General features: G+C 41.3%; 3 protein-coding genes across 6 annotated transcripts; 1 reads left to right on the top strand and 2 right to left on the bottom strand.

The window, feature by feature from the left end:
- The first annotated feature begins 21162 nt into the window (after positions 1–21162).
- CUNH11orf91 (chromosome unknown C11orf91 homolog) lies at positions 21163–22517 on the top strand. The gene is given in 3 exon segments (XM_041423218.1): positions 21163–21257; positions 21259–21395; positions 22450–22517. Coding segments are annotated over 3 exon segments (300 nt in total).
- A 10462-nt stretch (positions 22518–32979) lies between these two features.
- On the bottom strand, positions 32980–139023 carry KIAA1549L (KIAA1549 like). The gene is made up of 22 exons (XM_041423250.1): positions 138981–139023; positions 101276–101623; positions 97484–98098; positions 96034–96146; positions 93158–93377; positions 91881–92014; positions 89484–89646; positions 86497–86556; positions 84836–84987; positions 83259–83430; positions 79958–80121; positions 74204–74394; positions 70377–70504; positions 69466–69489; positions 61550–61728; positions 59779–59996; positions 55084–55213; positions 48602–48949; positions 41590–41687; positions 40705–40850; positions 36761–36909; positions 32980–33261 (listed from the first exon to the last, which is right to left on the bottom strand). The coding sequence occupies exons 1-22, from the start codon at positions 139021–139023 to the stop codon at positions 32980–32982; spliced, it is 4077 nt and encodes a 1358-aa protein (XP_041279184.1).
- A 23763-nt stretch (positions 139024–162786) lies between these two features.
- Positions 162787–231388, bottom strand: HIPK3 (homeodomain interacting protein kinase 3). 4 transcript variants are annotated; one of them, XM_041423321.1, is made up of 16 exons: positions 231122–231388; positions 215031–216126; positions 184092–184215; positions 180917–181036; positions 179169–179255; positions 178088–178272; positions 177157–177316; positions 176632–176755; positions 174233–174354; positions 173946–174070; positions 173626–173787; positions 172354–172650; positions 170531–170671; positions 168842–169077; positions 168433–168560; positions 162787–166795 (listed from the first exon to the last, which is right to left on the bottom strand). In XM_041423321.1, the coding sequence occupies exons 2-16, from the start codon at positions 216122–216124 to the stop codon at positions 166340–166342; spliced, it is 3561 nt and encodes a 1186-aa protein (XP_041279255.1). In that variant the 5' UTR covers positions 216125–216126; positions 231122–231388; the 3' UTR covers positions 162787–166339. The 4 variants fall into 4 exon arrangements, with proteins under 4 accessions (XP_041279255.1, XP_041279256.1, XP_041279254.1 ...); XM_041423322.1 differs by lacking the exon at positions 231122–231388 and adding an exon at positions 230484–230688; XM_041423320.1 differs by lacking the exon at positions 231122–231388 and adding an exon at positions 230353–230687.
- Positions 231389–263966: the final 32578 nt, after the last annotated feature.

Here is a 263966-nt window from a genome sequence, read left to right on the forward strand (position 1 = left end):
GTAAAGCACATCACCCACCCGTTTTCTGGAGGTCTTAACGGGGCTCACCAGTGGGTAGGTGGTTCAAAAATGAAGTGGGAGGTGAGGGAAAAAACTGACGTGTAAACAATTAATGCATCTGTGGCAAAGTCTCGAGTAACTGGGCTGATTTGCCTTCTGCTACTTAACTAGAACGCTCTGTTCAGCACAGAGTGTGTCCCCAGAAAGAAAAGCCTCCCGAGCAAACTGAGAGGAGAGCAATAAATCTTTGGGTTTTTTTCCTTCAGTCATACAGATCTCTCTCTACACCCAATAGATACATGTGTAGGGAGAGAGAGAAGACAAGAAAATAAAGTTGCAGGAGCCATCATGTTTGTTTTTTATCTCTTTGAGAAATTAGCTTTGCAGGGCTATAGGGCTGATGACAGCCTGCACAGAGTTGGGAGAGCAATCCAGACACAGTAATTTTTAATATATCTCACAATTTTGGCATTGTGCAGATCAGTTAACTGTACTTCTATGTCTGAGAAAAAAGCAGCAAAATGCAAACCAGTTCGTGTAAAACTTTGAATGGACATCCTTGAAAAAACATGTGTGGTGATATATATATATTTTCTCATGTCAGTAATTGTATAACAATTATAATGCATTTCAACACTAAAGATAAATCTTTTACCTACCATGTCTTGCCTTTTTTTTCTGCATTTAACTCAAGTGGGAGCCAGCTGTAACAACTGAGTGTTTTTTTCTTACAAGTCATAAATGCAATAACAAGAGGTTTGGGTTTCTCAGCATTAGTATCCTTGTGCTTTTCAAAATGGCCACACTGTAAAAGATGGTGCTCATCCAGCAAGGGAGAAAAAAATATTGCGGTATTAAGGCAGAATAGTTTACAAAAGCAGTGAGACCTGAAGTGATACACAGCTTGTGTTTATAAAAATTCATAAGCATTTCAAGTGCACTCCTAAAGGAATCGTGTAGATGCTGCAACAAATTATTATATAATATAATTAAACACAAAAACCTGGACTAGCAAAATAGCATTAAGGGACAAATTTTCATTGCTGTAGCAGTGGCAGACTGCAAGCAAAGATCCCATTAGAGGTAATGGGAGCTGAAGTTATAATCCACTGCGCAGTGTCAAAAATAATATCCCTGTGGCTTTGGCTTAAACCGGCAGAGTTAAGGCAGCAACCTGATTTCTAAATCTCCCCATTGTGTGCAGACAGGAGCCTTCACAATGTCCCTCTTTCCCTTTTCCCCTCAAACACTTTTTTTTTTTTTTTTTTTAAATCACATTTGAGCACAAAGGAGGGAGGGAGAGTCAGACTTTATATATGATTGTGCATTTCCTTTGCTTTTGTTGGTATAATCAAGTTTTACTTCATTTTAGTATGGCTAACACTTACAGCAAAGTGCTGCCTGAGAGTTCTGATGCTTCTCACTCTGCAGCCCTGGATAAATCACCTTTGGACTGGTGTAGACTGGCTGTTAGCAAGGTGAAGGAACTGCCCCCCTCTCTAAAATCACCCCTTCCCCTCTTGCAGACACAAATTGCACCAGCCTGTGGCCATGCACAATATGGGCATCCCCCAGGGCTCTGGCTCGTAGTTGCATTTCTCACATTAAATTTGTCCTGTGGGGCCACTTTGTACCCCTCATGATCCTGTTACCTGCTGTCACAGGTTCTGCTGTCACAGGTTGTCACCTACGCTGTCTCAGAGCCCTGTCAGCTTTAAACAAACAAACACAAATGCTGCAGCCCAGCTTCAATCCAAACCTGTGGGCTTGGCTGTCTCCCATCCTTCAATTAGACCTGCCAGCCCCGAAATGCTGGAATAAAACCAATGCCCATGTGGAATCTGGAGAAATGTGCAGAGGGTTTTTTATCAGTTTTCCTGATTTCTGAGGGTTTGGAGAAGAGTGTTTGTGTAGCTGCTGGGAAGGAGCTTTACCCACGCTGGAGAGGAGCCGGGCTTGCACACCCACAGGTCACCAGCAGGATGGACAAACCTGCAGGTGACACCAAGGAGGGGGGAGCTGGAAGGCAAGGCAAACATTCAGGGGGAATTCCACAAGCTGGTGGTAAAACCACCAAAAACATCATGAAGTCAAAAAAGGATGCAAAGCCCAGGACGTGGGCTGGAGAAGTCCTGGGAATCCCTGCAGGGAGGGGACTGAGTGGCAGCTCTGCAGAAAATAACCCCAGGGTCCTGATGGATGAGTATTGACCCCTCACTTGAACGCCCAGCCTGAATTTCTGTCTCCTTCTCCCTTCCCACAAGCTCACAGCAAAGCTCTTACACACAGAATGCATTATTATTGTATTTGCAGGGTCCCCCATGGCTGGGAGGAAAGATGAATCTGACTCCATGTTCTCTGAAGTCTAATTTGTTACTTTATGATACTATATTACATTAAAGAATACTATACTAAACTAAAGAATGCAGAAAGGATACTTACAGAATGCTGAAAAGATAATAATTTAATTCGTGACTCTCTCCAGAGTCCCGACACAGCTCGGCCCCAATTGGCCAAAGAGTGAAAACAGCTCACAGCAGAATCCAATGGAACAATCACCTGTGGGTAAACAATCTCCAAACACATTCCAAAGGAGCAAAACACAGGAGAAGTACACGAGACAAAATTGTTTTCCTTTTCTCTGAGGCTTCTCAGCTTCCCAGGAGAAAAATCCCGGGTGAAGGGATTTTTCCAGAGAATGTGAATGCTACAGATTATATATGCATATATATTATAGATGCATTATATATTTTATATATATAATGCTCTTCTCCTCCACCCAAACGTGGCAGGGAATTATTCCCATTTTATTTCAAGGAAAACACACACACACAGAGACATCTGCAGCAGCTCTGATGGCACCAACCCCCCAGTGAATCAGTGGCAGAAGCAGAACTAGAAAACAAGAATTACTGGCTTCCAATCCTACCTATTATCCATTCAGCCATGAAGATTTCCCATGAAAACCTGGTCCTGCCTGGGACTGCTGTCGTGGTGTGTTTTAACAGCACTGAGCACAAGAGCTTTCTGGCCTACAACTGATAATTCTTGGCATTACTGTGATGCAGATTATGCTAATTATTAATAATGCGCTGGGGTAGGAATAAATTATGTGTAATGCACAAAATTATTCTGGTGCAGAGCAGTGAGCTCTAACACAACAGATCAAATAACTTCTGGCAGAGTACATCTAGTAAAGTAATAATTGTCACACAAGTGATAATCACTAGGACAAAGGGGTTTTTGGGGAAAGAACTGGATTTTCGTGAATGTTTCTACAGGATTTAGCACTATCCATAACCCAGCCTGCTACATATGATTATGGTCCAAATAAATTTTAGAAAAAAAGAAAATAAAGAGGACATAAACACAAAATCTGGGATGTAGAAATATCTTTTCTCCAATACAGAGAGACAAAAAGGTGAGCAGTATTCATACAGTAGGGGAAAAGATTGCTACACCTACACCTCTTCTTCCTCTTTTCTGACCATCTTGACTGAAAAAATTAATAACTGAGTAATCAGAAGAAAATATTTCTGAGTCAATATTCAATAAAAATTAGTTAACTCTGTTTTCCATGCAATGCATTTTTGGATTTGGCATTCTGTTCCAGGCACTTTTATGCTCCCCTATAAAATCTAATTGCAAGCATCAATGTGAATGTGACTAGGACAATAAAAAAGGGTTTTGAAGGTTTTGTCCTGGCCTCAGCCATTCTGTCATTTCTAAAATTTCATGGACCTTCTTGTCCAGCAGATTCAAAAGCTCACTCAAAATAAAAAAAAAATCTCAATGACCCAGGCTTATCTCCCAGGGAGAATACCAGGAATCCACCAAGCCTGGTACAATTCTCTGTAGTGAAAAGGCCAAGTGAAAAGTCATGTTTTACTTGAACTTTATTCTTTGCTGGGAAAAAAAAAAAAAAGGTTTCAGATGAACTAAAAAAAGGAAGAAAAACCCCAGAGTAACCTATGTCCTAAGTCAAGAGGCAAAGTCTATAAATATCAGCCTGAAAGGATGAGAGGATTCTCTGATCTTTTTAAAGATTCCTGGGGTGACTATTCCACTTTCTGCATTGCTCCTGCCACCAACTGTCTGTTAATTGTTTGATTGTCCTTTGCTTTGGAAATATCTCAATATCTCTTAATACTTTCTATGCTTAATGTTATCAGTATGAATTGCAAATGAAGGAGTACAAAGAGTTGATGGCAGAAGCTGAACCAAAGCAGTGCTACATAAATAATAGTCTATTATATAATAATTATAATTTTAATATAATTATAATCATAATAATAATATTTATTATTATAATTATAGATAACATATATAAAATATATTTATAATTTCTGTACAATAGAATAATAATATATTGTATTTTATATAATTTATATAGTTTAAATTATATATAATATATAAACATATATTATATATTATTATAATATATTTATTATTATAATGGTAAAAATAATTAAATAATTATAGTGTAATATTATAATATTTTATATAATAATATAATACACTTAAAAGGTTCAAATCCTGCCTCCAGTAAAGCAAATGGCAGAACAAGGCATTTCATCCCACTTTTTGGTACAGCTCCATCAGTGTGCTTGAGAAATAAGCAAGAAAATCGAGGTAATAAAAGGCTATAAACCCCATTACCCTTGGGTTTTCTGGGTGGCACCTGCTAGAACAGGAGCAGTAATTACTGATGACTGGGGCCTCAGTGTCTGTGATCTCATGGCAGCAAGGGCGACCCACATTTCACAGAGACAACTGGAAAGAAAATAATTTTTAGCTCTCAACTCTATTTTTAAGCATTTCTACAGCATCATCCACCGTAGTAACAGTAAAGAGGCTGGATTCAAAATGGGAAGTCTTCACAGACAGCCCTTATTCCCCTGGGTTATTTATACACAGGGCAACATTTGTCACACATCCTTTAGAGTATGCAAAAATATTCAAATGTAGCTCTTAATATGCATGAGCACAGCACCCACCCAGGAAAACCATTACTCTCTTGGGACTTTAACATGAAGAGCACTTTTCTAGCAATGGCCTGGAGCTGCTAAAGTCATGGAAACCTGCTCAGGACTGGTTTAAGTAACTAATTTTGTCATCAAACAAAATTGTTGTTTCATGTTTTAATTCAGCAGAGACGCGCTGAAAAATTATTCATTTATTATCGCCATTGAACAGAAATGATCCACATAAATAGTACCTTTTGATAAAGTCCTAACAATTGTACATCTAGTGCTACATTGCAAAGGTTCTTTCTTCACTCAATTTATGATTCAACAAATATCCTTTTGTTTTTTTTTTTTTCCAGAATTCTCTTATTTTTAGATAAATCTAGAGTGGATGATGGTAACTCTGTTCCCTGGAAGTTTTAATAACACATACCATGAAGTGCCTTGAAATGTTTGCAGATCAGAGAGGAAACAAAACAGGATCTTTAAAGAGGAGTTAAAAATTGATCTGTTTCTTACACATGCTACATTCTTGAACATGGTATTGTAGTTATCAATAATAAATACTGAGATGTCAAAGCCAAGGTGTGCCAGACACTGCACAAACACAGAGACTACATGAACTGCCAATGTGAACAGGCAAAGCAGCACATGGAGAAGGAAATGTGTAGGGTGATTTCTCCCCTATATCATTATCACTATTATTATTATTATTATTATTATTATTATTATTATTATTACTATTATTATTATTGTTGTTGTTGTTGTTGTTATTGTTATCGTTATCATTATTATCATTATCAATATTATCATTATCATCATTATTATCATCATTATTATTATTGTTATTATTATCAAAAGCTGTACCTTCCTTGATCTGGTGGAATACAATGCCATTTGTGTTTAGGCTACTGAACACAAATTACTGAAAATAAACCTGTCAGTAACAAGCAACACAGCCCAGTGCCCAACCTTCCATATTTAGTTGATTATTTAGTTGTTTTTAAAGCACCAGGAAGCAAAGACACAAATATCAGTAAACCCCACTGCTTTTGGCACCACTAAAGCAAAGGCAGACAGGCAGCCAGACAATAAATATTAAATTAAACAGCAGAGATTCATTCTCTACACACAAAGAGTTCCTTCTAAAAATGAAACTGTCAGGTTTGACTATAAATGTTTGTTTATTATTGATCTTCTGGGACCTGCAGTTGTTATGGAGTGCTAGAGATTGCAAACTCCCTGTGTTTTGGAAATCAGGCATTGAGCATTCTGATAGCAGAGGAGAGGGGAAATAATTCTTCTCTCTAAAAATTATACTTATTTTATAGCTCTCCTTTTATCAAAGCTTCATTTAAAGTTTTCAGTCTCTCTTGTATTAAAAAAAAGAGTTCTGACTGTGCAGGAAACACTCTCAGTGGGAGGTAGCTCATAAATTAATACACAAACTTGGGGAAACCTCTCATAGCACAGGAGTGTAATCTAGAAATAATTCAAGGAAACACAGATTTTTAAAAAGACCATAACCAGAGAAAATTAAACATTAGAACAAGCAATTCCACCACTTGGGGTGCATCTACACAGAAAACTGGGCCATGATTGGGATGTAAAGCCCAGTTCCCAGGTGGGAACCAGTTTGTGTGCTGGGCTGCCTATTCCCAAAGACACAGGACACTGCTGGGGGATATCATGCATGGAAAATTGGAACAGAAACTCAGGAAGGTGCATAACTCCACGTGTTCCAGCACTGCCCAGAAAGCTCACTGCCCCGAGCCCCAGTCAGCTGCAGAGCAGGCTGGAAATGCAAAAGTGGCTTCCCATCACAGCAGCTCTCCAGCAGCCCCCTCCTGAAAATGTAATGGGAAATAAAGGCATGCATCCTCCTTTAATCCAAGGTGATCCTCACACAGAGTGGCCTCAGGTCCCAGGGAGTCTCCAAACCCTGCTTGGGAAGGGAAGGCTGTGGTTGATCCCCAGCACTTCAGCCCCCAGCGCTGCAGGCAGAGCCAGCACCGGGCACGCAGGGACCCTGTGGCCCCTGGGGGTCACAGCCCAGGAGCTCTCACAAAAGGCATCTGTGGCCCACAAGGCATAAAGGCTAAAATGCTGCTCAGGATGTCAATCAGATCTCAGTTCTCCTCGGGAAGAAGGGAGCAGTGCAGGCAGGGAAGGAGGATGACAAAGGCTGTATTCTGTATTTTCACGTGCGTTATTCCCATTCAGCTGGAACTACAGCAAAGGCTGTGTGTGCAAAGGCTGCAGCAGAGTGAAATATGAAGCTCAGGGCAGGAATTTTGTCTCTTTCCTATTTCTCATCTTTTTCTGCAGTTTTACAGGTCATGTCTTTCAGATGGGAACTGGTAGCTGATGCCATCCCACCCTTTGCTTTTGATTCTTGTAAATTCCTTCTGGGTTCAATTCTGATTTAGTAACTTGGTGTGCTGTGAAATGACTAGAGATTCCAGCTCTAGCCAGGCAAGGAGCCAAGGTAGCTGCATTGTGAGAGGGATGGGCCCTGGCTCTGCTCTTGAGAAATTTAACACATTTTAACAATTGATTTTCAAATGAAACATGCCTATGTCACATCAAAACAGAGCTGTATTAGGTTCTTGGTGCTCCTGAATTCAGTTGCCTCATTTGATCCTAACTGCAGTTAAAAAAAAAAAAAAAAAAAAAAAAAAAAAAAAAAAAAAAAAGACAATTCTCACTTTAAAAATACTCAGAAAAAATAAAGGGTAACTGGTTAAAATGCACCTAGCAACAACCTGGGAATCAGCACAGGCACTACAAAGTAGCTGCAGTGTGTATGAAGCAATAAAAACCCCAGAAACTCGTACTGATCACACCTGCAGGTTCAAAGCCATCCCTCAGTGTCGTATTCCCAAACACAACAGAAGTGAAAGTTTGCCAGGACGAAGGGGAACTGCACCAGAACTACACCAAGAAGCCTCAAACAGCCCAAAAATGGCACAGGAGAAAGCAGAGCCTTGCACATCTCTGGATGTTCAGGAGCATCTTAGAATAAAGCTCAGCCACATGCCCCAGATCTGAATCAAAATTCCCGTATTCCAAGGCTATTCCTGATGCCTTAAGGTTTTGGAACTGAGGCCAGAAGGAGTTAAGAGGAATAAAGTGGATATTTATTGAAAAGCCTTCAAAGGGCACATCCTGGCAGTGCCCAGATGTCTCCAAGATGGAAGGAAAAGAGGGCTGGTCTTGAGGTCTCACATTTTTATAAGTTTTAGTCCATTTGCACACAGGAGCCAACTGCCCAATTAATAGCTCCAAATGATGAAGTTTCATCCTTCTTGCTTGCTTGCCTGCCCTCCTCTTTTCACATTGTTCAAGCTTTGGGCCCGAAGTTTGAAGAGATTGTCCTTGAGTCTCCAGCTGGAAGGGGATTGTTTTGTCTTCACCACCTTGTGAAAAGATCCTAGGAACACTTAATATAACACTTAAACTAACTTAATATAAAGCTAAAAGCTGCACACCAAACCAGAAAAGAAAAACTTAACCCCCAAGGTATCATTATGATAATAAAAAATGGGGGTTTGTTGTTGTTTTTTGCTATTTTAAAAAGCAACATGACTTCTTTCTTATCCTGCTCAGGTCTTTCTCATCCAGCCACTGCCTGAAGGAGCAGACAGAGCCCTCTGCATCCTCACACCATCAAACCCCACAGCTCCCACTGCCTCCTCAGCTTTCCCTGGATGTCCTGAAACACATCCATTACTTGCTGTGGACTGGGTGATGCCTTGAGGCTGCCCCAGAGTAGAGGCTGGACAGAGCTACAGAATAAAGCAGGGATTCATTCCAAGGATCTCCTCCATGGATCCACCTTGGGCAGCACAAGAGCCCAGCCAGGGCTGCACCCAAGATGAACCCAAATGGTCCCAAAATGCACGAGTGCTCACGGGGTCTCTCCCTGGGATCAGCTCTGCTCCGTGCGCTCATTGCAGTTCATTGTGCAATTCAAGCTCAGCCCCTGCACTCCCATCCTGCTTGTTTTTCTCTCTGCAGCCCACGGGGTTTGTGCTCTTGGGCTGAGATTGGGATCATTTGTCCTTGGTGCCCAGCTGGAGCAGGAATTGTTTTGTCTCCCTGCTCTGTGCACAGAGCTCACCATGCCCTCCTGTGAAGCCCAGACCCACACACTAAAGCAGCACAGAATGTGAAAAATAGAAAAGCTGAAACCTGAGGCATCAGGGTATTCCCCAAAAGGAAAATACCACATTAACTATGCAGATTTATTTTTTTTTTTTCCTGGAAAGACTTCATTACAAGTGCTGTGTTCTTTCCTATGAGAAGCAGCAACCTTAAAATACATTTCCCTGCAGTGTATCTCATTTCAACCACAGAAATAACCGGTGTGTTTGCTTTGATCTTTGTAACAGCTGTAAATTCTAAATACTGCATTAATTGTACAGGCAGGCACCCTCTGCAATTTTGTGTATTTCAATCTTTTTGAAATTACCCAACCAATTTCATAGTCACTAAAAAAAAAAAAAAAAAAAAAAAAAAAAAAAAAAAAAAAAAAAAAAAAAAAGCAGCTTTATAACAAAGAGCCTTGGGTGTTTTAACCTAAAATGACAAAGTTCAGATGAATTATAACAAATCAGGATAAATTGTGACTGCGACATATATTTATTAAATTTTGCAGAACTATTCAGGCAAAAGTTACTGGAATATAGTATCACATGGTTCATATACGCTGATAAACATCAAAAATAATATGTGAGCATAGAACACACTTATGAAGGTCAAAGAAATAATATTTACTTAGATGCATCTTAATGTGAATGAAACCTTGAATAATGGCATCCTTAATTTAGCATTTCTTGTGTCTTGCTTTGCATCACTCTTCTGGTACCATTTAGGAATCATATCATCAAATAATTCAAAAGTAAATTTTAGATACTACATAAAAGACTTGACAAATTGTTACAGAAATTATCTTTCTAAGGACTCAGTATAAGTAATACTACAAGACCTTCTAAATCAGGCTTATTTTAACTTGATACTTTTGTGCAGCACTGAAATAAAAAAATAGATTGGGGTCTTAAAATAACGTAAATGAAAGTGTCTATATCCAGATGTTTATCTACTTTAACTTCATAAATTAAATATAAAACATAAACAAAATCTCAGATGGTGAAAAACATATGGATTTCTAATATCAATCAGCATAAATGACTTAAGCCATCTAAGTAGCTGTTTAAGCTGATTTTATTAGACATTTCACATGAGATGTGGGGTTTATACTATTTTCCAGCAGGGTTTCTCCCCCCTTGAAAGAGGTAATTTTAGTAAAGGACATCTTTTTAAGTGCAATTACATAAAAATTGAGATTTTTACTATGTTTACAATAAGTTTAGAAAGTCTGACCTAAACCTTTTTGCTCTCAATAAAAATATTCCCCTTCACTTCAAATGCCATATACTATTTACACTAAATTGGTTTCAAAGTCCAATTTACTAACAAACAAAGCAGCAGAGGACCACCAATGTTGCACAACTTGTTTGCATCATTGTCATCGCCAGAAATGGGGCAGAAAGTTGTTTCTCATCACAGAAAAAGCTCACAGTATTTTATTTAGTGGGATTATTTAGGTGGGACGAGGCCACCAGAGGCCACCTCATCCTCCTGCCTGCTCAGAGCAGGGTGCATGCAGGGAGCAGTGCAGATCAGACCTTTCAGCACTGAGGGCATCACAAGATGAAACAGAAGATTTGTGTGTGGTACCTGCTGTGCAGCACTAGAGAAAAGCAGAAATAATTCTAATTTTGCCAATTAGATGCAACCAGCAGAGAATCTGAGCTTTATTTGAGCAACATTTTCCCCCTCTTTGCAAACTGCAGTGCTGTTACCAGCCATAAGTTAATTTGCCATCCATTTTTTAAAGCCCAGACACCACTCCCCGTGTCACAAAATCCACAGCAGCAATGAACATGGGCTGATCCACACTCCTGCTGTTCAGAGAGGGTAAAACAATATGATACACAGGCCAAGCTGACAAAACAGGAATGTTATGACTGCAGTGTCCTTATTCTCTTGTCCTAACTCCAGAGGCAGATTGCTGCTTAAAGCCAAATGACCTGGACCCCCACAGAAAGCAAGAAGTGAAAGGAAGATGGTGAAAGCAAGAATTAATCCCTCCCCAGCAAAGCATGGCCATTCAGCAAACCAATGCTAATGCAAGGATAAGCAATTTAACCCAATTATTCCTCAGCAATATACTTTTCCTATCACCAAAACCCACAGCTGTCACTTCATGCAGAATTCACTCCACACAGCCATGCACACAAGTGGAATAAGGTCTGAGCAGCTGTGCAGAAACACAGCTTCCAAAAAAACAATTTGTGTTTGGAGAGAGATGTCCCACTGTTTCCTGGGGTATGCAGAGCAACAGGATGCAGCAGCTTCGAGGTTAGATTTGCAAGGAAAACCCCACAGCTGACATTTTCAAAGCCAGCTGGGAAAATGGACACCCATCTTGCTTTCATTTTAAAGGTAATCTGCCTAAAAATCCAGGATTTTTCTTTCATTTGCATGTCTGGAATTCTACACTCAAAAAAATCTCTGCTTACAGGCTTGGAAATAAGACTCTCTCCTTCTTTGTTGCAAAGTTATCAAGGGCCTCTTTGTTCTTTTGCTGTGTGGTTCTTTAAAAAAGGAGAACCTTCATTTTCCCTATAATGGAAATTGTGCCTTCAGAAACTACAAATATCCTGAAACAACCCTATGTGGAATCTGTTGATATCAGATACTTATTTCCCTCAGAAACACTCTCACAATGAAAGAAAAATAGCTTTTCATAAAGGAAACCAAAAGAACTTGAAAAGTAATACAAAACACAATAAAATAATTTATTTCTAGCAGAGCTTTTCTGAAGTATCTATCCTTTTGGAGATGTGTCACAGCTTCCTAAAGGGTTTGTATATTAAAAAAAAAAAAAAAAAAAAAATAAACACAAACACTTTAAAAACACACAGCAGGTTTCTTTAGGGATTCTTTCAGGCTTCATTTCTAACTGATTCTCCAGAAGTGCATATCTGAAAAGAGAAGCTCCTGTTACACTAAACACCGATGTCAGGGGGCAGATGAGATCCTCCACTCCAGCAATGTGCTCATCTTGCTCCTGAAGAGGAATCACTGGGGAGAATTCCTTGGTTCCACCTCTAGAGAAATAAATCTCTACCCTCACCACACCCCACCTCCACCATCACGGAGGGAGCTGGTGTAAAGTGCATTTGCATTTCAGTAAGATGTATTTTTAAGAGCCTGCTAATGCTGCACTTGCTTGCTTGGACACACCACCCCTGTTTTCAGCTGGCATTGTAAAACTGGACCCTTTCCATTGCCCTGTTTTCCCACCTCAATAATCCCTCCTATTTCCAAAGCTCCTTATCCTTCCTGTGAACATTTATCTCAGCAGCAGGCTGAAGCACCAGGCTCTGCTAACAAGGAGACAGTCCCTAGTGAATCCTTGTCTGGTTTAATCTTTATTTTCAGACCACTTCTTCTGCAACATACTCTAATTAATTACTTTCCACATTTACTTGCCAAACCCTATTCCGTAACGAGTGAACCTCCACTGTGACTTCTCTCCCTTTCTCTCTGACATCCTTTCCAGCATGTCAGAATTTCTGCCACCCATCAGGGCAGCTGGAATTTCAAACACATTACATCTTTGACGCGCCCCTCTACTGATAAAACACAACTTTGGCCTCTCCTTCATCTTCTCAGCACTTCAGCAGCCACCCCTGAAAGGCTTTCCCCACTGCACACCAGCCTCAGAAGATTTCCACTTTGCTCAAACTCCTCCTCAAATTCCACTTTCTCCTTCAAGAACTTATTTCAATATTAGCAAAGGTCAGAATATAAAAGGTTATAATCCCCATTTGACACCCCTACTTAGATTACTTTATTATTTCAGCTCAGAATATGAATTGGGAAAAATGATCTAAAATAGCACTTGAGTAATTTCATTATTACACCAGAGATGTTTTCTCTCAGCTTTAGGCAAGAGATTTTTCCTTCAGCTAGATTATCCAAGCTTTGTCTGAGCCCTCACTTCTTTCTGTAACAATCTTCAGCAGGCAAAACAAACGAGATATTTCTCAAATTCTCTTTCCTGGAGTGCATCACTGCATTACAATTTTTCGTGGCACTGGCACGGGTGTGGGTGACACTTGTGCGTGTTCACCCCTGGGTGCCTTTCCTCGATGCATTCCTGCACAGGGCAGGATTACAGCTCTCTGGGAGGGCTGGGATGAGGCACTTCCCCGCTGCCCACCAGCATAAATCAGATTTCAGTTCAGCGCTGTGCAATGATCAAGAGAGACATCTGCTGGCACTAACAACAAAGAACCACCGCCACCAAAGCGCCACGCATTTACCTGTGTGGACACACACCTAGCCGTGAAAATTAACCATTCAGGGCTCATTAGAAACACCCAATCTGCCGAACCCAACACCTTTGCTTTGATGACACCCTCTCCCGGGTGCATCCTGTTTCATTTGTGATGTATTTCCCCTGGTTTTGCTGGATGTGGTTTGCTGCTTTACTCCACAAATGTGGTCAGTGGCATGGATGCAGTTTGATACAAGAGGTGGTTTTGTTAGTAACAGAATTACACATCTAGTTTAAAGCTGGAATATGTGCTCTGAGTGCAAGGAATTTGATAAATACCGGTCCTGTAATTTCAGCAAATGAATGAGAGGATGCCCCCCATTAACCAATTAGTGCACAGTAATTAATTGTAAACGACTCAGCTTTGATGATCCCTTAACTAACGTCACCCACAGCACTGGCACTAAAGGAGGGGTGTGATCCCTGGCACAGTTCCAGGGGGATGACAATCCAGCCAGCCTCCAGGGCTGGAGCTACTCCCCTAAAATTGGGACAGAGATTATTTTTAGCCAACTCTCATGTGAGCTATAAAGGAAAAAGCCTTCTTAGCCAGTGCCTTAAAGTGACACTTAGCCACAGCCTTGTTAGCTTGGTTTGGGTTGGCTTGTGGTTAAATATTCATATTTTGAACTTTACCAAGAGCCAGGGAAGAAAATGTGCCTCAGGTGTCCAGCAGGATGTTTCAAACCAACAGCAAGGCACAAAATAACTCACTGCCAGGCCAAGGCTGCTGCTGAAGCTGCCTCACATTTGGTTCCACCCACTTTTTAAATTGTGCAGCCTTCTTTTCCCCGTTATCAAGCAATGCCTTTCAGCCCTGCCCAGGGAGGAGTTCAGGCAGTTCCACCATGCCCTGCAAGGTGGGACAATGGCATCCACAGGCCACAGCTGCTGTGTCCTCTCCAGGACTCAGCCTTTGGGTCTTAGAAAAACTCTTGTGACCAGATTTTTCCATTTTATTTTGGAATACACCAGGTTGCCCATAATCCCTGGGTTTTAGAAAGCAGCACTCTGGAGGGGTACCTTATGCTCCTCCTTGTGTCCTCCCTGCTCTTATTTCTCCCTCTAGGTCATTTTCACAGACAATTGCCTCCTTTAATATTTTTTGTGAGTGTGTGGCAATATTCACTGTATTTCCCCTCCCTCCACCCCCAAATGTGCATAAATGAGATGACCTGTTCACATTTTTGCTTTAATTTAGTACTGAAAGTAAGAAAATAGCAGAGGTGGCTCAGGATTAATTGAAATTTGGATCAGGCCATTGAATTGTTGTCCAAATGAATCAATTGCAGGGACAGGAAAACAATTTTACAAGAGGCAGCAGAAAATTTACAGTAACACACCTGCCTAAACAGTAAAAAACCCTAGAAATACCTAATGCTCCAGGGAAAATAAATTTTAAGCAAAGTTAAACTAATAACTGAGGAAAGTTAAACAATCAGTCAACAGAGACCAGTTGCTGTTTATGAACCACACATCTTGTTTGGACACTTTAATGAAGCAGCCTTAATATGCTCCAAAGAAAATGCTACTTTTCTCATAATTTCTCATCATCAGTGCATGGCACTAGTAAGAGTGAGCCAAGGCATATTGCTCTGAAATACTGGATTTCTCCATTCTACTCTGAATCAGCTACGCTGTGTGATGAAAATGACTCTTAATGAAACCCCTTGTACCTTCATAATACAGTTTCAGCTGCAATCACTCTGCTTTTATGTTTGGCACGAGGCAGTTTCCACTATTCCTAGTTAATGTAAGTAGCAAAGATTGCACTTGCTGGTAGGATTTCACATTCCTTGATAGGACAGGCTGCAGCTCTGAAGGGTGAATCAGAGAGCACTCACATTCCTCTGATCCTATAATTAGAAACCATCTGCATCTCCAAACTGCAGCACTTCCAATCCTGAGATAACCAGGATAAACCATCTTTCACAGAAACTACTGCAAAGTGTGGGAAAAACCTCTCCTTACGTGCCAATGATACTCACACAGTTCTGAAAAAACATTACTGACCCTTAAAGATGAGGCAAGCTTTTAGCACAATTCTTAGTCTTTAATTAGAGTGTAAACTATTAAAAAACAAATATTACAGACCACAAAAAGGCTCTTTTGTTAATGCCTATTTGAATTAAGTTATGAGCATATGTATATTTACAGATATGTATCCACATATATATAAAATCCATATGGATTTTAGATGCCTAAAGCCTCCCAAATAAATGTTGAGACCTGAAGATCACACCACCATCTAAAAATGCACAAATCTGTGACAGGATCAATTCCCAACACACAAAGAAAAATATTTGTCTGACATGTAGATTGTCTCCCAACACCTCTCAACTGAAAACAGGAAAAAGCAAAATCTGCAACCCATCTGAATACTGCTAAGTAAACTTCATTATTGCCAAGGCTAGCAGTGCTTCTTGAGCCAAGATTAAATCATTCTACAACAGGAATTTCAGAAGGTGTTGGGAGTGTAGCACAATAGCAGCCAGGGGCAAGGTGTGAGTCTGCCTTCAGGACTATTCATGACTTCTATTATTTCAAAGCTGGCATGGATTGGGATCTCTTTAATTTTTTACGTGGTGAACTGTGGCTTTTTTGAGCAACCTCACCTACTGTGATGACTCATTTCAGTAGCACTGAACCCAGATCTCTTGTCTAAAGCTCAGTGGAACTCAGCTTTCTCATTTCATAGGAGATCTCATTATTTCCTTTAAATTGCCAAGCACACAGCTAAAACAATGCAGTCTCCCGAAAAGAGACAGACTATGAAAAATTACATTTCAGAAATGAGGTCATTCTAGAGATAAATTTGGAGATATCCATCAGGGTTTGACAAAGATTCATGTTTCAAGAAAAAGCACCCATCATTAACTCAGATGCAAACACAGCTAATCAAAATATTTACCTGCTCAATTAATATGCAGACATTGCTCTATCAAAATAATCTCATTTCTTCTCCATCACCCTACACATATTCATGCAGAAGATACAATGCATAAACCCAAGGAATTTCAGGAGAAATTTTCAGGGAGCCTTCAGGTAGATCAGTTTTTAATGCTGCTTTTATTCTGTTCATGCACCCTGCTCCACTTTGGTAAAAATGTAACATCTGTCCCACTCCTGAAGCCACCAGATTCCCATTCCCAGAACAGGACAGAATGGCAAAGAGGAGAAAAACCCCAGAACATAAAAAGGTTCCCCAGTTACCAGACTTGGATGCTTTTAAGCAGCTCCTGTCTTCCAGAAAACTTCTTGTTTCTTACCTCCTGTTGTGTTCTTCAAATAAGGCAGGCATTTTGAACTCAGTGGCACAGAAATGATCAGAGAGAGGCAGAGTCTTGGCTCCTCTGCCAAAATCTCCAATTTTTGTGATTGAACACGACCATAAACACTGTAAGACTAAAACAACACTACTGAAAAACAGTTTGATTTATACCTTCTGGCCAAAACAGCACATCTTCTTCAGATCCTAAACATGGCACTGAAGAAAAAATTAAAAATTCATTTCTTACACAGCCAGCACTTTTTTTTGCATTTCTGTTAATCAATTCAAATTTCTATTTCAGGCGCTAAGTCTCTAGTTAATTCTGGATTTCAATTGAAAATTCACCTCTTAAAAAACTTTTTTAATTAGCACTTCTTTCAAATTGTATAATTGTTAATTAGTTGCTCTCTGTTAATTTGAAGTTTGCTGGCAAAGTGCTCTGAGGCTTTATAAATAGCCCACTTCAGATTTGGTTTGCATCACTGTGATGTGACACACGTGGCAGGCCAGACACACAGCAGGGAAGGGAGTGACATAAACTGAAACCAGGAGGAGCTCAGGAAAAACAATTACATGTTGTTAACAGCAAATGAAATCTGTGTTTGTGGTGAATAATTAATAATTAATAAAGTTATTATGTTTTCTGTTATACAGAGGTGGAGGTCACACGTCCGAATCAGTGTTGGGCGGAACAGCACCAACACCTCTTCGAACAGAAACAAGGGACAAATCAGAGGCAGGACAATTGCTCCCACACACAGTGGGGCTCTGCTGCTTCTCAGCAAGAAACAGCACCAAAAAATGTCACAAATGGGAGAGACAAGAAGCAGCAGGAGCAGAAAGGAACGAGGGGAGCAGGAGGGTCTCAGCTCAGCGCCTGCAGACACAGGCTTTGGGAGCACAGCACAGCAGCTCCTGGAGAGTTTTTTAGAAGCTTTTCCTCTGGCAAGGACAAAATACAGTAATTTTTGCTGGAGAACCTGAGTGACAGCAAAAAAGGCTGGGAATTTGGGAGCTGAAAGTCAGAAGTTGGTATAAAATATGCAAATTGGAACGACCAGGAATTCCAATACAATGAAATAGACCATAAAAGGCAGGAAAAATCCACCTCAGCTAAAAAAGAAACCTAAACTAAAAAGAAGAGATGGCAGAATATTCATGCTTGAACACCAACACAATTCTCAACCGTGTGCAACAATGTGATTTATTAGTATACATTTTAAACAACACATTAGATGTTAAATCCAGCTTTTTTTGCTATAACCCTTCATGATACATCAGCAATAAAAATCTGGGGGTTTTTAACTGACATGAAAATTTATTGTAAAAGGGGAAGAGTTGTAGCTTTAGTGGCTTTAGAGATACTTGGAGCAACCTGTGTGAAAACATGAATTCACACACAGTATTTCTGAGTATCAGTTATTGTCATTAACACTGCAGTCTAACCACTACTGCCAATAATATGAGAATATTTTAGCTGCTCTCAGACTTCATAATTTCAATTCACTATCCTTAAAAAAACCTCTCAAAGAGCTGTGATGTTTGTGTTTAGAGAAGTAGTGGAGGGAATGCTGTCACTACAGACTCTGCTGGCTAGATAAGCAAAAGATTTGCTTCTCCAAAGCAAACACTCTCATAAGCACTTCAAATATCAGCACCTAAACACACAGAGACGAAGGTGCTAGATGTGACAAAGCGTGACACACCAACACGTGTGTGTCTGCCTCCCTCTGCCGGATCACAACTGTGCAGCTGGTGGCCCCAGCGCTGGCAACTGCTGGCCAAAAAAACACACACAGACAGCTTTTGTCTCTAGACTCTGCTCTTTGTGTCATTTATGCCTGCCTGCATGCAGAACCCAGGGTTAAATGTTCCCGGTTTTGGTACCAAATGTTCAATGCCAAAGGTGAAGGCAGGTGTGTGAGCTGTGTGTAACACGATAAAAAAGGCACATGGATCTCTGCTAAAAGCAGAGTTCTTCTCACCTCTCACAGCACGGCAGTCTTGATGGGCAGAAAAGAACTGTTTGAAATTCATCACAGGCCAAAAGGTCCTGCACCTGGGGAGGAATAACCCCGTGCACCAGCCCAGGCTGGGGGCCAACCTGCTGGAAAGCAGCTCTGTGGAGAAGGACCTGGGGGTCTTGGTGGACAAAAAATTCTCTCCATGAGCCAGCTGTGTGTTCTGGAAGCCAAAAAGGCCAATGGCATCCTGCAGTGCATTTCCCCTCCCTAATATTGCCACCAGATCAGGAAGGAGATCCTGCCCTGAACATGAGGGAAAACTTCTTTACTGTGCAGGTGACTGAGCATTGGAACAGGATGTCCAGAGAGAATCTTGTTATCAGACTTCTCCTCTGATCAGTGTTTATTTAAAATACGTGTGTTTCCATCTACAAAATATGCAACCTGTACTGGGATTTCACTGGTACTGGAATTTTAATTATTTAGGCACGCTGCATGTAACACAACATGCATAAACTCTAACTCAGAACTCTAACCCTGAACACTGTGCTTTAAAATAAAATACTGAGTGACTCCTGCCACTATTTTGCTGTCCCCACCACTTTTCAGGGCACTGACTGCCACTCTGGTGACAGCCAGCATCTGTAGATCTGACAAGTTCCAAAATATTCACATCAGCATTTCCTCACAGCTCAGAGGAAAGCACTTAAAACTGCACAGAAGTTCTGCTTCTAGAAAATCTTCTTGTTTTATTGAAGGGAAGGCTTGGAAAATGGAATTTACTCCAGAGTACACAGCAATCCCTTAGAGGCTGTGTACTGTTGAAGTCTGCTCAAGGCTGCATTAGTAGTGCAGTGGGACTTTCACCTTGTTTTAAGGGAATTTATTGATCCTGACTAACCTGCACAGCCCCTGCAGTCACCAATACTTTATCAACAGTACTGGTACAGCACCTCTATTACTAGGGTTGTCCAGAATACCTCAAATCAGCTTAAATCCATCCCAAAAGTCCTCCTGCTGGAGATATGAGGTCCACAGAAGCAGTCAGCAATGCCCTCACTTGCTGCCTAGGGCTGGAGGAGGTGTGTCATATTTAATGGAGAGAAGTCAGGCTAAAGAAATAATCACCAACCAGTATTAATGACAGGTGTCATCCTCAAATAAAAACAAGCAAAATGGAAAATTCTGGGGAGTAGGCCAGCACCTATCCCCACCCACCAAAACTCCACAATCCTGAACAGCAGACATGCAGAGCATCAGCCATTCATGCACAACCACCTGAAAACGAATTTTTCCTCATTTCATCACCAACACCCTTCTATCATCAGTAGCTGGCTTATTTCACACACAGCCTTGAAGAAAAACCTCAAAAAGTTCAAGTCTTTTAGGACAGTGCCTTCCTCATTTCTTTTAACCAATGCTACTTCCAGAGTTTACTGCACGCTCTCAAACACTGTGTTCCCAGCCCAGAAATAAAACTGCTGGGTTGAGTTTTTTGGGTTTTTTTTGTTTTGTTTGTTTGTTTGTTTTGGTTTTGGTTTGGGGTTTTTTTGGGGGTTTTTTTTTTTTTTGGTTTTTTTGGTTTTTTTTGTTTTTTTAGGTTTTTTTTGGGGAGGGGGTGGGGGCAGGTGTGCTCTGGTTTGGTGATTTTTTGATGCCTCCAACTATCCATGGCCTTTATTTTACATCAAAGCTGATGCACAACCGCAGGGGCTCATTGCTGCTCAACACATTTTGCATGTACCAACTCCCTCTCACTTCGCCGATGCCTGTGTTGCTGCTCAACAGTTTTTTTTTTGTTGTCACTTAATGACTTTTGGAGGTTTCCTCCTTTGTGCAGCAGTGACTACACCCGTAGTTCGTGTGACTCCACAACCCACGCCCTCAGCCAGCTCCATTCCTGCCGTTCCACAGGAAAACTGGGAAGACGCTGGAGACAGAAGTAACAAGGAGGGAAAGAACGGGGCAGCCTCCGGCCGGAGGGGAGCGTGTGGAGCCCAGCTCCTGTGGCCGGGGCACCGCGGGGACAACCGCGGGGACTGTCCCGGGGTGCGGGATTCACATTCTCTGAACCTGAGAGCAGCAAAGAATGATCAAAGCAATTCTTATCTCATCCGCGGCTCCTGTGTTGTGCCAAAGCGGAATGCAATGTGGAGGCTGTTTCCCAAAGTGATGGGGTTTTGTTTCCTTGGCCTGTCGGGGCCAAGCGCGTGTGCAGGCTGTCGGTCAGCGGACAGGAGATTTGGTTCGCTTGAGTGCTTGCGCAGTTTCAGTTTAGATGTAGCGTAATATACTATAAAATAATACAACAAAGTGATTAACTAGCCTTTCTGATATCATGGAGTCAGATACCTCATTCTTCCCCTCGACGGGGGTCGCCTGCTTTTACAATACCGCGGGGGGACACCCGCGGGCACTGTCCCGGGGAGCCTCGGGGACACCCGCAGGGACTGTCCCGGGGAGCCTCGGGGACAACCGCCGGTCTCACCGGGCGCTCCCGGCCGCCTCGGGGACAACGGCCGGCAGCGGCGGCGCCGAGGCTGCGCCATGACCGTGCAGCGCCCGTCGTGGCCGCCGCTGTACTTCCCGCACTTCCACGGCACCGAGCCGGTGCCGCGGGCGGCGGGCGGCGCCTGGGCCCCGGCGGGCCGGGGACGCGGCGCGGCGGCCCCCGGAGCTGGCGCAGCTGCAGCTGCAGGAGGAGATGTGCGAGCTGGGCATCCGCCTCAAGGAGCTGGAGCTGGCGGCGCTCATCGGCGACGGCTTCGACGGCAGGCAGTGTGCGTGCGCGGCGCGGGGCGGGGCGGGCGGAGCGGCGGGCGGAGCTGCGTGCTCACGGCACCGCCAGCGTCCCGCAGCGCAGCCCGGCCGCGGGACCCGGCAGGGACCCCAAAGCGGGATGCGCCCGGGGCGGGTTTGGGGTATCCCGCAGCGCCGTAGAGCCAGCCCGGGCAGACCGCGGGCAGCGCAGGTGCGTGCGGGAGCACGGCGGCACTGCGGGGACAAACGGCGCTGCCCCGGGTCACCGCCCACGGGGCTGAGAGCAGTGACAAGAACTGCGGGTGTAGTCACTGCTGCACAAAGGAGCAAAACCCCGAAGTCGTTAAGTGACAACAAAAAAACCAACGCAGGCGTCAGTCGAGCGAGAGGGAGTTTGTAGATGCGAAATGTATCGAGTAGCAATGAGCCCCTGCAGTTGTGCATCAGCTTTGATGTAAAATAAAGGCCACGGATAGTTGGAGGCATTAAAAAATCCCCAAACCAAAACACACCCGCCCCCCCGCCCCAAAAAAAAAAAATCAAAACAACCCACACCAAAAGAAACCACCAACCGAACAAGAACCATCCAGTTAAATTATAAGTGAGCTTGGCATTTGAATTTTGCAACCTGCTGGCCATGAAGAATGTGCAGGGAATAAAATAGCTCAGCAGATGATGATGGCACTGAGAGTTCAGGTGGTGAGGTCAACAGCTGTAAGGATTTCATGCTCATCTTTTCCTCCTGGGTCACAGGCTGCCTGTCAGGAAACTTTCAGGAGCACAAAGGTTACAAGAAAATAGGAAAAATGTCTATCAGATATATGCAGTCAAAGGAAGATTTCAAAAGAAATTCAGATTGGTAGTTTGGGTATTTTTTCCCCCTTCATTATAGCAATACACATCACTTTCTATTTTTAATACTTACTATTTTGAGAAGCTCTAGTTTTCAGATATTTGCTAGCCAAGGCATTGCAAGGAATATTAGTTTGCTTAACACATTATTGGATTTACTTAAAAGTACTGTAAATTATTAACTACATCATTAATGACAAATTATATTGAATTCCTGTTTAGATAAGATCCTGAAGGCACTGGAAGAAAAGAAGATACAAAGCATGAAAGCAATGCAGAACCTGAAGTGATGTCCACCAACACACTGAGAATTATTTCTGCTGGATATTTTGCCACTATCACTGTGGACTGTTTTAATGGGTCTTCAATATTGGGTTTCTATTCACTATATGCTGTTCTACTGCCAAATTAAAAATATAGCATATTGTTGACTTCTTTGTGTATTATTTGTCTGGTACTAGTTACTGGTAACACTGCTGTGTATTTGAACCTTTTTCTTTTTATCCAATTACTTTGTGCAGGAAGCATGTAATATTTTCTTCAAAAACATGGAAAAATTAACACTGTTTTTATCAGGATTCCCAGCAGTTCATATCTGCAGCTGGGAAACACAGAAATGGCAATATAAAATATGGCTGGGTTTTGTTTTGTTTTAGTTCTAAGTACATGAAGTGCAATTTTGAGTAAATAGGTATGGCCAAAAGTCCTAAGCCTCTATACCAGCTTAAAGAACTACTTTCATGTTAGCATAAAAAACTTCTTTACAGTCACAGTGTATTCCTTTATTACCATAAAATTACAGAAGCTGTGGCTTGAGTTGTGTTTTAACAGAGCAGTCACATGACATTGGCTGTTAACTAACATTTTAGGAATAACAGTGCTTAGGCTAAGGCCCGTGGCAGTTTTTGAAGTGAAAACATGCTTATGTTTGGAAGGCATGTCCTTTCACAAATGAAAATGGACAGAGGCAGGGTTGGGAAGATCTGAATAGCATTCAGCATTCAAAAATAATGCCACGCGTTAAGAACACCACAAAGTAGCAAATAGGCTCATCAGACTGATAAAAAATACCGATTATTTTTCCTATTCCATTTCCAAAGCAGTAGGTGGCAGCATGAAATAATAAAGTTACCGACCCTGAAGCTGCAATATTTTGGCAAAAAGCTTTATTTTTAAGAGGAATATTTTTAACCTCTGTTTTTTTTAAACTGTGTTCAAATTACTCAGCTGTGAAATGTTTTAACAAAATGCAATATCAAAATTTTATTTCCCCTTACTGTTTATTGCAGCATTCATCCTTATACTGCCTCAATTTTTCCAGCCAGATTTTGATCTACTGTACACAGAGTTTATATTTTTTTTAAAAATCTAGTTTATAACTCCCATTTTTCAATCATCAAACTACAGTAATCACATTTTAATGTGATTACAAATGAACACCAGAACACTTTGGAAATCTGGGCTGCAGTGTTTCCCTCTGCAGAAAGAGGATGAAAAGTCTCTCAAAGGGTTTTGAGGCTTAAGCAGAAATAGTTAATTGCTGTGAAAATGTGAACAGTTAAGCTGAAATAATTGGTTACTATGAAAATGAGAACTTTGTTAATACCCAAACTAAATACCAGAAAATAATTTTGGATTGGATAAAAAGGGCCAATACACAGAGGCCTTCAGAGGCTTTGTGGAGAAGTGAGAGCTTTAAAATCAAGTTAGATAATAGAGGAACTATCTTCATTTTCCCAATCTCCAGATCAGTTTCATTCCTAAACCACCCTAAATTTTCCAAGGTTATTGCAAGGGCCTACAGAGGGTTTCGTTACATCAAATTGCTGCTTCCTAACTATTACTTCTCAGCTTTTACCAAACCTTTCACTCTACATCCAGCTCTCAACAGCCATTATTCACTTTTTTCCTTATTCCTTTGTTTTCTTGGCTTTGAGCTGCTTTTCGTGGCACACAGTTGAAATATTTTCCATCTGTTCTGTTTTTCATGTGGCCTTTATGTTTAAACAACACTTGGAGTTTAATTATTGGGTGATAACACAAGGAATAACATCAGTTAATGTGTAATCTCAGTTAGAGCTGCCTGGGATCACACATCTCCTGAAAAAACCATCTGGATCCTGGCACTTGGCAGAATGGTCACCCTTGGCCAGTGTCACCCACAGCACTCCTCCTTTGGTCAAAACCTGTCCTCTGGAAAAAAAAAAAGGCTGTTGGTACATAATGGCACATAGGCTGATTTTCATTTGCCCCTAAACATTTTACTTACCTTTACTTCTCTGCTCTGTTTCCACCTGATCTTCTTAAATCCAGTAATTTGCTCTCATCTGAGGGCTTATGATTTCATCTCAAAGCTGGTCTGTTTATCATTTCTTTTGTAAAAATTAAGCCATGTATTAGAGAGAAGAGAATAGCATTCTTACTGCATTTTCTTTCATTCATGAAGAATGTGTCATTCTTTTTTTAATTGTTTCTGCTCTCTTAGATTGCTCAGGGGAGGCTAAACCTGACATTCAGATGCAGGCACAATTCAGATCTCTTTCATGTCGCTGTCTTGTGACTCAACAAATCTATCCCTATGGCATTCAAGACAGAAATTTTAGGCTGCAGATTCGATTCATAGGCAAAGATCTCGAAATATTAGTAGGTTGCTCCTACTTGCATTTCCAATCCTAAATGAGGCAAGCCTCTCAAAAAGCAGAGTGCCACCCCTTCCCAGCCAGCCTGAGCCTGCACCTGCAGGGACACCCAGGGACAGCCTCAGGTCTCATTTCTCAGCCTTGGCTGCTTTATGGTGGGAAAAATGAGATAAAAAGCTATTCAAAAACCAGAATGCATTTCAGCTTGAAATTATTTTATGCCGAGCAGTTGGGCACATTAAATTTCACACTGCTGTGTTTGAGTTTGCCACATTAAAATTCTCCAAATAGATATTCAGCCTTATTACAATAGATAATTAGAATTTAAATTAATCTTCAAGTCAAGCTGCCTTAATTAGTTCAGGGACAGATTAGAAAGGAAATCCAAAAGCAGTAAGCCATCATGAAATGGTTTTTCTGTTTTCAGCAGTGTCTGCTGCATTTTAGAGTCACCTGCCCTGAAAATTCAGAGTTAATATCTCAACAGGAAGTAGGGAAATTGAGCAGCACCTAACTCTGGGAAACTTGTCCTCGTTTGTGAAGACTTGCCAACATTTGTGAAATAGGATTTTGGTGTATCTTGAGGAAAACCGGAACAACCCCTTGAGGCAGTTTAAGTACTCACAGTCACAGCATGTATATAAAATATGTAAATACACATATAAATTTAAAAAATTATATCTTAACTAGGCCATCTCTCTAGAACCTTAGTAGTGATACTTACATGAGGGAGTTCATTTGTCCTCTATTTTTGGAAGATCCTTTTCTGCCTCTTTTTCCCTCTGAAACTACAAAGTAGTAGTAAAGGAACTTTTTATTCCAAATTTCTTTCATCACAAATTATACAAAAGCAGCCCTGTCAAAAGCTGCATTTTCCTCTTCCTTTTACTTCAGACTGACAGCACGAAACTCAGGCCTGAGTAAATGATATGTAAAACCACAAAAACTGGATCTAAAGAGGAGGACACGGCAGGAACAACCAATAAGGAGCAACACAGATTTTAAGACATATTTTATTTCATGTGCAAAGTTGCCAAGGAAAACACGTGTACAACTTCAGCTAAGCTATAGCCACTAATATGAAAGGAACTATTCTATGTACTCGTAAGCTTTATTCTAGAATCACCCTATGGCTCAGAGTAAAAACATAGGAATTTGGTAATGACCCAGAACATTTTAAATCCCCCCTTTTCAGTCATATGTAAAATTCTACCATCAGCACGTAGTTTTAAGTAGCAAGTCTTGGAGATTTTCCTTCTGATTGCATAGTATAAAATTTTAATTATTTATTTTCTTATTCTCTCAATTTAATCCCTAGACTCAGCTTTAGATTTGCTCTCAGTTTTGCACCTTCAGAAAATTAATTTTCCCACTTACACTCATAAATTTTGAGGAAGTTTCACAGACACAGCCATTACAATTCAGGTGAATCAAGCTGTGAACACCAAAGATAACATGGATATTTGTAATCATGCAGAGCTAGTCCTTTCCATAATCCAAACACGTAAGAAGAGTTCATTTCCTTGGAGAGTGAGATCTGTTGCCTGGGAAGTGAGACAGTTTATTGATGTAAATTCTGTAAATCTCTGTAAAAAAGTGTAGAGGTTGTTATTGGAAAGGCTTCCTAGAACATACTGAAACATTTTCAAGAGGTGTTTTTTTCCCTTGTAAATTCACATTTATTGAAATGCTACCATAGGAATAGGTACTTTATAGTCCTGAACAATTCCCAAAGCTCCATGAAGTAATAAATGGTGCTTCTTACTAAAGTATCCACTGCAGTCCAGGGTTTGAGTTTCAGCAAAGCAGTGAGGAGAGGCAGCCCCTTCACCCTGCCCTAAAGACGGGACACTGAGGCACAGTCACATTTTGGACCAATCCAAAACCTTGAAGAAAAGCAAACCAACCTTCCATCTCCCAATTCCCAGCCACCCATGACCAGACAGCAGCCTTCCTCTCCTGGCACAGTTTTAAGACACTTGTGATGGCAAATTTTTTGGGGGGTTACTGCCTCAGCCCTGTTCTCCTTGAAGGGAGCAGGTGTTGTGCCAGTAATTGCAGCAGAAAATGTTACCTACAGCTGTGGTTTGCCTCAGCACTAACAGGAGAACACTCAAAGCACAAGCACACAAATATTCTGTCCTGTGTTGGTTGCTGCTGCTGCCACACCAGGTATCAGCGAGGTAAAGAGCACACTTCTGTGTGCACGACGTAGAACTCAAATTCAGAATGCACAGCGATGGCAGAGAAGACATTAAATTAAAATAAAAAGTCAAAAAGCATAGGAATATCTGTGCTGGATAAAGATGTTTCCTGATGAGACCCAAAGAAGCGCCCAGAACTGATCCTCTTGTTAAGCCTGAGCTGTTTCTGTTGGTTTGCTAAATCCTGCATCAAAATTTAAGCGTCAGCAAGATGGGTTCTATCATATTTTCCAAAATTCTTGGCTTCATTCTCATTTTTTTTTCTATCAGGTATGATGCTGAATACATCTTGCAGAAGCCAACAGCAAGATGAAATGGAAAAGCCTTCCCAGTCTCTTTGTCATAGAAGGAAATACTAAAATTTGTTCGGTGTAAAATAAAGTATCCAGGTTTTTTCCTCATTGCAGCATGGACAGTATGAGATAAAGACAGGGATAAAGAATAAACTTCAATTTTACTTACATCCAGATCTCCTTGCCAATCTTAAGTGATGCCACAGTTTGTTATGTTGTTTGGAGTGGTTTACACAGCACAGAAATGCTCTGGGCTCCAGTGAAGAGGGAATACTCTGGAAGAGAAATTCACCTGCTGTCTAAATATTGTACTCAGTGGAATGGCCTTTCTTTGTGATTTACAGTCCTTTGCACCTATTACTGCCCCGTGGGTAAATGTGTGTTTCTAAAGTTACAAAATTATTTACAGGATGCAATATAGTAACAACTTACTCCTTGGGTATGAATTGAGTGTGGGAAATTCATGAAGTCAGACTTCTTAAAACAATCATTGTTTTTAACAAATTTAAAAAAAAAAAAATCAAATTCCTGAAACACCTCTTCATGATACTTGTAATTATCTTCAAGACATCTACTGTACATTTGACCACCTAACTATTTAAGGCTCATTTCTCATCTTTCATGAGCTTCATAACAGAACAACTGTGAGATTTATCTCTTCATTACTGCCTCTGTACCGCTTCAGGAACCTGAAATGGACGGGGACAAATTGATGGACAAATAGAACCAGTTCTGAAAAAAATTTTTTTGACACACACAAATATAAATACATATGAATATGATACAATATTCATAAGAATATTGCCTTAAGGTGATTTTAAAAGCATGAAATATTATATGAATTGGGGGCATTTAAACTATTTTGAGGACCTACCTAAACCACATTGTGTAATGCAGGAGGGATTCTGCAGTATTGACCAGCTTTGCCTTCATGACTTGGCCATCCTGGAAGATTTTTAAAGAGCAAGTCTGTATGCAATTTCTTTACTGACCTATATATAAATCTCACTTCCACAAGTTGAGTTTTGCATTATTTATTTCTAAGAGAAAGGCAAAAGTTCAAAAAAAGCATTCTCAAAGAGTATTCTTCTCCTTTAAAAATGAGAAAAGAAAAAAAAAAACCAACTTTGAATTATTTTGGTAAACAAAAATGAAATCTGTTGCTCATTCCTGGAGCTAAAAATTAACCCATGAAGGGAAAGCTGCATTTTCTAGTAGGTATGAGTGACATGCAAGGTCCCTCTCCCTCTGCCATTTCATGTCAGTGAGGGCTGGGAAGCCCCTGGGATTTGTTAATGTATAAGAAATGCAAGAGCAGGACAATAATCAGTTGGACACAGAGTTTGGAGCTGATGGGATGTGCACAGGATGAACAGGGGCAGAAAAATGCAGTGAGCTCAGAAAACTTGCTGCTTCCAAGCTCCCTCAGACTTCTAGAAGCTGGCAGTCAGCTCTTATACTGGCAATGCAGAGCTAACAAACCCATACATTAAAATGTGATTAATTCTTTAACAGTCAGACATCTTGAAATGTAATGGAAACTGTGGTCAGCTTGGTACATATCAGCCCTTAAACACAGTAATTCTGCCACTCAACCCAATGTTGCATTTTCTAGCTGCCTCTCATTTTTGTCTTACACTTCTTACGTGCCTCATCTTTCAAAGAGAGTCTGAAAAAGAAATGATCACTGTTGAAGATAATATCCTCATTTCTATATATAGGGTTTGCATGCAGTTCTATCAAGTTCTACTCATAGTATTATGACATACAAATATTACTCATATTTCCAGACTGAGTGCTAGAGCTTCTCTCCAACACAGATAATGTGTCAAGAAATGACTGCCAACAAGTCAAGAAATGACTGCCAACAAGTTCCCTTTTATCCTTTTAAAGTTACTGTTCTACTGATGCTAATAAATGTCACAAGTGTTTTTCCAAGTGAAAGTGGTCAGGACACACATACCAAGAAGGACTTTTTGTTGTTTCATTTGCAACTGTTCCTACTGATGATCTACAAATCTGAAGACAGACAGTGGTCAGAACATCAACATTTCATGTACACAGTAAACAGTACTTTCACCTAAACATTTCACATATCTTTAAAGAAAACTGGGGCATTGAGTAGAAAAAGCTAAATTACTACTTTTTTCTTGGTAAAAATGGTATGGATATATCTGGACAAGGTTATAACTTTAAACACAAATACTTTCTTCTTTGAAATCAGTATTGAAAAACTATATTGTACTTGTAGCCATACAAAATGTTTATTATATTACAAATTATTTGTACACTATATTTTCACTTTATCATTGCTTTGTGCTCAGACAGTATAAATATTACAGCATGATTTTCCTTTCCCAGCAATGTCCTAACTGTCTTGATATAATCTTACTTGATACTTTAAAAAAAATTACAGAAACATATTACAAACAGGATAAAAAGGCATCATGAATGAAGAATGTAAGATGGTTTTCTGAATAAAGTGCACCACAATGGTTTCAGAGTGATGGTTCAGGAAATATTCAGTAGACTGCACATCATCCATAATAATACCAAACAAAATTAATTTTGAATCTCTAACTGGTCTTCATCAGAAGTATGAAGAGTACTTTGTTTAACTATACTGAACTGTTTTTTCTTTCTAGAAGGCTATTTAAATGCTTTTGTTAGGGGTTTTTCCATTTTCTACAGACATCCAAACCCTGGACATCTCTGTATTTTTCCAAAATTTTTAGTTTCCAGTATGGCAAAACACAAGATTCATTGTGTAAGACATGTGAGACTTTACCCTCAGACATTTTCACTAGAGCTATTAAATTACCACAATTTAAGAGTGGGAACAGACTTAAAAACGGAGTTAAGTGTCCAAAAGATGCTGTTTAAAACTGGAATGCCCTGCTTCCTGTGACTTTTTTGGGAATACATTGGTACATTACCCTTCCCACCTCTATGGCTTCAGCATGCCCATCCATGGGATCATGGCTGCTTGCATAATTTCAACCTCAGGAGAACTCTGCAAAACTGGACTCTAAGCTAGAGAAATTTATTACACAGCACATTTCACCCCCATTGCTCAGAAGGGACCATTTACTTACAAAATTTCACTGGGCTACATAGAATAATCATTCAAAAACTGAGATAATAAAGCTGATGCAGAATGTGGCTGGCACGACCTGGTGGAAGTTTCACTTCCCAGGTTAGCTCAAGCCAGCTGTGAACCAGCTTAGGCTAAATAAAATCAGCTGCTCTTCCATTATGTCTTCACCTACCTTACAGTGATCCAAATGACTGAAAAATAAACAGAATTCTGTTTGAGGGGTCTAGTGAAATTTGCTTTTATAGACAAAGCCCAATAGAGAAACTCGGCCCTGCTCTCAGTGAGTGAAACTCCCACTGAAGCCAACCAGAACCTGTCTTTCTGTGGCACACTGAGTTTGGCCCAGTATTTTTTAGTTGTTATTCTAAAGTGTGGTGCTCTTAGCCAGCTATTAATTTAACCCAATTAGTCTGTGTTGTATTACCCTGATAATATCAATATTACCTGGCTGACAGGTAACTGAGACAGCAGTCAGCCTTTACTAGACTTGTACTTACATGAAAAATTGAGTTTCTTTGGTTGTTTAGTATCCAAGTCACCCAATTGTATATTTGTGAACTCCAGACATAGCACATTTATATTGATCAGTAAAATTATCAGGGGTTTATTCTTTCTTTCTTTTTTTGTCTTTTTCCACTTAGTTTATGGAAATTTTATGACTATAGCAGACTAATCACTTATATAAATATACAGCACATATATACATAGAAATTACAAAAATACATTTTATTTATATCTGATTTTAAATAATAAAAATGAAATGTCACATTTATTGAAAGATTAGCTAGCATTCCAAATGCTTCTGCAATATTCAAGGTATTGGAGCAGAGGGTGTCTGTATATTCTAGGATAATTATGCATCACAGTCTCAGGGTTTATAATATAATTATTAGGGGGGAAAATAGCTCTGCTTTAAAAGTTTGTGCTTCATCAATTTCTTCTTCTATCCCCTCTTCTAGTCTTCTCTCTCCTTCTCACAATTTACTGATGGCCAAAAAGCTAAACCAAGTTCCCTTCCTCACATCAGTTAAGACCAAAGAAACTCAGGGAAATGAAATGATCAGACATAATAGCAACTGAGGATAACTAAATAACCCACTGAAATGAAGGACATTACCTTTAACTCCAGTTGACATCAAACACGCCCAACACAACAAATTTTGCAACAACTTCAGTTCCTGAAGCTAATTGCTGAAGGAACTGAAAACAACTGTTCATGATCTCCAACTAGTTTGCACAACTGCAAAATATTAACTACTGTCCCATCCCAAGTGGTTTGATTTTCTTTTGGGATTGGATTCCTACCACAACGCAGTGTAACAATCAGTGACCTTTCTCTTGCACAATATAAAGTCAACATCATTTCTGGCAATGCTCTCTTTTTCACAGAACATTCATATTTTTGTTAATCCATGTAGCTGTTAACTTATTTACATGTTAATATAGTAATTAGGTCCTCTACATTCAGCACTTCACAGTGCCAGCGCAATCAAAATCAACTGCAGCTTCAGGGAGCACTTTCTGGCATCACTTTAGTAGATAGCATTGTTAAAGAAAGAGGAAAAAAAGCACTGTGTTGAACAGAGGTTTCCTTGTCCAAGCAGGTGTATTCATTTTTCCAGGTTGGAAGGATTTAAAGGTCTCAGGTTTACCAGCTTCACATGCATTCAGAGTGAAAAGCCCGATTATGGAGCAAACAGGAATAACCTTTTTTCATTTCTCTGGGAAGCTTTTAGCACCAATATCCTTTGCTGGCTCTTCATGCATTGTATTCTCTCACGCTGAAAAAAAAAAATCTCCTCCATAACTCATCAGTGGCACTGAGGGACAAGGTAGCCACCAATGATGGAAATGTCATTCACCTTCTTCACAGTCCTCTCTTCTTTCACTTCTTTGCACTGTTAATAGGATGAAGAGACTCGGAGCTATTTACAGGACTTTTATTTGTATTACTTAATCATGTTGCATTCTTTTGCTTTGAATACAGTCTCTGGGATGAAAAGGCTGAAATGACTCTGCATTGCTGAAATCAGCACCCCTCATACAATGTCCCACAGCAAACAATTGACATGGCCACTGCCACACCAGCTGTGGCCTTCAGCAAACCCTGTTCTGCAGTTTTCTTCTCGAATCAAAGTTTTGGCATGCAGAAGTTATTTTCAGCAGCTCTGCCTCTGGGCCTGTAAATGAAACTTCTTGTGGCACAGACATGTTCAGCAGCATCTTTAGTGATGATGGGTCATAATACAAGAGCAAAGTGACAAACAATTGCATATGGTTGATCTCATCAGTGTGAAACAGTTTCCTGGCAGCTTTTCCTTAGCTGGAAAGCGGAATTTCCTATCTTCAGAGCTCTGTTGCTCTGCTTTCAGTCATTCCATAGTGCTGACTTTTCAGACAGATTAAAATGCCATCGCTTTGGCACAAATCACAGAAAGTTTGCAGCCAAAAACTAAAGGACTTGCTTTCCTGGCTACCCCGGGTCGCAAGACACAAACACCGTGCACAGAAGATATATATTAGACCTGGAACTCAAACATGTCTGTTTGCTTCTTGGCCAGCTTGGCCACTTCTTCTCTTATTGCCTTGACGAGGGCAGCGGTGGAGATGTTGGTGAGTGGCGCGTCGGAGGGGTCGTTGTCGGCCAGGCTCTGCTGGGAGGCGGCGGCGGAGGCCAGCGGAGCCTGCTCCAGGCTGGGGTGCAGGCTGCCCTGCTGGCTGTACTGCCGGGGCAGCCGGGAGGGCGAGTTGTGCTGGTAGCGGGGCCGCGGGTAAGCCTCGATGTAGCCAGGAAGGGGCACCTGCGGGGAATTGGAAATGCACAGGATTACGAGGAACGATCGATCGGCGGCGCCGCCCACCAGGGACCGCAAACCTCCCCGGGGCATGGCCAGATGTGACAGAGAGCACCAAATGGAGAGGATGCAAACCTCAGAATTCCCGGCTTCTATCAAACGCAGGGCGACCCCAGCATCTGGGAATGATTGGCATCTGACTCCACGATTCAGAAGGCTGAACAATTACTTCATTAAAACTATATTATATTACATTATACTATATTAAAGAGATACTGTACTAAAGAGATGCTAAAGAAAAACCCGTGACTGTCTCCAGACAGTCAGGACACAGCTTGGGCCTAACAGGCCAATTAATATAAACAACCACCACCAGAATCCAATTGAGAACTCACACTCAGTAAACAATCTCCGTAACACATTCCACATGTGCAAAAACAACAGGAGCAGTGACTAGAGATAAGAATTGTTTTCTCTTCTTCTCCTCTCTGTGCTTCTCCAGGAAAAATCCTGGGAGAGAGAATTATGTCTCTCTCTGTTCAGAGAATGTGAATGCCACAAGTTTCTGCCTACAAATGCCTGTCCTGGCATGTGCCATCTATGCACGTCCCAGCTGTGGCAGCACAAAGCACATCTGCTTGTCCTCATTTATCATCACTTCCAAAAGTCCAAGGGAAAAGATGTTTGTGGAAGTGTGCTTGCTGCTTAGCAAACACTTTGGTTTTAAACAAACAGCATGATTTTAGTACACCAAAAGCCTGTACCAGAAAAGCAGTTTTCTGATTTCTGTCTAATCCAAGCCAGCCAAGTGTCTGGCCTCACTGCTGCTGACAGAAACTCACTAGATCCAGACACCAGGGATAAGCTCAGGTGCACCAACTTGGAAACTGAAGACTCAAAGGGATGTTTGACTGCTCAGAAGTGTCAGAATTTCTGGCCATGTCTAACAGAATTACATAATTTTTGTAACACCCCATGTTAGCTAAAACTAAAACAATAATGTAGGCCCTTTAGTCATGGTGAGAGATTAAATTTCTTTCACAAGTCCATGAACCACGATACCAGTCTTTTTGGCAGTCAGAAGATTTTAATGCATCAAATAAAAAACAGTATTTATGATTTCCAAAAGTCTATAAAATGGGAATCTACGGGCCTTAATTTTGAAGAAGGCTTTATGTCTGAAACTTGACCGCTAGGATTTACACATCCTCTACACAGCCTTGGGCATCCATCAAATGCTGAAGAGAATGTCAAACATGTTCACTACAGTGTGATGAGAAAAATGTAGGATGCAGGTCTGATATGAAAGTGATCTTTAGGTGCAGGCACCTCTGTTCAGTTTACAACAGGGTCTTCAAAAGGTGATTTTACTAGAACAACATGTGATCACGCCACTAGAGGCCACCAATTTACTGTTTTCACTAACCAGCATCCAGCAGTTCAGAAAATAAGTGCTTTGTGGATACAGTTGCCTTAGCCCACAAAACTTAGTGTTTCAATACTTACCATTTGTCTCAAAGAATAATACACTACAGTAATTGTGCTTATAAAATAGTTCCTTGTTGTCAAATCTCTTGTTTCCTCTACTCCCTTGTTTACAGTCTAGGCTAGCAGAAATGTGTGAAAAATGAAGAATCTTATAGATATTAAGCCTCTGTTCTCAATAATTTTAAGAAAATCTTGGAAGTGTGATCAAGCTAGAGTCTAGAGGCTCAAAAACCAGGACATGTCCAGAAATTCAAGCCTTGAGTATTACTTCAGATCTTTATGCTATTCACTTTTATTCAGGCTTTCTGACTGTGCTATATTGTAATGCTATTACTAGCTCCTCTAGTAATGATTTTCAAATAAAGACAATTTCTTGACAGATTTGCAAATTCATTGTAGAAACTGCAGTACCTTCTACATTTTAACCTCTTCTGCATAGCCACTGGAGGGTTGAAAATCTGAGTAGCAAGGAGTTGTTAAAGCTCTGCCATGGGTAAGTGAAAAGGAACATTTTTTTCCTTTGTATTCTATATTGCCATGGTTATTTTTCAGACATTTTTTTACATCCCTCTCCATTCCTCTTTCCCTGAAGACAAGGAAACCCACAACAGGGTTATACTCTTCACTTTCCAGAGGAAGGAGCTGGGGACTGGAGACTTGGTTTGCAGTTTTGACCCGTTTGTTTCAGTCTCCACATTTGACAAGTGATACCTAACTCTTTTTCCACAGGACTGCAATCAAGAGTAGGGATACAAAAGGGAGAATGCATGGGAGACAAGTAAAACCTCCTTATTTTGTTTCATGGCTTTTTTCCTTCTTAGAGAAAAAGTTTAAAATCATTGCTAAGATACAAGGGTCAAAAACACACATAAAACAAATAAATAAACAAAAAACAAACACTAAAATAACAAATGAAAATAAATCTTTTTCATGCTTTAAAAGGCAGCTCTGAGAAGGAAATTGATACCAGAGCATCACAAGCCTCCAGGTGTCAGGGGCACATCAGCAGGTGTGCTCAGCTTACAAATGAACAGCTTCTTTTTTTTTTTTCCTGACAGTTCAGTCTTCAAATTCAGACTTGCATCTCAAAGTCATACTGAATTGTCTTCCTAACAGGCATCGGGAGCAGTAATAAAGAGTGAACAACAAAAAAGCTGCCCCCAGGAACATTTATGTGACTGTGTTGTATCCTGCTTAGCTGCTCAAAGCCAACTTAGATTTCAACTGCAATTCATTAAAATGTTCTGTTGATGATTTGCACAAGGAAATGGAATCTGTCTACCAGGTTTTTTAGACAGAGTGGTTCTGCATAGATACCAGATGTGAGCTCAAGCAGAAGAATTCATCTTTTTTTCCTTGTGTAAAAAAAAAAAGCCCTACATTTGAGAAATTGTTTCAAACATGATAAACTACTGCAATTCATTTTAGGATGTTTCAACTTCAATTTTTGAAATGTAGGTTTACTTTGGGCTAAAAAATACATCTGTTCCAGTATGGGATTGTGCAATTAATTATTTAATTTATGATCTGTCCCTGCAGCCTTCGGGAGGATTTGAAACACTGCACAGCAGGGCTGCAGCACTGCTGGGAGGTAAGACTTGGGAGCCAGGCTGTCTTGAGAGAAGCCTCCAGGAGGGTAAGATGCTTCCCCAACTTACAAACAGCTCAGGACTGCCTTGAGAGGCAGCATCGCCTTCTCCTGACATGTGTCTATCTAAAAATTTAACCTTTCTCAAGAAAGAAAAATGACATCTAACCCACCAACTTTAAACAGGTGCCAGGGCCTAACCTAGTGAATGATTCCACCCTCTAAAGATCTTGCTCACAGTTCATGCTAGGAACAGCTGAAGTATCTGTGTCTAAGCCATCTCTTATGGCTTTTCACTGCTAGAGATTATTCCCATTCAAGGAAAAATTATCCTTTTCTGCTTCTTTGTTGATCAGTGAAGAATTGCTGAAAATCCCTCCTGTGCAAAACACAGAAAACATGTGTGGTTAGAAAAGCAGGAATGCTTACAGAGTCTGCCCACTGCCCTGGCAACTCATTCTCCCCAGCATAGGGCATCCAGGCTTGGTTCCTGTAGGCAGTGGGAGGAGTTGGGATAAAGTAGCCTGTGAAGCCAGGTCGGTTTGCTGGAATGGCAAACACTGCTGGTACCGTATTTCCTGTCAAAGGAGAAAAGAGTAGGCATCATTAATAGCTGAGATTTCAGTTGAAAATCACAAGATAGTGCTTATGACATAGGGAATTCATGTTTGTTTGTTGAGGTTTTTTGTTTGGGGTTTTGGGTGAGTTTTGTTGTCCCACCATCTGACTAGAGCAGCTTCATCATGCTGGGAAATACTGGAGAAGGCAAGATTTGCTGTTGTCCTCATAACCATGTACGGCCTTCATATAAAGAGTCCCTAGGACTTGATCCTTGCAACAAATGATCTTCGTCAAACCTTTGACTCATTAGAGAAAAGGAATTTTTCCCCTTAAATTTGCCTCCTTGTATTCAATTTTCAGCTGTTGTTATCATGGATTTCAGGGTAATGCACCTCTCTTTTTGCTGTTTACCCAGTGTTTCTTAATAGCTATAGTATTAATATTATTACTAATATCTATATTACTATATTATATCAATATTATTTGTAGGTTAAAAACCTACAAAAATGAGTGACTGATATGTTTAACAGGCTGTACTCTCAGCAATTCCATCATAAAACTTCAATGCTTCTGTAAAAAATACCAAGGTTCTACCTGCTCAGTTCCTTTCCCAGAAAAAGTCCATGACTGCCATAAATTACACAGTTAAAACTCAAATAAATATTGGTTGACTCCAAATCTGGCTTATCACCTCTTGATTAAGATGCATGCATAGGAATATCCAGGAAGCCTCCTGGATTAAAATCCCACTATCACATTCCAATTTGTGTGGAAGGAGCCAGAGTTTCAGCCAGATCTCTGGGTAGGGTCACATCTGCTTTCAGGGAAGGTTGATTCCTGTGGCCCACAGAGATGCAAAGAACAATTTGGTACAGAGATTATCCACTGGGCTGTCTGGAAGACCAGCATCCTAATGTGCATATTTCCCTTAAGATATCCTTGATATATTCCCTTTGCTATCATAACTCCATGTATTTGCTTAGTTAAAAATAGACTACAAACAACTTTCTTGCCCAGTTAAATCTTCCTTCCTCTAGTGTCTATTTACATGCAAAGACAGACTCCAGCAGTGAATCACCAACATCACACTGAGGGCATGAAATCCTCATCCCTTAATCCTGGATGGGACAGCTGCATCTCATCTTCATCAGTTATCAGGTTTTCAGTTTATTTCCTTATACTATATGGACATGTATTTTACTTTTCAGATTCACAGAATATAGCAAAAATAACATCAATTACATGAAAGCAGAAGGGCAGTAAACCCTTTAAAAACACAACAAAGTACAACTCCAACATTTTCACTGAGGAATGGAAGCACAGTAACATCACACAGCTGGGCAGATTCTCTGTACTAGAATTAATGCAGAGAAAATAAAATTTCTCCCCCTTCCAACAGCATATCATTTGAATATTGCTACTAATTGCTCTCAGTAGCTATGACACCACTATGCTGACAAAATCACAAATACATGGGAAGGCCCATGAAATTCATATGGAGTATAATTGAATTAGCATCAATTACTGGCTGCTTCAAATATCCATCCCCCAGAATCTCATTTACAGCCCTGGCACATTTTTGCTCCTGAACAATCTACAAGAGGGTTATGCTGCCTACTCTGACAGATGCTGGGGCGTTGCATGGGCACATACACAGAGATAGAAAGACTCCACCAGTGACATCCACCCCCAAAGCAGTCTCCATAAACCCAGATATTTACACTTTCTCAATGACCTCCCACAGAGTCTCAGGCCAGAATTGCTGTGGATGCAATCAGGGGTAAAAAAGAGGAGTCAAATATGGTTTGTGGCGCATTTTTCTCCAGAGCAGAAACATACCACCTCTATCCCAATTCCTCCAGCCCCATGGTTTGGAAGAGGGTGGGCTAAGAGAAGAGGTGTGGTCAATCATTTGTCCTTCCAGGTCATAAACAGGACAAGGGTTCCTATTTTAAATGAGTTAGCAAGGCTGAAAATGAGCATTCTTCATACATGTACAGAGAAGAAAGTGCTGCTCCTGTACATGGCACATGGCTTCCACACCAAAACACTCTTTTAATTTAACCACAACAAAAGGAGCTACTACTCAAAATGAATATTCAAATGGCTAATGCTGTACCTTATCCTAAATTATTATTGCAATGTCCTTATCTCAGAGCTGATACTGGGCTGCATGAGAGTGAGATTAGGCATTAACATTGCAAATCAGCACCTGCAGCAATGTTTCTTCATGTATTGAGGCTATAAAAACTTATTTTCATATCAGAGCATTAGAAACCTTGCATTACAACTGCACATTTCTCACAATGATCCTTGTCTTTACTTGCCTGTATTACACCCTTTTGTAGCACCTGTCATATATGAAAGTTTCCTTCAACTACTCCCAGAATTATTCTGGCAAACTCCACAATGTAAAGGAAGGTCATTTTGTCTCTTCTGAACTGCAGCCACCCTTCAGCAACACACAGTAATAAAATCTCCCCATCACTGGATCCAATCAAAAAGTGTATCCCACAGACCCCATTACTGCACACATAAAGAAGAGGTCTAGGTAGTGTGGCACATTTCATAGCTTGAAATGTTTTGAAATGAGAGTGTGAGCATCTGCTCCTTTCAGGTACTGCACCGTTTGCAGAAGGCATGACAATAAGTGAGAGTAGAATGGATCCTTCAAACCTACTGCATTTAATTAATTGACAACTCATTTGCTTAGCCACATTATGATTCTAAGTCAGTGATGTCAAAGACAATGCAGATAACTCTCTGTTACTTCTGAGGAAGCTAAGAAAGAATTTCTTTCTGGCAGATTAACAGAGCAATGTCTAACAAACCTACTAATTTCAAAGCTTGGAACTAATGGAAAATTCTTTTGAATATTGTAAGCTCTTTTCCATAATGCTTCAAGAAAACACATTTTGCCAATAAAAACCCATTTGAAAATTTTTTTTCCAGCTAAATATTATCCAGACACCATAAAAAAATCTCATGATTAAATCAATTAATTTATAAATACAACTCGTATCAAAAGGACCAGGAACTGACTAGACCTTTTAAAATGGGACTTTTAGACCAAAGACAAGTTCTGGGCAGAAACTATGTTCTCCAGAACAGGAGAGGTGAAGAGCTAACAGATTACCTTTGACCTTGAATAGCACTACTGCCTTGTGTTTTGAAGGGAAAGGGCCATGTACCTTCAACCTGCCTTCCTCAGTAGCCCCCTGTTGTGACAAGGGTAGGGGTAAAGTTTCTCAAGGGGAAAGGGAGCCTTTAAAAAGTTTTCAAGAACTTGGATCAGTATTCTTGACTGACAAAATATTGGAAGGATCTAACTCATTTCTCCCCTCATTTCTCCCCTATTGCCTGTCTCTCCCACTTTGCTTGGTTGGTACAAAACGCAACACAAACAAGTCACGCAGCTGTCCCAATACCGCAACTTATTTTGCTACCAACACCCTCTATATCCTCCCTAAAAATTCTACAGTTTTGCTGGGTTTTATCAATTCATAGTCCTGATTATTGTGCCAGCAGAATGGCATACTTAAACAGAGAACATCTGGGACATTACTGCTGGATCCTACCTTCAGAAAAGGCCATTTCCTGGTGCTGCTGCAGGATGAGTATTTTAGGTGCAGCTGGGGCACTTACAAAGGGACAGGCCATCCTCTGCAGGGCTCCTTCAGCTGCACCAGGAAAAACCCCACCTAATACAGTCTTTCCTCAAATAATCATCCTTATTTCTATATCCCATACTTTCATTTCTATCTAAAATAACTTATAAGGCTCCCAAAGTTGAACCCGCACTATTTTGTCACCTGATTGAAAAGCTGATTGTTCGAGTGGACCAACAGACATGGGAGCTCTGGAGCCCGGTGCAAAAGGCGTCTGATCATGATGCTGGGCCTGATCTGCTCCACTGGACTCAGGTATTCTCACTTTGCTGCCAATATCTGATGTAGACCTGTGCGTTAAGAAAGAAAACAAATACAACTTTTTGTCATTCTGACCTACAGATGTGATTTGTAGCCACATACACGCCTATCAGCTAGAGCAGGACAAGCCAGTGAGGAGCAGTGTGTCCAACTTTGCCCTGGCATGACAGAAATCTGGAGAACAACTGCACAACACAAGTCTGGAGAAGTCTGGAGAAGTTTGTAAACAGCCCTTTTAGCCTGGTTGCTCTTTTTACCAAAGCATTGTATAAGTTTGAAGCTTGCTGCTTCAAACAAATGCCTGTGTTTGTAAAACCAGAGCTTTACCATAATTAATTCACCAGAGCTTTACCATAATTCACCACCCAGTCTACAGTGTAGGTGGCATGGTATCATACAGCAGGAGAGCACTGTGGTAAATAACATTACTACACTTAGGAAGTGCCAAGGTCTTTGGAAATGTTGCAAGTCCAGGAAAGCAGGAGAATGATGGTGTGAATCATCTGCCTCAATCCAGCACGCCATTATGACAGCTGAGGCAAAGAATGCTCTAAAACAAACAAGAGCCTGCAGTTCCTAATTTTATTGACACAGACAGGCTAATAGAAAATTCATTGTTATTTCATTTTGTGTTAAAGTGAAATAAAAACAACATGTTTCTAATTTCATGAATGTATCTTTTTAAGTACCTCTTCAGGGTTTGCACCAGTTCTTATTATGACAGTGGGTTTTAGAGACCATGCCTAAAATAAAATAACAGATAAATACCTCCTGAGAGAGGCAACAGCCACAGGACCCGTTCTGGGAGGGACAGGTGGGGGAGGAGAACCCATTACCATCTCAGGAAGCTGAGAAAATCTATAAGCCTGTAAAAGAGAAAAATAAATATTTTCTGAAACACCAGTAGATCTCAGTCAAATTGAAAAACAAACCAAAATCAGAAATTAAATAGTTGCTCTCTGTGCCAGTCAACTGGAAGGTAACTTTTTGGGCCATCAATAATAATTCCATTTATTTGGGAATTTACAGTGCTTTGGTGATTTTTGAATGTGGAAGAAAACCTGAAAATTAGCTCAGAGACAAGATGAAGTCTAATTAAAATAAAATATATTAAACACTGTCTCTGTGACAGTGTTACACGTCTGCAACCTGCTGGCAAAGCAGATCTGTTGTGATTATGTGAGACTCAACAACTGCTTTGGATCATGGGAAAAAGACCTGAGTATTTTCACTTTCTCCAGGAAAAAAAGCATTTCAAAGATTCAGAAAGAACCCTCAGAGCAGTGTGTACTGCAGTGAAGCTGCCTGTGAGCAAGACATGTTTCAACCTCTTCCTTTCAGCCTTCAAGAGATGCAAAGAAAATTTTCCACAAAACCCCCAATAACTGTAACTTTCCAACACAGCAACAAGGGCCCCAAACAGTTCTGAAAAGGCAGACTGATCCTGAGGAACACCAGGCCCACCCACAAAGTCACAAAATTAAGCAATTTGCCTGCAGTAATTGTGAATTCCATCACCAATACATGTGAAGGAGGAGTAATTATGTGCATGAAACCCAGGGCACCCAAGAAATGACATGAAGGACAACATTTTCCTCCTAAATCCTTTGCACTGCTATAGATTAGAGGCCATAATTTTTTCCAAATACACTTAGAGGAATCTCTAATGATATCTCACTAGGTGCTTCACTACTTCATGGGTGAGGGTTCTGTTTTCCTATTGTTTTTTGTTTTATTATTTAGTTGTGATTTTTTTTTCAGTTGTGGATGAGACAAAGCCTCCTTTTGCATGACGAATCTTCAGAGCAATGCATGAGGATAAAGATAAAATCAGAGGAATAACAAATAAAAAATTTGGGTGAGGCTGACCACTATCAAGACACTGGCATTTTGAAAAAAAAAATGGGGTCCAGTGGTGGGACTTTGGTCCTCTAAATAAGAGGTATCTGGTTTACCCAGAGAAGCTCCTCCACAAACAGCAGTGAAAGTTAAAAGCACATTAAAACACATGGGATGAGTCACACTCTGTCTCCTGCCCAGAGAAAGAGCCTACAGGATTTACATGATTATTTCAGACTTACCACCTACATTTAGATTGGAATTTGGCAATATAAATCCCACACTATGTATCAGAAAACACTGTCTTTCTGTAATCATCTTGTAAAATTACATATTTAGACCATATTCCAAATGCCTTCATTCTCAAATACCTGCAAAACTAGGTCAACAAAAAGGAAAGGTAACTTATCAAACTGATTTTTGATGTGTCTCCAAGGGAAAAGCACTACAGCATCTTTCTCTGTCCTCTCACTGCTATCCCTTTTAAAGCAGGTTAGAAACTCTCAAAGGCATGTCTCTGAAAAGAATATTTTCTTGCATTCCACCTACAAAGTCTCCTAATATTTACTTTCACCATGCTACCATGATATTTAAAGCATTTCTACACTTAAGTGGGGGGAAAAAAAGTCTAAAAAGACACTGCTACATTTCTTAGCCAGGGGTTTGAAATACTGATTTTTAATGAAAGAACTGTAAGGAAAAAAAACAAATGTTATTTGCATCAAAGAAAACCTCAGCTATATTTCTCCTGATAGTGCTGGATGTGGAATGGTCTGCAGTGCCTCTCCTGCATCTCAAAGGCTGGCAGTGCCCTCACAGGCTGCCTGAACTCTCCCTTCTGGCTCCACAAGCCTTTTATCCCACATCTTGCTCTCAGCATGCATTTGTGCCAAGCATGAAATCCTTTTTATTCCCCTTTTTTATTTTAAAGGAACAGCACATGAGATAATGTTTGGGAGTGGAAAGCAACTCCAGACACTGTTTAGCCGTGTAGGGCAGAGACCCAGAGGTAGATTTGGGTTTGGAATATGGGCATCAAAGGAGGTATTAGGTATTTTAAGGAATCACAGTTCACAAATATGCTGCAACTTGCCCTGGAAATACCAGGGGGAAAAGTAAAATAGAAAACCTAAGCCTTTATTTTGCTGCTTACACGGGAGATGAACAATTTTGTGTGAGTGGCAATATTTTGCTAATGGCTGGGCAGAGAGAATCCTGTTAAAGTGAAAAATACTGTAAAAAGATCTGCTCCACCACGCTGAGGAGCTGTCTGTCCAGAGGGGACAGGAGTCAGCCCTCTTTGCCCTGAGCTGCCACACACCAAAGTGGTTGTGGGAGGGAACTCCAGTGAAATTCCTAGAGTTTCTCTAATGGGTTGGGGCATTGGTGTTTTCTTGCAGGCAACATATAAATGGGAAAGAAGTGTTCAGAAGTGAAATGAAATCAAAGTTTTACCACAGATGCCTGTTAAAGATTTTTATGAGCCCTTAGGCTCTTGGCCAACCAGCCTGATTGTAGAATTAAAGTCACTTCACCACTGTGAAACGAGTCAGAGAGGAAAACAACAAACCAAAAACACAACCCAGCTGATTTCACAGATTTGCCTAATTTTACTCTTCAAGTATTTATCTTTTTAAAATGATCTCTTGCTTTTTAGCAAAAGAAAAATCCAACCAGACAAAAACAAACTAAGAAACCAAAACCCCAAAAAGAACAAAAGACAAAAATATTAAGAAGGAAAACATTCTGCATGGGTTCCAAACTCTATTTTGTGAAAAATTATAAAGTCTGTAACGTATATAACAATCAGGCAGCAGTAATCCCACCTGAGACCCAGGACAGACTGCACAGGTAGCAGAGTGCAGACCCCACGCCACCCTCTCAGCAAGAAATGCCAGTGAAGGAGTCTGTTGTGGCTACAACACTGACAATCGAAAAAGCAAGCCAATAAATAATTTTTAAAAGTAGGAAGTGCAGTTTAGCTGCCATTGGGCCAAGGACAATAAATCCTCTGGAGGATAAAGTCCAGGCACCAGCAGACACCTGCACCATTGTCTCCTACAACCCTCGAGAGCCCAAGGTATCACCTGTGAGGATGTAGAAAAGAAAAATCACAGAATGGTTTGGAAGGGACCTTAAAGATCATCCAGGCCCAAGCCCCTTGCAACAGGCAGGGAGTCCTTCCACCAGACCAGGTTGTTCAAAGCCCCATCCAGCCTGGCCTTGAACACTTCCATGGATGGGCCATACACAACTTTTTGGGCAGCCTACTCCAGTGCCTCACCACCCTCACAGTACAGAATTTCTTGCCCATATCTAATCCAACCCTGCCCTCTGTCAGTTCACTTGTGCTATCACTCCATACCCCTGTAAAAAATCCCTCTCCAGCTCTCTTGTAGCTCCTTTAGGTACTGGAAGGTGCTCTAAGGTCTGTCTGGAGCTGTCTCTTCTCCAGGCTGAACAATCCCAAGTCTCTCAACCTGTGTTCTTAGGCCAGCACAAAATAACTATAGGCCAAAGCAGAAACTTTGCAGTTGGTTTTAAAGGCTACATTTTCCTAGTTGCAATATTTAAATATTTTACCTAACCTTCCACTTACAGATTGGTCCTGGGTGAAAGTATTCTATGTTGCCTTCTAATTACAGAAATATCCATAGGAATTAAAAGACCAGTGTCCTTGCTAACTCATTGAATGATTTTACTTAATTGATTACTAAATTGCAATCCAGGAATAATTTAATTTTTTTATTTGGCTTTGCCTTTATAGCTGTCCTGTTTCATACTAAGCAGCTGTAATTGAAAGTGGCTGAATTTTGGTAAAATACTCCCAGTTTACCCCTGTTAAATGCAGGGGAGCTCTGAGGACAGGGATGCTTTACCAGCCTCTCAGGCTGTATGTGCTGGTCATCAGTGCCTGTTTGGTGCTGGGTCTCACCTTGGGACCCAGAGCTCTGTTACTCCCACTCCTCTTTCCAGAGCACTGCTAAAGAGGAGAGATGGAAACTGGCCCAGCCTTGTGATGGAGAGGGTTTTCTTCTCTGGTCTCAGCTCTCACTTGACTCAGCGGGGCAAATTTCCAAAGCTGCAACATGATCAACCAAGGCATGGAGCTGGCTGTTGGGCTGGTGTCACACGTTCAACCCTTTAACTCCATCCTCCAGTCTTAGCACACCAGCTGGGTGCCAAGCATTCAGCCAAGTGTTACTCATCATGTTTTGGAAGCTCCAGGACCACAGGGAGAGTTTGCATTTCACTGGCTTTCCTCTGCCAGGAGAAGGCATGAGCCCCGTGTGGAGGAATGCTCTTTTCACAGGTCACCCAACGGGCAGGTCGGTAAACAGGCATTCCCTCACAAGAGCTACAGATAATTTTGCTATTACATGTACAGAAAAGCCCAACCAAACAAATGAAAAACACACAGAAAGCCTCAAAAGGGAGAAGAAAATTGAAAATAATAATTTAAAAAAAAGATGTGCACATACTCTGGAGAGATACACAAATGTTTGATAGTGGGACTAGCCAAGAAGTTGACTACAAAAAATTAAAGATCCACAATTTGGAGGACACCTGAAGCAACACAGAACTAGAGTGGCTCTGGACCCCTCTGAACTTGTTCCATCTAAGAAGAAAAAATGCCCTTGAATTTTCAAAGATAAAATTTTCATTTTCAAAATGCTCAGTGTTTTGAATTGTAACATTGTTGATGTTGACTTCTAATTGCCACTAAGAACTGAATTTTAAGAAAGGGAAAAAATGACTAATTCTTGGTTTACAGAGGTAACACACATCCCGGTGCACAGGTACCTCTAATCCCCAAAACTGGGGATATTTTCAATTTCAACCCTCCATCCCCATGAGAACAAACCTGGAAATGGGGTAGTTGAAGCACAGTGCATATTCATGAAACTGATAAGCAGAAAACTATGCATTACCAGCCCTTATCCAAAGCCTAGCAGTCTGTGCTATCCTCATCTGTGGCAATCAACCATCTTCAAGGAATTTAACTATTTAACTCTGTCTTAGAGTTAAAGGAAAATAAGCAAAAAGTCCCAAACACGCAGATGATTTAGGACAGTAATAAGTCTTAGAAAGACAACAGTGAATCATTCACCATAAGAGGAATGGCTACTATATTTTTTAAAAACCTCTCACCATATAATATTTTCAATTTCATTTTAGCAGGATTCTTTGAAGTGTTGAGGTAATTTGACTCCCCATTAGCTGTCTCTTAAGCTTTTAATCGAATTCTAACCATAAAATATAATTATATGCTGTATGAATTCCATCGGACCAATTTCAAAGTGTCAGAAATAACCTTAGCATGACTTAAATAGCACCAACCTGAACCTTTGCAGGCAGTGCCACTGGCTTTCAGCTGTGTTCAGAATAGTTCAGAAGCAGCATCCCTTAATGTATTTTTTATTGCCATGGAAGGAAGTCATGGTAATGGTGATTTTGAACTGAGGACATTTTTCTGCATTACCTTCTTATTCTAGCCAGAGTTAGGGACTCAATTTGAAATATATTCTTTAAAAAAAAAAAGTTCTGACTAAAAAAAAGCCTTAAAAAGAACAATTTATCACACTGGTATTGTTAGATGGGCTATTTCTTATCAGAAAGCAATCACCTCTAGTTTAGATTTATCTCTGACACAAAAGAAAATATATTGTTGAGTTTCACATTACCATATGTGGGAATTCAGGGGCAGTTTCCCACATGAGGGCATGTACAGTGCTAGTGTCACTGCTGTCCAGACCCCGACAAAATTCCATTAACAATTTCCACCCTTGGGTTTAAGTTCCTAATTCATTTATTATTGCTGTGTGGTGAGGACGTGTTAGCTGCTGCTTGAGGCTAGAAAATGAAGGATAAAGTCAGTTATAAGGTCATCTAAGAGACCTCTGGAATTAAATCTTCTCTAGATTTCTTCTCTAGAGACCCAAGCCAACAGCTGTAAGTGCAAGACTGCCAATAACAGCCCACATTTCAAGCTGCTATTCAGTGGTGAACCTCTCCAGTGGGGCAGAAGAGCTACCCAGATGTCACCACAGTTAAACCATAAAACCACGTTGCTTCCTATTATGCATTCACTGACTAGAAGGGGATGTGCAAACAAGTTTGGTGTGAGTTCTACAGCACTTCATTCTAACAAACTGAAAATGGAGTTGTATTTCTGTCTCTACAAGGCTTTTTAAGGATAAAGTGTTTAATTAAGAAATGATACCTAAAATATTTTTACTTTTAACTTAATAACTAAGTACCTCTGGCTTGTAATGTGGACTTTTTAACCTGATTATATAATGCTACTTAAACCCATGAAGAAGAAGGCAAAGAAGAAGGGTTATCTTCTGCCTTAAAACATCTATCTTGTTTTATATGTATTAATATATCCTAAAACTTTAAACTCTTAAGTTTTCTACTATGTGATATTATACACTTCTATTCAAACTACACACTTATAATCTTAGTTCTACCATTTAATTTTGGAAGCTTTCCTATGGTTTTAGGTCAAGTGCAGCATTCTCTTGGGGGTCAGAGCCTGTCAGCACAGAAAGTCTAAAGTTCTCATCAGCCAGGGTTCCAATAGTTTGGGATCTGTTGAACAGCCTATTTTAAAGCTTCGGTGTATTCTGCAGCCTGTTCTTTTAAACTTAGTACAACTTAGACAAGACAACCTTGCTGCTAAAATAGATACTGAATCTTTCCTTGTGTATGTGTGTAGCTCACTCATCTCCCAACTGCAAAGTCAAGGTTGGTGTCTAGGCAAGCACATATGCACATATATGTATACACATCACCCTACACATACTTATTTTCTGTAAGCATCTGGTTTTTAAGCACCTAAATGTGACTACTTTAAAAAAAAACAAAAAAACAAACGTGGCTCAGAACAGAAGCACCTTTGTGACATTACAACGTGGTGAAGAGAAGCTCCACTTACGGGCCTTGGCAAGCTGTACTGGTACATTTCTGGCCTGTAGGTGGGCACCCACTGCACGCCCACCCGCGGCCGGGTCATGGTGCCGGGGGCGCTGGTCACCACCTCGGAGTAGGGCAGGTGTGGGGCCGAGCCGTAGGCGTCGTGCCGGGGCTGGCCCCCGTGGCCAGCAGAGGCCAGGCTGAAGGCCTCCTCCAGCAGCATGTGCATCTGCTGCCGCACCTCGTCGATGGACGGCTGCGAGCTCAGCGTCGATGTCTCCGAGTGGCCCTTGGCCTGCCGGGCCCTGCTGTAATTGCGCGGCTCGTTGACGCGGTCAACGTTGGTTTCTTCTATGATTTCAGGCTCGGTCTGGTGGGGGGAATGAAAGTGCATGTCAAAGGCTTTACAAGATAGCGTTTGATGGCATTTACAAGGTAGCATTTTGTGGGAATCCATAAAATCAGAGGGTTTTGGGAAAGCTGCAAAAGGCAGCCCTAGGAGACAGCAGAACTGTGATTAGAGCTAAGCAGTGGCCATAAGATTGGTCAACAGAAAAATTATGTAAGGAGTAGAAAAGTAAGGACAAATGGAACAATGGTCTGTGCATTAATTAATGCTTGGCTAGAATAACTCCCTAAGCTGCAGAAAAGCATATCTAGCGAGATATTAGGAAGTTCTAAGCTTAATAATGGAGCTGTGTGCATTGTGTTTTAAGGCTTACAAGCAGGTATTTTATTTGAAACAAGCAAGCATTGTTTTAACCAAAGGTATGTGTGCTTACAGAGGTTGGATAGAACTACCGTCAAAATGCTTTTGCTTTGTGTGATTAGTCAAAAAACTTCTAAAGTTGTAGCATTAAGTTCTTTGTCTTCTGCCTGGGATGTGAGCTGCTGGCATCTTCCCATTGTCATAAGCATGTAATGAGGCTGATGCTGAAAATAAAACAGCTCAAGACACGTTCCTAGCAGTCCCGTCCCATTCCTGATTTGTACACAGACCTGGCCGGCGATGGCGTTTGTGCCACTTCAACATTCTCAAACACAGTTCTAACACACACAAATTGGGAATTGTAACAATGCAGATGTGTGGGAAAAGGAAAAATAGAAACTTCCACAGACACAGGAGGGTTTAGGAGAGTTTGATGTGCAGCCTTGGGAGAATCTTGGATTGATGTAAAAATGAAATACACAGACAGTAAGCAGAAAATCATAAACTTTTGTTTCTATAGTTATAAATAAGAATATTCCTTAAGTAAGTAAAAAACTTTATCAATAAGATGGTGAAGGGTTTATAATGCAGGGTGTAATTGTATAGAGTAAGCTAAGAGTTTAGATGTTATAATAGAAGGGTATGTGTGTGCATGTAACAGTAGCCCATTGGACAAAAGTATCTGCATTGCAGTAGAAGTATGTAAAGGTGATAGGTTAGAAAAGCAAAACAAACTTTGTGGCAACTGTCCGTTGGAATAAAAAGTTATATATTGTCTTGTAACAAAAAACTTGCAACTACTTTGTGCTATGGCCAACTGCTCGCTCTCATAAATCTCATGGCCTCTGAGACTGATGTTTATCTGAGCAAGAAATCATTTTTGGCCTTACAGTGGTCCCATCCCTTTAATTAAAGTGGTGATAATAATATAGACACACAACAAATATTGGAAAGAAATCATATGATGCAGGGGAGTATAATAGCCCTTTATATTCTACATTGTTCGCTGGGAAAAGCAGCAGGGACACTCAGCAGCAGATTAAACTGTCAATGGCTCACTTAAAAACAATTAGAATTAATGTTCGAATTCTTGTCTTAGTTGGGGCATCAATGGCAGTGAAACTGTGCCAGGAAGAGTACGGTTCTCTAAATAGTGTCATCACTGTGAAGAACCCCTTACAAGGGACAGATTATTACAGCTAGAGAAACTGAAATTCCTTTGTTCTGGCTCTCACTTTAAGACTTCTGAAGAACTAAAGTTTAGGAGCTTTTCTGAACTTCCACAATGACACCACAAATTCAGCTCTGCCCCTTGCAGAGAACACCATGGCCCAGCTCAGGGGTCTTACCCAGCCCCCAAACAGGAGTTACAGGCATTTACGCAAAGCTAACCTGGGAACAGGGAGGGAATGGAGCACATCCTCCAACGAGCAGACCATGCTTGGGCAGCTTAGCTTGAAGGGTTACTCCTAGGGTGATTCCTTCTGTACAGATAAGTACAAACAGAAGTCATCTCCCTGATTTTGGTTTTTTTTTTGGCTGTAACTCCGTGACAGAAAACAATCATCACATTGCAAGAAGTTGAAAGTGGAATACCACACTTCATCTGTATTTTGTAAGATCAGTTTTACAGCCCAAAGTTTTAAAAACATATGTTTTAAACCAGCAACTGATTCCTTACAATTCTTTAAATACTTGTAAAATGCATTGCCGGTGAAGGATAACTGGGATGAGCAATAGGATATGTGCCTCCTTCTATATATAGCATGTGCTTAGAAACTCTGCTGATGTTTAAAATAGCCATAAATAAAAGAATACAACAGGATGTTCTTGTTAAAAATTCCAGCACTATCCTGATCATTTCAGTGCTCTGTAGCTCCTAGTGCTACTCTATATTTTTTCCCCAATAATAGCGTTTTTCTACACCTGAATAGATAAGTGACTGTGCCCCCAAGGTTTTGTAAGCTGTAGGACAATCATAAAATAGATTTATTCCTTTTCAGAGGGAAATACCAAACTGCTGTTCTTTTTCTGTTAGCAGCCACTCATAAAAGAGTTACACTGGTAGTGAAAACTGATAATAAATCTAAGTAAAATACTAATTTGCTTTCTCTGTTTTAAGCATAGCTATACTTTGTATTGAATGAAAGCATGGCAGTGAAAAAGAAAGAAAAATTAAGATAAAAATTAAACATTTTCCAATTACAATTTAACCATAATTTACATAGTCATGGTTACAAGGTATATTATCTAAATTCAAAACCACAGACTCAAATTCAGGCTTCCCAAGTGGTACACACATCAGACTGGGGGAAGGGGAATGCAACTGCACCAAATGATCATAAATGGAAAAACTTTGTGGGAAATCTTCAACTCAAAACTATTCCTTAAGTTCATTCCTTCATTTTGATTCCATTGGTGTTTGTGTTGCTCCAATAAATACAGATCAGACACGTTTTAGAAAGCTGACTATAAAATGTAATGGTAGTTTGTGTAAGTGCAGCCAAAGAGCCTCTGAAATCATAATGTCCTGACTGGATGATTAATAACCATGGTTCTTCTATTTGCTCGTGCCTGCAAAAATGTGAGTGGAATCCCACACAGACCTATTAGTACCCAATGCTGAAATAAATCAGGTTTTCTACTACAACTCACTAGCCATTAGACCCCCACAGAATGTTTAAAATGTATCACGTGTATACAAGATTCTCATTAGCAGCCAACCTTAAAGCAGCTTTGATTTATCAATATAAAAGCTGACATGAAGATTTTGGAGAAAAATAATAATAATAATTTTTTTCCTTATATTTTAAAATCTATTTCAATTAATCCTATCACTTTCTGAGTGTTGTTTGTTATTTTGTTATTTGTTATCCTATCAATTGAAACATGTAGTTATCAAAAGTAGAGGCCACAATTACATAAAATCATGCACAGTTATTGTATAATCGAAGGAACTAGAGGTACATGAAGAAAGCAAACAAAACCCTGCAGTGAGAGACAGACTTTCTATACCTCTTGAATAATTCTGCTGCTTCAACTTTATCAGTAAAATTCTTTATGTGAACATTAATCTATAAACTTTGGGATGCATTGCATTAATTTAGCTATATCAATGAAATTATGTCCGTGAATTCTTTTGCATACTGATCTCTCAGACATGTATAATAAGGTAATTTTCTTCCTTGTATAGCAAAAACAGCCTAAATATTTTCTGCTCTGGTATAAATCTCTTCAGAGCAGCCTAGAGGTTCTAGAATCTTTCATTACAGGATTTACTCTACACAGTTGTTCATGAACTTGTTGAAAATAATAAACATGCTAATAAAGTCTCCTGAATATAATACCTAGTTGAAGGTGATGATAGTAAAACCTGCTGGGGTTCTTTAAAACGGAAAGCTAGCTACTGTTCAATAATAATTCATTTATAAAAGACACTATAAAGGCAAATAATATACTGAGAACATCAAACAGTAAAATGTACACTCCAAAGTAATATTAAAAGCTACATATTCCATATGGACAAATGTAAAATATTGTATCTTTATCCTCATATCTTTACCAGTAGCTCTGAGAAACAGAACCACGATTCAGAGAAATATCACAGAAATTAATTATAGAGAATGAAGTAATTTTAGAAAATGATGAATGAAAGTATTTTAGAAAATCATTTAGAAATTTGTTATTGAAAGGAAACCTTGTGGTTTCATGACTGCACATGAGTGAGGAATTCTTAAGGAGTTTTCTTAAAGAATCTGGGAGATCTCAATCTCTTTTCTTTAAAAATAAAATCATTATTGTTGTTGTGCAGAAAAACCTCAACACACAACCTGGGTGTACTGGCAACAGCTCAAATTCCCCCCACAGTTTTTTATGCTGTAAAAAAAGTCCCCCAATGTGAAGGCAATATAAACTATTTCATTCATAAATTGAATTATTTGGCACTGCTTAAAAAATGCAGATTTCACTATTCTTTGGCAGGACTTGCTGCTAAATAACATGCTGTGAGGAAGAGTTTAGCAGCAGCCTGAGAAGGCTGGAACATTTAATATGACAAATCGGATGTCAAAAATGGGTACCAGGTGTTGCTGTATGAAAGAGAAAGGGCACAAGAGTCAGCACTCAAAGCAGCCCTTTCCCACCCATTTTCAGAGGTCAGATTTCCAGAGGTGTTTAGCTGGTGAGATCCATGAATTCCATGGATGCAGCCACCAGTGGGTATCCTGGGAGACAGAGCCTGTCAGACACAGCTCCGAGGAGCCTCAAACAGGAGTGGGGGACCAGCCCACGCTGCAGGCTCAGGCTTGGTAGCTGAATTTCAATATCCTGTCCCATTTCCCAGCAGCATTTCTGTGCTTTCAGATGGGAAATGCATTCAGAGCTGGGAGAGGTGCACTGCAGTGAATCTGCAGTGCATCGGGCAGAGGGATTTTATGTAACTTATCAGTGAAGCATTGTGCCAGGGACAGGTCGCCCAACTGCAGTGCCAAAGGCAAGGCAAAAGCAATTTTTTCTATGATGTGCACACATCTCAGAGCTTATAATTACTCTGAGGACACTTCAGAATCTGCATAAACTCATTAATCTACTTCCAAGGTTTTAAACAAATTTTCTTTAAAATATGGTTTATATATAGCATACACAATATATTGAAATATTTTTAAAAGCTGCTGCGGTGCCTGCTCCCAGAATGTTTTCAACACTGATTTCCAGGGAAATATCCCCTGTGAAAAACTAGCTTTTATTAGCATAGTTTTGGCATCCTAATTCCTCAGAAAGCAGTGTACCAGTCAGCCCACTCACACAGCCCCACGGCTCCTGCAGTCTGATGGGAAGTGTCCAAATGCAGGGAATCATTTCAGAAATCTGACAACTACAACCTGCCCTGAAGAATTTTGTAAAAGGTTTAAACTTTCCTGAACACATCCCCCCAACTTTGGTGCTTTCTTTCTCCTTGCTAAAATCACATTTGTGGCAGAGAGAGGGTTGATAATGAAATCCCACACCCCACAAAAAATGTTTTTCACCTACAATATTTAGAGGATGCGCAACCACAGGTGAACTTCCTTGTTTTCCAGAATGGTTTAGACCCTTGCTAGGGACTGATCTTCAGGGCTGGCTGAGCTACAGTAGTTTGTACACATGACAAAGGACTGAAAAACCCAACATTTCCCCAGCTATTTTTAATCCTCCTTCTGGGTTCACACAGCATCAATTTGCACCCAGCGTTTGTTCAGACTGCACAAGACAACTCCTCTGCCTTGTGCTGGCTTGGACCACAAAGCAGCATCACCTCTGGCTGGGTTTGACATTTACCTACCCAAAACTCTCCCAGCTCTGATGGGAGCAAGAGGACAATACCTGTCCCTAGTGCATTTCCATAAAACACTGACATTGGGACTTAGGGGAAAATCCCAGAAGTTGGCTGTTCATTCTTTTGAATCAAGAGAGCAGCTCCAGGCTGTTCTTCAGAACAAAAAGAGGATTTTAATTGCAATGAAGAAAGCTCACTGTCAAGTAGCCACAACTTAGAAGAATGACCTAAATTCAAGATTTAATACTTTGGCAAATAATGGGGTTAGGGCAAACGTTTTGTTTGCATTTCAGTCTGTAAGATGATGTAGAGTGATAAAGTACATGAAAGACTCAGTGCTTTTCTCAGGATGCTGAGTGCACATAAACTCCTGCAACACTAAATATCTCACGGCAATCTGTCTTGTGGCTTATCAAGTGTTCCCTGAAGCAAGTCAAGGCTTTGCTGAGCAGATTTCCCTGCCTATACCAAATAAACTTACATCATATCCACTGTTCCGGATGCCACGCCTCGGCCTTTCTCGAGTCACCAGCAGATCCATCTCAGTTTCCCCTGGGCTGGGACTGTTCAGGGACTGCCTGCTTCTGTACACTGAGTTCTTCAGTGGCTGCCTAGAAAACACAAAATGGGGAAAAAAAAAAAAAAAAAAAAAAGAAAAAGAAAAATATGTAAATTAAATGGTAATGGTAAAATGAAAAAAAAATAATGACAGGCAGTAGTTGTCAATACTCACCTTTTATTTAAAATTATGATTTCATAAAAATGCCACTTTGTTACAGGACATTCTTTCTACATACATGAACTACTAGAAATCAGTGACCTTATTAAGAGATGATTAATTGTTTTTTACAGTTTAAGGAAAATAAAAGTTACGTAAAAGACATGGACATTGTATGTGGGAACTTGTCAGATGAAATATGTCCCAAGAAGGTATCAGCACCCTTTTAACTTCAGCTGATATAATTCAAACTCATTTAAAAAAACATATTAAAAAATACCAGGCTCTCCCACACACACAGATGGGGAGCAGAGATTTTGGTTGCTGATCCTGAGCGCTGAGAGAGAAGCAGGAAAACGCTCCAGTGAAACAAATCCCTAGCACAGGGAACGGGAAGAGACACAGCAGTGGGAGGAAAGTGCTTGCAAGATGCTGGTTTTAAATAGCCAGTTTGGTGACTGGCCACAGCTTTCTCAGAGAGCTGTGCTTCCTGGGATTCAGCTGCTTCACTGGGACAAAGTGCTGCTCATCCCTGGGACTGAGCTTCCTCTGCTGGGTGCTCCAAACCAAGGGGAAGCAAATACAATAGAAAGGCAGAATAAAACTGAATATCCAAAACACCCACTAACCTCTTCAGCAAAATCATTTCTGCCCTTGTTGCTGGTTATACAAAAACAAATGCAGCATCCCTCTGTGAAATACAGAGCGTATCTGTACATATCTGCAGGAGGGTTTGCCAAATGATAGCAGAGGAACTTTATGCTTCATCTGTTAAGAAGGCTACTTCTACACCAGCAGAGTTTATGAGTTGTTCTCATACTGTATCAAGCCATTACTCATTTGTTGCACACTCCAGAGGAGTCCTGAAGTAGATCAGCAACACATGAAAAAATGGCATGCCAGCTTCATTTATTAACACAGTAATTACACTGCTAGAGCCTGATACAAAGTTATCTTTGCCTAGCCCTGCTATTTTTCTGCCTCATGCAATTACTCCCTTCAGAATATTAAAATTAGATCAGGCCATTTAAGGTGTCTCTGTGCTGCTTATTTCACACAGAGGACCTGCCAATGCTCATAGTGAAGTAAGACAAGTTGCACTATTATGTCTGAAATCACACTTTCAAGTCACTCCATGGTTTAACATCTCAAGAACCATCAATGAAATGAACAGACAAGACAGGCCAAATTAATTCACTGATAAATAATTCTTCAGTTATTCCAGATCTTGTTAACAGCACTTTTTGCCTTGACAGATTAGAGCAGCAGAAACTGGTTTGCAGAAATCCAGAAAGTAGGACATTTACATGATCAGACAGGATAAAAGGTAGGACAAAAAAAACCAATTTCACGCTTCTGATTAAATAAATTACTCAGGCATGTACTCAGTTTTAAGGCAACGTTCCAAAACTCCTGTGTGACCTTTGATCACAGATCACCATGCTCTGTTTGAAAGTCCCAAATGCACTGCCAAAGCAGAAGGCAAGCAGAGCTTTTGGAATAAGTTTCCCCTACAAAAGAATATTGAGTAAATTCTTTCTTCCTATATAGCCTTTCTCTGACTGTACCATTGATATTAACAGAAAACAGGGTTATGCACAGGGTAATTAGATCTGACAATCTCCATCTTCTTACATCAAAGGTCTCCAAAAGTTCATATGTTTTTACAATAGGTCCGTAAATACTTAGTTGAGGCAATTGTGATATATTTTCTAAGGGATTCAAACATACAGCTCTGTACAACATGCAGATTCTTGACCTGATTACAAACTATTAAAGAAAATCCAAGAATAGTGCATATCATCAGTAGGCTCTTAAAATTACCTTGAGTTTGCCAATTACCTCATTTAAGAGAGTTTTACTAATGAGAAAGGAGGTATGAACAGGAACAACTGGCATTCAAATGGGTTAGGAAGTGCCTCCTGGGAACACAGCTGGAATGTTTTAAAACATGAGGATTATGGTACTGATGACTGAAAGGTACCAAGAGCACAAAGCTCTTTGTTCTGGAAAAAAATCAAATCATTTACAAGCAGTGCTTTGTAAATCACTTTTAAATACAATTTAAAACTAATTCAAAATGTAAAGGTAACCTTAAGTAATCAACTGCATCCCTATTTTCTGATATGTTTTGGAAGTGTTGTATCAATGTGACTTAAGTCAGAGGAATATATATAAAACAGAAAAGAATAGAATAGACCTCTTCCCTAGAAACTTTGAAATCTTTGACTTAGTTTTTTAGTGATAGTTATTAAAACTGCAATTTTTTCAGGGTTTAATTGCTGGAACAATGATTCAAAACAGAAAAATATATAAATCTTTTTTTTTAATTATATGCTTATCCATATTGCTTTTAAAGCAATTTTATTTCATTACAGAAATGCAATTGCATTGATTCATTTATCCTTAACCAAACCCCACATTACCTTGTAGGATTTTTTAAGGTTTTCCTCCAGCAGTGTAACATTTTAGCCATCTTATTTTTGTTAGAAAAATAAGGACAATAATTGCCATGTGTGTTGCAGCATATCAAATTCAGTTCCAGGTCTTAGTGTGGAAATCTTAGCACAGAATTCAAAATTGGTTTGTTTGTAAACATCTGCAGCACCTGTAAAGTTCATTAAGTGTTCTGTGTCTTCACAGAAAGTGCATCAGAAGCGATTCTCTCTCCTCATGTGGGGATACAGATAATATATTTAACAAGTCCAGCAGCCAGCCTTTCATGGTGCAGCTGGAATCACTGGAATCATTCCTCTACAGGAGTTCACCTGCCTCCCAGCAGTTTCTGTCATGCCAGGGCTCACTGGCTCAAATAGACTGTGACAAATTCACACAACACACAGCAAAAAATGGCACATGAACAAACATCGGTGTATCTAACAAAAAGCACGTGGCTGTGTTAAAGCTTCAGTTTCATGTTTTCAACACTTCCTGTGAGCCATGTGACACATAATGAGCATCCAAATTAATGCCTCAACCAGTCACAGCCACACCAATGTGCTGAGGGAACTTTCCAGCTGCCTGGACTAAATGCATTCCTCAGCATGGGTTACCAGTGCTCTGTCTGTACCTCCTGGACAGAGTGTGCAGAGCAGGGCTCCCATGCAAGGACAGGCTCCGTTTCTTACCTTCTCAGTGCACAATAAATTGGAAAACTGCACAAGGCAATGGTGCCCCAGGACATCCAGTAAGAACATAACATACAGCTGAGTCAGTCTCTTCTCCTCACTCACCTCTGCTGCCCTGGCAAACAGCTCTTCCAGGGCAGTATCCCTTGGCCACTGAACTCTATACCTACAGAAACACATATGATCTCAGCTTTTGCCCATATTCCGAGCCAACAGTGCTTTTGTTATTCCCATTACAGGCTTTTCCATGCCTGTGCCCCGAGGGTAATTGCTGCAGTCGCACTGTGTGCAATGCCTGTGTCACCAGCAACGCTTTGATTGCAGTCCATTCACACTCACAGGAAAATTCTGGTCTGAGCTTTCCAGGAGATGGGATGCAAGATTGTACCTCCAGGTGTGAGAGCCATTTCCAGGAGAAAGATGCTTCAGTATCCCTTTTTCTCTCATGGATCAACTGATGTTAGTCCCTGATTACAGTAAGAACCAGAGCCCTCCTGTGCAAGATGTAGTGGCAAACACACTCTTTTATCATCCCTCACACCTTCAGAACTTCCAAGGAAGAGGAATCTGCACACTGTGCCGCTCCTGGGGTAGGACTGGTGTGATCTCCTCTTTCCAATGTGCCAGTTTGTGTTCCAGAGAGCACCAGCAACAGAGCACCCACCCACGGCAGCGGCTCAGGCACAGTCAGCACCTGCACTCCCCCCTTATTTCTAAAATGGGGTTTTGAATGCTACTGCTGTGCCATCCTCAAGAGACAGTGAAGTGTTAATCAAACATTGGTAATGTTATACAACATGCCAGCTTCACGTGACAGATGAGCAAATTATGAGTTTCTCTGTTAAAGGCAAAGGGAGATCACCAAAAACAGGCATGCACAACATCTTACAGATACTATCTCTGCAGGACCTACAGGGACAATGCACTCATTCTGCTATCTCATGCCCTCTGCAATAGTTACATTCAGATTAAAATAATAACAAAACAGTAATACCACTATATTTTGAAAAAGAGCCAATTCAGATGCTAACTTCCTGCCTAAAGTCTGCTCTGAGTATCACCAATAACATTACTACCGCTTTTTCTGTTTACCTTTGAGAATTACTCACAAGAACTTGCAACAGTCCCTTCCCTTATTGTTTTTCTTTCATTTGTTTATCACACTGCAGTTTTACCAGAGAACATGTTTTCCACGGGCTGTATGAATTTTCTTCATAAAGCAGAGGGACCAGTGACCATACAACAAACACCTGGCTCATTAAAATGGCCCCTCTGATCCCAGGACATCAACTCTCCTGCCAGTTGAAGAACTGCAAATAAAATGTCTCACCTGTTCTTCGGCTCAGCAAATGGAGACGAGACATCTGCATCTGGATCCAAAATGTGGTCAAGTTCTTTCTGGTTTTTCTCATACATCCTTTTCCTGTCTGTCAGCGCCTTGCTATTATCAACCTGTGGGAAATCATAGTACCCTTTCCTCTTGGCTTTCAGGCGCAGCTTGTTGCGGTAGTGCTCTATATCAGACTTCTGCTTCAAAGCCTTGTTCACCTAAAAGGCAAGAAGATGTTTCAGGGCTGCTGGTGGGCTGGCTGCCTCCAAAGGATCTCGTCAGCGCGTGTTTGATGCGCCGCGTGTGTCATCCCTCTGTAGCACACCGTGCCATCTGCAAGCAGCGAGGAACTGCAAGTGAACAGAGTCACTGCATTTTTATGGCTTGGCAGATGGTTAAATAATTTTAGCCTAAAAAACTGTGTACCATTACAACAGTGACTCAGAGACACCCACTGAGGAAAAACAAGAGTAGTGTCAGCCAACTGCCGTGACCCAGCGCTGCGCGTGCTTCGGGGCACAGCTTGCCCATGAAAACTCTGCTGGGGTACAGAGACATCCCCCCTGACTACACAAAACCTGAAACAAGTCACCACTGATGGCTGGGGAAGAACTCCAGTGAAGTGTCATCAAATGTTTATTTTGTTTATACACTTTCTAACAGGCTCCTGTCAGAGAGGAACCTTAAAAAAAGGAGTGCTTGGTCCATCCTGGTAGAGCTTAGTCCCGTGGTTTCTCCTAAGTACAGAAAAAAACTTCCCTCCTGCTTCAAACTGCAAGTTACTCAGAAACCAGGGATTTACCTGAGCTTTGAGCTTTCAGAGTCAAATTCTACAGTCTCCTCAAACTACAGGGAGTGTGTGTGTACAGGTGCACACAGCACCAGCAGTGTCATCCTGCTGCCTTACAGAAAAGAGATGCTGACAGCTAAATAAGTCTTTCTCTGAGTTAGAAGCTACGTGGCACATCAGAACTTAAAATGCAAGTATGAAATGGAGCACAACAGGCTGCAATAATCTGGGCCCACATGGGACCTCTGTCTTTTACAGTGTCTCTGGCAGCAGCCCTCCCTGCTGCTTTTAAACTGTTTTTAGCTGTTTAAATGACTGTTGCAATGTGAGTTTGTAAACAAGGCACCTCTGTGGCTTGCTCCCATCATGTTCAACAACTTCTTAAAAGCTTCAGTCCTTTGTAAATTGACTGGTCTTGATTAAATCTACATCAAAACATGAGTATAAGTATTGCAGTCAAACCATGCTTTTTGGCCAGCATCTGGAGCAGACATTTGTGCCATCCCACTTTTTTCCTTCAAAACAATTGCGCACTCTGTGCACAGGCTGGAGTGCAGAGCCAGGCCATGGTGCCACTGCCCCCCTTCTCACTCTGACTGAGATACAGTGCTCAGTACAGAAAGATCAGCAGGGCACCCAGGTGATCTATGCATATTTTCATACCCAGCCACAGAATTCACACAGGAAAAGATCTTATTCTGATTTCTGCCTTCATAACTCACTTTTTTAAAGAGGAGAGAGGGACCCTGGAAGGGTAGGAATATAGAAAATCACCTCCTCCAAGGTCGCAGGCATTCACAGGTGCATTGTGAAAGAGCAGATCTTAAATTCTCAGGTGTCCGAGCCCACAGTGCTAATGGAACTTCATGTAGCGTAAAGGTTAGAAGCTCCTAGCAGCCCTCAACTCCAACAGCCTAAGATCCTTCCAGTTGTGGCTGTAGCCAAGGAAACACCTGGAGACACTTCTCAGGCAGTCCTTACCTCCCCATTGATGATGGCAGACTCCTGGCTCCTCTCTGAAGCAGCATGGACAGCAGGGAGGGCCACAGGTTTGATGGCGATGAGCTGCACCGAGCCCGAGGACGTGTCAAAGGGGTCCACGGCAGACTTGGCGACGTTATCAAAGAGAATCCCTCCTTCCTCTTCATCACTCACGGCCACTAGAGCACATCAAACTCGCTCAGCACAAAGACACAGACATTTCTGCTGCCTGCTCAAGGGGAAATTCGGCAAGCGCACACTTTGGATTAATGATGTGCTCAGTGCACTCGAGGTGCAGGCCTGGGAGACCTTTACACCAGGGAAAGACATCCCATTAGAGCACAGGAAACACTGTGCATTCAAAGGATTGTCTGTCCCTTCCCCAAAGAAAGTTCCAATCCATGCTAATAAGATGGAAAAAAGGAGAAGAACGACAGAGGAAATGGTATGAAAATGACAGTGAAAGTTAGTGAAAGATGTTTTCCTAGGTTTCACATGGAAACACACACACACACACAGGTGCCCACGTGCCAAGGCATCAATAGCTACACCTGATCAAACCCAAGAGTGCAGCTTTTTTCCTGTCTTGTGCTGCAAGAGCAAGGGCATACTCAAAATTTGCTAAATAAGTAGGTTTCTTTTTCAAAACTTATTAATGCTAAAAATGGCATTAATTGCAATAAAAGCATTTTCTGCTGTGTGTTAAAAATGCTTAAGAAACTGATGGTATCTAATCTTATGTTAATTTTTTGCTTTGTAAGCAGTACCTCAGGTCTCTGTGAAGTTGAACAGTTACAATTTCTTAAGAACCAGAAAAAGGTTTCTGTAAATCTTTAAAATTAAATGGCATGGCAAAGCATCTTTACTTTTAGATTTCTATATAAATTAATAACTCTCTCACATGCAATTGGGCCCTTTCTCCTCCAAATTTTCTTTGCAAACCTGCATCACTTTGTCAGCTGTTGAATCTGAAAAATCTTACCCACATTTTGAAATGAAAGAATGACACTAAAGCAAGAGCACCAATTCTACAAAGAGATCCTTGCAAACATTTTTGAATAATTATGCTATTAGAGGGAAGAATGCTTGCTCCATCTCCTAGCTGACAGGAGCAGAGATCCTCTGCTAAAGAACAAAGTGGTCTGCTCTAAATTTATTTCCTCTGAAAATAAACTCTGGTTTAATATTTAATCACTGCACGAATTACAATGGACTTGTATAAACTCAGCAGTTTAGACAGCCAATGATTTTGGTAAGAAAATATTTGACAGCAGTAAGATAAAATATGAACCCACTGAGTAAGCTCATTATCTCTGTCTGTGCTCAGTGTGACCGGAGTTGGCACCACTTGAGCTTTTGAGCAATTGATGGGTTAAATCACTGTGTCATTAAATGCTGTCCCTGCAGCACCACAGAACTGTCCAAACACCACTGAGGCTTCAGTGGCTCTTGAATGGCCCTGGCCCCCCTGGGGTTGCTCAAACACTCCAGATGTGTGCGCTCAGTGGGACCAGCAGCTCACAGGCCAGCTCAGTGACAGTGACCCACGCTGCCAGGGAGCACCAGGACACCACAGCAGCAGGACCAGGGAACAAGGGGATGCTCGCCTGGCACTGACCCCACATGAGCAGGAGCCATTCATGTTACAGTGAGTAAAAAGGTGAAGAAGGGATGCTCTTCCCTGGGGAGATTTTGAAACCCAGTAGCAACAGAGAGCTCAGCTACCTGCAGTTGCATGGGGTGTCCCCTCAGACCTCGTTTCAGGAACAGAAACCAAGAGTTTTTCTTAATGAAAGATAATTCTTCTGGGACTCATTAAAGGAAATAAAAATTAAGGGTGAAAAGAATCATAAACCACAGATGACAGCTAATTCTGATGGGGAGCACTAACACCACAAAGCACTCTCAGTATCAGCTCTCTCAAAGGCGAGCACAACTCCTGCACCTACTGCAGTGCTACCAGCATGGAAATGACACCCAAATGGTACTAGAAACCTGAATTTTAATCCACCTTGCCTTAGCATTTGTTCATCTATAGTGTAAAAGGAGTTTTTTTCCCCACTGCCACTTTTTCACTGATAGGTGATAAAGAAAGCCTGTGGTCTGCAGCCCCTGGCACACTGCTATAATCTGCATTGGCAGGGAACCATAGCAAGCACTGGGAAATTCATCCTTTGCTCCTATCCATCTCCTCCCCAGAGAATTTACAGCAACCATCTGTGACATGACTGAACCATAACAATCTCCAAACGTTGAAAAACAAACCAAAGGAAGTTCAGAGAAATGCTGGAGAAGTCCTGGAGTGTTTTTTTCTACTGTGTATCTCTGCCCTGGGCCAGTCCATCCATGGGTGAACAACTGGCCAGCATGGGAAACTTCAGGAAACTGCCCACATGTTCTTTATAGTCACCCGCAACAATCACCCTTGCTTATTATCGTTGGCAACATGGTTTAAAAGTGATGTTTTAAATTTCTGTTTCCAAACAGATGCATTCCAGCACTATTGTGGAGCTCTTCTACTGTTGCCTGCACTGTGTGAGCACAGAGTGAGACTCAGAAGCTCAGCAGCAGAAAAGGACAAAATCCAACTTGATCACTACTTAACAGCAATTTCCCACCTCTGAAATGTCTCATGCCAGATATCTCATGCCACATGATCCACTGAGATTGAATTACTCCTCCTAATCTTTCTGTGGCTGCAGCACATGATGAAGATCTATCCAGAGCAATCAGTGATGCAGGTCGAGTGCCAGGTGCAGTGAAGAGCAGGGTGGCACTGAGTCCCTGAGGAGCAGCAGCATCCCTGAAGCTCTGTCTCCACACCTCTGCAGCCATCAGAACACGAGGTCTGCCCCAGGGATGCTGTCCTCCCATTTCCAGGCAGCTCTGAGCTGTTCCAGCCAGCAATGCCAGCAGGTGGTGCTGCCCACTCGTGACCAGCTGGTTCCATGGAAAAGGGGCTCTGGGACTGCAGCGCTAAAAAACAATTAGGCAGGTGATGTATTCCGTTTTTATCTAGTTAATATTTTAAAGTTAAAAAAAAAGTGATACTTTTGTCAGCCAGATTTCAATGAGGCCACGGAAGATTCCTTGTCTCCTCTCTCTTTCCCTCTATCTTGTCTTTCCTCTCCTCTCTCACATCAAAATATGCTGGAATGAAGAAAAAAGGGACTGAAATATTTGCACATTTTAAAAAATAAATAAAATTAAGGATATTTAAATTGCCTGTATATCAGGTAACCTTCCAGCCAAACACCTGAAACAAAGATTTGTGCTGTCCTGCTCAGAAAGATCTTGGAAGTCCTCAGAAAAAGAATGACATCAATAGAGAAAAACACATAAAGCCAAAACCTGGGAAACACCTGCAAGAAGGTGGACATGCTCTGCCTTTTCTTATATCCCTCAATGAAGTATTTTTGAAGATTCATTTTAGATGAAGGGAAGGCAAACATTGCAACCATACCTACAGAATATACCTGCAGTCTGACAAAGAGCAAGCAGTGTCACCTATCTAAAAAAGTTCTTAGGAAAAAGCCCAGGAATCAGTATTTCAAACAGAAATCCTGACTCCTGAATATGATTTAATAATGGGGAACTAATTTTCATTTTAAAGAAAATCTCTATATAAAGGGAAAAAAATAGATTTTTTCTATATCATCCAAGTCATTCCATTGGTCAGATTACTATCTCCAGAAAGATACAAAGAGAAGCTTTAGGCATTACAAAAAACATCTGTTTCTGAAGGACTTTATAGGCCTATAAGTAAACTACAACTTTCCCAAAATTAGTATCTGAACCTATCCAGGACAGAAGTACCTGTCTGTAAGATATTGCAGTGTAACAGAGAACAGACTTGTGTGCACACACGCCCTTCCATGATACACCCAGCTCTGAGACACTGCAATGCTAAACCTCTCACAAACAGCACAAATACTGCATTTTCAGAAGCAGACAGCTTACAGACTAATGGGAGCACCTCGTGATTCCTCCTGGACAGTATTTCCTTGGGTGTAAAGTCTGCTAAATGCTTGGTGATGTGCCTGAAGTGCTGCAGTCCAGGCTTTGCCTGGGATCCTGAAACAAGAGCCAGCTGAGCAGGTCACTGGAGATCTCCAAAGCAGTATCTGCAGGTTTCCAATGAAACTGTGCACACAGGGTTGGTATTTGTCCCTCAGCTGCTTGCTTGGTTCCCTTTTTGTGAAGGTTTCCTGTCCTCCTACCAAGGAGCAAGGATCTCTTTCTGGTTATGTCTTCTTCTCCAACCACATTTGCCTCATCTTTCTAAATATCAAAGCCTTTCAAAACGAGACCACATATTTCAAAATGTTTCCGGTGAATCCACCAGCCCCTTTTCTTGCCTGACACTTCTTTAATAAGTAGGTATGTTCACTAATTAAAAGAAAATTATTTAACTGATAAGGATGATGAACACACAAAGACAGGGAAGACACGAGAGCCTACAACAGAAGCTTCTTTAAGGAAATGGTGCCCTTCCTTTCCTTCTTTAAGGAAATGGAGTTTTAAAAACATTTGCAAAAATAGTTTTCTGTTTGCACAATAAAACTGTGCATTTGTCTTGTTCAGTGCTGACATATTAGTGAAAAATTCCAGCCATCCAGACTGCCACTGGGTCTGATGGCATGAACATCTACAAGCTCTTTTCACTACTGCTTGGATGAAAACTCCTGTCAGACTCCATTAGTGACAGAGCCAAAGTCATCCAGAGGGAAAGGCGAACGTGAATGAAGAAATATTTAATTGCGTGACCACCTGCAGATCCCAGATCCCCTCAGAGGACTGCTGCAACAGGCAGCTTAGCAACACAGCATGCAGTATTTTCTTACCATGAAAACAGAAAAAAAAAAAAAAAAAAAAAAAAAAAAAAAAAAAAAAAAAAAAAAAAAAAAAATTAAAATGAGCAAGTCTGAAATAAAAAGTTCACAGTCACCAGCAGGATGCTAGCAGCGTCACAGTGCTCACACTATTTAAAGGAAATAAACAACAAAAACAAGGGCAGTGGGAGAAATGGAAACAGTAAGGGGAAGAATTAGCCTGTGTCACACAAGCTGAATTCTTGGGAGAAGAGGAAATCAATGTGTAAAGGTTCTGGGAGGTTCAACAGCAACCGGTGCCAATGCACAAGATTCCAGCTGAACAGGTGGATTTTGTTTATTCATTGGGATTTTTACCCCCCTCTGGTTAAAAGTAGTAAATTACTCCAAAAAGTCTAGGAGTTTGCTGTGAGGAGGCGAAGAGTCAGATGAAATTCCCAATTAACACCCTTTTGGGAGCAAATGAAAATAATGCTTCAGGATGAGGGAATGGAGGATGAAAAGAGTAGAGTCCTTTCTCTACACCACAAATTCTTCCCAGCACTCTGACTTCTTAGCCTTTCAAAGACACAGGCATCATGCAGAGGAATAATCTCACTCCAAATCTGCACAGCTGCTCCAATGCAGGGCTCCTTTCTGACTGGATCTTACCTCCAGAGATCTGTCCCAGTTGGCCATGACCCTCTGGAAGCAGCCCTTTCCATTCTGACTTGTACTTCACCAAGCACAAAAAGGCAGAAGAAGGGTGCTGGATGTTTGTTGGGATCCACCAGCTGCTCCAGCTAACTCTGTCTCCAAGCTGCCACCAGACAATGTTGCTGTTGCCATATTTCACTTTATTTTGAGTCACTATAGACAACTGCTCAGAAATTCAGAAAAACAGGCTCTGATGCTGAGCTGCCACATCAGACAGAGTGAAAACTAGTGGCCCATACTTCTGTAGAATAAAGGAAGCAATGTATCATAGCTTGGCTGAGTTATATCCAAAAATCCCTTTGATTTTAGGTATGCCAATAATAGAGACAAGTTTTTTCCCCTGCTACTTTGCTCCTGTAGACAGCTCTTGCCTGGACAAAGGAAATTACAGTGTTAGAGACTGGTATTTTAAAAAGGAGTGAGGCCCTTGACTGAATGACTTCTGAAAAGTTACATCTGTTTTCAAAGACATTGTCCAAATGATTGGAAAATGAGAAACTGGTCCAGCTGGGAAAGGTTTCTTACACAAAGAAGTTTGACTTTTGGGGAATGCTGCTTGTACATCTCCACCTGTGGTGGTGAGGTTTAAGTATAAAACTGAGCTCAACTACACAAGTTCTTAACTCAACTTCGCAAGTTCCTCAAAAGTTGGGGAGTCATATGCTTCATTAAGAATTGATAGCAAATCATAACTTTTGGTTTTCTCTAAAAAAAGAAACAAGCATTCACACTCTTCTAAAGATGTTAATGGGAAGGTTGCAAGATCAAGCACTTGAAGGTTGAAAAACAACCTACATCAATTTCATTGGCCTCATTTAGTGAGGAGCTGCTGAAAGGAAAGGTTGCACTGTGGGCTGCTTTAGCTCTCCAGGTCTGAGTGGGTTCAGCCATTTGCTTCTCCCTGAATGATGTTTGGCCTGATAAATGATGGGCAGAACTACTAATATCCTGTTCTTCTCTTCCACATTCTCTCACAAACCCATCTCAGAAACTGCCAGTACCTCTGTTGGGTGATTCATCCATATTACAGTCCTCTAACATACATAAGCACTTTTTTAAAAGAAATTTTTTTTAAATGCCTGAAGAAAATTAATGTAGAACTCATCAACTTTTAGAAAGAAAATTTTCAATTAATATAATAATTGTCATTCAAGAAAAAACATGCTGTTATCTTACAAAATCTTATCACTGTTTGATTCAAGTAGATTTTTTTTGTGTTTTCTGTAGAAATAATGCTCAGTTGAAGAGTTCTCCTGATCCTCCAAAGCATCAGGTCCTGAAGCCAAGCCTGTCAGTCCGTGCTGGTTTCACATTGTTCGCTCACAGCCCTGACACACTCCATGTGGAGTCAATTTTGATACCAGCCATATAGAATTTAACTACTGAGGTAACATCCAGTGCTGTCATTCCTCCCTGCAACTAAATGTCAGCAAGAAATAGAATCTAAAATTGGTCTGTAACTATGGCAACTAATGAGCCATTCTGACTTGGAGTCCCCATATCCAACATGTGACCATCAAGGGATTCATTCCAGTTTGAAGATGCTGCTTCTCAGAGAAGAAAAATCTGCTGCTGCTTTTGCCAACATTTGTGTGAGAGCCACCAGCCAGGCTGGGGAGCTGGAGCAGGCTCAGGCAAACAACTGGGAGAAAAGCATCTTCCTTCTGAAACTGGAAGGAAGAACAGACACCACCTTCTGTGAATGCTAAATACTCTGGTAAAGGTAAAACCCTGCAGAAAGCACAAACTGTCCAAGGTGACAATGGTGTTCATAATCACAGCACAGGGGAACCAAGGGCAGGCTCTGTGATGAGAAGTAATGGGTGCCTTGAGGCTTTGGATTTTAATTTCAATAGGCATTTGGGATCACACAGCTCCAAACTGAACTCCATTAATTCTGATAAGGGGAGGTCATTTCATCTGCCATGACCACGTCCTCCTTCTCAGAAGCTGTTCTGAAAGAGTTGTTTAAGGAAACTCTCCCAAACATACATTAAAAGATACGCCTACAGCTAAAAAGTTCCCTTCTCTTTACCAGGGAGCAAGGTATTGATTCCCTTTCATATCTCTGCCAGATGACCAGGTGACCCTTTCTAGTGCCATGGCAGTTGGGTGGAGAGAGTTCCACCAGAAGGAGCTGAACTCTCTAGCAGGAGGGCAGATGAAGTGTCTCATGCACAGGTCTCTCCTAATTTTTTTCTCCTAAATTGTAATGAAACTAAGATTTAAAATGAAGGGTCACTATTTCCTTCCATTACATTCAGAGGTTTATTTAGGTAGCACGTGTATGTTCTAGAAATGCACTACAGCCCAGATCAGAAAAAAGAGTGTTAAGTGCTAGTCAATTCTTTAAAAAAACCAAACAAATAAACAAAACTGAGTTCTTACCAATTTTCTTTGAAGATGTAAAACCTAACAAAACACAAAAGACCTTCACTAAAATATTTTGTCTACCCATGTAAACAGCACTTAGCACTGGTTTGAATATTGGCTTTCCTGGGTGGGTAAGAAAAAAGACATCATAAATTACAGCTTTTAACTTTGGAAAACACAAATGTTATTGTCTTGTAAAATGAGCTACATTTCACAGAGTGAGAAAATAATTAACCCCTTTGAAACTTAGAACCTGTTAGCCAGTTTTCTATTCATAAGGAAAACATAGCTATGGGAACAAAGCTATAACTCAGGAAAAATAAGGAAAGAGAAGAAAAGCAAGGAAGAAATGGGATTGGGCACTTCTCTCATCCATCATGGATCATCACTGATCCATCTCTAGTCTCAAGGCCACCACCATCAACTAAGGTCTTGTAAGAAACATCCAGTGTGACATCCCAGGTGCATCAGGAAAAGCTGTCAGTAAGTGTTAATGACAAACAGGTGTGCCAAGGATGTGAGGAAAGACAAAGCACCGGATGTTTCACACTTTCTCAAATTAATTTTTATCTAATTAATTCATCTTCATCATATCTGGGCCAGCTTAACAGCAGCAGCAGAGAAAATTAATATCTTAGGGAACTACAAAACAAAGAAAGCTGTAAACCCTCTTTATTAGTTTACTGGTATTCCAAGAAAAACTAAAAAAGGGGAAAAACAAAAAAGCAGGAAAACTTGCAAAGGACCCAGAGCAAACACCAGGATGTTTCATGGGATCTGGAGAAACAGTTAAAGCAATAAAGGAGAAGGAGAAAACCCAACAAACGAGCCACACACAGAATGCCAGGGACTGCTGAGGGTGCAAGAAATCGGTTTCATTTGGAGCCCGTGTGGCAGTGGCAGTGAGCACAACGAACCCTTCTCACCGTTCCTTTTCCTCCCCTCGTCTTTGGCCGCTTTCTGCGGTGCCATCACTTTGTGCAGGGAGCTCCGGCTGGAGCTGGGCTTTCCCGACCCATTGCTGAGGATGGAGCCGTTCTGGCTCGGGGAGCGGCTGCAAGTAACCATAGCAACAAGGCAGGACGTGAGTTCTTCCTCCTCAACCTCCTTTCAAGGTTATTTCATTCGCACGGTTTGCATGGCTGAGCTTTCAGGTCTGATTTAGTACCAAAAGGAGACAGAACAGAAACAGCACGCAGCAACACGGTAAAGGCAGGGGCAGAGCGATGGGAGGTGAGCACGACTTTCCCAATTAGTTCAGGGCTGATGGGCATCTTGGTGGCTTGGAACGCAACTGCTCCTCATGCATCAGCCCCACAATGATAAAAGTGCCACCACCGAGGACAAAAAGTCCCATTGTCAATTCAGGATCATTAACCCAGACAAAATAAAGTAAACCTTTGTTTTAGGACGCATGGCTAAATCGATTCCTTTATTATTCAGCCTGCATTTACAGTCAGCTGTTGTCAGCCACAATGCAAAACACACTCACTCACTCTGCACATGTACACACACACAACGTGATAAGAAATTTCTCCTTTTCTCCTTTTGGCACATACTCTTGTTTAACCAGTGCCCTAATTGACTGAAACCCCAAAGAAAATGCTTGTTTTGATCAGCCATTGCATATCCTTGTCCTGAAACTGGTCCCTGCCCAGGGTGAGGAGAGAGGGCAGGGCAGAACATCTGTGCATTCAGTCCTAGCGAGGAGCAGCAACAGAAATTAGCAGCGTGCTCTGGGCTGTGCTGGGAACAAACTCCCACCATGGCTCCTCTGCTTTTTGGGGTGGACAAGTCACTCAAATCCTAATGCACAAGCTGGCAAAAGGAGGCCACAGTAGATAATAGCACATTTGGTGCTAGTCTGCATCCAGCCAGTTTTTTTTTTTTTTACATGTGAAACTGCCATAAAGGGAATGAAAACTCTCCACAGGACCTTTGTAGTTACTCACAAATCTATCTGCAATCTACCACTGAGTTGTCATGGGCAGTGACAGGGTGATGTAAAGAGGTTACATTAAAGAAAAAAAGTGGGCCTAGGCACAGAGGCTTCCATTTACAGAGAAAAAGAATCAAATCAAATTCTATTGCTGTCACAATGGTTTTATAACCAGAAAATGGTACTAAAACAAAACAACTGTCAAAACCATCCTGTAAATGATTGCCAATATTGTATCATCAGCTTGAAACATTCGTTTACCTCCAGGTCTGGCCACCCTGCCTGGTGTAAGTAGAAAGCATTTACTGTGGTCAGAACAGCAAGGGACAAATATGAGAAAAGCAATTATTGGGGATTCCCTTTTGAAGATAGTCTGAGTGGAAATATGTATAATTTAAGACAGGCTCTTTCCAGCTACAGGGGTCTAGGAGAATTCAACACACAACCCCACTCAGTCCAGCCTGAGTGTTTCCTTTGGAAATTCTGTTGAAAATAAGTAGAAGCAGGATTCCTCCCTATGAATCTGTCTGTCACTGCTAAATGGATAATCCCTGCCCAGTAAAAAAGATCCATCCAGGGAGAGACCAACACCTGCAGAAAATCTGGTCAACTTGGGAACACAGAAAAGAAATGAGCATGGACAGCTTGCACAATGATTTCTGTGGTGACACTAATCCAAATATTCATCCTTTTTAAGTGGTCCTCATATTACTAACTGAGAAGTTTCTTTCAGTGGTGATAGCGAAGCTACTCTGATCAGTTACCAGCCACTTCATGGCTGTCTGTTTTGAATTGACCTTTCCAGGCTGTAAAGTACCCTGAATGAAAGAGCAAATACATAAAGGGCAAGAAATATTTCTTCATCTTCAGCAACCATTAAATTCCACTTCCAGACACAGCTCCTTGGAATAAAAAATACTGAAATTCTACGTGTTCTTACTTACTCAAGTAATCACCCTGAGGGAGGGAAAACTAACTTTTAGTTATTTGCTTAGAAGGGCACCAAGGTTCAGCACATTTTATAATGAGAATAACTCTCCTAGATCAAGTTTGCTTATCGGCATTTGTTTAAAATGGTGCAGATTAAGTGGGGGATTTCTGCACTCACTCAAAGGACTGAGTGGAGTGCTTAATCACTTTGGTTAGAGGATTAATTAACAGGGCTGGTTTACATTTTTTATGTGTATTTACACATGGTTTTGGAGAGGCTTCTAAACATTTTAAAGAATGATTCCTGCAAAGACTTGACCTGCCCAGCACCAGCAACTGCTGTGGGTTTCATGGTCATCTTCCAGTTGTCATTTCTTCAAAGGATAGAAGGCTCTGAAAGGGACAGGTTCACATGGACTGTAAGACCTAACCCTTACATTTCAATGACTTGTAGCCTGAACAACACCTCGCTGGCATTAAATGGCAGAACAGTTTATATCCATTTGCAGCTGGCTCACTCTTCTCTGCTCTCTAAATCACATTCCAGGTGATTTAATGCACAGCCAAAGGGATGTGACAAACCAGGCACCAGCTCAGGATCCTTCTGTCTGTTTTTCTGCAGGGAAAACCTCAGCTGATGACCACTGGGGATGTCTACCCACCCCTGCTATCCTCCAGCCCCACACCATTCTGGCTGACACCTTCCACTTCCAGCACATCCCTGTCACAGTGTGCACCAACACGGCGCTGAGTATTCCAAGCTTTCCCGTTATTCCAAAGGGGGAAATATTGGACCAGATGAGGTGACTCAGCTAGGAAGGCTTGGTTTTCTCTAGAATTTCTCTGCATTAGTCAGCTGCTTTTCTTGTTATGTTATCAAATCCCTCCAAGAGGCCAGGCCCGTGGAATGCCTGCACGCTACAGAACAACAGCTACCTCTATTCAGGCTGTTTGCCTAACAGGTTTGTTCTCCTCTCTTCCCTTCAGCATCCATCCTCAGCTCCACTCTCATTTAATGCCAAGGAGAATGGATCAAGGAAAAATTGGCTTCAAAGCATGCAAAACAGCTGGGATAAAGGGATAATCTGCTTTGCTTTCCTGCAAGGACCGAGACAAGGAACACTCAGCTATTCTGTTCATGGGTGAGGGCAGACATGAGGTAAAACTTCCTAACAGGAATGGCAGGAGAGAACAGATTGCTGGAGGAGGTTGTGATCATCCCACCAGTGGAAGACTTTAAAATAAGGTAGATAAAGTTGAGTTAGGGGGGTGTTGGACCCTGCAGCAGAGAAGAGGAGCCATATAGCTTCCTGGGGATCTTGAATCCATGATCCTACAAGCCTAGAGGCTTGACATGAAGACAGTGCAGACCTGGGACACTTCACCCTAGACACTGACATTATCTAGTCTATTCTTACACTTCTGAAGTTTTGTCCTGCTGTAGATGCTTTGGATCTAGAGGTCTTCCATAATTTAGTGGGTGTTTGGGGTTTCCCCTTCTGCTAATGAAGGCATTGGGTCCAATTCTGGAATGGCAGAGCCTGCCAGTGGAGTGACAGCAATTGACAGTGGCTGAGGACCTGTCTTTTGGTTCCTTGAGTAATTACCAGTGCACATGCTACCTAGTTCATTTGGGCTCATCTGTTGTGCAGCACCAACATGCAAACAAAAGCCACTTCACCTCCTCGGTAATACTTCACTTGGTTTTACCTCATATCCTGCAGCAACCTTACACATCCAGCACAGACCAGTGCTATGCCAAGGATACATCACGGAGAGGAGCCACTTGCCACACACAGAGCCTGAGTGCCAAACCTTTCAGCAACCAGCAGCACATATCCTATAAAACCCCTGTGTGGAAAGGCACCAGCTGCCAGCCCGTACCTTTTCCTTGTTTCGTTGGATTTGGCAGTTTTGATGGTGCTCCCATCCTGGGTCGTTTCCCTCTCCTGGGAGGCAGGAGCATCTCTGACTGGAAGTGGAAGGATGACAGTTTCCTGAGTCACAGGTAAAACCTCATCCTCTGCTCCCTGCTGGCCCAAGTGTTGCTTGGCATAGTCAAAGCCTTGTACTGGCTGCAAAAAACAGGAGAAATAACACGAATTTCCAGCATGTATTAGATTTAACATAAATTTTCAAATTCAATGTAAAATTTTTCACTGCTCCTTAGCTTTCTTAATTACATAAGTGACAGGTAAAAATACATAGATTAAAATGTGAATGCCTAACAGGAAACCAATTTTCCGATGAGATCTCCATTCCACACATTTTAAACCTGATTAGTTAGTATAAAATTGATCTTGGCTAACCTTTCTTACCCTGCTCTAACACCCCCAGAAATTACTTTGACAGACAGTGGGAGAACGAGGATGTAGAAGAAAAAATTAGAAGTAAAAAAAAAAAAAAATAAAACCATACTGAAAACTTTCTTTGACAAAACCCTTGTGCTTCCAAAGAAGGTGGGAGTAATTTATTCCCAGTCAAGCCAAAGTAAAAAAGGCACACATCAGAAAGTTTCATGGGCAACATTTTCCAGAAAATAATTCTTTTCAGATCACTGAAATTAGATTTCCCCTGGCTTGCCAGTTGCCTACTGGGAAGGATATTACTGACTTCACATGTCTCTCTTGGGAAGTGGCATTTCACCAGAGCCTTGCAGCAAGGCAGTTCCTGCCCAGCAGAACTAACACATGCCTTCTGGGCAAAGCAGCCAAGGAAAGGTGGATTCTCTCAATGGAGAAATTAAGCATTTTAACAAAACTTGACTTTCCAAACTGCATTTTCAATTGGAAGGAAAAGAGAAGGGGGAAAAAAAAGAAATAAACAACAACAACAAAACCAACCCACATTATCTGTTAAAAAAAAAAAAAAAAAAAAAAAAAGAAAAAAAGAAGAAAAGAAATCACTCAAAGAAACAAAAAACCCCTCTGGAAAATGTGTTTTTGCTACACTAAGTAAAACTAACTTACTAAAAACAGGAAGCTTGCTCTTCCTAGAGTAAAAAGATTATTGACAAAATGCTAAAAGAGGACCACAAAACACTTCAAAGTTGAGAAAGTGGAGGTTTTAAACCTCACACATACTTTGGAATTAGTTCATGACTGATTACTCCAGGTTCCTGTCATGTCATCATTGAATATTTTGGTTCCAAAAGAAAATCAGCACAAGAAAAAAATTGCTGTTGGCAAAGAAAAAGGATGACCTCTGAAAAGCATTTTCTCTTGTTGTGTCCCTTACTAAATCTGGGTTGCAGCTCTAAATTCTGATACATTTCACAGGTGATCTCAGTCTGAAAAGAATGGGGCTGTTTTTCACTTTTTGAAAAATGCTTTTTCTTTGTGTGGACCAGCATGGCATTCCCAAACTCCTTCTCAGACTGAGGCTAATGGTTCCTAATGTGTTTCCATCCTTCAGCATTCCTCTGATAAGAAGCTTCAGTGCATTAAGGAGCGGGCTAATGCTGATAAGGGAGAGCAGACAACTCCACAATTCACCCCCATGGAACTTGCAATATATCAGAGAAATGCTAATTCACCATCACCCCTTCATGGCAAGCAGGATATCACAAAACAGCCACCAAATTAGCTACAGAGGCAGCAAAGGAAGGAAGGGAAGCAGAAGCTGTGTGAAGGACAGCTAGGAAGAAATTCTGCACAATATCCTACATGATAATATTGTTAATTAAAATATTGTTTTTCTACCTCATTAGAAATATTAAGTGTCAGCTAAGATATCCCTAGATATCCATGCCTTTGAAAGAGTCAAATAAGTTTCAACTTCATGTCTTATTAAAAAAAAAAACAAAAACAAACAAACAAAAAAAAAACCAACCAAACAACCTTTCCAAACAAAAAACAAACCAAACCAGAAACTGCAGGACATGAGAATTCCTAAAGAAGACTTCAATGCCCCAGCTCAGATCTGCCACAGGAAGAAAATGAAGCATTATTTTAATCATCAGGGTTCTACTTACCACCATGTCCAGCAACAAACTGCAATAAAAGGAGAGCTGAGAAAGTCATCCTCATCAGCAGACATATTGCATTAAATAAAATTTGTTCTTGGATCCCTGCTCTGTAAAAGCCCACAGGAGCAGATGGTTCTGCCACCCCTGGAGGGAACTGGCAAGGCTAAATCACGACCAGGCACAGCTGAAGCACTGCAGACAGAGATGTCCAATACATCCAAAATACTGACAAGACTGAAGGACTGAGATTCTAATAATTGCTTTTGAAATAATAAATGGGTAGAGAGAGACCATGAGATTACACTGCCTGGCAAAGGGCAGACTGAGTACAGTTGTTTCTGGGACTCTTTTTCCTTGTAATGATCGTGGAAAAGACACTAAAGATGTTAAAAAAAAAAAAAAGCCAAAAAAGGAAGGAAAGGAGGAAGGAAGGAAGTGAGGGAAGGGGAGAAAGAGAGAGGAAGAGAGAGAGGGAAAAAGAGAGAAAGGGAGAGAAAGAGAGAGAAGAAAGAGAGAAGAAAGAGACAGAGAGAAAGAAAGAGAGAAAGAGAAAGAGAGAGAACGAAAGAAAGAACGAAAGAAAAAGAAAGAAAGATCAGCCCCTCCCCTCTATTGGTATACCCAGGTACAGTCTCACTGAGTTTTTTTTCTCTGTGCCCTTTATCAAACTGAGAAGGCTTGTTTTCCCACAGCCTGCAGCACTTGCTTTTGCTTGAGGGTCTTAGACTACAGATCTTATCTCTCTTTACCTGCAAACTTATTCTTTCATGATTTTGAAAAAAAAAAAGGTGAGGGGACAAATGAGATTCTAGCCTTTAAGAAAGCATGCTGTGAATTAGAAAGCAAGGAAGGCAAAAGTTAACATCCATCCAAAACCTCAAAATAGAAACAGTTACTTAAAATAAAAACAGCGTTGAAATAAAAACACTAAAATAAAATCCCATCAGAATTTCACCAATTTGAATTTATACTTCTTTCATCTTACACCTAGAGAGAAAACTGGGGAAAAAAATTGTATTTTTCAATTTTCCTTTCCCCTGCAACTGCATCCAGGTGTCCCTGACTGCTGAGGCAATTCAGAACAGCACCACAACTCCCAGGAGAGCTCCTATAAACCACGCTGCGTACGAGAGGTCGTTCTGCAAACTTCATTTATTCACCCTTCCGTCTGCCACAACACAGAAAATCACGCCTTCATCCCCAGGCTCGGGCTGTGCTCCATGCTCTGCTCCATGCCCTCCCCGCCTCCCGCCCCCGCACACGGGTATTTAAGGTGTATTTAGTGGGTATTTAATGGGCATTTAATGGTAAATGCGTCGTTACCCCCGGCGCTGTCCCGGGATGCGCGGCTCCGCTCCGCAGCGTCCCTCCCGCAGGAATGCAGCAGCCAGCGGCGCCGGGCATCCCTGCCAGCAGGGCTGCTCTGCTCCCGGCCCTCCTCTGCTCCCTGCGCAGGCTGCTGGCTGCCCGAAAGGGCTCACACAGCCGCTCCGGGGATTTTCAGAGAATCAGAGGCAGAATACCAGCGCGGCTGCTTGAGCCACAAATCACTCCACCGCGGCTCCACGTCCGGCAGAGTCAGCATTAATCAGCAGTCTCGGGCTCTTTGCTCAGCCATGAAATACAACAGAGTCATTTTAAATGTGACACGGGTATGTGCTCGCTTGTACTCCCAAACTGCGTGAAATATGGCAATTACAGTTCAAGCAATTACCACTAGCCCTAATACTGGAATTCAAAATAAAATTAAAACTCTTCTTTTCAAAATTACCTTCTTTCAAAATTACCTTCTTTCATTATCTTCTCAAAATATGTTTCTTAGCCTTGCTTTAATTAAAGATGCTGAAATCAGGAATGACCAAATCAGTCCATTCCCATGTGGATTTATCTTCCTCAGTCCATATACCAGCAAAACTCTAAACTAGACCTGGCAGAACCTCTCTGATGGAGTCATCACTGTGAAACTAAATGGAAAGCAATTTAGCTTTCATTTAGAAATGCACCACTTTTCAGATAATGAATTAAATTAAATTTTATGGAGTCTCAAAATAAACCAGAAAAAGGAAATGCACTCTGGAAAGGGACCTTCTGCACTCCAGTTGCAACGAGAACAAACCTGCAGGAAAAGCTGGAAAACAAACTCCCAGGAAAAGGACCGTGGTGTGGGTGCTGGGAGCTCAGCACCAATTGTTTTGTTCCAGCAATTGCAGATCCAGCTCCCGTCTGATGCAAATGTAACCTGACTAAACAGGCTTTAACCTGAGTGTGTATCTTACAGCCTGATTAAATCTGATTTCTCAGAAACAGTAAAAGCCCAATTTTGTTTTCTTTTTGGAATGAAAACAATGGATTAAAATATGAAAATACTTTCAAGTTTTTTGTGTGCTACGATTTCAACCAGCAGTAGTTTGTTTTGGTTTTTTTTTTACATAGCAATTTTCTTCAGCTGGTAAGCATCCCATACCGATGGGCAGGTCAAAACAATGTACAAGGTTTATCTTTTTTTTTTTCCTTTAGCTGGGACCAAGATTAGACATAAAACTAATCAAATGGTGCATAGCATTGGCAACAGCCCCTAATAAAGCATAACTTGCATTTTAGGGGCTTCAATGGGGCATCTAATAGCATTGCAGTGATATTAATTCCTGTCTGTGTTTGTGATATTGTGTGTTGCACTTTTGCAGATCTAGTCTTAACACTGGCTGGATAACAGCGGATAAATAGATGAGCACACTGGAACCAAAATGGAAATGTCTTTTCTGCATCATTTTTTGATACAAATGTCTGGTTTCCAACTGGCACCAGCTGCACCCATCTGCAACGAACCTAAGATAAGGAGAAAAGAGCTGTCAAATGCCTCATGCCTTCCTTCAACTCTTCTTCCAATCTACATTTTTCAGCAGAAGCAACAGAGCTGAAATCTCAATAATCCTGCTGTCTGTAGCATTAAGAAACCAAAGAAAAAATTCATCATCTCAATCTCATGCCAGCGGAGAAGAACAAAGCCAGCTAAAAGGGCAAAGGAACAGTCTGATTTACACACAGCCCCAGAGGCTCAAAACTCCTATCTTTTAGTGGACCTGATCAAGAGCCATTGAATAGCAACATTGAGAGGGGAGGCTTTTTCACTATGGAGATAAAACAGTATTGTGTGCCATTTTTCTGTCAAAGGATCAAACTGGAAGTGCATTTGATTTGGGGAAAAAAATTATTGTAATTGATATGGATTAGTTACTTTAAGAAAAACATAATTGCTTAAACTCGACAAGCAATATACACAAACTAGAAAGTCCAAAACACCTAAATGAAAAATAGCAGTAGGAGAAAAAAAAAAGAAAAAAACCCCAAAGAATATCAATTCTGGATTTTATGGAGTCTCAAAATAAACCGGAAAGGGGGAATGCACTGGAAAGGGGGAATTGCACTTCTAGCAATTTGGGAGGAGAACTTTGGTTAAGGCCAGGTCTGAATTGCTACCAAACTTCAGACATTCCCACCTTCAGCAGGCAGGAACAGCTCAGGCTGTGGGTTTTGAGGCCCTACAGGAGATGTGCTGATCCAAGCTGTGAGTACCACCCCTTTCAATTCCAAACATTCTTCAGCTGCATCCATCCAAGAGTCACAGCCTCAGCAGGCAAATGGACCTTTGGGTGTGGGGCTGGGTCACTGACCTTGGCTCTCTGAGGCAGGTTCATCATGGTGTCTGGTTTGAAGTCGTTCTTGTTCTTCCTGCACAGCACCGCGGTGATGATGATGATGATGACGGTGACCACGGCGATGGGAGCCAGCACGGCTGCAATGATCCACAGGTTGTTTGGGGGGTTCTTCACCACAGCTGCAGAAAAAGGCAAACCAGCAGTGGTGAGCTCCACTGGGCAAGGTTCCTGTTGCTTCCAGAGCCTTCAATTGCCTCCATGTAGAAATAAAAAGCACTGTTAAATAATCTAGCTTTCTAAACAAGGGAATACCTTTTACTGGGAATAAAAAGGGGGAAATCAGCAACACTGTTGAATTCACAAATCCATGGACTCTCTTCTCTTAGTTTTATATTACCTGGTTATACGCTAAAGCAGACACCCACTCCAAAGTCAAGACAGATATCATATAAGATTTCACTCCAACGGTTCATTCACACAATAAACAAACAAATAAAAGGTGCAAATAATGCATCCTTGACTAGTTTTCAAACACAAGCCCACCTTAGAGCAATGTAGCATAGCATGTGTGTTGAAACAACACACATGGAGTTCATACATGGCAGCATAGATACTGGCAGAGCCTTTTAAAAAACAATGAAACTAGCTGGAATAGTTACTATCAATATCAATAAGGCAGTGAGAAGATGCTTCTCCTGTGCTCTGGAAGTAATTTATCATAGTTAAGGTCAAAGAGAATTCATCATTTCTGAAGGAGCAGAAATAATGAGGTTGGAAAGAGCTACTTGCAGATATATTAACGATGGCATCAAGAAAAGGGTACATTTCAGAAATGCAGCAATGCAAAAGCATTTTTGACTCCATTTCATCAGAATAACCTCTTAGAATGAGCCTTCAACTTGTTCACACATACAAGATCCTCTGGTGGCACATTCCCCGCTCCCTCATTTCATTTTGGAAGACAACCTCTTTATGATGCTGAACTTTGCTGTAGTGAAATATTTAGTGGACTTCCCCATGCTATCCCTGTTTATTTTGCTGTGGCACTGGCTGCTGGCGTGGGCAGGTAATTGTGAGAACACCAGCACGAAGCAGCCATTCCCATTTCCTGGGGGACCCGTGCTTTCAAATGTCATTGAGCTTATGAGCTGTCAGAGGCACTCAGCATCTCCCAGGATCAGACTTCAAATGCAAACCAGCTTCTTCTGCAGCAGGCATTGGGAACTTTATAGTTCTCCAGCTGAAAGCCTGGCTGGAGCCTGAGCCTGTTCTCTTGGTACATTTGCAAGGTTTTGCAAAGCCAGTGGGGTGGTGTAGGAACAGCATAATTAGGCTCAGAGCTTGAGCACAAGACTGCAAAAAGGCCAGGTTGGAGATGTTCAAGGTTCACTTTTCAACAGACTGCAGAATTCTTAATTATTGACTTTGACATTTAGTTTGGGGATGAAAGTGCTGTGGGGAATGAAATGGAATCTGAATTTTAACAAATAACAGAAACTTTAATTACAGACTGCTGCTGTGGAAGCAGCAAACAATAGTTAAAAAATTCTATTTATTGCTTCTAAGGGATGGAGAGGAAATGATGACCTTATGGCTAATAGGATAGACATTTAGGAATCCTAATTTACTTCTTTAATTCAGTTACCAGACTCTAATGTGACCTAAAGTCAGCCCATAGTTCATTCAACTCAGTAAGACTTCAGTGGAATTTGGAGCAAGCCTTTCATTCTGTTGTAACTCAGTCTCTGGCTCATAACACAGGAACATACATTTTTTTTGTGTTATTATTTGCTTGTCTCATCTAACCCAGCTATGAGCTCCCAAGGGTACATGTCTTTTCTTACAGTATTTTGGGACAGAACTTTTAATTCTGCTAGAACAGAAACTTTAATGAGCAAAAATGAAATCCGCACAAAGTATTTTCTGTGGCAATACAGACTACAAATAACTGTATCCAAAAGGAAAGAAATTGTGTTTTTTCCATAATAAGGTATAAAGATGGAATTACTTCCTACATTTCAAATACTCTACCTTCAGAATCCTCAGGTACCTCAGGTCACAATTTCAGTTCCTGTCTATTCTATTTTTACAGTGTTCTTTGCATACGTGGCTGGTATGAAAATCTACAGATGAATGAGGCTGCTTTATCAGACCATGGAAATACAAAGTTAGATGATGATCAGTAGACTCAATAATTGCCTAAATACCCACATATATATAAATCACATCACTGCACAAAGAGCTAGAAAACTGCTATATCTATATCTTCTTTAGTAAAAAATACATTACAGAAATATTCTCATGGAACACAAAATTACTTGGAATTTAAATGCTGGAATTAATGGAATGGAGATCCTTGGGTTGAGCTGAATTAAAGTCAGTAGCAGACCAGGATCAAATCAAGGATCAGACACAGTACATGGTGCATTCTCTGGAAATTGCATCATATTTCAGTCTTCTTACTTAATCCTATGTTTATGGATGGTATATAAATTACTTATTACAGTGGTCTCTTGTTTTCCTGTCACCATTTCATACAATTATTTCAGTACCACCACTCCTCCAGGCAGATATAATTGCACCAGGGACACCCATTTTATGTGCTGTTTTACCAGTAAGGAGATCCAGTGCAGAAGCCCACCACATAATTTTGATTCCTTCTAAAGAAATACTTTGGCAAAGTGGAGAAATCCAGTTAGCATGGATTTGTACACTGCATGAGATATAATTATACATTATGTTAACTGCATGAAAAAACACTCCAAGCTTCACCACAGGTTTATGACTATGGTCCAAGTATATAGGAATATCTAAAAAAAAAATTAAAGAAACCTGTGTCCACAATAACTCAGTAACTGATGAAGGTCTTGAAAGACAAATTTGAAAACAATTTACTTTTCAAGAATGGAATATTTTTGGCCACGTTATCCTGAATGATACTATCATATCTTGAATCTGAAAACTGCCCATATGCACAAGTAGCTCTTTTCAACTTCACTTTTCTGATTTGTGTCTAAACAAATCTTTAACAACCATGTCGTTTTCTTGGTGAAAATTATTATTTAAAAAAATAATAATCCCTTTGACATAGAAAGAATCTACACTATTTTGATCAAGTCAAAAATGAGGAACATCTTAACAGCCACCACATTTTACCTTTTATGGCCAAGTTATATGAATAGCAACTTTGCCCCAGTCATCATTAGTGTGTGGCGTCAGGATTTTGTCAGCATTAGAATTAATTCTGACTTTCCATAGTGCTCAGTTCATGGAACAAAACAATGGTTAGGTATGGAATTTTTGAAAGGGCTCTTACGATCAGCTTGAACTTGGATGACATAGCCCAGGGTCAAGGCCATCCTCTGCGAATCAACTGTACTCAAAATTTTGGCAGCTGCAGTGCCCAGCAAAGGCTTCCCGTTGTATAAAGTGTAATATGTCAGTTCAGCTGGCTCCTTGGGTCCTGGAATACGTTGAATTTTTACCATCTTTAAGGGAAATAAATAAATAAATAAATGAGGAGAGAAAGAGAAATAAACCGTGTTTGTGCTATACCACCACAAAACTTGCCAGGAGCTTTCTGGAGGCAGTATCCACAGGGAGCTCCTTCAAGACCTCCTACAAGCACAAGCTCCATGCAAATATCCTCATAGGATCAGAGCTTCTCCCCTTCAGAGCCCAGGTTATTAAATCAGTCAGAGAACTGACTAAAATTTTTCTTGAAAAAAAATTAAACACAATCCTAAGGTAAAACCCTACACTAAGAAAAGCATGTAGTAGAGGAAATGATCAAATTTTTAGACATTACAGTCTTCTGTAAAGGAGAAATTCTTATAATCTCTTCTAATACTGAAAATTCTACTTTACTGGCATATTGCAGTTGAAAAACAGCCTCACATTTTACTTCTATACCTTTTTTTTTTTTCTTTTTTTTCCCAGGTTGGTAACAAAGGAATCATGCTTTTCCCATTTTATTCTGCCCATTTTATTGGCGGAATTTTTTCCATTGTACCTCTACCTTTCCTGAGAGTGGAGAAAGTGTCAAACATTTCTTATGATGAGAAGAAAAAGGAGTTTTGTGATTCTTCTCCATTATGTTATGGACTAAAATTTTACAAAGGTTCACACTTTTGGCAAGTAAAATATGTTCCTTCTTTTAAATTCTTTGAGTGGAACAATACAAAGAATTGTGTGGGCAAATGGGAAATGCAATTACTTGGGTTCATATCTTACGATAAACAATTCTTGAAAAACAATTTAATTAAATTTTTTAAAATAACTAATTATTGAAGATTGAAGAAGAAATCTTTTAATTGCCCACAGCATCATTTGGCTTAATTGGTGAGAAAACAAACTATGATCAGTTCAAAATACAGAATGAAAAATGCTGTAAATAAGAGAAACATGATTAATAAATTACTCAGGTCTCAAGTCTCTACTTCATAACATGATCTGGAGCCACATGATTTGATGACTAACCCTGTATAAATAAAGGCTGCTTCATACTTTTTTTTTCTGACAAAAAAAGAGGAAAAAAAGAAGTTCTAGCTTTGAGTTACCTAGGAAACTTTTATCATGAAGAAAAAGCTTGGAACTCTTCATTATGCTGAATATGCTAAAATATGTACTTTGTGCCAATCCTCATAGCAACCAGAGAGAAAATATTTATGAACACTGATTAACTAATGATGATTTCTCGAGGATGGCAGGCACGCCAGCATGGCTGGCTGCAGAAAAAGGCACCACCAGCAGCGCCAGGCATCCTGCCCTCGCTGCTTTGATACCCATGAGAAATGCGGAAATTCCAGCCTAGAAATTCAGCTGGGCACATCTTTTACAGGAACTGAAGCAGGACAGATGCAAGCAAAGCACTTTTTTTAACCCATTGAGCACCTGCACGGTGTAGCTGCCCACGGTGGTGGCACGTCTGAACCTCCTTCCCTGCTGGTGGGACATCATGAACAGCGGGGCCAAGCGCTGCTCCATCAGCCTGGCAAAGCTCTGGTTGTTCAGCCCCAGCAAAGCAATATCCACCCCTTGGATGACTGTGGGAACGGAGGAAAAACACAGATCAGTACTTCATGCACCCACAGGTGAAGAAACACATGGTCTGTGGGACAGGTTGGGACAGGGAGGTGCAGACTAACTCGGAAATTAAACACCTGGACACTGTTATCCCCTCTCAGTAATGCCCTGTGGGGATATAACACACCTCTGTTTCAGTCCCTGCACTGCCTACCTCAGATAATATCAAAGCTATTTCAGAGAGTAAAAATCTCAAAATACCATTTCTAGACCTTCAGTTTACCAAAATGGCTCAGGGGAGCATCTACTCTGTGATCTTCAGTATAAAAATTAGGTTCAAACCTTTTTGAGATCTGCTGGGTTTATGCTTATTGCCAGATGCTCCTGCTAACCAGTTTCTGTCCTGAGGATTTGAACTCTGAAGTTTGGATTTTGTACAGTCTCAAACAAAATATCCTGTTTGAGAGCACTGAAACCTGAATAAACATTTCTGAAGTATAAATGAAGGCATCTGAAGTGTAAATCAATGCAAGATTTAAAAGACGCTGGATTCTAAAGTTCAAGAAAAGTGATATGACATGCTGATTGAATTCATACATATGTATGGTTTTTTCAGTATTATTTCAAAAAAGTCATCTGGGACCACCAGGATCCTTTTGAAAACAGAGTTTCCATTGTAATATCAATAATAATCCATCACAGCAAGTGCACAGAGGCAAGAAATGGAGTATCAGGTTCACAGGGTCCATACTGGGAGGAGCTGCTCCACTCCCTTCCGAGGATCATCAACTCTGCATAAACTTATGTTTTATTTCAAATTTATTAAAAGATGGAACTGGTACCAAGTCTATTTCATGTCAGAGCCCTTTGCTCTTGCTCTCCTGAGCATTAAACAATTCCAGGTACAGACACACCAACTAGAAGGGCTTTGGTATCACTCAAAAATATCTGAGGGAAAGGGTCTCTTTCTTGCCCAGTTATCATTTCTGAAGTCAAAATGATTGTGCATGACAATACGGCACCTGTGAAATGACTTGATAAAAGTATTTTGAAGCTTAAGAGCTTCAAGTGAAAGATGAAAAAAATCCCTGCACCCAGACAGTCAGCAAATCAAAACAAAGCTCCTTGGTGTAACAGCTTCACCTTTGTTCCTGGGTTATGTCTACATGTCTCTTTTGATTTCATATTTAAATCCATGTCCCAGGGTATAATAAATAAATAAATAAATAAATAAATAAAAGGTCTATTTGCGTCTCAAAACTCTTGGAAGGTAATGCTACTCTCAGAATTGTTTCAACCAAAGTGCTACAAACTCTGAGGTGGGTGTTGGTTGCTGGAGATGTCACTGTTTAAGATGCTCTATCACTCATGCCACAGAGTGACTGTAAGTTCATTTGCCCAGCTGAAGGCAGGTTCAGTGGGCAGCCACTTCTTCCTGTGTAAAATTACTGCACTGCTGTGTTCATATAAATGAGCACTAAAAATTATTACCTGGAGTGCCTGGAGGAGGGAAGAACATTAGAAAGTACCTGTTATCACCCAGTAGTCTCTAGTTGATTCCGAGACATCAAGGTTTGGATACTCCAAAGCTTTAAAAACAGAAGGTTAAATTATGTCATAATATTCCAACATCCTACACATTGTGCATCCCAAATCCCCAGCAGCAATAAATAAAATTGAACTATGGCCCAAGAGGAGATCTAGACCTTAATTTTCAGGGTTACAATTTGTTTTCTGTCTGAAAAAGAACACCAAGTGTAAACAGAAGAAGCACTACCATACAAAGTAGAACATATATCTCCACATAGTGCCAAAATACTGTCTGGGACTGAGTCTGGATGAAGCCCAGGAATGCCCAGAACTAAGAAGGATAGGTAATAGGTGTTGTATTCATCTCTGCTGCTTTCTCCCCTGCCGAAAACCAGATGGGATTCCATGATGATTCTGTGATTAATCCTTATATAGCCCAGACCATAGTTTCAGCCTAAAATAACATGAAAATATACCAGGATCAGATTCCACATGGACTGCAAACGAGACTAACAAAACTGTGAGCACACCTTGGAGTGTGGTGCTCTCTCACTGTGCACCATTTAAGGCATTACTACCAAATGTGTCTGCATCTGTGAGAAACTGATATTTGCTGTTGTGGTGCCTTTTGTTAGCTCCTCCATCTCCAAAGTGCACCAGGCTGTAAAGCTCAATATGCTGCTAATTCATTCCACAGCTCAGCGTTTGTTCAATAGATGAATTCCAGGAACTTAATTCAGAAAACATCCATGCTCTGCACGTTGATAGACTGCTACTGAGTCACCTTGATTTTTAAACCCCAAAGTGGCTGGGAATAGTAAACATTGTAAAGGATTTGATTGCACACAGTAGCTGCTTTTGAGGCGGACTTCACAGCGTGCCCTGAGCTGTGCATTTCCAGGACAGACTGCAAAGGCTCTGGAGGAGCCTACTGGGAAATAACATGCTCGGAGAACAACCTCAATATTTGTTTGATAAACTGAGACAACTACACTGCCACATGAATAAGCATCAAACACTCTTCAAAGGAAACATTTTCCAGACACACTATCAGTCTGGAGCCGTAAACACTGCGCGTGCATTAAGTTCATGAGTTTGCAGCACAGCTGCTGCACTGGGAATAAAACCAAGAGCTCCAAAATTAAATATAAGCCATTAGTTGTTTAAGAAACACTAGCTAAAGACTTTATCAGGTCTGTTTATCATGTGTGGGGATCAGCAGACAACTGCAGTACCACAAGAGACTTGCTGTGTGACAAATGGCTTGCACAGCTCCTGACTACCAAGCATGTGCTTGTGTTGCTTCTGTGAGAAGCACCACAATCCTCTTCCTATGCAACAGGCCTATTTTGGAGGCCAAACACTTGAACTGAGCACAGCCAGCATCAAAAGTTCCTCCAGCTCTCTCCTTGCACTCCTGGATGGCCCAGGAGATGAAGACATGTCCTGAACACAGGGCATCCACCAGCCATCAAAAAGGAGCCTGTCTGATGAGGAGTGGGGGACATTCCTTCTAGATCCATGACCACACCCTTTACCAACAGCCTCTCTCCCTCTGCCTCCCCTTGCCTCCCCTGTGGAAAGACTTTATGAAACACAAGCCCACTGTTGGAGCCCTGGTTGTTGACAATTTCAGACTTTCTGTGCTGACAGACTCTGACCCCCAGGAGAGCACTGTATTTGACCTGAGGAAATGGAGAAGGCATCCAAAATTGAATGATAGAACTGAAATTATGGGTGTGTAGTTTGATTAGAAGTGTGTAATATGTGGTGAAAAACTCAGAGTTTAAGGTTTTAGAAGATGGTATGTGTCTCTTACTCCGTGATAGAAACTCAGACTCAAAAGTGCACCAACACAGTGCAGGAACTTATAGGGCAGTTTCACCTATTTGTTTCCAAATATCGTAATTTAATAGGCAATGCCTCAAGAAAGACATACAAACCTCCTTTCCCAAAAATTTGCACAGCCACCTAAGTTAGTTGTGATTCCTGACTGCCTCACAGCAGAGAGAAACCACTTCTCCCACAGAAAACTCATCCTGCAAGTCACTGGTGAATTGCCCCATGTAATTTCTCTGCTGTTGGGCTGTTTGTAAACAAAATGGACTGAGGAAAAAAAATAAACAAATAAATCTGTGTTTTCCTCAGTGTTCACTTTCCAACAGTCTGCTGCTTCTACATGTACCCAGCATGTCTCTTCTCACCCCCAGCAAACACAGAACTCCAGTCCGCAGCAAGCTTAATTTCACACATCACATTAACAAGCAGATTAAACAGAAATCCCCATAATCAAGTTTCTTGCCCCTTTAATAATTTTGAAGAAACTAGCAGGCAGAGTCAGAGAGCACATGCACCACATGGGTTGCCCACACAATTGTCTCCAGCTCTCTGAATTCAGTGCCTTCACAGCAACTGCAATGCAAGAAAACCATTGATGCCAAAGTGCTCAGACCACCTGTAGACTGAGGATGCAGTTCTCAGCAAATGCACCAACAGCTTTTTAAAACAGAAGCACAGGTGGAGCTCACCCCACTAGCCAAACACACACTCCCAGCCTGATCCCAGCCCCTGGAGCAACCACCAGGGCTGAGGATTCCCCTCAAGCAAAGGGCTCTGCTGAAGCTAAAGCTCATTCAGTGCTGTGCTAAGCACTCCTGAAATGAAAACTTTGGGACTTTTGTGCTTTGCTTTTCACAAAACTACAATTTTATTTTGTTTGTAACCTATCACAGGAATTTTTTTTTAATTAATGACAGAGTATATATGTTTTTCCTTAGTTTTTTGCCAGTGTTGCTAGCAGCCAAAATAAACACTGAACCCAGGGGAAAAAAATAATCATCTAATTTCCCCCTTCCCCCCACGTTTTTTTTAACAAAATACAGTTTAAAAAGTAAGCAGAAAAACTACCTACAATCCCTGAGTTTCACAACAAAGCCAAATTCTGGTGCTGGCTAATCTTGATGCTGGGAAGGGAGCACATACTTACATTCAGCAATGGTGAGAGGTGGGTAGGTGAGGTAGAAACCCACCAGCTCAGCTGACAGCTGATTAAGAAGGTTGCTGGAAATAGTGCCATTTAGAGTTGTGCTTTGATTTTTCACTACATAAAACAGAGTGACAGCTTGGGAGACATTGGAGGTGTTCAAAATCTGAAACAGAGGCAAAAAATAATATGTTGCTGTGGTTCAGCTCATTAAAAAAAAAATGCAATACAAAGAAACTGGAGAAAGGCTAACCTGAAGAATGGATTAGCTATATCTCATCCAGCTTTACCTGTGTGATACTTTAATCCCTGCTTTAGCACTTACAGGGTTCCTGGAGGACAGCAGCAGGCAGAAAAGGTGCAGCCAGGACTGAAAATGTTTTCCCCTGCTTTTACCAGGAAATGTGGGATGAGGGAGAGGATGCTTATCAGAAAAACTATCCAGTGCTTGATGCAGAGAAATTGTGCTGTTTATCTTTCTGTCTTTGCTGCCTTCCTACTGCTGGTCTCTAGACCCACACATTTTCCATATGAATTAAGGGATATCATGTCTTTCTGTCCCTAAAATCATATGAATCCCTGCTCTCTTCCCCACTCCAGCTCAGTGCCTGTCTTTTCCTGAGCCCAAAATGTGATTACTACGTTTTGAGGACCAATTCTATTCAGTAAGTACTAGATGAGATTCTCAAACACCAGGAACAAAACCCATATGTTTTCTTGAAAAACTTACACCCAAGGGCAAGAGGAATGGGCTTATTTGGCTATTGATAGGTAGGCCCAACAGCATTCATGCATGTTATTTAAATACCCCATTTTTATGATTTGGATCACCAATTTAAAAGAAAAACCATGGTACAAAAAAAGCATCAGAAGAGCCCAAGGTCAGACCAAACGTCTGCCTAGCCAATGTCTACCTACAAATGGCTGGAGCAGAGGGTTGGAGAATTAGCACAGGACAAGAGGAATAAATGGCTCTCAACATTGTAAGATTATCCCACAGCTGTGTTAGAGCCATAAACCATATGCCTGGGTTTAAAAAGGGTTGATGACTTTTTATTCTATATCTTTGGCCAAGTGTTTTTTGTAATTTCCATATTTTTTTTCTCCAGTTACATCTGGACATCTTTACCACACAGTGTGTGAAAGAATGCTTCTTTTTATTTAAATTTGAGTAGTTCTGTTATGGGAAACCCCAAGTGGCCACTCCTGATTCATTACTAGCTGGAGGGCCATGGCCAATTTCATTTCTTCTTGCATGGAAGATGCTTCATGCCTTTTACCCACCTTCCCTCTACTGTCCTAGGGCAGCAATGTCTTTTCTAAACTGGCTCTGTCTGCTCCAGAACTGTTCTGTTAATTAATCTAAAGCACTCATAAGTGTTCTGTTGCATGGACTTAATCTTTTGCATGATACTGGAAGAACTTCAAAAAAATTTATCATGAAGATCATACCCTTGAGCTCTTACTCCCCAGCTTATATGTTGCCTTCAGGATCTCCTTCCTGTCTCTCCTTAAACTGGCAATACCCACAAAAACAGCCACTACCTTCTCCTAGAGCTCTTTCCAAAACTGCTTAGGTGCTTTGTGAGTTCTGCCACTTCCACCACAAGCAAATTAGGCACCATGAAGTTCCCCTCAATGCCACAGGTCCAGCTGTTGAAAAACTTGATAATTAATCACTTTATACACTTTATATACTGTGGTAGGGCCTCTCTTGCCCTGTGCTTTGCTGCCTCTCTGAGCTCCACCAGTTTGAGCACGAGTTCACAAGAAACAGCACCAAAATAATTAGCAGAGCGCTGATGGCAAAATTGTCTCCTTCTGAGGAGCATAATCCATACACAGAGTTTTATTAAAAATCAAAAACATATCATAATGTTGTCCAGAAGGTAGTTTCTCTAGTCCTGAAGTATGGTATAGAATGTAAGAGTGTTGGCCCACTATACATATAAAGGTAAAAATTTGTGGTGAAGTTGTGCCCGTGAGTATGAAACTGAAATGCATACCAAGAGAAAGAAATCTATTCCATTATTTCAGGGCTTAAAAACAACTGTGCCTGGCACCATCTTTATACCTGAAGAGCCTCACTGAAAGCAACTAATGTGTCAGAATAACATCTTCAGTAAAAACATAAATTTGGAAGACTGTGCTTTTATACTTGGAATTTCATTTATATAACTGAAGTGCAAGCAGTAAAACTCCAATTCTTGAAAAGCAACAGTCTTCTATAAATCAGGCATTTGTAAGTTTTCCTGCAATGCATAAATGATCTTATTGCAGATGAAAACATAAACTTCCTTCCACAGTGGCTAGCAAAGGCACTGTGTTGGAATAAAAACATACACCTGGCAAAGAATAACCAGGCGGGTTTGGCAGCAGGCAAAGCACCTAACACTGTACCTGAACAGTTAAGTTGTTGCTGGTGTTTAGGACCTTTCTTTCAGCATCCTGAAATGCTCTCTGGAGCCGCTGTTCCATGGTCTGAACAAATTTGCATGACTGAATATTGTCTGTTTGACCCACAAACTGCAGCTCTGGAAAAAGGGAGGCATTAGCATGTGGACAAAGTATTCTCAGTTGCAGCACCAAGAACAAAACGATCAATTCACACATTAAGCAGGTGAAAATAATGCCACTTCAGGAACTGCACTAAATTAGCCTTGATTAAGACAAAATGTAAGAATTAAACTGCATTATTAGAGCTGAAACTCTCCACAAACAAATGGAGATTGCTTCTGCAATGATATATAAGATGGTAAGGCCTGTTCACTGTGCATATACTTGCTCAGAGCCAGGCAGTAAGCAAAGTCATCCTAAAAGACAAGTTATAATCTTAAATCTTGCAGGTTATTTGGTCCTGAAAAATATAATTAATCATAATATTGATTCTCATTCTGTTTTATTTTCACTCTAGGAAAAATGTACTTGTAACTACCATAAGTATGTGTATACAAACATTGTAAGCACACATGTAAGAAATATTTTATTATCATTTAATATATCACTTCAGAGCACTCTGCCCTCTCCTAATCTTATAGTGCCCCACAATTACTCTGCACTGATGCTTGCTGCTGCATCCCCTTGATGCCTTTTGGGATTACCTAAAAATGGAGGCCAGACAAAATTAAGGAAAAAAAATGCAGTTGTATATATCCAAGGGCCTTCAGGTACATTTCAGGCAGACAAAGCCCATCCAGGGGCTACACCCAAAAAAATGGATGACAGGTCATGGGTTTCACACCTGGGTTTAATAACATGGGTTTCATGGGATTTATAAGCTTGGTCCATTTGTATATTGGGGGTTAATCCTCCAATTACAGCTTCAGGTAATGAAGTCATTACCCCAAGTTTGCTGCCCCCAACTCACTTTTCATCTCTCGAGGCCTGAGGCAGTGAGGTGTCCTTGATTCCCAGGCCTGGAGAGGAATTGTTCTGCCTCAGCAAACTGGGAGAACAGCAGCTAACACTTTATATGGAGTTCAGAGTTATACACTAAAGAATTTCAGGGCAACAAATATATGAAAAATAGAAAAGCTGAAACCCTAAGGCATCACCCTCACAGCAGTGCCCACAGGACACCTGAACGCAGAGCAGAGCCCGTGCTGCTGCCACCGCAGAGAGCCCTGGGCAGCGGTGCACGGACACACGGCCGGCCCAGGCAGGCACCCCTCGCTCACCCGTCTTCAGCTGGAAGTGGTAGGCGGGCAGGGGCTGCCAGGGCAGGGCCAGGGCCACCAGGGCCTGCAGGTGTGGCACGTGCTGCTTCATGTCCGCCGTGGCGTTGCCGAGGCCGTAGGCGAGCAGCTTCTCGGCGACTGCAGCCGGCGTGAAAACCAGCCTGCCCCGCGTGACATAGTAACCTACGGTCAGGTTACTCGACTGCTCCAGGATTTCAACCTAAAACACACAGGGCAGCATGGGTTTTTAATTTGTTTTTTTATTATTTTCTCACCCAGGGCACCAGGAATGTTTCTCTCTCTGCTCTGGGGCGCCCTGACCCCCAGGGGAGCACTGACTTTGACCCTCATTCATGGAGAAACTTTCCTAGAATTCAAAATAGAACAGAATCCACAAAAGTGTGCAAAAGATTATAGAGAGTAGTGTAGGTGTATCACTTGGTGAGAAATTTAGGTTTTGAGATTTTTAGTATGTTGTGGGTGGAATCAAGATGGAGGGCAGAGGGAGTTGTCCTGGGTTTCTTCTTCATGCTTCTTCTTCCTTCTTCATGGGTTTGGGTGGCATTTTGTAATTGGACAGAAAAGTCCACATTGCAGGCTCTGTGGGATTAGTTATTGGGTTGAAAGGGGAAATAATCTATGTGTCAGTTCTTAATTGGATAGTTTAGTCTTAAAAGACCATGTAACAAGAGATTGTTGGCCATTTTGTGCTTTGCTAATGAAAAGCTGCTGAACTCATGGGTGTAAGACTGTTTTACTGATAAGAAATAATAAACATTTGAGTCTGAACATGAACTCTCAAATGCCTTCAATCCAGACCCAGAGAAACCAATAGCCACTGTTTGTGGATGTGACAGCCTGGTCAGAGAGCGAGAAAACTAGCTAAGTTTTTCCAGAATCAGCCTGGGAGACTTTAAGGAGTTGAAGAGAAACAATGTTATCCAATTATTAAAAACAACCTGCAGGTGTTGTTTTCCTAACAGCTGTTTTCTTGTTATTCTCATAAGATTGTTTATAAATTAGTGTCTTGTTAATTAGCCAGTCAGGTGAAATGTATTGATTGAATGACCAATCAGGTCCACCTGTATCAGAACAGTGTATAAAAGAGTGTGTAAAAGAAGTAAAGATGGGAACTTTATGCCACTCAGCCTTCTGATGATTCCGTGTCATTTCTTACTAGACAGTGACAGCTGTTTGATGGGGTTTCTCACCCTGAATATGTGTCCCTTGCAGGGTTTTTATCCTGTAATCCCCCATAAACCCTATGGGGTCAGTTAGTGTCATATCAGACAAGGTGTGGATGCTGAGAACTGGTCAGAGAAGAGAATCAGATAAGCTTGCCCAGGAACTACTCTGTGAAGTTTTGGGAAAGTTCAGAGCAGGAATTAAAACAATTCTTAATCTTTGCAGCTGGTGTTGTTTTCTCCTAAGATATTTACAAGAGGGCAGTGTGCCTGATTATCCAGTGGTGTGAGGAATGTTGATTGAGGACCAATCAGGTCCACCTTCATTGTAACTGTCTATAAAAAGTGTGTGGTTTTTATTAAAATAGCATTTTGCCTTCTGAGCCTGTGAAGTCTATGTGTCACCTTATTCATCCATCCTCAGTACAACAGTGACAGACACGGTATCAGCAGAGCTGCTCAGAGAGTTTTAGGCCCAGCCCATGCAGCATGGGTCCCGAAATGAAGGAGTGCAGAACTGCTACCACAGCTGCAAAGCTCCAGGTTAGGCTGGGCCTTCATCCATGCACAGATACTGGGACATTTCACATATGCATGGAAAACCACAGAGCGCTTCCAGCTCCTCCTCCATGCCTGACTTTATGCATGTTTCTGTCATTGCAGGTTTTGCAGACAGATTTTTGAAAGACAAGATTTCTAATATTTGATTGGGCTGTCTCTTATCTCCTGTTCTCCTGTACTGTCCCAGAGGGTTAAGTCTATGAGTGGACCTATATGAGTGGAAATGTCAAACCACAAGAATGGACACACCGTGAGTCAAAACATGAGCTGAGTTTTACCTCAAAATTCTGTATTTTCCTCTGTTAGAAAAGGCAGCTTCCCTCAGTTTGCAAAAAGGCAGGGGACTAAACTTGTCAGTTTTTATTGCTTCTGCCAAGGAGCACACAATTCCCAAAGCAAGTGACATCCTCCACACTTGCAGCAATAAAGCACGAGGACCAAAGTCAACTTGATAACCTCTGTTTTGAGAAAAATTACTTTTTCCTTCCCAGAGGCTTGGACCCCACACAAGCCCCAACCTGAGTGCACAGGAAACTATGTCCAAGGAAAAGGGCCCTGGCAACCCATCCAATCCTGCTCCCACACACAGCAGTGCAGAGGTTCATGCAATTTAGCTGCAAAGTGATGAACACATCACCTCCATTTATTTTCAATAAAACATGCTTTCTCCCTGCTTGGGATTCTTGTTCCTGTGAAATTGCACCTGTCAGGTACTGGGTTTTCAGAGCAGGGAGTGGACTGACAGCAGTGACATCCCATTTACCAGCCATGCTTGCCATTGATCCAGGCTGAGCACAGCAGCACCCGGCTGCCCCTGAGCAGAAGTCACTCCTGAGCTGCAGGGGAAGAGGAAACTGCTGTCAGTAGTCGTTTCCCAGAGCACACTAAAAAGAAGTTTGCATTTCTCTCTTCTTCTTCATAAAATAAACCGCAAAAACTTTGGAGTATTCCTTATATTTTTAGAGACCAGCGTGCGTGCCACCTCTGCCTGCTCTCCATAGGAAAACCTCAGAGCTCCCCTCCAAGAGGCTTCCTGCACCCAGGGACACACCTGGAGCTGCAGGCAGCTGTGGTTCTTTGGTGGGAGAGCTGTTGTAGTGAAATCATGCAGGGAAAGCCAAGCACACTTACCTGAGCACTGACATTCTGGTTGAAAGCTTGTCTCAGCACTTGGTTGAGGCCTTTTCTCACACTCTCCCTGAAGGCATTGCTGATCATCATCCTCCTTGTGTTCAGAAAGAGAACTGTGGAGCAACAAAAGGCCACAGGGTGGTTTGAGACATCACCACGCTCTTGTTTGCTCTCTTTAATTGTTTTACATTGGGCTGGCTGTGCAGGGATCCTCAAAGCAGCTCGGATTAGCAGCAGCTCCAAAGACAAGAACTGCAGGGGCTCAGCAGCTCCTGAGCTCCCTATTCATCCCATGGCAATAGCCCACTGTTTCCATGTTTCCAGAGCAAGGTCTAATAAATGCAATTTCATTAGCAGCAACAAGTCTTTGCCATGCTGCCTCTCCAAGGAGGCGTGAGGCCAGTTGCTGCCTGAGGACAGACTGGCACAGCATTCCCAGGGGACTGAGCCAGAGCTGCACAGGCAGGCTTCACATCTTCATGGTCACAGTTACATAAAAGAAATCTGCTGCTCCACTGTTACGACTGTTTTCTATTTAGAAAGCACCTGTATGCTTTCTTTAATAAATCTATCACTCTCTCCTTCTTTTTCTCTTGTAATTTGCAGAAAGAGTTTTATAGCTGTGTTGAGTACTTTCAATCATATACTGTACACAAGCTACCTCTATCTTTAGAAATAGCTGTTGTACTCATCACACTATTGATGGGGATATTTAGCAGCTAAGAAACACACATTAGCTCCAAAAGCTGCTTATTTCACTGTAGCATGTATCATGCAAGGTCACAAACTCTTTTCTGTACCTATTCTTTGCTGAGATCTCCCAGACACACACATCTTCTGGTGCTGTCCTGCCACAAGGAGTCCATGAGAAGCCTGGGCAAGGTACCTCTCCAGGCACCTTTAGTTCAGAGTTCTTACAGCTAAGGAGAAGCTGCCCATGAAAAAAACAGCCAGAGCCAGAAGTGGCTCACAATCCTCAAAATCCTCCCATTTTGAAATGTGCAACTCTAAATGCTAAACAAAATTTTCAAACGGATCTGTACTGATAGATTTAGGTGTTCATACTAGAACAGAATTGGGTTTTTGTGCATAAACAGGGCTGAGCACCAAGGCAGGTCACTGCACTGTCCTCTCCAGTAGCACAGACCCCTCACTGCAAAACAGCACTAAACCATCCCAGCTTACAGGGCTGTCCCTCCACACAGGCAGTGCTGCAGTGACCCCTGAACTCCACAGCACCTGATCTCACCACTTCATTTGACACAGTCGTGTTAAAACCCAAGCCACAAGTAAAGCCAACCCCATTTCCAACTAACAGCCCTGCTCAAACCCATCTGATTCGTCAGCACAGATCAATCACTACTGCCCCACATTCCTGGACTCTGGGGTGTGTTTCTCACACCTCACAGACACAGGAGAGCCCTTCAGCAAAGCCAGAGGCTGCACGTACCTGTTTTCACCATCATGTTGGCAGAGAGCCGGCAATCCAGGGAGGGAGCTGCCGTCATGTTAGCGAAAGCGGCTGCTGCCGTGGTGTCGGGAGCAGCAGGGCTGAGTTCCACGGCAGGAGGGGGAAGCCTAGTTGTTTTCGCTGATGCTGTAATAGATGTCAAAGCTGCTGTCATTGTCAGTGGGGATGGGGTTGGCCTTTTGCTGATGTCTGAGCTCGGGAACTTCTGGGTGTCAGTTACTGTTGTTTCTATCTGCCTTGGTACGTGGGCTGTGGGTGCGAGTGTGGAAGCTGTGACCGTGCTGCTCTTGGGGGTTATGAACAGAGCTGGCATGTCCAGAGGTGAGGCAGTCGTGTTTCTTGTTGCAAAAGGAAAATCTGCCTGTGTTCCTACTGAGCTCAGATCCGGTGTCAGTTTTGTGGCAGTGTTATTTTTTGTTAGTGTCAGGATCGGTGTGCTTAGAGCCATCACGGATGGCAAAGGTGTGTTTTCAGTGCCTAGAGAAAAGAAGGAAGAAGCTGGCACTGGTGAAGCTGGAGATGATTTTCTTGTTAGTGGTTTTGCTTCTGAAGTTTCTACTGTAGGTATTGCACCAGAAGATACTCCAGATAACACTGTAAGAACAGAATGGGTAAAGTTGGTTGTTGACAAAAAAGGAGACTCTACCTGTGTTGGTGATGCATGGACAGAAGTTATGATGACTTGACTGCAGAGCACTGGTGGTAGGGGTTTGCAATGGGATGCCCTTGGCAGCATTATTAGATATGTTACTGGGAACTAGACTGACTTGTAGCATTTGTGTCCCACTCCTCCTCACTGAATATGGGTGGATATTTATCAGCCATAAACAAATAACAAGGGGACTCAACTGGTTGTCTGCAAAATCTGGAAAATTCCCCGAACCAGTGTCTTCTCATGTTGCCATATTCTCTTCACAGAGAAAAGCAAGGCACAATTCTTCCCAAGAATATTTCTGAGATTCACATTATCTGAACATCAGAGAAAGGGAAAACACAATTCTTATCACTTGTTGTGCCTGTGTTGTGCCAAAGTAGAATGCAATGTGAGGATTGTTTATCCAAAGTGAGGATGTTTTGTTTCCTTAGCCTGTCAGGGCCAGGAGATGTGTGTGTGTCAGACTGTCACGAGACAGTGGCGAGAGAGTCAGATGATAAGTACAATTCTGTACAGTTACAAACAAAAGTAAGTGCATGGCAAATTCAGTTTAGATGCAATGTATGTAGTATAGTATAATAAAGTAATTAATTAGCCTTCTGATAAGTTGGAGTCAGATGTATCACTCTGTCTCCCCTCGTCAGAGTTGCCTTTGATTTACAATATTTGCAGATAAAACTATTCAAGAGAATTGAGCCAGAATGCTTGGTTACAGGGAAGGGCAGTGTGCTCAGGGTGACACTGCTTCTGTTTGGGGCTGAAGTAGTCAAGCTGTCAGTGAGCTGAAAAGCTAGCACTGGTGCTGTGCCTAATGTTTTCAGTCAGTAATCTTTCCAGCATCCCTTGTTTGGGATTCTAGAGAGCTGGGGAGAGCACCTGCAGCATTAACAGGAGGCACATGTAAATGGAGAGGTGCTTTCTTATGTATACTGATAGGAACCTCTCCAACACAGAAGAAATCAGCAATGTTTTCAGCCGTATTTCCATGCTTTTTTTGCAGAGAGTCAGGTATGGTCAATGCAGTAGCAATGGATGAATACTGAACAGGAGATGTTTTCAGTGCAAGACCATCTACATCCAACTGTGAAAAGTTATTTTTTTAGGAAAGGGTAAATTTGAAATGTTTTGACTATAGGATGTATATGTATAGTTTGCTGAAGGGGTGGAGAAGAGTGGCTGCTGATTTGTATTAATTTTGTTTTGCAGACTTGCCACTACTGAGTATGGTGCATAGTATTCATCTTCCAATGGAAAAGTACTTGGAGCAACTTCCCTTCCTTCCATTTGGACTAAAGTTTTCACCGAAGGAATACTAATGCCAGCTGCAGACAGCAATGCATTATTGGTCCACGTAGAAGCTGAAGTTACAACTTCAGGAAGGCTGACAGGATCTAAATTGCTTTCAGAGTCTGCATTCAAAATCCTGGAAGAGGCCAGAACTGTGGCTGTCCCTCACTGTTGTCATGGAAACAAGTGATGGCAACGTACCCCACGCTGGAGGCATGACATAGGCGAGTGGCTTTTTATCAACTGAATACAAAGTCTGAGCAGAGGTTAAATGATTTAAAGCTCTTGGAGATGAATACTCTGCATGTGGGGTCACAAGAGTGGGTACTCTCATCTTTCTGTCTTCATTTGCAGTTACATCTGAAGTTTCCAGGTGCAAGATGCGCGGTCACAAAAGCAGTAGTGGCAGAAGTATTTGTGGTAGCTGGTTCAGGTTTTGGAAGGCATACAGTGGAAGTAATTAATGGCACTGCAGCTAGATCAAGAGAGAGTCATCATGGCCATCTCCAAAACACTGTCTAGTATCCTTGATCCTGTGAGGAGTGGACAGGTTTGGATACCTGGAGAAACTTTGGAAAGCTGAGTTCCATAATGCAGAACATTATTAGCAGTAAAGTTCACGGACATCTTTGCTGTCACTCCTCTTGTGAAAGGCTGTTGAGCTGTCCTTGCCACAGGAAAGCCACCAGGGTTTGGGAGAACAGGGCAGAAGCAGCTGGGAGTCTCATGCTATTTGCCTGCTAAGTTTCATCAGTCCAGTTTCTGCAAAGCTGTAATTCAGAGGCAGCAGCGGGAGGGATCTGCAGCCTGCCCTGGCCGGCTGCTGCCGCCCTGGGACTGGCTGTGCGTGCTGCCCCAGTAAACACCTCGTTTGTCTGCGTTAGCGAGGGAGACCGTGGGCTTGCTGGAGAGGAGTGTGCTGCATTTCTAAAGAGAAAATCTGTTTTGCTTCTAAATTCTCCTACTGGCAGCACTGCACTGTGAGCGTGCTTTGCATCTGGAAAAAGTGATATTGGCAGTGAAAGGGAGGACTTGCTCTGTGCTGAGCTGGAAACCTCAGCTGAGCTCTTGGAGGATCATGACATGAAAGGTGCAGGGTGAGAGGCTGTAGTGCAATTAGTGCTGTGAAAGACTGAGGGTGAGTCATTGGCAGTATTACATGTGGAGTACCACAGCACGGAAGACTGATGTAGGAACCGCTGCTTTATCCTGAAAAACTGATGATGACAGAAGAGTGGTACCACTTATTCTGCCAGTCAGTGCTGTCCTAAATTGCTCCAGCAGAAGAGACATTTTACATAATCTCATCAAGGAGCCGTGACAAACTTTTGGAAATTACTGTCAGGGGAGACTGATGCATTTTTGACCAGAATATCAGAATCTACAAATGACAAAGAGGTCCTTTCCAAAGGAAACCCTTTTCCCACTAACTCTGTGAAATGCACTGTTGTTGATCCAATAAAAATCATGGCCCCCATAAACAAGCTGGGACCCCTTCTGTGATTCACCACACTGGAATGCACCATGCTTAGAGCACTATTCCTGCTTTCACTAACCTGTGAGCTAGCTGAATCTGTGCTGAAGAAACCTTCAGGATCTGCAGACAAAGGCACTTGGATGGGCAGTACAGCTGGTTTAGAAAAGTTAATGGAATGAGGTGACTGGATTACCAATGAGGAGGATGATGGTGATGGAACAGCGTCAAGCATGCCTGATCCTGATGTGCTTTCTCTGGAAATGGAGGGTGTTTTCTAATGGCACTGGCTGGGATGGCACAGCTGTACTCAAATGTGTCACTGGTGGTGTGGTGGGCAGTGTGGCAAACATACCAAGCTGAGGCAAACCTGTTAGAGCAGCTGTGTCATCTGCATCTTGAGAGGACGGCCTCAGAGGCGACTCGGCTGAAACCTCAGCGGGTTCCTGGGGTGCACTGCTCCCACTGCCTTGGTAGAGGGAGGGTGACAGGTGCATCTGATCCAAAGTCCTGGCACGGGCGCCAGTCAGCGTTGTTTTGATCATCTGAAGCAAGTCTGCGTTCTCCAAAGTCTGTCCCAGAGAAAGATCAGCTACTGAGGGAGTCTTGGTTTCTGTGGAAGGCCGTGTTGGTGATAGTATAGATCTCCAGTTAGGAAAAGATCCTGTAGAAGGAGCATCATTGACATGCTGTTGCCTGACACCTGTAAAATAATAAGTAAAATGAGTATATTCTTCCCCAAAACGAAGAGTTGTTATCTTGTTGCTACAAATCCCAACACAAAATGCATTATATTTGGAAAAACATTTGATTTTTTTTATTGTTTTCAGAGTGCATAAAAATTCAGAGAAAGTTTACCAAAAAAAAAAGCCCCAAACATGAAACCCTGTGAAAGGTTCAACACAATACATTTCAAACCCTTCAACTCGTTTCATCTGACAGAAGAATGAGAACATGGAATAGCATGGCATTTTGGCCATGCTATTCCAAAATCCTACTTTTACCAGGGATGTCTCAACATACTAAAAGACACATCCTTAAGCCTGGGACAATTCTTGAGGTTATCATGAGTCACCCTGTGTCAAAATACTGTGAGAAGATGGGTTTAGAAGCAGTGCAGAAAGGGTATGGGTTTTGGCAAGCCAGCTTCACTGCCTTGGCATGCAGTCTGACATGGGAATAGTCAGCACTGGCTGTGTTCCTGCAGGATGCATCTGGAGGTGCTCATCCTGCCAGCTCCAATAAAGCGCGCAATTACAGACACAAAAGGAAGAAAATAAAACAGGGATGAACAAGAGGAGAGGGGGGCAAGATCCAAAACAAATTAGGACATTAAACTCTTTTTTTGACATGTGCAGATGCACAACACATCATTTCAAACACCAGTTTACTCTGCATTCAACACCACAATGTTCCTAGGCTTTGTTTTCTTGAAATGATTACAGTTATCCCAAAAATCACAGAATGGAAACACTCCCATTTGTACTAATTTAAAGATTAAGATTCACTCAAGGGTAAAATTTAAGGTGGTGGGGTTTCTTTTTCCTTTCCCCCACGTCAAGACAATGGATCAAACCTCAGTCCTGGCACTTGGTACCATGCCAATCTGTGTCCCCTTGCACAGCCAAGCAGAGGGAAAACATGGAGCTAAATCCTGCCCTCCAGCTGCAGCACATCTGGATCAGACACAGGGGACGCCAACCTCCTCCACAGCCCCGTGAATAACCCAGCATAAAGGTGTGGAAAAGCAAGCAGAGCAGATCTTGAGACACATAAAATGGGCTGGACACTGGCTCCAGCCACCCATGAACCCAAGGGTCAGCAGAGCCAACAGCACAGGCTGGGATCAGCCCACACGGACAGGAGCCAGCAGTGGGACACTTTACAGCACAAGGGAGGAGAATGGGTCACATTGCACCTATTTGTTTAAATCTAAGCTTCTTTCTTTTTACAGTTTTCTTTCCTCCCAGGTTTCTACACCACCCATCCTCCATATGCACAGCCCACAGCAGATGATTAGACCAGCTCCTTCAGGCTACCGTGTGAATCTCACAGGAATGTGCTAGAATTATGGTCAGCATTTTCTCTCTCCAAAAAATAAAATTAAAAAAAAAAATTAAAAAAAAAAAAAAAAAAAAAAAAAAAAAAAAAAAAAAAAAAAAAAAAAAACCAAAAACACCAAACCAAAACCACACACACAAACACCAAGAAAACCAAAACAGTAAACCAAAACCTATGGGAGATCTTCCATTCCATTTTATCCCTCTATTTAAGAGTTTTACTAAGCCATGGTGAAAAACAGCCATTCCTATCTCCTTCACTAAGATGCAAGAATAATTACAGTCTCCAGAAGCAATTTGGCTTAGGGAAGCAGCTCCAGGATGGGCTGGAACAGAGCTCTGCCCTCCAAGCAACCAAAGAAGTACCCAGACCTTTCACCTGACACAGGTTAACTTGCACACAAGCAATCTGGAGAAAAGCAAAGGGAGGCAGACACAGGGCTACATATGGCAAGGAGAGACAAGCAGGAGAATAATGAGCCCAATTCACTTTTATGGACCTACTCCAGAAGGTCAGCAAGCTGGACAGGAGGCTGCAGAGTCCACCAGGGAACTGGACCCACCAGGAGAGGTTTGCAGCACAGAAAGGACACTTTTGTACTTGGGCCTTGGCTGCTGCTGTGTCATCAGGGGACTGGAGAGTGGTGTGGCCTGGTGTCTGACACTCTACATGCTCCACCCTATGCTGGAAGGCACACTGTGTTCTAGACTGTTTTGATGGCTTTTCCTTCCTTGTGAGTCTGGCAGATTTTTAACAGAGGGTAGGAAAGAAGATGAGATGAATTTTGCTCAGCTAGAATAGATTCAAACATGTGCCTGAAATTAAGAACTAGCTGATTTGCTTTGCAAAACCAGACTTTAGGCTACCTGCAGCTTAAATATCTCTGCTGCTGAAGTCATCATTACCCAACCTGTTGCACCTTGTTTCACCTCAGAACTGAAAAGTGACTGCAAAGCCTTCGTGTGGGATTTCTTTTAGCACTTAGTCCTAGAACTAATCTAGCACAAGTCCTAAAGGGGACTTCAGCTAGTCAATGTCTTCTACTTTTCCAAAACAGCAAAACCTGTCAGCATGAATCCTCTCACAGACTGCACCATTCTTCACACATTTCTTCACACGTTGGTTTAATGAGAATGATTACAAGCAGAGAGACAACATAAGCCTGGAAAAAGCATTGATGTTACCTCATATTGACAAGAAGCGAAGAAAAGTTCAAATATTGCAAAGAAGATAAAACACAGAATAAAAATACCCTCTAGCCACTTCTTTATTCCAGTCCTTCAATTCTTGTTCCTTCCATTCCCTACCAACTTCCAATTTCTCTGTTCATGCCCATTAATGGGAAGTCAAGCTCCCAAGTTATTGAAGCATTAAGAAAATTATACAATATGCTGCAACCTATGTATGATGCTGGCATTCCACTGCAGCAGATTCTCTTTTATTCTATGCCTATGGAGAGATATGGACTGTCAGCATCTGTTTCAAACTGCTGTAAATTCAGCATCCTGGTAGTAACCAGACACAATACATGGAGTTTAAACTGAAGGACATACTCTGTGCTTGAGAATTGCTAGGACAGCATCAGCTCCCTGTCAAAAACTGTGCAAAGCAGTACTGCATCATGGAAAAAAGGGCAGGCAGGAAAACATTTCACTTCTACATCTATCAACAGCTGAACACACTTGATGAAGGAGGAGACAACCAATTCAAATCAACAGGAAAGCCACAATGAGATCTCCCCAGAGCATGCATTGAGCACTGAGCCACTGCTGGTTCACACCAGTAGCTGCTTCTCCTGCCTCTAGATTACCTGTTATTCTTTCATATCTCAGCCTGCTGATGAACCACCACCTCCAAACATCCCAAAATCCATCTAGCAGTAACCTCATTACAACCGCCATCACTGATGAGGGATCTTTCCATTAGCAATGATGAGGAATATTTCCAATATGCCAGAGCAGGAAGTTAAAAATCAGTCCAGTTTGGAGAAAACCATGTTTTCTACATTTCTGAGCACTTTTGTGCACACCTAAAGGACCCGCACCTCTCCCCTTTAATAGTGAGGGTCCCCATGAGGAAGGTGTATGTTGCCATGAGGGCACCCCTCACCTTCTCTTCTCCAAGCTGAGCAAACCAAGGGACTTCAGTCACTTCCTCCACATCTTGCCCTCAAGGTCTTTCATCACTTTCATCACCCTTCATCACTCTAACAATGTCCTTCTGCCACTTCTGAGTCAATAAAAAATATCAGCTCAAAGGCATCTTCAACAACAGAAGATTTTTGTTGTCTCAACTTTGGTTGCATTACTTACAGATCACCTGGACTGATAACATTTAAAAGTGGATCTGATAAAGAGCACACTCAGAAATTTTATTGCATGACTGACAAAGGCATCTTCCCCATTATATGTCAAGTATGTATCTTTTCATAACCTTCAGCATACTGAAGACAGAATTTCAATTTTCCAATCAAGTTGCTTTAATTATTCATTTTTGAGGGGAAAAAAAAAAGACAAAAAAAAATCCCCAACTGCTATTAAGTACTGTAAAGGCTAAATTTTAGGAATAAAATAATACCTATATAAGACTAATTGTAGCCACACAAAGCACAGCAGAAATCCAAACATTGTATTACATAAGCAATCTGGATTTTATACAGCTCTAAATCAATCAGCCCTAAGGGAGGGTAACGCCAAAGACACCTTATAAAAAAAATCAGACTGTGAGAAATACAATTACTTGCAAACAAACACTTCAGCAAAGCCTTTGATAATGTCTGCCAAACACTCTCCTGGAAAAGCTGGCAGGCCATGCCTTGGACATGTGCACTCTTTGCTGGTTAAGAACTGGCTGGACGGCTGGGCCCAGAGAGCGGTGGGTATGGTGCCACATCCAGCTGGGGACAGTCATTAGGGATCAGTGTCAGGGCCAACCTTGTTTATTATCCTCATTGGTGATCTGGGTGAGGGGATCAAGGGGATCCTCGAGAAGTTCACAGGCAACATTAAGTTGGGCTGGAGTGTTGAACTGCTGGAGGGTGGGAAGGCCTCTGCAGAGGGATCTGGACAGGCTGGAGGGATGAGGCGAGGCCAACAGGATGAGGTTCAGAAAGGTGAAGTGCCGGGTCCTGTGCTTGAGTCACAACAACCCCATGGAGTGCTGCAGGCCGGGGCAGGAGTGACTGGAAAGTGGCCCAGGGAAAAGGAGCTGGGAGTGCTGGTCAACAGCAGCTGAACATGAGCCAGGTGGGCAAGGAGACCAGTGGCACCTGGTGTGGATCAGAAACATCCAGCAGGAGCAGGACAGTGGCTGTCCCCTGCACTGGGCACTGGTGAAGCCACACCTCCAGTGCTGTGTCCAGTTCTGGGGTCCCTCAGTTCCAGAAGGACATTGAGGGGCTGGAGCGGATCCAGAGAAGGGCAGTGGAGCTGGGAGGGTCTGGAGGGTAAAAGCCCTGTGAGAAGCAGTTGAGGGAGCTGGGGGTGTTCAGCCTGGAGAAGAGGAGGCTCAGGGGAGACCTTACCACTCTAGAACTGCCTGACAGGGGGCTGGAGCCAGCTGGGGATCGGCCTCTCCTCCTGGGGAACCAGTGACAGGATGGGAGGACACGGCCTCAAGCTGCACCAGGGGAGGTTCAGGTTGGACATCAGCAGGAATTTCTTCACAGAAAGGATTGTCCAGCATTGGAAAGGGCTTCCCAGGGAGGTGGTGGAGTCACCATCCCTGGAAGTGTTCAAGAAAAGACTTGAGGCTATTTTTTTAGTTTAGTTGGCATAGTGATGTTTGGCCAAAGGTTGGACTCAATGATCTCACGGGTCAGCCTTCATGATTCTAGGATTCTAGAAGAACAACAACCCACCTACAAGTATTGCTGAGAGACTCTTTAGCACTTCACCCCACCTTATCCAGTACCAGATGGGGCTATCCCAGGGCTGCACCTCTTTAAAACAACGCCACTAACATACCAAAAAAAGCTATTTTTTTTTTCTTCTCAAAAGTACAATGCTTCACATTTATTATTGTTTTACCACAAGAGATTGAGTGCCCAAAGGTCAGATATGACTGGTATGGGATACAATAAGAAAATTAAAAGAATTAACAGAAATTAACAGTAATCTCTGTTACACCAGTGAAAAAATGCACACCCTAATCATAGGGTTCTGCAATTTACTTCCATTGAAGAGCATTAAGCCTACACTTTTATGATGATAGCACCACTTCAGAGTTTTCCTAATGCTATCTTTTTTTTCATTATTCATTAAGAGTTTACAACTGGAGAAATGGCACAAAAATATAGATTTCATGAGCCAAAGGATGTGAAATACACTACCAACGAAAATACAAATGCTCAGCAAAGCATTTATAAAAATAGCTATGTAGCATATTAAAATCTTGCTCACTGTGCAGAATGGCAAAATCTATGCCTTCATCATATGTTATTCCAATTATACATTGATGAGATCATTACATCACAACCTGTGTATCCCATACATCTCACTTTGGCATTATTCCACAGGCCTTTGCAGCGTAATTACACACCTTTTGCAAAACAATCAATATGTAAGTGTTTTCTAGCCCTGACGACAAGCCAACCTACAAGACACGTGTCCTGAGCCCTGGTTCCCACAGGCTGAGCCGTTCCTGCTCGTCTGGTCAGTGAGCTTTGTGTTCATCCTCCAAAAAATATTCCTAGAGGGACCACCAGGATCATACTGGAAGGGATAACAAAGGTGTTTTTGGCAGCTGCCAAACCCACAGCTGCTACAGCAGGAATGGAGAGTGGAGAGCCAGAGAAAACTGCAAAAGAGCAAACATATAAAGAAACCAGAAAACTAAATCCTGTTCTTCATGGGTTCTCATTAATATCCATTTTTTCAAGCAGATTCTAGGAAAAGTTAAGTGGTTCAACACACACCTTCTCACATTTGTTTCAGCTGTAATTTTTCCCAGATTAGATCTTGACTTTCCAAACCCAAAATTCTGTCCTGATGGAATTAAACCCAGATTATTTTACCAACAGCTGAGAATATTTACATCCTAGCTGCTGCAATCTTGGATGCTGAGAATTTTAGACTCTCAGTGTCAAAAGGCACAGACCCTCAAGAGAACACTGCATTTGACCTGAGGCTGTGGAGAAGGCTTGCAAAATTGAATGATAAAACTGGGACTGTGGGTGTGGAGTTTGAATAGAAGTGTGTAATATCACACAGTGGAAAACTTAGAGTTTAAGGTTTTAGAATATAGTAATGTAGTAATATATATATATATATATATATATCAAGATGGAGGTTTTAGGGTCAATGGAGGTTTTTATCAGTCAATGTCTACAAGAGCCAGACAATAAAAAAGCACCATTGCATCCAAAAAAAAAGCCCTTTTTCCAGTGATCTTAGAAAATTATAACTGAAAACTATTATTGATTTCTTTTTGACAACCAGGAAACCAGGAAAAAATATTTTGTCCTGATACCATCAGAATTCTGTTGAAATGAAGCAGCTTTACTGTGACGGAAAATCTGTGAGGAGGTACCACATTGCACAAGGTTTCCTTCTCAACAAACAAAAGTTTGGACTTCACAACAAATAATAGAAAAACATCAGGGCACAATATTTGGTCATTTCAATTGCACTGCCATGTGCTTTTTCAGATGAAAACCAAAGCAGAAATTTTCTGTTTGGGATAGTGGTGAACTTTCCTTGCCCTCACAAAGTTCCCTTTGGATTCCAACGCTCCAGCAGCACATTGAGGACAACCTCTTGGCTATCAATTAAAATCCAGGGCTGCAGGGAAAGTGCACTTTTTGCCAAAATGCTTTTGGCATGGCCTGCCTGGCCGGCTTGCCCAGCCCAAAGTCAGCTGCATGGATTCGGGAGCTCCACGACTGTCACCAGCCCTGCTCCAGGAAGCCACAGGCTGGTGTGACTCGTCCCGAGTGCCAGCCTGGCCTGGGGCTCCAAAGTGTCCCCTGTTCCACCCAGAAGGCTCTGCTGGGAGGCTTTAATCCACTCCAGCAGCGGGAGGGAGGTGAAGAGCAGTGCAAGAGACAATGGATCAGCCAGGGTGAGAAAACCACGCTCTGGTGGCAGAGGGGACAGCTCTGCCAGCAGTGATCCCAGCAGCATCATCTGCATGTTGGATTCAGAGCAGATGCTCAGCTGGATCCTTAGGAAATGAGAGTGCAAGAGAGGAGGGTTCATCACCACGCTGTGCCACGGGGTAACTGCAGGAAATCACACAGAAACCACAACCTGTAGCAATGCGTTTGAACAACTCGGGCCACGTTGTGCCTCAGCCAAACCGCTTGTAGGTATTCCTATCAGAGCCCTCCGGAGTGCATCAAGGTTACTAAGACATAAATTGTGCTAAATTAAGAAAGAAGAGGTTGAGAAACAGAATGCCAAGAGCACAAGAAGTGGATAAAAGAGGGCAGTGAAGTCACACACTCTGAGAAGTGCATGCAGAAGCCATGGGCAAGACAGAGGCACCAATGAGGAAATGTGTGATCAGTGTGTGCAGGAGTTCTAGAATGTACAAATAGTGCATAATGTAGGCAATAACCAGCTTCTGCTTAATCATATTGGTTAGTTGTCCAGGAGTCCTGATTTCCTGCAAGAACCTGCTCTGGGGTTCTGTCCCTGAGCCTGCTGATCATCCCTGTGACCATTTCTGCCTGAGCTGATCTGGTTTTTCACAGGATTGAAGTGAATAAATGATGTGTATGTACATTTATATATTTGTTATTATTTGATGCATTTGTTATTATTTGAATTAATTTTTAGTGCTTTTCCAGCAACATTTTTAGGATCAATACCTTTGTGAGCCTGACAGCCTCCTTTAGCATGCTGTTTCCCTATTTATTTGTAAATAGATATTTGCACAAACCTTTGCAAAGGAATAGTGTTTATTCAGGAAAGTTGCTGTAGACACTGCTAGCATGAGCATTAATGATTTCATGAAAAACATAGCGAAAAAAAATTCAAGGTCATTTGGGAACATAAAACAGCAAAGCTGCCAGTTCTCCCGCTTTTACCTTGAGTTTTACAATATTTGAGAGGCTTTTTATGGGACAAACAAAAGAAACACCCTTAAAAAATCTTAAGTAAAACAAACTGTGTTAGTGGTTTTTCATTCTTTACATGAAAATTCAGAATTCTTGAAATTGTGGGGAAAAAAGAACAATAAACTGTTTTAAATGACATGATTTTAAAGCATATGACATTTTCACAGGACTGGTTAAAGTTATTTACTTATTTTAAATTTCCAGAGCTAAGATAGACTGAAATGGTGGCACCAAATTCTCAAAAAGAGTGAGAAGAGTTTGGATTGCAAATTCTGATCTTCTCAGACTCTGGAGTCTGGCAGCAAAATACAGGAAGCATGTGGCAGTTTTGCTACTGTCAGTAACTAAGCAGCCAGTAATAGTAATAATAATAGTAATAGTACAGCTTTATTATTATATGCAACAAAAATATGCATTTTCTTAACTAGAAGCTACTTCTTTAATAAAGCTTTCAGAATTTAAACTCCCCCCCCAAGTCAGCACAAAAGGAGACAGCAGAGAGCTCCTGCTAAAAGCCATTTAGATTATTCTCCAAAGGGAAAATTAAAATAATAAAAAAAAAAAAAACCAACTATTGTTTGCTGAACTTTCCTAAAGAAACGACAGTGCTTCCAAAAGGTTGAACTGTGGGCCAAATTACATAACACAATATATTCTGACATGCTTGTTGAGCAATTGTGAATGTTCCCTTGAGCCACAAAGCTTTCTGCTCACCAACCCAAGCACATCTTCAAGGGAACATTTGAGGCCACAGCCCGGGAGCAGAGAAGACCCTCTGGACCAGGAGCAGCTCAGCCAACACCTCCCCCAGGAAGGGAGACCCAAGCTGGGGCTGCAGCAGCAGGAGGCTAAACCAGGACACCAAAACAAGGATGTGCAGGTGTATTCATACTTTCCTAGGTGTTCCTCACCCTCTGGGCTGCCAGAAGAGCCACAGCTCAGCAGAGAGGAGGTGACAAACAGGCTGGCAGCACCAGCATCTGCAGCCACTGCTGCTGCTAATTGAGCTCCAGGGTTAGCACCCTCATTCTTATTAATTACAACTTATTTCAGAACTTCGGAGTTTCCGTTTGTGGAGGTAACACTCGCACACACGAGCCCTGTGAGCTTTCCAGTGACTGTTTCAGGCCAGGAGATGAAGGGCAGGCAGGGAGGCTGTGCCCTGGGCAGCCCTCCAGGTGCTTGCCCTGGAGGCAGATCCTATCTGGGGTCTGTTCCAGCAAGATAACCAGGAGAGAAGTTAATCCTGCCTTAGAGATGCAATCTCAGAAGTGCCAAGCTCACAGCATCAGCACAAGGACCCAGGTTCCCACAATGTCTTTTGCTGCTTCCCAGCTCTTTCCACTGCCTGTGATGAAGGATAAAGAGGTGAAGACCAGGAAAGAAATGTCAGCCACGCACAGAAGTGTCCTGCTTTCTCTGTCTGCACAGAGTTCAATATTGCCCCACTGATAATGCTTTCAAAGTACAGAAGTCTCTGCCCTTAAAAAAAAAATTAAAATATTATATTGATTTTTAGATTAGAAAGCTTTCAGGTCATACTGAAGACAGGGTGTGAAAAGAGCAAATGACATACCGTTTTTTAAAAAAAATTCAACAAAATAATCAAATCCAAATTCTATTTTCATTTCAAGATTTGCCCCAAATAACCACTGTTTAGCCATCCTGGTATACAATGTGATTTCTGAACCCAAAAAAGTGCAGTCTATTACACAGCCCCAAAAGGCAGAAAGGTTAAAATACTGAATAAATGAATGACCCAACAGACAAATACTGAGTTCAAATTTTGGGACATTCTTCTTTGGAGGGGAATCCTCCTTATGACCATGAATGGGACTGTAAACATAAGGTGTTGCTGGGAAAGAGTCCCCATAAAATGCATGGCTTTTCATAGATTAGAAAAACTCTATTCTGGAGCAGGATGGACAGCACTGAAGGTAAGGGACAGCACAGAAAGCTGCTTTATAAGGCCTTGTGATTTTCCTCCCTCCCCACTTAAAAAGGACAGAAACTAAGGAAAAAGTCTTATATACAACACCTTGTTCTTCCTTACATACAGACTATTTGGAAATTATCAATTTAAAGGCAATCCCATTTTGAAAAAATCTGATTTGTTTTTTTTTTTTTTTTAGTTCAATACTGCCCTTTGATTCCTACCATTTACAAATGTAGCAAAGGCCCAGTGTCAAAAAGGGAAAAACACTTTCCTGTGGAGCAAACTTTCAGCTTCCAGGAAGCAGTCAGAGAACATCCTGAGGTCCAGTCAGGATGACAGGCAGCAAGTAAATTCTCCTGAACAACAAATCAACCTGCAACTTTGCTGTGACCTGCTGTAGGTATTCAACACAAAGTGCAATATCCATAACACATTAATGAACTATGCATATAAACTAATTAATTCTGAAGCTCCCTGTCTGTTCTACAGTAAACAAAGACTTGGCTCAGGCTAGAAACTATCATGAAGCTGTTTAAAAGTTATTTCTATTTTCTATGACTTTCACTGTGCACAGCCCATTAGTCTTTATTTTCAGGGTCTTTGCTGCATAAAAGTGTCAAAAGCTCAGGTTTATAACAATACGTTGAGTCATTCCTCTTTCTCACCTCTTGGAAACAAATGCAAAAATGTATCTGTACTGTTCAAAACAAAAGAAATAACCACACTCACGGACAGAGGACAAGAGGCTAAAAGCAGCAAGGGTGAGCCTGGACATTGGTGACAAAAATGTTAAAAAACTGCCCTGTGAAATCTCACTTTTCAGTCCAAAATCCAGAAGAAACATTGCACAGATGCAAATATCAGAGAATTGCTTTTAAATCTGAAAAATCGCTAGGAACATTGGCAAACTGTGGGGTTCCCAGAAACGCTGCAGAGTTACTTTAGCTCCCAGCCCAGCTCCAGGGAGCTCCCCTGGGAGCAATAAACACTCAAACCACCATCAGGACAAGGTGCCTGCACCTGCTCCTCACCTATTTCCTGCAAAAGTGATGGATCTGTCTGAATTGTTTGCAATTTTAATTCCCAGGTATCCAAGCAGCAAACCCAAAATTCGGGAAGGGCCAAACACAGGGATAAAGCAGGTGGATGCACCCAAAGGCAGTAGCTCTGTGCTTGCACTGGCTGCCCAAGCACAAAAAAATGTCACAACTAATCAGTGATGTGGTGTGAAAAAGCTGATTCTTCTCCCTGAAATAAAGGCATTAGCATTTTCTGTCAAATCATCAGACAACATCTTCCCTGTGAAATGACAGGAGCCCTAAAAAAACCACTGAAAAAAGCAGGACCACTGCTACAGGGCCAATATTCAACTAATAGCTGAAGTCACTTTTAATTGCAAATGGTTAACGATTACCCAGTGACCAGCTGGTTTCTCAAAAATAAGACACTGCCTGGAAGAAAGGGCATTATTAGAAAGAAAAGATGATGCCATTTCCAGATGGTGAAAAGCACTGCACAAGTTGGTGGGTCTCCTAATTTAAATCTCCAAGGTACGGGAGAGAGATTTGAGGCTTTTGAATAGACAGTAAGTAAAAGATTCCCTTTGAAAAGTTCAAAACAAAACCAAATAAGATGCATTTTTCCCTCCACAGTAATATGAGCTTCTTGGCTGCCTTCTGCTGTGCTTGCTCATGGAACTCACATGCTCCATCCCACTGCATCTCACTGAATGGCAAACATGGCTCTGGTAGGACAAAAACTGAAAATCTTCCCCCCTGGATCCCCAGCTGAACTTCTAGCTTAACTTTTAACCTAACTTCTAGCTTAACTCAGAACTAACCCCCCAAAAAGCCCATCTCGGTGACCCACTTTGGGTACTGCCAGGATATTTCTTGTCACTTGATTGCTGCTCTTTTTGCTAAAGTTTCAGAAGGTTCTGTTCTCCAAAAATTTCTGGGAGCTATTTCTAAAAACAGCCTCCAACAAAAGCAGACCCTAATTTCTTTCCAGCCACTCAGTTAATCTTTAGGGACATGCATAGTCACTTCTAACAAAAAGAGAAAGACGATGCCATCCTCAGACAGGCTTTTCCTCTGTACACACACTGTGGAAACATTTTGCATTCATGTCAGTATAACTGAATATCTGGATTTTAAAGCCCTCAGCCTAACCAGGATTTGAGGAGCTTTACTGCCACACTGTCAAACACATGCACTATATAGTATTTAAGAAGGTTTTCCATTAATCTGTTCTATACTGGTACTGTTATTTAAATGAGCTCATTCAAATGAGGTAGGAATAACCAGGGGAAACTAAAGAACACGGGATATTTCTTAAAAATTAAATAAAGATATACAAAGAGAAAAGGCACGAAGGAAGAAGGTGCTAAAACTTTCAGGTCACGCAGCTATTTATTACTCATTTTACTCAGTTAAGTGTTTAATTAGTGAAAGGATCAGCATTAAGATCCAAGTACCTGATGCCATGAAAAAGTAACCCTGACCATCCAAGGCTTTGCTCCAGGAAGATCAGATGCAGAAGGTGAAAGCTTCTTCCCATAACCTTCCTGACATGTGACATATTGCAGAAACCAGGGCAGAGCATCAGTGAATTTCTCAAGTCAGACTGATGGCACTTCAGGTACTCTTTCAACACATGCTCTTCCTCACTGTCGAGGTTTACTGGCCTGGATGTCAGGAAAGAACCTCGGGAATGGTGAGTGCAAACACAGAGGTGACACACCACTCTCATGGGCAGAAAATTCCATCCAAAGGTTGCTGCCTTTCTGACATCAATCAGGACACTGGCACAGAAAGCTAGTGACTTCATGGGTGAGCCATGAACTAAAGCTGTGGGTACAGTAAGGAGTTACAGCGTGGATGCAGAACATGAAAAGATCAGAAGATGCCCATGACAATTTCACCAGCAGGAAAAAAAAAGTATCTAAATCTTTTTTTTCAAATATTTATTTGCCTCAGGTTCATCTACCTCATGATTTTTAAAATTCTCCAAGTGAAGAGTGCTTCTTTGCCACCTTTTCCTCCAGGGCCCTCTCCTTCCCTGCAAGCCCCTAGAGGAACATGAGCTGTGGGACCTGCCCTGCTCCCCAGCAGCTCTCACACACCACACCTATTGCAGCTCTATCTGCTTTCCTGTCCTCCTGCCACTCTCCCAGGACCCCAGGCAGGAGCGTGGATCAGGAGTTTACAAAGAATTAGAGGTCCCTGGGGCAAAGTTAGCCACAGAGAAAGTCTGGCTTGCACAGTGCCAAAGGGGCTGCCTTGGAAGAGCAAAGCAAAGCAGCTGAGGGCTGTGGGGGGAAGAAAGCTGAAAAATCAAGACAGCTTCTGGTTTCACAATTAGCTATGACCAGATCAGAGCTGAGCAGCAGAAGGAAAGCCCAAAGTGCTCCTTTGCACCTCTGTAACATGGTGAACATCACTCTTCCAGCTCACCCAGCTGGAGACTCCTGTGGCCCCACAAGGAGAGGGACACACAAGAGCCCCTACCTCAACATCTGGGCTCAAAGACTGGTGCTACTCTGAATTACCTTAAGCTGGAACCAGATGCTCCATTTGCAGGAAAGGGTAAAAAGGAGAATATAAATTCTGGTCATAGTCTAGAGATTTGTCTTTTTGGCTTTCCCATTAATTTCTTTTTCATGGTTTTACCAAAAGCGATCTGAATCTTAAGAAAAGACTAACAATTAATTTCATTCTTCACTGGCTACTGCTTTTTCATTAGCAGGTGGTGCTCAAAAGAGTACGAAGAATGTTCCCAGAATTCCAATTAAAAAACTAAATAACAGCAATTTTCTGCAAAGATTTGTCATCTCAGAAGTTGTCATTTCGAAGTCATAAATATGTTTCAGTCACATCCCCTTCCTGCCAACCACGGGGCACCATATTTCTCAACCAAAAGCTTCTTTTACTGCATCAGTTATTTAAAACTCTGCCTAGAAACATTAAAATGCTGACAATAATAAAAATACATTTTGACAACAGAAGGCAGTATATTACATGACTTAATAGCATCAATCACAGGACCTCAGCTGGCAGCTATCACAAAGAGGCTGCACTGTTATGAAATAAGATGGTTCATTGACAGTGCAAAATTTAGCTAGAAGCTAAAAAATTAATGCCATGCATTTATCCCCATCACAAAGAAACAATGCTACACCAGTGGATTAGAAAGGGAGCCCACACGGCAGGGTGAGCCAGGCTGGGATTAAACTCTGGCTCCCTGTGTGTGACTTGTTGTGCTCTACCACAAAAGCACAATTCTCTTATCTTCTCAGCAAGGCCTTGCACAGCAGCACAAGAACTTGCACAAACATCGGTTCCATTTGTTTAGGAGAGAGCTCTTTAAATGCAAATACAGCCAGCTTTCTCCTCAGTCAACTTTTTTTCTTTTTTTTTTAGTTATTTACATGAATACATTCCAACCTACTGCACACGTGGCAAATCTAATCCCCATTTCCCTGAATCTACTGAACCCCTTGAGTTTTAGTAAAGCTCATCTTAACTGCAGTCACTTAATACCATCTCATCCAAGGAAGGGACTAAAAGTGCTAAAATATCTTGGCTCCTGTTTTTAAAACCTATCCCTTCTAAGAATAAAGGCTCATCTGTTGATCTGGCAGCATTTTGATCCTGCTTTTCACAGCTGCAAGAGCAGCAGGGCAGGGATGAATCACACCTGCTGCTTCAGCATTCAGATCCAGAGACCTCTGAAAAATTTGGGTTATTTTTTTTTAAATGCCATAAAAATATTCCAGAAATCAGCAATTGTTTCTATTTTGTTATTATTATGACCCTTTTTCTTGTATTTTTTCTCCTTACTTTTGGTCCCCAGCTTTCCCAGGGGCTCAAGGCTATTGAGAAAAGGAAAGTAGAAATGAGATTTCTGGGAAATCGCCCAGCAGCACACCCACTCAGAAGAGGTGTAAAAGCAAAGGAAATGGATAATCCTTACTTTCTGAATTCCAATGGGAAATAAATTAATTTTCATTTAAATTCCTGTCTGTAGCTTCCCCCCCCCTTTTTTTTTGGTAAGCCTTCTTCATTCTCAGGTAGGTATGAAATGAGACATGTGAAGAATCAGTAATGAAGTGTACTACATACCTGCAAGTACTCTAGTCAGAAAAAAAAAAAAAAAAAATCCCAATTTAAATCTGATACTTAGTAGATCAAAATTCAGTAGATTACAGACCACAGGGTTAAAATGGGAGGCTGCACCTCTGCTAAGGCAAATTCAGGAAACCTAATTTATCAGAACACCAGAATGGATCCAGTGCAATTACTGCAACTGTCAACATCAAAGTCTTTGAAACGTCTTGGCACTATCACATGAAAAACTAGATCTCCAGGAACTTTATTTAATTGTGGATGCACATTAGTCACACTGTCACACTGCACTTGGTACCACACAATGTGCCTCGAGGTATTGCACTCCACTTATCTAAGAGCTACCACAGCCACCTAAGTGAAAACAATATCTGGGAGGTGAAAAAACATCTTCCAGTGGTTCAACCCCTCAGTGTGGCAAAGGGCTCCAAGGTTAAAAATATATTGGTATATTTAGTCTTCTGTAAGAGCTCAGGCATTCTGCACTGATTCAGCCTCTGAGCTGAGCTGAGCCAAGCCACGTTTGCCGAGGGATTTGGAGGAAAAGCCACCAGTGATTTAACCACAAAATGAGTCCTTGCTGGCCCACTGTTTCCTGTTTCTCCAGGAAAATGTGGTCTCTCCAAGCAGAGACAAATACATCATGGGGTAAGGTTTGCACCAACGCTGAGAATAATGTTGCTGCCTGCTTGCAAGATGTAATGCCAAAACAAAGCACACCATTTAGACAAATATCCTTAAGATAATACCACTCCCTTGGAAAAACAGGCAGAGGAAGAATCTGTGTTCAGTGATCAGTGACCTGCTGCTTGGCTACAAACTACCTTACAATTTAGCAAGCAGGATTCCCTGCAGACAAGCCATTTATTTTTTAAGAAATGAGGGGGGGGAAAGCACCATTGCATTTTTAGGTAGATAATTAATAATGTTTCTTTTTTTTTTTTTTTATTATATGTTGAATAATATAGAAAGAGTTGCTTAGGTAAACTGCAAGGCAACCTCATCAACATCCAGGTGAGTCAAAGCACCGCCAAGAAGTTTGTATTCAAAACACTAAGTATCTTCTTAACTGAGCACCCAAACCTTATTTTCCTGTGGCCTCTGATTTTCCCTTTTTACTTTCTCTGTTCTCTTTAGAAGGGTTTCAGAGCCAGCTTTGCCTGCCAGGCATCCAAGGAAAGCTGCTCTGAACCACAAACCCCACCAAGGCACAAGTTTGGAGCAGTGGTTCGGACACTTCTCCCAAACCCACTCTTGTGCAAATCATTTCCCTGCTGGGGCAAATCCCATCTCCACGTTCACCCACAATTCCTGACTCATGTTCCCTCAGGAAGGATGTGTAGGTCTGTGCAGTGTTTTCCATGAAGATATTTATTCTCTCTGTGGGAAGGAGGAGGGTGTACAGAAACATCACTGAATTCTGTGCCCAGCCAGCCTCCTCTCCTTCCTTCCTCTCATATTCCCAAAGCTTGTAGGGACCAAGCTGGCAGAGTGACAGTGTTGTGTGACATGTCAGAGGGAAACTGCCCAAAGCTTGCCTCTTCTGCAGTTTTATTTATTTATAGCAACATTTACAAACTTGGTGGACTAAATTCCAGACTCAGTCACCAAAACAGAGCAAGCTGTTCTCCTGAGCTGTGTATCTGCTCATTACCCACTGACCAAAAATTTCAAGAAACATTTACAAAGACACCTAAATTTGTGATTCCTGTCCCCAAATGAAGACCCCCAAATACATGCATTTCAGCTATTTGTTGCTGAGCAGAGACACATTAACTTCTAAGAAAATGAAAATATAAGGAGAGGAAGCTAAAATTAACAAGATTCCTGTGGGGTTTCTTCTCACCATCCCTCTACAATGAGTTCACTAAACAGTAATTTAAAATTCTATGTATTAAAGATTTACATGGTAGCTTGGTCTTAATCTTCTGAAATACATAAACACTTTAACACAATATGAAAGATCCTCAGAGATTTCCCACAATTCTAGGAGCTCTGGAAGTTCTTTTTGGTTTTTATGTACATGCACAAACACAAACACACACACACATATATATATTTTTTTCTCAAAAAAGAGGCTCAGTTTGCAAGCTGCTCATCAGCTGAAGTGCCTGAAAATAATTTCATAAACATCTAATAAGCACTTGGCATTTACAAGCTGCCAGGCACACGGCAATCAACATTTTCATGCAGAGTCTGGACATCTGTCCTTGGTGATCTGCCCTCTCAAAAATTAAAAGTAAATTCCAAATAAATTCTAGGTATAAAAATTTTTATACCTAAGAACTTAGGTATAAGAATTTATTTAGGTATAGAATTTTATAAAAATGTTTGGTATAAAAAGTTATGATTTAAAATCACCTCTTCTTTTCAAGGTGATTTTATGGGGTTTTTTACCCTAAAACAAAATTAAAAAAAAAGTCTTGGGCACATTGCTACTTTTAGTAGACAACAGTATTTTTAAGAAAGGTGAAATTTAACACTGAGTGCCACTTTGTGAAAATAAATACACCTGATTTCCAAGCACATGCTGGTCTAAATGGTACTAGAATTAAAATAAGGGCAGAAAAAAACTCAGAGAATTATTCTAATCCAGATGAAGAAAACAGGAAAGAATTTTTAATGGAAATTTTCATTTTCAAATAAAGCATTCTGGTTTTAGACCTGCTTATAGAATAAGTAATCTTAATGTAAATAATGAATGTCAAGCAGAGAGGGGACAAGCCTCCTGCTCTGGAGCTGCCAAGGAATGTGGCCAGGCACCCACTAAAGCCATAAAAGCAGAGCAGGATAATGAGAAGTAAAAAAAAAAAATATCTTTAAAAACATCTTCTCTTCACCCCTCCCTCCTTCCCTCACAGAAGGGCAAACACTTATTTCTATATCTAAACTCTCTGACTGGGATGCTCATTCCAGATACAATTTATTAAAAAACCACAAACCATGAAAACAGATTTGTTTGTACACCAGAAATAAAAGCAGATCATTCTTCAAAAAGCTGAGAGAAAACAAATATTTATTTTTTTTCTGTCAGTAATGTAACAAGTTTACTGCATTTCCAATGAGACCAGAACAACCTTTTCCACACACAGAGGGGCAAGATCTTACCAAATATTCACCCAGAACTAATGTCACAGTACCAACTCCCAGGGGCTGCTCATTAAAATATCACAGCACCAATAGAGAGGGCATAAAACACACATTTGGCTAAATTCTTCAAATGCCAGCAAGATGAAGAAATGCCTCTCAGGATCTCACTCAAGAAAAAAAGGAGTTACAGCTGGAACACAAACAGGACTGGATTTGTTTTCACTCTGCTGACCCCACGTGACCTTGCATCATCCTGGCTTGAGTTTGGATCCATCCCTGAGTTTGGAGCCCGTGCCAAGTCCTGAGCTGGTTTCAGTGGCCATGGCCACTGCTGAGGTTTCAGCAGGGGAAGGGGGACAATTCCCCTGCCTACCTATCCAAACACTTTTTTTTTTTTCCTAACTTAATAAGATAATTACTTTACCCTGGGGGCAAAAAATATTGTCTTCTTTACATGACAAGGAGAGAGCCCTGCATGCACATCCAGCCCTCTGGAATGTTTCCCTGAAGGAGCCCAAACAGCACTGCCCCCGGCAGCAGTCAGCTCTGCTCATTCCGCCAGCTCTAGGAGGGTTTCTCCTTGTTTTCTGTGGTGTGCTCCCATCTCTCTGCTCCCCCGCGCAGGTTTTGATTAACTTTAAAACCAATCCTGTGCCATGAGTGAAGTCACAGCTGGACAATTCACATGGCTCTAGAGAGAAACATTTTGGAGCTCTTTTCCCCTGTCCCTATGCAGCCCAGCCACGCCACAGCATCTGCTTCACCCTGCAGTGACCATTTTTTCCCTGCTCACTCATGCTGCAAAACGAATTTCTCCTCTAGGACAGACACTTTTCCAGCCTGAAATGTTACATATGCTCCTAAAGCAGCCACAGAAGCCCTTCAGTGAGCTGTCAGGTTGGCCAAAACCTATGGGCCCCACACCCCCAGCAGGGGTCAATCCGCCAGAAACCTGGAGAGAAAACAGTGAGGAAAATCAGGTCACACCAATAAAACCTCGCCTTTACCCCAGGTCTGGTCCACATGACCTGATGTCTTCAACCCAGCAGAAAATCCAGCCTTTACTAAAACCAGGTCATTGATTTGTGGGGAGAAGGGGAGACTGTGGCCCAGGGAGGAGCTTCATGGCAGACATTCCCAGCCCAGCAGCACCGCTGTCACCTTGGAAGAGCGGCCCCAGCATCTGCCTCTCCTGATTTACAGCCCTGCCCTCAACAATTCTGCAGCAAACATTTACAACAAGGCAGCTAATTATGGGAGTGGATAAGCTGGAGGTGAATCCTCCTCAGGGGGCAACTCACCTTCTTGCCTCAATGAAGCTCACTAATAGGTTTAGTAGCTTATTATTAAAAAGATTTTCTGTGTGAGGGATTTTCTTTACCATCCACAGTCCCAGGGCACAGAGAAAACACACTTTTCCAATTAGTTAATAACCATTATTTTATTTTTCAAGCCACATAAGTAGCCACAGGATGGTAAAAATCTGCATTCAATGAGTCATTTATGCTCACACACCTGCTTCTACAGAACACCCCACAGCAGAGTGCCACAGAACAAGCACACCAAAATGACATCAAAGGGAACTGTAAGAGCCAAATTTTGCTCTGATTCAAGACCAAGAAAATTCACAGGTCTAACCTCTAGGTACTGAGAAGGTAAAATACATTTATATTTATCACCTGCCAGTCCTTGTTTGCTCATCAAAAGCTAGTATCAGTCAAAGAGCAAAGTGATACCAACTACAGTACTGTATTTTCCCCTAAATGGCAGTACAATATTTGTAACTTACTCAAAAGCAAATGTAATTCACACATTTCTTGCATGTCTTACTGTGGGTCCAAGACAACTGCAAATTGATACATCCTAAGAAAACCACCTCAAATTCCTCAAAAAAAAAAATCAGGAAAATAAGTAAAGCATATCAAAAATGAAAAAGAAAATTGTTAAAACTTGGTTCTTTCTTTTCAGTTTACCAGGCATAAAGCCCACCAACTCATGAGGCAAGAGTAAGATTGTTTTCCCACCATCATTAATACATCTTCATGGTTCCTTGGCAAATTAAAAGCAATTTAAAAAATCATCTGCCACTTGTATTGGCAAAATACAATACTCCAGAAACTGCTTTTCTGGAGAGAAATAGTTTCATTTTGGACACTGTGAGTGACTGTTGTGCACACTCAAAGGCCTGAGAACATTCCTCTCTGAAGCAGAAATACATCTTGGCCACAGTTTACATTTTTCTCAGCAAATTAACGCCAAAGTAACCCACAAAACCCTGGGGTGAAGGGGTTGCAAAAATCTGAACTGTCAGCATTACAAGGGCAGCCCCTCTGCCTTTTGCCTCCAGAGCGACCCTGCAGCAGGGCACAGGTGTTTTTTACAATGCCAGGAAGAGTTTCCACTGTACTAATCCAAACAGAAATGGGAAATTCAGCTGTTTTCTGTGCTTAGACCAACGACCCCAGAGGTGCTCAAATGTCACTGGAAGTTTAAAGTGTAGCAGCATCAGCCACTTCTCAGGTGGGCAGCCTGAAGCTCTCAGTCATGGCATCAAACACACCCTGTGGTGCAGGGATGGTCTGTTTCATGCTTGATTGAGCTAAATATACAAAAACATGGCTTACTCTTTTAAATACTATTATTTCACATTTTTAATTTGTAGTTATAGAAAGTTATAAAAACTTCAGAAGTGAGGTGAGGCGGAATGGTGATTTGACTTCAGAATAACCCTAGGTTATTATTATAACCCTTTTATTCCTGGGCTACACTTCAACAGAGCAGGTCTTCTTGCCTCCAGAGAGGTGAGGATGAAAATTCTTAAATCTCTGTGATGCTGGAGATTGCCCTGATTCTCCTTCCTTCAAAAGAACCACACATGGACCACACCAGCTCTTTTCAGGCACTTCAGCTCGTTCCTCCAGCCTGACTCCCAGGAACTCTGGAGGAACTACAGCTTGGTCCTTCAGCAGCTGCACCTCACGTTTCCATGTGATGGTTGGAGAGAGGTGGAAAAGATCTCAAAGGTTTTTCTGAGCAGCACAGAGGAACTGAAGAGCTGTGGGGCTGAGGAGTGGTCACTGCCCTCCTCTCCCAAACACAGAGACCAGACAGGTCCCATTCCCAAGACCCCACCTCTCCACAGCAGCTCTGCTGAAGGCAAAAGGGACAGCTGGAGCTGAGTGCGTTTCTTTGTCGTAGAATGAGAAAAGATAAGGAGTAAATGCTAAAAATACTTACAAAATGCTGGAACAGTGACTCACACCCACTGCTGAACCCCTGCCAAACCTTTGGAACACTCCCTCTCACATCCACTCCCAATAATTCTTTCTCCAGGACACAGCCCCAGATGTGACAAATGCCGTGCTCTCCCAGCTGTGCTGGCACCTCAGGGACACCACAAACACAGGGACCAGGCTCAGCCACCACAGCCTGGCACAGCTGCCCACGAGGCTGCGGGGCAGCCTGACTGCAAGATGGTTGTATCTTAAAACAAAACTCCTTTCACTCACATCCTCCAACCCACACTCCCACATGTTGCTGAGAATTTCAGACTTTCTGTGCTGGCAGGCACTGACCCCCAAGAAAACATTGCATTGACCTGAGGCCATGGAGAAGGCTTCCAAAATGGAATGACAGAGCTGGGATTGTGGCTGTGGAGTTTGAATAGAAGTGTGTAGTGTAACATCACAGAGTTAAGTTTAGTGTGTATAATATCACATAGAGTTTCTGATAAGTTAGAGGTGTGTAATATCACATAGAGTTGAAGGTTTTAGAATATAGTAATATACATAAAGCAAGATGGAGGTTTTAGGGTGGGTGGGCCTTTTTCTTCACCTTCTTCTCCATGGGTTTGGGTGGTTTTGTGTAATTGGATAAAAAAATCCACATTGGGGGCACGGGTGGTTGGTTATTGGGTTAAAAGTAAAAATAATTTAGGTGTCATTTCTTAACTGGACAGTTCATCCTTAAAAGGCCTTGTTGAGATAGATATGGGGCCATTTTGTAGCTTGTGAGTGAAGTGCTATAGAACTCATGGTTTGTGAGACTGTGACGTACATAGTAATTAATGAACATCTGAGTCCAAACACGAAATATCGTCTCGCAATTTAATCCCGACCCTGACCAAGGCAGAAAATGAAGATAAAATTCGACACCCACATGTGCCCAGAGGAGTGTGATGAAGACCTTTTGACGAAGAGCTCAGTGACTCCCTGTTTGCAGCACATCCTTTGTTTCAATCTGGGTAAATCCTTCCTCACTGAGTGTGTCCTGAGACATGTTTCATTCCAGCCCCTTTTTTCTGCCATCCCTTCTGCCCCCAGACACCCCCACTCTCACACCAACCTCACCAGCCCTCCCTGTAACAGAGCACCATGAAAACACCTTCTCCAGATTTACAGTTTGCACTGTGATATCCATTACACAATATTCCATAACACATTTCTCTTGAGCTCGCCCAACACAAATCCTGAAAAGGCAAGGAAATGCCAAACAAGTGGGAGCTTTCTAGGAGGTGTTTTACTGGGACACACAAGACAAATGACGGACTTTGGACCTGGTTAGCATAAGAGATTTGATAACAGGATGCCTAGGCAAGAGCAAACAGAATTTTGAGGATTAAATCAAGACTGCAAGAAGATTCAATCAGACTGACTTACCGGAAAAAGAAAATTAAATCAAACTTCAAGCAAGAGATGTTGTAATATGTGTAAGTTTGTTTATGTGATGATTAACCCGATCATTGTAGCCTTCCTAAAATAGTATACCACCATAGGTATTCCACAATAAATATGGATTCTTTTGAGCACCTCACAGTCTCCCCATCTGTCTCATCATCACCCATGGTTTTTCACCTACAACCATCAGCAAGATCAGCATGAAGGAAGACTGATGGTGTGTAAGAAACTCAAGTGAGTAATTTATTATCACATCATCCTTCCCCAGTTATCTTATAAATGGACAGCCAATTAGGTCAAAACAAGATGAACTTTAGAGATTTTCCTTGATTACCTCTTATTTACTGGCCTGACAGACTCAGAGGCCACACAAAGGCAGGTTTTCTGTGGAAAACCCGTGACTCTGAAACACAGCAGATTGCTAACAACAGCCTTCCCCTCACTGATAAAAAATTGATTTTAAATCTCATCTGGTGGCTTCAAGACACTTATAAACAAATGAAATGGCTACACTGATTAAAATGAAATTAATAGATATATAAAGTATTAGTAATTCTGAATAGCTTCTCACAATATATCTGATGTTATCTGGCAATAATTTTAATATATAGGAAGCCTGAAGGAGAGCAAGGCACTTTGTGGCAAAGGAACCTCTCCAGTCAAACACTGAACTTGCAATCCCAGCTTTAGAACACAGCAGCAAGAGACCTTGTTTCAGTATTTAAAAAAAAAATTCGCTGATAAATACACCGAAAATGTATTGTGATCCTCATAAACAACAAAACCAGTGACATTTAAGGTACGCAAAAAAAAAGAGTGAAACTCCAGTATCCTAACAGAAATAGTTCCATAATTCATACATAAATGTTCCTTTCTTTTTTACACATCCTGTAGTGGTAACTCACGAAGAAAATCACGGCATAGTGAACTCAATAACCATGTTGTGTGCAAAATGAAGCAGAGGTTAATCCAGCAGCATATTCCTCTACATGCAACACCAAGCTGACCCTTTCATCAAGTGATATTTCAAAGTATGAACTACCATTGCAAAGTTCTGTTATTTGCTGTGCAGGATCTGACACAGGTGGCAGGGTGACTTCTCCAGGGTCTCACAGCAAGTCAGAGGACAAAACACGCAACACCAAAGGCTGAGTGTTCACACAGAGCCCTGGGTCTGAGCAGCTCAGTGCCATGTTCTCCCTTTCTGGTATTTCTACTGGCATGACAAAGATATTGTACAACAGTGCTGAATATCCCATTTAATCAAAAACTGAAACCTGATGTTATAAACGTTACTCAAATTGGAAAGTCAAGTGTTCCAAAATTAGAAAACGCTCCTCTTACAACAGCCTCTGATTGCAGACCCTTTCCTCCAAATCCTTGCCTCATTCAGCAGAGGAACTGGATAGCAATCAGGAATTAAGATGTCAGTTCATGTTTTTTTTTAATCATTCCCTTCACACCATACATTTGCCATATTTGCTGCCCGCACCATGTTTCAGTCATGATTTCCTGTTTCCTGTTTATCACTGAGGATGCTGTCCCTAACAAAAATGTCTCAGCCATTCCCAAAATGGAAAAAAAAAAAAAAAAGTTTTCACATCAAGAATCTGAGGTACAGGAAAATTAATGCCAAAATTCATCCATTCCTTCCTGGCTGCTTTTGGATATAAAGTTGGAATCCCAAGAAACTGATTTTTCCAAGTCTATTGCTCTTGGGGTGTCAGAGTCCAAAACAGATGCTAAATATTCATTTTCTATACTGTCTTTTAAAGAAAAAGAAGACAAGAAAATGTAAATAGACTTTATAACTTATCTGTTAAGGACATGGTATCAGGAAACTGAAAGGACTCAAACCCTGTACATTTGTCATGTCTTAAAGAGCAATCCACCTCCTTCTCTCTCTTGTAAGGTCCTCCAAGATGTTCTAATTCATACCTGTCTAACTATACTCTGAGCACCTGTGTTCATGCATCTAGCTTTGCAAGCTGCTGTTCTTCTTTCACATCTAAAAGATGCAGAAAGTTTTGTGCATCTGAAACAGGAATTCTGTCAGCTCAGCAAGTTGTTCCCAATAAAACATCTCATCTATAAACACTTATAGGTCCTGTTTATATCCCTTCATCAGCCCCATTGCAGTAGTGGCACCAACAAGGGGAGTTTAAAAAGCACAAAGATCATTACACAGAAAAAAGAGTCTGTGAGATGATCTTTTTTCCTCCATCCTTTTACCCCCATCAGAAGTTTTGCATACATTTTATGGACAAAAGCATCAGCAGAACATGTACAAACCCTAAGCCCTAGTAAGAAAAAGGCACAGGGAAGGATATACAAACTCACATTTATCCACATCTGTACAGAGAGCAAAGAAAAAATTTTTCATTCTTAGTCTATGAATTACAAAACACCAAAAGGCTTATTGAAAATGATCCTAGGATTTGCATCCCTTGGGAAAAAAAGGGGAAAAAAAGCCTTAAAATTGTAAATATGGAGAGCAATATGCTCCACAGATTTTGCAGTGAAATTGGTGCTACATGGGAAGGTTGTAAACATTTCTGCTGAATTAGGGGAAAATCAGCTATTGATTGCAAGGGGTTAAAAATAGCTAAGTCAAGTGATTCAAAAACCATTAGTGTTTGTATTTTCCTTTGTTTCTGTTGAATGCAACAAATATCTCATTTAGCAGAAATATTCATGGGTAAGAGATGATTTCTTTGCAGAAGAAAGTGAGACAAATGGCATATTTTTAGGAAACGCTATTAATTTCCAGAGTGGGTTTTGATGTGCCATGTTTCTGGCTTGCCCACAGTTACAGCAATCAGTGCTTTCCTGGAGCAGTCTGACTTGATGTGTGTGATTCATTTTTCATACCCATACTCAGCCTTAAACCAGGAGGTGTGATTGGTGTCCCTCCCTTTAAAAGACTTTCACGTGTCCAAGCAATTCTTTCATTTCAGTATCACCACAAAGTGTTTGTGAAGTAAACAAGTATAAGGCAAGCCCACAGCATATTTGGAATATGTGAGAATGTGAGTAGCTATTCAGACTTACTAATACTTTATATATGCATTAGTTTAATTTTAATCAGTGTACCCATTTGTTTATAGTTGTCTTGAAGCCACCAGATGAGATTTAATTTTTTTAATTGAATATACAGCTTCCTCTGCTCCACCCACTGAAATCAGGAGAGGTAGGATCAAAGCTGCTGTATTAGTCAATCCCTCTAGGTTAAACTGGCCAGATTTTATCTGTCACAAATCAGTGTAAATCCACTGAGGGTCAAAGCTTGCCAAGAAAAGACCTGTCCACTTCAATGTTGTCTCATAATCACTTAAAGAAGTACAGATTCGTCATGGAAGCAAGTGCATTGTGTCCTGCTGCAATCATTTAGCACTTTAATGATGCTGTCACTTGTGGTTGCCTTGCTTCGAAAGTATTAATTTTCAGAGAAGAATTTCTGATTTCTCTTTGGAATTTATTTAAATGTCTAGAAGAAGAGCAAAGAGGGATTCCTTTGGAGCCAGTCCTGGCTGCAGGACTCGAGCAGCACTGATGGCATGGCCAGTGAGGTTGTGGTCCCTTTCCTATTCCCAGGGAAAGAGGCTGTGCCCAGGCAAAGGGCAAGGGGAAAGCAGGTGGGACAGGCAGGCCAGAAGAAGCACACGGGTGGTGTGTGCAGGCAGGGAAAGTGTGAGAAAAGAACTGGTGCAGTGGGATCAGAAATTATGCACCCACACATTTTATCTAAATCATTTTGGAGCACAAGCTGGAGTAACACTTCCTGCACACACCACGACAGTAAAGCCCTAAAGCCAACCTCACTGGGTGGACAACAGTGAAAAAAGAAGAAAGATTTAGAATTAAACTAGCAAGCTGAAAAACAACTAGAGTGCTCTCTGACACTACGTGATGGATTTGTTATTAATGGAAAGGACTGAATTGAATGCGCCTTAAAAAAGCAGGTGACAGAGCATGTGAGAAAATCTTAAAAAAACTCCTAGTCTTTCTCAGAGGGAAGTAGACACTTTCACAAAATACACAGACATAACACACAAAAAAAAAAAAACCAAAACAAAAAAAACCCCCAAAAAAACAAACAAACAAAAAAAAAAAACAAACAAAAAAAACCACAACAACAACAAAAAAACACTATTAAAACATTCATTAGCAAAATACAAGCTAAATCAGAATGTGAAGAGACTCAGATTTTCCCCTCAGGCTGTGAGATGAAGATTTTCAGGGCAGCAGCTTGGCTTGCATTTTGCTAGTCAGAGCAAGCAGATATTCACCTGCATGTTGCCAGCTAAAAGTGCACATGCTGCAATTATATTCCACTTCAAAAGGTGTGTTTTAACTGTCTTAGAAATTCACTTTCCTGCATCAAAGTCACAGAAGGCTTCAGTACTGCAACCGCCTCTGCAAATATAAAACCTTGTCCTGTTACACCAGCTCCTACAAATCCAAGACTCATAAATCAAAACTCTGATACCTTTTCTATGAAATACAAACAGGCTTTAATTAAGTGTGTAGTAGTTAAATCGAGAGATCAAAGGTACTCTCATTTTGTGTATCCTGTATTCTCAGCACCCAAGGGAATTGCGTGAGAGATTCCTGCAAATCTGAAATGGATTTTGGACTCAGCTTTGGACAATAATTCCTTGTGTGAGCCTCTGGACAGTATTTAATCTCTTCATGTTTTTTGCCCCACTTGCAGTAAGTGTAAAGACTGACCATGTGAGAGGCAGTGGTCTCATTTGAATTATTTTAATATTTACAGAAATTCAGTGAAATGCCATGCTTTTAAGTATTAAATGTTAGTGTGCATTAAATACACAGATTAATATAAAATGTATACAAGTGCTTCCATAAAATGGAGAAAACCCAGGAAACCTGAAAGAAAAGAGCTACGCTTAAATGAGTATCCCACTCAGAAGAGACACAATTTCCTCGCACGTGCACTGTAACAGCACACCAATATTGCCATTCCTTGGCACGTGTCTCAGATTACACACTTATTACTGTATACAGGGGTGAATAAAGGGGTTTGCATACATCCTCATGGCAAACCTGTACCTAAGGGTACAGTGAGGTATTTCTGAGGGGACTGGGTGTTTATTAGGAGAGGGTTCTGCCAGCTAAGCTAACTGCCTGGTGGATTAGAGACCTCTCCAACCAGGGCTGTGCTAGGGAGACACGCCAAACGAGAGGCAAAAAAAAAAAATCCTAAATCTGTAAAATAATTAGTTTTCAAAGTTACTGTAGAAACACTGATGCATAAAAATTCAGCAGCACAAAACTCAGACAGTGATCTGTTTATTCCAGAAGGTTTCTGTTTGCCAGAGTGGCCCAGATGATCAGTTCGTACAGCAAACACTTCCATGCAGTTCCCTGGAAAACAGTTCATGGTACTGAATAAGGCACAAAGTAAACACATCTTATAGGAAATTCACTCTCATCACACACAGCTTTAGAGCTGCTGGTATAAATCCACTGCAAACAGTCAAAGCTCCCATCAGCCAAAAAAGAGTCTGCCCAAAGCATCTAAAATTTGCAGGAGGTTATAGGAGGTCTGTCCTGATGGGATTAACAGCCTAGATCTGTGCTCAGAACATTTCTATCGTCAAAAAATGTAAATTTGGTCTTTGAAGTGGTCTTCCCATAATGAATCTCACTGGTTTTTAACCAAAGGGTATAGAAACTGCAACACACGGAAATTGTAGAAGCCAGTTTTTAGTTGAACTTTTGATGCTGTGACTGAGGCAACAATATTCCATGCTCTGGATGAAAGGGAGTAATAATTTAGTATTGGAAGACACAAAAGGATTCATTTTGCAGCACGCAAGATCCAACCAGCATTGCAATGATTTATTTTATGGCCTTAAACAAATAAATACTGAATAAGTAAAGAAAACAAACCCTTTTTGGATTTCATTTTCAAAGCAACCCTGAAATGGCTATTTTGGAGGGTTTGTTGCTATGTCATTTTTACTGAATTGTTACATTTTACTGACTTGCTGTTACCAAGAGATGGAGTCAACATCCCTGTCAAGAAGATGCAGATTTTCATGTCTTCTTCCCATGGCTAAGGAAGAATTTTTATAGAGGAAGCCATTCTGGGGGAAGAGCTTTGCATTTTCAGCCCTTTCAGCACAAGCCAGCCTAGGCAATGAAAAGAAATGAGTCTGGACCCACCCCACCAACCCTAAGATCAGTTGTGCAGCAGGATGCTCCTCTTCAGACAGAGAAGGAACCATAATTCACCCTTGCTCTCAGCCTTTCTGCCACAACACTTGCAAGGCATCACTTCAAAGTGGTAAGTAAGGAAGCAAAGCCAGTGAATCCTGGAAGTTTTATGACACCACTGAGCTGGTTTTGGCTGCCCTTCTACTCACAAAGCCTCCCTATTGGCAAATATTGTCTGAAAATTAGCAACTGTATGTACATCACTGAACAGTACCATGGTAATAGGTAGAACAAATTTGTATTCGTCTATTCAGTGCAGGGGGAAAAAAATCTGCAGCAAGAGAAGGCTTTAAAGGCAAAAAGTTGTGCTATCAGAGACTTTACTGCTTCCCAGGAGTACAGATTAACACCTAGGGTAGCTGGTGAGTGGGAAGCTGCCTAACAGGCAACAGCAAGTGAGTTGGTAGATGTGTCACTAGAGCTCCATCAGCAGCTGTGTAATGCAAAGATTAGATATTGGTTACATTTTGTCAGCCCTCCCCAAAGGACTTATAGCTCTGTTTCTGTCCCCAGGCTAGAACATAATCACCATCCAGCCAGAAATCTGCATTCTGTGGTGCACTGGCACGTATCCACAGTGGGATGGAGAAACCTGTTAGTCACAGCACAGGAGATGCATCTCTAAGATGAAAGTGAGCTGTGGAAGGGCTCAGGAGTTGGGAGCAATAAATAAAATGCTTGTTCTGTTACCAAACACTGACTCGTTCTTCCAACCTCTCTACATTATCCAAATTACTGTTACAGGCAACAAGTGCAGAAGCAGCATTTTGTAATGCCCTCTCAGACATAATAAAAATAATAATAATAATAATGAATGCACCTTTCTCATCATATGCTGGCAGCAGGAGAAGTTCTGGGGTTTTTGTCCAGAGAATCCAGTGAATTTGTCACACTGTCCAAACAGAAATAAATCTGCAACTTCATGTTCTTCTTCACAGCCCAGATCTTACAGCAGCTCTGCTGGCTCCCTCTCTATTACATTCAAATTTATTTAATTTTTTTTCCTCCACACACACTATCTGTATTTTTTTCATGCTGTGGAGTGTCTGCAGGGCTGATTTAACAGGCTCTGCCTATCCCAGCCAGATGCTGTTTCCTGATAACTTCTGAGTTAACCTCCAGAAGATGCACTGCTCCTGTCAGCTCGTGAGCTATGAGAACAGCAAGTGTTGGAGATCGTTCTTCCAATGGCAGAGGATCTTTAGTGAAGCTAATCCCCCCCAAAAAAGCAGTAGACAGGACACAACAATATTTTTTCCTACCTAGACAAAGTTTAGGACTCAGGAAATGCTTTGAATGGATGCACTGTCTCCAAGGACTGGGACACACTCAGCAAGACCACACTGAAAACAAATACATACATGTATAAAATAAAACACAAAATAAGGCCAGGAAACTTGTTCAGCTACACTATTCCATGGTACAACAAGTATTTAAATAGAAGCAATAACCTAAGCTAAGACTAGAACACACTGTTCTTATAGTCTGGTTTTGTGGGATTACTAAACACAGCTCAGCTTCATTTTGCAGGGCCAAGTTTGATCCATTTTTCCTGTTCCACTTCCAACACTGGATTTTTAATTTTATATAAAGCATTTGCAGCACAGAATTTCTTAGGAGTTCCTTACTCTTCCAGCACAACACTAATTTATGTGCCATATTTTTCCATTTCTCATTTATATGCATCAGATTTCCTTGCAATTTATTTTACTTATAATAAAATCTAAAAACAGTTGGCATCAACATATAAATGTATCTACCAATGGGTAGGGATATTACAAGTAATATTTAATTATTAAATCAGGATTTCCTTTGTCAGTAAGGAGTAACTGCTACATCCTCTGCTAAGCTCTCAGAGTAACCGAGACTGATTCAGATTGCAGTGTCTATAGGACATTTCACACCAACAAAGTGAGAAACAATCACCACTTTTACATACCCTGGAGAAGGAGATTTGGGGTTTTGTACTGATTCACTCCCAGAAGATATCAACCCAAATGTAGCTGTGGTGAAAAAAGATTTTCCACCACTAGGCAAAGACAGACAAGTACAGCCAAGGATTTCTCAAGCCCTATGGAAGCTCTAAAGGGATTGCCCTCATCCCCACACTCACACTTAAGTCAGCAAATACTGTGAAATAACATGTGGATCACCTGGGGAAAATGTAATTTTGGGCTGCATGAAACAGTTAACAAGTTAGACCAGTCTTCCCAGAGAACGTTTTGTTGAGAGTACTGAAAGTTTCCATGCTTCTTCCCCCAGCCCTGCCAGTCGAGTTGTCCTGCTGCTCACAGTTCACCTCGGGTTTGGAACAAGTAAATCACAAGTGACAGGTGTGACTCAGCCAGCTCTGACTGAAACTGAAGCAGCACAGTAGCTAATGAGGGGGGGAAATGGGAAAAAGGAGAGTTATGGTGATGGTCTCAGCTTGGGAGTCCAAGGGATATTTACCCAGTCAGCAGATTGACTGGGACAGCCAGGTCTAACTCACAGTGGGGCTGTGGCAGCAGAGGAATGTGTTTGTAAGAGATAGAGAGTGACAAGGCTGTGACAAGACATCCACACTGTGCCTGGCTGCAGGGTAATCAGTCCTGGCCAGTAATAATGCCATCACCTCTCACTGGCAGACTTTAGCTGAATTTTATTTCTAATATATTGCAACCTTTCAGATATACACAAGGTAAAACCCTGATGAATCTTAGGTATTATGTTGCCTTATCCACCACAGAATTATGAGGCCCTTTCAAAATAAGTCTAGCTGGAGAAGTTCTTGGTGCAGCTTGAAAAGGGCATCCTGATTAGGCTGCAGGATTGCATGTGATGGCCAACATTATTTCATGTTTTCTCTGTCATCTGCTGGAGTTCTTCTGCCCATTCATGTAATTTTGCTCATGAATACCAACTGATTTGATGTTTCAGTTGATTTAAGAGTTACAGCTGACATATTTTATCTTGTCAAAAAGCATTTGGCTCTTGAGGAAAGTCAAACCAGGAAGCAAGATACCAGAGGGAGGTTCCTTCCCTGCCCCTGGGAGACCTGCAGGCTGCAAAACCCTTGATACCACTTGACGTCCAAAGGACAACAGCAGGGCAGAAAGAGAAATGGAAGCCAAGGAAAAGGACAATGAAAATGCAGACCTCCAACCAGGCCAAGTGTGCTGGATCAGTAAATGTGCATTCTTTGCTTCTTCTCTGCCAAGGTCAAGATTAAATGTGTGAGATGGTATTTCTTGTTCAGACTCAGATGTTTGTTAGTTCTTATCCATGTTACAGTCTCACAAACCATGAGTTCTACAGCACTTTACCAAGCTACAAAATAGAGCCTTATCTCTCTCTCTCTCTCTCTACAAGGCCTTTGAAGGATAAGCTGTCCAATTAAGAAATGACACCTAAATTATTTTTACTTTTAACCCAATAACCAACCACCCGTGCCCCCCAGTGTGGACTTTTTTATCAATTGCTTTAAACCACCCAAAACCATGGAGAAAAAGGTGAAGAAGAAGGACCCTAAAACCTCCATCTTGCTTTATATATATTACTGTATTCTAAACACTTAAACTCTGAGTTTTCCACCCTGGGGTATTACACACGTTTATTCAACCTCCACAGCCACAATCCCAGTTCTGTCATTCCATTTTGGAAGCCTTCTCCACAGCCTCAGGTCAATGCAGTGTTCTCTTGGGGGGTCAGTGCCTGCCAGCACAGAAAGTCTGAAATCCTCAGCAACCAGGGTTGCAGCAATAAAGATTAGATTTTGATCCAGCAGACCACTGATGTGTGGAGGAGAGCACCCAGAGCAGGACAGTCTGTCCGTGTAAGCTCACGCTGCCGCTGCAAACGGCGACTTCAGGCAGACGCAAAACAACAAAAAAAACTCTGAACACAGGTGCTTCACGTGCCAATTAATCTGTCACATTTCTGCACTGTACCTTCAGCTAAACCTTTGGACCCTTTCAGGGCAGGCTGGAAGGAGCTGTGGGCACAACCCTGTGAGCAGCATCACAAAATGCCTGCGCTGAGCAGAGCCAGCGTGCTGTGAAGCGTTTTCTGCAAGGCAGCAGTAACATCTACTGCCCTCCCTGCTCAGTTTGGCTGACGATAGTTTTTATGTGCTGCTGGATCACCCTGTAATGACCCACGCTGAAATCATTAGGAAACAGTTCATTAATGATTGACACAATAAACTGTCTTATTTAACTGTTCCATTGTCAGAGCTTATAAATCTAATGTTTCCGAGTTAAGCAGGTCAGCTCATTTCAGACTTAATTTTTCACTACCTTTCTTTCTAATGGTCTCAGCCAAACCACACAGGGATATTTCCAGTGTAAATTAGAAACCCTGTGGAATAATTCCTCTATGTGTATGGATGGTGAAAATGAAGCTGTGAGGCCAGATCTTTCCTCCACGGAACTGCACAGGATGCAAGGTGAGTTGAATTAAACCATTAGGAGGGGTGTTGAAGGGATGAATTTGAATGCAAACCCTGATCATGTTTGGAGGTGTACTATAAAACTCTACCTTTCTTTGGTCTAATCACAGATGAAAGTTGAGCCCATAATAATAAAATCAGATATGGCCAGTTTCAGATCTCTGTTTCACTTCAGTAGTTCTGAAAATGCACCTCCAACCCGCTCCACATTCAAAATCCCTGTCATGGTACCCTGGTTTTCAAGCTTAGCTGCTGTACTGATTCTGTGATTTTTAAGTTCCACACTCTGTGTCGGTTTTGTTTTGTGGGTGACCTCCAAATCTGCAAAGGCTTTCAGGTGTGTTGTTATAAATTTAAGTCTGAAATGAGCTGACCTGCTTAATTTAGGATGCCCACAGATTTTAATGGAACAATCTAGTGCTTCAGGATTTTTTGTGCCAAAGGTTCCTGATTTCTCACAGCTACAACAGAGACATCTAAATTCAAACTGTAATTTATAATGCTGTTTATAGAAAATTCTGCACAATCTGGTCACACCTGCAAAGCCTATTTCCCACAGGTGTATCCACTTAGTGGAAACCTTGCTTTTTCTATTTGACTCATACCTTCCCGGAAAATCTCTAGTGCCTCTCCCCTGCTTTTGGGGGAAAAATGTATTTGGTAATCTCAGGTCTTCACAGAAAGGTGGACTTGGCTCTGCTGCAGAGCAGCACGTGTGGTGGCCAGTACATCAGCTGGAGAAGGCACAATGTCCACCTTTTTCACACAAGGACAAGCTCCTGGGAGGGCAAAGAAAAATGAGTAGCTGGTCCAAGCTTCTGAACAGTTATCTCAATTCTTCCTTGCTGGCAGATGCAATCTTCTGTAGAGGACATCATCTTAGACAAAAACTTGTATTATCCATGTGCTAACTACTTCTCCTACCCCTACCTTCTGCTACCTACTGTTTTCCTGCACTTTCTGTCCAAATGTCTGCTGTAGAAACTTAATATAATTGGGGTTTTCTGTTAATTTCATTGAATTACTTTCAGTGCTCCAAGTAACAAAAAGCTGACTCCATTCCACTGCTGACAGACAGACTCTGCTCAGGGAACCTTCTTCACTATCAAGATTTCACCTGTGTTCATACAGTTAGAAAACCCTGCAAGCCCTAATCCAGCAGATTTGAGGATAAGCAGCAGTCTGCCTTAACGTTACAATAACCATGTAGAATTCAATACAATAACCTTAATTTTACAATAACCATGTAAATTCAGTAGTTTCCCAAGAATTAGAAATGCCAGAAAAGAAGGAAAAATGGAAGACGGTTTATGGAAGAGGTTTGACTGAAAAACATTACCTTGGTATAGCAGAAGGCATTTTTGGAGACCCTCACTTCACTCCCTCTCCTTTATCATTTTGGAGCTGTTTCTTCATTATTTCCTTTTTCCAAGCAAGGCAGCAGAAGCCACGCTTTTGTGGCTGAGATCCTGGCACCATGCAGGGTGTTCATGGCTGAGACCACCCCTGTTTGATAAAATTTCTCCTCCCTGAAGGGGCTCTGTAAACCATCACCTCAGCCTCTGCGCAATGCTGCAGCACAGAGTTTTATATTGTTGTAAATATTTGTAATATATTTGTATATATTTGTATTGTTGTGTATATTTGGCCACCCTCACAGTAAAAGAGGTTTTTCTTGCCAATGAGAATGGCACAATGAGTAAGCTGAGGTTATAAACTATTTTTTTGTGGTGAAGTACTGCAAAATTCAACAAATTTCTGTGGAACTCATGAATGAGCCTATAGGAATTCACAGAGTGCTCTCTGCTGAGCTGTAGAGATTTTTAAAGGAAGTCTCATTCCTTTAAAAATAAAACCCACCAATTACACCCATCTAAAATTCCATAGGCCTGTTCTCCTGGGGTTGGTTATCCCAGAAATCCAGGTCAAGAGCGATGTTCAGCTACCACTCACTCCAAAACTCAGACCAACAGGGGCTGGGACTGCACAGCACATTCTGCTGCTGGGCAGATGCCTTGATCAGCACCAGTGCTACCCCTGCAAGCACTGCAGGTGATATTCTCATTTTTATTTCAATAACAAACCAAAATGATCTAATCTGAGCACAGCAAACTGCCACTGGAGAATTGTTCACGACGAGCTAGACATTTTCAAAATAGTCACAAAAGTAACTGCTACTTAACCCTGGCTGCAGGTTAATGGAATTCAAAAAGGGCTGATAAAAGCTTTTGATGCAACAGGAGGTCCACAGGTGAGGGACAGCCCAAATGGTGCCAACTCAGTCACACATGCCACAAAACCAGAGCAGGAGCACCTTGCAAGCAGGAAAATGTCTCTGTTGCTCTGCTTGTTGCACCAGTGGCTGAGTCACCACAGCCTCAACAAACATTCCCTTAATTAGACTTGTTCATTTTATCAATACTAAGGAGCTCTGGAGAAATAGCTCTAAATATTTATTACAATTTCCAGACTGAAGTGCTTTTGTCACACTGAATCCCACCAGGTACCTGACTTGGCAGCTCCTTTAGAGAGAAATGAGCATTTCCCGCTGAAATCAGAGCTAATGCTGTGAAACCCTCTTCACAAAGCATCATGAATCACAACCCACTGAAGACTTCAAAAGAACAGAAGGCAAGAAATCCCCCAGTGCTGATGTGCTGGACTGGTAAATTTGAGTGTGGATTCTTCCTTCTTTCCCCAGGGATTTTTCCAGCTGCTTTCATTATCTCTGTTTTTTCAGGGATGTCCCAGCCCTGACGGGGGTCCTTCCTCACATGGGATCACCACCATGTGCATTCTTTGCTTCTTCTCTGCCAAGGTCAGGATTAAATGTGTGAGATGGTATTTCTTGTTCAGACTCAGATGTTTGTTAGTTCTTATCCATGTTACAATCTCACAAACTCTGAGTTCTACAGCACTTCACTCTGAAAACTAAAAATGGAGCTGTGTCTCCCTCTCTACAAGACCTTTTAAGGATAAGCTGTTCAATTAAGAAATGACACCTAAATTATTTTTACTTTTAACCCAATAACCAACCACCTGTAGCCCCCAATGTGGACTTTTTTTATCCAAATACACAAAACCACCCAAACCCAAATGGAGAAGAAGGTGAAGAAGAAGGATCACCCACCCTAAAACCTCCATCTTGCTCTATATCTATTACTGTATTCTAAAACCCCAAACTCTAAGATTTCCCCCCTGTGATATCACACCTATTCAAACTCCACAGCCACAATCCCAGCTCTGTCATTCCATTTTGGAAGCCTTCTCCACGGCCTCAGGTCAATGCAGTGTTCTCTTGGGGGGTCAGTGCCTGCCAGCACAGAAAGTCTGAAATTCTCAGTAACCAGGGCTCCCACCAGGGCTCCATTTGAGCTCAGTTCCCAGATCTCATCTGCAGCTTTGGTCATGGCACTCTCCATGTGCCAGGGAGGCGTACCTGGGTGGGACTCCTGCGGCTGAGCCTGCTGAATTCCTTCCATAACGCCCTATTTTCACCTCCTTCTCTTTTCTAAACTTCAATATTCAAGAGGAGGTTTGGTACAGAGATGATCCTTAAATCAGACCCAGAGATAAAGCAGTGTGGGTTTTGAATAAAACAGATTACGGAGGTTGTTTTTTTTTTCTTTTAGAAAAGAAAATTCAGGATGAAATTTGCTATTCTGTCCTCACAGAAATTCCTGCAGCTCTTTCTTTGAGAAATACAAGCATACAAGTTCTGCTGAGCAGGAGTATGAAATACAGAAATGTGTCATTCACTGTCCCTATGATTATCCAGCCAAATCTGTGCATTACAATCCTCTGAAAAATGACAATTCACTCATTCTAAAGACCTGTTAGAATTTGGCAGCATTGTCAAAACTCCCTCTTCTCAACACACATTCTAAATCAGGCCCTAGATTTCTCAAACTAGACACTCAGATAAAGGGTAAGCTCAAATTTTACTTGAAACATTTTGCATTAGCATTGTGAACAAACCCTCTTGGGCTCACTCCTTGCATCCAAAAGCACCAAGCCCATGGCAGCTGCCTTGTCCCAGGAGTTCTTTCCCTTCCTAATTTGTTCTCCACAGCAAAATTCATCTTCCAAACCCTACAGCTGAGACAGAGCTCTCACTGATAACAGCCTTGCTTCATTCCTAGGTTTTGATCCATTATTTACTGAAATAGATAAAAACTTTAAAGGGTTTAAAAAATAAGTAAGAAAAGAGACTATGAAATTAAAGACTATTCTATAAGCATTCAAAAGCAATGTTTCCCTCTCTCCAGCATCATTGCTGTGTCAGTGCATTTACTCTGGTTATACACCAATAAAAACCAACAGCAAGAACAGCTTCCCCTCACTCCCAAATGGTTCCCTGGTCTGAGTATTGCTCATTAAGGTAAGATTCTTTCCCAGTATATGACCATAAAGGGGCAGGTCATCAAATGATTTTACTCCACAATCTGAAATGCTGTCTGGTAATACTGCCCAGGCAAGAAAAAAAGATTATTTATCCAAGCAAATATTAAAAACTCCTTACCTTGGCTATTAACTAGTGTGAGCAGTAAATTGTACTGGTTACACTTGCGACTAGAAATCCAGTCACCTCATCACTTAATAACCAACATATATGGCTCAATAATAGTCCACTTATTAATTGCTGTAACAGGGAATTCTGCTGAACATGTCAAGGTAATAGCTAGCAAATCATGATGCACCATTGGAGTGCTAGGACCAAACTGGAGTGCTGTCAACAGCAATTCAACAAAAACAGACACATGGAGGCTTCTCCTCCCTGATCAGCAATATTTTGCCATTTTCAATAAATTAATAGCAAATGAATTCTGCTTGCAATGCAGAAACTCCCCATCATGAGCACACTTCAGCTGGAGAGAAGTTGCATGGAAGATGTTTCAGGTGCCTCATTTCACATCCTCCCTCCATTCTCTTTAGAGGAGAAATGAGCTGACATGTTCAAAGAAGAGAGCACAAACAGAGGTATCTTGTGTTATGACAAAAAATTACCAGGTGTGTATCAATGCCAGGCTTCCTGATGCACTAAACCATTAATAACCTGCCAGTGGACACCTGGAGGCATTAGTGCAATACTGCTCATGAATGACATTAATAACACAGGGAATGCACTGCAGGTGAGGAAAATGAACACTGCCATGAAATCACTGCATTCATTTAGAAATGAGCTCACCAAAAATACAAAAAAAAATAATGATTAGCCCTACACTACACATGATTTGCCACTTTGATATGAATATGAGTTTATTACACTGCACTTTCAGTCCAAATATCTGCCATAGCAATTTGATGTAATTGGGGTTTTCTGTTAATTTCATTGAATTACTTTCAGTGCTCCAAGTAACAAAAAGCTGACTCCATTCCACTGCTGACAGACAGACTCTGCTCAGGGAACCTTCTTCACTATCAAGATTTCACCTGTGTTCATACAGTTAGAAAACCCTGCAAGCCCTAATCCAGCAGATTTGAGGATAAGCAGCAGCCTGCCTTAATGTCATGTTTTACAATAACCATGTAGAATTCAGTAGTTTCCCAAGAATTAGAAATGCCAGAAAAGAAGGTTATGGGAGAGGTTGGATTGAAAAATACTACCTTGGCATAACAGAAGGCATTTTTGGAGAACCTCACTGCACTCCCTCTCCTTTATCTTTGCAAAATGATAATTGAAAAACAACCCTGAGCCACTGAATTTAGTACCCATTATCCCAATCATGTAATGCAATGTCAACATTTCGGGAAAGGATTAATTAAAAAATGCCCTGTGCGGCTCCCTGAAGTAAATTGGCTGTACTTTCAGCTGGGAAAAGGGGAAGACAGACATTTCCTCACTTGCAAATCAGATCAACGTTGCTTTCATCAGCAAAGAACACATGTCTGGGGAAAGGGAACAAAACCCAGTTTTGTGGTGCCAGATGTTCACATTTCATTCCTGAACACCTGATCTAGGAACTGTGTTGCCTGTATGGGACAAAACACCCACAGGGTAATTTGGGAAGTTGAATGGAAGAGGAAAACTACTCCAGAGCAGCACAGAAGGCTTTGCCCATCAGCAGTGGGCTGAACAGGACACAGAAGCATTAGGAGCTGTTGGGGAAAGGTGACTTTGAGCCTGGCTTTTGTACAGCACTTAGTGGTAAGAAGCCCAGGTTTTCAGAGATATGTTGCAAATAAATACAAATACATGAAAAGAGCCAGCGGCGAGTTTCTATTCACTGCCTTGATCACTTCCATGAGAAGTAATTCAAACTGCAAAAAGCTCCAGTCATCTTTTTGAGGCTAAAGCATTTTAATACGCTCCATCCTCGTGAAGCAAAGGCCAAGGATGGCAGTGATGGAGACACGCAGAGAGCTGGGCAGACAGCATAAACAGAAATGTTCATCCATCTCCTCTAACATACATGTCACCCTTCCCATGTTCCTGTCACATTAATTCCCCTGCTGAGCACCAGGGGAAGCAGCGATAGGAGGCACAGGAACCAGCCTGGAATTGTGCACATCCCTCCTGTGGCCACGCACGGCTCAAAGCACATGCGCTTTGGTGGGAAATGCTGCAGCAGATGCAGTGCTGCTGCTAATTCCACCAGCTCTGGGTGTGCAATGTGTGCTGCAGGGAGCAGGGGCTGGAAGGCTTGCCCAATTCTCCCATTTTTCATGACAATTTTGTGAAAGGGCTCTCTGGTGTGATTATTTCCAGCGTTCCGCCCACTCCGCGCTGGGCAGGTGCCCGACGCAGCTGCGTGCGGAGGAGCTGAAGGGCAGACTGGAAGGAAGACAAAGTCCGCCGAGGCAAGGAAGCAGTGCGAGCTGAAATGACCCGAAATCATGAAGAAACCCTGCAGCCTGTTGGGTGTGACCCCTGTGGCATGTCCTGGCCCAGCTGGGCAGGCAGCCGTGCCCCCAGAGCGGGAGGAGAGGGCCCTGCTGCAGAGCCCCCCAACTCCACCAACCTGTGCGAAGCACTGTGGGCGGCTCTCGAGTCAAATGCAAATCAGGAGTGAATACAGATTTGAGGGAATAAATATAGGGAGAGAGCTAGTTTCCATTTCTTTCATATGTTCTGAAATTGCAGCGATTGTTGATTCATTAACGCAAATCGCGGAGCCGGGCACCCTGTATCAGATCAAATATTCATGAAAACAGCAACTCTAAAGATATCACCTTCAGATAAACAGATGCTGGGCTTACAGAAACATGGGGAAAAGTAGGGATACAGAAAACCACATACACTTGCATATAAGCCATACATTCACATACAAATACATTTACTTAATTGTCCAGCCTAGCACAGCTACCAAAATGCTCCTTGCCATGTAAAAGATCATGAAACACACATGAACACACGCACAGGGCAAAGATTCTTTCACCTTTAAAAGGGCATTTGTGCCTCCTGAGAGCCACAAGTCAGAGTCAGAAGTAAGCAGCATCTTTGCTCACAGGCAGCACTGAGCAGCCCAAGCACCTTGCATCAACTCTGCTTAACTGCTGCAAAATTAACGCTGGTGTGTGCCAGCTATTTTTAATTCCTTAAGTACTAACAACACCACGGGCTGGTGTTTTATGTTTAACACTAAAGGCAAGTAAAGAGACTTGGAGCTGAGTGAAAGCCACGGAGAGAATGACCTGCAAGAGGTAACCTTGCAAACAAACCGGAGCCTGTAGGGATGGCACAACAAACACGAAACTAATACAGGCTTGGCACAATTCATCACAAGTGCCTCAGGGGCAGATTTACAAATGAGGCACGTAAGTGCTGCCAGCTAACACCTACTCACTTGAGAAGCCACCAGCCCCTTGAAGAGGCTGTGCAATTCCTGTGCAATTCCCAAATTCCTCCAGTGATCTTGCAGGCTCCCATCTGCAAGTGCAGGCACCCAAACGCCTCTGTAACTCTCAGCAGCTCTGGTACCACTGACTCACTGAAAATTACCGAGCCCTGCTGCCTGAACTACCCATGGTGCTTAAAACTAAGCCTTTAGAAACCCCTGAGTACTTAGAACGGGGTTTTTTTTCCCTTTGACAAAAGGGCAAAAATGACGAGAAATGGGATATTGTAAATGCTTAGCTTGTGGCTCACTAAAGCCTTGATGTAAATCTTGGCTGTAATATTACAGCACTAATGAGGAGTAGCACTCCAACAGCTAAAACACCGAATATTAGGAGCCAGGGAGGAGCCGTGCAGGATGCTGCTTTGGCTTGTCACATCCACAGAATTACAGGCAGAGTTCAGCAAACTCAAAATAGAGATGGTTTCCTACTGGGATCCTCCCTTTTCACTCCTGTAACCATGGGAGTACCTTCACAAGCCCTGACCCAGCTACCCAGGAGTGATGAGCACGTTTTATTTTCATTCCGGGGATGAGCAGGAAAGAGAAGCTTCCAAGAGCCCAACTTGCTATTTGCTTCCAAGTATTTTCTGAAAGCACCAACTGGAACATATTGCTATTTTTGCACCAAAGTTCATGTTAATTTCATCTTGTTTTACCATAAAAGCTTAAATCACGCTTTGTGATAATGTAAATCACTGATCTGAAAACTCCCCACTGCAGCGTGTCCTCTTTTTTTCCTCTCCCCAAAGAAATGGTTGAGCACCAGCAATTTGCATCACCTCTTCATGGGATTACCCAAAAACTTGATACCAGTTAGTTAACAATTTCTGAATAATCTCTCAGAGGAAAAGAAAAGCTTATTTTGAGGAAGTTGTTGAGTGTTTGACACTTGATAACTTAAATGCAAGATAGCTTGGAAGACAAAATATAATTTTGTATCTTTGAAATGTGCACTGAGGGAGTTTGGGGTGGTTGTTTGGTTTTTGGCAGTTTTTTGACAATTGCACTGCCAAAAAGTTTAAATTTCTGCCACAGTGATAAATGCAGGACCCAGAACTGCAAGGGAGCACTCAGCAAGATGATGCTCATGGAATAAAAGAGAACTATTGCACGTGTACATGTGTTTGTGTAAAAAAGACCAAGTGCTGACAGGAGTTTGGTTTCAAATGAGAAAGGCCCGGAGAAATAGGTCAGACCTTTTAAGAGATAATTTGTATTTCTTGGTACCATGTGCTGGAGGAATGGAACAACAACTGTGCCAGCAACGTGTTTGCAGCTGCACTCATGGTTTGTTGGTTCCTAGGAAGTGGGGACAAAGAAATATTTTACAAAAACGTTTCTGACGTCTCTGGGGTTTTGCAAATACATTTATTTTTGATGCAATTTGACAGTGCAAGAAGCACAAGGTAACATTTCAGTGTTTGTTATCCCTCTCCGTCCCTACACCCAGAAGTGGCTCCTGGCTCCCCACCCAGTATCGTGGCCAAATTCAAGTTTGTTTGCCAGGGTCAGGCCCAGGCCAGTGCCCTCTGCCACAATAAAACAGGGATTCATGGGGAAGTCATCCCCAGCAGAGGAATCCAGCTCACCCACACCCTCCAAAACCCCTTCCCCTCTTCCTGCCTGTCTCTCCCCATGCCAGCATCCCCAGACTGCACCCCAGAGCTCCCAGCCCAGGCTCCCTGTCTGCCACCTGCTCCATCACAGCTTGTGCTGCCTGGGAGCATCAGGAAGGGGCAGATAACAGCCCAGCGTTTGTTATCAGCTCCCCTCCACCTCTGCAGGTGCGGAACTGTACGAAAGCAGGAAGAAACTGAGACAGCAGACAACTCTATCTCTGACAAACGTGATGGAAACTGGCCAAAGGATTAAAAAGTTACTGGCAAAGGTTGTACTTTGTCAATCTTTCAGATGGACTGGGAAGAGAAAGGTAAAATCCATGGCTTTAGTTGTGTTTGCCTAGGAAAGCAACCAAAATATCTCAAAATCTTACCTCGTGCTTCTTACACTACCAAATTATATCAAAAACCAATGTATTTGCAAAACCCCAGAGAAGTCAGAAATGGTTCTGTAAAAGATTTCTGCCAGCACCATCAGGCAGGGAGCTGCCTGAGGGACGAGAAGCACGTACCCCAGGGCTCCAGGCAGGCTCTGCACTGTATCCCCGGTGCTTTGGGTATTCCAAGCTTCAGGGTCAGTGGTCCCACCCTTTCCTTGGGTTCTGTGCCAGCCACTAAGCAGCAGAATCCAAATGTAACTCAAGAACAAAACACTACATTTGTTTTGATCACATTAAAGTCAGAAGGAGCTATTAAAAGAAGTTGTAGCAGATGACTGGGTCCCGAAGAACCACAGGCAATAAATTCACATGGCAGTTTTGTTTCATAACTTCAGTCCTACTTATTCTTTCTTTGTCTATTCTAATTACTCCCTGATATGGAATTAATGTGGGAACCAAATTAAATGCTCGGGAAAGTGTACGAATCGGCTGGCCTGAAAGAAAGAGCTATTAAAAACAATTAGATACAAACATCAATTCAGAAACGCAGAGCGGGTTTGTGCCTGAGTCAAAGAACAAACACAAAGACAAAATGGAGACCTGTGATGCCAGGAAAGGAGCAGCCTCTCGGGGTGTTATGGAGGTGTTTGACACCACCGGCTTGGTGGCCTGCTGCCTTCAGAGAGCATCAGGGCTGGCAGGTGGCTCTGAGGAGAAATGCATGCAGATCGGTATTGCCTCTTTGCTGCAAATCCTCCCAAAAGAGGGCTGTCACACTGGGATGGCAAGCACTGTAAACTTGGAGCAGGGATACAGCACTGGGACCACGCAGATTGTCGGATCTGAGTCAACCCAAGCTAACAGAAAAAAGTGAAGATGAAAATTTGATGTTTCACTGTGAGATTAACTCAGCAAAAGCAACCACAGGTAAGGAAATACATCCCAGTAAAATGCATTGGGGCCCTTCCTCTCACCTGGATTTAGAGAGGAACTATTGGCCATGACCACAGTTTCCAATAAATACAGCAAGGTCTGTGTATTACTGTAGGTGTAATACACTGTAAGTGTATTACTGACTCTGCATTGGTGATGCTCCTGCAATTTGTGACATTTTAGAAGCAAAACGTGCAGTAGTGTGGCTTGCAGAAGCCTGAGCTCACTGAATGTAAATAGTGCTGTCGGTGTGCGAGCACAGACGCTGGTTAGAGTGTACAAATCCTCCAGAGCCGATGGGATGAGCATAAGGTACATAATGTCACCTCTGCCAGCAGGAGCTGTGCAGCCAGGCCCAGGCAGAGCTCAACCAAAGCCTTTCAGACACCTGCAGGTGCCAGGCAGGACCAGAAGGGTTTGACTCATGCCCACACTGGGGTCAACAAGCTGGAGTCAATTCAGGAAGTACCAGTGATGCCTCAGGTTTGGCTTTTCTATTTTTCACATTCTGTGCTGCTTTAGGGTGTGGGTCTGGGCTTCACATGAGGGCATGGTGACATCTGTGCACAGAGCAGGGAGACAAAACAATTCCTGCTCCAGCTGGGCACCAAGGACAAATGATCCCAATCTCAGCCCCAAGGGCACAAACAGCGTGGGCTGGAGAGAGAAAAACAAGCAGGATGGGAGTGCAGGGGCTGAGCTGGAATTGGACACTGAACTGCAATGTGCACATGGAGCAGAGCTGATCCCAGGGAGAGACCCCGTGAGCGCTCGTGCATTTTGGGATCATTTGGGTTCATCTTGGGTGCAGCCCTGGCTGGGCTCTTGTGCTGCCCAAGGTGGATCCATGGAGGAGATCCTTGGAATGAATCCCTGCTTTATTCTGTAGCTCTGTCCAGTCTCTGTTCTAGGGCAGCCTGCACAAGGCATCACCAGGAGCCCCACAAACTAGGAGCACTGCACACACAGCACAATTCCCAGCATGGAAACCCCACAGAAGAGCTGAAAATCCCCAGATGAACTCAAAGATCCCTGCAGCACAGCCACTGCCTGGTGGGACCAGGCTCATGTGGACTGCAGGATGTGAACCTTGTTTCCTCAAGCGGATGAAGAACTTCCCCTGGTTTTCCAGCTGAGGGAACATGAAACAGGAACACAAACTCCTTGGAAGTGCTGGGGCACCCACAGGAGACATTTCCTCAAGTGACTTCACTATCTCACCCCTCTTGAATACTACATCCAGCAAAGACAGCTTACCCAGTGAGCCTAAAAATACTGCTAATAACAATTGTTAGCACACAATGGGATATGTACAGGTTGGCAAGTATTTAAAAATAATCCCTATGGCACCCCACTGACAAAAATACACACCAGAAACCTCATCTAAATGCCACTGTATAAACACTATCAGGATGCATTTTAGGAATAAAAATATGAATTCTTGCATAAAACTCCATTTATTCTAAGTTTCCCAAATCATATTGCCACCTCAGTCATGAGAATCCACTTGTATTAAATAGAAAGCCTGTGATCCAAGTTGAGATTATCTTCCCCTTTTAGACATGAAAATCAAAGGTACACTGTTAATAGTCATCAAAAGTTGTTTCCTTAAAGAGATAAAATAGCAATCCTTCAGTTATTTACAAGTACACATGCCAATATTATCACTGGGAAAAGTACTGGCATAGCAAAAGAATTCTAAGTGTTACCCAGGGGCTTACTTCATACTTCTCATTATGTAGTTACTATCATTTTTTATAATATTTCACATGTTTAAATAGTATTGAAGAGAAAATGACATTATTCCGATATTAAAAAGTCGAAGGTGCTCTAACTAATAAATCTTTGCTTGCAGAGGCACACATTGCTTAATAGGCAAAACCATGTTATTTCTATCAAGATGTGCTGAAACACCCAGATATACACAAAGATACTGAAAAGGTGGGATTTGCTGCTCACAGCAGCTTTCAGGCACACAGTTTGACTTACTCTTTAACTGGGAGTTTACTGGTGGGTGATATAAGATCTATGCACTTTTCAAGTTAATTATTCCCAAACCAGATTTCTACAAAAGCAAAGGAAACAAGAGAGACCACAGAGAGACCAAACTTTTTCTAAAAAGGGAGGGATGAATCAATATACTTGTCTTTACTCTCAACCAAAATGTACTTGGATTTAAAAACAGCAAAAACAAAATAATGAGTGAGAAGACTTATACACATATCACTGCATTTCTTTCTTTCTGGAAAGAGAAATCAACAGATTCCAAGCAACAACTGTGGACCACTCTGAACTGGAATAAAGTTCACAGCATTCCTGAAAATGAAATAAAGTTCACAGCATTCCTGAAAATGAAATAAAGTTCACAGCATTCCTGAAAGTGTCCCACTCACACAGAGCAGAGGCAGATGTCTCAGCACTACACCAGTTTAACTAACGCAGGTAACTTCACACTCTGCTGCCTGGCTAACAATTATATCTACTGAAAAGACCTGTCATTTATTGAGGGGAGCACCAGTTTTAAGAAGGCACAGACAACTCAAATACCACACTGCAGCTATTTCTCTTCCAGATAAATCTTTACTGTGTTTACTTGCATTGTCCCAGTCACTGAAGGGCTCAAGAGATGAGCAATACAACTTGCTGGGCCCTTAAAATGGCAACTTCAGTTTGTTTAAGCCTGCATTTCAGGGGAGCATCAGTGTCATCGTCTGCACTTGATGCTCTCCATACTACTTTCACCTTTTTCCTTTGTCCTTATTGCAGAACAAACAAGAAAAATCCTGAAAACCTTCTGAAAAGTTCTCCTACTGGATCCCTACAAACTCAGTGCAGCTGTGATATTTTATTAAAAATCCTTTCCTAGGATTTTTTCCTCCTGGGAAGCTGAGGAGCCCCAGGAAAGAAATGTAAAAAATTACTATCTGCTGCTGTGGGATGCACCAGGTGCATCTTCCATTGGTCCATGTGGATTGTTTTCACTTGATGACCAGTCACAGCCACCTGTGCCGAGGCTGTGAGCAGTCACAGGATTTTTGTTATGCATTCTATACTATTCTATTCTTGTTCTTTGTAGCTTTCTGATCATCTTTTCTCTCTCTTCTTTTAGTATAGTTTTTATGTAGTATTTTAATATAAGATAATAAATCAGCTTTCTGAGAAAACAGAATCAAGCCCCGTGTCTCCACACATGGGGTGTTCGCCCCAACACTCAGTGGCACATCCCAGGAGGAACAGCCCATAATTCAGAGCCAGCCCACTGCTCAGAGGCTCAGTCCCCACCCACTGATGTCCCCAGGATTCCTCCCATCCCTTCCCTGACCAGCCCAGAGCTCACAGCCAAGAGACTCCTGGTCAGACCTAATTAGTCATTAAATACCCAAGGACCTTAAGCAATCCAACATCAATTCATTGAATCTAGGCTGGCTACAATGTTAAGAATTTTGCTCTGTGTGCACGAGTAGATGGCATTGATTTCAGCAATAATTGCCTAGAAAGACAATTTTAGAAGCAAATTAGCAGTTAAATAATTGTAGAAATTATACAGAGATTTCTTTGATTGGGCAGTTGCAGTAACAGCTGCAGAAATCTGTCCTACACAGACTCTGCACAATATGCTACATCATTGTAGCCTAAAGTTAATATTGTTGAAAACACACTGAATTCTGAGAACACGCTCCTCTAAGATTATCTCTTTGGGGTGACTTTAATTATCTGCACTAAACTGAAAATATTAGCTATATTGAAATATCTGATAAACCTTGAATATTCCACACAATATTATCTCAGTCCTGCTCCCATTATCTATTACTTTTAATTCTGATTTTTCAGAGACCCCGTGCAGCAGGGATGAGTGCTCTGCAGCATGTTGGAGGGCTGGAGTGTAATTTCAGATAAGCATTAGAAGTGCTTCCCTTCCAGCATGCCAAGGGTTTCATTAATTGCACAGGCTGACTTGGGGCCTTTTGGAGGACAAAAAGGAGATTAATATCAAGATGCCATTGGTCTCCTACCTGAGGTCCATGTTGCAAAAAAGAGGAAAAAGCTATCACAAAAAAAAAAAAAAAACTACCACAAAAGGAAGAGTCCCACAGCTAGAGAGAGAATGAAGCATCACAGACTGGTTTGGAGTAAGGGTTTGTTGGGTTTTTTCCTCAGTTGTTGATTGTCTCCTTATTGCTAGTGCCAGGAGACAAAGCAAACAAAGAACAGTGTTTACCTTTGTTCTCTAATATTGTGACATTTAAACAGGGTAAATGCAAACTGTCAAATAGAGATTTTGATATTGATGACAATGATAGACTGGATTAGCAGAGAAAGGATTTGATTGATGATGGAACAAAAAGAAGATGGAATAATTAATGCCAGGATTGAATTTTTATGGACAATGAGCCACTTTAAATTCATTTTATATTTCTCCCCGACTAAATTTTTGATTTAACATTCTTAAATTTCAGCAAGTCATTTGACTTTATATCTCACATTTTTGATTAATAAAACATAAAATTGATACAGTGCCTATGCAATAGACTTTAAATGATTAAATTGAGCAGCAGTGCTTTTAATAGACTCACGTGGGGACTGATTCACAGCCTTGCAGCCAACATTCTTGTCAGGAGGAAGTCAAAACTATCGGATAAAAGCTCCCAGATGACAAGTGGGGAGGTGAGGAACAATGAAGTCCAGCAGATGCAGCCAAGTGCCAGAGCACACATCTGGAAACAAGGACTGGAGACCAGTCTTACAGGGTGAGAGTGTCTGTGCTGGAGGGCTGTGGCTGCTGAGCAGCCTCCTCAAGGAGAAGCACTTGAGCTACAGGGTCATTAATCTTGCTTCTCTCACTTACAAAGTCTGCAGAGTAGACTTTAAAAAAAAAGAAAAAGGGCCAAGTCTTGGAAGCAGACATGAATAATCAGATCAATGGGAACCACTACAGAAGTAGCCTTAATTCAACTTTTATATTTGGGAAGATCAGCACTACAACAAAAATTTCCATGGCATCTGACACTGCTGCCAAACCAGGGACACCAGACCTTGGAGGCTGCAGCTTCAGAGGGAGCCCAGGCTGAAAACACCTCAAGGAGGGGTCGCCAGGATGATGAGAGCTGTGGGAAATACACCTTTGGTGGAACCCTCTGAGAGCCCAAAGCAACAGGCATGGCTTGATCACAGTGCAAAAGCAGCTGGGCCACATCAGTCACTAAAACAAGGAGAAAACTTGTGGCTCACATTATTCAGGAGGCAAATTTAAAACCTGTGGCTCCTTTGTGACCTAAACGCCTGGAAATGTTTTACCAGAAAACATTTTCCTGTGCTCTGTACTCCTTCTTATGGCCAACCAGTACCCTTCCCCAGCTGGCACTTCTTTATCCTTTTGGATATGGGATTTCTGGAGGAAAAACTCCATGTGCTCAGGAGTAACCCTAGCTGGTCAACAACATTTTTGTACATTGACTCTCAGTAAAACAAAGATTTTTCTTCACTCAGTACAACACAAAGAGCTCTTGGTAGGTAAGAATCTGGTGAAATTCCTTTTCAAAATAGCTGAATAACTTCATGTTAATTATGTGACAGGAGTTCATAATCTTTTTATGGTGTTTCAATGGCCTAAAGAAAGGCACACATAGAAAATAATGCTCTTTTTTAATAGCAGGAGAGCCACAAAGATCATAAAATGTCTAATCAACACTCCCACTTATTCACTTAGCAAGAGATCACTGGCTGTAAACAATGTAGAGGTCAAGCTCTATTAGTCTAATAAAGTCAAAGTTGTTTTTAAACAGCAACACATTTTAGACACCAAATCTTGCAGAGGGAAATATACTGATAAATTCAGGAGGCTGCAGCTTTGAAAACATCCCTGTAGCATCCACTATGAGAGCTCTTGTCTGTTTCTGGACTGACAGCCAACAGGTTTTTTCAAGTCCACTTTTATGTGTATCTAATTCAGCAAAAAAACCCAAACAAACAGAAAAAAAAATGCAAAAGAAACCCCAACGAAACCAACCAAATAAACAAAAAAAACACACATCAGGGTTGTTCAGAACTGGTGAGCACCAGGAAATTCAGACAAACCTGTCAGAGAATACTGGACAGCTACAACAACCAAACCTACAGCAGTCTTAAAAACATCCAACCAAGACCACCGGATCTCAGAAGTACTTTTAAAGTTACAGTATTGTGGAAGACCAGAACATGCTAAATAAAACCAAAAACATCAGTTTCAGGAATTTTTGAAAACTGCCCCTAAAAGTTTCTGCTTCAAGACAATGACAGAAAATTGTCCTGATTAGCCATGACCCCTATAAAATTCCAATTTTTCACTACTGACACATTCATCAGATTAAAGGAGAACTACACAAAAGGAAGAACTCGGCAAGTCTGTAATGGTTTCTTTTAAATCAGTTTTTCAGAACTTGAGTGACAAAGGACATCAGATCAGCTAAGTCATTTTCATTATTTTCAAAACAAAGATCTGGTAAGAAACTGCTTCCTCAGATAAACTTCCATATTTCAACTCTTTTCTTACCATTTTTACATTGGTTGCCAAAATATTTTGCTGGTGTCAGTTATTTCATTGTTCAAGAAACAGCACAGAAAACCAACACATCTTTGTTTCCCATTCCTTTGGAATTTGTTTTTGGGTTTGTTTGTTTGGGGGTTTTTTTGGTTTTTTGTTTGTTTTTTTTTCTTGACATTTTAATTTCCACGCATTTGAATGCATAGCCTTTTTCTTATCTTGGTAACACTTAAAAAATCAGTCTCTTAGCCTTGTGAACGACGTGCATTTATGTACCAATTTTTGTTAGCCTAGCTAGGCGTTACACCACGTTTAATTTACAAAATCCATACCTCTCAAACACAGGGCGCCAATTTGCTTAAAGACTTCTCACATCTTTTCAGCTGAAGACACTGCAGTGAGATCATCACATCCCCAAGCAGCAGAATGATGCAGGATGCTTCTGCTGCTTTTTTTTATTACCTGGGACACAGACGGGTTGCAATTTGTGCCAGCTCCCTCCAGGAAGGTTTTATCACCACCCATCTGCAGGAGCACTGAGGAAAGCACTCCCCAGTGGGTGCCTCATGCACAGAGCCTTTCCTAGAGAGCAGCCCAAGCCCCTGAGGCTGACACAGAGGCTTTCCAGCCGTAATGAGGAAAATGCAGACACATGAGGGCAATTGAGGAGAAATTTCAAGAGAAGAGCTGCAGCTGCTCCCCTGCTGATGCACCAAACCTGATGGTAATACCTGAGAACTGGAGGCCCAGATTTAGGCTGTGTTTGCAGTCGTACACAGAGTTTGCTGTTATTCCTCCCACCTGCTCCTCCCATTCCAAGTCAGTAGGAATCAGCTGGAGCATTTCCCTAAAAAGGTTGCTAACAGGTGATAAGAAACTGTCTACAACATCTTGTCTGTCATTTTATCTATAGCAGTCCACTGTGGAGAAAACATGGAAAGAGCACTCTCTTACAAGTCTGTGTTTTTAATTGTTTTCACCTTTGAATGTTCTTTCATTTTTCCTTCCTTCTTCCTGCTCCTAAAATGCAGAAAGGTATTTCTTCTGATTTAACTTCCAGATCAAGTAGAAATCTGTGTGTTACAGTTTGCTATACATGCTGTATATACCTGCCAAAAGTAATCATTATTTAAATATATTATTCATATTAACTACACCTTATATAATATTACATTAAAATGTATAACTTTAGATTATATAATTAATTATATATTCTAGATTAATATCTAGTTAATATCTATTAACTTCAAATTAAATACCCTCACTGGGAGTTTTTCTGTGTGTTGTTTCCGCTGAGAAATGCCCTGCCCAAAGCCCCTCAGTGCTATGCCACCTTGCTGGTTTAGCAGTAAAAGGCAGGTCTGTTCAGGAAGTGCACTAGTTCCTCCACTGGACTCAGCAGAAAGGAGTGAGAACAGTAAATAACCACCAAAATGCGTATTTCTTTTTTAATGAAATGTTGACATGTTTGGACACTGAATGAAATTCATCTGCAAACACTGCCAGTATTGACCAGCAGCAGAAACAACCTTTCCCACATGACTAAGAAAATGCCATGAACAGAAAATTCCTCAGTCCCCTTCCTCTTGTTCATCGGCCTGACCTCAAGCAAGTGTGAAATATTTAAAAAAAACCAGCCCAGTGAAGACTAGGAGGGTGCAACACACTGCTGGGTGAGTGAACATGTCAGAAAATAAGATTTAAAAGTCCCTTTACCATAGGCCTTAAACAGCCAGTCAGCATTCCCTACAGGAGAAGCATGGATACCTCTCCATCTACTCAGAGCTACTTGCTTGTCTTAATCTATGGAGAACAGCTCCATCAGAATATTTCAGTATGTATGAATTTAGAGCATTCTCTAGCTATATGGATAGAGTTATTTACTGTCAGCTAATTATTTATTATCACCTCAGATCCAGGGATGCAGTGGGAGAAGGTAACCCATGGCTGGAGGATCTGTGCCAAGCATGTCCATGAAAACCTCAAATCCTGCCAAAGAAACACCTCGTTGTGGGCTCCTGGTAGCCCATTTTGCTGAAGATCCCTGCTGTAGTTCTGATTTGACTAAAAGGAGGCAGAACTGGAACTTTTCATGCTCTTTCACAGGGTACCTGAGGTGCCTGCACACATTTTGCTCTGTTGGGGTCATCAGAACATTGAAAGAACAGCATGACCAACCTGTAACTATTGATCCTCCAAAATGCTGGACTGGGGATTGTGGAGAGCAACCACAGGGGAGGGAGGGTTCCTTTCCCTATGTCCTCATCCCTTTCCATAGTGCTGGATCTAGGGAAGGACTCGTGCCCCATGTGCTCACAGCCCAGCAGCAGCTCCTTGGGCAGTGAGACCACCAACCCGTACACTTGCAGATGCACCAGTTCTGGTGCTTTTTTGGGGAGTTTCAGGAGCTGAGAGGCAGCAAGTCAGGGCTCAGGCAGCTGCCATCCATGGGGAGCTGTGGTCTGTGGGAGGTGGCACTGGCAATTTAGCAGCTGGCACGGAGCACTCTCCGAGTTGTTCAATCAAAGCTCCAGCTGTGAGAAGCAGCCACGGCGCTGGAGGTGTCCTTATTGTTTGTGAAATCATTGTTAATTAAGGTGAGATCTCACTGTGCTGGTGCTCAGCCAACACAGGGAGAAATGGACCTTTCCCTGACAAGTTTATTGTTCAAACAGTCCACAGGAGCAAGCACAAAGGATGATTCAAAATGTAAAAGGTTTATTTTATTGTTTCTGAAAACTTTATTTCCACAGGCCCCCCACTGCAGTCCCTCTGATTAGCTGATTAATCTCATAAGCAGCACAAGCATAAGCAATGTGCCTTTCCCTCTGTTTTAGCCAGACCATGGTGACACAGGTATTGGCTGGCTGAGAGATGCTCCACCAACACCAGATCAGCTTTCAACAGCTGCCTTTCAAACCTGTGTCCTTCTTCTTCTCCCAGGGAAAATGGTTGCCCACAGCTCACACTTCTGGGTCACAAGGGAGTTCTACCTGGTTGCAGCATGGTAGGAGTCAACTCAAACCCTCAGATTCCCTCCTTCGATTTCTGGTGCTTTACTTTTTTCTTTCTTGACAGATTAAGTTCAGTTTGACCTAATTTTTTGCAGTGGCCGTTCTGTAATCCTGATTGTGGTGGGCAATGTATCCTTGTTTTCAGCCTGAACTCAAGCAGTGGTCCTGGGGGTGACACACTGTGGAAATTAATTATTAACTCTGCAGTATGGTATGCACCCAGCTAAAGGAGCATAAAATACCTGTAAAACTACAAATAAAACTTCTCATCTGATCTTTGAAACCTAATCACTCTGTAGTCCATGGTGAAAGTGTCCCAGGGCACTGATCAGCACTGAGGTTTGGCTCTGTGCCCCTCACACAGCGATAACCAATATCTCAGAGAGATATTCAACAGCTAGAAACCAAATCCTCATCCTGCCAGGATCTCTCTTTGAGGAGATTGTTGCCATTTGTGTTGAATTTCTGTAGAAGTCTAAGGAAACATGGTTGATCTCAGGGTTCAGGAAAATTTTGAGTTGTCTTCTGAAGCAGCAGCATCAGAGTAAAACAGATTTTCCCCTCCATGCTCCTGGTTCTCTGCTTTGTCTTCACACACTGCGATGCCACGTGCTGCACACAAACCCAAAAGAAGACTGGAGCATTTATCCACGAGTGTGTGCATCTGTACAGATATAATTTACCCAGAGAGGCAAATAATGCCCAGTGGAGGAAGCTGTGGTAGAAATGGTGCATGACAAGTGCTGTTCCCAGTGTTTACTGCATCCTGTATCACCACTTGGACTCCATGGCAATAGATCAGCTCTATTAATCCCACACATTCATGTAGATATCACCAAAATGAGTAAAAGCACATTTGCTTGAAAGAAATCCAGGCCTAGGCTGCTCTTTATAAACATTCTTAGACACAAATTATGTTCTTGACTGAAAATTTGGCTCTACCACGTTTTGCCCCTGACTTCAGTGGGAGGCAGCACTGCATGTGCTCTACACCTCCGGCAGGCAGAGCTTTCAAGGTTAATTGACATCCAATTAATGCAGCTCAGCAATCATATCTAGTGATCAGCACGGCACAGGAGTAGTAAAGTTTTATTTGCAATTTCAGCTGTAAAGCTCAAAGCTATCAAGTACAACAAATTATGTTTAGTATCTTAGTGTAACTACCCAATAATCTAAAATTCCCAGGCAAAGCCTATCAGTGACAGTATTTCCCGCTGTTGTGGGCTGTGTACACTGTGATTATGTACTTTGGCTTGGTGCTGTTGTTGCTTCTCACCTCTTTTTCTCTTTTCCAAGCTGCTGGCTATGAGATACCTACAAATACAGAGTTTTTTAACTCTATTGGATTTCTTCACTTACAAATGAGATCATGGCTGTGCCATAAATACATGCAGACCACAAAGGAAGAAACAGAATATTAACACTTTTCATCCTGCTCTTGAATCTCATCCTGGAGCGTGAAGAGGTGTCTTGTTGCATTGTCAGAAATGCCTCAGCCCTGGCAGCTGAGCTCTGAGAGCCTGGCTACCTCCAAGTGAAGGAACACCTCTCGCAACCCAGGTGTGGTGCAAGAGCCCCTGTGAAATCCAGACTGACTCAACAAGCAAAGGTAAAAAATTAGCAATTCCTCTGATCACGGGTCCGTTTGTGTTACAGAGGTGAAGCAGACTGTGGCATTTACATGCCCAACACAAGTAATGCAGTAAGAGGCACTGTTCCACCAACCTACAACCTGCAGATGACAAACCTTATCACGTTATGGCTATAGAACTGACACCAATTGTATACAATTACTGAACATACGTGCTGACAGCTTCAAAATGTGGACTCATATCCCTCATCCTTTCTTAAATCCATAGGAATAATCTAGCCCTATATCAATTTTAGCCTCTTTTAGCACAGTCTCGGAATTATATTTGGCATCTCTATCTGGCACATAGAATAACTGCCAGCAACAGTAACCATTCCTGCATTGAGGTCACCGTGTATCTCCACTGCTGTGAGAGTCTGGAGAGCACAGGACACTGCCCGACTCAAAAAGTCCAGGGAAATGGGCAAAATATAACCCAGAAATTGTCGGAGCTTTCAGCTTCATTGGAGATTTTAGCTCAGATCCCGGTAGAGCTTTGCTCTCTCCTAACCTCTCCTTATCTTCCCCTCCTCCCCATCACACACACACAGAATCACCAGAATTGATCCTAGGCTTTAACAAAAGCCTCTGCCCGCAAGGAACGAGACCTAACCCAACTATCCCGTCCCATAGGAAATGCGCCAGGCAGGCAGGCATGGAGCCCGCGGGTGGCGGCAGCGCTGGCTGTCTCGGGGAAAGGCACAAAACCCGAGCATCCCCCGCGCACAGAGAGCCTCTGTTCCGCCAGCTCGCTAAGAGAGGCATGCGGCAGACAAAGAGCAGCGCCCGGCGCTCCCCGCTCCCGGCGGTGCCGGGCACCGGGCACGCTTCCCCTTCTCGCCGCGTCCCCGGGGCAGCGCGGCCCGGCCCGCCGCAGGTGAGGCGGCCCCGCGCTCCTCCCGCGCTCCTCCCGCGGTGCAGCTTACCCGGCTGGGCGCGGGCGCTCGGCAGGACGGCCACGATGACGGCCAGCAGCAGCAGCGCGGCCGCGGCCGGGCCCGGAGCGGGGAGCGGCCGCGGGGGCGGAGGGCTCGGTCCCCGCCCGCCGGGGCACGGGCGGCGCGACAGCGGCTCCCGGGGATGTGTCACCTCCGCCGTGCTCTGGAGCGATGGTGCCCGGCGCTGCCTTTGGGTGTACACGGAGGTGCGCCCGCTCGCAGCGGTGCGGCGACATGGGCGGGCTGAAAGCCCCTCTCTGCTCGCTGTGCGAACCCTGCATTGCCAGCTGATGTCCCGAGCTGGGAGTCGCCGGGCCGGGACATCTCCAAAGATGTCCCTCGTTATCCCAGGCACCAGCCAGCACCTCCTCCCGGCAAAGCAGCCCGAGCACCACTGGCAGGATTTCTGCAAGCGCAGGAGCAGCTCTGGGAATAAAGGAGCTCGAGGGTACCGCAGGAGGTGACCAAAGTGGCCGCCCCGTCCTCAGCCGTGCAAAAAGCACAGGAGGGGTCATCTCTGGTCGCCCCTCTCCTGTGCTCGCTCCATCACTCCCGCCCTGGCTGGCACGGGGCTCTGACACCCGGACTCAAAGGGAAGCTCCAAGACAGAGGATCCCCTCTGTTTTGCTTTAAGGCACACCGGGAAATCAGCACGAAGCGCGCGAGATATGTTCTGGACAGCAGAGGGGTCACACCCAGCACTGGGGCAGTCCATTTAGCGTTTTCCCCAAGTCCTGCTTGCAGCAGAAGCAGCGTGAATTCTTTATCCTGGTATCGTCTCTTTCCTGAACTGCATCCGTGAATTCTTCCAGTTCCAGACCATGCCTGCGGGCAACAGGCAGTGATGGTGGGAGGAGGAGCAGTGCAAAGGTGGGTTTGGGGCACAACACGCTCCAGGACCCCGAGAGCTGATCCTGAAAGGCTGCAGCGTTGCTTACAAGCAGGAAAGCTCTCCCAGCCCCCCAGAAATCCTGCTCTGCTGGAAGCTGCCGTGCTGAGAAATTCTTAGAAGTCATGTTTGAGGTGGAGCAAACCTCAGCACGGGCCAGCCACAGCCTGACACCCTGGTACCCAGCCGCTGGCAGCATCCAAAACCCTGACAACCCATAATTACACATTTATCTGACTGCTTCAGCACACTCCCGGTGTCACCAACGCAATTATGCTGTCCCATTTCCAGCGTTTTGCTTTTCCCCCAAATCACTAATTCATTCCGTGCAAAATTAGCTTTCCCTTGATGACTGCTAGCGATTATCCCGAGCAAAGATGGCAGTTTATGATTATTATAGTGAAATGCAGCTTGCTCATCACTCCGCCTAATCCAGGGCCAGCACGTTTAGTGCGGAGCCCTCTGCTGGCACCCTCAGGGAGCCCTGCACAAACCTCATATCACCATTTTCCAATTTTTCTAGGTTTTGACAAAACTCGACTTCGAAATAGAGCCATCAATAAGCTAATTTTCACAGCACTTTTTTCAGTCTAACTCTCAAGCATTATGGTTTTCTCTTAATTTTCCATTACAGCGTGTGTGTGCATGTATTATGTAGAAAATACAAATAGCAGATTGAGTTGTTATTTCAAAGGATTTTAAGAATGTGTATTTTCCAGAATGAGGAATGGATCTTTTACAGCTAGTAAAAAATCACTGGGGTCTTACCAAACAACTTAGTTAGCTACTTCCTGAACTTAACTTTTGTAATCTTGTTTGGGTTGCGTTGATTTTTTTTTTCCCAGATCCAAAATTGCCTTGCTTGCACTAGACCTACTGCAAGCGTCCCAAGTCTTGCTTCGTTTTATGAGGGAACCCATAAGATGAGGATTTCATTCATGGATGAGAAGTGACTGTGGCCAGGCAGTGACTTCTCGGTGAAGCTGGTGGCAGGCCATGGTATCTCTTTGCAGCAGAACAGTTGGCATTTTTCATTTTCATTAAAGCCTCACTCCCCGAACACAAGCACAGGACGGAGTCCAGCCTCCAGACACCTCTGCCAACAGGCTGCAGATGCTCCAACCTGCCATTTCAGGGTCTAAGGAGAAGAATCCATCCAAATGTGTATTTCATCCTCTCAGCATAAAGCTTTATTATTCTAACAAAGAATACTCAGTGCTGTTCCCCAGGACAAGGGCAGGCAGAATTATCTGAACCGGCTTAGAGCACAAGCCCACCCCTCCTGAGAGAGAAAACGCAACTTCCTTCCTACAGGTGGAAGGCAGGAAGATATAATTAACATTAATCACCGTCAAACCTTACCCATGACTTAACAAGCCTTCCTGCACAGCAGGACAGTCACAGTCACAGTGTGGGGAGAGGCAGGAGGGGCTGCAGCCTTCCCCTGGTGCTCCCAGAACTCTGCACTGCTCAGACAGCACCTGCTGAACATTACAGGTCTGCAGGGCAGGTACAGCTCTCATGGGGAGCAGCACTGCCCACAACCCCCCCAAAACTTCCACTTGTGCTGCCTCAGTCCCCTACAGGAGCTGCACTCACACTGTGCATGAGCTGCAGTGATGAGTGTGACTCCACCACGGCCACCAGCACTGCTTTGTGAGCTGTACCAAACAGCAGCTTCTCTCTCGCCTCCCAGACTGATCATCCGTCCTGCTGAAAAGCCAGGCTAATTCACTGGGACAACACAGCCTCACCCTGAACCCCTTAGTCCCTGCATGTGACAGCCCCATTGACTCTGGAAGCTTTTCTTTGAATGAATTTGCCATCACAGCCGCAGTACAAACCTGTCCTTTGCGTTCAGTGACAGGGAAAATACCAAATTTTAAACCAGTGTTTGTCACCCTAAAGACAGTTAAAAGAGGAAGATGACTTACACATAACTGTAAGCCTGTCCACAGGATGGGAAAGAACCCAGGGGACAGTTGGACATCATCACCAATAGAAAACAAGAACAGACAGGACTTCCCAGGCAGAGGATTCACTTTGAAAGGCTCAGGCTGCCTTTCCTTGTTTGTTCTATGTTGCCAGAAGTGAGAGTGTGAAATGTACCGAGCCAGTGGCCCTATCTGCTGTGGGAAAAGTGGGCTCTAGATACCAACATGCATTTAAGGGTCAACAATACACGAGGCTAGCTGTAAAGAAGGGAAAGGAAGCAGCTTTCAAAGCCACAGGTGTCTGCAGAATTTGGACAGAGGTGTTTACACATCACCTGAGGCACAGAGCTGCAGGAAAAGCTTTGCAGACACTGTGACCAAATGCACTGAAGAGCAAGCCCTGTGACAGATCCACATCTGCAGGATCTGATCATTCAGCAATTTAAAGCTTTCTGTCAACTCGGAAATATTCTGGTATCAAAAATACACTGCACTGTCATTTCAGTCTTTTACATTTCATTTCTGACTGACCCTAAAATGCAGTGCTAGGCACAGAAACCACCCTCCCCACACGCACCTGTGTGCACCCACCCACCAGGTTCAGAAGCACTGCAATCCCACGGCAGAGGGAGCACATCTGGCTGACAACAGCAGGGCCAAGTGTGCCTTCCAGAGACGCCTGGTCCATAGCAGGTGGCCATCTGCAGCCACTGACATGTGGGGCCATCTCTGGCAGCAGGGGCACCTTCCTGCTGGCCCAGCAGCAGCTGCCACCAGCCTGGCACAAAGCTCAGCAGCAGCGAGGTGCCTGCTGCTATCTGGGCCAGATCACCTTCCTCTGAGGTTGTAAAAGTGGGATATCCAGAACAAAGAGCCTTCGGGCTGTGGCTGCATTGAAGATGGCTTCTCAAGACTCTCTGGAGGAAGGATTGAGCTGCTGGTGGTAAATTGCACCCTCCAATTCTAACAATATGCAAAAACCACCAACTCCTTATACAGAAGGAGAAGAAATGAATACACCCTCCAAGCCTGAAGAAGGAGCATCTTTGCAGGACACAAACCCACAAAATACAGACAAAGTGTCAGTCCCCTCTCCTCATATTCCAGCAGCCCTCTCAAATAATAATACAAAATATTCTTCAAGAAACACATCTAATTCTACCAATTGGACAGATATTGAAAAGCATTAAAGGAAGGAGACTTTGACATGGCGTCAACATAATCAATGGCCATGCCAATGAGATATAGCAGGCAAAATGCAAATCCCAAGTGGATCAGCAGCATCCAGTTAAAGTTCCCAGAAAGGAATTTGGAACCCTGCTGCTGTGACCAAACAAAACCTAGCCATCTCTTATATAAAAAGATCTATTTGAACCCTGTTTACGGAGAGTTGCTAACATTTTAAATTTTATTACTAATAAAATTTAAAATTTCAGAAAGAAGCTCAGTTGAATGATCACGTCAGAATTTTAGAGCCCTCTCGGTAAATTTTCATCATCTTTGCCTTCATGTAACACAGCAAAAAATAAAAGCCACCAGAAGTCATCTGCTGCAATATATATTTTAATTCAAAGTGAATCTTGACAGTAATACACCATAAATTCTTATTTTGACACTCACCAAAATAGTCACCTGGAAAACCCGCTTTTTGTGACAAAGTACAGAAGGCTTGGTCACATTTAAATCACTGAGAACTAGAAAGAAATACTATCGCAAACTGTAAGAGACATTACATCCATAAAAAATTTTCCCAGTCCTCATATTGTAATATTGCACAGTGCAATTGCTACATGGCGAACTAGTGTAGCAGAGAAATCCAAAGCAAAAAAAAAAAAAGCCACAAGTCTACAAATTGTTAAACAGTAACAGTTCAACCTCATTAATCAAGTCTCTATCACTGGGTGTTTCTAGAACAAGTCTTCCTACAGCTTGCAGTGTGATTTAACTTTTACTTAACACAAACCACGTTAATTAGCAGTAAAAACAGAAAATTTAAAAATTAAAACAAAACAAAAGGAGTTAATACAGTAGCATATTTGACCAATAAAACACCCTGAAGTTAAAAACCGAACACAAGAAATTAATATAAAACCTTGCAAATTAAAGTAATATGCAGATATGCAATTCCGTAGTCATGCAGTGTTTTATTTAAAAAAGGCATTAAAACGGTGTTGAGTAAAAATGCTTCTCAGAGGATGACTTTTTTCACAGAAAAGACCCTCACCCTGAAAGCTTTTTTTTCTGCAGATGGGTCCCAGACACTTGCAGTGACAAGAGTCTGTTCTCTCAGAGTACATTGCGGGAGGAGGGGGGAAAGTCACATGGTGTGTCGAATTTAAGCTGTGACAGGTTCCCAAATATTTCATTCTTTAAAACGCAGACGTTTCTAAGATTACAATACAAAGAAAAAAGCAGCAGATCTAATCTGGGGAGCATTTCCAGCAACCCTTCCCTGCACAGGGCAGGACACTGTGGTGACACACAGAGAACCGTGTCAATTTAACAAGCACGTCAGCTCCAAACCTTAAGCACAGTAAAAAGAAAGTACAGAAAATACATCAGACCCATGATGATCCCCATGGCCCCAGGAAAAAAAAAAAAAAAAAAAAGGAAGAAAAAGCAGGGGTTTTGTGGGGTTTTTTTTTGGTTTTTTTTTTGTTTTGTTTTTTTTTTTTGTGACCACAATAAAAATCAATGTGCTCTGTTTGCATTGGTGGTTCTTGGTGTGTCCATCGCCTGCAATGGAGTGAGCACCAAAAAAAGGGAGTGAACAGAAAACAGCACGAGTTTGAAGTGGTAAAGGTGGACATCCAATCTGACTCCCCATGTTTAGGCTTTACATATGTGTTGGTAAGATTCAAATTCATCAGGATACTCCTAGTTGCTAATGTATACTTTATATACACACACACTTGTACAAAATGCATAGAGTTGATTACTAAAAACATCGAAACTTTTGGGAAAAATTAGTTTTCTTAATTTTCAGTGTGATTAAAAATGTACTGCTGGTATTTTTTATTTTTAATGTTCTAATACTGTTGTATTTTAGTTATTACTTAAAAAATAAATCAAATGTAGGCACATTTATTTCATTCAGACATTCATTAAATAAAACACTGCTTGTGTTAGTGGAGTAAAGAAAAAGATTACCAGTTATTAGCTTATTGACAGAGTTAAACTCAAATGCTTTGCACTCTTATTCCAGTCAACATTGCAAGGATTGTATTCCAGATTTTGTTTTACAAAAAGTTAAGTCAAGCCTGCAAGATGCAGCTTCTTAAGTGTCTACACAATGCCAATATGAAAACATAAAAAAATTAAGTTACATTAATACATCCACTTATATGCAGTGATGAGCTCAAAGTTAATGGAGATAAAATACTGATGCAAATAACACACCCCAAAAAAACATATGCAATCATCTTCCATCATTTACAGCATAGTAGTTACGACACTTCAAACATGAAAACAAAATAAAAATTAAAAAATAAAATAAAATAAACCAAACCCAAAACCCAGCTTCTATTTCATGTAATTAGACTTGTACAGAAATTAGAAGGCTAAGAAAGAACTAGTTAATCACCTAATTTCACAGCTATCTGAAGTGGCAATCATTATATAGCAGCTTATCTATGATACATTCAAGATAAATGATACAATTTATTACTTGCCCATAAGCTAAAACACAGCCTCAGCTTAATACCTTCCATAAATCCCATCTCTACACTACAGTATACTTGAGGTCTATGAAAAAGTAGCTACCTTTTATAGGAAATGGATGATTAAGTCTTTGGTGCTGCAAAAGCAACTTCATTTGAACAAAACAAAAAACGAAAAGACACACTTCCTAAGGAGAAAAAAAAAAATGCAAAAAGCATGTAATTTACGTCCCTGACGGAATGTATTAAATAAGCAAACACCCACAACAGGCTAAAACAAATACTATTCATGTAAAAAGACTAAAATCTCTCCCATGCATAAATGAAAGATTGCACACAAAGAACTCACATCTTTTTCAAGCTTCAACAGTAAATATTCTGCTACTTGTTATTAAATACTGCATGGTTCGCTCAAGCTAAGATGAAACCACATCATGGATCAATGAGCACTTGGCTTCTCCTTTCATTAGCTAGTCAGTCATGCCTACCTCACCTCTAAACATTTTATTATATCCAATTAGACAAACACTTTTAAAATAAACTACTTAGGTCGTATTGCAGTTCCATTTACCAGTATGAAATACTGTCTTGTGTGTCACTACTCAATAGCTACTGAATCAACTTTCTTTAAGCACTACTAAAGTCCTGTCTTGAACCTAGATCATTCTGGGGGGGGAAAAAAAGACAGCAAAATTCGGCTACAGCGAAACATGCTGCCTTCTCAATCAGGAAAATACACCCAAATACTAAAATAATACCACACAAAACCCAAAATGAGCATTACGCTATCAAAAAATCAGCAGATCTGAATTTTTAAGTGCTGCAGTCCTCAACATTTATATATAAGTAATAACATTAACAACCTCAAATATTTAAGGCACTATGTGTGGGAACAGTTTACAATGCAGCTGAGATTATTAGGACAACAACATTTAAGAGCAATGTTTAGGCCTTTTCTTTGCCCATGCAAAAGACACATGCAATGTGAAGAACAACAGCTCAACTTTTAGATAAGTGACTCAACATTTAAACACCAAGATACGCAACACGAACGAGTTACTTCTACACCGTACTGCTGACACATGTGCATCTGTTGCTCTAGTTCTGTACACTGAATGGCTTCCCAAATGTAGACGTGTCTTGCACTAGTTAGAAGGCAATTTTATAAAAAATAGCAGGAGCAAAACCAGATTTCTGCTCCCATAAGTCACCTGTCTAAAGTTACTATATAAGAAGATAACATGACCAAAGACAAGTTATACCAAATGTGCAAAACACATTAAAAGTGAGTTTTTTTTAAAGCTCAGAGTTGTTTAAATTGCACCCAAGTCTACATGATTCAAAAAAATAATTTTCCTGTTGTGCCATGGCTAATACATAATAAACACCATGTTTCTTCTTGAACCAAACTTCCGTGCCAGCTCCTCGAAGCGGCGAGCTCTCACATGAACGGGAACTGGCCGAGTTTGGTGGGGCTCAGCGGGAAGCCCGCGTAGGCGGCGGGCGAGGCGGCGATGTAGGAGTGGGGCGGGAAGAGGGCTTTGTACTGAGTCTGGTGCACGCCGGGGGAAGGCAGCAGGCGGGGGTTGATGCCCACGGGCACCTGGTGCACGATGCCGCTGGCGTGGCTCAGGCCGTAGGCCGGGTGCTGCAGCAGAGCTCTGGAGGCGCACGGCGAGGCCAGCAGGTGCGCCACGGGCGCCGGCGAGGCGTAGGGCAGGATGGCGGGCTGCCCGCCCAGGTGGGAGCTCCCTGGCAGGTGGCTGGGGCTGCCCTGGGGCAGGGAGAACGCGTGGCTGGCCACGGTGGCCGGGAGGAAAGGCTGCTGCTGCTGCTGCTGGCGGCGCGCGGCGAAGTTCCCGTTCCACTCCTGCGGGCCCGAGGCGAAGTGCTGGACCTGGCCACACACACACAGAGAAATGGGCAGGGCTTTAGCGATCCTCGGAGCACAGAGAGGGGGAAAAATGGAGGAAAATGCACTAAAACTAGTCAACTTAAAATCGGGAGGAATATAGAGACAGGGATTATTAAATGCTTCGACGGAACAAAAAAAAGATACATTAGCTATTTAGGTAGCAGCACAGACAATAAGAGATGGAAAACGGAACACAAGTTATTTTAATGCTCTTGCAAAGGGCAAAAAAAAAAAGGATAAAATGCCATGCTGGGCTGTTTTAACAGAAATACCATGTATCACATGAGCAAGGTGCTTATTCCACTCTACTCAGCACTGGCTTGGCATCAATTGGAAGTGCTGCATTCAGTTTGGGCACCATAATGAGGCACAAAGAGGACAAATAGGAGAGAAATTTTAGAGGAGAGCAGAAAAAATAATAAACGGATTGAAAAATATCTGAGACAACTAGGCAAACAGAAGTCTAGGTCTATGATCACAGGAAGATGTGGCAGTCATTAACAGTTATAAAGAGAAAAGACTAAAAATCAATTACTCCCATTAAATGATGCAGACTTCAAACTACTTAGGGCATCTACCAAGGAAGGAAGGATCAGCATAAATTCTTGTAATGAAAATAGTGTTCTACACTTTCTGCCAAAAGGCTGAGGAGCTGCAGACACTGAGGAGATTAAAAATTAATACCATGCTGATCATATTAAGGTTTGCTTAGAATTAATTAATCCAATCCTTTTGCATAATCATGCAGAAGGGGAGACTGTGTCACCCACCCAAATGTTTCTTTCAACCTAAACTATTCAACTCATTATTGCTAAATCCTCTTATCTACATATAGCATGCTTTCATTTAGCATTTAACTGACAATATTCACAGTTTCTCTGCAAGACTTACACAAACAGGTACTGCTCTAACATTAATGCACCTCCAGCTATCTAACCAAAAGCTCAATGCAGCTACAGCTCTAAGATAATTAATTAAAAGGGGCTTAAGCTTGCTGTCATGTGTCAACTTCAGTCCTCAGCCACAGCAGACACATTTGCTGTGTTGTTGGGCAATGATAAAAGTAACTTTTAAATTAGCTTTAGGTATCTACTAACATTGGATGGAACTACAATCACAGTGTCATCTCCCCTCCAGCTTCATTGCCTGGCAGCAAAGGTAAGAAATAGTTGGGTTTGCTGACCTCTATCTCACTTCTGGATACTCAAACTAAAACATTTTCATGCACACTATTGACAGAACAACACTGAGATACAGCTGCAGATTTTACCTGCACTCTATGAGTATTTTAGCATTTGGATGTAGGAATAATAAATGCTAACCTATTTTTTTTTTTATCTCATGTTTTGATATTGTGCAAACATTGACAATTTTCCCAGTGTGGCTTTTCTATTATTTTTTCAAAATACAGTCAGCTGTTTTAAGAAAATTACCCAAAATGAAAGATACTTATGACTTGCCCAGTAAGTTGAAATCCGTTTTTCAAGATTCTGACACTTCTCTAATCAAGCTGAAAACCTGCAGCTGCCACAGACAGCAACTGAAACTGTGAGCATTCAGTTTGGAACTCAACTGCTCCAACTCCACGTTTGGAGCTTGTTGGGTGTGAGTGCACATACCTGACTGAAGTTTCCATGGTGCTGATGGAATGCTGATGTCAGTTTCTGCTGACGGTTCCCCACCACAGAAGACTGGTTTATTCTCCCCAGGACAGATCGACCCTTTCTCAGTGGCTGGTACGGAGCATCTTCCAAGAAAAAAATAAACAATGTTATGTTTTTGTTGTCACTATTCTCTTCTGGCAAAAGTTAGACAAGGCTTCATTTGCTTAAGCATGCAGGGAGAAATAATAATACAATACACCAATTAAAGTCAAACCCTAGCACTGTTTAGCAGTGGTTACTACAAATTTGCAGTTGTATGAGTAGGTCAAAATTTTCATATATATATATTGAATAAATATATTGAATAAATACCAAAACTTCTATTCTTATCTACTGGCATAGAAAAACACCTAAACTAACTTACCTGTATTCACCATCTGTTCCTCAAGATGCAACCTGTTTTCAAGTCTCATGGGTGGTACCACTACTGTGCAAACAGTTGATTTGGTTTCAGGGTTAACTGAGGCTCTTGCTTCCTTATTTTTATTGTTATTGTCTACAAAGCCATTTTCCACAAAGGGGCTGTCGTGTCCTGAGGAGTCTGAGCTTGGGGAACCATCCACTGTATCACACCCACTTTCCTGTTCATCATCTGACATGCTGTCAAAAAATACAGTATGGCAATGAAGCAAAGAGATTTTCACGATAGAGGTACATTTTCTTAAATTAACACATTAAATTTACAGTGAAATTACTATAATTTCACTATAAATTAATAAATGGATATCCGCTATAAATGGATAAAAATGATGCATTGTAATTACACAAGCACATACATTCAAAGTCATCCTACCCCTAAATTGCAAGGCTCAAAGAAAAGAGGTAATTTCTTTATATTAAAAATTGATGGAATGTGTGCTTAACTTTAAGTATACAAGAAACAGCAGTGAATTCACTAATGCCTAAACATATGGTCAAGTCCTTTAGTGATTTTATTGCTCATGCAACATGTCCTTTCTGCATGTTGTTTAAAATAGGACAATACAAATAAAATCACTTATGAAAATTAACTTTCTGTGAAAAGTACTTTGACACCGTGAGAGCCAGCACAAAAGTCTGAAGATTTAACTAACTGAATCAGGTAATTCTGAGTAGTTTTTCAAGTAACAGTGATAATGTGACAACTACTGACCAACTAATTCTACTTCTAGATCATTGACTTTTGATTTGAGTTGCTAATTATATGACTTAATACAAGTAGAATGCTACTGAAACCGGAATCCAACACACTCCTCTGCTATTGACAAAGTTGAATTACCAAGGGGAAATAAATTACAGGTCAGTTCCTTACAATTCAAAGAAAATACCCTAAAATCAAGTAGGTCTTTATAAAAAGTTACCTGAATTTTTGAATGTTTTGATATTAAAGAATATCAAAGGACTGACAGTGTTAACTACCAACCAGTAAGACTAAGTGATGCAGACTCAGAGTTCCACCTCCTTGTCAATACATGCTCTGAAAGAATCTTTAATTATTCTAAACAAACTTTTTTTCCATTAAGACCTCAATTAGAATTCATTTTGCACCATGAAACTGCCGAAGGCTCAGGCTAGACATGAGGCAGTGAAGACAAAAACAAATAAAAGCTGTTCACAGCAACAGTCTTCACCTAAGTGAGCCTTACTTTTAGTAGAAGAAAAAAGGCATCAATGTCATGAAAGTTTACAAGATACACCATGGGAAAACCAGAGGCTGCAAAAATTAAAAAAATATATGGTGACCAAATCTGTCACATACTACTCAGGCTTGTTTAATCTTGCAATTCCATAAGAATTTTATCCCAAAGGAAGTTGCATGCAACATGATTATATTTTCTGTGTGAACACCATTCATTCAGTATTCTGAAAGCTTCCACTGCAGCAAGACAGATCTGTTAGGAACGAGAACAGAGCAGTCTGTGCTGTGCAACTGTAGGCTGGCAAATCAATTTTTAAACAGACCATTTACCCTCACCAGCTGGCAACACAATGAAACTTGTGCATTTTTTAGTATCAACTGGGGCTGCTGTACATTAATATCTTTCTTTGTGCTGCAAGGAGCCTGAGTTTTCACCTGTTGGATCTCTTGCAAGGAGAGGGGCTGGACTGCTCCGAGGAGCTGGTGCTGAGCGTGCTGTCGGGGCTGCTCAGGGAGCACACGCGGTCAATGTTCAGGGTGTTCTGGCAGGCTTCACACTCCAGGCTCCCTTTACACCTGCACACAAAAACACAGTCAGCAAACACACCATGCATCACTCACCTAGGTGCAACTCCGCAATAAAAAAGGGCCCATTACTACAAAAGGCCCCTGAAATGTAAACTAACATCCAATTCCTTTCTTCTTTTACATCCAAACCAGGTTTAAACCTTTATGGTGTTCTTTTCAGAAACCTACTGAATGGATAATTTTTTTTACTGAATCAATACTAAAACAAGTAGATTAAAATGTTCTACTACAGCAGTTCAGAGCCTTGAAACTTTCAACAAACTTAGATTTAAAATATGTGTTCCTCCAGCTCAGAATTATTACAAGTAAGGATGAAGTCAAACAAACATTAACTTTTAAGCCTTGCATGCTTCTGTGATGGCTCTGTGAAAGAAAACTCCACTGGGGGACAACATCCAGCACCTGCTTTTGCACCCAAAGGTTCACCTTTTCACACTGTTAGAGAAGTATTTTTTACCTACAGGTATGTAATAGTATCAACTGGGTGACACTGCTAGAATGGTACCATTGAGTATATACAGCAAGAATATTGTTCTTCAACAAATAAACAGGACATGGCATTATGAAAAAAAAAAACCTAAAAAACCTATGGTTTGAAAAGGTGTAACACGCACACAGATTAATGAGGTAGATTTTTGACAGTGCTGCTCCCTTTCAATAACAGAGTGCTACAGAGTTAACTTCCTCCTGAAATTTGATTAGAATAACAATGTTTGTCCTTTTTTAACTCAGATTCATCTGCTGTGCTGATGCCTAGAGAGGCTGACCTAAAACAGAGTCTAAATAAAGAATAAGGTAGGGATTTATTAAAAGGCTTTCAAGGGATACACCTTGGGCAGGACAAAGCCTGGCTGGGGCTATACCCAAGATGCACCCAAGATGGATGACTGGTGATGAGTTTTCACACTTTTTGTAAGTTTTGGTCCATTTCCATATTGGGGTTAATTGTCCAATTACAGCTTCAGGTTATGAACCTCCATCCTCCCAGTTTCCTCTCCTCAATTCACTGCTCTTTTACAATTTTTGGGCCTGAATCTGCAATGGTGTCCTTGGGCTAGGAAAGGATTGTTTTGTCTAAATAGACTGTGAAGAGAACTGGCTAACACTTTATATGAAGTTCAGAGTTCTATACCGAAGCAGTACAAAATCTGGAAAATATGAAATCTAAACCTGAAGGCATCGGTGCTAATGATGCCTTGTGCAGGCTGCCCTAGAGCAGAGGCTGGACGGAGCTAAAGAATAAAGCAGGGATTCATTCAAAGGATCTCCTTCATGGATCCACCTTGGGCAGCACAAGATGAACCCAAATGGTCCCAAAATGCACGAGCGCTCACGGGGTCTCTCCCTGGGATCAGCTCTGCTCCATGTGCACATTGCAGTTCATTGTCCAATTCCAGCTGCAGCCCCTACACTCCCATCCTGCTTGTTTTTCTCTCTCCAGCCCACGCTGTTTGCGCTCTTAGGGCTGAGATTGGGATCATTTGTCCTTGGTGCCCAGCTGGAGCAGGAATTGTTTTGTCTCCCTGCTGGGTGCACAGAGCTCACCATCCCCTCATGTGAAGCCCAGACCCACACACTACAGCAGCACAGAATGTGAGAAATAGCAAAGCTGAATCGCTACGACAGCTGTATTTAAGTAAATCCTAACAAAACCCGAGGCAGATGCTCACTCCCTCAGCGCGTGTGCCCGCGCCACGTCGTCCTCGTCGGTGTCGCTGCTGATGGTGATGACGCTGACGGCGGGGCTGGGGGTGCCGGCCAGGAACAGGGCCTGCCGCGGGCTGCTGGGCACACAGGCCGCGGGGGCCAGCCCGAGCGAGGCCTCGCAGCAGCCGCCCTCCTGCCCCTCCGAGTTGAGATTGTCCTGTGCTTCTATGCAACTTATTCTCTTGACAGCCTTCAGGTTGAGGATCTTTGGAGAGATAAAGGCTGAATTTTGGATATTGGTGTTTTGTAGCATGTTGCTCCTGTGGAGGAAACACGACAATTTGGCGTTTAGTGAATCTCTTCCTGTGCTGTTTTCAACAAAACCAAAGCAGGCAATGTAGGTTAAGTCACCAATTTAACAAAAGAGCAGGCAATGTAGGCTAAATCACCAATTTAGAAAAAGAGCAGGAAAAGTAGGCTAAACTACCAATTTAGAAAAACACAGAACAGTAAACACAGGCAAAAATACTTGGCAAGAATGGTTTCAGATATTAACAAGAAAGATATCAAGTATGTAATATAAAAGACATCAACATCGAACACAGTCTACTGAAAATTCCACGTTCTCATAAAGATAAAAACAAATGAAAATCCTGTTTGGGTGAAAAACAAGCAAACAAAATCCAGCTAGATTTCCTGCAAGGATTCTCCTTGAAAACAAAAGCTGGTAGCCTCCAGATGAACCCCTTACTTAATACTGACATTGCCCGCATAACCCACACACTTTCCCCCTTATGCAGCATCCCACACCTTTGCATGGCACTGGGGCATATTTTCTTCAGTAAGCAGCTGAAAAATTTTTGTATACTTTTTTTCACTGATAGTATTTTTGGCTATCAGTGAAAGATGACTGCAAGGCACACAGCAACCCTGCTATACAGCCTCTCTTTATTTGCAGTTGTCTAAACCTGATATATCCTGCCTCATGTAAACTTAGGAATATCTCATTAGAGCTACCTCAGTACATTCTTATACCTTCCCAAAGCCTGTAAAGACAGCATTTTACCATGATGGGCACATACTAGTCAGAAAGAATTAAAACTAATTAGTATTGCAAGTATTGTTCCATCTAGTCTACTACCAAAGTAACTTAAAGAGAAAGGACACATTTTCCCAAAAGACTGTCTAGGAGGAATTGTGTCCAGCAAAGATGTCACTTCTACAAGTTGTTTTCTTGCCCACAAAACAACGACAGGTACACTGTCTTTGAATGTTCTTAGAAATATTCTACTGACCTGTTCTGGCACAGTTTGTTCCTCTTGGTAGCTGCAGGCTGAGGCCAGACAACATGTGCAATGCCCACACTAATTGGCTGAGGGGCAGACAAGGTTATCTGATGTGTTAAAAGAGGCTGTGGTATCATTGAGCTGTAGTGGGTGCCCTGGGTAATCATCTTCCTGGGGAAAAGGAAAGGCAGATTTATACTGCAGGTCGTTCCCACCAGCACCCCTAGCCTTGTTAAATCACAGCCACTGAGATTTAACACACACACCACAAAAAAAAAAAAAAAAAAAAAAAAAAAGCAGGACTTTTGTGGCACAAAAGCAGGACTCACCCCCAGTCTCCAAGCCTCTGTGGGCCAGCCACAGGATCAGAGGCCAGAGATGTGGCTGGAGCTGCCACTGGTGCCACCTGCTGCCATGCAGGAACCAGGATCTGCTGCGTCTGGTTGGACCACGCCTGCCGGGAAGCACAGGAGGTTTTATGGCACAGGCAATTAATTCCCTCAAGCTACACTTGCTGCATGGAGTTCAGCACAGACCAGGAGAGGGACTGCAACAGAACTCTACATTTCAAAACAGTCACTAATTAAATAAGAGCTTTGCTTTAAAGCAGGCCAACCTGAGAAAGGATTCCTGCTCGAATCTGTAGTGGCTGAATTGCGTGGGCTTGGGTCACCAGTGGAACTGCATTATCCACCCTCAGGGAGAAACTGGTGGGTTTGCTGTGGTTTGTAGGAATTCCTGGCAGGGAAAAAAACACATACCCAAGCTTTAGGCAAACAGCAGTCTTGCTTATATTTTCTGAGCAAACACAGAGGACAATTTTAAAACATTTCACCATTTTTAAAAATGTGTTTATGACCTAATTCCATAATTTAGATTTTCAAGCCAAACAAATTAACACCTAAACATTTTTTTTTGTTCCATAACTTATCTGCACAAATATTTGAGCTGTAGTTTCCAGAAGGAACTGCCAATAGCTACTAGCTGGAACAGATTACTAGAAAGAGGAATGACTTTGGCAGAAAGTTCTGCAGAGCTAAGCAGTAACTCTTCATCACAAACTACATTAAAATAATTTGAAAGGAAGCAGGCAAAAGTAAGCAGAACTGAATTTCAAAGCTTCTCAGAATGGACTCCTGCGCATCTCATGCTCTGTATTTCCAGCAGGCTGAAACACATTCCTCTCAGCTTTTACAGCTAGCAATGCCACATGTATAATGTCCCTCTTTGCTACCATCTCTTTAGTGGGAAATAATGTAAAATCTCCCATCTAGTTCATCAAATATCTGCAGCAAAATCCATAATCCTATTCCTCTCTTCATCTAAACAATGCAAACTATAGCACTGCTCACCAGAGCATAAGACAAAAAAGATACATCTCATGCCTTGTATAGATTTCATTATTGTCACAAGAAACTACAACACGTATAGCAATGCTGTAATGTTTACAACAGTAACATTTTTTAAACAATAATGCCAAACTGTAATGAAAGAGGAATTTTTTTAACAGACATTGCAACAGAACAGCCAGGCTTGAAGAAAATACTGGCTAGGAAATAGGAAAAGATATCCCTGATCTCATTTTCTAACTACACTTCATGCCTCCTGCTTTACTCAAAGATTAAGCATGGGTGTTCACAGGTAGCTACTAAAGAATTACTACACTGAAGTTTGTAAGTGCTTTGGCTGGTTTTTTTTGTAATCTTTACAGTAGAGGATGAAAGAAAGTTTTCATCTGATGTAATTCTCTCATGTCATAACACAATACTCAGTTATAACCACGCACTTCAAAGCTTTTCATTTTAAAATGTACTTGACTGATTTTTTTTTCCCCACAGCCATCTAGAAGAGCAGCATCTTAACTCTGACAGAAGTAGAGAGTTTTAGCACTTCAGATACTCCACAGAGCAGCCAAGTTGGGAAACTTTGAAGGAGTGCCAGATACCATTAATATCCCTTTTCATCTGTGCCAGCAACTCTTCACCTATGTGATGAAAACAATATAACCCCTCCACTTCAGCTGTAGCAGAAATTAAATTTGGAAAGTTATCATCACATTAAGAATACAGTATACAAATCACAGATAAAGTGTCTGCCTGTGCTGTTTCCTTTTCCATAAATCACTTTATTCATCTGGGAATAATGAAAACAATAGTGTTTTGTTTTATTATGGAGTATGTCATTGTGTAAAGAAGACATACAATTTAAACAATTAACTGCTCAGAAGGAAATCTGTGTGAAGCAGCCTGTGAATAGTCAGACCTTTCTTGAGTTTCTGGAACTCAAGGTAGATGCAGCTGCCACAAAAAATATTATTGATAAAGTCTGCTGTATCTGTCTTTATCTAAAGAGACTAAGACTTCCTGGGCTTTAAGCTTAGGTTGAATATTTCTGGTTTTTTTTTTTCATTTCATAGCGCATCTAGTGTGATTTCTGAAGCTTTAAAATGCAGAGGGAAAACTAAGGTCATTCTTAAAAAAACTACTCCCTATAAATTCCATAACTTCAAGGCCTGATCTCAACATGAAGCTGAACATCACCAAAACAAATAAATTACATCTTTGGAACAAAGACTATAATCAAGCTAAGTTAATAAGCAAAGAGTATAAACTGCCTTCCCATTTCCATAAATGACTATTACTAGGATAAGACACTGATACTCACTCCATCTTTCCTGTTTTCTCTCCAATTTTATTTCAGAACACCCTCCTTACTGCTTCTCCTTTCACATTTTTTCTCCTATTTTATCCAAGACATAAATTTATCTGTGTGTTTGTACAGTACATGAAGATGGGCTCTGGGTTGCTTAAATCATTTTCTGCAGGTGCTGATTTGCTGTTTCTTTCAGAAAGGTGCAATGAATCTGCATCTGACTCACACGCTGATTTTTAATGATGTAATTAAGTCGGTTTAAATATAAACCTTAAGTGGATATAACAGAAAACTCAAATATTGCTAACAGCCAAGCAGCAACACTCATATTTTAGGAACTGTGACAATTACAGATAAATATACCTTGAATAGCTGGAGGACATATAATCAGTGCTTGCTGGAAAACATCACTGCAACCAAACTGAGCAGTTCCTGCCTGCAGTGGAATCCCTTGGTGCAGAACTGAGTGGGCAGATGCAGTTAATGCCTAAGGGAACAAATTCAACACAGGTAAGGTTGTTATAACTGTGAATCTACATCTCTCACACACTTGTCCCACCACTTTATACAGTAAATAACTAAAACAACTTATAAAAATGAAGGTTTCAAATCCATTCCACAGGAAGCCATCACACTGGGCCACTGGAGGGCACCAGAACACAGCACTTGCAACCCCAGCTTGTAACTTAATTTGAAACACATTCTAAATGATTTAAGAAAACATTAGGAAAAAACAAGAGGAAAAGACAGAAGATTTTGCCACTTAACAGATGTAATTTTTTCCAATTATTAAATTAATTAGAAAAACTACATTAACTGAACTTACAGTAAAAACAAAACAAAATAAAACAAAACCAAACCAAGAAAAACATAAACTGTTGTTTTTACCTGACTTCTTACTGGACCAATTTTGGTAAAGCTTGCAGTCAGGTTGGCTGCACTGCCTGAGGCAACTGATCTCATAAGTGATGTTTTATTGCAATTGCTTAAGTCATACAGGTTTGATCGGCATTTGCAAATATCCATGATATGAAAGCAGGACTTCACTCTATCAGAACCAGGAAATAAATTGCTTTAATCACCATTTCATGTCGTTAAAGATAAAAAGCAATTCCCCAAAATAAGGGGGAAAAATTAGTTCAAACTTCACATTCCCCAGTTTCACAGAATGGGATCATCCCCACAGGTAGAAAAACAGAAACACTGTTGTTACTATGGTCACAGCAAGCCTCTCTGATGCATATTTAAATTCAAGGAAAATACTGCTGTTTCCTTCTCTTTCCATTTAACACCATGCTCTAACAGCTGTGTACAAACAGGAAAGATAGGAAATTAAATAGATGGAAAAAGCTTGCTCTTTCAGTGAAATGCTTGCAACTTTAGGAAATCCACAGTGAAATATACAACTCCAGAACCCCAAAAATCTTTCAATATATTCCACATTAATCAATACATGAAAGGAAGTATCTGAGATGTTAACCTCAAGAGGAAATGCCTACCCTAGCCTTCAATGACTGACAGGAACTAGGGCTCCTCATACTTCCAAAAATCACACTCAAGTTTCTGCAGTGCTGGAATTGTAACAATCATACATAAAACCAACTTAGAAATCTATTGCTCTAACTGTTACTTTTAGATAAAAACACAGTTATTCAAGCAGTTTCCTTGACCCAACAGATGTATCTAATACTGCAAGCATTTGAAAGAATTTTCTAAGACACTGCAAAAATGATGAAAGGTTTTTTTTCTCTCTGATAGCAGAAGAAACAACACTTTTATACAAATGAATTGCAACAACAGAGATTTCTATGTTACATACTGGTTGCTATGAGGAAAATCAAGGAGGTGCTTCATGGTAACAAAAGAATGGTTCAGGGTCTCAGCTGGAGTGATTCTTAAATCAGCATCAATAAGCAACATTTTCTTCAACAGACTGACAAATTCCCTCCTATCTGCCTTCTCTGCCAACAGGTCACTTCCTTCCAAATCCATCACCATGTTCACCTGGCACAGAGCAAAACAGTCAGATAGAAGACATGCATATTAGTTTAACTCTTTCTGGTACTGTTTTCTGCTATGAAATACTAACATTCAGCATTTTTATCACATGGTGATAAAATGTATCACATGTACAGTAGATTTGTCTTAACCCAAAATGGCTGGCTTGGAATTGGTGACTTTTTTTAGGCTTGCACACTACTCCCCCCTTGCAACCTCCCCACTTAAAAACTGCTGAAGGCTTTATCCCAGTCTGAGACCTGGAATTTAAGAAGTAAGATTTGGAATAAAGATCTTTCTATGGTCTAAACTCAAACTGTAGAGTTGATCTTCAAAAAACTATTTCAAGCACATATTAATGACAGCCTTGCAACAAGATTTGATCCTTTTTTCAGAATGTGAAAGACAAAAACAAAAAATTGCCTTTTCTTATTGACCAGAGAGGTATAAAGCTAAAGAAAACTGAGGAAACAGTTATGTTTTTAAAAACAAAATTTAAAAAAACTACACTTAGAATTATATTGTTAAGATAACAGAACTATACTGGAAATCAAACAATAAACAAAGCAGGTTCCATATGCATTCTTTGTTTATCCTTTGCCACAGTGGCAAATAAGGTAGAAGAGAAACTATACATTTTACACTAAATTCAAGGGTTCCCCCACCACAAGGACAAGTTCCACTGTTTAACACAAGCAATGGAAAAGGAAGAACTTGACTAAAAACTCAAAGGGCTGACACAGCCAGACTTTTTCCTCAGGGAAGCAAAGAAGAGTGAATATGACTACGACACAATAAATAATATTCCAAAAAGCATTTCTTTCTAAACCAGTAAAACATTTTAAAATCACCAGTCATTCCCACACATTCCTTTTGCAGAGGAAGGAGGCTTTAATACTCACGTGCACTATATCATCCAAACTGTTGAAAATATACTTTCTGGCCTCTTTAGACTTCATACCTGTTTCTGCCTCATGTTCTTCCAATGTCTCAACAAAAAGAAAAGGAAAGCTGAGTTTAGAATCTGTCAATAAAGGTCACCTATAACTACACAGTGACTTTATGTACTTATTGACCTAAAACGATTATTTTTCCCAAATTATTAGTATATCAGTTATATATTTGTATGCTGCTTTACTGGCTACTTTCATTCTCTAAATCAAAAGACAATAACTACACTGTTTTACATCTTACAAATCACAGTACTGGATTACAACAGATAGTTTATGAATCACACAGGAAGTGCTGAAAGCCTAGCATGGAGCAGTTTAATGAAACTACTGTATTTTTATATATCACAGCTTTTGTATTATTGTATTTTAGCAATTTTCTCAAACTCAGACCTTAAACCCCAAGCAGCAGCTATATCACATCACTGTGAAAGAAATAAACCAAAAACCAGTCAGGATCTGTTCAACTTCTTTCTCTTTTCTTTATTATTATACTTTTATTCCTCCACATACACAACAAGTGGTGTAAATAATGTAAATATTTCAGTATGAAACAAAAACACCCTAGAGAATGAATGGTTTGTGAGTTGGTATAGTACCTTCTGTTACAATTTTCCTTCCTCAACACCACACCAGTAGGCTGGTGCTGCAAGAGGCAAGGTGGGACTTCAGGGAAAAAGCTTTTAACACTCAGATTACAGAAAAGCTTCCAAAATGAACTTTGACAAAAACTACAAGTAATGAGCAACTGCCCACATTGAAACTCCTAATTAACCTCTGCAAGGTGACAAAGAGCTCCTGGAACTGGGGAGCACCAAGAACTCACTCCAACATGGAGAAGGCAGGTGTAAAGTGTCAGCTAAAGCCCGAGTGCTTGAGAAAGCAGAGGGAGGGATTAACCAGGTGTGGGTGTAATTGCAGATATGTTACATAACCCCAGAGCTGCCGAGGATTTACCAACTTGCTGGGGGACTTATGCAACTCGTGCTGGGAGCTGGCAGCTGTTTGTTATTACAGAGATCCCTGTCAGCCCCAACTGCTGCCTGAGCCCTCTGTAAACCCAGGGAAGTTGGGCCATGAAGCAACAAAATTTTTTAAAAATAAATTATTTGCGTGGGAAGCAAAAGCTCTGCTTATGGCCAGAGTGCAATAATGTTGCTTAGAGAGAAGCAAGGTGTGCAGAACACAAAAGTACATTTTGTTTTAACTTTGTCTGCACTCACTGTATTGCAGCTTTCAGCAAACAAAGGCTGTTTTAGCAGGAAATCTAAAAGAAATTAGCTGTACACAGCCATGTTATTTCTTAATCTCCTTTTTCTCTTAGGAATTTCTGATACTGAAGCCAGTTCTGGACAAATGTTGTCAGAGCAGTGTGGACCTCAGAGTCAAATTCCTTACATGAAGTCAAAAGCAGCAATGGAGCAAAAAAGAGAACAAAACCAAACAAACACATTCATTTAGCACCTCTGGAGATACAAGGCTTAATTTGAATTCCCCACCTGGCAGCCACGAACTGGCCACAGCACAGCCTGGCAACTGCACCTTGGGGGACAGAAAAAATGGAAGGGATAAAGAGCAGGAGCTGCTAAAAACCACAGGAGATGCACCAGGGACATAATGGTTTTGTAGTGAATCTTGGCTTCTCTCGTTTCTCTGCTCACAGAATATTGTGCTGTTTTCCACTACATTCTACTGCTTACCTTTAATCTCCAACTAGAATATGGTGCATCCGTTTCTCTACAGAAAAATCTTGCAGTTTTCGTTCCCATGCTTAACAACTGCTCTCCTGGCAAACCTTGAGTCTGTGAAATGTAACGAATCTGAGGAAAAAACAGAACAGGGAAAAGAATTTACCTCTTGCTTTCAAAGCGTGATCCCCACACAGTTAAAAACTTGTCATTTCATTTGAGAAATGACAAAATGAACCATGCTCAGAGTTCCACAGCTACATCTTACAGAGGGGAGAAGCCTAACCCTGAGCACTTGGCAGTGCTCTCTCCATCTCCAGAGAAAGCCACACATAAACAAACCTCTCAAGTGACCTATATAAGCAAGCTTTTTAGGTTGGTTCACAGCAACGAGGAGCTGGGGAGAGTGGCTGACATTACCTCCTCAACCCACTCAAATCCTAAATGTATTTTTTTAATTCTAAACAGGAAAATCAGTAGGAGTACTTTGTTTGCTTACAGAACTTGGATTTTTTTTTTTTTTGCATGTTCTCATTACGTAACTTGATAAAAATCCTTCCCATTTGCTGTTTCCAGTGTATCAGGTCTTTTACACATCTGACACACCTGCATTTCAAGGAAACATTCCATGTGGAAAGGGAGTGCCTGTACAAGCTCCAGGCAGCAAAAGATAGTGTTGTTGTCCAAGAAAATCTGCTACTGAGTGTGATGGGAATGGACTGGCTTCATGCCTGAAAGAAATTTTGCTCTGAAATGTTCAAAATTCATTTATTTTAGATGGTTTACTATGCATTTTGCATTGCCTATCAGAGTTGGTGATCAATGGATTACCTAGACAAGTTAAGTTTCAAGGCTCCAACAGAAATCTGTTGAAACATGATGTGTTTTAACTACTGTGCATGCAATGTTAACTCACTCTGCAAGGGGAGGGTTATCCCAGAGGCAGTATTTCAGAATTAAAAACCACCTTGGAATTGGAACTGTACTTGGCAATAATTGAAAACCAAGCTTGCTGCAGGTCGGGATGGAGAGGGTACAGATTCCAGCAGCCAGGGCTGAACTTCTGAAGGGCAGGGTCCACAGAGGGGCTGCTGGGGTGAGCCAGCCCCTGGGAAAGCAGGAGCAGCCAGGGAATAAGAGAGAAGAAAGGGAAAAATCAAAAGGAGTGGCCAAATACACCAGATCAGAAATTGAGAGATGAGAAGATAAAGTCAATGAAAGAGAGGACTTGAGAGCTGGGAGCACCTGAGAGGAGAAAAACTGATGGGCAGTAGAGAGAAAAAGGAACATGAGAGGCTTCTGCTGAAAAGTGACAACCCAAGTGGGGAGGAACTAAACACAATGCTGCCAACTTCTGGGGTTTAGTATCCTCCATAATTCTCTGCCTCAGGGAGTAAGGAGAATCCTATTTGAAAAGAAATGTTTCTAGATCATTTATAATGTCCTCAGAAAACAAAAGAGTCTAAAAAAGTAGAGGGGAAAAGCCAGTGCATCAGTTGAAAAATTCAGCAGTTAAATGCCTGTGCCTGTTTCTAATAAGTATTAAAGCTCAGAAGACAGGGCTGTTTTCTACCGAGAAATACAGCTGTTACTGCTTCTAACCACAAATGAATGTAAGAACTAAGAGCTCCCTTTCAAGGGCCAGTGTGCCAGCTGCCACACACAGGGGGACAGGGGGGAAATGCAGCACAAAGCCTGTTTGTTTACTCAGTGACACACACCACGTAGCAGGAGGACAGGAATTCCCTTGGAAGCAATCTCCTGCTCCTGCTGTACTCATGGATACTGAGAAAAGCCCTGAATCTAATTTCTCCAAAGCAAGTTTTGCAGAGCTGCTGGAGCACAGTTACAAGCCTAGTTAAAGCAAGGCAATTCCTGATGATGCAGAGGAGCTTGCAGCCCCTCTTCCACCACAACTTCTCCAACATGAAGATCAGGCAAGTTGCTAGATGAGGCTTCCAGCAAACTTGAATAATATGTAAGGGCTAAATAAGTTTGCCGAGTTTTTTGGAAATTTTTGAGAGAGCGTTATAGATTCTTTCCAAAAAACAAATGCCCTCACTTTATCCTTAAAAAGAACAGCAAATTATATGGGTTGTTAGATGTTTCCTCATTCATTTTCTATTTTAACAGCAACAGTCTGCAAAAAGGTCTTGTAAATGCATCAAAGCATCAACCCACATTCCATTCATAGCTCACTTCCCCGAGTGAAACACTGCGTTTTGTGTAAATGAAGGAAACTGAAACAGAAATATTACCAACATCAACACAAAATTAATATATCCCCTGAAAATGGTTGTGACAAACAAATTTTCAGCAAAGTAGTTCAGATCTGTCAGTGCAGAAAGCCAAAAGCCCACTCCATGAGCAGGACTTGAATAACTTAAACAACATCCTCACAACTAAATGCTGAATCAAAGATAAGAACTTAGCAAAAAGCCTGTGCTGCTCCTTCTGAGGTTTTCAAGAGATTGCTTCGCTTGCAAAGTTCAAAACCAGGAGGGCATGCTCATTACATTCCTCCCAAATTCCACATTATTTTCCAAGTGTTTAAAATAAAAATGTTCTACATCTTTCATTAGAAACAACATGGGGTTTTATTAAGTTTGCTCACTAGTGCTGATGGTGTCAGTACTGAAAACTCCAACAAAGCAAGGGCAGAGCTTTAAGAGCTCCAAGCTTTACCCCTACCTAGCTACAGTATGATTGTGACAGCTCATTCTCGTTCCTCGTGAAGTACAGGCTCTCAAATCCTTGAGCTTTGCTGGATTTCCAGAAAATATCAGAAAGTATTCAGAGCACAATTAATCCTGACATCTGAATAGACATTCCAGAGTCAACCCTGTTCATGGCAAATGAAAGAGAGATTATAATGCAGTGATGGTAGCTGCAAACTTTGGTTTCCATCAGAAACAGCAGCTTTAATACCAACATCTATTTTATAAGATGGAGTGGGGAGGACAAATGGAAACTTAATTCAAAAAAAGCAGCACAACATACAGTCTGGGTCAGAATCAGGATTTATGTTTCTAGAACAATCAATAAGGCTAAATTAAAAGCACTGAACAGACTTGAAGAAAAGCTACATAATAGGGGACATTATTAGCATTTAAAACTCCAGATTAAATGAGCTGAAAGTCTTAAGTTGCAGGAAGTGCACATATGCTAGTGAAATTTATTCTACTACCTGGTCATATTCCAGTGCTCCTGGGTACAGTGGCCATCCAAGAAACAGCTCTGCAATCACACACCCTAACGACCACATGTCTATGGCTTCACAAAACGGCAATCCCAGTATGATCTCTGGTGCTCTGCAAATCAAACATGGTTACTGAAGTTTTTTCCTTGGGGAAGAAAGGTCATTCAACAATCCAACATGACAAAAAAAAAAATTAAAAAAACCAAAATCTATTTCTTGATAATTGTTTCAATAAAATCACAGCATTAGAAATTGCATTTTTATTTATCTAAGTAACCTGTGCTAGTATTTTGCAGCTCTGAGATGTTTTGTTCCTACAAGTACCAGTTTGCTTTGCATATGAAAATAACTGATATGCCTGGAAAACAGAATATCCCTGATGCAGAACTTTTGCCTTTCCTCCAGGATGTCTCAAATGAGTTGCCCACTCAGTGTCGTAAGTCTGTAACTATATTCCAAACACAACAGTCTTTTATCTAAAAAAAAAATACCCGACTACAAGTTTTATCTGAAAATCCACTTGCACACTTCTCAACTGTACAGTACACTTAAAGCTATTTAAAATATCAATTTAATTATGTAACTGCAAATCCCTTAATGTACTCAAATCAGTTGAATGTGATCAATTTTTAAATCACTTAAATGAAAGCACTGCATTTGCTAAACGGAGCAGGTGTTATTTTTCACCTAAAACAAATGTGAATTATTTAACCAACACCATCTGAATTTATGTCTGCAGTCAAGAACCAGAAAAATTGGTATTGACACAGCTGCTAAAGGGGCTTTTAACATCTCTGTTCACGTGAAATGGAACTCAAGTATTTTACAAATATCCATTTTCATTGTATTTGTCCATTTAAAACCTTCCCTCCCAGCTCATTCAAGCTATTAACAAAAGGAAAAAGAATGAATTTATATTTGCATTCTAACATGGAAAGACGCCTGGAGATGTAAAGTATTATTTAAAGCATCACACTATGAAGGGATCTACTTTTAAAGCAGACAATCTGTTGTTTGCTTAGCATGTCACAGAATAGCAGGAAGGTGGTTAAAACCACAAGGGTAATTCCCAATACAGCTGGGCAGAACGGGACTATCCAACTGACCAGGAAACGTGGGATTTCTCACCTGGGGAAAAACTCACAAATCTTATGCTTCAGCACATCCTGCCATTGACATTCCACACACAAAACTGACTCTGATCATAGTAAATACCTACGTATCTCATTCTCCTCTGACATTTCCCTTTATCAAAATATTCTTTAAATTACTGACAGGTGCTGGATTGGGAACAAATTCCTATTTTTATGCTACACTGGGACAGAGAAGCAGTCTTGCAGCTGTAGAGCAGATCAAGAGCTGAAGCATCTCCATTCCTTTTCACAAGGGGTAGTTGGTAGTAGCTGTACATAGACATATTTCAAGCTCTAAGGATGCATGTTCACCACCAGGGAAATGACTCCCAATGCTCTGCCCCATCTCTGACCAGTGAAGCCATTTAGGCTTCTGCCACAGGGAAAATCCAACACTTTTTAGATGAGAAAATCTATAGGACAGGATATTCTGTTAAATAATTATGTACTTTCCATTCATGCTAGCACTTCAGTTCTCCCCATCCTTGCCACAGACCATTTTGGATGTGATTGTATGAAGGCTAAATCTTGTCATGCTGGCAGTGAAACTGGAGAGGCTCAGTTTTCCACTGCCTCCAAAGATTTGACTACAATAAACTTCTAGGGATCAAACATATGTATTTTTGCAGTGCAGGATCCTGACACCGCAGTAAGTCTTAGCTAGTTTTGTTATCCAAGAAATCAATTCAACATCCCTGGATGCCACAGGACAGAAATAGCAGTGAGAAGCGTCTGCCTTTCCCCGCTGGCTGGGTGCCAGTCTGCCTATGGTTGTTACAGATCTCTGTTAAAATACACTTCCTTTTGTTGTATTATGTTACAGCCCTGAATAGTTAATGAACATACATACACACAGCCTATGCATACAGGGGCTTTAACAAATGCTTCTGCTAAAATAAGCTCTGTAAAACCTCTTAGGTTTACTCAATGGTTAATGTGTGCGCCGTGCAAAAATAGTCGCAAGTCTGTCGGTCTGTCTGTCCCTGTGGAGAGACAGGATCCCAAAGGAGAGAAGGATGAGGGGAGATACAATGGCAAAAAAAAAAAAAAAGAGAGAGAGGTTGCTTGCTGTGTTTCAAAATACAGTAATCTGGTGGTTTTTCCACAAAGAAAATCACTAATAAGTAAGTCGAAGGAAAAGGGAGGTATTTCAGGAGACGTGAAGCGCCCCTCACTTGCCAACACCAGACCTGCCATCCAGAAAGAAGAGGAAATAAATGTGCTCCTGAGCACAGCTACCTGCACCATTGCAGAGTACAGGGAACAAAAAAACATTTTCAGGCCAGCCTGAAGAGAGGAAGATGAAGAGCTGCTGCTCTGTCAGGGCCAATGTCACCTATCATGCTAGTCCTTAATGGAGCAACTTCCCCACAGCAAATTAAGTTGCAGGAGAACTGTAGCTGAGATTGATTATGTTTGGAGTGGTCTTAACCAGCTCAAATATTTTTGTTAAACACAGGTTTGTTAATGTCATGCTCAAAAACACCTGCTTCTGTTTCTCCTTCTTTTAAAGTTCCTGTTAAAAATCTGCCTGGAGAGCTGAAGAAAAAAAATGTTAAAGTGGAAAGAATTATTCTCCAATTTTTGTTTTTAAGATGACCCACAGCAGTTTTTTCCTATAAGGAATATTTCACCATGCCCATCAAAAGGAATATACTCCCTTTCCTAACTACAAGCACAGAGAGTGGCAGGAACTGCAGATGTCCCAACAGTCCCTTTAACATCAGATTACTCAAAAAACAGTGTAACTCTCTCAAAACAGCAACACACACACACACACCCCGCCCTGCTTGGTTTTTACTGCAGATGACAAGATGTTCAGTGCACCAGAAGACACCAGTCTCCACCTCAGCAAATAGCACCTGTTATCCCATACCAAGACATCAACAAGGAGAAGACCCGAATTTTCTAACCTTCTTAAAGACACTGAATCTTACTTAAATGCACTTAAATTAAAAGCAAGATTTTAAGAGAGAAAGCACCTATTTCCTTCTTATCAGTGTTAATTAAACATTAATTAAAAACATTATCATAAAACAGCACAGCTTAGACTTTACAATTAGAAAGATCTAAAAAGATGAAAGACAAATGAATACCTGTTTCAGCTGCTTGTTTGGATAGTCACATTTCCATTTATTACATCACAGACCATAAATACATATACTATATGTATGTACTATATGTGTATATATACTATATATATATATAGTATATATAGTGTGTATATATATTTACACTGTAACTTTCTGTAAGCAAACTTACGAGAGAAGAAATCACACAATTTGTCCCATTAACTTGTTCAAAGACCAGAATATTTCATAAAACAGTTTAGCTTCAGCATTTTAGCCATCTTGGAATAAAGCAACAAAATGAACAAATTTGAAGAACAATGAGATAGTTCCTTGATGGAGGATTAAAAAAAAAACAAAACCACAAAAGAAAAAAACCACAAAAGAAAAAAAGAAAAAAAACCACCACAACAAACCCCAAGCAAAAACTTGCTTAAAAAAATCAAAACTGCAGCATAGTAACAGAAAATTTCTTCCTTACACTGGAGGAACAAAGAATGAAGAGCAAGAATTACCCATACTACAAAAATAAGTCATAAAAAGTCTGTAGGAAGTCAAACCATTTCAGATGATCATCACCTAGAAATGGTTGGTTAGAAAACCAAATTAGAACAGAAGTTACATGAAAAAGCTAAAACCCAACAGCCGCTGTACAAAGTAACAACTGAAGAACAGCACAAGACAATATGAACAGCAGCTCCCCACTTCATGAAGAATTCAGTTGAATGCAGGAATAATTTCTCAAGTATGTTCGCATGAAGGTCCAATAACACAGTCACTCTGCACATACCCCTCAGAGATGAAGGAAGTGAGACTAAAAATTGAGCAATTTTTATTTCTGTTTCCTTGGCAGCGTGGGAGGGTCAGTGTTTCGACTGTTGATCACAGCACTGGTTTATTTACCTGCTGCTCTCCAGAGTGGGGAGTTTACAAACAGCCTTCCTCCCCTCAAACTTTACTACCTCTATTTACCACTGTGCTGACAATGCCTATTAATTATCTACTCTGGATACGACACAATGGCACCATGATAAGAAACACTAATGGCAAGGAAGCCATCAGAAGGGTGGGATGTTTATAATTTTTCTTTTTATTAATGACCTGTTGAAAGCCCTGGTATGGACCACTCATGTAAATGAAACCAATTTGCAAGAGCTGAAGTCAAACCACATTACCAGCCTGAGTAAACCAGTCTTTGCCCCTGCTGCCATCATGAGCACAGGAAGGAAATAACCACACATGGGTTGTGAGATGCACAATTCTTCTCCTAAAGAAAGGAGGCCTAGGAGAAGGAGCAGATGCAGTCAGTAAATTAATGAGACTTGGCAATGGGCATCCTGATGAGTTTTCTCATGTACAATTCACTCTCTTCAACTGCCAGTCTTTACCATGTACATGAAGGAGTGCAAACATTTCTTCAAGATCTGCAAGAACACAGGGAAGACTCTTGGCTGGAGGGATCAAAATCAAGGTGGCAGCAGCCAGAAAAAACTCACAGGCAAGTACAGTTCAGTAATCTGAAGGATGAAATGGGAAGGAACCATGTAATGACAAAATCTGGAAATGATGAAGGATATAAAGATCAGTTGGCTCTATAGTGGATTCATGATGGTCTTCAGAAGGAATTTCAAATATGCAATTACATCAACACAACAACAGGAAGTAGAGCATACAGGGTGTACGGTAAACCATAGTGAAAATTAAGGTACCATGTTCATTAATTAATTACCCAGAAGAAATTATGTTATAAATTAACCAACTCTTCAATGAAAAGTCTAGACAACTTTACAGATTACTTAAGAAAAATATTTTACAATTGGGAGCAAAAATATCCAGGATATCAGTATTTACTTTTAAAGGACAAAGACATATAAAAAATATTATGCCTTATATAAAACTAGTGATATTCCCTCACCTTGAATAGTGTGTGTTCACTTTTGAATTCTGTGTTCAGTTTTGGTCACCCCCATCTGAAAAAGGATACATCAAATAGAAAAGACGCAGAAAAGAACAACACAAATTAAAGACTTGAAGAGATTTGGGTACAGGAAGAAACCCTGGTTAGAACTATAAAGCTTCAGGGAAGAATGAATGATCAGTAACATTATTCAAATTATATAATAAATAAGGGAAGAGAAGCAGACAGGTGTTTCTAATGCCCTGCCTCACACTAGAAGACCAAGGAATCCCCCACCCACTTTGAGATAAAGGCTGATATAAACATAAAAGTGGATTTTTAAAGCCAGAATTGCAATTACTCCTGGAATCACAGGTCACTGTTGAGATAAAAAATATTAGGACTATTTAAGAATGGATAGACAGGAAAATATCCACAAGTGAGGGCTGAATCCATGTAAAACAAGAACAGCCATCAACTGTGCAGAGCTGTAAGAAAATTGCATCAGAAGACACTGAAGTGCAACCTTGTGCTACAGTAAATTTTCTGCAGCAACAAAAGACCAGGATACACAGACTGCTGATCTGAGAATATACACGTATCTCATTTCCTACATATTAAAATCACTATTCTTGCACAAATATATGAGTTATCCAAGCAAATCCCTTGTCACACACTACAATCTTGCATACAACCTTCTAGTCGCTACAATCTTCCTCATGTTACTTGTAATGTCATTTTATTAAAATAAGAATTATATCAATAAAATTTATAGGTGTCTTTAAAATAGTTGTGTTACACTTAAAAAAAAAAAAAAACACTCAACTGCACTTCCTAAGAACACTTTTACGGTTGAATTTATTGTCTCTTGCTTTTAAGTGCACTGAGATGTCAGAGTGGCAGTGTCATTTGCTAACATATATTTCATCTTAGAAATGTAAGTATGGTACACCATGCCAGACAACAAGCCTTCCTCCCCATTCCTTGGAAGGAACACTGCTGCAAATCAATAATCAAAAACTGAATAACAGATTCACATTCACACTCTTGGCTTTTGTAGTTTTCTAGGGTTCTTTTAACTCTTCCATGATTAGGCATTGGGAAGTACATAAGTAGCAGACTCTGAGATGGGGCATATTTTTTTAAACTCTAAGAATGTAAGAGGACTTGGAAATCAAAAATGTAAGTGCTCAGACACAGACTCAGGAAACATTGGCTAAGCTAGACAGGAGTATCTTTGTCTTTGAGGTAGCAGGAAAGATTCAATTCCACCAACTCTCCACAATTCAAGGCATGTACCTTAAAATACAGTGAGAATAATTATGTTCAAGCTGATATGGGAAGTTACCCCCTCATTCCTAGTCTCATTCCTCCTCTGAAGGAGTTTGGTGCATGGAAAGTGGTAGTGAAGACACCGGGAAAGCGGTCTCTGTATCTCCTGTAAAATCCTATGGCCACAGGATGAGTTTTTCTACAGAAATGACAAAACCTCACTTTTGCCTAATAAAACATTTTCATACGACTGTGCATGCTCGACAGCTAGAAAAGACCTAATTCCTCTCAGAGCCTCCCAGTGAGATATATATATATAGATATATATATATATATATAACATACAAGACTGACATGCAGCTGCCAGTTTAACTTTGAACCCGGATCTGCCCTTGAGATGGATTTAGAAATCTTATATAGAAAACAGCCCATGTATGTGACTACTTGAAAAAAGAAGCAATGGCTGCAAAAAAATTGTTTAGAACTTACTTTCTTTAGCTCATAACTGAACGGGGAAAAAGAAAATTCACCAAGAAATTAAATGAGACAAAAAAATTAAATCCTAGGTAATTTCCTCAAATAATAAAAAAAATCACAAGTTATCCTAGATCTTTTTCCTGATATTGAGACACAGTTTTGTTTTAAAAGAGCAAGCACAAATTTTTAGCTAATATACTTTCTCTAACCACTTACCAAAAATACTGAAGATAATAATTTAGCTATTCCTCTTTGATTTGCTGAGATGAGAATAATAAAACAAGTGATTTCAGCAGACTCTTTTCTAATTATCCACTATCTCTCCTGAAAGGAGGACTTGATTTTATTAAAACCAGATGTTTATGCTTTTGCCTTTTCATGATTTTGATTTTCCTTGAAAAGACTTACCGAGTGATTTATTTATATGCTTGACAGGTTAAGCAGTTTTTGAATTACATGAAAATTAAGCAAAGTAGATACTGATGCAGCAACAGAACGAACAAAATTGTGTAGATATAGACTCTTCAGATGCTTTATTGATAAATAAAGCCTGCTATTTAATACTTACATTTTGGATAGCAAAGTGTCAATATTTTAAGTGTCAAATGAGGTTACTTACCAATAACTGAATTTGGACAATACCCTTTGTGTGCCTGTAGGATTTACTCCTAACTGTGGGACCACCCTGCCGTGCTTTATCCTTCCCTGGTCGAAGGCTGCAAGAGATGGTCACACAGACATTGCCTCTGCCCAGAAAAGGAGAACATCCAAAATCTCACACAGAGCTTTTGTACAAAACAAAGCCCGGGGATGAGCTGCTGAATTGTCCAGATTATTTCTGAAGAAAACCAGACTTGAAATGATCATGTTTGGAACAGTGACTGCAGTCAAGGCAAGCACAAGTGGCTGTGGAAGGCCAGGCAGTGGGGCTGCTGGCAGCCACGAGCTGACCTCCACCCAAGGAGAGGATCAAACACACATTTCCAGCTCTGGAGGAGGACAAGAGAAGAGCACAGCGTGGGATGTTTCAAGGCCTCACAGCTCAAACATGTCAGAACTTAATCCCCTCCCTGCTTTACTTTGTTATTGTTGATTCCGTGGGAATGACAATTTCTAACTCGACAAGGGCCTACATGTGTCACCGTCGTATTTTCTGGAAAAATCCCTTCGCCAGGATTTCTCTCCTGGGAAGCTGAGAAGCCTCAGAGAAAAAGGAAAACAATATTATCTCATTTGCTTCTCCTGTGTTTTGCTGCTTTGGAATGTGGTTTGGACATTGTTTACCAACAGGTGATTGTTTCAGTGGTTTCTGCTGTGAATTGTTTCGAGTTAATGACAAATCATGGTCAAACTCTGTCAAGACTCTGGAAGGAATCGTGAGTTTTTTGTTAGTATCTTTTAGCCTTCTGTCTGTATCCTTTCTCTATTCTTTAGTAGTTTAATATAGTTTAGTTTAGTACTCTTTAATAACATATAGATCATAAAATAATAAATTAGCCTTCTGAGACCATGGAGTCAGATTCATCATTGTTCCAATGCCGAGGCACCCCGCGAATACAAGACACGTGGACTTGCAGAGCCCAAACACATCAGCTGAAGAACAGGTAGAGAGTTTCTAGAAAAGAGTAAAAAGCACAGCAGTATTTGCTTTTAGCATCCTTGTCAAGAATGCCAAGGCCTTGTAAATCAGTTTTCTGCAAAGGCTCTTTGTGTTTTAGCCCTTGATGACAACAGTCCTAAAACGGGGCTCAGGGTGCAAAGGTATGGTGGTTCTAAAGAAGCAAGCAGACAGATCCTGCTGTAAAAAAACCCAGCAGTGGAAAGAGGAATTATTTTCTAATATGACTGCTTAGCATGAGGGTCTACGTTACTGGCATAGTTCATGTAAAAAAAAAAAAAAGAGAACACAAGGATGTTGCTGTTATGCCAAGAAATCAAGTGCATTGTAACATATTACTTTATTTTAAGCAGCTATTAAAAAAAAAACCAAAAAAAAACAAAAAAAAAAAAAAAAAAAAAAAAAAAAAAAAAAAAAACCCAACCCAAACCACAAAAACCAAAAAACCAAAAAAAAACCAAAATAAAACCACTCACACAAAAATATCCCCAGTACCAAAGAAAAGTCTAACCTGAAAACACAAAGGAAAATTTCTTCAATTCTTCAGCAAAACTTGAAACAGAGTTTGCGCTCCAACACGGGGCAACAAGCTCAGCCCAAGAGCTCAATAAGCCCTGAAACCACTGAATTATTAGAAATAATTTTCCAGCATAAAGCTGTTGCACAGCAATTCTGCACTGGAGATGAACACACCCCACAAATACTGCAGAGAGTAAGAAAATCTGCCCACATCCTTGTCCATTGTGAAAAGGATTTTTTTAACTGCTGATACCTGCCCATCTGGGTGATGCAAAGTTGTGTTCTGGTGAAATTTTGCAACTCAGACTGATAAATTTTGACTTCAAGTTACATTGTTTAAGTTATAGAAAGCTCACCAAAAATTAACAGAAAAAGAAGTTTAAAAAAATTGTAATCTTAGAAAAAAAAAATCTCTATTTTCATTACAAATAATTTATGTAGTGACACTAGATTATAAAAACATTGTCAAATCAAGATTCAACACTGACAACATGACATCAGGATAAACAGAAATGGTAGGCTTGTTAAAGCTGTTTAATTTTGAAAGACAAACAAGCAACAGACTTGTAGGAGAATCTAGTATTTTAAAGAAATTATCTATTAACAGCAGCATAATCACTTAGAATTCAAATATTCAAAGCACATACAATTTAAACAGCAGTGTCTTGCAAAATGTCACGTACTGATGCCACAGCTTCACATTGGAGGTTCATGTCCTGTTCACTACATAAATGGAACACCAGAATTCATTTCACTTTGGATACCCCCCTATATAAAATGTTATGTAGACACTTAGTACCTATGCCAGCTGCAAAATGAAACACAAAAAATTAGAAAGACTAGAAAGAAAAAAGAAAGTTATTACAGAAAACCTACAGAGCAACAACTGGGGCAGATGAATTAACACACATGAAATTAAATCTGCTTTCTCAAGGTTACACTAGTAGAGACCTTTTGGTGAATAAAAATATTTTTAGATGTTTCTAGTTACTAAATGTTCTGTTGGATTAATACCCATACATGTCTGACTCAATGTCCTGTGGGAATCTGTAACTTCCACAGAACACTGCAGAAAAACACACCCAACACACACAAACACTTAACAATCTTAATTTTAATTTGAATTCTGCTGCAGTTATTTATGTTCTGGCAAGTGAACTGAGTGGCTGACTTGGCGAGTTTTTCCCATACAAATTACTATGATTAGACCCGTGGTGTAAATATGACACCACCAGAACAAGTCTCATCCTCACCCATGGCTTAGCAATCCCACTGACACATCCATGGGGAAACACAGCAGCACCTCAGCTTTGGGGCACGACAGAAAACCACCTGGTAATGTTCTGACAGAGCTAAGAAATTACTTTAGAAGATCTAAAGGTTATTTTTTTTTCCCCTCCCTGATGAATTTAACCTATGGAGTGCTAATAGGAAAACTACACAAGTCTATTTTGGTAGGCTAGACTGTTAAGACCTCAGCCTTCCAGCCCATCCCATTACAGCCCAGTCTGCTGAAAGAATTCAGATGCGATGGTCCCTCCAAATGTTTCACCCCAGCCTTGAACCCCAATAAAACCCTCTTTAATTCTTCTCCTAAATGCTTTTTTCTCTCTGCTTGTTTTCCTATTTTTCCTTCCCTATTATTCCATTTTAGTTTATTTGTCCTTTCCTGTTGAAAGGAGAGCCTGTCTATTCTTAGAAGAGTTTTGGCTCCTAAAATAAACTGCTTAACTATGTATCTATTACATTCAGAATTGATGTCACATCAGACCTGCCAACGTGCTACGACAGGAATGCGACCACAGCAAAGAGCCCCAGCATTTCTGCAAGCCCTGCTTTGCAAAGATTTTTGCAGTAAATTTACATTCAAAAAATGCATCTAAAACGTTGAGTAGAGATTTTTTTCGTTTCTTCTTCTCACTACATAAATGTGATATTTTTAAAGCAGTTCTTGCCTGATACCTAATACTAAACCCCAGACCCTCTACCACCACACTAGAGGAAGAAATCAGGGCAACCAGATTATATTGAGAATTCTTTTTAATCATGCTGAATGTTAAAATGTTGCTGTGAGCAAATGGAAGTTAAAAACAGGTAGCGCAGTTTAAAGAAAAAAAAAAAATAATATAAAATTGAGATCTAGATAATAAATGGATAATAATGGGAGCCTTTCATCTGAGTGAACCCTTTGAGTCTGGTCCAGGACACTAATAATTGCAAGTAGCTCATTAGTTATGGCTAAAAACTTCATTCTGTTCCCAATATAGCCAGACACTCATGTTAGGAAAAGGCACACTTGTTGACAATAATAACAGAAGCAACAAGGATCAAATAGACAAGGAACTTTCCCCTCATTTACATAACTGCTACTGCTCAAACTGGGCTGAAACACAGAGTGCTCAGTGCCCTGAGCTGAAGAACTTTTGTCTCCGAGAGGAAAATGAAAGGGAAGTTATCTTCACTGCCTGCTCTTCTCAGAGTGCAGAGAGAGAATTATACAGAATTTCACAAGGCCCCCATAAGGTTCTTCTGGAAAAGTGTGAGGGGCAATCAAAATTTCCTGGACTTGAAAAAAATAACAGCAATAGTTATTTCAAGAGCACAACTGTCATTTCATTTGAACTATTAGACATGCATTAATATAATATCAATATGTCAAATATCTCAAATATGTCCTCAACAGAGAACAGAAATACACACTACATAAAGCCCATAATCCATCTTAGTACCATACTAGGCCGGGGAGATATTCCGGGTTCAGCTTTCAAGTGACTTGTACCAAAATACAAAACCAAGACAACACCAATTAAAAATTTATTCAAAGCACCAACAACTAAAAAAAATTGCAAAAATAAAATAATTGTGAAGTTGGATTGCTTTGCATGTGATGGCCAAACCCTGACCAGTGCTCTAAAGGCTATGGGATTATGAGAGTCTGCACAGTAGGAGTATTTACCAGGAACTCCTGTTCTTTGAAAAGATGAAAACTGAAGTCCAGCTGACAAATCTCTACTAAAAAGGTATCTGAGATTTCCTTAGATATCTGCAGAATTCCACATTGGTTTGTTTCCAGCATACATGAATTTTCCATGGGGGAAAAACAAATCCTCAAATCAAAGTGATACTTTTTCTATATAGTGCCAGGAACTATTTTTAGGTTATGTTGTCACACCACAAATTGGTAGGACAAACTTTCAAAGGCCAGCCCTGCATTATGTCATTGCTTTTTAGTAAAGCTCCTAGCATGGGCCTTACCGTGTCTTTGCTAACAGAGTTAATATTTCCTTTTGAGTCAAGCTCATTTCGTTTTCTGGCAGTTTTGCTTTGTGCTTTTCACTTCTAGGAAGAAGTCAAGCTACAAAAATAAGTGCAACCTGAATATGCTAAAATTGGGAGGGGGAAGGAAAAAAGTCTTATTGAAAGAAAAAAACACCTCCCAAAAGCAGCCACCCCCAGCTCCATTTCAGCAATGCCCTACTTGGCTGCCTGCAAACCTTGGTGGTTTTCTTCTAGATTCATCAAGGTGCTATAGTTCTTTTGGGTCCCTGACACTGACCAAAGTTTATGGGTGAAATCAGATAGGATCACTATCAGCAGCACAGCTGGACTTCTGTGTAACATCATTTTCCCCATTATCAGTTTTCCTGGATGTCGTCCTCACAAAATGGCAATTTTAAGATTGACATCAGTGAACACTATTGACTATACATGAATAAGAACGTATATTATCCATGAATCGGGTAGCATAAATCACCACAAGCAGGCCAATATACTAAATGAATCCTTGGCAGTAATCCCACTGCCAAGACAGGCTTACAAATTTGTTTACAATTACCCAGGAAGAAATGCTGTCAACCAGCCTTGTCATGGCTCTGTAAACAACATATACGTTAATGATGCTGCTGGGAAAGGAGCAGCAAAATTATCCATTATCAGACAATTGCTGAGATGCTGGAATACTTGAAGCCTTCCACAGAAATAGTCTCTTGAGAATAAATAGCTGGAAACAAGAACAGTATCAGATCTACATCAAAATCAAAATAGAAGAGAATTAGAGCCTGGTAACATAACCTTATGAGGAAGAGTCCATTAGAGCATAATGATAAATGCAGGTATTTTCATTAGTCATTTCAAAACTAGACAAACTCTTTATTCTTATTATTATTTTCTGTCTCTGGTGCTGGAAATGGCCTTAGGGCAAATCAGCTTGTACTATGATTTAAGATTACAGATTTTTACAAACATAAACAGAAATAACCAACCGAGAAAGACATAAAGTCCAGCAGACATCCAAAAAAATCCCCAAAGACTCATTTTTAAATAAATTTTCATCTGAAGATGAAAATCACTGGAGTCTACAGAAAGTATGTCACTGACTTATCAAGCCTTGTAGGGTACTGTAAGTACCTAAAGACAGAAAGCTGCTTTGGTGAGGTAGCAAGGAAACAGGCCTTTACCTTAGTGACCTCACACAAGTGTCCCTGGAAATAAAAGGTAAGATGGCCTTGTTACAAAACAGAGAACATTACATTCTGCTACCTTTTCAGGTCCTCTAAGGATGGCCAGTGGAATGCTACAGCGTTCCCCTTAAGGCTTATTAACTATCATGTAGCAATAAAGTCCATTATGATTACTAAGTGCTTTCCCCAAGATGGTTACTGCTCCACAGAGTAAGAAGTGATCATTTTTGCAATTTAAAACCATAACTACACAACATATTTATGGATCTGCTGCAGTTAAACTTGATGTAAACAGGCTGACTGATTTATAAATCTGTAGGTGTGAAGGTTCCTCAAAGATGCCAGACCTGTTTCTAAATCGATTTTATGATTTTAAACCTGACAAAAACAGACTCAAATGCATATCCCTGATACCATTTTATATTCATATGAACTGTGGATGACAGGATGCAGATGACAAGTTGCCACTCACTGGATTCCATCACCTTTCCAGCCTCAAAGCAGCACGGTGAACTACCAGGAACACCAACCTAACAACCTAACAAGCACCATCACCAACCTAACAAGCACCATCACCAACCTAACAAGCACCAACGAACCAACCTAACAAGCACCATCAGACTTCATCTGCTAAGGTCAGGGGGCGAGGGTGTTCAATTTTCAGTGATTATAGTTTCATCAGCACAAAAAGAAAAAAAAAAAAGCTAATAATCAACAGTACCAAATTGAAGAGGACTACCAAAAATAGGCTTTGTTCTACAGAATAAGCACATACCTCACTGTGTTGTGTATTTCTTATGCCCCACTGGTGCCAGTATACCCACTGAAATGAGAGACAAGTGAAACCATAGTGGTTTTTGTTTCGCTGTTCAGCACAGAAAACAAAACTGTGTTAAAAATCTATTAATTGAGAGATTAAAGTTCCACCAGGGGTTAACTGAAGGAGCTCATCATGCGTTTAACTGGCTCTTCTTCCTCCTAGGGGATTTCATCACCTGAGGGGAAAGAGGATCCAGGGGGATCTCTAGGGTGAAAAGCGACCCCTGGGAACACCCACTAACCAGGTGAACCAGGCTTTATAAACTCCTCCAAATCATCAGTGTGTCTCAATGCAAACTTGCTACGATTTAGAACTGTTTTATAAACACAAGCTTCATTACAATTGTCATACATTTGGTATTTTCTAAACAGTAAACAGGAACAGGCAAAAACTAGCTGATGAAGTCAGTGCCTACACATATCAACACAGCTTTAGATAAGAATGTTCTGAAATAAATAGCATCCAAAGCCACTGCATGTGCCACTGCTTCAATAAGAAGTTATTGCTGTGTCATAACTGTGTCAAAAAAAGAAATCACTAAAATATCGAGGCAATGTTTACAAGTTGCATGATTACTTTAAAGGTAATTATTTAGCTAGAACACATGACTCTTATTTCCCTATGAAAGGCTCTCTACTTAACTGGATTAACACACTATTGATAGCTAAATTCCACTGCTGGAGGCTACTGTCAAGTCATCATTTCCAGAACAAACCTATAAGCTATTTTCTTTATCCTGTGTGCAACTATTATACCAAGCTCATCATGAATTTGTACCCAAAGTGCTCTAAAAAAAACTGCTGCAAAGAACTTTCAAGAGATACATGACACAGGATTACCTGTTCTAATGAAATTAGATCATGCATCAGTCAGGTTGGAAGGCTAAATACATTTAGCAGCCAACCAAGAACCTAACGTCTGATTTTTACCATTGGTAATTTTTTTTTTAGTTCAAATTAGATTTAAGTTAGATTCAATTTTGATTCTGTGAAAATTGACTACTGCCTGGAACTCAACTCTCAGATGTTTTCAAGGGAAAGCAAATCCAGCACTGCATTCTCAGCAAATACTTCTCATGAAAATGTTTACATTTTTCTTATCAAAAGCAACCCGCAGATATACACACTCACTTTCTCCACCCATTTCTTAGCACACACAATACACAGGTTTTACACAGAGATGTGAGACAGGCAAGAACAGAAATAACCTTCTCCAAGATAACCTCTCCTGCACAAAGTTGCATTCAGGATAATGCCACTGGAAAATGTGCCCCATCCTGTGCCGAGCCCTCACCCTCACATTTCTGTGGGGGTAAACAAGGAAAAGGAACTTCTGACCTTTCTGCTTTCATGGAATCGTCAAGAACCACGTCAATACAAGCAGAACCCTCATTTTTTCCAATCTCATTTCCATTTGCAGCATCTAACTGAAATCAGAAAGAAACTGAAAAAAAAAAACCCTGCAAGTGGCATCATCTGCTGCATTTCACATAAAGGGAATTTATTTTAAAGTTAGGCTTAGCAACAGGAACAAAAACAATAAAAAAACCCTAACTGGTTCCAAACTAGGGAATTTTGAAGTCTAACTTCCTTCCTCATCTCCCAACAACACTCTGTGTTTCCTGATGCTGATAATGCTGGGTGGGAGACAGAGCACAAGCCTTCCTAAAGGGCCCCAAACCCCCCTAGAAGGGCCAAAGGGGAGTAACCAAAAAGGTTAAAGTACACAGGGAACACAATCCAAAGAAAACATGCTTGTTAGGGACAGGACAGGCTGATGTGCTGGCTGCACAAAGGACTCGGAAAGCAAGTTACAGTTTCCTCATTCTGCACTGGCAGAAAGTGCTACCCCACGGTACTGACACAGGGCTGCTTGGAAAATGTCACCCATCCTTCCAACACAATTCTCCCTGTTTTCCTGGGCTCTTGTCTGGCTCAGCAACACCAGCAGCCACTGATCACACTTCAAAGCACTTGTCACTCATGCAATAAAATTGCCTGTTGCACCACACAGCAGCTCCTCATCAGGACCTTTTCACACAACAAATACAGAACCTATTTCATAAAACAGAACTGGACTGGCCAGAAGTGTAGTATGTCATTAATTTAAATAAAATAAAAAAAAAAGGAAGAGACAAGAAGCAACAAAAACTACCTTTAATATGCGGCAGAGACTGGACACTGACTGCACCTTTGAGTTTACATTCTTCACTGAGTTATTAGATATAGCCCTCTGCCTCATCCCATCTTTTACTGAATAGATTATGTTTGATACAGGAAAAATAATGAGACTGAGCATAGGAAGATTCCCCCTTTACAGGGGAAATTATATTGTAATGATGTCTAGGTCTACTTGAGATATATTTGCTGATCACAGACATGTGTCGAGTACTTATTTTTATTATTTTAAAATGTATCAAAAACATTCAGTTGTCAGTTATGTAAATTATAAAAATCAAGTTTCAAAGCATGACAAATTTTTCATATTTTTCTTAGACAAGCCACACCTGAGACCAATAAAGCAAAAAGATCATAGCTAATGAAAAAGAAAAAACAAATTGGAAACTTAGTCTGATTATAAATGGAAAGTACAACAATTAAAATATTTTCCTTAAAATCCAGTTTAAATTTGACAAAATATAAAAAAAAGACTGTTAAACCCCATCATAAATTAACACCTAGGGTATTAATCCCTTTCAGCCACCAGTTCTCTAGTAAAATGTAACAGTTCATTCAATGTAAAAAAAAAAAATTGAATAACTGTTTACAAAAGATTTTGGAGAAAAAATAAAAGATATTTTGACTTGCAAAAGAAAATATTGTTAATTGCACACAGTCCCTTTCCAGTGACTCCCACCCCTCCTGCACACTGAAATTCCAGCCTGGAGCCGCCAGGAGCGTGGGAAGGGTCCCATTGCGTAAGATGTTATTAAGGCAGCAAAGCCTGGCTGCTTAACTGCAGATACTTAAATACTCAAAATAATTACACAGATTAGCCAGCCACGGCCGGCACAGCGCTGCCGAGCTGGAGCAGCAGGGAGCTGTTCCTGCACACCCTCTCCAGGTGCATTCTGTGCCCAGGGACCGAGCTGGGAGATGCTGAGCCTGGGTGTTCAGCAGGAGGCAGAACAGGACTGACCTCGGCTCCTGCTAGACCCACACACTTCCAAGCCATAGAAGAATTCCCCAAGCACAGAACTAATCGTGCTGTGTCAACAAGGTGGATGTGACTCCCACTGAAGTTAATTTACAGGCATAAAGTACTTTTCCTTCCTGCTCAAGCTGCTGCAGAGTTACAGGACAGTGCTTAGGAGAAATATGTGAGGAATCCCACATTACAGTATTGCAGATGTCAAGCATCGAAGCGTATTTTAGAACAATCTGGGCCAATTTTAATTTTTCAGCTATTTACTCATAGGCTCAGACCTACAGAAGTTTGGCACAAGATACTACATACTAGTTAAAGCAAGCAAGACATCATGAAGTATTTGTTTCTTCACGGGATGGCCAAAAACCCAACCAAAGGACCTAACAGAATAAAAATTAAATACAGCAGTACACTGCTCTGAGGAAACAATCCTTGAAGTACAGGTGTATACAGCTACAGTTATCTCTGAGAATGCACCCCCTTCCTCTGTTCCCCAATACAATTTTTGGGGGGGATGTCTTTTGCTTTTGGGGGTTTGTGGCTTTTCGTTTGGTCAGTTTGGTTGCTGGGTGGAGAGTTTTTTGTTTGCAGTTGCAGGGGTATGGCTGTTTTGTCTTTTTTTTTAAAAATAAAGTTCCCTGCCCTGTCTGCAGAGTTTTTTGTTCCTCTTGCAGTGGCAGTGCCATGAGAAGCAAGCGTTGAGCAATGAGCTGGAGAGAGAACTAAGAACACAGGCTCTTAGTCAACATCAGGAAACTATTTCCCCTTCAGAAGTCAGGAAGCTTCTCACACTTGTGCCACATTCTGCTGCAGAAGAGAATCTGCTGTCATGCCACACAAATGTAAACAAACCTATCAGCAACCACTGGACTTAATTATACTCCACTGTTGCTGTTTCTTCAAATTTGCACTACCGCTCTTCCCAGACAACAATGAACAACCCTCAATCTCTGTTTTGTTTTCTATAGCATACAAAGGCACCACACGTGTTATTGAGTTAGTCCAGAGCTATGCACACAGTGACTTGCCAAACAGCTGCTGCAAAACAGCAAGGACAACTACCAACTCCTTCATTTTCATCCTGCAGGAGTCACTTTGAATCCTCCCTCTGGCACCAGCACCCTGGGGATTTTCATCTCCTGTCAGATTTGGGTTGAAGCACTCAAAAGTTCAGTGGTACTGGGACACAGGCACACTTTATGCACATTAATCAGTCAGACAAAAAAAGCTCAGAGGTCAGCTCTTAAGTTTTTCCAAAAATCCCCACTAGATTACACCCACCCAGCAAACATCAGATTTCTTATTGCAGGAGTTTCTTGCACTACCCATTTCAGAAGTGCAAGCTCCCCCTCCAAGAAGCTGATCACAGTCCATTTTCAAAACAGGTGCTCTTGCTTGTCCTCACAGCTCAACCACTGGAAAGTTAGAGGTTCAACATACACAGAGAAATTGCAGAAATGTATCTGTAACTATTCTCTCATGAAAAACTCAAAACATTCGAAGAATCTTTAAGAGGAACTAAATGGACATTGCCTCATGCAGAAGAAAAATTCAGCTACGTCACTTAACTTAAAAACTGCAGAACGAATCCACTCCAATGACTGCCATTAAATCACTCATACTTTTTGATTTGCTAAAACACACTGACCTGTGTGCTGCCTTTCATCTCAAAGCATGTAAATCACATGCTTGACAAAATGTTAAGTTCATCTCACAAAGGCCACAAGAAAAAAAAAAAAAAAAGGAAAAATGTTTGAAAATATCTTTCTAAGCTTAGAAAGCAAAGCTAAAATCAAAGCATGACAGCAAGGAGAAACGAGTTGTTACATCCAATTTCATACCTATTTAAAATACAAAAGCCATGCAACTCATGACCAAGAAGAAATGAGAGCAGGCATGTGTGCAATACTCAGTGGGGGGATGCACCAATAAAACACCACCATGTAAAGCAGCTTTCTGCCACACTTCAGCAACCACAAATGAACACACAAGATTTCCAAGAAGTGCACATTTGGTAACACCATCTCTGGCTCCCCAAGCACTCTCAGCCTGGCCCCCACCATCACAAACACATGGAAACCCAAAACAAAGGCCATGCTAAAACTAGGAAATTGCAGGTCTCCTGTGTCTGGAGAGAGAACAGCACTAATTATAAAGTGACTAACTTCTAATAGAATTTTTCTTCTGTCAGTAAAGGAGAGGGAAGGGCTTAGGTTGCTGTTATGGATTTGGCATTCCACATCCATGTAACACCACCTTCTTTGAAATGGTGACAATGATGCAGATTGTATCTGTATCTTGAGGGAATGTGACCTATATACATTGGTTAACAAACTGGCTGAAGGGGTATTTCACTGGCATTATTTCATACAAGCCTGCAGGACAGAGTCAGTGGTCTCACATAAGCTCAGTCCTCTGGATACACAGAATGAAAATGCTGAAGTGTCAAAAAATACCTGCAGAACAGGAAACCACGTATGGGCATGACCTCCATCCAATTTAGTAAATTGAATATTAGAGTAAGTTTGGGCATTTCTCTATGGGGGATTTTTGAAGGAGTTTTGAATGAGCTAGAAAGAGAACTTCAGAACTTTTAGATGGTACAGTTTATTTTCTTGCCTTCTACACAGGTAAGGAAGGGTGAGTTCAGCTCACATCTTCACTGCATGGCTCAGAAGGTCACAAGACTCTCAGTTACAAGACATTTTAAGGATTTATTGACTAATAAAACATTGCCAACAAGGATATTTATGGTTTTGACCCAATCTTTAAATATTCTGTCTTATAGACCCATACTACAGTGTAGTAAGCTTTCTTAACCAACCACAGTATGACAGACAAACTTCCAATACTGCATTCTGAACTCCTTTTTTACCTCTGTAACTAGTTTTATTTTAAACTCTAAACTTTCCTCCACTTCAAACTATAAATTCACACTCTCGCTTCTAAGACCTAAGTTTAGAAGCCTTTTCCAAGGTCTCAAATAAAATCCCGTGTTTAATTCTAAGCTTTGGTTTACAAGCCCAAAGTTCTAAGAATTCCTTGCATTTCAGATTCCAACATTTATCTTTTAATTTTATATCAGATACCTCTATGTTGGAACAGAGTCAGTGGGGAGTCATTTGATCATATTTTTACACAGGCTAAAAATGAATCTACACACACACAAAGAAGAAAAGGTGTCTTATATATGTAGATGCTTAATAATCATAACCTCACAAGAAGTGGTGTATAGAGAGATTAAGTGGAAAAAAATTAGTGCTAATTTGTCTTAGGCAATCCTGAAGTTGCTCTTTCAGGAAGGCAAATACATGGCTACAAATTGAATATCCCAAATGACACATGGCACTATTCCACAAGCAACCAGCCCTGTGGGACAGTCATTCTGCAGGCAGGGTGGAGCACTGGGGCACTAATGACACAAGCTAATTCCTAATTATCCTGCTATGTAATACCCTGCAGGGTTGCAGGGTTTTTTCCCTTGTTAAATATCAGTTAGTTTCCTAACCATTTTTTTTTGTAAGCTTTTAGCAGCTTAACAACTGCTGTCTGTATTAAACACTACATCAAATAGGAAAATTACATAAAGCAAGAAAACACTAGGGATGCAAGTGGTGTTGATCAGAAAAAAACAGGTCACTGTCAACTCAGTGAGAGCAGACTCCCAGTTCATGGCAGGGCCAAGAGACCAGTTAAAAACCAGCAGAAATAAACCTGAGAATTAATTAAGCACTCCTTGTTTTTAGTGCCTCTCTCTGCAGAAGTTACACAGCACAGTCAGACATCAACTACAGAGCTGTCCCAGCTACTCTGTGTTCACAGGAAAGCTTTCCATTTAAGAATACTTTCTTACTGGAAATTGTTGAAGTAATTCAAGGCTGTATGAAAACCAAAGCAGTCAGCAGCCATACCATATAATTTACAAATTACATCCTCCTGTTCTGCTTCCCAGCTCTTGTTACCAAAAATGCTGAAGCCCTCTGCTCTACTCCTAGCTACTCCTCCAGGGAGGTGAAGTGTCCAAAATCAGCGGCATCTCCACACCATGCTGGTCCAGAGAAAGGCAACAAAGCTCTGAAGGACCTGGAATATAAATCCTATGAGAAGCAGCTGAGAAGAGCTGAGGGTGTTTAACCTGGAGAAGAGGTTCAGGGGAGACATTGTATTCTTTGTATTCTTGAAGAATACTTCAAGATAGTAAAAACACTCAACAAAATATGTGTATACAAACAGCATAATTTAAAAAAAAAAAAACAAAACAAGATCTTGACTGGATGGCAAGCAGTGAAAGTGAGAAAATCAGAAGCTCAAAATTTTAAATATTAACTTGGGTTCACAAAAAAAGGCACAAAGAACAACATCCAAATACTATTAGTGTGAAAATGGCTTTTGCCAGCATATCTTTTTAGCAAGTATCAAGTGCTAGTACTGATCTATGACCTACAGCACACCCTGACAGTTTTTCAGTTGATAAACAAGCAATATGCAGTTTAAAAGCTTCATATAGTGTTATATTTATACAGAAGTCTTGTACATAAGTGAGGTGATGCCTGCAGTTTTTCAAAGAAGTAATGAAATGGACATGTTTGAAAGTTACCAGGGAATTAAGTTTTATTGAGAGACAGAAAAAAAAATAATTGTAAAATCTGTTTCACTTCAATTCCTAGAATCAATTTGGGGCAATTAAAATACATTTTAAATTCCCATTAATTTTGAATCTTCAACATTAAAAAAGCTTTTGTGCACTACACTTGTAACAATAAAGTGTACTCTTGTGAAAGATTTCATCGTGAAGTATTGGGTGGTTTAAACATTTTGAATACTTAAAAATTCACTACAAGGGTAAGACCCTATCATTCTCAGAAACATCCAAGAAGGCATTCAAATACTAATGAAAATTCAACAGTGCAATTCTGAAAAAAGGTAATCACATAAAGAGATGATATTTTGTGAGAGACTGCACTGTCCTGGAACAACTGAAACATCCTTGGTATTTACAAAGGGGGAAATGTTCTTAAGGCAACGTCATAGTCTCAAAATGCAACTGCTTGAAAATCTTATCTGTGAAATACTTTTGGCTTGTTTCTCCCAGCCCTCTAATCCCATTTCACTTCTTAGAGGCTGTTTTATTAACAGCCAAAAAAAGAAAAAAAAACTTGAAAACATTAGCTAGCACTGTCAGACCAAGGACATTCAAATATACAGCATAAAATATAACAGTCCAGACATTTCAGGCCATTTATATTCACAGAAACTTGAATTCTACTTAAAATTGCATCCCAAACAGTTACTTTTATCCTAGACACCATACCACATTCCAATCAGTTCCTGAACTCACATGAGGTTTCTTCTCTTGTCAGTGTTTTGGTTTTTAATTCCCTAGTATTTTATTGCTGGTTTTGGTCTGACTTCACGTGAGTCTTTAGTGCCCTAAACACGCTCACATATCCATCTACACTTGCTCAAGCTGCTTGATTTTCCAGTCAACAGACTTCCAACATATCTGCTCCATCTCTTCACTCATGTGGAAGCAGAAGGAGCCTCCATCCACAGAACACCTCTCCCCTGAAGCCAAGGATGCCAGCTGAAAGAGATGGGCTGCAGCAGAGGCTTGGCTTTCCACCACCTTGATTCACATCTAGTACTACCTGCTCTTACACCACAAAAGCCATGTTTTCACAAGAGCCCCACAGTGGGAGCCATTTGTCACAATATTTACAAATATTAGCATTTCCAAATGGTAGCACTGCAGCAACCACTGGTATTTTCTGCAAGTGAGACATCTGATATAGCCACGCTCACGTACGCACAGATGTATGAGGAACAGATCTTTGGGACTTAAATATCAGTGCAGTGAAAAAAAAAAAGGATCACATTTCAGTAGATCTATTTTAATGTGTGAAAAATAAAAGCTGCTGCCCAAAACTTCAGCCATGGCAAACAGGTCTATCATTCAAGCTCAGCAAAAAGGAAATAGAGCAAGAACCAAGAGCTTTTTTGCCTGGAAAATCATGAAAGATTTTCCCTTCTGTTAAACTGAAGCAACCTAAAGACTAAGTGAACCCTCATCTGAACTCTGATTCACACTGCTGCTCCAGCCACCATGATTAACTTGGAATCTGGGCTGACATTACTAGAATCTTCAGCAGGTACATGGTACCTTCAAATGCTCCATGTGTTATCCCAGCTTATGTTACTCAGAAAGTCTCTAGCTCAGGAAAAAACCCAACATGAAGGCAGGATGACATTTCATCCATTCCCATCCCCATGAGCCCCCCATGGATCTTCAGACAGGATTTAAAAAAAAGAACAAAACCAAAACAAAACAAAAAAAAACCCCAAATCCATAAAACCCACAAAAACCTGCAAAATTACAGTAACCCTAACACTCTTTTCTACAGAACTTTAAAAAAAATGCCAAACATGAAATCAAAAACCCACACATCTACTCGTGTTTTCTGCTTCTATGAACAGAGAATAATAAGGTATTAGAGACCACGTTATGTTGACTAGAAAACAATGAGAGAATTGAAAATACATTTGTTATTAAACAGCTTCATAAACATGAAGTTAGGATGAGCTAAGATTGCCACTCCTGGATGATACTCGTAATGGTTTTTGTTCAGCCCTATTAATCATGAAGCAGAAGTTTAAAACGGGAATTCAATAAAACAATTAATGAACAGTATGCAAAAAGTACAAACAAAGTCTTGCCAAATCAATGAAACAATTTGTTCACAGACACAAGCCACAAAAGCTTATCTTGACATTAAGTTCCGCTTGCTCCGATAAGGAAATAAACCAGCAGCCGCAGCTCTGCGACTTTAAAGAGGGGGGAAAAAAATTGTGAAGTGTCCCAATTCACTTGTAACAGCAATTCCTTACATTATCAGGACTCTCTTATATATACCCCTGACAGTAACCATGCTCACAGCAGAGCAGCTGACTTTGAACAGGCTGACCTTGAGCAAGCCAACGACCTCAGCAGCATGTACTTCTGGCTTATTTCACTGCAGCAGCGAAACAGCCTCACCATCTATAGAAGTCTACCGTGTCTGGCCACCACCCCTGACTATTTTAAGATATCCCAATACACTTCAGTGATGCACAGTTCAAAGTGATAGAATAACATCTGCTAGCATGTTGAAGTGGAAGTTGTTTACAGAGGCATTTTTAGCTTGTTCTCGCACCGCGCCTCCCGAATTGACAGAAAAATCAATTGATTAACAGAGCTTTGCTTCTTATTTAAACTTATCAACCCCAAAATTTAATAAACACTGAGCAAGAATTTTAGGCATTGTGAAAGAAGAAAAACACCCCAAGACACCCCACTCTAGATAAAGCTCATTTAGAAGCTTCAAGTATGTGACAGCAATGGGTGAACTTGAAAAGGCAGTTGCTTCCCGAGATGTCAGTTTTGCACAACTTCTCCCCTTGCTCACTGCTTTAAAGAAAAGCTGTATATTAAGAGATATGTTTATTTGTGTACAGGTTTTTAACTGCTATTTGAAACATACAGAAGTTGTATACTGATCTGATATTAGGGGAAGATAATCGTCTGCTGGGATGAAGCAGTTGTGTCACTGAGGCACAACAACCCATCCTGCTGACAAGCCCAACCTACAGAGAGAAAACATTCAATTTCCAAAAGCCACTCCAGGGAGAGTCACTGTCACTCCATGTTCTTAGGAGTCCCTGGAGTGACAAGGACCAAGTTAGAAAGCACAGGGAGAAAACAAGCCTCTTTGGGAACTCATGGCCATGAGAATTTTTTTTCTAATTTTGAAATGCATGTAAAAAAGGAGAACAAAAAGTCATGTAAATTGCATAAATTTGAGGGGGGGAAAAACCAGCATAAGCTGATGGTGGTTTATTCTGAAACTTAGCATGAAGCTGCAAAAGTCATAAATAAAAAGCTGCCCTGCTGTAATAGCTTCAGAGCACGCACAGAGCCCTTGCTGAGCCCAGCTCAGGGGTAGTAATTAAACCACACAGCTCAACTACTTTATTCTTCTTCCAAAACCCTTTAAAACAGAAGAGCCCATATCAGACCAAATCGCTCTTTGAGCTGCAGCAGAACTGACTGGGCAAGTGAAAACAGTGCTGTGACCACAGAACACAATTATTATCACTTCTCCTCTGTCCTCTCTGATCTCCATGGGAGAGGAGGGTAAGAGGAGAGGAGGAAAAGCCTGCTCTCTGCCACCAGGAACACATCCAACAGCAATTTTTCCATCTCTCTGAGCTCCGTTGCAACACTATTGACATTTGGCATTTTGTCTGGAACGAGTCTGTTGATTAGGCACTACCCTTAGTTGGAAGGCTGGAGGGAGAATATCACTGTCCAGCTCTGGAATGGGGTGTCTGCACTGAGTGCATCTACTCACATCACTTGCTTTTCCTTATGAGTGCACTGCTGAATACCCAGGATCGTATTTTACTGCTGTCACCAGTGGAACAGAAAAACATTTCTGAGCTATGAGCATCTCTTACTGACCAGACACCTTCCATTCTGCCACACCACTGCAGCTGCCCACCAGCCTATGGGGTCCAGCTGGTGCCCACTTTGATCTGGAGATCACTTCTATTGCTTCCCGCTCGCTTTGTCTTCCCAATGAATTTGGCTATGCTAAACAATAGTCTGCCTGCAGACCCCTGGATGCCAAAAGGAACATCCTTTGGATGGGAAACCAAGGGCTTATGATGACTCAGGTTTCAGCTTTTCTATTTCTCACATTCTGTGCTGCTTTGGGGTGTGGGTCTGGGCTTCACATGAGGGCATGGTGAGCTCTGTGCACAGAGCAGGGAGACAAAACAATTCCTGCTCCAGCTGGGCACCAAGGACAAATGATCCAAATCTCAGCCCCAAGAGCACAAACAGCGTGGGCTGGAGAGAGAAAAACAAGCAGGATGGGAGTGCAGGGCTGCAGCTGGAATTGGACAATGAACTGCAATGTGCACATGGAGCAGAGCTGATCCCAGGGAGAGACCCCGTGAGCGCTCGTGCATTTTGGGACCATTTGGGTTCATCTTGGGGGCAGCCATGGCTGGGCTCTTGTGCTGCCCAAGGTGGATCCATGGAGGAGATCCTTTGAATAAATTCCTCCCTGTTTTATTCTTTAACTCTGTCCAGCCTCTGTTCTAGGTCAGCCTTCACAAGGCATCATTTATCCTCACAACACATTTTTAGTCAAGCTTCCAGCTGCACTCTACCAGCAATATAATCTGACAGAGCACAAAGGTGATGATGTTTCCTTTGGAGACAGGAGATGAAATAACCATGGAGGCAGCCACAGGGGCTGATGATGAGCCACTGCTGAACTCCCTTTGGGGGCTGTGCTGCAGGAGCCTGCAATGAAGTACCACAGTCACTCCTACGCCTGCAATGGTTACTGTCAGATCCACAGCTTTACAGGGATTTTATGAATGATGAGTTTGGTAAGGTTTACTGAAGACTCAATCTCAAAATCCCCTTAGGAAAGCAACCCAAATGAAATCAATAGGAAGGTGATTCCCCTTTGAAATAAAACCGAGCAGTAATTCCCTGAAGAGTTACCTCTGAATGCCATACACTGAGGAGGCCACTGCTTCCCATGGCAACAGAAAGGAAGGTGACCTGGCTCCCTGAAGCAGATGGGCAGCACCACCTTGACCATTTCACTCCACTCCTCTTGGAGGCTACTGCTAATTGCAGACAGCCATTCTGAAGCCTCTCTTCTCATACCTGCTTTCCCAAATGCGTCTCACCTCAGGAAAGAGGGAAAACAAAGGAAAATGATTTCCAGAGAGAGGAACACCATGCCCTGGGAAAACGTTCTGCCTTGCCAAATGAGCACAAGAGACCAGACTTAGAAACAGATGTTTTGATTCTCCTCCTCCACAGCCTGCACTGCTTTCTGTTTGGGATGCAACACTCCCCTTCTCATGATTTGGGGCACAGTTGACCAAAAGGACAGCAACACACTCCTCATACCATTTCCATAAATGACAAAAGCTTGATCACCTACGCTGTATTGTAAGGGTATTTTCTTTTGAAAATGTGCACACTGCTTAGTTATTTACCTCCTTAGATCACTCATAAAAGGTCAGCAGTCTTAATGTGTGAGGCCAGAAGCAGAAAAGAGCTTCAAATACCAGATCTCTCTAGTCCACAGCTATTAAAATCCAGACCAGCATAAAAAGAGCATGTAAGCACAGACACTGCCTTTCCAGGAAAGCGCATTGAGAATAACATCTGATCTTTAATACAAATAAAATCATCTGACTCCAGACAATGTATCATAGCTAGTATTTATTCACACCCATACTCGACAATTTCTAGCAATATAACAAACAGGAGCTTCCAAAAGGTAACAAAATGTCAAAATCTATTTTTCATACTTCTTTTAACCATTTTCTTATTTTCTCTTTGCTTGACAAAGCTGAAACAGAAACAGGAAAACATCAAGTCATTATCACTTCATACAGTCTGTCTCCATTTTTCTGCTTGCTTAGACCCTTTTAAAATTCAGCTAGTCTCACTTGTTTAGGACCTCTTTTCATACCAAAGTACCCTAATATCTCCAACAGCCATCATTAGGTCACTTCTCCTTCTGCTATAGGCTAAGGTAAGTCAGCCCATTATCCATTCACCTGGCTATATTATGTTCCCCTCCTTAAGTCCTAATCCTCTTATTACTAAATTTTCCAACTCATTACTCACTTCCTCTTACAGATGCAAAGTAGTGACATTAGAATTCAAAATAAACATCCTAACACTGGACATTGGGGCATTCTCTGTTCTCATGATCATTAGATCACTATGGTCCCAGGAACAAAAAACCAGAAGAAATTATCAGAGTGGGGAAAAAAACCAACAAACAAAAACAACAAAACAAAACCAAAAACCACCACCACCACCAAACAACCTTTTCTCTTTATTCAGTTTTGTAAAACTTGTATCAACATGTCTGTGTCAAAAAGGTCAAACTTGCACTACCACTTCCAGGCTCTTCTAATACAAAAAGCATTTAAGTACAGTTATATTTTATATGTAACTGCTCCTTATTTGCTTGACCAAAAGCACAACCTCTCTTAACAAAATGCCATCTCAATACAAGATATTCTCTGAAGGCCCTTCTCCTTCTTATAGAAGACTTTTCACTTCAGATTTCCCCAGCATCATCTATTTTAAAGCCTTTTGAATCAAATCCCTATTTTCTGCTATTATTTGCCCTAGTCTGGTTCCAATGGAACAAAAAGAAATTTTCAGGAACTTTCAGTTTACACCAAGTTAGTTTGAATCACACAACTGATAGAGAGCTACACATCTATGACGAAATCCAACATGCTGAAAACCTGTTCAGAAATAAAAACTTGTGTTGAAAGTAATTTTGAAGCATAGCTGTTTGGTTTGGTTTTTTTTTTCCAAATTATCTCAACCAATATTTAGATATTTAAAAAAAACCCCTCAAGTAGATGGACCCTAACCATTTTATTTCTTTTTATTTTCAAACATTTCTGACTTAGATGCTACTTTATAGAAGGATTATAAAACTATATAAAACAAAGAATATGATCTACTGAAACCAGAATATTTACAAAGCACTTAAGCATAAGTTACTAGGAAATTTTAGGTGCACACACCATACGAGTCCATATCATTCAACAGCATTAAGGCAAGACAAGGACATGCACCCACAAATCTTATCTTATTCTTGGGGGATAATATTTTGAATAAACACCCACAGGGAGCCCCACTTACTCACATTTGAGTGCAATACAAGCATCCAAAATGCCAAGGAGTTGCACACTGATCCTGCCAGCAACGGACCTGCCCAAACCCATAAGCGTGCCAGAATTCTATTGAGAGTTGCAAAGCAACATCAAGCCAAGTAAAACACAACTACAGCTACTGCATTTTTATGCAGGCAACTAAAATCGAACAATATCATGTCTATTGAGCCATCTGAACCAGAAAAAAAATGCTGAAAGTAGTTAGCTGAGGCTCAAGTACTACAATAGGACCACCCAGCCTGGCTGTCCACAGCCTCCCCTCTATTCTTGGGGAGAAAGGAGTGAAAAATGGCAATAGTTCAGAATAATCTGTAACTGCTTCAATAAATAAAAAAGCCAAAATAGGTAGGGAAACATTCTCAGACGATGCACCTTGAGTATCTGCCAGATTCTGATTCTGCACAGACCAGCTCAAGGTAAGACCTTTGCACTTGTCTGGAGCCTCTAAGAATTCCATCCATCTTTGCAAGCCTGGCCTGATTTGTCCTGAGAGGCCCAAAACCACAGTATCTTTTCATTTTACACAAAAATTTATCACAGCTTTTACACCAAAATGAACTCCCAAGTTACTTAACTTTTTATTCCCTCTTGTATATATTTTTGTATAATGTGAACATGCATCAATCCGTAACGTTTCCCAATTTAGTTTTCTGTTTATGAACTTCATGAAGTTTTTAAATCCTCTGCTGCAGTTTGCAATTAAGTAATAGAGAATGCAGGTGATGAATTAGAATATTTTATGTGAGCACTGTACATGAAGCCTTCTTGTTTACAAGCTACAGTCAAAAAATAGATTCCTCTGGCATGAACTCCAATCACTAATTTCATCAAGCCTAGAACTGCAGTGCACAAGTCTTCCTTTCCAGCATGAATAGCTGTAAAATATTTAAAATTTTCTTCCAAGTACTCATTGTCCTAGTTTACTAGCTTCTTACTCAATCAACAGACAGGCAATACACAGCCAATGATGCAAAGCAGAACTAAAAGATCTTCAGTCAAGACAAGTTTAGCGTATAAGGAAAACAAAAGGACTAAATATTGATAATTTTTAAATGTCAAGTGGATTGGGTAACTATTCGAAAAAATAACCAAACAAAACTACTAAAAACATACATCCATTTTCAGGCAAAAGAAGAATGCAACCATATACCAAAATCACTTTAAATGCCCTTCTGGTATCACCCTGAACATCCTTTAAGCATCCTATGACTCCCTGACTCCAGAAGTTTACTGAACTCCACAGCTGCTGAAGGCACTCAGTCAGAATGGAGTTTCTAAGAACTAGGGAAAATATTTACAAGTGCTGGAGAAAAACACAGGCATTTACATAATCTTTGGCAACAGGATATAGAAACATGGCACTTCTAGGACACTGTCCAGCTGCTTACAGGAAAAAAAATCCATCATGTTAGGAAGGCTGGAAAGGCATCCTAAACAAGCAAGTGAAAGATAACTTTTTTTCTTTTCCTTTTGAACAGTCTCAGAGGTCTCAAAATAGCAGTAAGTGATGTCTTCAGAGAGCAAAACAAAACATACTTCCAGGAAAAAGACAACACTATAAAAACATTCAAAGCAAGTATTCACATTCAAAATGGCAACCAACTACAGAATTTTCACATTATCTTTCCCAAATTATTCTTACTAGTCACCTGGAGGAGCAATTATTTAAGCCACTAGCTTTAAGAAATGCTAAAACCTTGTTCCATAACAGGTAAAAAACCCAAAGCAGAAGACACCTACCTGTAATACCGAGATTGTAAATAAGTTGAACAAATAGTCTTTGATACATGGCTGGCAGACCCAAAGTCTATGACTTTGACCCGGTAAGGCTGCCGAACAGGATCCACCAACATAATGTTCTCTGGTTTGAGGTCAGCATGGATTAAACCCAGACTTTTTAGTTTTTTCAGTGCAGTGGCCACCTGTTGCAGAATAGGCCTTATTACTTTCAGTTGCAGAGGGCTGAATTTGTTTTGTTTCAGGAAGTCGTACAAATTCTGTTCCAACATCTCAAAAACCAGACAGGTGTGGTTACGATGCTGAAAGCATTCGTAGGCTCTCACAAAGTTAAATTCATCAGCATTTTCAGTGCTTAGCCTCGCTAAGATGCTCACTTCTATCTGCCCTTGGCGCACGTACGAAGGATGATTCTTCAAGATTTTGATCGCCACGATCTCATTCGTCCCCCTTTTCCAGCACTTGACTACTTGTCCAAAGGTCCCTCGTCCCAGGAAATCAAGAACCTCGTAGGTGTTTTTCACCGAGCACAACACCTCGTGCTGCACCAGCTGGTAATCCCCGTCCCCGCCGGTACCGCCCTGCTTGGACGCGGCGGCCGTGGCCACCACCGTCACCGGGTTGGCCACGCCGCTCTGCAGCATTGCAGGCAGGATGGACAGCTCGTCAACGATCTGCATCGTGCCGCTCTGGTTCTCCAGCTCCTCGCTCTTACGCTTCAATCCACATCGCTGGGCTCCTTCCAGAATATCCGACCGGCTCCCCTGCGTCCCAGCCCCAGGCGCCTCCAGCTGAGGTTGCTGCGGCCACGCTGCCAACGCTTTTGTAGCACCTGCAGTATTTTTTAAAGCAACAGCATTTGACTGCAACCAAAAGCTCTGTCCTCGAGGTCTATCAAATGGGTTTTTAGTCTGAAAGAAAGTACTAACCCTGTGGGGGGAAATTCCAAAGTTTTTACCATTCACATAGATTTGCGGGTAGGTTCTTTCGTGGTACACACAACTGCTTGGTTCTAGTTTCAGTTTCTTCACACTACAAAAGGCACTTGACTGGGTTTGATAAACATATGGTGGATAGACCAAGACTTGTGAGGCCATACCTACAGGGGGAGAGAAAAAGAAAACAAGTAAAAAATGTGCACATTCCCAAGCTTTCCAACAGCTGCTACTTCTAAAAGAAAAAACAGGACACAATTATGTTCTCCAAATGAGCAGGTCTGAAGTTGTTTTATATTTAGTTTCTTGTGGCAGAACAAGGCCCTCACGCTTTACCAGTGCCCACAGGAGGACTTTAGCAGCAGCAGGTTGCTGCAGTTAAGTGCTTCAGCTGGTTGCACAGGACTGAGACAGGCTGCACCACAGCACTACATGGCATTTTTCAACCGGGGTTCTACCTTTGTGCTATTAAACTCAACTTTCATTTAAAACCTCCACCATTTCTGCACACAAAAGGAGCACAGTGTTCAGTAACACCACTGAAAAACCAATTCAAATGTTTAGCAACGATGACATAAAATAAGTCATGAATTCATAACTGTGAGTCAATGCTACCTGTTACACAAGGTATCCAGCCTAGTCACTGTAAACACCAGCAGCCTTCCAAGAACAGACAAATGTCACAACTGCCACAGACCAACGAATTTCACTGGGATGAAAATGAAAGTGATCAAGCCATGTGATGGGGCCCAAAATAACTCAGGGGGCATGGGTATGTACACATAAACAACGACAAGGTTCCAGTAACTTACACATACAGTAACCTAATCCATTCACCAAAGGCAGGTGCTCTGCTTGAGCTCTGGTCCACCCCGCTGCAGAAATTTGTGTATCAGTGACAGAGTCATGGAGCTAGAGGCACTGAGTTTACCTTCCAGGTGTCCTCTATGCACTGACCTAGTATTCCCTTCCAGACCTGTCAAACACCAGCCTTAAACTTCTCTGTCATGTAGTTAAGCTAAATACTCAGAAAAAGGCTCTGGATGGACCCCAGTGTAACTATAAGGTTTCAGGGAAGTTATGGTTTATACCAGTCTGATCAGCTCCCAGAGATAAATTCAATACAATAATACCTTAATTAGATCACTTAATCATACCAAGCACATGAAAATTCTGGTAATAGGTATTTAAATTGCAGATGAGTCACATAAAACTTGAGCTAGACATTGCAGTGACTCTGATCAAATGAAAACTAACCAAAAGCACAGCATAATTATTCTGAAGCTGTGATTTGATTTATGCAAATGAAAATTTAGACATCTTAAGAGCAATTAAAATAATCATACCAACACCTCAGTTTAGAATCCTCTAATGGGTTTTGTCCCAGCTGCAGAAGAAAACTTCAAAGCCCTCTCCTTCCCAAAGTTGTTTTCTCAGAGCCAGACAATGTAGAAAGCTGCAGACAGCCAGGAAACAGCTGGGCTCTCCTGCCACCGGCCTCCTGCTCCACACCAAGGATTTAACACTAACTACTGACCTCAAAACACAGGAAAAAATTCCCCAAGCTCTTGACTTCTCTCCTAAATGATGTGCCCCATTACAAGGTGCATAAGCATTACTGTTGACTAGGAGATCTTACTGCGTTTTCTATCATAATTATATTTAAATAATTATGATCAATATCCAAATTTCAGCCCTCACTGCCTGCCCCAGAAAACACATACATCCAAGCCCCTCTGGAGCTTCCAGTAGCACCTGCACAGCTCAGGCCAAGCCAAACCTTCTATCAGCACCTCACTACTCCTCCAGTTCTGGGATGACTCGAATACCACATATGCCAAAGACACTAAAATATCAAAATAATGTTTGGGGGTCTTCTTCTTAAAACCTTTCAGGGGTTCCCACTACAAAATACTCTGCTTGCTCGTTCACCACAATCTCCTCACTTTTTGACACACATGTGCATGAAACAAATAAGATATTCAAACCCCAAAACATTTACGCTTCAGAGAAGAGAAACTTCTCCAGGACACACTAGTGTGTTATCCCAGTTTGCTGACAGAGGGTGGTTCAGATGACCAGAAGGACTTTCCTGACTCACAGACAAGTCCAAATGCTGGGCAGGCCCAGAGGCACAGCCGCTGGGCAGGAAAAGGTCCCATGCACTTCCAGGCAGGAGGGAGTGGGGACACCTGGCCCACAGGTGACAATCTGGCCAAGCTGCAGCAGCCCCAGCAGGTCAGTCTGCCCTGGATCTACCTAACAGCAAAAATCCTGCTCCACTGAACCTCTGGAGAAAGGATTTCCCTGCGTAAGCACGTCACCACAGCTGAGGGCACTAGATGACAATGATAAGTACTTTGAAAAAGCTACACTGAAATTAAGGATGGTTTTAGAAGACAGGACAGATCAGCATGAGAACTGGAGGGACCAGAGGCTCACTGAGCCTGTGAGGACCACTGGCATTTAAAAATATGTAAATTTTCTACAGCTCATGCTGTTCAAACCAGTCCAGAAGGTCTGGAGGAACACAGTCCCAGCTTTCTCTTCAATATTAATTTCAGTTGGATAAGAAAAACTAGACTATCATCTTTTGGGGTTAGTGTGTTTCTTACAGGACTAACTCCACGACCCTGAACTCCGACCACAGTAACAGCTCTGTTCACAGATAAGAAGTGTTTACTGAGTTATTACAAGAACATTTTTAGCAACTCAAAAAAAAACCCACTAAAAAAAAGAAAATTGACCATTAAATAGGAGAGATAACATAACCTGGAAGAACAACCTTTGGTAAAATCATTAGAGACGGAACTAATAAAATTTTACTCCACACAAATAAAAACGGACTAGTACAATCATCTAATTTCTTACCTTCCCCTAAACACTTCTTCATTGCTCCTATCATTTTGCTTGTCTTTTTCTAAACACACACTTCTAGATGCCAATGTCATTTGGAGAAGCTACAGTATCTTCACATAACCAGTGAATTCTGTGAAACAGGCACATAAAACCCTGCAGCATCCTACACCTGAGACCGCTTAAAGACCTCTGCCACACACTCACAGTGTTCAGAAGGCATTTTAGAGCACTGTGAGTGTGTGGCAGAGGTTTTTGCCACTTTTAACTATGTGGCAAAGACCACATTTTGGTCTTTGCACATGATTTCAAACAGAAGCACACTCTACCCACCCTACAAGGAATGAAATCCATCAGAACAGCGTGGAACTATCCAATGCAACCAGATGTTGGAGGCCTTTGCTTTGAGAAGCTAAGTTGACAAACAGAACTAATTTCCCCCCACTCAGATGAAAACAAACCCCCACAGATGGCAGAGCTGCACAACAAACCTTGAAGAGAAAAGGAAAATACCCCAACACCCTCTACTGCAACAGCACTGCTGTGTTCTAAGGGGGTTTCTGTTGGTTTGGGGTTGAGGTTTTTTTGTGGTTGGGGATGGTGTGGTCTTTTGGTCCTGTTTTTCTTAACTGGGTTGATTTGTTTGTGGGGTTCAGAAGCTTTTTTTTAAACTATTTTGAGGTATTTGGATTACAATGCAATCCTATAGATAGCTACACCTGAAAGAATAGTTATTGTGTTGAAGGTTTTTTGTTGCCCTTTTTTTTTTTAAACCAGGACTCCCAGCAAAAGAAAACAATACACAGCACATTTTCACCTAGCAGAGAGTGGATCTTTCTTTTCCTCTGTCACAAAACATTTCACTGAGTTCATACATCTTTCTGCATACTTGTTAATGAGACTGTTCCTGCTTCCTCATACAAACTGAAGCTGGTCAGACCGCACCTACATGAACAAGCCCAGCAGCAGAATAAGAGAGGGATGTGTAGAGCTAAACAACTCTAAAGGAAAGCCAAACAAGTGCTAAAGGAAAGAAAAAATCATCTGTGCTCATTTCAGGGAGGTTACTTGAGCCCTAACACACATAAGGAGCTGGTGCACATCTTCCAGTTAAATTTAATTTAAAATAAAAACCAAATGTGTGCACTACAAGACCCCTCAAGGATGCAAAGAAAAGCACAGCAAGCAAAAGCAACAGAAGGACTGAAGAGTGCCATTTCCAGGTGACAGTAACACAGGCAGCCACGGAGTAACTTCCCACTTGACTTTCAGTTTTAGTCCGAGAGAAGTTGCCCCACATTGCCACACATATCTTTTTAAAGACCTCTTCTCCTTCCCCAAGTGCAAGGAGAGTGTCACAACCTCACTCGAGCCCCGTGCCTGCTCCTGGGCAGTGGTACACACAAGCTGAATTTGGCTCTGGAGTTCTCCAGCTTGTATTCTGCAGCTGGAGGCTGCTGCATCCCACCTCACTGTTAGTGAATGCTGCAGGGAATGTGCACAAGAAAGGCTGTCCCAAAACACCTACCAACTGTTAGCCCCTCTAGAAAGGCTTCCTTCTAAGGAACCAATCCCTCTTGGTTTGAAGCAGAGAGAACTGGGAAAACTCGGCTTATTAAACATGAAACCATACAAAACCTGTGACTTCTGACCTAAGAGTGAATTCTGGGCTTCTGAAAAAAGTATGAACAAAGTAATGAAGCAAACACATTTCAACTAAGTAAATTCGTTGTTTATTCCTTTAAATAAATTAACAAGTATATTTTCACAAAGTAATGTCAGTGGACAGGAGGCACTTCAGTTTGTCCCCCCACAGCCAAGCTTCTCTGTACAGAAACAGAGCAGGGAACCAGGCAGATGTGTTTCAGCAAAATGAGGCACCTCTGGTTAACATCTAGCTAACGTTCACCTAAGTGTAACAACGCTCTCCACTCCTCAAAATTACATCTCCAGCCTTCTCGGGCTAGGCAAACTCAGGAGCACGACCGACTTGGCACGCTGTGACAACCTGGAGCAGCACAGGCTGTTCCAGGCCTGAGCACCATTAATAATTAACTGTACAGTGACATTTCCACATGACTGAGTGGGAGGGCTGTGTGGCAAAGTAACTGGTTAATAAGGCCACTGCAGGGGAGCTCAGGAGAAATTGCCACACTGCTCTCTAAATTTGTCTGTGAAATGCACAGCTCCTTCCCCTTGCTGCACTCACCCTGCTGTTCCCGGTGGAGTCAATTCACAGCAGGCAAAGCCCAGCCAGAGGCAGCCACCTAAAAACAGTTAAACTGTAACCCAAGAATACTTGTTTTCCAACTTCTTTCAGGCCTCCATGGGCAAAAAACAGCCCCAAAACTCTCACAATCCTTCTGGCAGCGCAGCTGGGCATCGAGGGTGGCTTTCTAAACACTCAGTAACTTCCAGCAAATGCACAATTGGAGCAGTGGCACTTATGAAACGTTTTGTTTACACTATGCATCACTTTGGAAACACTGTAAGGATACTAACTGTCATTTTTTCCAGGTAAAACAATTGTTCTTTTCATATTAGGTGCCACCCAACTTCTCAAGTTATTTAGCAAATACAAAGCTGAATTAGTTGCCCTCTCTTTCAGCACAGATGAAAGTTCATTACCAGTAGCAGCAGCACCTCTACATTATTGTTTATTTTGGATATGTAGCTGAACAAGCTGTACTGATGCAAGTACTTTCATACCCCATGACCTGTTCACCCTGAGGAATTCCCTCACTCCAGCTGGATAATTAATAACAAAGTACTGGCAATTGAGGTTTCACGCACTTTATAAAGGAAAACATATCCACAGAGAGTGCAAAGTGTCCAGAAATACAAGCCCAGGGAGTCCCACCCTCTGGCCACCTCAAAACCAGCTCTGTGAGGAGATCTGTGACCCACAGAAGGAGAGAGCAGAGCACAGGAGAAAGCACCAAGGTGTTCCAGGTAAGTTGTGCCCTATAAATGGTTTCTTCAATGACAGGCAATTCTGGACACAAACTGCACAGGCACACTCCCCCACAGAGAACCAGGGGATGCAGAGCCAGCTGATGATAGAAAGAAAAAGAAACCACGAAAAGCAACACTCAGTTCTGGGGTAGCAATCAGAAACCAGTTGCTTATGAAACAAACCAACACCCAGTTCTGGGGCAGCAACCAGAGATGCAACTTAATGACAAAAGAAATCATTGCCATTCTTGATTAACACACGTATCCCAGAGCCCAGGGATTTTGGCCCATCGTTCACCAGGAGCATTCAGCTGAGCCAACACAGCCTTTGCCCCACATGAAACCTCAGTCCTGCACAGGTCCAGGCTGAAAGGCCAAAGGTTGGCTCAAAGTTTGAGAGAGTTTTAGCGGAAGGCAAAGGATACAATGATCCAATTCTGCCCTTGTAGAACTTAGTTACTAACCACCCAAAAAAAATGCTACAGGGGTGGTTTGGGTCTGTGCAACAGCGGAGACAGTTTTAATCAGACACCACCAATGCTGCACTGATAGCAGAAATTGAAAATATCACTTGGTTTAAGTGTGATACAAACCAGTCTCAATTGCACCATTGTCTCCATCCTTGGAAACAGCACTGATGCCATACACTGAGCACAAACATATTTTACATAAAATATCACAGTGAACTGCTGTGACTCAACGCTGCCATAGCACCAGCAGCAGCACTCAAGAACACAATTGCTTTATTCATATTTTCCAGGAATTTTAAAAGCTAAATCTTGTGATACCAATATGACTGCAATCATAGCTAAAAAGATAAATGAAACAGTACTGGAAGCATTTCTTTTTCTTCTGGGCAAGCTGCTGCTGTGCAGCTGGAAAGCAAGCACAAGCAGTGCAGCCTTGGCCACCAGCCCCAGTGAGAACATGCCCTCCAAATCAGAATGTGCCACCATCAACACAAACAGCACATTTCAGCCAGCCAGGGCTTCACCAGCCTAATCTCTTCTTTTAGAAAACTAATTCTTTTGGAACCTGGAAACAGCAGCATGCTCAGATAAAAGTCTCTGACAGTGAGGTTTGGGAGAGCCCACACCTCCTGCAGGATCCATTCAAACCACTGCTACTGTCTGCTACCAGGAGGGACCCAGGCAAGCAGGGCACTTCTTCCATTGCCCTAAGTATTTCCAAAGCATTTTGCCACCTTTCCTAAAGCAGAAATAAAATTTGACAGAGAGGATTAGCCCAAATTACCTGTTGGTATATCACATGTTCAAATGCTACTGTACTTTAAAAAAAATCCTTCTTAGTCTTTTCCTATTTCCAGTAATTTTATTTTTGTTCAATTGCTTAATGTTGCATTTTTCAGAATGCAGGGCTTTTGTTAGAACTAGAAATGGATCAGGCCAGCTAAGCAATTTATTTAGAAATTTTATTTTAGAATAGCTCTAGACAATATCAAAAGCAGCTCCTGTAAGAATATACATTTAGATGTTTGTTGCCACTTCACAGAATGTAAGGCAGCACATCTGCATGCACAGGAAGGGGTCCTACTTACACAGAGTTCATCAAGTCCTCTCAACTACTCAATAAGGAGGAAACTCATCCAAAATTATCTTTCTCCTTCTCACGAAAAAAGATTTTCACCTGGACAAAAACAAACAACAACAACAACAACAAAAAAAAAAAAAAAAAAAACTCACACAAAAAAAACCAACAACAACACCACAAAATTCCTGTTCTCCCCACAGGACCTGCACATTAATTCTACAGCAGCACACACACAAAAAACCTGTTGAGCTCATTGAGTCTGACATGCAATGCAAAAATTTGCAAATCAGGCTCTCCTCCACCAAGGGGGTGAACAAAACTTTCCTACACATTGAAAACTAACTGGTAGTAAGTAATATTTGAGTTAAAACTTTGCCCACATAGGTGGAAAAATCAGTCCCTCTTCCAAGAGGACCAACAATGTCATTATCAAGTGGTTACAGAGTTGTGAAGACAGCACACCCAGAGCATGTTCAACTTCCTCTGCAACAAAAACATCAGAGTAAATAAGAATGTTAGCCTTTATTTGTTTTAAAACTGACTTAAATGTAAAATAACAAAGGCATTTATCTTGATTGATCTTTTCCTGCTGCAGTTTTCAGGTCAGTTGCCCCAGCTACATCCAGTAACAACTCTCAAACATACACAGACTGAAGTAAACACACACACAGAGTAAGCACATGTTTGAAAGGTATTTTTACACATACACAAACAGAAAAAAAACCTCTGTGAAGCCCCAGTATTTTTCCCATAATAAAAATCCACTATTTAAAAGCAGTTTGAATATTCTGCTTTTACAGAACAGGTGTTTTTCTTTCCTTCATGGTTGTAAGCAACACCATCATGAAAATAGCATCGGTTGCTTAGAAAACACCTGTATAAATTGGATATGGCATTTACTGTAGCACAGTAAAGAAAAAATAGAAGGAAAAGGTGTTTACCCCTTCTTTCAACTTTCTAAGGACGTAGAGAAGCAGTATTTCCTACAGGTAAATATCAGTGCATTAGAAATCCATTTTCTCTCAAAGAAGGATCAGCCTCCTAATGAATCAATAACTGTAATAACCCATACTATAATGTTTCCCAAAGCCACCAGGGCAAGAAATGTTTCCCCCTCCCCTATGCAAAGAAACTTCCTGATTTAACTACACAGAAAGAAAAGAAAAATTATATGCAGCCTACAACCCACTACCTGGAGGCTACAAAAATACTGATAAATGTGCATACATTTTTTCTCTGTTGTATTCCCTTCCATGTTTAATAATCTTTCCACTTGTAGCATAAATAAACCTTTAACAGCCACTCTTGTTTTAATCTTCAGAAGAATGTTTAGACACCTCTGTGACAGAGTTTTAAAAACACATCTAGTCTCAAGTAGCATTTGTCACAAAGAGCTCCCAAAGCATTTCTTGGGAAAACTTCCCACCATGTCCTCTTGCTGGGCTCAGAGCTTACACAGTCCAAAGGAAGAAGACAGCCCACAGCATCATTAAAAGAGCCATAAAGAAAAGTTATTAAAATCATTCTTTAGTATCTCATGAAAGCAATCTGCTCCTATTAGGCTGAATACCAACTAATTCTGCAAATTACAAAATAAGTCGGTATTAAAAGGAAAGAGGAGACCAAGAGCTTTTTTCTCCTCGTAGGAATAAATCTGGTTCCTTCTGAAGGGCTTCACAAGATCTCAAACATCAAAATTCCCATACTTAACAGATTCAAACTGTGAAAAATAAAGATTATCTAAGTACCTCTTCTACCCAAATACAATCCCTATAAATCTTCAAAGAGAAGCTGTAGAAAAAACTTCTCAACTGGAACATGCAGACTGCAGACAAACAACCAAGTCCAACAGTTAACAAAAAAAAAAAAAAAAAAGGAATAATTGAATAATTGACAGGAAAGGGGTAGGAAGTAGCAGATGACCGAGGTTTCTAGGAGAACTCAAGAAGGAAGATGCTGACAAGACAATGATGCACATCAACAGCTTCAGTCAAAAAGGCAGAAAGGCATCTTACAAGAAACAACTACAAATCCTCCTGGAAATTGTGTAAGTTCCACGAATTGTGCCGACATAGAGAAAACCTGCACCATAGGAAAGAGGGAAAAAAATTAATATATTTAACTTAAACTAGTGGAATTTGTATAAGTTGACATAGCAAGTTTTTTTAAATGCTGAGAAAACAAAGCAGTAAACATGTTGAGACTGTAGAAACACAAGAGATGGAATGTTTATTCTATCTACATATGAAAAAGCAAATTAATCAAGCTTTAGAAAAAATTGTGCATGGATTGTTTTATGGATACCTGATACTAGTGGTTATTCATGTATTCCAAAGGGAGCTTAGATCCAGTAAGAAAAATTTATTTCTTCCCTTATAAACTTTCTAATGATTATTGGTATTGAAGCTGTTTTCTCTCTGCATTTTTGCCTTTATAGGTGATCTTCCTCATGCAGCCCTTGAGCCTGCACTCGGTCCCATCTCATGCAGGCAGGCACTTGTTTCAGCCTATTGCAGCAGGAACAAGGAGAGGTTCAGGTGTCAGCTGACAGCCAGGGAGCAGGCCTGCAGGGATCTGGTCACGCTAATAAAAGCGGCAAACATCTCTGCAATGAGGACACTCCAGCACCACACAAAGCACAGCTGCACCACTTAGTGCAGCCCCAGCTGAAGTTGCTCTCCTGGCACTTTTTCCTGCCCAGGGACCAGTTTTGCCATCTCACTTTGCCACTTCAAGACGAGGTCAGCACAAAGCGAGGAGATCCATCTCACAGCTCAGAGTCAAACAAAACTGAAGAAAACCCCTAAAATAACCGAAAGCAGGTTTTCCCTGGTACTGGTGGCTGCTTGCCCCAAGGCAAGCTAACAGCCAAGCCAAGCTTGGTGATAAAAATCTCGCCTCACCCAGCAATTTAAGTTCCTTGGAGGTTCAGTGTCCTGGTGACACAAAGAACAGCTGCAGGACAGTGGAGCGTGGTGACCCAGAGCAGCTGAGCCTCCAGAACACAGGAGAGCACAAGACACTCAGACCAGTGGATTATGAAATCCAGCAGGCATGGAAAAGTGGCCATGGGCAGCATCAATCATCTCCAAAACCTCCTCCTTTCAGGGTGTTTGTGGGACTCAGCACAGGTATCAGGAGCTGAGCTTTCCTGCCCAGAAGTTTTCCAGCACTTACTCTAAATGAGTGCTTACCACAGCACCACATGTATCCAGAAAGTGATCAGACAAATAAAAGCAGACTTTCATTTGGCAGTAACTGACTTTTTACATTAAAAATGTTATTTGTGCTTCATTTGTAATCTGCTTTAAAAGTCTTCTAGAACTATTACATTATTTCAGCAAGAATGGAAAGCATGAGTTTAAGATTACTGATTTTAAAGATAGCTTTTCTGATGGGAGTGCCCCTCCTGACATGCAAAAAGAGTTCTCTGTACATAAGAATCCAATTATTTTTTTAATACTGGGAGTTGCTGTAGCTTTGATCATCCTAAAAGATAGGAAAATATATCTTATGTCTATTTTGTCTTTGAATGTTTGACTGCATCTTCTTTTATTGCTTTGTTTTGGAACTTGAACTTAGCATTTTCCTGTTATACCCAAATACTGTAGAGCATAAGAGAGCTGGATAAAAGGGGAAAAATTATTATAGTCCTTACTTACAAAAAGGAATAACTTCCTGATCTTTTTCTAAAAACATAACATACTGCACAAAAAGTTTACACAATGATGGAACTAATAAATATGTAAAGTGAACAATATTGGGAGAGGTATTTTGAAATTACACTGACTCCAAGTCTCAGCATAAGAAAAAAAAACCAGAACTAAACTACTTGAGTCTACTTGTTTAAAAACAGTTCAGCTATTTGGCTCTTCTTCCTTTTCCAAGCCCAACTGCTACACCAGAGATTAACGCCCTTTTGTCAGAAAGTTACCCACTATCAAAAATGAAGTGGCGTATTAAAATGCTATATGGAAAAAAACAAAGTGATATACCATGAAAAAAATACCACAAAACTACAAAGATTATCCCCAAACTCCATCTAAAAACCAAGACCCACACCAACTCCTGCCATCTTTTTCAATATTCACTATATTGAAATAAAACAACTAAAGAACTGGGGGAAAGAACCTAGCCTGTAGGAAATACTACATTATCAAATAAAGTCACCAACTAAAATCCACTTTCACAGTTACATGTTGCTCCCCTGCTCATCTGTCACTCAAAGCATGGTGACTCTGACGAAAACAAAGCTACGATTTCTCTAAATTTCTGTAAAAGAGGTAGAGGCTCTAAATTAAAGCAGTCTCTAAAGAGGGGCGGGGGAAGCCAAGACCAGGTAACAGGATTTTCCAGCCTTTATCCTTCATTATAGGTTATTTCAGGTTAAACAGAGGGTGCTCAGTGCCTGTAGAAGTCAGAAAAGGTAACCCATTACTAACCCATATCATAGCATCAGTTATTTTAGGCAGCTTTAAATAGAGTTACATGGTCATCTCAGGTGCACTGCACACACAGCAGTGGTCTGGAGCACGCTCAGGGCTCATCCTCACTCCTTTCCCCACGTTTGGTGCTGTGCTCAGCCAAGCCAAGGTTCTGAAACACAGTTTCAGATACCTAAAGTCCCATCCTATACCCACCCAAAACAATGAGCTTTTCTTTCAAGATCTATTAAAAGTAATTTGTTATTTTCCACTCCACCTCTGATTGTCAGTGAGGGATCTCAAGAAATAGAATATTTCAGTGACCTAGGAACTTGGAAAACACAGAATGGCACAAACAAGCTTTTCTGAAGCCTGAAAGGTGGATACTATTTCACAAAATTCAACAGCAAACTTGTGACAGAGGAATGCTGGTAGGACCACCATGACACTTCCACATTTCCTCTTCCCTCAACCACGGATCACCAGGTGATTATCAAGCCTGCTCTACCCAACTCATACTTCTGTCAGTCAGAGCAGTTTAATTCAGCTCTAATGCTTCTACAGATCAGAGGAAATAATTTTATATATTCAGAAAAGCCGAGGCTGATCTAATAAAACAATGTAGGAAGGCCGCTCTGTCCTCTGCTTTACTCCCCAAAGTTCTGTGCAGAAAGCAACACTGCCTGCAGGAACTGTTCTGCAAGTGCACAGCACTCACATGCCACGACACCCCACACTGCAACAGCAAAATTTAGCTCCACTAAAAGCAGTTTCTCCTGTGTTTAACCTTCCTCCAAAATACATGTTCAGCCTCAAATGACAGTGCTGTTCCCGTTACCAACACTGCTTTTCTCTCCCCCTCACATACAAGAAAGCCAACCACAAAATTCCTGTTCCAAAACGCACTGCTTTGTCAAAAGGGCCTTTGTTGCCACGATGAGCACACTGGCAAAAGGGAAAATACAAGAAAGAGATCCTATAGAGGTAAAAAGAAAACTACTCTAAAAACAGGAAGTGTGCAATCCCTTCAGAGAGGGGTACACAAACCTCAACACGTGAGCTTGGAAAAATACAGCCTGACATTCCCACACCTTTGGATTGGGGTTTCCACAAGAATTTAGTGCAGTTAATTCTGTTCCACCCAGGGGCTGGTGGGCTAACCAACCCTTTGCCTCTGAAAGTGCTGCTCAGCCGCCCATCCCCTTTCACAGGTGCCATCAATCCCACAGATGCTTTTGGAAAAATCACCAGTTTGTTTTGAAGCAACTGCAGCAAGCTGGAGGACACAAAGAGAAAAGCAGCACATGCAAATTCTAGGGGTTTTTTCATCGGCTAGTTCTGAAAGATGAGTTGCAAGCTCAGTCTCCCTCCCCACACCCTGTCTTTGTCTCTGCTATCTTGTTATGCAGGAGCCGGTCTCATTTCCCTGTTTCCATAGGTAGTTGTTTGAAAGAGACGAGGGAGGAAACATGCACACGCAAAAAAAAAAAAAAAACCGAAACAAAGAAAAATCACAAGCGCCGCAGAGACCCCAGGGCAGGGGCAGCTTCCCGAGCAATTTTTCAATGAAACTTTATCCCACCTCATGGAATCCACCCAATTACAGCCCGCCCCCGAGCCCGGAGAGCCACGCACCACCACCGCAACCGGGACTGGAACACCCAGCCAAATTTATCCATCAAAAAAAAAAAAAAATTAATTTACAAGCACGAGCGGCGCCACACCCTGAGCCAGCTACTACCAGAGAAGCCCCCAGGAAGAAGTGGAGGGAGTGAAAAGTCCAAGGGCTCCCAACACGCGCTACCATAAAAGGTCCGCGGCAGCGCAGATAAAGCCATCCCATCGCTCCACCGGGATCGGTTTTCCCCCGGTAAGTCCGCGTTAACACTTTGCTCTATTTATTTGCCATCTCACCACGCCGCTTCGTAATACAGTATTGACCTATTTTCCAGGTGCTTAATTAATCTCTCTGCTGGCTGCCACGCTTGTTAGGCACTTACTGTGGGTATTTTAAACTTAGTTTATAGAAAGCTCTAGCAAATTAAGTCTGTTACGGAATTATTATGTCAGAAAGTCCTCGCAGTCCATCCCAGCCTTCCTACTTGGGGCGACATCAATCAGAGCCTAAACTTTTTGCAAACAATGTCATGGGAGGTAATACTGGGTAGCAAATAAATAATCACAGAAGAAACATGCATTGTTATCAACAGCTACAGCTTCACCTAATGTAATCATCTCTCATAGTAACATACTTTCCCACCATTTAAAGACACTAAAATAACTGAAATAAACAAGGCAATGCACAAGTAGGGAAATGGGAAATACACAAGCAGGAAGATGCAAAAACATCAGAGCGCCACATAATTTCTGGCAAGTCTAGCCCTGGAGTGCCAAAAACTAAGTTAACAAAGAAACAAACAATCGCACTTTCTGACATTTTAAGTCAGATGTAACAGTTAGTAACAAAAGTTATAGCCTCAAAAAAAGCTTTTTATTATATACGTGTAAGCACATAGCAGTGACAACTGAGAGCTTGATCTAAATAAAAATAATTTTTACACACTCATCACTATTTCCTACAGCGTTAAACACACGTAAACGCACCTGCCAGCTTTACAGTTTATACCACGACGAATCCAGAACAAACCCCGCACAATCCCTGCCGCAACCATTACGGCAAAGCCTCCGGCAAACAAACCCCTCTGTTTTCACAGGGCTCGTTCTTGGGAACTGACCAAATTCTAAAGCGTCCGCTTCCTTTCCAGTTGCTGTTAGTGATCCCGGCCCTGGGCACCATTTGCCGCCCCAGCTCCCCCCCAGCGCGGGTCTCTCCTCGGGGGTCAGGGGCGAGGGTCGCGTCCCGCCGGGACTGCCAGGAGCGCCCGCGGCGGCGGCCGAGCAGCACCCGGAGCGGGAGGAGCCGCGCCCGGGCGCCGCCCCGGGACCCCCCGCCGCCCGGGCGGCCCCGGCGCTCCATACAAGGCACGGGAGGAGGCGGCGCGCCCGGAGGGGAGAGGGGCAGCACCGGCGCTGCCGCTGGGAGCGGGCGAGGGGCGGCCACACCTCCCCCGCCGGGCGCCGGCGGCCTCGCCCGGCACCGGGGGCGGCTCGGGGTGGGCGCCTGGCCGCGCCGGGGAACGGGAAACTTCGGGGACGCGGCGGGGCAGGCGCCGTCCAGGACGGCGGGAAAGGGAAGCGGCGCTGCCCGCTCGCCGCCGCCGCGCTCGGCCAGGCCGGCGGCGCTGCCCCGGGCAGGGGGGTCGGCTGTGCCGCGGAGCCCCCCGCGGGCAGGGCGCGAACGCCGCCGGCGGAGGCAGAGGCAGCGCCGCTCGCCGCCCGCCGGGGCCGGCCCCGCTCGCCGCCGGCCGCTCACCTTCACGGGTCGGGCCGCGCTGGCGTCCGCGCTGGAGCTGCCGCCACGGCGCTGGGCATGTCCGGGAGCGCTCCGGGAAGCGCCGCTCCGGCCGGGCTCAGCCGCTCAGCCCCGCCGCTGCTGCCGCCGCCGCCTCGGCCGCTGCCATCTTGTCCTGGCGGCTGCGAGGGAAGAGCCCCAGCTCAGCCCGCTCGACAGACCGGGCCTCCGCCTCATCTTCCCGGGGAGGGACCCAACCCGCCCCCGGCCGCCGCCTCCTCCGCCTCCGCCTCCTCCCGCCTCCGCCCTGCCCGCGGCGGCCTAGCGGCGCCCGTCGCCGCCCATCGCCCCCGGAGGGCCCCGCCGCGCAACGCAGCCGCCGCCGCCCGGCGCTCGGAGCGCGCTCCGCTCCGCGCCCGGCCCCGCTCCTTTCCGCTCCGCGCTCCCTTCTCCTGCCCTCCCGCACCGACCGGCCGAGGCTGCTGTGCGGCCATCACCGCCCCTGGCAGCAGCTCGGCGGCGGAGCCTCCTCTGCGCCAGCTGACGGTCTCCCCGGGAAGTCCTGGGAGGACAACTTGAGATGCTCCTATCGCGAACTCCTCTCTGCCCGCCTCGGTCTGTCGCTACCTGGAGGAAGGCAACCTCGTGCTTCGTGGGGGCTCTCCGAGGAGCCCCGGTAAAACCCCCAATAATCCTCCGGTGCTGGCCATCCCAGTCGCCACACCCCGAACGGTGAGCTCTCCCTCCCGCCTCGTTAGCTGCCAACACTCAGTCACACACACATAACGCGCATAGCCACGAGCAAACTGGTGCCAGGACAAAGGCCTGACTCTCAGGACCTGGAGCTTAGAAGATGACACGGTGAGAATGAACATGTGAACCCCCGATTCATTTAAATGAGTGCTGTGGCCTTGTAAGACAAAGAGACGTCCCCAAGCCAGCCCTGAAAACAACCGTGAAGCACCAACCTTCCAGATCTGGTCTGACATCCTTCCCACACTCGCCCGAGCCCATCAGACACACCACTAGCTATAGAGGTAACAGGACAGAACAAAGGTATTGACCACTTTGCATCCTGCATTACAGTTCAGCTTTTTGCCTTGCTCAACTCTTCACAAAATAACAGGATACACCCCCAGTAACAACATGTCCCTAATGTTATACATCACTTAAATGTTAGTGGTTTGTAAGGCTGGTTGGCTTCTGCAAACAGCATTCTTGACCCGAAATAGTGTTCAGCTGATGTGGGGCAAAAAAGGAATTACTGTTTGCCTATAAAGTATTTAGCCCCAAGATAAATCCTTGGCTACAGCTACAACTGGACATCACATGCTTCTCCACCTCTTGCCAAAAATAACAAAGAATTTCTTTATTTACTTGCACAACTACACGTACTCTGCTATTTTTTCTCACTACTTGTTCCAGTATTTTCAACATGTGTCTGCTTGATTTTAACCTTTATTTAGGACCAATCCTTGTAATAAAGATTGTTAGGATGTGAAGTCAGAATTTGAATTAATTAATTGGAGAAGCCAGACTTATTGTATGGAAGTGCTAAAACCTAACATTGGTTTTACTGCCACAACACCACCAATTTTCAGTCTTGTAAGTAATGAGCCATATAATTTAGGGCTGGGGAAGAAATAGGTGGGTGTCAATGGTAGTAAATTATAGCACTCAAGAGCTGCTCATAACATCTATTGCTTACTAATTTTAGAAATATTAATCAAGCTCCTAAAAAAAACCTACAGAGTTATTTCTACACATTTTATTAATATATAAATAGACAGTAAATGTTGAAAAACATTCTTGTTGATTACTTAACCATACAAACTCTAAAATGCCTTAACAAAAAAAAAAGGCACATTAAATATATGCTGATTGAATCCATACTTCATCTGCAAACTTAAATTGGTATATATCACCCCAAATTGTGATCCACTGACGAGCCTCAACATAATTTCTCCAGCTGTTTTTTAGGATCTATTTCTAGCAAATTTCTCATGTTTCACCATGCACCTTCCTCAAGTTTGATAACCAAAACAATCCAAATTCAGTTGTCAATTTGAATCTTACCAATCCTCTGCTAACAGGCAAAATGATGAATCCAGTGCTCCATGGATACATCTGCACAATTTTAACCAACTCTCAGAAACAGATTTTAATTTAGATTTAGAAAAGAAGGGGTGACTTTGGGCTCATTAACCTCTCTTATCATACTGTTCTCTCACTGGAGTTTTGGGTTGGTCACGTTTGGTAAATGACAGCACCTCCTGAAACATCCCAGCGCTGTCAGTTCTGTCCTCATGTTCCAGTTTCTGCTAATTAGATAAAGCTAGACTTCCACTCACCTTGCAACAGGAGTATCACCAGCATGTAATCAAACCCTCAAATCTCACTGAAACTCCTTCAGTTGCTTTTGTGGAGCACAGCACCCCTCTGCAGATCCATTGTTTGTCCTTATTTCCTTTCAAGCTCCCTCAAGAAGCTCCCTTCTTTGGCAGCTGTTTCAATTAAAGGCTTCCCCACCATCAGGACTGAAGGCTGGCCAGAGCCAGTGTGAGCTGGAGTGATGAACCTCCCCTGTCAATGACTCCTAGGGATTACTTCGGCCACAAAATTGTTTTGAAGTGCCCACAAAGCACATTAAAACAACATTAGATGTATCAGCAAGCTTTAAACACTCTGATGACTGTTTCTATCAGGGGTTAAATCTGACTGTGACTGTGTCTGAGAAGCCCTCACATGACTTTTTTTTTTTTGTCACCTGGAAAACATCAAACACTTCCCTGTCCTAATTTTCTCTTGGCAGGTACATTTGTGCTGATAGGCAACGGAGGGGTTAATGTGGAAACTCCTGTTACACCTGTAAGTGGGCTCCTGATAGCGTTTGGAGGGGAGGGTTTTGTTTCAAAGTGCTTAAGTAACTCAGTGGAAGGAGGCTCTGTGTCATTTAGATTCATTTATGAAGTTCAGCACTGAAACACACACCCCTGTAGGCTCCTGTTCCTCCTTGTGTCCAAGCCTTTGCAGAGGATAAGCACTAGTTAGGTGTGAGTGCTCTGAGTAGAAAAGATAAACCAGAAGTTAGAAGAAGAGGATATTTCCAACAGATGTAATCTATTATGCAGCAAAAAGAAACAATCTGAGGACAAACACAGGCTAGAAGCTTTTGGCAGAACACCTACCAATGACATTTTGTGCTATTTTTGTTACCAAAATCCCAAGTGCAGATGCAGGCTGAAAATGCTTTGGCTGGAACAATTTGTTTTACTCCTCAAACTGCCATAAGCTGTATCATCAAAACACTTTTTACAGCCAGGATGAGTTGTTCATATCAGCTTATGGGTTGCTTGTATCAGCTTGACTCTTAATTTTTGAACAAGCTTGAGTCCTGAATTGAGCCTCTGCCACCAGAGGTAAGGACAGGAGGAGGCAAGACCACAGGGCTGTAATTCCATCCAGAAGGCTCAGAATTACACCAATAACAAAGGTGCAATTGCATGAAACAGCAAGGCACAGTGCAAAGGGACAGAACTGGCCTCCCACAATTCTCCGGAGCAGTTAAATTTCCCCAGTGATGGCTCTCCACTGAACATCCCATTCAGCTCTTCAGATCACCCCGCAGAAAAGGCTTTCCTTGGGTCAGGAAAACACTCAGTGACTGTCAGAGCTGACACCAAGAGGAAGGCAGAGGTTTTCCTTGGCACCTGCATGGGAGAGCTGAGTTTTCTGGACAGAAATTATGAAACCCAAACAACCCAGAAGCTGCTTGGCAGTGCGGTGTTGTGACCCCTGCAGGTGACCAGGCCTTCACAGGTGAAAGAAGCAAAGGTTCCACTCATATTTGTCTTTTTTTTATTAAAACTTGAAGGCCACAGTCTTTAGTCTTTCCTACAGTATTTAATAATTTGTTAAGCAGAGAATTAATTCATGGATTCAAATTATAGGATTTGAAATCAGTATTTACTGTGTAATATTTTGTGTAGTATGTACTATGTACCGTGTAGTATTTCACATTGGCTGAAATATTTTATGCTTACAGTATTTATCCTGCCCAATCAGACAGAAGACTGGACAAAAATAAGTAATATTTTTTCTTCACAATTCCTTATCCTTAAAAAATGCTTAAAAAACCATTTTTTAACAGATGATATTGTCACTTAAGTATGACTTGTATTATGAGAAACAAGCATTCAATATTCTGCATTTGGATAAAAATTTTCAAGATCCACATTCCTGTGGAAACATGTAAAGGGGTGAGAGCTAAACTGATAAAAAGTGATCTTTTAAAATAAAAAAATTGAAATGTACACTTCCCACGGATTACCATCATATTCAGATCAGCATAGTTCAAAGTTTCCCATCTCCCCTCCCCACAGATGTGTTTGCTAGATCTATCCAAAATCCAACCTTCTGTTTCTGGGTGTAAATGGAAAATTACTTTCAAATTTAAAGCAAACATACAATTTGCTCCTTTTGCAACAACTGCAAGGTCAGTTGAGAAGCACTGTGTTTCCCCAATTGAAAAACAAACAGGTTTCTCTTGCATTATCCACTGAGACATCTGCAAAAATAAGCACAAATTTCACCTTTTCTTTCCACATTATTTTTTGCAGATTTAATGCAAGATATTTAAAAAAAAAAAAAAAAAAAAGACTTTTTGGAGTGGAGGTTGCTGAAAGTATTTGTTTATTGTTTACTGTTTAACTTACAAATGCAACAGCCTGGCTCCTCTGGAAAGATTTAAATGCTGTTAGGGACAAAAAATGATTTCCATGGGGTCATGGTGGTTTCTGGGGCTTTGTGCCTCATTCTGCCAATGCTCATTTGACAAAGACAACACAGGTCCCTGTGCATCTCCATCCACTGGGGCTCTTCCAAAGAAGAAAATCAGATTAAAGCATTCTTCAGGTTGCCTCTCCTTCTGCTTCTTCCTTCCTCAGCCTTTAAAGCCCAGCTCCAAGAAAACTCCTGAACCATCCTGACATTGCTGTTTCAAATTCTGCCAGGTAATGGTAGAATTTTCTGTTAGGAAATAAATTCCTCTGGCACCGAAAGGCAATGATACAGTGACTAAAATGGTAATTATTAGAAAATGTAGATGGCAGGGTGACTAAAAAGGTAATTCGGAGAAAATGTTAGGCTGATTTACTGCCTAGGCCTAGGGTTACGGCTAGGGTTAGGGCTAGGCTTAGGGTTTTGAAAACCACAAAGCTCAGGGCTCCAGGCACACTGCAGCTGCAAAGGGCATCCCAAGGGGAACACAAAACTGCCACAACATGCCTTCCTGCACAGCTTTTTCCCCTGGGACAATACCTAGCCCTAGGCTAATTTCATGCCTAGGGCTAGAGTTAGGGCTAGGCTTAGGATTTTGACAACCGCAAAGCCCAGAGCTCCAGGCACACTGCAGCTGCAAAGGGCATTGCCAGGGTGGGTACCTTGAGTAAGGGAAGCATCCTCCGACATTTGGAATTTCTGCAGGCAGCCGGCCAGTCCCGGCCACTGGCCCCTGGACACCAAAGCCGGCGCTTTTCCCTGGGAAAGAAAGTTTAGCAGCCCAGGTTCCTGATGTCAGTTTGCAGGAGGCACTTGCCACTGGCAAAGCAGCCACGTCACAAGGGTGGGTACCTTGTGTCTGGGGGGAATCCCGCGCCGTTCGGAATTTGTGCAGGCAGCCGGACAGTCCCGGCCACTGGCCCCTGGATACGAACGCGGGCGCTTTTCACTGGGGAAGAAAACTCAGCAGCCCAGGTTCCTGATGTCAGTTTGCAGGAGGCACTTGGCACTGCCAAAGCAGCCACAGTTGCCAGGGTGGGTACCTTGAGTCTGGGAGGAATCCTGCGCAGTTCGGAATTTCCGCAGGCATCCGGCAAGTCCCGGCCACTGGCCCCTGGACACGAACGCCGGCGCTTTTCCCTGGGAAAGAAAACTCAGCAGCCCAGGTTCCTGATGTCAGTTTGCAGGAGGCACTTGGCACTGCCAAAGCAGCCACAGTTGCCAGGGTGGGTACCTTGAGTCTGGGAGGAATCCTGCGCCGTTCGCAGTTTCGGGATTCAGCCGGCCACTCCCGGCCACTGGCCCCTGGACACGAAAGCCGGCGCTTTTCCCTGGGAAAGAAAACTCAGCAGCCCAGGTTCCTGACGTCAGTTTGCAGGAGGCACTTGGCACTGTCAAAGCAGCCACAGTGGCTAGGGTGGGTACCTTGAGTCTGGGAGGAATCCTGCAACGTTGGGAATTTCAGGATTCAGCCGGACAGTCCCGGCCACTGGCCCCTGGACAGGAACACTGGCGCTATTCTCTGGGAAGGAAAACCCAGCAGCCCAGGTTCCTGATGTCAGTTTGCAGGAGGCACTTTGCAGTGTTAAAGCAGCCAGAGTTGCTAGGGTGGGGACCTTGAGTCTGGGACGAATTCTGCAACTTTGGGAATTTCAGGATTCAGTCAGCCAGTCCCGGCCACTGGCCCCTGGAAACAAAAGCCAGCACTTTTCCCTGGCGAAGAAAACTCAGCAGCCCAGGTTCCTGATGTCAGTTTGCAGGAGGCACTTGGCACTCTCAAAGCAGCCACAGTTGCCAGGGTGGGTACCTTGAGTCTGGGAGGAATCCTGCGCCGTTCGGAATTTCTGCAGGCAGCCAGCCACTCCTGGCCACTGGCCCGGTACTCCTTCAGAGCTTTTTCCCTGCAACCAGCCCTCGCCCTAGGCTGATTTCTTGCCTAGGGCTAGGGTTTACGTAAACTGTTTCCATTTTATTGCAAATGTTTTGTATCTTATTCCTGATTTCTCACAAGCAGTGCCTCGCAGCATTGATTCTTTCTTCCTCACAGCACAGCCAACAAGCTCCATCTAGTCTTTTGAGCCCTCCAACCTGGTCTTTTACAATACCCCTCCTAATTGTATCCAGCTGTTTTCTATTAAAGGCAGGCCCGTTACTAATTCTTGATAATTAGCACAGTTGTAACTACTTAGGTATGAGATTACCATTATCACTATTCACTCACATTTTATCCATCCAGAGAAAACCACATAGCCCAGGTCTCCAGGCACACTGCAGCTGCAAAGGGCATCTTGAGGGGAATACAAAACTGCTGCAACATGCTTTCCTTCACAACTTTTTCCCTGCAACCAGCTCTCGAAGGCATCTAAAATCTTTTTGGTTAGCATGTGCATAAAAGGTGGCTGTCTTGAGATGAAATGCACTCCTCATCCAAACTAAAACACTAATCCCTTAACTTTTCACATCAGGGAAAGGCAGAATAACTACACAGTAGCATCATTAAGATTGGACAACACCTCCAAGTTCGAGTCCAGCTTTAATAGAAGAGTGATGTTTATGCAGAAGGCAAAGGGAGAAAAATATAAAGTATAAAAATAGAATGAATTTAGCTTGAAATTACATAAATACCTCTTTGTTCAATTTAGATTTTACAGAACTTTTCTCTTTTTTTTTTTCTAATTGTTTCTTTTCAACCTTCTTGTCCTTTTCAGTGCCATAGTTGTTAAAACAGCTAACTGGGACATCTATAATTTAAAAATATGGCACCCTACTAATTGTCACAGATGATTTTGCTCAGGGCCACTGTGAGATATTTATTTCTCTGCTTGTTTTCACATTACATCAATAGATGTAGATTTGACAGATGCTTCATTGCTGTGTGTGAAAATATGCTAAGATCTTGCTGATATTAACATATTTTCTTCAACAAAGAGTTAAAGAAAGGCAAAATTTTTGGGGTGGTTGGAATATCTTTACTGGATCATGTAAATGCTAAGTTATCATGGTGTATTTTTCAGGCTGTATTTTCATTTTCAGTCTGGTTTTTCTCTTTGTTAGAGCCATAGAAGTAGATCATTCCTCAGTCAAGTACCTTAAGAGGTCCACAAGGAAAGGGTTTGTCTTCAGGAAATGGTCACAATAATGTGCATTTCTAGTCTGACACTGTAAATTTTCTTGCATTTTCTTTACTATTTTCATGTAGTCAATAGCCTTGGTGGTGCCTGAGTGCCTTTCACATAACTGTATTTAGTAATTACATTTTTATGCTCAATCTCTCTTAGCAGGAAAAGAGCTGAAAGTGTCTGTTAGGGTTAACAAATGTTAAATGTGTGCAAAAATACAGTGTTTCGAGGTGTTTGGCAAGGACAAATATATTTTACAGTGTCTGACTATTATGACATAAAATAGAGAAAATCTGATATACTGAGAATGATAATATTCAAGGCAATCAACAAAAATGAGATAATCCACTCCCAATTTAATGATAGCCAAACATTGGAAAAATGTTTATTTTACATAAAAGTTAAAAAAACACTGGAACATTTTTTCTGTGGAGGAGCAAAAATTACCTTTTTAATAAAAAGCATATTTAAAATTAAAATTCCAATGATATTGTGCTAATTTTAAAAAATCTTTAATAGCAAATACTGCCATATTTTCGTGTTGTTTTGAAATAAGCATCAGTAAGCACCCTACATTTAAGAATATCCATAGGGTACCATCCACTAATACTACAATAATTTCATTTTTACAGGTGAGTAATGACTTCTGTCTTCAGTGACTGACACGTTGCAAGATCAAGGGCTGCAGACAGATGAAGAGCACAACAAATGTTCCAGCTGACCTCACTTTCCAAAATGCATCATTCCTTCAAATAAACGTCACTGAACACAGGCAGGCAGTGGGATGACAGAATTCAAACATAATCCTGCATTACTCCACTGAGTCTGTGCTTATTAGCAGTAATGTCCACTGACTGCAAGGAAAATACTGACAGCAGTAAAGGTTTCTGGGGCTGTGCTTTTGCAGCATATTCCAAAGTAAATAGCCTGATTAGCTGGCTGCTGGTCCAGGCTGATGTTTTCCAAGTTTTATCTTCATGCAGAACGTGCCAGCCTCCCCCACCAGCTGCACAGGAGTGGAGCCTGCTCTAACTCTGGCACTGAATCACAGCCAAGCCTGTTTTAGAATTAAATGGAAGATGACCTCGTTACCTGGCTCTCTCCAACCTCGCTGTGAAAGCACTTGAGGGCTGAGCCAGGGCTTTGCTGCCAGCAGCTAAAAACAAAACCCAAAGTGCACAAAAGCCCCCTTTTGTGGCACTGGTGTGAGGCCCTGTCACTAATCTGTCTGGGGCACAAATCCCTCCTGAGAAGCAGTTTTACCCCAGTCCATGAGCACGTGGCTCATGTACACCCTCCCTTAACAGTGTAATACCTCAGCAACTTCTCCATGGGTTTTCCTACCTTTTGCAAGCAGATAGCCTTATTTCTGCCCTCCCCCATGAGACATCCTCAACGGAAGAACAGTTGAAAATATCTTCTAAAGGTGTAAATTACCACATTAGGGACCCTCCTACTAGAATGAACAACAGAAAAGGCACATTAACTACATGAGCTATGAAAACAGATCAAACCATTCTAAAGAAAAAACCATTTTCTTCTTTAGTAAAGAACATATTTCCCTATAAGTGTGTTTATTCAGAGGTGCAAACGTTCTAATAGAATTCTTACAAAACTTCAAAACTTGTGCTTATTTTTTATTCTCCTGTTCCAAGCCAGTAAGAGCCCAAATCCCTTCCAAAGGAAAAGGTGATGCTCGAGAGCAGTTTAATGAATTGTTTTGACCCAGTGAAACACACCGTGTCCCCTGCTGGTAATGAGACACTCGGCAGAAAGTGTCACATGGCAGGGACAATGGCAGCAGGCTGTCACTACGGCCACAAAGCCCTGTCACCTCGGAGCAACCTCTCCCCAGACAATGCAGGGGAAGATCAGGTAACACTTCTGAGCCAACTGCATGTGCACTTGGTGCTCGTGCTTTGACCTGTAGCATTTTCAGTTAATGAGAATTTTAGTGGTAAATATATATATTTTTTTAATTTTAATATTTTATATATTTAATATTTTATATTTTTATATTCTACATATTTATATTTATGTATTTATCTATTATCTGTTTCTATATTATAAATATATTATATATTTATTCTATATATGTAAATATTATATGTTATATTTTCTATATCTATATAAATATAGATATTTTATATATCTATATAAATATATATATCATATATACATAATATGCATGTACAATTTTCTATTTAGTTGTATTATTTTTATATTATTTGTATTATTTATGTTTTATCTGCATGTGCATTTTTAATATTTACATTTTTTATTTTCTATTTATTTTCTATTTAATTTTTATATTTAGAAATATTTTAATTTACTTTTCAACGTCTCTTTGCTAGTCAGACATAAAGCTCCTGCTGTTTTCTGACTCACAGACACTTCTGATGAAACAAATTTAATTTTAAAATGTTTTAGTGTAAAATTCACCAAAAATATCGTCTCCCCATGGATTTTGTGTGAAGGTAGAGAGGAAATCAGAAGGTTTTTATGGCTTTCTCATATTTTGATAGAATTACCACTCTCTGCTACTGAAACAGGGAGTGCAGCCATACACATTTACGATCTGATGTTGAAAAGAATGGGATAAATAATAAAATAAAATACATGGTCATAAACACCACGTCATGCTCAGCACCCAAATGAACAGCAGTGAGATACAACAGGTGAGGAAATGAAAGGACAGGAACTGCAGAGCACAAAGCACTGCCAGTACCCCGGGAGGACAGAGCCTGGGAGATCAGGGTGAGATTTCACTCAAAATTATGTACATGCAAGGGCTCTCATGCACCCTCAGAGTCTGGCAGCAGCCCCCCGATGATTCTGCTGGATTTTCCCTTGGAGGGAAGCACAAGGAATGGATAAATTGCCACCAGGACACAGAGGCACAAGGAAAGGCCCACGGCTCCAGGATCAGATGCTACTTCAGCTGGAGGTCTCAAGAAAACTGGAGATCCTTATAAATAAATTATTTTTGTCAATGCGACTTGTGACTTAAAAAACACAGTTTCCACATTTCTAATATATGCACTGAACTTCCAGATCGTTTTCAGGTTTATTTTTATTTTTTAAATACAAACTGCATATCTCAGAATAAGATAATGAAGAACATGTTACATAAATAGGAAATTTGTCAGGGATTGAAGTACTTCCATTCATATCTCTTGTGCCATATCTTACAAAGGAAACTTGTACAGCTATTCCTGATAAAACAATTTAATATCTTCAAATTATTTTATCCTTTTTCTACCTCAATGACAAAAAGCATCTGTATAGAATTCACTATTTTTCTATAGGCATGTAATAAAATAATTTAGAAATAAAAACCACAAATCTGAGAGTAAAGCTATTTTCATTTAAAACATGCTTTATTAATCAATTTAATTTATTATTTAATTACATACATGTGGGAGACTGAAATCAGTAGTTCTTATTCTGCATAATCCTCAAAATGCGAAAAAAGTGCATCCTATGAGGAAATGTATCACCTGTCACTCAAAAATACTTCACAAAAATATTTCACAAAAATACCAAGAAGCAGCTGAAGGCAGTGGCTAAAAGGGCAAGTGTTAGGGCACAGGCTGAAACACCTCAAAATTAAGGCATGACAAAGAGCAGGAAAAAGCTCTTTAATCAACAGGGATGGGCTTTTCAAGCAGCTTGTGTGCAGAGGAGAAGCCACATCATTTATTTTAAAACACCGGTTGTGCTTGACGGTGTTTATTTTTGAGCACTACTTTGTGTACACGCGTGCAGCCAGTTTTATATCTCTTTTTAGTCACTCGTTTATCACTTCTGCTTAAGCAGAGATTACAGAACAGGGAAAGGACGTGCACAGGTCTTGGGAAGCAGCATCCCAGAAGGTGGAAGTGGTGGGGAGACACCCAAGAAGAAATTACTGAATACTCAAGAAGAAAATTTGCACACTGAGTATTTTGTTTGTTTTCTTATGTATAAGATCAATGCTGGAATAATAGTAGAAGTTCCATTTTCATTGAAATATCTCCTGATGCTTCATGTGTTCTAACTACTCCATCAAAATCAACCAAAATCTCACAATTTATATTAAACTACTAATGAACATTTAGGGAAAATACCCAGAATATCGGTATTAATTTTAATAGATAGAGAGGCAGCAGTATTAACAAAGTAACCTCAATTATGGACCAGAATTTCCTGGGTCAGGAGTCCATAATATAATAAATATAAAATATATTTAAATATAATAAATGTAAATATAAATATAAATATAAATATAAATATAAATATAAATATAAATATAAGTATGGCTTCCAAATGAAATTTTCCAGAGCTTGCTATCCAAGTATCAGACAAGAGACAACAGATGGATTCAGAGAGAAAAAGAGGAGAGCACAACGAAAGAGGAGACAACCTTGGCCAGCACTGTAGGGAGCATCATATCAGTGCACCAGCTGCCCACCTGCCTCAGGAGTCCTTATTTCCTGAAGGAAGAAATGTTGCCAGTGCCAGTTTTTATTCATTACTGCAGGACTGCCAACACTTTTTCTCTCCTGAAAGACAAAAACGTGTGTGTCGTGTAACGCCCAATAAATATGATGCAAGTCCCACTGAAATCTTCAAAAAGTACATCAGTGGCACGGGTGGCATCAAGATTTTACTCAGATATTTTCAATTTCTTCAGTATTGTTTAGACACGTATTCATCCTCCCTCAAAAGCGAGCCCTTGGAGATAACAATTGAATGAGAAAAGTATTAAAAATCCCCCAAACAAACCTGGATTGTTAGTGTGGTTCCACTCCTCATTACATTCCATCGTAAAGACCTGGAAATCAGCTTTTTAGAGCCTGGCATGATGACAGCTATTTGACTCCTGAACTTAAAAGCAGTATAACCATTTTTGGTTTAACACGTGAAATGTAACGATCAGACATCAACTGTTCTTTACCATTTAAATGCATTTCTTCATTTATTATAGCAGAAACTAATAACTATTTCACAGCAGGGTATGAGTAGCTTCTCATTCATTTTTTATTAAATAGTTGTATCTGTTACATGTGTGAAAGATTGCTTTAGCTGCTTGTATGAGGCTTTTAAGGCAGAATAGCATTCCCCTCAGCAGACAATACTGAAAAGCTCTAGTTCAATTCAGTAATTAACTTCCTTGTGTTTCATCGCCAAGCACAAAATATTACCTTTAATTAAAAACACAATAGGAAGTTGCCTAGTTATCTAGTTCTTTAACAGTGTACTTCTTAGTGTAAGGCACTTAAAACTAATTTAATCACTGTCTGTAGCTTTTGCACTAAGTCAAAAAATGAGTCACTTAAAAATGAGCTGGTTAACTCATGTCCCTTAAGTTAAGCTTTATACCTAAGCACAAAGTGCATCTCCTGGCTTTATTTCTGATCAGTGGTGGAGTGTCTTGATGGCAAAAACCTGGGCATTTATCCTTTCCCACTTTCATTTCAGTGAGTGTATCTCTTATTTCCCACAGTAGCCTCCAAAATGCCTTCTGCTCCAGCAGACTCATTTCTGTCATTTCTAATACCATTTGCATTTATGTTATTTACAACAACTTTACGTTGCCTTTTGTACCTTATTAAACTCACTGAATCACTGTGAATCAAACTTCCTCATTAAAACATCTTTGGCAAAGCTCATTTCTGAATCATAATTTTCATTTAGTTTCTATTCAGAGTATAATTTTTAAAGCTTTATTGTTTATTAGACAAACAGTAATGGAGTTGTGGGGCCTCCAAAGTGATTTATTTTTGAGACCTCTTTCTAACCTTTTAATTTAAGTCTTAATTTGGAATTAGTTTAACATGAGAAAGTGAGATCTATTTTTCACTCTAATCCTAAATCAATATTAGCTCAGAAAATTTTTCTGTCTGAGCCAGAGAGCATATATTATACCATTAAAAGTAACCTTTTGCAGGGAATATCACTAATGCTGCCTAAAAATAATTCATTTCCACAAATCAGAATGAGAAATCCATGGTGGTTTTTTTGCCCAGACACCTTAAAATAATTTTGTCTCTCCATAATCCTTCTCTGTATACTGCTCTTGCTTAATTGGTGCTAATGAGTATGTAAAATAAGGGAGAACACATCCCCTAAAATGTTTGCCTTGACAAATGTAGAAAGGTTCTTCTACCTCAGACACACCGAGACAGCCCACAGAAGGAACTGAGCTGAAGTACATTGGAAGAAAACCATAATTTAAATTCAACAGTTTGATTACATTGCAACATGTTGACATTATTCATAGCAGATATCTACAAAATCATTACACTTCCATGAATTCTTCCAATTGAGTCAAAGCAGTCTTTTTTAATAGAGATCCAGGTTTAATCAGTATTTCCAAGAGAAGAATGGTTAACACTGCAAAATTGCTGAACTTAATCCCAGATATTAATCCCAATAAAACTCACTGAATATTTTGGTTTTCAAGAAAACCTTACAAATATAATCCCATCCTGGCATTGGGAATATGGGATTATCGCAAATTGTGTGGCTTGGTTTAAAAAAAATAAAAATAATTTTTTTAAAAAAATTCCTAAACTCCCTTATTTTTAAAGCTCTTGGATGAGTTTGTCTCCTGAGGCCACTGGGACATCCCTGCAGAATTTCCTCTCCCTGATGCAGAGCTAAGCCACCCATGGATGTGTCCACAGCAGCTGTGGTGTCACTTCATGCCCCTGATGGTCCCAGGGACAGGGGCAGGACTGAAAACCAAAGAATCACAGAGAAACGGTGCAAAAATCAGATTATTCTTCTTGCCATCACAAAGCTTTTCAGGATATTCCCTTTCCAGCTGAGGGAAATTGTAGTGGTCTGTGAGGAAGTACAAAATCAGCTGCAATATCAGCAAGGTTTCAGTTTTCTTCGAATGAGATAGTATTAAACAATATAAACATTATATAAATGTAATATTATTAAATTTTACTTCATTCAGTAATTTTTTATCATGTATTAAGGGCTGTATAATTATTTTTCCATTTCCAGAGCCCTCTCTCTCACACACAAAGGTTCAGACCCTTCCCTTTCTCCCCGCGTGCCGTAATTCCGGCTGGCTCTGGGGACAGGGTTTTGTGTCTGTGCCACCAGACGTGGGCCAGGGCACACACTGTGTCCCATCCCCTGCTGGAATGGCCTCGAGGGGCTTGTCAGACAGCAGCAAACTGGAGCAATTCTCATCTTTCACAGACACCAACCCAAAGGTACCACTCAGTCGTGTGCATTCCCCACTTTTCCCTTTCAGCCAGTGTACTGGTTTGTCTTTTCCTGGTTTGTCCTCTTTCCTTTACAACCAGCTGAGATACTCAATTGGTTTTCTACTAAAGGGTTTTGTATTCTCACAGTTAAATTTCTACTGTAATTCAGATTTATTTTGGTTTGGTCTGGGGACATGACAGAGGTTAACCCAATTCGCAGATCACATCAGATGAATCATACATGAAAAGTTTCCCAGGTCATTCAAGGTGAAACAGAATTTCAGATGCAATACCCTCTTACAGAAAAAAAAAAAAAAAAACAATATTCAAGTGACTGCTGAACAAAGACTTGCAACAAAATTCTGACTAACAAGGAGTGCTGGAAACAGTGTTCTCCCACATTTTGTGCTCCGTGCACACAGCAGCCACGAGCCCTGACACGTACAAAGCATTGTCTAACAAAATGAAATCCCAGTGCTGATGAAACTCTGATTACCACCCACTGAAATGCCCAATTCTTCCCATGTCTTTTTGCATATTTCCCCCCCACCCAGCTGGCTGAGCCATCCTGCTGCAGTCCTGAGGTGTCTGCTTGTTAGTCTCTGCCTCTCAGGCAGGGGGTTAAGACTTTTTATTTCCAGTAAGGATTTTTATTTCTCCTCTGTTTTTTCTTTTCTTATTTCTGAAAAATGGCACATTCTCTAGTTTAAAAAAAAAAAAAGGTTGAGGCAGAGTGTGAACAATAATTAGTGAAACGACTTCAACGTGTGTACTTTATATTTTTCAAGTATATTCTACACATTATCAAAAAAAAGCCCAACCCAACCTAGTGGAGATCAAGCAGCGAAGTCATTCTGTACTAATGGTCCTAGGAAAACCTCTTTTACAGAAATAAAATTATGGTTTTGCAATGTCATAAAGAAGAAAAAAATTAAAGGTTGCCCAGAAATATCAAAAACATATGCTTTTTATGAAGAGCATACTGCAGAAACCACCTCATCTCCATGAATTAACATTTGCTCATCCTCATTAACAGACACATATGCCTGCTTGTCCTGTAACTTAACACTGAAGGCCAAATTAAAAAGATGTCATACACCAGTTGCTGAACAGAATTCATCCATATAAAAAGTTCATTATTTAAAAGACTCTTAAGAGGATGCCAGCATTGATTTGAATTGACTCCAGGCATTTCTCTGCTTATTATTTGGGAGGTTGTAAGTTGTACTTACAAGGTTGGAAGTGGCACTTCACTTTGACACACAAAAAGGTATGATGCAAAACTGAAATCAGAATAATAAACTCTGACAGAAAGAAGACATTAATAGGAGCAACCAATGACAAAATAAACTGTAGATCTAAGCAATGGCTTATCAAACCTAAGAGGATTTGCCTAATTAATCCTGTGTTGCACAGCTATCCAAATGGCTTTTCTGTCCAATCCATATTGTTGCTATTCATTACTTACTCTTGGCTTTCTAGAAACAAGAGACATATCACATAACAAGCTAAACAGTATCACCTATTTTTGAACTGCTTTACTGTACTATCCTGTAAACAGTTAACTGCAAAAACAGTCCCAGAGCTCCAAACTGTTTGTTTGTTTGTTTTTTAAATGACAACCCAAAAGGTAACAGTAAGCATTAGTTGTTTGGAGAGCAGCATTTGCCTTTAGAAGGGGACATCTTTTTTTAGAATAAATTGTGAAAAAAGGACTTTGTGTCTGCATACTTCATGTTTGTGTTTGAGTTCCCCGAAGAAAATGTGCAGGCTAACAAGAAGAGTATTGTCAGTGAAACCCAAATGGTCACAGTTTCGAGGCTGCTCTAATTGATAAATGTCAAATGTCTGACAAAGACGCTTCAGAATGTGGCAGGTGTGTGTCATGTATAGTTTTACTGTCTAAGTAAAGCAAACATATGAAGAGATTAAAAAAATAGATTAAGCGTTTTATAAGCTACTGCTAGCCTACACTAGCCAGCTGAAGGCTTTAAATAATTTAATCCCTTCAGCAACTGCCAGTCCCAACTGCAATACTGAAACAAGGTCTGAATTCAGTTTGAAACCCAACAGGTGCAGTCTAATACTGCTTCCTTAATTCAGCTACTGATCTATGTTTATGCTTGTAGAGAACAGCATATTCTTAAATCCACCATGGCATTAATTAAATTAGTCTAAGTGCCTCTTGTTTTATCCCATCTTCTACTATCAAATTTACCTCAGACTGTGCTCTGTTTGGTTCCCCTCCCCTCCAGAAATGCTCTTCATGCCAGATGGAAGACAAAGTCTTCTCAAAACGCTTTTAAAATAGATTTTTCTTTATATATAACTTACAGAATAACACAAGATGAACCAGGGCAACTAAACAAAAGGAAACATTTAATACTGGTTTTCTTAGCCGGAATTTTAATATTTGAAATGGAAGGAGATACTTAGTTATCAGCAAGCCAGGTCTCCAATGCCATATCACCACTTTTACTCACTCTTTTCCTTGGATAATCCAGGCAATTTAAGTTGTAGCTGATGTACATAAGCTATTTATCATTCTTATATGCTAAATATTTTTACCAACATTTGCTAGTAGCATGAAATAATGCATATTGACCAAAGCAATAATTCATTAGGGGAAAAAAAAAGTCTGAGTAAAAAATAAGCAGCATCACTGCAAAGTTTCCAGCAATGGTAACAGGGAGGGTCCCCACCACCTTCCTCCTTCAAATCATGGACTCTCTAACAAACCACAGGGAAATGCTGCTTAGCACCCTACCTCCCAGAGAAATTTAAAGGTTAATCTAAATTTTTCTCCAATCACAGGACAAGGGAAGAGGAAAATCCCCACCACCTTCCTTCCTTCACTTTGCCAATGGAGCTGGAAGATGGCACAATCCAAGGCACAATTTCCTTTCCCTCCCTTGCACTCGCTCTTGGGATGCACACTGAGAGTTTTGTCTCCCAAGCAATTAAGCAGCATATTTGGCACATGCAAATGAGAGGACAGCATTGCCTTTTAATGCCATCTTCACTCCAAATTTCTGGATGCTTAAGTGGGGAGCCATTGGAATAGGAAGGCCAGCTCAGACAGCAGAAGACAATTCAATGTCATTCGATCAATCAGGACTATAATAAGCAATGCAAAGGACAAGCAGCCTTCTGAAAATGAGAACAGATTCAATGTACAATTAAACAATGTTTAATTGTACATTGTTTTCTTAAATCCCAAGCTGCTCAAAACAGTAATACCTAGCTAAAAAAAATGCTAAGATTGTCATCCATAAAAAATGTCTTGTGATTACAACAAAAGGTGAACTCTGGTACACCAGCACAGATTTGAATTACCAAAAATTCTACCAGCACATGGACAAACAATACCCCCTAAGTATATTACAAGCATCTTGGAAATCTTTGAAATTGCCATTGTTTTGCATATATGGAATGGAAATTTTAATTCCTAATCAACAACTATTATTTTGATTACATGAAGTAATACAGGCACCACCCCTCCTCTAATTCAAAACTGGATGGATAATGTTGAGGTCTCTTGATTTTATTAACATTGACAATGTATTCTCTGATCCCAGTTGTACTTCAAAGCACCAAATGAATGAAATTTTGGAGCATAGAACAACCCAAAGTGAATTCAAAGCTTCTAAAATGGCTCTACCACTTCGTTTATACAAGCCTGAAATTTAAAATTCCATTTCTAAATCATCTATTCCAGGATTTTGGCTTTTGAAAGAAGGAAAAGACAGGAGGGTGGAAATTTACAAAAGACATTGTAGGAAGGCTCAGCAGTGATTATAACTGTATTCTATTCACAAAGCCCAGTTTTATTTCAGAACTCCCTCTATATCAAATAACTTACAATATTTAGGCTATATGATTTTATTATTGTAAAAAGGTTTTTACGTGAACAATTTTTAGTTATGTGAATAATCACTGTCTGTTTAGTTATGTGAATAATTCAGCACATAATCTTCTGGAATCAAGTTTGCATTATCAGACCTTTCTTAAGTATTTAATGACTATTATACTCAAGAAAATGGAGTTTTGGGGCAAAAGTAGTGCTTCTACAAAGACCTGCAACCCCAGAGACAGTTGGTACAATAATGTGTGTGAAAGTGTGATATACACCTATAAACGAGAGTCAGACATCTTAAAGACCTCAAAATAATAATAAATACTGGGTTAGTTTAAATTCCAGTCTGTGTGTTTTTAAAGCTCACTACTTTGTTTTTGTTTTCTAAAGCAGTTGCTCAAGAAAATCTATATTAACTGAACTTATTTTTCAAGAACAGCAGGATTTTTAAGAAAAACCTAAACCAAAACCAAACCAGCTACACTGAAATGAGGAGAGACTCCTAAGACCTGCCACTTGGAGAGAAGACACTGCAGCTCCTCCTTTCTGTGTCTTGTAGAGATTTATTTAATGGGGAATGAAACCATCCTGGTCCTCTTGGCCATTCCCTTCCTGGCAACGTTTGTCCCCAGGTGGACATACCTATCTGGAGAAGTGAATACATTTTTTCTTGCTCACTTGCTGTGTGAAGGGTTCACGATGCTCTTGGTAGCTCTTACACCACGTGATGCACAAGATCCAGGCAGAGTCTTCCCTCTCATCGAAAGCAACACTCCAAATCTGCTTTATTTTGCTGTGCATCTGAATGATGCAGCAGAGTCCTGGTACACGACAGAAAACAATGCTACTTGCTAGAGGCAAGCAGGATTCCGAAGGCACGGCCTAATTTTTCCTCCAAGTTCTGCCAGTGCACAGCATTACGGGCTCAGAGAGGCTGCCAAATTATCCTGGTACAGTGATGTGGCTTTGTGACCAAAACAGCTCCCATGCAGGCTGCTCTGCCACACTGCACAATAATGTAAATATCCTCCTATTGTATCAGGGTTACTCCATGAAATCCATTGTCTTATCTAGTGTGGAAATGGTTAGTGGCAGGAGCAGCCTTCAGTTTTCACTGCTCCTTGAGCAACAATTGTTTGTGTTGAGTCTTCACTGGGAAGGCATCACAGCCTGGCAAGAGTCAGAGCAATTTAAGGTTACGCTGGAATGCCCTGCCCACTGCTGGGCTCTTTGCTCTCTTCCACCCTTGTGTCAGTCTTTTGTACTGTAAAAATTTCTGGAGCAGAAATTTTTGAATGGAGCAGGTCAGGCCACTCTAGAGATCCCCGATTTTGTGACAGATGTTTGCCACAAACCAAAGGGAGCATCCAAATTAGCAAAAAGTGTTTGCCTTTGAACGGCATCTTTTTTTCAAAGCTGTAAAATGATGTTTCAAACACACACTCATGTATTTTAATAGGCAGAATTTGGCACAGAAGCACACTGGAGAGAAATCCAGCCCTGCCCTGCTTGTGCCAATACGAACCTGATCACTCGTTCTTTAAAGTGAATAGTGAAGTCTCAAGTACCCACTGTGCCTCTGTAAAAACAGTACTTATTAAACAGGTTAATTAATAGCCTTGTTTTGTGGACACTGGAAATAAGATTAGTAACCCCTCATTCCATTTGGGTTCCATCCCATGCCCAGTCACCTCAGTGTGACTGTCTCCATCTAGTCAAGTAAACAGCAGGTTTGTGACTGCAGGGTTTTTTCCACCTCTTCCAGAGGAGGAAAAGTTAATGTCAAATTAATACCTCTTGCACTTGGGAGAGAAAAAAGTGGTCTACTTTGTGTCAATTCTTCATTCCTGTGAGAATTAATTCAAGAGCACACAGCAGCCCCTCTGTTGTCAAGTGACTGTAAGTGATACGTGGTAAGTGATACACGGAACAGAGCGGTGGGCTACAAACACAGTGGTGTTAGTGCAAGGAAACGTGTCACACCAAACTTAACCTAAACTGGGCACAGCAAAGCTTAACCTAAACTGTGCACACCAAAGCTTAACCTAAACTGTGCACAGCAAAGCTTAACCTAAACTGTGCACACCAAATCTTTACCTAAACCTGCCACTCTGCATGTTCACTCTGCACCTCTGGGGCTCCAGCTCCTATCCCCACCCACAGAGGCACGAGGCAGTCCAGCCAGGGTGGGCACTGCCTCACTGGAGTTTCTTTGGGAATGACATATCAATGATGAGATGAGCTAACCCTCCCTACAAAACCCTTGCAGCTTCCTCTCGCCGTGGCCAGCTCACCAGAGATCACTGCACATGCAATTTTCAGCAGCTGACTGGTGCAACACTGTCTTATTTACATTTTTCATTTCAAGGGAGGCTCCTGCCTTCCTTAGCAGACACCTGTCTGTTCAAACCAAGACAAACACCCACTCCTGTGAACATGTGTGACCACTGAGTCCCCGCTGAGCCCCACCGTACCCAGCCTTGGTGAGAGCAAAGTGTGGCACAGCAAGGAAAACTCCAAGTAGTAAATGTGTCAATTCATAACTATCCTGAATATTCTTAGTACTTAGGACTCTTATCCCCACCGCCACCATCCTTTTCCCTCAAGCTCATTTTCTAATTTCTCTTCACCACTTGTACTCATTTCTATTTCAAGTTGTGTGTGTAGGGTTTAATTATCTTCTATTTTGGAGCATTAAAAGATTCTGAATCATCCCACCTTCTGGGAGATTAGTAAATCCAGTGATTATCAACAAAAACGCTGTTGAATGCCTATTATCAGTGCTAATTATTCAATTAAAAAATATGCTGGAGCCATCAGCAGGACACTTCCATTTCATGGTCGAATAAAAGAAAAAAAACATCTTTCAAAATTGCTCTAAAGCAATTATTTTAAAACTTGCTTTCGAGAGCTAATCTTTCCCCAGTACCTCCATGCTGGTACAATAAAACCTGTGCATAGAGATCAATGGATGTGGCAACCCATGCAGAAAAACTCAGGAGATGCAGAGACTTGTCTTGGACACCCCACTAAGATAAGGCCCTAATTTGTACTCCTTTTCCCCTGAGCAGAGTACATTTTGTTTCTGCATAACCCTTCCAAACACATGGATGCTGCCAACACGTGTCAGTATCCTGACACTCTTCTGGTCTCAGTATTTTAAGCATACAAAGGAATTTTCAGCCTAATTAGTCTTAAGAACATCAGTAGTTCAGTCTTTAGAGTGATTTCTCCACTTTAAAGCACTTCACCCCCTTTTTAAAAAAAAATTTAATCATGATTTTGCAATCACAGTGCTTATATGCCATCTTATCATCTGGCTACAGTCTGAACTGAATTGCCTGACTAAACTGGCAAGGAAACCCAGCAGCAGGAAGAAAATTAGCCTGGGATGGGCCTTTCTCAACAGGTATTTACAACACTCAAAGCACCCACTAAAACATCCTTCCTCCCAGGTCTGTCAAGCCAGCCTTAAATTCAGAGATGCCCTTATACTTCATCACCACAAACGGAGCTACTCCAAAACTCCTCTAAATCCTCCCAACAAAACCCTGGGCGCATTTCAAAGGAATCTTTCATTTCTGATATCTGTTTGTGGCACCTGTGGAACAGGATTTAGACAACATGGAGCCGCTTGCCAAAACAAGCAATTTTGAAGTCAGCTAACCCAACAAGCACCACTACATGAAGATCTCACACTTCCTGTCTGAGATTCCCCTTATCAGGACATTTAACTATTACAAAAAAAAGATGCCCTAGAATGCAGGATTTGAGCAGAAAACCCATCTGGAGGTACACCTGTATTAGGCAACTACTTGCAAGGCTTGCCTGCCTTTTATACTTGGACAACGATTTTTCAAGAGGACTTTCAAAGGGCCACCACAGAACAGTATCTACACACATTCTGCTTTGGGGGAGGATGGGAATAAACAGGGGTTTTATTTCAAGGGATAGCATATGCAGGATGCCTGTCAGTGCCTTGTAATTGCACTAACAGTCTGTGCTCACCCTAGCAGCAAAAGCAGCATGGATGTTTCCATGATGGATGGGCTCTGGAGAAGGGAGCAGATCCCTGGGAGCCAGCTATGCATGATGCAAATGAGTGGGTCAGGGATTACCATGAAAGGCTCCTATCACACATATTTGTATACATATTTTTATACATACCTATATAAATATACGCACGAGCTTTCAAATAGGAAACGAGGATGAATAAATAAGTTTTCAGACTTGCTATTTTCAGGTGCATTAACATCTGCTCTACAGACACAAAAGGCCAAAAAGTTTAGGCAAATGACTATATGCAACTTGTGACTTAATGTGAGAGAACTGTGTCTGCTGCCTGGCTCTAGGGTCTGTTCTTCCATCTGGGGCTAAGTGGGCAGGTTCCTGCTCCCCTTCTATTTCCAGCAAATAGAAAAGCTGTGACTGCAGCACAGCACTCCAACCACCACAGTCAGTCTTGTTTAGAACAACACAGTCACATCCTTCACTGGGCCACTCCGCACCTTCGTGCGGCCACGATGGACAAAATGCCCCGTGGAGAAAGTTCTCCTTAGCAAATGGAGAAATTACTCTTCCCAGTCCAACCTGGAGTGATTCTGCTCAGCCTTCAGTATCAGACTCGACAGAGAAGACAACTGCCATTTGGTGAAGCCACCCACCCATCTGTCTCATGAAGACTGAGGTCAGCTAAAAAGCCGCACTTCTGTTCTCTCCTACCAGAAGCTGAACACAGAAAAGTAACATAAAATCGAGATATTGAAATATCCTCCAAGTATTCTGTTTAAATTACTATTTCCATCCTCATTTGCTTTTCTTAGTTGCTTAACTTGAAAAAAACAAAGAAGGCAAATGTTACTGCAGAGCCCTGTGTATGTACATGTAGATGCCTGACACGCCCCAGTGACTTGTTTTCACAGGAGTTGCAGAGTAGTCCCTGTGTTGCCTCAGTAACAACTCCTACACTGGGACACTGGAGGAAACCAGGGCACAACTTCATGAGTACCATGGCACGTACTCTGCAGTCCTAAAGCTACTTCAGCAGTGCCTGGGAGGAGCCTGGTTACTCCTTACCTTCCCATTTTCAAAGAGAATATGAAGCAGACTTTGTCACCCATGACACATGTACAAAACCCAGGGCTGTGCAGAGTGATGTGACACAGTTAGTGGCGCAAATTATTCCAGAGAAATGACCAAAATTTTGGGTTTGCAGTCTTTTCTTAAATGTCTTCTTCCTTTTTTTTTTTCTTTTAACCCTGCCTGAATGCAATTTATTAAATCAAATATTCTGTAAGAAAAAATAAACAAAAAATAAAAATTAAATTAAAGGGGGGGTGGGGGAACCAACAGAACAGTGTTAGACTTGAGATGGAATAGGGAAGATTCTGGATCCTGACAGGAAAACATTCCAGCTCAGTACCCGCCAGGTTAGTGATGTTTTACAGTACCCAAACCCTGTTCTGGATTTCACATGCTGCCTTTGTAGGGGAGCTAGCCTATAGTAAAGGAGAGCTGATGAGCTGCCAGCACACCATTGGTAGCAGAAACAGCAATGAAAAAAGCAGGACAGATACTTTATGAATGGCAGAGCTAGATGTGACAGGATTCTCAAAAGCTGGTATGTGGAAAGTTTAAGAGGTGAGCAAATAAACAATATGTCTCCTTCTGGGTTTACCTTTTTACTCTTTGCAATTGCAATCTTTCTTATAAAAGCTGTTTACTTTTCCCTACTCAAACAGCCTAGGGCTGCCAGACCAGTCTGGACTGAACTCCCCTCTTTTTAATGCCTTTTTTAAATACCTTTTTGCTTTTCTGGCCAGGAAACAAGCAGAGAGGAAAGACAGAGGCCAGAGAGCAAATTCAATAAGGATTTTGTGATTTTTTTTTTTTCCAAAGATAGCCAGTTCCTAAAAGGATTTGAAGGGTCAATAGGTGTCAAGGAAACTATTTGCTCTGGAATTACAGCACCTCTTCACATTTTTATAGTAATTGCTAGGGACAAGACATTATTCTTGCAATTAGGGGACAAATGCAACAGTCTACAGGATGTGACACAGCTGGTGTGCAGAAAACAGCATTGCACTTGGAAAAGAGATGGCCACCTCAAACATGCTGTAACCTCATTTTGAGCTGAAGCTTTGCAAATTCCAGCAAGTGATGATTCTTTAGAGTAAGATAATAAGGTCTTTGTGAGCTTTACAACCACCTTCTCTAGGATCAGAATTTAATCCAAAGACAAGAACAATCTAAAGAGAAGAAATAAAGATCCAAGATAGCCATGTGGGAAGTATAAACTCTTCAGATGGCATGTTTGGACTTGTTCTTCCTTTTAATGGTGAAGCCAGTCTGTTTTTGTTTTTTTTTATTTTCATAGTACTTTTCAAAATGCACTCCAATATTAAGCATTCATTACTCCTTGGAGATGAACTTGACAGTAAATTTCAGTGCTGATTCAAGGGTGCCTAGGATTTGAAGGAGATAAATTATACAGGCTTTGGCACACTGAAGATTTTAGCTCTGTATCTTACAATATTTTATTTAAAAATTGGCTGAAGAGAAAGCAAAGGGCTACTACACTTCTCTTACTCTATCCCACTCAAGCTCTGGGTATCTGTTTTAGTCTATGGCAGGTTTAATTCTTACATATTTTGATACTGCATTCTAAATATTGTTTCAAACCTGACCACAAAATACTAATACAAAGGTTTATCTGGATTTTGTCATTTTACAAGTGCCTGAAGTATTCACTCACCCTTTTATTCTCAGCTTACAAAGGGAAACTGTATTTATTCAAAATATTTCTAAAATAAAATTTAAAAAAATTAAATTTAATCATATATTCAGATAATCATTAGGAATAATATTTTTTTTCTGAATTCACAAACATACAAGATAAATTAGTTTCATTCAAGATAGTTGCTTGTTTTTCATTGCCCTTTCTTACATTGCTGGAATTTCTCAGTCATTTGCTGTTCTGTGTCACTGGGATGTTTTACTGAAATAGATGGCAACGCTACCAGAAAGCTCTGTCAGATGGCTCTCAGACAACACACTCTATCACCCTAAATGTAGTTTTTGGCCTACTTTTGGTAACAGTTCAATTCATGTTCTAGAACCCTATGTCAAGCACACAAGATATGAGAAAAATGTATAAGCAATGCCTTGAGTATACAATGCAAGAGCACAAAAAAAAAAAAAAATAGCTCCTAAGGCCATTCTTAGCTAAAATGTATTTTAATAATATTAAATATTTTTAATTGATTTAGAAAAAAAATCAGAACTTCCAGATGAAGGACTGAAATTGCCGTTCAACACAGACACCTTATGTCTGGGGTTTATTTATAAATCTTTGTATACCTTTGTCTGTGCTGTTACCATCATGTACTGGGTGCCCTCCTTTTTAAGAGGAGTTAAAGGCAAAACTCAGAACAAATGAAATTCAGCTGGGAAAGAGAAACTGTTGACTCAATTTAATATATGCACATAGACACAGGCGTTTTAAAAAGCTGCAGAGACACTTTAAATGTATTTAATCTAAGCAGTTAATTCTTTCAGATAGCAGTGGTTCTGTGTCAGTGCTGGTGACAGCTGCTCCTGCTTTTAAGGACAAAAGAGAGGGATAAAGCAATCATTTACAGTTTTTAATCCACAGCATTCTTCTGAAGCCTTTGAAAATGTGAGCAGATAAGGGTTTGAAATCATAGTATCATAGTTGTAAGGGTCATTTACCACTGTATTTTAAACAGTGGCATTTTTCTTCATTATTGCTTGGTATTAACATTCCTCACAGTGTGCTTCCATTTCTGGTGCATACACCAGAGCTTTTCCTTACAGACTTGAATTTGGTCTGAAAATAAAAGATATGTCATGATTTAGCACATAGTTTAGGCGTGGTTCTTTAACGCTGGTAACTGGTACCTCCAGTGAGAAGAACGGGGGAAAAAAAAAAAAAAAACACAACAAATTTGTGAATTTATAAGCGTGAATTCCCAAAGCAAGCCTGGAAAGAAGAGCGGCAAAAGGAAGGAGTGGGATTCATTACGAAACCCAGCAGATAATTGTAGCAAATGCGTATTATGAAGATGAGTCACACAGCAAAGGCTGCAACAAAAGGCAGTGAGAGGACAGAGATAGGGGCGGAGAAAAGCACATGGAGCTAGATAACAGGCACAATGCACTCAGTCCTGTAAGTACTGCACACAACCAGCCCAACCTGCTGGCTTTCCTTTTCTAAACACAATTACGGCCTTTGATGAGCAAATAGCTCACAAGGTGCTATGGCAGTGCCATCCTCCAGTCTATCACACAGGCACAGTCACCAGCTCACTCATCATACTGCCTTAACATCGTCTTCGTTATCTGAGCCAAACTTGAAGCAGATGAGGTATAAATATTCTTATCATTATGGGGGTTTTTTTAAAGTTTTTCTATAATGGTGAAATGTTTAGTGAACTAAACAGATTATTTAATTATGATTTTTTTTTTAATTTTGAGTTTGGTCTTTTTTTTTTTTTTCTTTTTGCAATTGTTGAATGTTTTTATGTATAAATATTGAATGGTTGTAAAAGTACCATCCTCCAGTTTATGCCCACAGTCATCAGCTCACTTATCACACTGCCTTAACATTGTCTTCTTTATCTGAACCAAGGAGTAAATTGAAGTAGATGAGGTATAAATATTATGATAATTATGGTTTATTTTTTTAAAGCTTTTCTATAATGGTGTAACATTTAGTTAAATAAACAGATTCTTTAATTATGATTTTTTTTTTTAGTTTGGTCATATTTTTTTTTGTAATTGTTGAATGTTTTTATGTATAGATATTGAATGGTTGGAAAGGTGCCATCCTCCAGACTATCACATGCCCACAGTCATCAGCTCACTTATCACACTGCCTTAACATTGTCTTCTTTATCTGAACCAAGGAGTAACTTGCCCCTGTTTTTCACCACACTCGGACATCCCTCGGTAACACCACACCGCTGGTGCTGCTTTCCACGCTGCTGCCACGGCCCTCTCACCAGCACACACCCAAACAGCAGCCCGGCTCCGTATTCCAAGAATTCCTGCTCACACGGGACCGCAGCACACGGTTATTTCCTGACTGCACCCTGAAGAAATTAAGGAATAACTTCTTTATTCATCTCGGGGATCACGAACTAAAGGAGGCTCCTGAAAAGAATTTCCTAATAGTAGCAAAGTTAGAAACTGAGACTGTTCTCCCTAGCTGGAGACCTGCTGCGCACATCTGGAGCACATCTGGAGCCGGAGCCACAGCGGCTCCAGAGCTCTCCATGCTGCATGGGCGTTGGGAGAAAGTGCCCTGGTCCTTTCAGCATCCAAACTACAGCCCAGAGCCTTGTTGCTCCCATTCTGTGAGAACAATTGCTGCTTAATTGCTCCAAATCTCCCGGCAATATGTTTGTAACTGGGAAAGCTGCAGTTCTTGCGATGGGCGCCTGGATTTACAAGGTAATTAGTGTTGAACAGTATTCCCAAACCCACTGTCATGTCTGAGTAGATGGCACTTCCAGACTGTGCTGGGATATACACGTCCTTCTGTGCTCACGGTTTCAAGTGAATTACGAGGGGAAAAAGGGAAAAGGGGAAAAAAAAAGAAAAAAAAGAAAGAAAGTTGTGGGATTCATTCATTTTCCACCAAATTTACATTGAAAATCTGTTTTTCATATAATGGATGTATACTTCTGATATACAGCAGCTCCAGTTCTTTGCTCCAAGGAACAAAACCAAGACAAACGACTGCAACGAGAGTGACAACAGAAAGCCTGAATGATGAGAAACAAAGATGCATCATTTCTGGTCAAGGAGCAAACAAATATAATAAAAATCCAAGGCACCTCATTTTTTGTGTTAAATCACTGCAGGATCATTGCATTTTGAGTCATTTCCCCAAGAATTGTCCCCAGTCTTTGGAAAGATGACACTTGGAACAAGTACTAACTAATATGTAAGCATTACATTCCCTTTTCTGCCTCATTGCGCTCTGTATGCTAATAAAATGAAATGGCTTTTCCAGAGTAAACACTCACCCATGTATTATTATTTAAAAAGTGTCAAAACAACACAAGGAAAAAATAACAAATGCACGCATGTAACATGAAATGAACTGTAATGCAAGATTTAAGTACAATCAATACATAATTAGAGCTGCCTGAAAGAGGCAATACTTTTCAGACTGTTGACCTGAAGGGTGCTTTTTCTCATATTTAGGCTGAGGCATTTCTCTTAAATGAGATTTCAAAGTGCAGTGTTATACTATTTCAGAAATACAACAACAAAGCAAATTCTACTGTAGCATGTGATTGGGCTGAGGTGGTATTACAGGTTCAAATGCAGTATAAGCTCAGCTAATAAAGAGAACATAAAAGCACCTCCTTAGCTTTGTGTTCTTATTAATTTACTAAAAAATGGCACACAAGAAAACTTGGAATCACTGGTTTAACTGCAGAAGACAGCTCTGTTAGCATGAATCCCAGCTTCCTAGAGGAAAGGACCCCAGCACTGCAGTTACCATTGAGCACAAGTGCATCTGTCTGCTTGTCTGGTATGATCACCATGGCACCCAGATGCTTTAGAGATAAATATGAAAACACAGTCCTTAATTCAAAGTGCATGCAATCTGTCAAGGTAAATTCACACAGGGGTAAGCTCACAGGGGGATGGGATTTCACATGCTGGTCTGGAAGAGGTGACATCAGCAGTGCAGGAGATTCACACAGAGGTCAGGAACATCAGTAATTTCTTAAAAATTAGCTTTGAGAACAACAATGGCCTCATTAGAGACAGAAATGTAGCTTAAGGTGGGACACACAGCACAGTCACCATGGGTTTTGAAGGTGAATTGAAGCAAGGGGTATCTTGTGGATCAAACTGTGCACCATGAATGCAGGAGGAGCAGGTGGTTACTATTCCATTATATTAGCACTCCTGGGATTATCAAGTTTGCCTAAAATAAGGAGATTGAAACAATCCCAAACTTTGGTTTCTTTCACATTGCTTCTATGTTTCTGAGAGCCTGCGATGTACTTGAATCACACAAACAAGCTTTGTTTCATAATAGAAGGAAACAAACTTAGAAGAAAGAAAGATTGACTCTTATGTAAACCCTTGTTTCCTGGAGCTGAGCTTTCAAGCAAAACATCAAATACTAAAGTTGCATAGCAACCTCCCCACCCCCATTACAGGTGGACCGGGTGGCCAGTTCCACCTTTCCTGTTTCTCCAGGCTGCACAAACACAGTGCTTGCACAGGTAGGATTTATGTGGGCAGGGTGAGCTTCCTAGCTGCGGACAACTTGTGTTTAAGAAAACAAGAGCTCTGCCCAAAACACCCTGAGGTGGAAACCTGTGATGTTCTGTGTTCATGTTCTCCAGTACATTATGAAAATGAACAGCATGTAATGTCTTATAAACTCACTCTTACACATCATCTTATGATGATTGGATTATTCAGCTAAGTAGAAGGCATTTGAATGCAAGAAATATTATGCTTAGATAGTCAATTATTTATTGTTAATCACATGCATTTTTTGGAAGCACTACAGTACTATATCCACTAATCATAATGAACACTAAATTTTGTATCACTGGCTTTAAGTGAGAAATAACTGCAATCACCACAATGTTTTTTACAGGGCTTTGTCTGTGTATTTGCAACCAGAGTAAGCAAGCATACACTATAAAACACCTGAGGCTAAATACTGGTATGCAAAAGCATAAAACCAATTACAAGTAAGTATGTTCTGCCCCACCTTATTTTGTTCTCCCTTTTATTATTTGTTGAGGATCTCTATGCTGCCTATTGGCAAGTTCCCTCTTTGATTTCCAATCATCCCTTGATGACTATTTTCCTTCCATATGCTCCTACTTTCTGCCCTTCTTATTAACTGTTAAAACCCTTACACCCAAAACGTGCATGACTTTTTCCTCAAATAAAGTAAATTACTTTAAAAACAATCCATCTCTGCAAGCTGTGACTCAACAGCAGGATTCACAGAAAGACACTCGTGATGTCCAACAGCAATGAGGCAGGAAAAAAAACCCTGTAATCCAGAGATAAAACCCTCAGAGTTGGTGCATTTTCCCTGCAGGGCAGCTGGCAGGTACGAGCAGCCGAGCCGCGGCGGTGTTTGCCTGCCACCTCCCGGGTGAGCCACAGCCGGCACCCGCGACACCGAGTGGCACAGCCCGACAGCGACAAGCCACAAGAACACGCGTGGACGTGCTAGCCGTCGTTAGGAGCATGTTAAAAATACTTAATTTACAAACACTCAAAAATTTGAGAACGTTGCAATCAGTGAACTGCGCTGCTGTTTCTATACATTACCTCATCTTTCTCCCTCCAGCTGCAAGGCTTCATTTGAACTCCACTTTCATCCAGAATAGCATTTTTCTGTTGGTTTTCTTTTGTTGTTGTTGTTGCTATTGGCTTGGTGGGTTTTTTGTTGTTTTTGTTTGTTTGTTTGTTTGTTTGGGGTTTTTTTGTTTTGGTTTGGTTCGGGGTGTTTTGTGTGTTGGTTTTTTTAACTTTGTTGTGTAATTTGAAGTTTTCTAGATTTCTACTCTTTTTCTGCCTAGAAATTTGGCCCAGGCAGAGCTGGTGGGTATCGGGCTCTCTGTGATTTTCAGAGCCTTGGACACGGTTGCAGCCTGGCAGTGGACAGGCAGGAATGCCAGAGGAATGGCTGCTGGACATGTGGGGCTGACTGTGCCCATCCTGGGGAGCTGATCTGCTCCCAGACAACTGGAAGCATTTGGGACACGTTAGACCCACTCTATGTACACTATAAAGGGTACATCCATAAATATCTGACCACAAATCTCAAGGGAAAAAAGCAGTGCAACCCTTCCCCTGAGGATACCCAGTTTTGACTTAAACAATTTACTGCACTATGTTCACTGCTTAGGGTTTCATCCTTAAAATACAACTTTGACCAGAGAGAGATATGCACATAAATCCAGCTTCAGATTTCATTTCATTACGGTAAATTTTCCAAAGAATCCACAAGGCAATATAAATAAACATTGATGAATACTAATAATGATCCACAACAGCAAGAAGTGCTACAGAAAGGCAACAATCACTTGCACTGGGAAAGAATTCTGCATTGAAAACAGAACAGGACTTAGTTGACATGATGATTATTTATACTTTTCTTAGAAAACTGAAAAAGCTGCTTACAAAAAACAAATGAGGCAATACTGTAATAAATAGCATTAAGTGATAGGCAATTCAAGCAAATGAATTGATGTTGAGGAGGCTGGAATTCAACCCCAAATTTTAACATCTTATTACACTATTAAAATACATTACTCCAACTATGTAATGTGCTGTAATTATTTTTTACTGATCACCCTAGCTGTTCACTGGTCCATTCAGCTTTGTTTTCTGCTTATACACTAAATTTCTAAAATCTTTTCAATCCTTTTGCTGCCTTCTCCTCCTCACCATTCAAATGCTTCCTCCCCTCTTGACTACAAACCCCAGCAGCACCAGTGCAGAGCCCAAGAAAACAAACCCAGCAAAGCCTGTTTGTGTTCTGCCTCCTCCCTCAAGTGTGACATTGATGCACCTGATGAGTGAGACACAGCTCACTGGAGCTCAAATGGGGAGCAACACCAGTCTGGCAGAAGGATGAGTTTCATTCTTAATTATGAGCTACGAGAATGTACATTTAGGCTGCTTTCTCCTCTTTAGTTCACAGGATCCCCACGGTGTTGCCAACTTAGAAATACCAAAGGGGTGATTATGGATTCTGTAGGGCACCCAGGTATGGTGGTGTTCGAGGGTGCCAGGACGAGTGAAGAGAGGAGAATCTTGACTCCGTGTTTCAGAAGGCTGGTTTATTATATTATGATATTATATTAAAATGCTGTACT

Source organism: Onychostruthus taczanowskii, unplaced genomic scaffold (genome assembly GCF_017590055.1).
Source record: "Onychostruthus taczanowskii isolate IOZ18803 unplaced genomic scaffold, ASM1759005v1 scaffold76, whole genome shotgun sequence".
Lineage (NCBI taxonomy): Eukaryota > Metazoa > Chordata > Aves > Passeriformes > Passeridae > Onychostruthus > Onychostruthus taczanowskii.

What these genes read in the sequence shown, in the direction of transcription:
- KIAA1549L (XM_041423250.1), bottom strand. Translation starts at nt 139,023, where the DNA reads ATGGAAGGAATTCAGCAGGCTCAGCCGCAGGAGTCCCACCCAG. An exon ending in ACCTCTCACCATTGCTGAAT is followed by an intron (nt 86,557 to 89,483) that starts GTAAGTATGTGC and finishes CTGTTTTTAAAG; the next exon opens with CTTTGGAGTATCCAAACCTT. An exon ending in CAGGGCAGTGGGCAGACTCT is followed by an intron (nt 33,262 to 36,760) that starts GTAAGCATTCCT and finishes AATTCCCCGCAG; the next exon opens with GTGCCCCTTCCTGGCTACAT.
- HIPK3 (XM_041423321.1), bottom strand. Translation starts at nt 216,124, where the DNA reads ATGGCCTCACAAGTCTTGGTCTATCCACCATATGTTTATCAAACCCAG. An exon ending in AACAAACTGTGCCAGAACAG is followed by an intron (nt 172,651 to 173,625) that starts GTCAGTAGAATA and finishes TTTCCTCCACAG; the next exon opens with GAGCAACATGCTACAAAACA. An exon ending in GGAACAGATGGTGAATACAG is followed by an intron (nt 168,561 to 168,841) that starts GTAAGTTAGTTT and finishes TTTTCTTGGAAG; the next exon opens with ATGCTCCGTACCAGCCACTG.